The 288,358-nt window shown below is 32.6% G+C and overlaps 11 protein-coding genes, 1 long non-coding RNA gene and 1 other non-coding gene across 69 annotated transcripts; 7 read left to right on the plus strand and 6 right to left on the minus strand.

Moving 5' to 3' along the window:
- The first annotated feature begins 4,807 nt into the window (after positions 1-4,807).
- On the plus strand, positions 4,808-62,857 carry LOC126846541 (cell adhesion molecule Dscam2). 50 transcript variants are annotated; one of them, XM_050586097.1, is made up of 35 exons: positions 4,808-5,115; positions 17,349-17,530; positions 17,785-17,923; positions 20,658-20,819; positions 27,493-27,642; positions 29,288-29,411; positions 34,475-34,656; positions 34,721-34,978; positions 35,043-35,187; positions 35,475-35,737; positions 35,811-35,972; positions 46,574-46,861; positions 50,251-50,370; positions 50,440-50,622; positions 50,701-50,848; positions 50,942-51,090; positions 51,158-51,289; positions 51,360-51,527; positions 51,601-51,823; positions 52,034-52,275; positions 52,342-52,497; positions 52,564-52,703; positions 52,848-53,007; positions 53,084-53,353; positions 53,444-53,675; positions 53,743-53,919; positions 54,028-54,194; positions 54,313-54,492; positions 54,875-55,036; positions 55,215-55,361; positions 56,834-57,021; positions 57,247-57,418; positions 57,602-57,751; positions 59,337-59,400; positions 60,678-62,857. In XM_050586097.1, exons 1-35 carry the CDS (start codon positions 5,052-5,054, stop codon positions 60,748-60,750), a joined length of 5,922 nt encoding a protein of 1,973 aa, XP_050442054.1. In that variant the 5' UTR covers positions 4,808-5,051; the 3' UTR covers positions 60,751-62,857. The 50 variants fall into 50 exon arrangements, with proteins under 50 accessions (XP_050442054.1, XP_050442052.1, XP_050442003.1 ...); XM_050586095.1 differs by lacking the exons at positions 29,288-29,411; positions 46,574-46,861 and adding exons at positions 29,729-29,852; positions 41,692-41,979; XM_050586046.1 differs by lacking the exons at positions 20,658-20,819; positions 29,288-29,411; positions 46,574-46,861; positions 54,313-54,492 and adding exons at positions 21,019-21,210; positions 33,012-33,141; positions 47,635-47,931; positions 54,532-54,720.
- A 4,478-nt stretch (positions 62,858-67,335) lies between these two features.
- On the plus strand, positions 67,336-181,479 carry LOC126847159 (muscle-specific protein 300 kDa-like). Its single transcript, XM_050587255.1, has 125 exons — positions 67,336-67,439; positions 71,206-71,431; positions 72,504-72,723; positions 84,592-84,653; positions 84,720-84,815; positions 84,989-85,072; positions 85,231-85,323; positions 85,403-85,438; positions 85,542-85,699; positions 85,776-85,971; positions 86,053-86,250; positions 86,331-86,477; positions 86,697-86,861; positions 86,946-87,107; positions 87,276-87,695; positions 87,768-87,908; positions 87,977-88,141; positions 88,201-88,330; positions 88,417-88,610; positions 88,700-88,885; positions 88,976-89,110; positions 89,171-89,308; positions 89,401-89,562; positions 89,731-90,045; positions 90,137-90,361; positions 90,441-90,968; positions 91,031-91,313; positions 92,000-92,250; positions 92,392-92,694; positions 92,760-92,959; positions 93,178-93,409; positions 93,469-93,758; positions 93,828-97,044; positions 97,147-97,290; positions 97,373-97,512; positions 97,578-97,776; positions 97,964-98,125; positions 98,194-98,358; positions 98,530-98,689; positions 99,087-99,375; positions 99,459-99,779; positions 99,839-100,034; positions 100,101-100,359; positions 100,429-100,606; positions 100,675-100,870; positions 101,044-101,118; positions 101,408-101,545; positions 101,627-102,439; positions 102,527-102,687; positions 103,276-103,438; positions 103,626-103,775; positions 103,856-104,023; positions 104,167-104,337; positions 104,405-104,560; positions 104,759-104,911; positions 105,092-105,413; positions 105,483-105,658; positions 105,739-105,870; positions 105,992-106,183; positions 106,270-106,554; positions 106,649-107,026; positions 107,089-107,271; positions 107,339-107,545; positions 107,694-107,882; positions 107,990-108,217; positions 108,294-108,500; positions 108,584-108,676; positions 108,761-109,407; positions 109,474-109,658; positions 110,019-110,664; positions 110,725-111,037; positions 111,498-111,671; positions 111,896-111,997; positions 112,129-112,410; positions 112,536-112,817; positions 112,910-113,282; positions 113,399-113,577; positions 113,648-113,771; positions 113,848-114,044; positions 114,129-114,458; positions 114,568-114,834; positions 114,919-115,242; positions 116,144-116,455; positions 116,523-116,864; positions 116,949-117,248; positions 117,317-117,468; positions 120,115-120,289; positions 121,366-121,479; positions 125,126-125,320; positions 126,416-126,595; positions 126,682-126,828; positions 126,900-127,058; positions 127,128-127,340; positions 128,749-128,898; positions 129,553-129,663; positions 130,285-131,475; positions 132,035-132,304; positions 132,376-132,546; positions 133,183-133,266; positions 133,390-133,542; positions 134,098-164,016; positions 164,340-164,666; positions 165,886-166,194; positions 166,841-167,122; positions 167,276-167,572; positions 167,647-167,922; positions 167,987-168,247; positions 168,627-168,965; positions 172,618-173,130; positions 173,565-173,732; positions 173,852-174,349; positions 174,413-174,978; positions 175,100-175,406; positions 175,473-175,607; positions 175,733-175,881; positions 175,952-176,147; positions 176,227-176,544; positions 176,606-176,812; positions 176,883-177,256; positions 177,327-177,492; positions 177,558-177,758; positions 178,429-178,563; positions 178,850-179,116; positions 179,468-179,526; positions 180,424-181,479. The coding sequence occupies exons 2-125, from the start codon at positions 71,228-71,230 to the stop codon at positions 180,635-180,637; spliced, it is 61,812 nt and encodes a 20,603-aa protein (XP_050443212.1). The 5' UTR covers positions 67,336-67,439; positions 71,206-71,227; the 3' UTR covers positions 180,638-181,479.
- A 5,149-nt stretch (positions 181,480-186,628) lies between these two features.
- On the plus strand, positions 186,629-192,067 carry LOC126846797 (lysosomal acid phosphatase-like). Its single transcript, XM_050586595.1, has 8 exons — positions 186,629-186,779; positions 188,630-188,779; positions 188,914-189,006; positions 189,748-189,996; positions 190,260-190,424; positions 190,566-190,695; positions 191,227-191,435; positions 191,746-192,067. Exons 2-8 carry the CDS (start codon positions 188,666-188,668, stop codon positions 191,887-191,889), a joined length of 1,104 nt encoding a protein of 367 aa, XP_050442552.1. The 5' UTR covers positions 186,629-186,779; positions 188,630-188,665; the 3' UTR covers positions 191,890-192,067.
- A 1,518-nt stretch (positions 192,068-193,585) lies between these two features.
- LOC126846795 (lysosomal acid phosphatase-like) lies at positions 193,586-198,158 on the plus strand. The gene is made up of 7 exons (XM_050586593.1): positions 193,586-193,834; positions 193,961-194,053; positions 194,844-195,092; positions 196,125-196,295; positions 196,437-196,566; positions 197,361-197,566; positions 197,878-198,158. Exons 1-7 carry the CDS (start codon positions 193,721-193,723, stop codon positions 198,019-198,021), a joined length of 1,107 nt encoding a protein of 368 aa, XP_050442550.1. The 5' UTR covers positions 193,586-193,720; the 3' UTR covers positions 198,022-198,158.
- A 2,222-nt stretch (positions 198,159-200,380) lies between these two features.
- Positions 200,381-204,617, minus strand: LOC126846631 (uncharacterized). Its single transcript, XM_050586322.1, has 5 exons — positions 204,027-204,617; positions 201,852-202,010; positions 201,470-201,659; positions 200,965-201,125; positions 200,381-200,837 (listed from the first exon to the last, which is right to left on the minus strand). The coding sequence occupies exons 2-5, from the start codon at positions 201,963-201,965 to the stop codon at positions 200,670-200,672; spliced, it is 633 nt and encodes a 210-aa protein (XP_050442279.1). The 5' UTR covers positions 201,966-202,010; positions 204,027-204,617; the 3' UTR covers positions 200,381-200,669.
- A 177-nt stretch (positions 204,618-204,794) lies between these two features.
- LOC126846802 (adenosine 3'-phospho 5'-phosphosulfate transporter 1) lies at positions 204,795-208,796 on the minus strand. Its single transcript, XM_050586600.1, has 9 exons — positions 208,650-208,796; positions 208,383-208,564; positions 208,119-208,324; positions 207,823-208,047; positions 207,607-207,757; positions 207,300-207,511; positions 207,087-207,212; positions 206,788-206,955; positions 204,795-206,679 (listed from the first exon to the last, which is right to left on the minus strand). Exons 1-8 carry the CDS (start codon positions 208,679-208,681, stop codon positions 206,794-206,796), a joined length of 1,296 nt encoding a protein of 431 aa, XP_050442557.1. The 5' UTR covers positions 208,682-208,796; the 3' UTR covers positions 204,795-206,679; positions 206,788-206,793.
- Positions 208,797-210,383: 1,587 nt separating this feature from the next.
- Positions 210,384-212,812, minus strand: LOC126846415 (YEATS domain-containing protein 4). Of its 4 annotated transcripts, none has more exons than XM_050585784.1 (5): positions 212,695-212,812; positions 212,505-212,568; positions 212,162-212,440; positions 210,656-210,836; positions 210,384-210,580 (listed from the first exon to the last, which is right to left on the minus strand). In XM_050585784.1, the coding sequence occupies exons 2-5, from the start codon at positions 212,535-212,537 to the stop codon at positions 210,408-210,410; spliced, it is 666 nt and encodes a 221-aa protein (XP_050441741.1). In that variant the 5' UTR covers positions 212,538-212,568; positions 212,695-212,812; the 3' UTR covers positions 210,384-210,407. The 4 variants fall into 4 exon arrangements, with proteins under 4 accessions (XP_050441741.1, XP_050441743.1, XP_050441742.1 ...); XM_050585786.1 differs by having other exon boundaries at positions 212,505-212,563; positions 212,695-212,792; XM_050585785.1 differs by having other exon boundaries at positions 212,647-212,770.
- A 3,026-nt stretch (positions 212,813-215,838) lies between these two features.
- Positions 215,839-223,432, plus strand: LOC126846607 (integrator complex subunit 3). Of its 2 annotated transcripts, none has more exons than XM_050586252.1 (16): positions 215,839-216,884; positions 216,956-217,123; positions 217,341-217,606; positions 217,677-217,945; positions 218,015-218,160; positions 219,286-219,517; positions 219,738-219,817; positions 220,357-220,549; positions 220,631-220,792; positions 220,916-221,189; positions 221,406-221,609; positions 221,684-221,925; positions 222,011-222,218; positions 222,312-222,496; positions 222,579-222,955; positions 223,025-223,432. In XM_050586252.1, the coding sequence occupies exons 1-16, from the start codon at positions 216,810-216,812 to the stop codon at positions 223,097-223,099; spliced, it is 3,156 nt and encodes a 1,051-aa protein (XP_050442209.1). In that variant the 5' UTR covers positions 215,839-216,809; the 3' UTR covers positions 223,100-223,432. The 2 variants fall into 2 exon arrangements, with proteins under 2 accessions (XP_050442209.1, XP_050442210.1); XM_050586253.1 differs by having other exon boundaries at positions 216,767-216,884; positions 220,631-220,804; positions 223,025-223,427.
- Positions 223,433-225,185: 1,753 nt separating this feature from the next.
- Positions 225,186-225,257, minus strand: Trnag-ucc (transfer RNA glycine (anticodon UCC)). The gene has a single exon. It is a non-coding gene; the product is annotated as a tRNA-Gly (tRNA).
- A 135-nt stretch (positions 225,258-225,392) lies between these two features.
- LOC126846520 (GATOR complex protein NPRL3) lies at positions 225,393-228,066 on the plus strand. The gene is made up of 6 exons (XM_050586007.1): positions 225,393-226,046; positions 226,133-226,357; positions 226,576-226,750; positions 226,830-226,994; positions 227,068-227,241; positions 227,385-228,066. Exons 1-6 carry the CDS (start codon positions 225,520-225,522, stop codon positions 227,769-227,771), a joined length of 1,653 nt encoding a protein of 550 aa, XP_050441964.1. The 5' UTR covers positions 225,393-225,519; the 3' UTR covers positions 227,772-228,066.
- Positions 228,067-234,251: 6,185 nt separating this feature from the next.
- On the minus strand, positions 234,252-241,882 carry LOC126846924 (pancreatic lipase-related protein 2-like). 4 transcript variants are annotated; one of them, XM_050586822.1, is made up of 8 exons: positions 241,703-241,882; positions 236,720-236,835; positions 236,209-236,328; positions 236,002-236,142; positions 235,456-235,678; positions 235,089-235,306; positions 234,692-234,812; positions 234,252-234,555 (listed from the first exon to the last, which is right to left on the minus strand). In XM_050586822.1, exons 1-8 carry the CDS (start codon positions 241,770-241,772, stop codon positions 234,434-234,436), a joined length of 1,131 nt encoding a protein of 376 aa, XP_050442779.1. In that variant the 5' UTR covers positions 241,773-241,882; the 3' UTR covers positions 234,252-234,433. The 4 variants fall into 4 exon arrangements, with proteins under 4 accessions (XP_050442779.1, XP_050442776.1, XP_050442778.1 ...); XM_050586819.1 differs by lacking the exon at positions 241,703-241,882 and adding an exon at positions 237,080-237,284; XM_050586821.1 differs by lacking the exons at positions 234,692-234,812; positions 235,089-235,306; positions 235,456-235,678; ... (1 more) ...; positions 236,209-236,328; positions 236,720-236,835 and adding exons at positions 238,980-239,100; positions 239,771-239,988; positions 240,117-240,339; ... (1 more) ...; positions 240,864-240,983; positions 241,337-241,452 and having other exon boundaries at positions 234,254-234,555; positions 241,703-241,845.
- A 22,177-nt stretch (positions 241,883-264,059) lies between these two features.
- Positions 264,060-273,752, minus strand: LOC126846310 (uncharacterized). The gene is made up of 3 exons (XM_050585621.1): positions 273,265-273,752; positions 270,942-271,409; positions 264,060-264,587 (listed from the first exon to the last, which is right to left on the minus strand). Exons 1-3 carry the CDS (start codon positions 273,676-273,678, stop codon positions 264,060-264,062), a joined length of 1,410 nt encoding a protein of 469 aa, XP_050441578.1. The 5' UTR covers positions 273,679-273,752.
- A 7,938-nt stretch (positions 273,753-281,690) lies between these two features.
- Positions 281,691-282,609, plus strand: LOC126846999 (uncharacterized). The gene is made up of 3 exons (XR_007686954.1): positions 281,691-281,816; positions 281,880-281,928; positions 281,988-282,609. It is a non-coding gene; the product is annotated as an uncharacterized LOC126846999 (long non-coding RNA).
- The last annotated feature ends 5,749 nt before the right edge of the window (positions 282,610-288,358 follow it).

Genomic DNA, 288,358 nt, shown 5'->3' on the forward strand with positions numbered 1-288,358 from the left:
TAATCAACGCGTGATAACTCCCAAACGTTTTCCACGATTAAATAAATAAGACATTTTACAAGCTTAGATATTTTATAAAAAATAATCCTAACCAGAACGTATTTTTTTTAAAAATAATTATTATACATTTTACATAGATTACACGACAACTAAAATTTGTTACAATAAATTATAATGCTCTACACATTTCTCCCCTATTAGGAAAAGAAAATTGTTTATAATTTTGGGAGGAGACCACACAAACTAAAAAAAAAAACATTTTTACTGTAACTGTTATATACTATAAACTCTCATTTTAGACACAATTTGTAATTTTTTATTACATTTTTAATATTACCCTTAAAAATGTTATAAGATATATAAAATATTAATTAGTTATGGAAGTGACGTCAATTACAGTTTTAAACATCAGTGTTTGCCTCATTGTAGTTTATGAGTATTTGATAGCTTAGGTGTTATAATTTATAAAGATATCATTTTTACCATCGATTTACACATGATTAAAATGATCATTACAAAATAAAAAGTTAGTGAGTGAACATATTATTTCATTCATGTATATTGTGTTGTCTATACTATGTTTATTAAGGCGTTTATTTATACTTGTTCTATTGAAATAAACAAAATTGACAATGCGAAAACCTGAATAAAAGAATGTTCAAAATAATTGTTAGCATGAGAGTTTTTTCCGCAAAACTTTTTAGTGTGATTTTAGAGCCGTGGCTGAAGTCCCCAAGCTAAAGTACAAACGCTACAAACTATGTGACACAAACTGTATAAAAAAAGTCAAGTCGACCATAATATAAAAACAACTCTTTAAATAGGTTTTTATGATATTTAACACAACAATATCTCTATTCTACACCAGTTTAACATCATTACTATTATTTTTTTTTTTTACTGCTGAGCTTTTTATGTTGAGGTTATAAAATTAAATCGTTAAACTGCTACTAATTAACAATCGTATGCATATTTTTTAATATCTAGGAATGTGTACTCATAAAATACCTCAAACATACATATTCATAAGTCATAATATATTGTTCTCAACAATAAACTTTTCATACAATACAACGAAAAAATGATCAAATAGAAATTAGACCATTACACAAAATGTATATATGACTATCTATATATATTCTTTTTTTAGTATAAGACTATTTGTGTCTGAAGTAAAAATTTTAATTAAATTCAAAACAACTTGATTGTAAAAAAAAACTACAGAAATAAAAATCTTGGTAAAAACATCTAAAGTACTTATAATATGTTAGAATAACGAAATAGAATGTTGCAATCGTCGGCTGCTCTAATTTGTAACTTATTGTTAATTTTTTTTTAAGCAAACAAGAGGGAAATTTTTAAAAAGAAAAAGGAATAATGAATACACTCGAGGATTGCTACATTCAATTTTGATATTCTTTTATAGGTTTTTAGACAATTATAATTTTGTAGATTTATTCCACAGATAGCCATTTTCATGTAATAACTTCAAACCTTTCAAGTTACAAGTACCATTGCCAGCAGTGCATACTTCTTCTCCTCTACTGGACATACCACAAACAGAATATTTAAATCGCTCAGCATACTTACTCTTCCGTGGACACGAATTTCCATAATTTCAACTTTAAATTGTGGCTGTAAAGTGTAAACCTTTTTTTAAAAGACATACGAGATATAAAATATATTTTTACCCACCATACTGTTTTTTTACTTATTACACTAGTAATTCTTTGAAATAAAAAGTGCCTTTTCAATTATTTAAACATGTTTAAGTAATTAAATTTTCAGTTATTAAAATTGTAACAAAATTGTTTGCAGGACCTTTTACCAAACAAATTCTATTTATTTTTATTTTGTTTACATATGTACATTTTATGCTTTTTAATAGCTCATTTATATTACATACAGAATTACTGGACAAATGCACACAATGATTGAATACTAAATACAAAAACATTTGAGAAAATGACTATTTATTATAAGGTTTATGTCTGGGAGTTAAACAGGCCTTCGTTTTATTTCAAAACGGTCTAGGTACACAACATTTTTGTCGACCAATATTAATTATTTAATTTTCACATTAGAAACAAAATATGTTTTTTAAAAATCAATTCGTTCATATATTTTTTTTTTTTTTGTTATAGTTACTTTTATTTTGTTCACATTTTGAAATTATGTTAACAATTTTTTGTTTTTCATATTATTATATTTTTTTTTTGCTCATTTTTTACACAATACAGATTTTATGTTTATACATTTTTGGTAATTAATTCCCGAAATTTATTATTTATCCACTTTTAGTTGTACGGTTATTTTTTTTAAATTTTTAGGTAATTTTATCCGTTTTGCCTGTCCGGGACGGGATGTTTCCACTGTGGACCCTTTCACTATGCTGTTTTCTTTATTTCCTACCACTCAAGTGATACACAGAAAAAAAACGGTATAACTAATGGACTCAACTTTACTTAGGTATTCAAAATGTACAGAGATTAAACTACCACATTAAAGTTTTAAACCAATTAACTGTTGCATTTTGAGCTTTAAAAAATAAAATTACAATAAATATATAATTTTGTTGTTATTGTAACATTTATATTTTTCTTATCCTTAGGATATTCATGTAAATACGGTGTCTGTCTGCGATAGTCAACAATATATTATACAATTTCAAGGTATAATATAATTAAAACTACAATTGACCTAGTTTAAGACCAGTCACTTTTTGAATACATGGCGTTAGTTAGTTAGGCGGTAATAAAGTATAAAAACCCCAATAGCACATATTAAGACTTTAACAGGTTTTAAACGACGCGCTACGTCCACACTATAAGTATTATTTATTTGAGTTTAACTTCCGTAAAACTAACAGTAGGGGCAAGAATACCCTCGTCAATCTCTTTGAACATGTTTTCGAAGTAAACTTATCGATGCCACACAAAAAGAGCTTAGAGAGGTTTTTAGCAATTATCAATTAGTGATTAATATAAAATTTCAACCACAAAAGTTGACATGGTATGATGCGGAGCTGCTTGAATATCCCAAAATAAACTTTTCCTTAAAAAAATTAATTGTTCTGTATTAAATTGTATCTGATTTATCTAATTTGCACAAGTCATAATTAATATAAACTGTCGTACAAAAGATAATAAAAAAAATTATTCAAAATTATCTCCCTAGACTAACGATTAGGTACCGATTTAAAAGCCGTTTATTGAATTTTTCATTATAGACAAAAAATAAGAAACGAGATATTAGTAGACACTTATAAATTATGACCCAAAAAACTAGAAGTAAAAACATTGAAACAATTATAAAGTAATTTGTGTTTTAGATAATGCGACTTGACCCTTTGGATATACCTAACCTATGTTGTCCAAATTGTAATAGTGCATTTCTTATCTTTCTTTGTAACTCCTTAACAATCATTTTTTCTTTATTTAAATGACTATAATGGTATTTATTTTATTAATATTTAACCCTGTTGTTGTACAGTTGAGTTATTCGAGTGTTAATTTCAACGTGAAAATAAGTAGGTACACTCATAAGTAGGTAATATTCATTTCACTTATAAAATATAAAAATTATATTTTGTCGAAAGAAACTTTCTGTTTTAATGTCTATGGGTAGGTATTTAGGTTGTAAAAACCTAAATTAAATTTTCAAGCATAGGCGGAGATCCTATTTAATATTGAGGTAATAGAGAGGGCTTATATTTTAGGTGTAACAAACAGATCTATTTAATGCATTACATGATTTAAATCTTTAATTGAAAATTGTATTTACCATAACACAACATACCAATTCTTCCCCCAAGTCTTCAAGTTTCCAATATTGTTTTAGAAGTATATGATAAATATTAAATACCATCCTAATACTGAATCACACAATTCAATTTTCTTAAAGATATTATAAATATTTTCAGTCTGATAAAGACTGAAAAATGTATAATTGTTTATAATATCAAGTGTCGTGTTATTATTGTTGTTTCGTGTTAACTATTATTATTACTAGAAAAGAGTCAAATATTAAAATGATATTTATTTGACCTTATATTATAAAGTAAATACATTCATTATTTTGAATAATTAAAAGTATATTCGACTGTATATATTTTCAGAAAGTCTTTGTTAATGTTTAACCTTCACTGACTCTCTGGTCATTGGTCTATAGTTTTAAGTACCTATCTGTCTGCTTATTATAATAACATTATTATACTAGTCATTATTTGCAAAAAAATAATATAATAATTATCAAATTTTAACAAAATTCAATACAGGAGGAAGTCTACAGTAGATAAACGTTAGTAAACTTTATAAGTAAACTTTATAAGTAATTTTATTTTTTTATTAAATAAGTACCTATAGGTGTAACTGAAAATCGACACTTATTAGTTGCTATAATATTGAACTGTGTACTTACTACTCTATATAGTGATAAATTATAATGGTTCGAGTGTGCGATGTGCACTTAATCGATACACGAATCAACCGAGACGAAAAATCTAAGACCCATAAATAGAATTTAGATACAAGGACTTTTCCTTGTACAGACCGCATGGACCAGCCCATACGGATGGAATTGTTTGAGCAATAACAAACCGTTCAGGCCGGCCCGCCGCCCAATAAAAACCGTGCCGTTTTACCATGTATACACCGTGCTCGGGGCACTACTGCAGTGGGTGTTATGAAGTAATAGTCGCCGGGGCCCATCCGCATAATATTGTGTACAGAGTGTGTAAATGTTTGTGTGCGTGCGCGCCCAGTACCGACCGCTATAACTACCGGCAGTACCGGCAGTCTGCGTTGTGCGCTCGGTGTGTATGTGTGCTGTTGTCGTGCGTTTCCGTTGCGTATAGTGTTGACATCCTGTGTGAGATTGTGCGTTTCCCAAACTTTTGGTGCGCTTTTTCTCTGTGTTTAAGTTTTTTTTCTATTGTGTTGTGCATAAGACTTACGTGCGTGTGTTGGTGGTGCGCGAGTGTGTGCGACGGAAAAAAAATCGGCACAGGTTTTGCCGTCACCAGGTGTGGTGCGCAGCCACCGTCTACAGAGATGGGGTCCCGCGGATATTATATTTTAACCCTTTTGGCCCTCATTCTCACGTCTACTACTAAGGGTGAGTTTTCCTGTGTTTCGAGCCACTCGATTTAGGATAAGTGGTAATGATTGGCGCGTTACAAGTTGGATCTAGGCGTAGGTAAATGTTCCTCCAGTATCCTCCAAATGGACCAGTACCTACTTGATGTTTATAGCTGTTATTAAGCGACTTGTGCTAAGGACGGAAATATTTCAACTATCTTTTGGGTTAATGGTCTGTGATTAAACGATACAACTTTTAATATACAGTATATTCATGGCAATTGCATCTTTTGACCAATCTTGAGCCCAAGTTCAAATCCGTTTAGATGAATTTAATGTTATTTTCGATTACATAGCAGTGTTTTGCGAGTGACCGGCACCGATGACCGACTAAAATTAATAAAAAATTAACAATTACTCGTTTTTGGGTCCCTTTGCCGGCAGGAAGTTTGCTTTTGTGTGCATACATCATGTGGTAGCGAATGGGGGTGAGCGAATGAGTCACGGACGTCATCGACCGAATGGGGCGTTCTGTTCTGATGCACATCACGGAAGATGCATGTGAATTCCTGCATACCCTCTTGTCAGGATTGTTAGAAATAAACACCGATATTCCCTTTGAAAGTGATGTTTACGAAATTGTTTCTCGAAGACGAGCCATGTGCGTGACATATGGAAAGCGTTTAATTAATTTATATATACATATATAGAGGTATAACACAAACCCGTAGAAAAATTATTTTATGTAAACAACAAGTAATTTTGGGAAATTATCAAATAATTCACGTTTGTGATAAATGGTCAGCAAAGTATATAGCATCGAAAATTAACGTTGCTGCTTTTTTATCAAACCCACGCAAGTCTATAGATCAAACAGGCCAATTGTTTTTTTTAATAAAAACATCAATTACCCTTAATTATAGTGCGTTTGAATTAATAAAACTAGAGAGCAATAGAGCTATTAATCTCATTAAATGCACTTTTACTCAAAGTTCTAACAACAAATTACTTATCTTGAAAATACATTTCTAGTTATCGAATGTAGATAATATATGTTTACGATACTTCGGGAAATGACCAAATTTTGACCAACACTATGGGTTTATCGATTTTTATTATTAACTATTATTTATAATAATTACAATCATGTTTTAAACAAATTATATTAATTTGAGTACATAAAAAATGGGAATAGTCTGTTTTATTATAATCGCCAATAACTAATAAAATAATTTGTAATTATAATATTAATATTATGATGATGTCATTAAAGAGTATTAATAAAATTGTCTAGATTCATTTACAAATTCATGATTCATAAGTAAAATTAGTTGCTGATATGAACATTTTGGTATAATACTGTACGGTAGTAGATACAGAAAATGTATATAACTAATACAATTATACAAAGTATATAATTAATGTATACTTTGAAACTAAACTTCATTGTCAACCCAAATAAGTTTGAGTTAGCGAAAGTATATATATTATCGCCTTATTAAGGCCGTAATAAATAATAATATAATAATCCTCTATTTTTTTTACACAGTAAACAGTTTTAGGGATATTATTTGATTTCCCTTTTTAAGTCAAAGCACGATATCGTTATTGTTTGGCGTAAAAGCAATAGGAATGACCGCAAATAGCTTTCTTACAATGTGTAGTTTATGTTATATTATTCTTGTTAGAGATAAATCCCAAAATTTGGATTTTCACAAAAAAAAAAAAATCTAAATAGTTTTTTTGTAAGTACTGAAATGTACATGACAATGTAAATATGACGTGCGATTGATTTGTATACAAATTAGAAACTTTTTTTTTACAATTTCACAAATATTTTTATATTTTACAACTTGACGAATTCGCAAAAATATCATTAAGTGTACATTATTCAATAGGGTTTTACAGATATTAAAACACAATTCTTTTAACCCTTGTTTAAGGTGGTATATCAACTATTGTCTTTTGTCACAAAACGAAACGACGTTTAATAATACCATTGAAATAAATACGCCAAATGAATCGGCACACATAATTAAAAAACCGTGCGCTATACACATTCATCGATTTAATCTTTTCGACATTACCTTATAGACCTAAAGGCTCAGTCGCAGCAACCCCGTCTGGTCCACGCGACAGTGGGTTCACCGGTCCTCACGTTCCCATGGCAACTGTTCCTGAAATCCTGTTGCCGCCCAAAACAATGCTTTCTACAGCGACAGACGTCACCAGCTACTACCTTCACTAATTGCGTCGGGTCTTGTTCGCCTTACGTGTTTCACAATCTTAAAGACTCGACATTTTTGAGTTTTTGTTTTGAATCCCTTTATATTATCTAAGTCCATCTCTATTGATGAGTGGGTAGTTTTCATTTTTTTTTTTAAATATTCATATATTTTATTATAGATTCGAAAAGATTTTGATTTTAATTATTAATTAATATACAGAGTCATTTTGTTTTATCGTGGGACACTCAATACCTCACTGGGATTAATTAATAATTGATTTTTTTCTCATTGTGTTTTCCCACAAATTTTTACGATTCTATCCCCCTCCCAAATTAGTTTTTTTTTACAGGAACTTTTAAACGTGATTAATTTAAATGTGGTAACGTATATATTTTATTAACTTTTTAAATTAAGAATACTTTACTAACGTAACTTGATAACCATTTTTTAACCACTATTTTTAAAGTTCTAAGAGTTTAAAAGTTAGGACGGGGGGAGGGGAGAGTGCGAGCCGATAAAAATAATACTGCACTCCATCTTTCCTCCTGTCCTAAACTTGAAACTTCAATAATTTCAATAATAGTTATCCAAAACTGATTGTCGACCAGTCAACATGTTTAGTACATTATTCTCAAATTAAAAAGTTGATGAAATGTATACGTTACCATTTAAGTTTCAAAAGTTGATATAAAAATAATTAGTTGGGAGGTGGGTAGGAAAATAAACATTTACGAAATATTTATTACAAATAATTCACTTGCTTACTACAATATTGTTCGTGCAGCGAAAATAATTTCAAATGAAAATGAAATAGGTAAATTTTCAAATAAGCAATAACTACCCGTTTGAAATGGAAGACTAAAGGATTCAAATGTTTTTTTCTTTTTTTAACAGTAAGGAAATTAAAGGACCCTACATGACGTAGCGTATAAAGGAGCACAGAATAGCCGATGAAAGCAGAAGGGTCACTTTCAGTATAAACAAAGAAGTGACGGCTATTTTGTAAAGTCTATTTAGTATTATATTTTATACCTATGTATAGATAGTTAAAAATAGTAATGTATAGATATAGCATTATAGTGGACGTGCCTTAAGAAGATGGCTGTCGCGTTTTTGTGTGATAAGTAGACGATTTTGGTGCGAAAGGGTATGAGTAAAATTATAAGATTTTTCAGGAGACAAAAAAAACTATATAATTTATGTTAAGAAGTAAACATCTTACCAAAAATTATTCTTATAATTATTTATATTTAGACTTTTTCACTTACAGTTATAAAATTACCTATACCTTTTCTCAACAAAACCGACCAAGTATCTTCCCCGTGTTAATTTTTATCAGTGTCTGGGACCTGTAAACCCAATGTATAGGTTTAGGTATTTTAGACAGTCTTAGTTTTATTTGTTTTTCAAAATATTATACCTTATAATGGCAGGTGTATATTTTCTTATAGCCAGCCGGGGTTTCATTGGGGATTATTGTACGCACAGTGTATTTCCTTTGGAAGCGGATGTCAACGTAGGCTTGTTGTTGCGTATCCGGGAAGTGTTTTAATTACTATTACTATTACATGTTATGTACTACTACTATTCGTGCGATAATCAAATTAATTATCATTACACGGACACCCTTAGAGTCGTTTAGCGTCTGCTGCATCGATTACGTTACGACAATTTTAACTCTTATGACAAGATAATTATTATTATTATTAAATGTAAAATCTCATTCTAATATTATGGCAAGAAGGTTGTTGTGTAGACCATCTGCAGAGAGACAACCCTTTGTCGGCGAGACGTTTTGTCTCCTATACCGGTTTCTTATACAGTATTGCAAATTGAAATTAACTTTGTACTATGTTAAAATGACAACAGCTGATTTTATGCTACACAACCGATTAGAATTTTTTTTCAATGACCTAACCAATCGCCCACACACTACACACAGTACTATAACTGAATGGCAACTGTTACAAAACGTGATTTAGTCTTCGGACACGTCATACAAATGAAAGTACTAATATGCATTTTTTAGCCTTATAAGCATTATATTATTAGTATTCTTATTATTATACAGCAACTAATGCGGAATTTCAATTTTTTTTAATTGTTAATTTTTTTCCTCGCGAGTCGTTATTATTAGTAAATAGTTTTTCGTCATCATAACAAATTAAAGACAAAAAATAAACAACAATAGTATAATATGATGAATCTCCTCCTCCTCCATAATATATCTATGTATTTTATGTGATTTGCATAATATACAACTATATTATGTGTGCAATTTGTTTACCATTCATCGATGTGTAATTTCATAATAATAATTATTAAGTCGTATATACATTTATAGAAATTTAGAATTCACATGAATTTGTTATTAAACAACCCATTGATAAAGAATGAAAAACCCGAAACTAATAAAAAAATGTTTTATGGTACACAACGTTAACATACTTTAACAACTTTATTATGACTAAGTGAATTTCAATATATAGTTTTTTTATTTTAATAGGTACACGGTTACTCTGCTCGATAAATGATCATAGAATGTTAAGTTCAAGGATAAGTTCGCTCTGACATGACGTCCATTTTGTAGAAGGTTCAAACATTTTAATATTCCTAATTTCTATACTTAAAATTATTGTTCATACATAAATAGTGCAATATACATCACTGTTTTTAATCTTTAACCACTGAGCTAGGTATTTTATCCTATTTTTTTTTATAACTGTCTTTCTGCCTTCTCTCTTTGTCCGCTGTAAAAATCTTTATATCTTACATGAAGTTAGTAGCATTATAACATTAAGGAAAATATTATATTATACTCGTAATTTATATTTTCTTTCGTCATATGTATGTTTTTAAAAAAAAATTATTATTTTATCAATGCCAAACGCTGCGAATTGCGGTATAAGGTATGTAGATTTATTTATTTGGAGTTTCGTAGCAAACAGTGAGACTTATCTCTGTTTATTATCAGTGCAACTAGTAAATACTAATACTATGTTATGACGCATGAACAAAGTGTAGTTCATATTTATAAATTTAATTAAAAAATTAAAGTCTTCTGAATAATATTATTACCACAGCCACGACCACCGTAGCTTGTCAAATGCATTAACGAAACTAGGTTAGAAAACACGCTACAAACCCATTATAACTGCGTTTAAAGTTGATATGACCCTGCTAAACCATTGTCGGCTAATAACTGATGGTTTTTAGATTTTTATCAAGGCTTTTTATTAAATATAATTTTTTAAAGTGGCTTAAATTTACTTTGTAACTTTGTTTGTTATAATAGTTGATTTGTATTTGTTTAAATTATAATAATATTTTATTTTGTTTTTATTTTATATTAACTTTATTTTATTAACTAGTATTAGCTATGAATACATGGAACTAAAAAATTGTATTAAAATATGGCGTGTAAAATGAAGAATGATTGAATGCGTATAGGATGTGCTATGTGACGATATAAAGTACTCTATTTTTGATGAAAGGAAAATCATATGTTCATCGAACTGTAGTGAAGTCCTCGATGATAAAATGTCACTCTGTATAGAAGGAGAAAAAAATTGAAGATATTGAGATAAAAGTGGTATGTCCAAATTAACTTGATAGGAGAAAAATTTGAATTAAGTAAATATTGTAGTCGCGCCAAATAGCAAAACAAATAATGAGATAAAACATGTAGTTAGAAGAATTTTTAAAATTTCCCATATTTTTTAAAGCGGTTTCTACTTAAATTTATAGCCGTAATTTTTCAATGTCAATATTATTAATTTGCCAGTTTAACGACCTATGTTTGTATTGTAACTTTTTCCCACTATACCTACTGTGTGTTCCAAAGTTGCACGAGTCGTGTGAGGTATACAAATCGATTACAACTCGGCTATTATACAGATTATTGCATACAAAAAAAAAAAAATATTATGTAGCTATATGTAAAAAGAGGTTTATGATTTTCTACGTTAAATCCCAGAATAATGGGCTAGCCTATCTTTTTGCTCAAATGTTTTGTTTTGACTGCGTATACAGAGCAGTTCGGTGGCTCGCCGTTGGCGTTCAAGATGCGTGTGCAACTCACGCAAGCGCGTTTTGGAGGGAAACTTTGTATTCAATAAGCTGGGAATTCCCATTTTGCCCGCGAAACACAGCATCCGCCCATAACAACATATCGATCACGTTCGAACTTTGCACAACGTCACAATAACAGCAGTGAAATCGACTGCATTACTTTCGCTTGGCCCGACGGAAATGTATGAAAGTGTTAACTTACCGTGCTTAAGGTAGTACTTTGATATCCGTGCCCATAACACCCACCTATTCTTTGAAATATTAGAGACAAAAAAAAAAGTACTTTGTACTATCCGAAACCCTACGCGCGGGTTTGTTTGGGAATTTTTTGTGTTGAATTTCGTTATGCTCGACCGCGTTCCGTGTAATCATCCGGTTTATTGTTTCCCAAACGACTTTACCCATTAGAAAAAAATAATAAAAAATACCCGTGCATGTATATTTAAATGGTAATTATTACTCAGGGAAGGCGGTGGAGCTGTTCGCCACGACGTGTATAGTTTGTCTTTGAAATTTTGACGGTAGAACAATAGTCGTCTGGAGGCACTGAGTCATCCGTGAATGATTTCTCACCGTAGCAATGTGTACTGCTCGGTTATCAAAGTCTTAAGATTTAGCCACGAAATTTGTTGGTCGCCAAGAATATTTGAAATTCCTGTGATATATGTCTTGTGACACCTGCAATAATATACAGAAGTGACGCTGAACAATAATGTACACAGAGGCCCATAAGCGTTTTATCAATGTTTGTTTGTACCCACGTCTTAAGTATATGACGTACGAAAAGCATGGTAAAGATTTGATTTAGGTATTTTTACACTTGTATCGACTAAACAAATTAATGTACAATGGGCTTACAGTATTTTGTTAAATTACAACCACAAGTGTATTTTGTCGATACACAACTTTTTTTGAAGTTTGCTAAAAACACATCACTACTACTAAACTAATATGTCGGATCTTATAATTTTTACCTTAAAACCATAATTACACTGTTGTGTAGATAATTGGTAAAAAATTATAATATATTATGTTCATGTTATTCGCGTAGGCATTGTTAATGCATTTAGTTAAAACGCCGTTAATTACATTAAAATACTAATCGATAGAGAACAATGAACCTGTACGGTGGTTTACGCACCACGCTGCGTTTGTATTTATTAAAATATAAAATTATATTATTGTATGATAATATTATGACACGCATATTCAATATTAAGTGTATATATTATGTGCACGATAAACAATTTTAAAATTATTATTATACAATGATGCCTTGCAAGAGCGTTTAATGTCCGGCAAATGGATTATTCGTTTTACAGCCAAACGCATATTATTATTATTATTATTATGATATTTTTGCGGTGGCGACGATAGATCGAAAAAAATAGCATACATACCGGACCAGTGTTTAGTGTATTTCTTATATGTATGTAAGTCCATGGGGCCATTATAACAACAGTAGAACCTTAGCCCGGGACAGATGTTAACGTTCATGCTGGTGCCATGCAGCAGCTGCTGCCGGCAGCATGACCCACACATACACACGTCCGTCCCGGGGTGATGAGTTGGTTGGTTGGGCCAGGTGTTCCTTTCTAGCGCTGGCGCATGTGGCGGATTATAAACGCAGGCTAAATCTCGGTTCAATCTCGATCTACGGGAAATTATTGTTATGGTAGGTACCTGCTTTGTTCACCTGATAGTGTCTATGGACAATGCCACCGCGGCAGATCGTAAAAACGACGAAAAACACCACTTAGAACCGATAAATAAAAAAATATATATTTTCTGTACACTGTATGTGTTGTGTGAGTCTACGTACATGACTTGACAGTATAATGAGGTAACTCGGTTTTATGTCACCGCATCGTGGGAACACTTGAGACCAAAGCTTCTTCCAGTGCGTTGCCTATTAATGCGTTGTATTGTAAAATTATTATTGGTAATTTTTGTCGTTATACGGGATACCTACAAGCAGAGTTGGACATTATTTAGATATCTCTAACCATTTGTATTATAATTATAATTTTAATTTTAGTTCCAATCAATTCATTATTAATGATTTGTTTACATAAATTACACCTGTATAACATTGGTTAGGTTATTGAATAATAATAGTAGCTATAAACGCGTTTTAGCTATAATAGTTATAATTATTATCAGTAATTGGCAAAATCATGATTAATCATGATAATCGTTTATCAGTAATTGTCTGCGTTATGCTATTAAGATTTAGACACACAAATAATTGTTTTCTAATGTGTTATATTGTATTACACATAAAATTAAATAAATCAAATAAAAATAAATCATTTTTTTTATAGATGTAAATTAATTTTATCGAATAGATGTGTTTTAAAATGCATGTCATCAACTTTTATTGTTATATTAGTTGACAAATTTATTTAATTAGTATTGACAGACAACACAAATGAAAAAACTTCTACAAAAGACATAAATTATTTTAATTATAATGTATAAATCTACATGACGCGTGCAGTTAGACAGAGTGTTGAGTTTAAAATAATACACTCATTAAACAAGAATAATAATCCAGTAGTAGATAGTATTTCCATCATTTTTTCTATACTCTCAATTTAGTTGAGGTGTAGTACGGAGAATAGGTTCTCAATAAATTTAATAATAATAATACAGTTCCATTGTATACGAATTTTTCGTTAAATTATCTTAAATTATAAATGCAATTGCAAACTTGTTCGTTTATGAATACTTTCATAATGTACATACATTTATTAAGGTCTTTAAAAAAAAAAATGGAATAATCATGGTTTCACGATTTGTGATTGTACATATTATAATAAAGCTATCGCGAGAGATTATATTTCAGTAAAAAAATAGAGATAACCTTATGCAGTAGTTTTTTTTCATAGGTAATTGTATATTAAAATTAATAGCCCTACATAAATGTGCGTTTATTTAACAATTTGAACACAACAATTCTTGTTACTAAACGTAGTGATAATATTGTTTTAAATTCTTACCAATTAAGGAATTGGAAATGTGTGTATTAATTCCTCGCTTATTTCAGTGATAAAAATTACACAAGAGAATTATAAAGAGTTTTTTAAAACTTAATTAGATTGCTGTAAGTGTGTATTTTATAAACCAAACACACACAATTTAATTAACACATAGACGAGACAAGAGTTAGAACACTAATAATAACACACTCTGTCTATGTTTAATGGGGCGGTCACGAACATTGTTCATAACATGGCCAAGGAAAGCATGAAAGCATGTGGTACCTTCATAGTGGGAAGTACTCCGAGGCTTATTTTGTAAATATATACATATTGCACACTCATCTAGTCACTTTTTTTCTGGATTTTGGGGATAGCATGGGGCTTTCTTCATTAAAACATTTCATGCGTTAACTATAATTGTATAACCATAGATGGGCAAAACAGCATTTAAATAAGTCTAAATTACGATTGCTTGAGAAATTGAAACTAGTTTCCTACTTTACTCCTGTTACTCCTTTACTGTTAAATCTTAATACTTAATTAACTACAATTAAAAATACTATAACCTTAAGCTATTAGAATTAGTGTAACCTAATTATATAACAACATAAAAATGGTTTTTTACTTCGTATAAAATAATAACTTTATATTTGTTAGTGTTAGAATACTATATCAAAGCAAAACAATAGTGAAACTTCTGAATCCAAAAGCTGTCAATACTAAGTATAAAATTTAAGTCACTAAAAAAAACAATGTTTTGTATTAAATATTTTAGGCGAAAATTAAAGGCAAAAAAGACAATGTTTCGAAAAGCCAAATCTACAAAACATCATAATTTAAAGGGACTTTACCAATGAAAATAATTATGTAAAAGGATAGCTACGGTATATAAAATATGAATTATAAATTATTTAATTAAAATTCATAAATTAATATTATAAACTAAGAACGTAGTTCTCCGTGTCAAAAACTTTTTGGAAATTTAAAATTTGTGTTTAAAATATTCACCTGATAATCATTATTGAAAACTTGAAACAGATCATTTTCATATAGGTATCAGTTAATTTGTAAAAATAGAATGTTTTGTGTCTTGGCAGTCTCTGCATAGGCGACACAAAGCTGAAGAAACTTTTTGTGAGAACATCGTGTTGAAAACCACTATAATGGACTTTGATGATAAACAATAAGTCAGTTTTCAACAAAAATTGTCTTATACATGTTAAATTTCAAAGGCTATTTGATGTGGCTACTGCTATGACTACATTGGACATATTTCTGTAACACTCAACAGACTCTGGAATGTCGAATACTGTGGAATGTTTATTAATAGAATATATTAAGTGTGGTTGGTTGACCATAAGGAATAAGTCTCCGAAAGATCTGATATATGTTTCTGATAAATATATTACTCTATTCGTGGTGTGTGGCTTGAACATCATAAATGCTGTTTATTTTACAACATGGCAAACATGTGTGTATCATTTTTAATTTGTTTTTATATTTCGAGTTTCCTCTTCTCGTCAACCAATTTAATTGTATACTATTTATCTAAGTATAATAAAAGGTAACAATATACGAAAGTAAAATGGCGTAAATGGTTTTTACTTTTTTAGTCAGTATAGACAGGTTGGTTGCGGCTGGAAAGGTATACAAAAATCGAATCAAGTTTAGTTTTCATGGTAACGAGTATTGTGTACAGTAATTTCTACGTATAATATCGGGTGCAAATAAAGTTTAGGCCACAAAGGATTCCGTTTTTAACGCCCTAGAACAGTTTTAGCATTTTAACATTTTTAGAATAACCATCTTATAAATTATGTATACATATTATTTATTTGTCAAAGTGATTTTAAAAACTGTCCATACAGAGGAAAAACCCGATGACACATAATAAATTATTATAAAACTCATATAATAAATCAATACATCTACAATTATTAATATAACCTCATATCGAACAATACAATAAGCATTGTATATAACTAATGTAAAAAGACGATCTTAAATTATTTAGTTCTGAATAGTTCATAAGTCTCAATTAAGTTATAGGTCAAAGGTCTACTTCCTTTTTTACTTTAATAACTTCACAATACCAATTGCATTATAGAACGTCATGTGTAAACGATATTAAATAATTTTATTGTGTATTTTATTATACAGTTGGTTAGTTCTTATTAAGCACTTAAAGTGAGTATCAACAATATCTTCTGAACAATGTATGTGTATCGTTAATGGGCTTCAGGCGCGCCTTCTGTGAAATCATTTCAAAACATTAAAGTTAAAACAAACCGTTTAATGACATCAATATTATTATATTATTATTAAAGTATTATTGTTTTCTACAATATTAATCATGATGCATAATATAGTCAAATATTAAATTATAGCGATGACAATTGGTCAAATACAAATAATAATATTTAATTCTGAAAACTATTTAAGTATGTAAATTCTTTATTAGCATTTAAATAGTTTTATAACTTAAAATGTATATATGTATACATTATTGTAGACTAAAATTGTATTTAGTTGATATACTTACCTATTAAACTATAATGTGTGTTGATGAACATGATATTTAAAGTACACCGAAATCAATTAATCTTTTAACCTCTCCTTGCATTTAAAAAGCAATACAATAAAATACTATCGCATGGAGTCAATGATCTTATTTACCTCAAACTAACTTACACAACATTGTTGTAATTTGGCGTATTTTACCTGTAATTGTTGTTTATGGTACTTGGACACTTAGTATAATAACATAATTTAAGTAACTGTACATTATTGCGCACTCTGTAATTATGCGTGTGAAATTATTCAAATGATTTACAAGTATTGTATTGATATGGTTTTCTTATGAATCGTGATAAGAATATATTTTCAAAGTCCAAATGTATCGTCCGGTTTTTACGTTATGAGTGTAAATCACTTAAAAATGCCAAAATGGTGAATTCTCATCAATATTTAAACTCTATATTTTATAGTTTTAGGTGAAGATGATACAACCATGGGTCCTATGTTCATCAAAGAACCGGAAAATCGAGTGGATTTCTCTAACACTACAGGAGCTACGGTTGAATGTACTGCTAGGGGAAGTCCGAGACCAGAAATTATTTGGATACGAGCTGACGGTACAGCTGTTGGGGACGTACCCGGCTTAAGACAGGTAATGTACATAAAAAAAACGTTATTATTACTTTAAGGTTACGTAAGTCTATAATAAAGTGTGTTAATTTTATAAACATAGAAAGCGCTTCCTAACATGTTCTCTACTATTAATTATTTATTTGTATTGTACGAATTGGCAACTATACAATAACTGTACTGACAACTGTACTGCACTGGAGATTCAGTAGCAATATTATTGGTGGTAAATAAACAAATACATAGTTATAAACATTATTCTCACGGTTTGTGTAGGTAAAAGGGGACGGAAATCTAGTGTTTCCTCCTTTCCGAGCGGAAGATTACAGACAAGACGTTCACGCCCAAGTATACATTTGCATGGCCAAAAATCGCGTGGGAGTAATTCATTCTAGAGATGTAAACGTTAGAGCAGGTATATATTCGATTCAATAAGGTTTAATATATTATGTATTCATATTTTTTATACTAGAACCCCATTCGACTTATTTTTATTACTAAATTAATAAGGTCAGCTACTATTATAATTTTACGTAAATCTATACAACAGTTATTTATAAAACGAATGGAGCTCTAAACTTTTGTTGCACCTCATAAAGCTAATTGATAATAATGTAATATATTTTTTTCTAGAATTTCTTCTTCTATAAATTGTATGAGTAGTATTGAAATGTAACAAAATAGTTTAAAAAGTAAATTAAATAGTATATATAATTAATGATTAGTTACTTATTGGTGAAGTTCGAATAATTATATTATAGCTATTGATTAGATAATAATTTATATGATCTAAACTTAATATAATTTATATTATTGAATAAAAAAAAATTGCTTTAAGAGGTGTAACACAAAGGTGTAATTACCAGCTGGCACTTGGTAGGTTTGTTTTTTTGAATAATTGTTTACACAGCTCATAGTAAACTAGCTTATAGTATATATTGAACCCATGTAATAAAAAAATTACTTTTTTTCTATGATACATTAACCATCCAATTCATGTACAACTTTAAATTTTAGTGAATGATATCATAGAGGTTGGAGTACAGAACAAATAAATCAGAACACTAAGATTCAAAAAATAGCAAATACCTTAATTTTTCAAAATGCCCACAAGAGATTCTTTCTCGCTTTCCGCATCACTTATATTAATAATGTTTTTTTTATTTTATAGCAACGGGAGCAATATACATTTTAGACTGAAAAAAATAAATTGAACCATATTTCTTTTTTGGTTTCCAGGAATTTGGGAACGTTCCAAAAAACACAACCTAGTAATTTTTTATTTTATATTCTTATAAAATAAAAATAAACCTATTATATTAGTTTTTATTATGATAAATTAAGTTAAAATAAAATAAATTTTATCAGCCAAAAACATTTCCCTAATAGTTGAATCGTTAAGTATGAGATTATAAATTAAACTATTACAGTACAAGGTCTTAATTCCTGACAATGTGTGAGTCATAACATACTATATTTCTGTTTATATTTAGTTTTGTAATCAAATTTCAGCCGAGTGCCAGCTCAAAAAAATGTCGAAAATATTGATAATATGTTTAGAAATAGCGTACGAGATTTTTAAATACTGTTGATATCAAATATTTGTTTGCATTATTTATAAGTATTTAAAAATACATTTCATACTATCGTTTACTTAAAAAAAAAACTATAAACTAATTTACAAAATTAAAGTTTAATATCGACGCAGTTCAAAACTGCAACAACTCGTAGAAAATATAAAAAAGTTTCTTATTAGTATTCAGTAGACTTTTGAAATTTAAATGGTTTTGTATAATATATATTTTTTTTAAAACAAGAATAATGCATTTAAACTTTTGATTGGTAAATAGCCAATTTTGAATAATTTTTTTAAAGCTATTAAAGTTTAAAACATTGGATGCAAAAAAGGGTGGACTGTAGTAATTTTTATATGCGGGCATTACTCGCCACACTTCATCTTCAGCTCTACATTTTAAAATTTAATAAACTTTCGAGTAATTATTTAAAACTAGATATCGGCCAGCCAACATTTCCAGTAAATAATTGTAAGTTAAAAAAAAAACAATTAAATATACATGTTACCATTTAAGTCTCAAAAGTTGGTGGAATGCTAAAAAATACAAAAAAGGTAATTATTTAATATTTTTTATAATATTTTAAAATAACAAAAATTACAAAATTATGTGTTATAGTTTATGAGATGTTGCATTTTAGAGCTAGAACGTCGATAGAATCTCGTACGTTACTTAATCAAAGTTTTTATTTACAGTGCTTGGTGTTATCGTTAATGACTTTAATTAACAATAGCGCGGCGTTAGGCAGGTATTTAATTTTTGGCGATTACATTAATTTTTTACCATTTTGCACACTATATTATACTTAGTGGTCGCTCAGAACTACGAAATCGATGTTATTAAAGAGTTTGCCATCAGAGGAAACTCGGCAGTCATGAAATGTCAACTACCTTCGTATGTTTCCGATTTCGTTCAAGTTGTATCTTGGACTGCTGGAGATTCGGAATACGTGTTAGGGTCTGACTTCGGTAGGGCCATAAGTTATAATATATACTTCTACATTTGTGGATCGTACAAGTCTTTCGGAGTAGATGATTTTTTCCCGTGCGATAGTATTGCAATTGTTATTATTCTAGAAACACTGTAATCGCACGACCGGCCGGGATAAGTGTGGTTTTGTTGGCGGATTTCATGTCACAACATTTCGTTTTGATAATGTGTTGATTTTTACGTTTGCACTGTCATTTCTCTTCCAGTCGTCACACAAGCTTACGACTCTGACGTGAATAAAGCCTATGTGATTCGAGGTAACTCGGTGGTAATGAAATGCGAGACCCCGTCTTATGTCGCGGATTTCCTCCACGTGGTTTCTTGGCACACCGATACCGGAGAAACGTTTTACCCAGGCATCGATAACGGTACAATATTGTGATTATCCGGCCGTGTGAATCGATGAAATGATTGCGCAATACGCCTTAAGAGAATTATATAAATTCGAAATGGCTAGTGTGTCTCCTTAACGATATTTTCTTATATTTTACGCCCAACGTTGTGTCCTACAAATAACCGCAGCTGCTATGTCCACATTTTATCGTGTAAATTAACCAATATAATATTATTATAACAATACCGTAGCCGTTGGCCAGTATTACGAAGTGGACGTTAACAAGGAACCGGTGATAAGAGGAAATTCGGTCGTGATGAAGTGTGGTATTCCTTCGTTTGTTGCGGATTTCGTGTCCGTGTTGTCTTGGCACACCGATAAGGGTGAAAACTATTATCCAGGAACGGATTATGGTACATAATTTATATTCCATACAATATCTATGTGATGTGTGCGTCGATAAGTGTACATCTGTCTCATATCCTTTTGCAATGTTGTCCGCAGAATGCAATAATTATTATTAACATTTTGTCATTAATGTAACTACCTACCCCTTGTTGAGTTTTCAATCATATCATCTTCCTACTTTAAACTTATAATAATGATATACAGTGATCGAGGAATCGTACAGGAGTGAAGTGAACAACGAATACGTTATACGCGGTAACTCGGTTGTGCTTAAGTGCAGCATCCCGCCGTTCATCGCGGACTTTGTTACCGTCGTCTCTTGGCAGGACAACCAAGGAAACGTCTATCAACCTTCTGCTGTCGATGAAAAAACGGGCATTATTCCTTTTAATCACGGTACCATGCGTTTCTTAGAGGTTTTTGTTGTGCCAATGACCAAATACCATGTCCACGTGTGTCAGCTACCGTCCTTATTACGTTATCCCTATGTTATTCATAAAAAACCAAAAACATATCCGGTTGTGACTTTGATGGTTAATGTTTTCGCTTTGGGTTTATTAGTTATCGGCGAACCGTACAGGAGCGACGTGAGCCCTGAGTACGCAATACGAGGGAACTCGGTGATATTTAAATGCAGCATTCCGCCTTTTGTGGCAGACTTCGTCAGTGTCGTTTCGTGGGAAGACGATGCTGGTAGTGTTTATCGCGGTGACGATAGATACAAGGTCGACGCTTACGGTACACATGGAGAATATTTATTTCAATATTTATATACTGTAGACATATTTATACAAACCGTCGTGTGCGTGTATGGAATTTTGGACTATCTTTTTACTTGCATCCTTTTGTTTGGCAACGGTAAAAATCATTCAAAGATGTATTATTTGAGATTGTCGTGTTTTTATTCTGCAACTTACAGATGTCACAGGCCAAATATTATAGTGATAGGCATGTCTGTAATATGTTTTTTACTTTGTTCTTTAGTACGAGCAAAAACAAATATTAGTACTTTTGTCAAAAACATTGGAAAATTTTGAATTTCAACCTGTTAACCCAGATTATATAATATACTCGTGTTTGAATTATACCATGGCCAAACTAATTTTCATATTGTTATGGTGTTCATGTACAGTTATACAAGAACAATACAGGAGTGACGTAGGCTTAGAGTACGTCATCAGGGGCAATTCTGTTGTGTTAAAATGCGACATCCCGCCTTTTATTGCGGATTTTGTGTCTGTAGTATCGTGGCAGGACGACGCCGGAAACGTTTACCCTTCCTTGCCTGCCCAGCCCATCGACGGTATTTGCAAATTAGTTCATCACGTGTGTGCATGTGTGTATGAGAGAAGAATGAATGCCTTTCAATTTACAGTACTACATCGTTTTTTACTCTCTCTCAACAGGCTGGGGAATATTTTGTTAGAGTTGTAAAATATCTAAATTCCTATACTGCATCGAGACGTTATTAGTAATAGTAGGTCTACACGCGAACTTTTAATCTCTTAATATTTTCTACCATCTCGGTCGATGCTCGTAAACGCAAAACTCGTCATTCACTATTGTTTGCGGATATTATAATTATTTATTATTTATTTTTACTTTTATGATCAGTTGTCACGCAAAATTACCAAGTAGAGGTAAATAACGAACATGTGATCAGAGGCAACACCGCGGTCTTTAAGTGTAGCATACCTTCGTTCGTAGCCGATTTTGTGTCGGTATTATCGTGGAACGATAATACAGGAAGTGAATATGATTTACATCACGGTAATAATAAAGGTATTTGGGGGGGGGGAGGGGGTAAGTCATAAAATCAACGTTTACTCGTTTATTGTTGCTATCCGATTACATTTTCCAACGTACCCTTAAAGGTGACTTGACAGTATTTGTAATGTTGTGTTATATTTGATCAACTAAAATAGACATTCTACTTTAATTATGTATAATATATTCGTGTTACGTACTAATTAACTGACTTGTCAAAAAGTATTTGAACCCGTTTAATTGTCAAAATAGTCGCACTTAGAACCATAACGTGGGTCGTTATATTTTATTTATTACACAGTGTTATCTTTATTTTTGGGCTAGGCCATTGAAGTACTGAAAACAAATTGTAACATATTATACTTTATACCTACTGTTTTGTTTAAAATTGTATAGGTGCTAATTTTTAATTCAATAAATATTTAGATTTATTATATTGCAATAAATACAAATATTTTGTTTTATTGTTGTAATGTTTATATTTAAATGAAAAATCATGTATTTAATTTTTAAAAAGTTGTCAACCAAGAATACGCTTCGGAAGTTATTACGGAGTATGTGATTCGAGGCAACGCTGCTATATTAAAGTGCACTATTCCTTCGTTTGTGGGTGATTTTGTTGTCGTTCATTCTTGGATATCTTCAGACGGCCAGGAATATTACTATACAGGCGGCGGTTACGGTAGGCCCTGGTTAGCTCTTATCGTGTGCAAAGTCTAAATCCGACTATTCCTTTGAAACCGCATATTATCTGGTTTTTTACATAATTTATTATAGGTGCCTACATCGTTTGTTGTGTTGTGAAATATTTAATTTTAATTTTACTATAATATTATCTTTTGTCAGTTGTAAATCAACATTACGAAACCGAGTTGATGCCTTCGGAATATGTAATTCGGGGCAACTCGGCCGTTTTGAAATGTAACGTGCCGTCCTTTGTAGCGGATTTTATAACGGTCGATGCTTGGGTTTCCAGCAACGGCCAAACCTATACTAGGGATACAGATCAAAGTAAAGACATCCGTCAGCTTCAAGAGAATACTATATTTTGTATACTTGCGATTTCCTTTAAATCCAATACGCAGTTTACAGTAATTATCAAGCTATACTTCCTTGTACTCGAACGAATAAAAAAGCTAATATTATAATGTAAATTATAGTATATAATTGTATGTATTCATTATACACATATTATGGCTTTTTACATGTCCGCATTGCAAAATATATGTTTATAGTCGTGATTCAAAATTATGCTACCGGTGCTGAGGACGAATACGTAATACTGGGTAATACTGCTGTGCTTAAATGCAAAGTCCCTAGTTTTGTGGCGGATTTCGTTTTCGTGGAATCTTGGATTTCTTCCGACGGCCGGGAATATTATTATCACGCTGACAACTATGGTAGGCTTTGGTTGTTTAACTGATTGATGTGCAGCTCTATGCTCTCCGATGATTCCTTGAAGTATCCGCAATTTTCTTTGGATTTTGTCATTTATTTGTTTGTTGTATTATGTTCGGTTTCGGTCAGATTTTCTCACAGAAAACTATTTTAGAAAGATCCGTTTGGATAATATATATATATAAGCTATATTTTATTGATATATATTCGAGTTTCGTAGAATACTAATTTTAGCTAAAGACATCCAAAAATTATAAAATCATAAAAATTGTGTTGAATATTTTACTGGTATTTAGTAGATTTTGTATTTGTATGAAATGTTTAGGTTTTTGCATTTTACATAATATTATAATATGGCAAATTCTATGCGTTAATAGTTGTCCATCAGTCGTACGAGGTTGAAGCTGATAACGAATATGTCATCAAGGGTAATAGTGTTGTTATGAAGTGTGAAGTTCCGAGTTTTGTCAATGATTTTGTTTCGGTCATCCACTGGGAGGACTCTTTAGGAAATACTTATTATCCTAACAAAGATTACGGTATAGCTACACATTAAAAATTGCAAGTGTAGAATTTTTTTGTTTTTAGTTTACAATTTTGACCATCCTATGAATCCTTTTTTCGTGATTATCGGTATTTTTTTTACCGTTAACTGCAGGTTAAAAGCACTTTGGAAAATTAAACGATGACAAGTGTGATTCTTAGACTTAAGCAGTAAAAAATATTATCTAATTGGAGTTTTTTTTGCCATGTAGTCGTAAATCAGTTGTACCAAACTAGAGTTATCGACGAATACGTGCTCCGTGGAAACGCAGCGGTCTTAAAATGTCTTGTCCCAAGTTTTGTGGCGGACTTCGTTCAAATTATAGGATGGGTAGACGAAAACGAAAACGATATCGGATCTACGATTAATAGCTCGGGTATCCTTGATTGTTTTTTTTTCAATAATATGAAAATCGGTTGTATACTTGGACATACCTACACGTGTAGTTGCAAAACTAAATCCTATTATCCAAACTGTCGTTTTCGTTTTGTTTGTATGTAATTTTACTAAAAAGTCGAATACGGGCATTTCTGATCTTTCTGTTAATGTTATTAAATTAATTGACTTGAAAATGTGTATCTAATTCAGTTGTAGAGCAGTCCTACCAGTTGCGTGTGAACGACGAATTCGTGCTAAAGGGAAATACGGCGGTTATGAAATGTATTGTTCCTAGTTTTATGGGCGACTTTCTTGAAATCAAAGAATGGATTTCTGATTCCGGAGATTCCTTCGTGGTCGACCAATTCAATTACGGTTTGTTTCGAGTGAACATTATTAACTGTACACAAAATGATTGTATCGACTGAGATGATGGAGTGATATATTTTCCTTTTCCAATTTGCGATAGCGTTAATGCAGGCGCTTACTTAAAATTTTTTATCGTTCCAGTTATTGGCATTGAGCACTTTTCGATGATTTTTTGGGTTTCAGCCGTTAATCAATACTATGAAAGTCAAGTGTACGACGTGTTTGTAATTAGAGGTAATACGGCGATTTTCAAATGCGCCCTCCCTTCATTCGTGTCTGATTATGTAATTGTGGAATCGTGGGAAGCCACAAATGGGGATAAATATTATACAACCAATGTCGGAGATATCGGTATAGTGTTTTCTTATGATTAAGTGTGCGCATGAGAGAATAATTATATTATGTCGAATGAATACATGATTTTTCCTATCACAGTCGGTAATCCAGTTTGTTTTATTTGCATGCCTACACTGTTCGGCCAATGTTTTATATCATCTACAATATTCAGAGAGTCTTGAACATCATCGCCATCACATCTGCTCCATTTTTTTAAAAATTGTTTTTGATTTTGGCGACAATTAGAAAAAATAATTATTGCTATTATATTTGGGCGTGTCCTACGATATTGTTGTGGTCAATAATTATATTTGGAGGTAATTACACTTTGTATTCAAATTTGACATTTTCAATATTTTATTCTGAAAAAAACAGACTATGTAATCCATTAATGATTTGCTTCTTTAAAAATGTTGATGTTGTTGTTTGTTTTTAGCTGTAAATCAGTACTACGAGGCGATTTTGTACGATATGTTTGTAATCAAAGGCAACACTGCTATTTTTAAATGTATTGTTCCTTCGTTCGTCGGAGATTACGTGTCTGTTGTGTCTTGGGAAGACTCCACCGGAAACAAATACTATATTTCATTAGACAACCAATTCGGCGGTATACAATCTCATATACATAAATCAATATAGAGGTGTATTTTGTGTTCGAGTCTAAATACAAAATATCCTTTTTCATTCCTTCTGACTAAACAATAGTATTTGATATTTCTCATAAAGAACCATTTCGGTTTCGAATGGATTCTATCGTTGTCGTTCTATGAGTCTTGCATTTTTTTTTGTGATCTCCAAATATAAAAATGAGTTATTTCGGTTAAACAGTGGTCCAAATTGTATTGTTTTGTTTATTCAACCAACGTCGTTTCTCTATTTCTAGCCGTTCATCAACTTTACATCGTTAACGTGATGGATGAGTCTGTACTCCGAGGAAATACTGCCATTTTGAAATGTCATGTTCCTAGTTTTGTCGCCGATTATGTATTTGTGTCCGGTTGGTCTTCAGACGATGGCGATGAATATTCAATTGACGCGAACCAAGTATACGGTATCACCAAATTTCAGACTATATTGTTGCCTTTTTCACTGTTGAAACGATTTTCTGATCAACCAAATAGTTCTTTATGAGATTGTCAAACAAGGGTACGTTGCGGTTTTCCTAAATTCTGTCCACACAGTTTTTATCACATTCCACCGAATTCCTTTGGCTCCCGTATAAATGTCTAGAATGAATGGTATAATTAGACAATAATTATTAATGATGGACAATCTGATACTTTACACAATAACGATTCTAATGTTTTAAACCCTTCTTATATACGCATTGTTTTATGTTGTGTAAAATATCAAATATAATTCACCAAATTTATAAAAACTAATCTTTGTACACAAATCAAAGTATACATTGTTATAAAGTATCACATTGTTCATCATTGAATCGCTTTATGCTTTAAAACAATAGCATCTCAATGTGAATTAGTTTTTTTTATAACATTCTATTTACTATATATATAACCTTGAATTTTTTACTTTTAAAATAAACAACAATGCATGCATTAAGTAGTTTATTAAGTTTATTAAGTTTATAATTTATTATTTTAACTTCCTTGTTTATGTATCACATTGGGATTTAGAGATTTCACAAGCTAAGATTTAAAATTATTTATTTTACACTTGTTGAACACTTTTTTGATATTTAAGTTAAAAGTTAATTTTAGTGTAATTAAAAAAAAAGAAAAAAATGTTCGGTCTTTTAAAACAATTGACAAGCTTTTTGTGAAACCTCTATTACATTTTAGTAAATTTTCGCTTGAGCATTCCATATAATATATTTTTGTGTAGAAGATCTAATATATTTTATTTTTTTTTTGTAATTTTTAAAGATGGTAAATATTTGGTATTACCATCTGGTGAACTCCACATACGTGATGTAACGCCCGAAGATGGAAATAAATCTTATCAGTGTCGTACTAAGCATAGATTGACTGGAGAAACAAGACTTAGTGCAACTAAAGGAAGGCTTGTTATTACAGGTTAGTGAATAATAGTATACTTATACATAAAATAAGTATGTTGGCAATAACGATTAATTAAAAATAAACTATTTTTTTAATTTTGTACAAAAGTATAAAACATATTAAATAATTATAATACTTATACTTAAATGTTAATTTAGTTATAAATTTATTTTATTAAAAATTTATATTAATTTTCTACATTGCCAGTATACTTAGTTGATCATACAGATAACGGCTGAATTATATTTTATTCTTTAATTTTAATTGCATTATAATTATTAATTTTAAATAAATATAAACTCTAACAACGAAGACTATTCATATAGTAAAAACTACTACTTAATTTTCTTATTGAGCTTGTCGTCTTAATAGTTTATAAAATATAATTTTGCCCTATTAGTGTGTACATCAGTGATGCATTTATATTTTTATAAAAATTATTTAAAAAGTTGCATAGCAGTTATTTGACATGCGAAACGTTATTTTTATATTTTATAAATGCATCATTGAATTGAATTTATATACATATTTAATAATTTTAAATAACCGAACACAAATTTTAAAAATTTAGTTAGTGTTAGTGCTTTATATTATAATCATGATAACTATATTTCATTATATTTCTATTCGAAGTTGACTAATACTTTTCCAGAAGTATTCAGTACTAGCACCCACCTTTAGATATACTGTATTTTTATGTGTGAGAAAAATTAATTTAAGATACTACATTTTTAAAATTTGAGTTCGGATATGAAGCCTGAATGTTGGGATAGGGTACCCCTGCGACACATTAAAGCACAAGTCAGTCGTGCCAACTTTCTTAAAAAAAATAATGCATATTTTACATTTTATTCATAATGTTACCTAGACAAATTTTGTTTAATCATATCTTAGACCCCGTGGGTAGTTCCTCTCCGAAATTCGCTTCTTTGGAGACCGGTAAAAGTTACCAGTTCAGATCTGGACAAAGTATGGTTTTAACTTGTTCCGCTCAAAGCCATCCAGTACCCACTTACAGGTAAGGGCTAAAAGTTGAAACTCAGTACACATATTGTTTTTATCGAACGAATTTTTTAAATATTACATATCACAGAACTCGAATATTTTTTTTTAATTTTGGCTGCATAGTATTTAGGATAAATAGAATAGGATAGGGTTAATAGTATATGTCTTCATCAATAGCGTGACATAGTTGTGTTATTTTAGATCCAATTACTAGTATAACGCCAAAATTCTCGTCAACAACAAACATTCAAGGATTTACGACCCATTTATCTAGATCATTTGATATACTCTGTCCAGCACAAGGGTACCCTGTACCAGTATCAAGGTGGGTAGGTGTATTTAAATTTAATAAAGCATACATTTTTTGAAAACACTAGAACCAGTAAGTGCAACGGTGCCTAAATTTCCAATGATGGCAGAATCATTTAAATCAAGAGTGTCAGCAAATTTAGATATGTTATGTCCAGCTCAAGGCTATCCTATTCCAACACATAGGTATTTTCATTATTTACACATTTCCTAAATATTAAGGTCAATTTTTTTTAGTACCAACCTTGAGCTTTGATATAAAATTGACAGAGTGTAGATTCCCAAACAAAAAAGTATCTATAACAAACAAAATGTATAAAATAATAAACTGTTGTATTGGATGTAGAGCCCATTGGTCTTAAAGCTCCAAGTTTTTCAACGGAAGCTAAATCTACTTCTTATGTGAAAAAAACGGGACAGAGCATCAACCTGTTGTGTTTAGCTCAGGGATACAGTGTGCCAACATTCAGGTGATCTTTTTGTATAATTGCATTTTTTTTGTATTTTCCGGGATTTAGAACCCATTGGATTGAAATCTCCCACATTCCCATCTTCATCAAAGTCTAGTTGGTTTGTTAAAAACCTATATGAGAACTTATCTTTACTCTGTTCAGCACAAGGGTACCCTGTTCCTGAATACAGGTAACATATTTCTTAAAGGTTTAGCGGAATACAAGTATAGTTAAATAATTAGTCATAATTTGGTAGACAAATTTGTTCACTTAAGACGTTTAATTATAATAAACCCGTATGCTTTGAATTCTATGGTAAAATGATTTTCTTACAGAACCGTTTAGCTTAAAAGCTCCGACATTTCCATCTGATGATGAAGTGTCTAGATTCAGAAAGCGAAGTACTCATAGTTTTAGTTTACTTTGTGAGGGTCAAGGATATCCCGTCCCTTCATTCAGGTACGATGAGCTACTCATAGTAACACATATTTCATTTTTTTTTTTGTAGAACCGGTAGGACTAAAATCTCCAGTCTTTTCGACTGAATCAGAAAGTTCTAGATATAAAAAACGGTCGGGTACGAGTTTGTCTTTGTTGTGTATGGCGCAAGGGTTTCCTGTCCCAGGTTTCAGGTGAGAATATTCCACAATGCTCATAGTTTTATTTTTATTTCTTTAAAAAAAGGGGGTGTCCGTGTTCTAATGTTCGGGCTAATTGAAAGTGTAAAATAATCATGTTAAAACTTAAAAATTTATTTAAAAATATAGATCCTGTTGGAATAAAGTCTCCTACTTTTTCATCTGATTTTAAAGGAACTATTTTTAATCGTCGGTCAAATACTGATATTGTATTATTGTGTCAATCACAAGGATACCCCGTACCAGAGCACAGGTGAGACTATGGTTCTCTTTTTTTCTAAAATTCCATTTTCGTTTTTGTAAAAAACTAGACACCAATTAATTGAAAATAATAAGAAAAGTAAAGTCGCAAGGGTAGAAAATTCTCAGACATTTATGCTTTTTGAACGTGTCTTTAAACATTGTTTTTATTTACTTTTTCGTAACTTTTAGAACCTGTTGGATCTAAGGCACCGACTTTATCATCAGATTTTTCTAGTACAGGATTAAAAAAACGGGCAAACACTCCAATTGTCTTGTTATGCCAGTCACAGGGATATCCCGTACCTGAATTTAGGTGAGGAGTCTTAAACATCATCTTATAAATAAAACATATTCGATTTTCTTAAAAAGCGGTAATGTAATATGAACCTACAAGAATATTACACGGTTGTCCTGATTCCAACATTCAGTTATTAGTTTTGTTAGACAATTATGACTTGATATTCATTGGGGTTTTAATGGAATCGTATCAAATAATTTGTATTCAGACCCGGTCGGACTGAAGGCACCTTCACTGTCGTCAGACTTCGAAGGAACTCGCGTGAGGAAAAGTTCTAAAAACGATATTGTTTTATTGTGTCAGTCTCAGGGATACCCTATTCCAGAATTCAGGTGAGATTCTTTTTTAAACTTGCCAATGTTACTTTTAGAACCCGTGGGTTTAAAATCGCCTACATTTGCTGCGAAATCAGAAACATACAGGTTTCGAATGAAATCGTCCGCTGACTTGAACCTGCAATGTGAAGCGCAAGGATACCCTATCCCGACTTTCAGGTTAGGAGTCTAGCTGAATACCTAATATTTTTTTCTATAGATCCATTCGGTGCCAAAGCACCCTCGTTGTCGTCCGAGAACAAACACACCTGGATAGAAAAACGAAGTAGACAAGATATTAGTCTTCTATGTTTAGCGCAAGGTTACCCAGTGCCTCTGTCGAGGTGAGCCGCACAATAAATAAATGGGGCTTAATAACTTTATTTGAGATTGAGATTTAGCATTGTGGAATAGACTACGAGTATAATAATAATAATGTCTCAAGTGACACTTATTAAGTTAAATATTTCGAATTTAGATACGGTAGGCGTTAAAGCACCCACTGCGCCGGACGACAAAAGTCGAACCATCGTGCGACATTCTGAACAATATGTAACACTATTTTGTATAACCCAAGCATATCCTGTACCAACTTTCAGGTTCGTACTTCATAAGAAAAGAATTCGGTATAAAATAGTATTTTTTTTTAATGATGGTTCGTTATTGGTTTTTTTATACACTTGACATAATTGCTGACTGACCAACTAGATACCGTATACGAGTCACTTATATCGCAATCCGACTCCAAAAAATATATGCTTAAAATAAAGAAATGAAGCATCTAGTAATTGTTTACTATTGAATTTATACGCTAAGTGACTTATAAAAAGTTCCCAACATACAGGTTATTAAAAAAAAAAAACAATTAAAACAAATAAAAAAAAACCCAAAAAAATGTAATTTGTTCACAGAACCTGTTGGCGTCAAAAAGCCCACGTTTGCTAGTGACGATAAAATTCATTCATTCGAAAGAAAACACAATTCTGAAATAGCTCTTTTATGCGAAGTCCAAGCAAATCCAGTAGCTACAATAGGGTATGAATGGGTTTTCTATAATTTAAACTGAGATTTCCATTTATTTTTAAAATTATTTTCTCAAAATTACCTTTGTTAATTTAGTAATATATATATATATATATATATATTCTGGGAAGGAAATGGTTTTAGGCTTGCTGTACTAACTGTACTAGTATAAATAAATAAAATCCTAAAGAATAGATTATTCAATATTAACCTAAGTACACCTGTCAAACAAAGGATATCTCAGACACAAAAAAACTGGTCGACACTTAAATGGCTAAATATAGAGGGTGCATGTATGATATTTAGAAAAGATGATCCGTACTATCCCAACATTTCAGCTCATATATATTAATAATTGACAAAATGTCTATAATTTATCATTTTGCTTTTACGTTAGCTGTGGTTTTACGTTTTGTTTAACTTTTATCGCAGAACCCATAGGGATGAAATCTCCTAGTTTTTCTACGGATACCAAAATTTCAGCTTATGTAAGATCTCAGAATGCTAATATTAGTCTGCAATGTCAAGCTCAAGGATACCCTATTCCTAATTTTCGGTAAATATGTGTAATGGTTTTTTTTTCAAATTTGATAAATAAATAACTTTTACGCAAACAGAACAAAAAAATATTATTCCACAACTGAAAACGATATCACACATGTTTCACAATCTATTAAATGTAATAAAAATGTTTAAAGTTTTGAGATTCAACTAATTATGATTTTCTTGATTATTATTACGTCTTGGTTAAATCTCTTGTAAAGTACATTACATTATTATAAACCATATAATATGGTTTTGTTGAACAGATCCAATAGGAACAGTTGTACCTAAAGTACCAGTGAAATCAAAGTTTGATCACGTTGACGGGGCTTATGGACAAAATGTCGAATTAGTTTGCGAAACTCAAGGTCATCCAGTACCTGTTTTCAGGTAGTTTGAATAAACCTTAAGAAGCATAATAATAAATACTAACAATTTCCTCTAAACAACTATCTAAACACTTAAAACAACGATTTGGGCTTCATTAGTTAAATTGACTTAAAAAAAAAATAAAGAATATATCATTTTGAACATCACTAATTATAATTAATGTTGTTAGATCCACAAACAAGTATTCTACCAAAAATTAAAAAAGAAGAACTGGCTGTTTTGGTCGGAAAACCATTTGCCATTGAATCTCATGTATCCATGATTTGTTCTGCACAGGGGTTTCCCATTCCTTATTTCCGGTACGTTTGATAAACATGATTTTCGAACAATTATTTAAAAGTGGACTTGCTTGTAAACGTATATCCAGATTGACCCAGGTCCAAAATTGCGGTTTAGTCATAACAAAACATTTTAATAAAAACATTAGTACTCTATAACTGTAATCGGATATAAAATGCATATCACTTTTAAACGAGTAGGAAAGTTAAAAAAATAACTGTTGCTAGGAAAAACGATTTATGTGCTTAATGTCATTAGTAAAGGGTTCTCTATTTCTTATTCAGTTCTGTATGTAAAACAGTTATTGAAATAACAAAAACAATTAATTACAGAACCGCACTCGAATATTGCCGGTAAAGTGTCTAAAGAACGGTTCGAAGGAAATAACTTTCTTTTAAATGAACCAGCGGTACTTTTGTGCCCAGGTCAAGGTTTCCCCATACCGAAATATCAGTAAGTTTAACTCAAATATTGATGACTACACAAGATTAGTCTGTATACTTATCTAAGGCATAATAGTCAGTTTTGGATTTTTAGTATTACACATAATCGGTAATAGGCATTATTGGTCAAATGACGATTAAGGATTTTCATTATTATGAGCTATTTTGGAAGCTATTTTGAATGATAAAATTTAAAATATCGTTATATATTATTAGTTGATAAATTGCCATATTTTATTCAACATTGTTTATTTCTTTATTTTTTTTTATATTTTTAAGTATAATTTTATCTTAAAAGGTATTATGCAAAACACTCGTTTATCCTTTTCCAAAATACTAAAATACAATCGCATCTCCAACTATAAATTACCAATCTATTGATCAAATACAAATTTACTTTAATTGAGATGTTAGGTAAGAAAAAACCCTTATAGACTTTCATAAATACATATAACAAATAATTTGTTTTTGCTATTGTATTGTCGTAACACAAATTCGACTCGATTATATTTACATATTTTTTCAAAGTGTTTTTTTAAGCCTAATGATGTAAATTATAATTTTGTAAAACATACCTCGTTTTTCTTTGTTCATATCCCTTGTGTATTTGATCTCATTATTAACTCACTTGCACATGAATTAATGCAAATCAACTGTCTGTGACGAGTTTTTTCCATGGCCTTTTGTTATTTTATATATTATTTAAAAGAAGCGTGACTCGGAAACATTTATTTTACATATTTACCTTCAATATATTTTCATGTACAATACAATTGTAAAGCATAACTATTATAGCAACCAAAATAGTAGTGCAATTGAAATATGAACTTTTGTTCTAGTAAAGAGTCACACTTCTGAAGTATTTAAATAACCATATGCGCAATTTTACAATAATGCAATGTATGAACAGGTGGTACAAGTTTCTGGAAGGTTCTAGTAAGAAACAAGCTGTAACTTTGAACGATAGAATCAAACAGGTTTCTGGCACATTGATAATACGCGAGGCAAAGGTCGAAGATTCTGGTAAATATTTATGTGTTGTCAACAACTCTGTGGGCGGAGAAAGTGTAGAAACAGTTTTGACTGTAACTGGTAAGTTAATGACGTTTTAATAAACATAAATCAAGTTTTTTATCAATGCATTTTTGTTTCTTAGCTCCATTAAACGCCATCGTCGAACCGACCATTCAAACTGTGGACTTTGGAAGACCCGCCGCCTTGACTTGTAACTACGAAGGAAACCCAGTAAAGACTATATCATGGCTTAAGGATGGTAAAAAATTGAGTTCCCACGACGGAAGAGTGTTGCGTATTGACTCCGTTCGCAAAGAAGACAAAGGAATGTATCAATGTTTTGTAAGGAACGAGCAAGAGAGTGCCCAAGGCAGTGCTGAACTCAAGTTAGGAGGACGATGTAAGTGTAGCTAACCATTGTTGATACGGGTTTGTTTAATTGTTTTTTCTTCCGTTTTGTTTAGTCGAACCGCCACACATTAAGGAATACTTTAGCGATAACACCATGCAACCTGGAGTGTCTTTGCACTTGAAATGTATCGCATCTGGTAATCCAACACCTGAAATAAATTGGGAACTTGATTCAAAACGTCTTAGCAGCACTGAAAGGTATATTGAATGATTAAGAATTTCCTAAGCTTTAAACAAGAATTATAAATATATTTAAAAGTTTTGAAAAACCGTTTTGGTTCGAATATATAAATTGGTTTCAAAAATCATGAACTCAGATAAAATAGGTATAAGTAAAAATATTTGCTCACTGTCTAACGATTTTTTATTAAAAATTATTTTCTGATTTTCACATTTATTTCACTAGGCATTTCCAGTTGTATAGCCACCCTTAACTTATAATGCTAACTATTTACAGCTTTTTCCGTTAACTATGTGATTTTCAGACTTCGGATTGGACAACATATTACCATGGCAGGCGAAGTGGTCTCTTATCTTAATATATCTTCAGTTCACACCAATGATGGAGGTCATTATAAATGTGTAGCTGTTTCTAAAGTCGGTGCGGCTGAACACACTGCCCATATCAACGTGTACGGTCTTCCGTTTATTCGACCAATGGAAAAAAAAAATATCGTGTCTGGAGAAAATCTATTCGTTACGTGCCCTGTTGCTGGATATCCACTTGAATCGATCACATGGGAAAGAGGTGTGATATGATCAATCAGTCAAAATTAATACTATTTTCTTTTATGTACAACAATGTATCTTTTGCTCTATAGAAAATCGTCAACTTCCTATCAACCGCAAACAAAAGGTGTTCCCGAACGGTACGTTAATCATTGAAAACGTAGAACGGTCTTCGGATCAAGCTACTTATACTTGTGTGGCGAAGAACTCTCAAGGTCATACCGCTAAAGGAAACTTAGAAGTTCAAGTGATGGGTAAGTTACACGTTTTTAATACAATAAATAGTCATGAATATTGTAACACCGTTCAGTATAATATTATCATTTCGTTAAATATCAGTACATTTTTCTGTGCTAACACAATTCTAAAAAAATTCATTTTAATATTATACTGAACGACAACAAACTTAATAAACATTTTACGGGGCAAATTATTAGGAGATCAGCAAAACACATTTATTTGCTAAATTATTATGTACACTTATTGTTTCGTACGATAAGGAGTTTATGCCGGGGTGCACGAACTTCATTATGATCTTTTGGTTATCCGTAATTGGGTCATCAAAATTTATCAAGTTTCCTGTGCAATCCGGTATAATTATGTACAATAATGATAATTATTTTTAATTTTGTACATTTAAATATATTAATAGATTACAAAGAGAACGAGAATAATAATATCTATTTACCAAAAGGATCTTGGATCGTATTTGGTTTTGTTATTTTATGTAATCTATTAGTATATTATTATACTGTTATAATAGGGTGTATCAACTACCAACAAATTGACTTTAAATTTGTAGAAAACATGTTGGGGTACACCCTGTGTATTTAATATCATACTTGTGTTAAGTTACGAATTAGATTTAGGTTTGCCTAAGAAAAGTAAGTTGTAACATGAATGAGACGTTTATAAAATATTCATAATCATAAAGTGTTTAAAAAACTCCGAAATAAAAATGTTCCGAAAATCCGATATTGTAACAAACAAAACATATTGTATTCGATACGTTTTAGTTCCTCCTGTTATATTACCATTTTCGTTTGACGGCGAAACTAACGCTGGCGATAACGCTCAGCTGACTTGTCACGTAAACAAAGGAGACATGCCCCTCGAGTTGTCTTGGACTTTCCGAGACTCTGACAACCGCACGGCTCCTCTGCCAGAAGTGACCACCGTAAATCGGATAGGAAAGAAAATCGCCGTGCTTGAAATACCCATAGTGACACAGTTCCACCGCGGAACTTACATTTGCACTGCCAGCAATCGCGCAAATAAAGTTTCCCAGTCTGCTGTTTTGTACGTCAACGGTAAACACACATAACACTGAAGACGAATATTTCAAACACACACATTATGGCATGTTCGCTTAGGTTAACTTACGCAGACAAAATTTAGAACTATATATTATTATATTTTATTCACAACGTGTTTGTTTCCTCTTGTGCAATCATAATTTTATCTATTATATCCTCTTCGATGATAACAAAAAAAATAGCAGTATAAATTCGATTTTTATCAGTACCTCCGTCGATGAAACCATTTTCGTTCGAGGGCGAATCGAACGTCGGCGAAACAGCACAATTAACTTGCCACGTTATTAAGGGTGACACTCCGTTAGAAATTTCATGGGTGTTCCAAAACTTCGACGGTGGCATTCAACCACTACCGCAACCGATAACGGAAAATCGAATTGGCAAAAAGATAACCATGTTAGAGATACCGGTCGTGACACAATATCACCGAGGAAGCTACTCGTGTGTAGCCAAAAATAGAGCTGGGATTGTCAATCAAACGGCCATTTTGATGGTTAACGGTACATTAAAACCTAATAATATGATATGTGTTGAGAAATATCAACGTTAACGAGCATTATATCATAGAACTAGCACAATAAGCTACGCACAAAGCTACCTATCAACGCATCCACTGATTCCATTTAATCAACCAACACACTCCGTTTTTTTTTATGAACTGAACTATTTTATTATAATGTTTACCGCATGTTGCTCTTGCATTTTTAGTACCCCCCTCGATTATGCCGTTTTCGGTGGACGGTGAATTCAGCGTTGGCGATAACGCTCAGTTGACATGCCACGTAGCAAGAGGAGATATGCCCATTAATATTTCTTGGACATTTCGAAATGCCGACGGTCAAATGTCGAAGTCGTTACCTGAGCCTGTGTTGTTAAACAGAATAGGAAAAAAAATTGTTATGCTAGAAATACCTACTGTCACCGAATACCATAGAGGCTCGTATACGTGCGTGGCAACCAACCGAGCTGGTGTTGTCGAGTACACTGCGTCGTTAATGGTTAATGGTAATGGATACGTTGTTTATACACGCTCAATATTTGCGTAGCTTTTAGAAAATATACTCTGCACAACAGAAAGGCAAAGCTCTAATAGTCTTCAATCCATGTTCACTAATATCCTTACAGAAACCAATCGGTTGGATTTTTGTACATTTCCTTGGTTTAACAGTAGAACACAATAGAATCGTCTAAATTAATAAATAGGTACGTTTAACGTTTATTTCAAACATAAAAATAGCACAGATTAAATAAACCAGGTAGTGCACTTCATAGTAAAACAATAGATTTTCAACTAACGATTTTTGATTGGTTTAAACTTATAATATATTGTAAATAGCGTATACAATATTAACAATAACGACGTAAACTGATAAGAATCACTGATAACAAGTAGTTGATTAACCAAGGTTGATGGCGATGACATTACATATGCTTGATAACATTTCTTTGACCAAACTGTAGAACAAAAGGATTTTTTTTTTGTCATTTTTTGGTCACACTGATCTGAGTTTATTAAAGTTTGCTTACATTTTTCAATTTTTTTAGAGTGCACTATCTGGTTTTATTTAATCTGTGGTAGTATTTGGAGAGTTTATTTTGTTGTTATGAGGTGTTCTTTACACGATTGCATAATTTAATTTTTGTAATTTTTGTACAAATTACATTACCGATAACTACATATGTTTTAAACGTCAAATTGCCATGAGTTATCTCGCAGTATTAAGACAATATGTTTAATTAGACCACTGTGTGACTGTCTAATTGCCTACAAATTAATTTGATTTTTTAGTCAGATGTATTCCAAAATATTCATTGAGAAATCCTGTTAGTTGATCCTATTTTATTTTTTTACAATCATCATGAAATATTTCAATTAGCTTAATTTTAGTTCTAGGTTTAAACTCTTGATAAAAACTATTTTATTTATAATCAATTTCTATATGGCCGTGCGGATTGAAATTGTCGGGCGACTTTATTAGACTTCTTTAATTCATTTTCAAAAAAAACTTGATAAGCACATAAATTATATTAACAAATAAGGCAGATGTTTTATAGTTACTTACAATACAATAAGTAAGACGAACTAGTATAATGAGACATTTTCAAGTTATCTAAATTATTGAAAAGTACTTCATTTCCCTCTTTGAGTTCGAATGACCACGCTGTGTTAACTGAATACCCCAAGCCTTCGTTTATATTAAAATATGTATGTTATTGTGGTTTCTTCTCTATGTGCCACTCCCTATATAAGTACTTGGTTTTCTGTGTAGTGTCATACGGAACGTGTTATGAACCTCTTTAACTTGGACGTTTACTTTGATACTCATTTGACTAGGCCCAATCCCGCCTAACCTTTATGGCTTAACCTTTATTATATACATTTAAAATTAATCATAATAACTATTAGATCCAACATTTATTTTTTAGCAATACTACCTGCGCCGACTTGTTAAGATTTCAGTCCTTGTCACTGCTAACAAGCTACTTGTTTACAGAATTTATGTCTAAAGTGATTTTTTTTTAAAATTATTGAGCTCGTTTATTTTTCATGAAATATCTTTGGTTTAATTATGCCACATAATTAACCCATAATTAATGGACAATGTTAATTGAATATCAAAAATGAATGATTGTCAATAGTTTTAATAATTTATGTTGTTAACAATATTATTTACAGTACCTCCACGTATCAGACCTTTTGAGTTTGAGTCTTCAATTTTTGCTGGTGAACCAGTTCAGCTAACATGTTTTATCACTAAAGGCGATAGACCATTACGTATATCCTGGTATTTCCATGGCAAAGAGTTGACTTCTCAAACTGGGATAACCACTAGTGCGATGGGAGAAAGAGCTAGTAGTTTATCTATAGCTTCTACTGGTCTTTCTAACAGTGGAAATTACACATGTGTTGCCCAAAATTCTGCGGGATTAGATTCTCATTCTGCGTACTTAGAAGTTAATGGTACATGCGCATTAAGACAACATTTGTAACAATTATTATTAAATTTAAACGGAAGAAGCTTAAATAATAAAGCTTTTATATCGTTAAACCACTTTTCAATACTTTTGAAAGTATAAATTTATATTTTTTCCTTGTAGCTAGTGCTTTAAACATATATATAAATATCCTTTTTATTTATTTACTCCTGATTAATGTTTATTTATTGAACGCATGAGTGCAATTATCTATATCTTTTATTACCAAAGAACTTTTTTTTAAATTTACCCATTAATTTTGAATCGTTATTAATATTTTATTCGTTGATATCAGTTTAATCCACATACATTTTATTAAGATTGAACTGAAAAAGTCAGTTATCAAAATAACCTTAAGAGTAAACAATTTATCAATGTATTTTACTAATATGTCCTTCTCCTGTACATTTAAGTCAGTTTGAAAATTTTAGTTCGTATTCTGAATGTACTACCCATTGTCAGTGGTCTACAAGATTATACAAATTATGTGTTGAACATCTTCATAAGAAAAAATAATATACCTAATTCTGAAAATTCACTTGACTTTGTGTGTATATTTAAAGAATTCAATTTTTTATATTTCTGAATAATGGTAGTCATTGAGCGCTTTTAGGCTTTAACCAATGATCAATTGGAATGGAAATAAAGGTATCACACATTTTTAGCTAAACTGAATTTATTTATTTACTAAAAAGTATAACTATATGTGTATTATGATATACTATCTAAATTATATTTACAAACTATAGATATAAGAGAAACTATTTCTGCGTTGAAACTAAATTTCATAAGATTTTTAAAAGCGATAGCATAACCGAGCGGGAAAAGATTATAGGGTTGTCACGCACGGTCGATGGCTCGACAGATTTTATTTTATTGTTATTTATTAGAAAAATAAGTAGTGACCCCATCCTTAAGCTTTAGGTTGACACTTAGTTTATCCAAACTCATATATTTCAACACTCCATCTAGTTGTAATATATTATGTATTACTTACTAACGGTAAACTCTCAAGATTTTTCTCAAAAATACAAATATCAAAGGAGTTAAAGATAATCTGATCATTTCCAGTTCCACCTCGAATCAGACCATTTGAATTTGAGACACCAGTTTATGCTGGAGAGCCAGTTCAGTTAACGTGCCTCGTAACCAAAGGCGACACGCCTTTAAGAATATCCTGGTATTTCCATAGCACAGAGTTAGCTTCATCTCAAACCGGCGTATATACTAGCTCGTTGGGTGATAGATCAAGTATTTTGTCTATACCATCAGCTGGACTTTCAAATGGTGGAAATTACACATGCATGGCATACAATGCTGCTGGCAAAGACTTTTATTCGGCATATTTAGAAGTCAATGGTATAGATATTTCATAAAAAAAAATACTATCATGCATCACTAAAATTGTATGAGTATGGCTTTCTTCTTCCGTCTTTATTTTTTCCACACTGTTATCCTTTTTTTCTTTATTGAAATAAGAGTAATCGAATTAAATACAATTAAAGTAATATTTTTACGTTAACCGAAGCTGCTAGAACAACAAAACGTTTAGTAAATGATTGTTGGTTATTGTTTTACATATTTTGTTGTCTTTATAAATATTTAAAACAACAAACAATTTAGGGCCTGAAATCAAGCGTGTATTCTAAATAGTTTGAATTATTTTTCAAAATTATTGCAGTTCGTCCAAAAATATTACCTTTTTCATTTGGCGAAACGCCAAGCAACGCTGGAGACCCTGTGCAAGTAGGTTGCACTGTTATTAAAGGCGATAAACCTCTGCGTATAAGTTGGAATTTTTACGGTGAAGAATTATCATCCAACATGGGTGTTACAACAATGCCAGTTGGTGATTCAATGAATGTCTTGTCTATACCTTCCGTTGAGCCAACCAACCGTGGAAACTACACTTGTCTTGCAAAAAACTCGGCTGGATATGACTCGTACACAGCACAATTGCTAGTCAACGGTAGTCATCAATTAGTCCACTTTGTGTGCTTGTAGATACAAAAATATCCTTTTCCAAAACATCTTTCCAAAAAACCTATACAATGCACGATTCGTTTAGGGCTTAAATTCAGTCTTGACAATTTCAGTTTTTATTTATTGCGATATTAGGTTATTATAATTTATATTTTGGTTATTACTCATTCATTATTATCTACAACTCTCGTGACGAAATAGAAATAATAATAGCAAAAAACATTTTGCAGTCCGTCCGCAAATCGTACCCTTTTCTTTTGGCAATAATCCCGTTAATTCCGGCGATAAAGTACAAATTGGATGTACGGTATCAAAAGGCGACCAACCTATGCGTATAAGTTGGAATTTTTATGGCGAAGAGTTGTCATCTAATATGGGAATAAGCACAATGCCTGTCGGGGATTCTATGAATGTCTTGTTTATACCATCAGTCACGCCATCGAATAGAGGCAACTACACGTGTGTAGCTAAGAATTTAGCTGGACACGAAACATATACAGCTCAACTTTTGGTTAACGGTATCCATTTCTCTGTTTAATATTTGTAATACTTTGTTTTTTTATTTAACTATTTATTTAGTTTGTTACTATATATATATATATATATACGTAGATGTCCTATTTCCCGGCTATCGTTATCCGAATTCCTGATTGATGTTACATTTTGAAATGTATAGGGTTTTTTAACTGTTAGTATAAAATTCTATGCACCGTCATTGTGAAGTCATTTAGCGCCAGTTTTTTCTTTGTCAGGAAATTTGATTTAGCGTTGTATATACGATAGAGTTGTCTTATCTAGTTAAGTATTTGTTGCGATTGCTTTTTACACTATTACAGTTCGTCCAAAGATACTGCCGTTTAATTTTGGAGATACTCCAAGCAGTGCTGGTAACACTGTGCAAGTCGCGTGCACAGTGTCTGAAGGTGATAAACCTTTGCGCATAAGTTGGAATTTTTACGGAGAAGAACTGTCATCAAACATGGGCGTAAGCACTATGGCTGTTGGCGATTCGATGAATGCTTTGTTCATACCATCCGTAGCACCCTCAAATCGTGGAAACTATACATGTGTAGCGAAAAACGTCGCTGGCTATGATTCGTATACAGCTCAACTGTTTGTCAATGGTATACTTGAATTGTGTACTTATGTTATCAAAATACATGATTTTATTGGAACGCAACAATCCTTATCCACATCCATCCAGAGCAAGTCCAAAAACCATCGTTGTTAGTAAAGTCACTTTGTGACTTGGGTTATATTGTAAAGAACCAATAAAATAAAACAAACATAAAATTATGTTTTAGAATCGGACATTTATTTCAGTCAAAATGAAGAATGAATTTTTTTTACTTTAAAACTAATGGAAAATAATTTTAAAAAAAAATCATATTTTTGTAGTGCGCCCAAAAATATTGCCTTTTTCTTTTGGTAATATTCCGAGCAACGCTGGTAACACTGTACAAGTTCCATGCACGGTTACTGAGGGTGATAAACCTTTGAAAATAACTTGGAATTTCCACGGTGAAGAATTGTCATCAAATATGGGTGTTAGTACTATGCCTTTTGGAGATTCGATGAATGTTTTATTGATATCATCTGTAGCGCCTTCAAATCGAGGCCATTATACTTGCGTGGCAAAAAATTCTGCCGGTTATGACTCATATACGGCTCAACTTTTAGTCAACGGTACTCAACACACTTTTAAATAGTAGATTTTTTAGATGCAACTATCCTTGTCCTAAACGCATCCCTAAGGTTTAAAAAACAAATATGATATATTAAAAAAAAAAAAATGTATACTAAAAGATAGTTTTTTTTTAAGTCACTGTGATTTATTATTAATTTAAGGCAGAATGAATTAAAAGAAATAATAGAGTTTTTTTTACAGAAAAGATATGATCTAAAGCAATAATACTCAACATTTAGTTTTTTAATGAGAAATACATAGCTTAAATATTGAACTAAGTAAAGTAACGTAAAACGACATGCTTCTCTAGGGGATAAAAATGTTTATTTTTGTATGAACTTTTGTATTAGTTTTATTTTAATATTATATAGACACAATAACTTATCATGCATTTAATATTAGTATGGACCAAAATAAAATAACACAGTGTAAAGCATTATTTCAGTGTTACCAAAGATTGTACCATTTTCGTTCGGAGATGGTCCAGTCAACTCAGGCGAATCCATTCAAGTTGTGTGCTCGATTTCCAAGGGAGATCGCCCAATGATGATATCATGGAATTTTTATGGCGAAGTGTTGTCATCGAACATGGGTGTTACTACGCAAATGTTAGGAGACTCTACTAATTTCTTGTCGATTCCTTCAGTCGGTCCCTCGAATCAAGGGAATTACACATGTATAGCCAAAAACAATGCTGGTTCTGACACGTTTACTTCTCAACTTATAGTAAATGGTATATCATGTCAGAACAACAGCATGATAAAATACAGCATTGGTATCATGTACATGCTCACCACTACTAACAGCAGCACAGCTTTTTATAATACAATTATATTATTGATGTATCCATATGTCTTTATACTTACCTACTATCATACAGTTCAGCGTACATTTTGGATGAGTAAACGTTTAAGAAAAAACAGGGGTTTCTATTTATTTTTAACAAAACAATAATCATATGTTACCAATATTTTGTTTAGTCTTACCTAAGATTTTACCATTTTCCTTTGGCGACGGTCCTGTAAATGCCGGCGAATCGGTTCAGCTGTCATGTTCAGTGGCTAAAGGCGATAAGCCTATGTCAATCACATGGAATTTCCACGGTGAACAACTTTCATCCCATATGGGTGTTACTACTCAAATGTTTGGCGATACAACAAATTTCTTGTCGATTCCGTCAGTCGGTCCCTCAAATCAAGGAAACTATACATGCATGGCTAAAAATTTAGCTGGTTTCGATTCGTATACGTCTCAACTGTTGGTCAATGGTACCTTACATTCACATTTAAGAAGCATGCCCTTCTTTGACTTAGCACAAACAAAAACAATACAAAATTGGTGGTAGTTTTTTCCTAATATTTATACATCCATTAATACAAAATATACATTTTCCTACAGTCAATTAATTCAAAATTGAAATGGCTTGAAGTAAAAGCCTCGAAAGTGTACTTAAACATAATAGTTTAACCTATTATTATGTTTTACAGTTAATTCACATGGTTGGTTTTAGTCATATTTATTTAATTAAATACTTTAGTAATTAATATACATAATGTTAATTAAAATTTGGCATACCTATTGAAATATATTATAATGCATTTGTTTTATTAAGAAAACGGCTGATAAGAAAATTATTTTTTTACTCTTAAGTTGTTGAATTTGACATTTCGCTGGATTATGTTTATTTTGTTTTCCTAAACAACTATTCTGAAACTGTTGTACAATAATTATTATAGTTCTACCACATATTGTTCCGTTTTCTGTCGACGAAAAGGTGAGGTCCGGCGATAGTATACAACTGAATTGTCATGTTTCAAAAGGCGATAAACCTATAGAACTTTACTGGTTGTTCAATAACGATGACTTATCTTCGGAATTGGGTCTGACGACAACAAAACTCGGTTCAAGCTCAAATGTGCTCACAATTAACAGTGTATCGGCCACGAACACTGGGAAGTACACTTGTATAGCGTCAAATCCGGCTGGGGCAAATGGCTATTCGACTTATATATATGTGAATGGTACATTGACTTTGTTTTGGCTTGTGATTATCATTGTTCTGTGGTCATTAACACGTGTTACCGTCGTGCAAACCTCGTTTTATCTAACTCGACCCGATTTCACATTGTTATTTGCAGTTTTATGTTTTCGTTCATAACAAAGTTTTGATAAAGCTGCAGCAAAATGTTAACACTAATTTTTGATTTTCAAGCGTTAATAAACGTACCTACCCGAATTAATTTTGTTTTTTGTAAAATGTATTTGCTTTTTAATTTAAAGCAAAGTTAATGCCCTGTAAGACGAATGTTTTCTTAAGGTTGGCATAAAACATTTTGGTTATGATAGTATTTATATTTAAGTGGTTACATACTTGCCGCTAATACGGAAAATTTTTTACCGAAAACAGATCTTTATCAATTTGCTGAAGTACGATAAAGTAATATTTTCGTTTTGCCTATAATTATTTTCACCATATTAGTTTAAGATTGTATAATTTACGCTTTTAGAAACACTTAATGCAAGTTGTTTTAAAGTGTAGGTTCTACAATTTTGGCTGTTATCGCCTACAAACATCCGACTAACTAAAAATAACTTATTTATCAACTTATAAAGATTTTTTTATATTGATTGCATAATAGTGAGCTAAAATAAAAACATAAACACACTTATTGAGTAAAAAGAAAAATGTACTTTGTTATTAGAGCGAGTAGGAATAAAAGACAAAAAAACGGAAACATCAATATTAAGCGAAAATAGTCATTGAACACAGTTTCTTAAATGTATATTTAATACCAACTAATTCATATAATTTACTATTAATTTGTATGTATTTCTATGCATAATTGTGCAACATAAGTGTATAATTTTGTATGTAATACATTTATTATTCAAGTCCCGCCCAAAATGGCACCTTTTTCGTTCGGCGACGATATTCCCGAGGCTGGCGAAACAATATCGATACAGTGTACTATATCTTCTGGTGATATTCCGATTGAGTTTGCATGGACCTACAACGGTAGATCGACAAGCGACTTGGCAAACGTCTATGTATCCAAAATGGGACAAAGAGTTAGCGCGTTGACTGTGGAGTCGCTGACGGAAAGAAATGTTGGAAACTATTCGTGTTTGGCTAGAAATAAAGCTGGAAAGTCAGCCCATACCGCTTCTTTGTACATAAACGGTAACTATTCAAGTGTACAAATAGGAACTTCCTATACAAGCGCAAGCCGATGTGGAATCGTGTAGCTTCGGTTAATTTGCATTAGGCTTTCTTATTTACTTACTTGGTTTCCATCGTTTCCCATCATTTATGTACACACATACACGCACACACATACATCACTCATGTGACCCGCGTTATAGTTAATAGTATCAATGATAACTGTATGGTATCCCTTTATTTTTTTTTATACATGCGTTATTTATTATTTTATCCGTTCATATATTTTGTACGTGCAGTTATTCCGAAAATAAAACCGTTTTCATTTGGGGACACACCAGTATTCGCTGGACAGTCATCTCAGGCGACTTGTTCAGTTTTGGAAGGTGATTCGCCATTAGACATATTTTGGACATTCGACGGGCCTCCAGATGTTTTTGGCCTGGGAGTAACTGTGATAAAGATTGGCACAAAAACTAGTCTCTTAACGATTGATTACACAAATTCTATTCACCGGGGAAATTATACGTGTACTGTAAGAAATCATGTTGGAAATACGTCACACACTGCTAGCTTAAATGTCAATGGTACAAAGACAAAAAAAAACAAAGATTGTTTTTTTATTTATATTTTTATTTAAAGCATGGACGAATGACCATAAACCATACGTGCGAAATTTGTATGAATGCAAAAAGCCCACTATTATATTTTGTGTTCCTTTGCATATAATTTATCATCCTTAATCAATGCTATCAAACCTGCGTTATCTGTGTAACTGTTGTGGTTTTTTTTAGTACCTCCTCGTATCGTACCGTTCAGTTTTGACGAGCCCATCTATTCTGGCCAATCAGCCCAAATAACCTGTTTAGTATCGGAAGGTGATACTCCTTTAAATATTTCTTGGTGGTTCCACGAATCCGATAAGTCCCTACTATCGCCATTGCCCAATGGCATATCGGTTAACAAAATGGGCAATAAGCTGTCCATGCTTTTCATTGAAACCACGTCGTCTTATTTCGCCGGAAATTATGTTTGCGTGGTTAAGAACAGGGCAGGGAGTTCTAAGTACACCGCAACGTTGAATGTCCACGGTAAACTTATTGATGACCCGTGTAAACGGGCTTTTAACATCTGCTTGTTTTCACCAAATGTGTAAAACGTATAGCATAATATTTAGCTTTTGTTTGTTAATTTTCCATTTCCATAATTATTATTCTATCCACCGGCGGTAACCGTTTTCGAAGTAAGACATTTTTCTTGAGTATCTACCCGTGTTCTGGTTTCAGTCGTCCCGCGAATCGAACCGTTCAGTTTTAGTGATCCCATTTATGACGGACAGTCTGCACAAATAACGTGTTTAGTTTCCGAAGGCGATTTACCACTAAACTTGTTTTGGACGTATCACGAGGCCGAAACCATGCCGCTTAGAGGCGGAGTTTCCATAAATAAAATGGGCAGTAAAGTGTCTATGCTTTACATTGAATCGGCTTCTTCTAATCACGCCGGCAACTATACTTGTGTTGCCAGCAACCGAGCCGGGCGAGCTAACTACACAGCCACGTTACACGTCCATGGTAAAAAAACTATTTTACCCCTGGCCATCGTTTTTTTTTCGCTTGTAGTCATTCCGAATTTTTATTTTCATACAAATTACATTGCTTGTCCTATACAAAGTACGTTACCGACAACTATTATAGGCTTTAGATGTTTAAAAAAAAAAAAAATAAAGAGTCACATATCATAATACACACAACATAATATTATTGTACATTTAAAACACACATACGCCTCCAACCGAGAATTGGTCGACGGGTTTTGGTCATCGGGTGTACCTACCCGTGTACCAGGCGACTCTAACGGATAAATTATGTTTTTATTTTAACTCATTTTGAATAGACCAGCCAATATCTGTGTTACAGTCAAACCGAAAGTTGAGCCGTTTTCTGTAACCGATAACACGCTAAACGAAGGGGGATCGACGAAATTTTTCTGTTCCGCAACGTCGGGAGATTTACCATTGCGTTTCACGTGGACCAAAGACGGTCGGTTGATGAACACTAACAAGAAAAATTTCAAAATTCAACAATTGGACGAAATGTCTTCGTTGTTTTCTTTGGCTAGGGTCTCGCTGGAAGATGCCGGAAATTATAGTTGTTTAGTTCAAAACGAAGCCGGATCGGCTTCTCTGTTAACTTCCATAAAAGTCATGGGTAAAATTATTATAATCAATTTGTTTCGTTTAGGTTTTTCTTTTTTGTTAACAATTAGTTTTAAAACGTCATTCGCTTGTTTATTATTAAAAAAAAAAAAAGTATAATTCTAGTAAATTTTTAATCTCGTCGATTCGAATTTCTTTCGGAATTCTTTTAATATATTTTGTCTAAAATCGGCAATTTTTGATCGATAAACATCAAATTTACTTTGTACTTACAAATCGACTAATCATTTTTTTTTCTGAACTGATTCCCGTATCTGTCCTGTCCAACCATTCCTTTCTGTTGCTTTTTTTTTAATTTGCTTTGTTGTTCATGCACGTCAACTTTATACGCACCATTTTAGTTTTTTTTATCTATACTTACATAATTATTTAATGCATGAAATTAAACATTTTTTAATTTACTTTTTAACAACATTTTATTTCAATTCTTCACTTTCATTTTTATTTCGTTGTATTTTTGCTTAGTTTTTAACTATTTCTTATTTAATTGCATTTTTACCGCATGCTTTTTATATGCACTGCAGACTTTCAAATCAAGTTTGTATGGTGATTTTAAAATAATATTTTTGAAATGGTAAACATTAAGCATTTTTTTTTCAACCTACTACACAGCAAGTATCAAGTAGTAGTGTTAAAACACATAAAATAATCTTATTGAGTTTTAAAATCACTAATAAACATTTTTGCGCTTATCTACCGATACGTCTGTAGAGAAAAGATGATATTATGGAGTTAAAACATTTTAAAATTTTCTTTCAAAACACATACAATTTACATTGTTCGTAAAACAATAAATGCTCGATATTGGTAGTATAGGTTTCTTTCTTTTTTTTTTATATTTCATACGGACCTAAGTCCAATTACATTATATATTCAAATATACAATGAAAAAATTTATTTCTATACAATAATTAATTAGTCTTAACATATTTAAAACTTCTATTCATCTCTTCTCTTCAAATTTTATAAAACATAACATAATTTCAGCAAGAGTTCAATAATTTGTAGTTTGTAATATTTAATAATCATTTAAACATTTTAGCATGTAAAATTTTATACAAAGTGATTTTATTATTCGTCTTTTTACATATTTAATTTAAAACTTTTTATTTGAACTGTTGCTGATATTATAATTTAGAGTTTGTTTTTAATTCTATGATAGTTTAATATTTTTAATTTTGTTTTGAAACAGTTCCTCCTAGATGGATACTTGAACCTACTGATAAAGCTTTTGCACAAGGAGGTGATGCTAAAATTGAATGTAAAGCTGATGGTTTCCCTAAACCACAAGTGACATGGAAAAAAGCTATAGGTTCGTTATAAAAGTTATATGCTTAAAGCATATTTTAAGTGCATATTTAACAAAATAGATTTACATTAGGAAATTCTCCCGGAGACTACAAAGATATCAAAGATTTGAAGCCAGGAAATGATGACATTAAAGTCGAAGAGGGTACACTTACAATTCACAATATTCAAAAAAATCACGAAGGTTACTACTTATGCGAAGCTGTCAACGGTATTGGTTCTGGACTGTCGGCTGTAATAACAATTAGCGTACAAGGTTAGTGAATTCGAAAAAAAAACAAATAAATTAAGTTAAATTTTTCATGTGTTATTTATACCTATCGTTGTATTTCAGCTCCACCCCATTTCGAAATTAAGGCGAGGAATCAGACATCTGAAAAAGGACAGCCGGCTGTTTTGGAATGTATGGCTAAAGGTGAAAAACCCATTGGAATAGTGTGGAATATGAACAACAAGAGGCTAGACACAAAGGAAGAAGAGAGGTACCGTACACCCATAAAATTGATAAATTAAACAGAAAATATAAGTTTCATTTTATCTGATACTAAATACTATTCAAATATAAATGTTTTTAGATACACCATTCGAGAAGAAATATTGACCGATGGAGTTAAATCTGATTTGAGCATTAAAATAACCGATAGGATCGACACCGCCATGTTCACTTGTGTGGCGACAAATTCATTTGGAAGTGACGATTCTAGCGTACAACTTATCGTTCAAGGTTAGTAGTGGTTAGCTAAATTAATTAATAATTTGTTTGGTAATATTCAATTGCATTGACGTTTCAGAGGTGCCGGAGATACCGTTTGGTTTGAAGGTGTTGGACAAGTCTGGTCGAACTGTACAGCTGTCGTGGTTGGCGCCATATGATGGAAATTCACCAATCACTCGTTACATCATTGAATATAAATTACTCAAAGGTAAACATAATATAAGGTAATTTTTTTTATTTTGCTTGTTTATTTAATTTTTTTTTTTTAATTCTAACAGGATCATGGGAATCTAATGTCGAGAAAATGGAAGCCACCGGAGACAAAACGGAAATGAGCGTTGTAAATCTTCATCCAGCAACAACGTACCATTTTAGAATTGTCGCCGAAAATGGAGTAGGAGTATCAAAACCTTCTGACCCGGTAACCATAATCACATCGGAAGAAGGTAAATAAAACGAAAAAATGTTTTATAATTTTGTTTAAATTTAAATAAACCTCTGTAACTAATGTATCTTCAGCGCCGAGCGGAAAACCCACCAGCATTCGTGTAGAACCGGTTGATGAAAATACACTAAAGGTTATGTGGAAAGCTCCTGAACGCAGTGAATGGAATGGTGAAATACAAGGATATTACGTTGGATACAAGCAGTCTTCATTAACTGAAAACAAGTTCGTGTTCGAAACAGTAGAGTTCAACAAAGAAGAAGGAAAAGAACACTTTTTGGAAATATTGAACCTCAAGTAGGTCACTTATTTAAAGTATTTGACTACAGCAAGGTATATGCTGGTCAATGCTAATATATACTAATTTGCTGTAAAACATTTTTAAAAAATACTAGAAAAAACTTAAGCAACACTTGGTGTTTACATACTTAGCATGTAAGCTAAAGTGTATTATTTTATTCTTTACTATTCAATATTTTCCACTTATTGAGTAACATTTTTGTTTAGGACTTACACCCAATACACTATTGTTGTACAAGCGTTCAATAAATTGGGCGCTGGACCAATGTCAGAGGAAGTTAAACAATATACTTCTGAGGGCGTACCCGAACAAGCTCCACACGACACCACATGTACGACATTGACTTCGCAGACTATTAGGATCTCTTGGGTGTCTCCTCCTTTAAACACAGCGAATGGAATCATTAAGGGATACAAAGTTATATACGGCCCAAGCGACTCTTGGTTTAGTAAGCTAATTTTTATTTTATACACCTCTATTATTTTAGAGTTTACTATACATTTGTTATTTTTAGATGAAGCCACAAAAGATACAAAGATTACCGTCTCCAGCGAAACCATTTTACACGGCTTGAAGAAGTTCACCAATTACAGTATGGAAGTATTAGCTTTCACTGCAGGAGGAGATGGAGTTCGCGCACCTAGGATTTATTGCCAAACCGAACAAGATGGTATGTGTTCTATGAGAAAATTTTGTTGTAATACAAAATTAATAATTTTTTTTTATTTGATCATAGTTCCTGAGTCACCATCAGCCATAAAAGCTTTGGTAATGTCGACCGAATCGGTTTTAGTCAGCTGGAAACCACCGGCCGAGCCCAATGGAGAAATAAACCAATACACAGTTTACATTAAACGGAATGGGGAAAACAAAGATGTATGTTTGCTTAATTTTACTTGTATATTTAACCATTCATAATTTCCTGTCAAAAACATTTGTAATCTTCATTTTATATGGTTAAATTTTACAGTCAAAGCCAATTTACATGTTTAATATGAAAATATATATTTAATATTCTAGAAAGAAGCGCCAATGGTGCATAAAGTAGCGGCCAGTCAAATGAGTTTTGAGGCATCTGGATTAATTAAACAAGATCCGTATGAGTTTTGGGTGACTGCGTCGACCAATATTGGCGAAGGTCAGCCAACAAAATCGCTCATCATAGCCCCCAGTACTCGAGGTAATTGCCTTTCATAATTTTAACGTTTAGGTCGGTTTAGAATTTTTGTAGATTAATTGTTGTTTTTTTTTTCTAGTTCCCGCCATGATTGCATCGTTCGATGATACGTTCACTGCTACATACCGCGAAGACGTGAAACTACCTTGTTTGACTGTTGGTGTACCAGCCCCGGAAATCACATGGAAAGTCAAAGGAGCATCTCTTGAGAGCAACGATCGTATCCGCCAATTGCCCGAAGGTTCGCTGTTGATAAGATCAGTAACGAGACAAGACGCGGGAGAGTACTCGTGCTTTGTGGAAAACTCATTTGGAAAAGATAAAATCACTCATAAAATCGTCGTATTGGGTATGTGGATTGCCTCTCTTTTTTTTAAATATTTTTTTCTTTAAATTTTTTTATGATAATTCGTTTTTTTCTTACAATGTTATATTTTAGCTCCTCCGCATAAGCCACAAGTCACGGTCGGTGCAACTACTTCGAATACGATCACGTTAAATCTGAAACCTTATGAAACCGACAAGGAACCTGTTCATGGATATACAATCAAGTACAAACCTGAATTCGGAGATTGGCAAACGGCCCAAGTGGCTGCAAAAGCGGACAAATTCACGTTGGAAAATCTGTGGTGTGGGTCGCGTTATCAAATAGCCGTGACCGCTTATAACTTGTACGATTGTATATTATCAAAACCCACATTGTTAGAAAAGTATAATTTTTGATTAATTTTTCATTAGAATCGGCACGGGTGACGAGTCGGACATACTCATTACAAAAACTACCGGATCAAAACCGAAAATACCCGAAGCAAGCAAGTTTATTGAAGTATCCGCGACCAGTGTCACTCTTCATTTAAACGCATGGTTGGACGGCGGTTGCCCTATGCTGTACTTTGTGGTGGAACATAAGAAAAAGTAAATTTTTTTTTTTAAACAATTTTACATATTTTATTAATTTCTAACACAGCCGGCGTATAACTATTTGGAAAAAGTAAAATATACCGTGGCGCGGTTTTGTTTTAGGATGCAGCCCGAGTGGACTCAGGTGTCCAACAATGTAAGACCTGGCGGTAACTTTGTAGTGCTCGATTTGGATCCAGCCACTTGGTATCATTTGAGAGTGACGGCTCATAACAACGCTGGATTTTCAGTAGCCGAATACGAATTCGCTTCTCTCACATTGAGCGGAGGTAAGGAGGAGGTCTTAGTGATTTTTTTGCGATTTCTAATCTGCTAGGCGGAGCTCATGTAGTACTTGGAACAAGTTTCTTCACAGAGTAATAATTTTAAATGCATTCCGTGTTCCAGGTACTATAGCTCCTGCCAGGGAGGTGCATAATAACAGTTTTGGTTCGGCCACCGAAACTGCTATACGTATCATACTGGCCAATCTTAACTTGGTCGTACCAGTAACGTCGGCCTTGTTAGTCATTATCGTGGCCATAATTTTCTTGTGCTATTTGAAAAAACGAGGAGTGGAAATAAAAGGTTAGTTTGTATTTGTATTTTTTTCTGTGTGTTCTAAAGGTACTATCGCTCCCCCCGCTCAAGACATCACTTCTATCTATACTTACTTCCCGTGGATACCGAAATGGATCGATTTGAACGTGGTCGTACCCACAACTGCGACCATTGTCGTTATTATCGTTGGTATTATCGTGGTTTGTTTCGCTTGGTCTCGTAGAGTGCACGAAAATGGACAAACCCGATTACGAGGTACAAATAGCTGTTAATAGCAGTCGTCTTAGGGTACAGCTGACAGCTCGTCGAAACTATATTTTAACTATGTTAAACACTGTATTTTGTTTGAACCTTTTTAACTATTAATTAATAATATTTTATACCGACAATATTATATTGATGCAATTAGACGATATGACGGTGTACAACCAGTCGATGATAATGGGAGGCAATACTCTGGATAAAAGACACACAGACTTCAACGACGAACTCGGTTACATTGCACCGCCCAATCGAAAACTTCCCCCGGTTCCCGGCTCAAACTACAACACTTGCGACCGGATCAAGAGAGGTATATTCATTTTGTTCGGTCGTCTATTACTCTATATAATATTTAACCCCATATCATACTCGGTTTATATTATTTTTGCTTTGTTTTTTCATATATATTTTTTTTTTATAACAGAATCGATTTTTTTATTTTGCATTTAATAGTTTTATTTTTGTTTTCGTCGTATTAATCAAATCAGGTTTTCCCGGCCCTTACAACGGTCACGGCACATGGAACCCTAGAGCCCGACATATGTACGAAGAACTTAACGGTAGTAACCCTAGGTGTAGGGGGCACCTGCCCCCTTGCCCGGGTTCCGACGAGACAATGTATACCAGGTGTCGAGGTAAAAAAAAAAGTTGATAAAAAGGATGATGAAATTTTGCACGGCAGCTTATTATTAACAACAGCAGAGTGAGAGTTCCATTAACAAACGTACAAACTGTAAGCCTTACAAGCCTTATAAATCACCAATATGTTGAGGTATCCAATACCATTGAGTATATTATAAATATTGTACTCAATGCTAATATGTTTGCGCCCATAATTTTAAATCGGAAAATTATATACATTTATATATACACTATACGCACCGTGCTCCTAAAAGAAATCTTACGTGTGATACGGATTTGTCGAATTTCATTATTCAACAAATGTCATGTAATTAGTCTAAAAATCGTTACCAATTAAAGTACATTTTGTAATGATTTAAGATTTTAAAGAGTATCGTGTAAACAAATAAAATTCAAAATATAAATATGGTTGTAGCAATGTTGTTATAATTATTTAATAATTAATATTGTAAACAAACGGGGCTAATTGAAATCTAACTTTTTTTTTAAAGAACTAAAAGTATTGTGTAATAATATAATACGTTAACATCATGTCTTAGGATTTGGAGATCTCAGTTAAAATTATAAATGTTGTTTTTTTTTTATAACAACCAAATTTATAAAAAAAAAATCTTTTAACCCATTTGCTTAGAAATACCTCACTTGACCTTAAAAATGTATACGTTATAGAAATATATATATATATATGTACTTATTTAATCAACCTAAAACCGTTTATTGGTGCTCATTTAATGTTCAATATTCAACGTTTATGTGTTGTTATGACTATTTGTTAAGGGTTTAGCTGATAAGAATTATAGTTCCTCACAAATTTTAAGCTAGGAAATCAACTTAATTATTGTTCATCTTTATTTATAATTATTTAACTCATAAAAAAAAATTAAGGTCTTATTTTTATTTTTTAAATGCGTTCTCGTTTATATTTTTCACACTTTGGCGTACTTTTTCTATTTTTTTTTCTTGATAATTCTGCTTTTTAAATGCTTTAATTCATATTATGAGTTGGACGTATTTACGAAATGGGTAGTTAGATAGCAATTATTATATGTTATTCTTACACAAAAAATTGTTTAAAGTTTATCCCGATGCCCTATGGGCGTGAACCGGTATTAGCAATATATTGGACGATTATTTTTTTAAGTATGTTAAGAAGTTGATAAAGTTGTAATTATTGTATATTATGAGTGGTACAAACTTGTGAAATCAATTTATTACATTCATTATATATTTAAATACATATGAGACATAAGTAATATTATGTATTCAATCGAGTTTTTTAGAGTAGTTTTTAACGTGTAAACGTTAAATCAGTTACATTATATTGAGCTTACAACTTTTCAATTTAAATGGTGGATAAGTAAATAAATGAGTTCTTCTTTCGCTGTCGCGATTAGCTTTGGTTTTTGCTGGCAATTATTCGACTTTAAAACAATATGATATTGATTTAAGTGCAATGTTTTCACAGGAATCGACGGAGAGGACATATGTCCGTACGCTACATTCCATTTGCTTGGATTCCGCGAAGAGATGGATCCGTCTAAAATGCCTTTCCAAACTTTCCCGCATCCCAATGGTCATTGTGGAACAATGGGACCCGGCGGAACTATGGCTAGCAATGGAATGATGCATCAGTGCCCAGGAACGCAGACAATGGTAATCAATGTTAAAATACAATGATAATTTTCTAGCACACTAGTGAATTTTATATAAATGTAAAGTGTGCAGTATGACATGCTAAATGAACTAAACGAATAACCTTGTTGAGTCGGCTCGTTGAGTTAACGTTAGCTTCATAATTATTTAACTAATAAAAAACAATATATAATTGAATAATGTTGTATTTATTTTTTGTCAATAACTACAAATACATTTTTTTAGCCCCGAAATGGACGTTATTCACGTGTAGGAGGAGGAGGAGCTAATTCCATGTTTTCCCCAGAGTACGACGATCCAGCTAATATTGGCGATGAATATGGCAGTCAATATGGACAGTATGGAGCTCCTTATGAACAATACGAAAGTCGCAATTCAATGGGTCGTCATAGCATTGGTATATTTACTGGAATAATTCTGTCCTTTCATTTTTTTTTTTCCAATAAAACAATAACTACAATCTTTTGAAACCAATAAACGCCATTGGATTTGTAATCTTTTTTAGAACATGTTGTCTTGACTTTATGGTTTTAAGCGATTTGTACTGTTTCTTATTTACTATTTCGGTTTTACAAAATAGGAAGTCCAGAACCGCCTCCACCACCTCCGCGTAATCACGATCCAAACGTAAGCAGCACAAGCAATGAAGCCAATGACTCTAAAGATAGCAATCAGATATCAGAAGCTGAGTGTGATCAACACCAAGAACCAACAGTGCAAGAATACGGCGGTAAGTCGTATGTTATATTGTGCATTAAAATTAAAATAGCACCATTTTTGTTTCAACAAAAGCTTCTATATTTAGCAACAGTATCTTGTGTGATCACTGAGTTTGCGAGAAACTTGTTGAGAATGATTCACGTCTTGTAGTATAATTTTTCTAGCATTAAGATACTTATATTTTTTATGTATTATATTTTGCCAAACTCTCTACACTCCTTCATTTCTACTATTTATAAACGTTTTTAAAATTTAAACTATTAGGCAAACGTTTGCGGCCACATCCCAATGCAAGAGCTATCTTAGTATAGAAGGTAAACATATTTATTTGTAAAATGGTCTATCAACTTACATATTTTTTCCTGGTCTAAGCTTAACACGTTGTTAACATACATAAATCCATATATTCACGGTGAAATCTTATAGATTTTATTGGTGTAAAATAATAATCTTGACATACAATAAAAAAAAAACTGGAGAAATCAATTTTACGCATTCAATACAAAATATGTTTGTATATATTTTTTACAAATAGTATTATTCTTGAAAAAAGAACGGACTTCCCTTTAAATATTCATGGAATGTATTTTTATTTCAGAAAAAAAGTTATTTATAAAGTCATTATGAGCCTATATAGTTTTACCGTGAAAATCATTAACTAATGACTAGAAAACAAATTGAGAAATTCCAATTCAAAACAGACTTTTAAAGTATTAAATTATTAAATCTTACTTAAGTAATGCATTTTAACTTCGATGTTTGGTTTAGGATTAAACATTGAATCTAATACAGTTAATTACATAAACGTTTTAACGGTTATATTATATAACGTGTAAAAAGTTTTCTATAATAGGTAAGCATGTTGCTCAAAATCTGACAATCCTAATAATTATTATTTGTAATATGAAATATATTAAACCGTCTTTGAATACTTTTTTTATTCACTTATTTCAATATAAAGAATTACAAATGGCGTGATCAACGTTTAAGTAATTATCTGTATTGCTAAAATGCTCGTCCCAGTCATTTTCCCATGTTCTAGACAATAGCTGTTGTATTGATCATGCTCTAACCTGTAGTGGCTTTTGGTTTAGTACTTTGTGCATGAATTAACGGTCGTATAGATGTCTTAATGTTGTATTGCATGGAATACTATATTATGTTCAACGTCATTAATTATATTAAACGTGTTTAAAAGAAAGGTAAGTACTGTTGGAGAAAAAATAACGTAATATTTATGTAACACTTTTTTTAATTATTGTAAGTTACATTGAAAATCATTTCACTGTTTTGTACACTAAGAACACCAAACTGTGTAATTCGTTAATATTGTTTCATACGCATAATAATATCGAAAACCATTAATTTCATTGACTTTAATTAATTTCATTAATTTCATAATTTTTTGTAAATAACTACAAAAAATACTATATTGTTATTCACAAAACCGACTGCTGCAGCAAGCAACCTTCGCTTATAATACCTAAAAAAAAATGTCGCTCGCTTCGAAACCAACTTAATCGCTTTCGCAGCCATTTTATGTGCATAATCATAAGACGTGTATATGAACATATCTCGTTGGTTTTGATTTTCAGTTCAATCTAAAGGGAACCCTAAGGATACTATGACCACAGAAGAACTACGGAAACTCATAGAAAGGTTAGTATATAGGTATATCACCTACTTCTGACGTAGGTGCTCAATATTTTTTAGAACGGGTCGGTTTAAATAGCACTTAAAAAAATACAATACAAATATTATCTTAATACCGGGTTGCCGCAAAACTTTGATAAATTTAACGGTTCATTCACCGATCAAGGAACCACTAAATGATGTTTGAGAACCAATAAATTCATTAAACCTTCAATGCTATTTTTATGTCGGGTTTATTAAACAACTTACTATATCAAAATTAAAAAAAGGGAACATAGGTCTCGCTATTTGCAATTTTTACTTACCTAAACAAAATTTGCAAATAAACAAGTCAACTTTTAAGTATATTATTTTAGGAATAAATTGCTAGGAAAAAAAAAAGAAAACATAATATTTGATCTCGTGACAAAACTTGACAAGATTTTGGTCGTAGGATTAGGTTTTAGCTTAACTTCTGGTAAATTTAAATAAATCATAATACTTGTTTCTTTCCTTATTTTTTTAAAATTAATTGTTCTTTGTTTATAATATTATTGATGTGTGTTTAATGCATTTTTCGTTGTAAAGGAAACCGTAAGTATCAACTGTTATTGATTAAAAAAAACTAGTTGAATATATTGTAACAATTATTATGACATGTGTTTTGAAAGTATTATGATGTAGTTCAGGTAGTAATATTTTTAGTTTGGTGTGAATTTTACGTAGTATGTAGTTAAGTAAATGTTAAATTGTATTAATATAACTATATTGTGGAATAAAATGGGGGGTTGATGATAAAAACTATAGATAAGTTATTATGGAAAAACACATTGTTGTGTCATGTTTCTATTTAAATGTTCAAGATTTTATCGATTTAAATGTAACTATTGCCATAGACAATTTTTTAAAAAAACAATTTTTAAAACCGATATTGTTAAATTTACTAGGAAAAAGAAAATGTATATACTAATCTATGATTGTTTTTTTTTATTTTAACATTTTTTAAAAAAAAATTACATATGTTTTTAACTAATTTCATCATCACAGTCAACATTACTAATATTTGATAAAAGATGTCAATTTAAATGCAGAGGGGCAGTTTTCCTAAAATAACACAATCTTATTGTTTTAAAATATTTTTTTAAATAAAATACTCTCAGGTATTTGAGGAAAAAATTGAGCGTTTTGTAAAAAATAAGAAAACATTTTATGTAACTCATTAACGCTGTCTTAAAATCAGCACTCGCCTATTAGTTACATGACTTTACATGATTATTAAAAAACTGTTTGATCATTTTTTTTAGAAACGAAGCCCCAGCAGGACAACAACGCTTCCAAAGCGGAGGGCTCACAACCTACGATACTGTGGCAGTGTAACCTCTAGTCAGCCAATCAGCCAACATATATAAATAGAACGTTAGAATATAAACCTTATCTATACTATAATATTATTGTGAACCTCTTCCATAACTAAACATACTCATATACCTAATGCACTAAACGATACATTAAAAAAAAACATATTACTACGCACTTATTTAAGTAACTAAAATATAATTAGGTAATAAAATAACGATAAGAATAGAAATAGTATTTTATATATTATAATAATAATGATTTATTACTATTCTTATTCTAATATCGTAATAATGTGGCCCTAATGTGTTTTTCTAATAATTTAGGTATTATAAAACCCTCAAGTGTTGTGTCATTATTTCTTACACTTCAATTAACCTATTAAAATTTAAAATGTTACTATGATCTGTGAATGTTAGGATTATATTATATTATGTTAATTTTAGCTCAACTCTATAAATTACCATTCGGTTCTAGCAAACACTGTTTAAAAATCTCACATAGATGGTTTTAAAAAAAAATAAAAGTATGTTCCTTTAATGTCAGTACAAAAAAGTCAGTTATGTTTGTTTGTTTGTTTAAATTTCAACATAAAATATTTAATACGTTTATTATTTGATTTGCTCATTAACTGCAGCTTTTAATAGTTAAAGAAAATAAAAAAACGTATTGTGTTATGTTAGAGTAACGATAAAGTGGTTCGTCTAATGTCGTATTCACTCAATATCATATAATATGATCTTTAATAATAATTCCACTTTTATACGTCTTATTGTGATTTAAAATTAACTATACAAACAAATATCGTTTATTCGGAAATTACTTTGATTAAGTCATTATATATTATTATTATACTCTTGTTCGGTATTTAAAAAGACATTTTTTTATTACATATTAAAAATATTAATATACTTTATAATCTGTCATAGTAATGATACATTATTATTAAACATTTTGATTAGAAATTTCGAAAAGATATACAAATCTTAACTATTATTATTCAAAACTAAGTCGTAGAATATATTAAATACAGCTATAATCTTTATGGAGTGTGCTTTTTTAACTGATAACTGTGCCTACTCGGTAAAATAACTAACTATGTTTTGTTCTTTATTCAAATGGCGCTAGTATCCAATGTAATAATACTGTAAATTGGAAGTGAAACGGTTGATATTTTCAAAAACAAACTATCTTGTCCAATGGTTAAGTCTCGCAAATGCTTGAAAAACTAAAATTTCTGTCTACACAAAATATAGTTTACCTATCTATTTGGGTCGTTTTGCTTACAAATTGTACTCAATTTAGAAATGATCAAACATTGATAACAGGATTTCTGGATTTTTTTTCATACTTAAAATACATTCTTAGAATTGTTTGCATTTAATTAATCGGTTTAATTTTTTTCATACTTAAGTTTTTGTTTATTTTGAGCACATGCAAGATGTACAAATGGGGCAGTCGACGTTTTTTTTTTGAGAGAATATCCTAATCTGAGAACGTTTCAATAATTATTGTAAACATGTAGTTTAATATCGTCTTTTGTATATCTATTATCTATATATTATTATTATAAGTTATAATTATTATTATTATATTATTATTATTCGTATAAACAGTTTGATATTATGTTTTATCTTCAGATTTGTGTCATTATTGTTTTTTTTTTGCGTTTTTACTTTATGTTGTATGTATATATATATATTTTTTTTTTTATAAAATACTATATTTGTTTTTTTAACTTAATTAGTAAACAATACACAACCATAGTGACTTGCATGTGGCTAGACTGATATTATATATTATTAGTTACAGTTATAACATTAATGAATTTTCGACAAATTGATTGATTTCACATTTCTCTGATTTTATTTTGAATTTGTTCGTACTTTTTCAACTAAAATTATTGCTCAAACACTCAACATAATTTTTTTTTTTACAAATTTAACATTATTTATACTTTTTTATTTATATCGCGGATATGGTAAACATATTATTAAAAAACAATTTATAGTGCCAACTTATACTTACATTTTAAAATTAAATTAGATTTGTTTAACTTGCAAATACGCGTTTTACATGCTCTATGCAAAGAATATAAAAAAACATTTATCTTCAATTATCTTTTATTGGAATATACTATTAGATATTTATATTACATATTGCGATATGAAATAATACGTATAAAACAGTTTTAAAATATGTATTTGAAACACTAGTTACATAATATTGTGTGTTTTTTATAATGATATTATTATTATTAAATTTGGCTAGTTTAACTAATAAGTTGTAGACATGGATGCATCATTGAAAATAATAATATTATTATTATTATTATTATAAATTATATAAGTACGCGCATATTAATAAGTAATTATGTATTTGTCAAATGACTTAAATCGTAAATTGTAGAAACATTTACTGTTCGATATTCTTCTTTTTTATATAGTTTTTAATGTTAATATAAATTAACATAGGTACAAGTATAATGATTTGTAGTAGATACCAATTTTTTAATCTTAACGATAATAATGTATTAAAAATTTCCATTAGTCAATGAGTTAGTAATTCGTTTTTTTTCTCTGTATAATCTAAATATTCAGTCATTCGATGATACAATTATTATTTATTATCTTAATATTATTACTCGTGCTTATGTAATGCTGCTTTACTATACGTTTATCGAAATAAAATTATAATTATTATTCCTTAATCTACGGTGTTGTGTTGTGACAATAATTATTAGTTCAGAGGAACTCAAAGTCACTGGAATTCTTAGGCCCATTTAACAAATTGACAATTCATTGTCGGTAAATAATATTATAATTCCCATAAGATAATACACAAATAATATATTTTTAATTTATAAAAGTAGGTAGGTGAGGTTTACAAATTATTTTTGTAGCATATCTGGCGACGAACGACCATGAGAAAATATAATTTTTGTTTTTAGTATAAAAAAAAAACAATGCGATGTCGGTTATTGACGATTTTGGCAAAAGTATATTATTATTTGTTTATAATATCTGTCGTATATATATATATGTATCAAACGACAGTCGGCCATGAGACCTATTGCGGTCTATCTTATAAACAAACATTTTATCCCTTTATAAGTATAATATTATGTCTTTTTTATTTTTTTTTTTTTAGGTTAAGATTCCCCGCTACCTACCGACTCTTCTGTCTTGGACATTAGTCTTTATATGCAAAGAGTTGGCGGATTTATTTAGTATTGCTCGTGTCCGTGTAAAATAACGTATTGATTATACGCGTGTAAATGTTTTTTTTTTCTTAAACCACATCTGTTAATATGTGACTGATATAAAACGTATCAAACTTGAATGTTTATCTTGGGGTAGCGCATTTGATGATGACTATTCCGCCGTATAAACATGATCAACAAAACGTGCATAATGGTCAGAAAGTGAAGGTGAAACACCGAGGAGCTGCTCGAGTCTGTCCGAGTTAATTTTGAACAAAAGGTATGAGATACACACATGTTATTTGGAATAGGTAAATCATAAAGCAGGATTTAACAAAAATAAAAATTGAAATAAAATTAGATAATAACTCATTTATTTTATAATTAACGCCACGAAGGCACAAGTACAATATACAGTGTGATTAAATAACATACAATATAGATGATTAAAATGACAATTAAATAACAGTTTAACTATATATTTTAACGTTAACAGATTAAATGTAAATCACGAAAAAGACAATATAAGATAAACATATCTACTAATATCAATTATAAATCTAGATTAAATTAAGATATTTTAGTGATGGTAGACTATTAATATTAAAACAAATCTAAGTGAGATAACTTTATTACATTAGTGAGGTATTGATTCAATTTGTGTATTGAAACCATATTTAAAGTAGTTTGAAGTTTGAATATCACGTAAGGGAACATCAGCTCATAAAATAAATACATTTTTGTTTTAAAGATTTCAATAATAATTTTAAATACATATGTTTTTAATCCATAAATATGTGTAAACAAATTTTAAAAATATTTCAGCGTTTGAATTTTTAATTTTCATCAATCCGATTGACTTTGTATAGCTATTACATTTCCTCATATTTCAGGTTGTCCAAAAAAACAGTAGCCGTTGTTATCTCAACATAATTCATTGCGTCGGGTTACCACTGTTATATTTTAAGAGAAAAAAAGTGTTACGTTTAAATGATCACTCTGTATAGGCTAACATTAACTAAATTAAACCTGTTTATCAAATTCAAATTAGATCAAGAAAGTAACAAATATTTTTTTCGGATAATTATGGAGCTATCTAAATAAACGCAATATCTTTTGCGTTACTCCTGTGTAAAGTATATTGAATACAAAATGTTAAAAAAGTTTATAGGGAAGTAATTGTATTTAATTCTATGAAATCACACAAAGAGCAATCAAAAGACTTAAATTGTACCTAAAAAAATAAAAGGCAGGGAATTTTATAGGTTTGGATTGACTTTATTTAAATAACAAAAAATAATATTAAATGAAGGTACTATCAATATTTATATAATCGTTCAAATCGAATAAATAAAATTAATTGGATTAAGAACGTATTATATTTTAATTGTTAAATAATACTCCATTTTTATTTGCAAATATTTTAAGATCTAAAACAGTCTGCTGAAAGCTCTTTTCAAAACTGTAAATATATTTTTTTATGAAAAACAAATATAACACCAATGCCTTTTAAACGGGTTTTAATAAATTTTATGACTATTAATTGTTTAGGCACATTAAAAACAATTTAATAAATTCCTTTATACAAATTTATTTTTAAATAATGTTTAAAAAGTTCACCTCTTTCTCTTTAAAAGTGAAAAACACACCCAAAAAAGGTACATACTTTTCCATCTAAAATTGCGGTATGCAACTGCTTTTTTTGCAAATATCCTAATTACTTCCTTGCAATCCTTACTTGTGTGGGATATTTTTGTATATAGTACTAACTACTAACGATGCCAATTTACAAAAAAACAAAAAATATCACAAATCCTTTCCTCTAAAGAAGAGTTTTAAACTTTTTCTTTTTTTCACCTGTTTACCTAATCATAGTTTTGTGTTTGTGAAAACACTATTTTTTACAAAGTTTTAGTTTAAGTATTTTTTTATTATTTAGTAAAAACAAAAAAATGGAGAAAATTACACTATGCCTTAATTAAAATTCTTGTTTGCTATTTGTGGATGAATCTACAACAATTTAGAAAATATTCTGAATCGATTTAATAGTACAAAATACTATGTACTACAAACTGATCACCGACAGCAGTGCATCACAATTGCATAACCAGAATGCCGTTTTATAAAATACAAACCAAATACAAATTTAATATAAAAATTATTTGTTTTTAATTTTAATTTTAACGAATTATTATTTAATATTTAAATAAAAATGATTTAAAGTAAACAAATGTACGAGGTAATGAAATTTGATTAAAAATGAAGCACCAAAAGTGACCCTACAACTTTAAAACATAGTACTGCGACTATCTTGTTTTCTTAAGTTCTTAAGTTAAACTTGATTTTAATAGACTGATGTGTTGGATTCAAATCTGAAAACAGTTTATATCTAGCCCGTCCGTTATATCACATGGAAAACTAATTGGTTTATTTCATATAACACATATACCTACACACATCACATAAATAAAATATGTTTGTATTTGCTTATGATTTAATTTTGTCATATTATATTTTCTCTAGGTATTTATATATCTACAAATTTACTTTACTCAAAATGTTGAAAATATTCTAAGAAAAAAAACTGAAAATAGAATGTAAATGTGTGCTCAATATTGTCAACGTCTAAATGTATCTAAATAGTAAAAAAAAAAATTAAGACTTGCAAGAAACAAACAGATTTAAAATTTAAGTTTATCCTATTAAATTCTATTAAAATAAGTTGTCCTTATACAAACAACAGCTGAAAAATAGTATTTCATAGGATTATGATAATATTATATTATAGTGAACAGAGATAATCGTATAAAAAATAATTGAAGATCGCGTTAAACGACACCGACTAAATCAATGTGAACCGAGTGTATGAGGACAAATCTCGACAGTTCCCTTATCACGTGAAATAGTGTTTCAAGACATCCGGTTTGAAGAAGGGGAGTGTTTGTGTTGTTACCCCTTCACATTTAACGAGGAGAGGGGTTGAGGAGAGTTCATCACAATAACACAAACGGAGCGCAGAATATATTGAATAAAATTAATTTTAATAATATTATTCCAAGTACTCGTCGCAAAAAAAAAACAACGGTTAATGTGTGTACAGAACATATAACTATAAATATTTTTTTTTTTTTAACGTTTAATCTTGTTTTGGAAAGTTGAATTTATTACAATACATGACTGTATATATTGTAGCTGGTTTGTGTGTAAACTAGCGTGCGTTTGTGTAAGCAAAAGAAGATCGGGTACTGGTAAAAACGTCTCGTGCCAAATGCTATATTTAAAAAAATCCACGTCTACGTTGGCTGTGGTCGTCCGCCTTAAACCTTTTTAATCAGTCCCCTCGTGGCTTTCAGTTAGAACCCCTGTCCTTTAACTGTCTTTGTCGATCAGTGATCTTCGTGCGTCGTGTCTTTCACTTATATTATAATCGTACTTACTTTTGAAATTCACGTGTTCGCTTCATCGCGCCGTTGTTTATTGGATAACCCGTTATACCTACGTTTACCTTGTAAGTATAGCCAAGTATTAATTCATATATATATATATATATATATATATATATATATATATATATATATGTGTGTGTATTTTTTATTACTTCCTTTCCGGCATGGTGCAATGCCGACGGTACAGGAAAATGTCGGTGGCGCAATGATAACCGGTTTGGAAGCAATAAATGCATCTGAAAGTAATGTAAATTCCCTAGTGTTTGAATACGGTTTTGGCAATAGTACTTAAGAGGCTATGGCATACTGTAAAGCTATAACAAGTTATCTAACCTCTAATTGCCGTTCAACAGTGTTCTTTGACGACAATGGAGGAGACAATCATATAAGATTGTAATAATTATAAGAAAACCACCCTCTAATTATCCTAATTACTGTTTACCGAGTTGGGTTTTTTGAACAATTACTTTATAGTATTTTTTTTCAAACACACTATCAATTTCCTAAGTGATTAATTTATCGAATTACAAATTTTTTTTACCAGAAAAATGTTGCAATATTATGCAAAACTAATGTTAAATTTATTTACCAATATATATATACAAAATGTTCAATCGTATTATACAAAAATTCTCATTGAAACTAAACCATTATGTGTTTTGTACAGATTAAGGAATTATTAAATTTAAATGATTAATAAAACCAACAACATAATGCATTATCACGCCATTATTATATAATTTAAATAATTTTTTATATTATATTATTGCGTTTCGAATAGCTTCGTTATTATAAATGTAGTAGTTGTGCAATCGATTTGCATAAAAAGTTTTTTTAGCTTTTGCCACCTATCTAAAATATGTAAGCGAAAAGTACAAATTAACAATTTTAATGACTTAATTAAAAAATTGCATAAAACACTTCTACGAATAACAAAAATGTTGTTAATATTTAAAAACCGGCCACGATGGATAAGAGAACAGTTTGTGTTTTTTTTATCAGAACCATAATAACCTATTTGTATGACCGGATGTTTGCTATCTTTCATTAAAACTTGCACATTAGCCTTTATTTTTTTTTCTCTGGTAAATTTTTCTTTTAGAATCTTTTGGGTGTTACATGATCATGCCACGTTGCGAAAAAAAAATGAGGTGCATATATTATGTTATTGCTGCTATTATTTGGCTTTTCAACTAGTTCAACGCTTGCGTTTTTCCTGATTTTGTAATTTCTTAAACTCAAAATTGAACACAAGACACACGCTGGCTACGACTTTACACGTTAATTCTTAGGAAAAGCAAAATTCAAGATTATTCAAAGCAGTTTGAAATAGATGATACTTAACAAGCAATCATTATAATTCTATAGGCAAAATTGAAATGTGTATACTATAGGTATTATATTATACTAAAATTAATCATATTAATATAATTTATATTGACATAGGAAGAGAGTAAATGTATAATATGCTCTCTCAACATCAATGTTTTTATTTTAAAAAATACCACTAGGCAATAAATCATTAACATTTTTATTGTTATTGAACTGTTCTTTAATATGGAAACCGATAAGTTTCCTTAAACTGTGATCTCACATCTTATCTAATGCTAACCTAACGAATTTGAGTTGCATATTTTTTTTTCTTCATAGAAACGTTGGTTCTAAAAATGGGTAATATATTTTGTCATTTGCTTATATAAACTACGCTCGAAAAATTTAATTACTTGGACGAATCAAAAATCATACCCTTGTCACTCTATTTTTATGATCATTACTAACGTTTCATGCCGAGGTCAAGACCCGCCATTAGTACTATATTTTAAGCAAATTTTTTTTTCTACTCAGCTTGGCACCGAGCATACACTAATCATTATTTTTAATAATATTAATTGACCTAATTTTAACATATTATTATGTTTACGGTATAGTTAATTTTAAAATATATTTACGTCTACGTTTTTATCTCTCCAAATTCATGTGAAAAATAATTATATATAAATTAATAATATATATATATTAATAATATATTGTTCTGAACTATTAAAACAGTATTATACTAGGTAGGTACTCGATTGCGGCTACCTTATAAGTTATAACATTACCAACAACAGATGTTTCAATATTTCAACATACTATTGAAAAATTAAAAAACATTTTAAATACTGTACACACAGCATTTATTTTACACACAGCATAAGTGCAATATAATAACTTTTTAAAAATAGTGATTTTATTACATAACATGTATATATTGTAAGTAATTTCTTAAATAATGCTCGAAGAAAATATAAGTTGGCACAAGCTGGTTTAAATGTTCAATAACAGACAAATAAATATATTTTATTTTTAAATGGAGAGAGTAAGCAAGTCGACTTTTGACCGATTTCTTGAGTAGCATTATTATAGATTCTAAATCTCATGCAGTTGGTACTTAAAGGGATTAAAAGTCCAAATAGTCATCCCCTTTGCCTCATAAAACGGGATAACCGCAAACAAATGTGTCGGTGTTTTAATTTTTAATTTAAACATGCTATAACTGAAGTCGAATTGTTTGTAAACATTATTATTAGACTTGCCACAAATCGTCTAAAATTCTAATTTTGATAACCTTTCATTCACTACGAGGGCTGAAAGTTGTTTCTTTATTTTATTCTTTAAGTGCAGTTTAAAGATTTAAGAGGATGTTCATTTAGTCTGAAAATAAGACCAAAGCTAGGTGTAATTTATATCTATATTCTATTAAATGCTAAGACAAAATCTTATGTCAACCTTTTTTTTCTTTTGTACGAAAAAACTCAAATACTATTAAGTGTGGATTTGGAATTAAAAAAAAATATTAGTTTAGACAGAGTTGGGTGTTTTTTTCTCATTACTATATTATTATAACCTATGCGGTGTTGTAAAAAAATACGTTTTTATTAGTGCTGTGAAATTTACATCAATGTTTTTTTATTTAAACCTATTTTTTTTATTAAGCTACTATTGCGTGGTCGTACTAAGATACTTGATAGTTAACAATATAAAACAGAGGTCGTTTTTTTAAAAGAATCCGTAAGTTTATAGGTACAGTATAACTTGTTTGGTCGGCATAAGATTAACAGCCAATAACATGCTAACAACATACATACAGTATTGTATTGTGCCTCAACGAATTTTATAGGTACATAAAAAATATACCTAAAAAAAAAAATAATAAACCATAGCAATAAAAGTGTACATAACTTGGTCTTAATGGTACTGTAATCTATCGAAAATACTGTGCTTCATTGTAACTAGATAACATTACTACTATAATATTGACTTAAAATAATAAAAATAAATGTCAACAACAACCTTCATAATTAATGTGTTTTTATTTTTCTATTTTAATTTGATAACGTAGACTACTTGTAGTATTTGAAATACTTTTATAATTGTATTCAGATGAATACTTAATCAATCTGTTGGGTCTGAGCAAAATGGGGATAAGAAAATTACGATTTTAGTGATAATTATCTTTGATGGCAATTTTTGTGACTTCATTGTTAATTTTCCATTAGTACATCTACCATTTGTTAGTTTATGTGTACCACACACCACATAAACATAATCTTTTCCCGACAGTCCTAGTCCGAGGAATCTCTAGAAGAAATGGCCAACGGATGACCTACTGGAAATATGTTTTATCAATAATATGTATAATAAAGCTATATATACATAGTTTTCTTCATGTGTAGCTAACGGATCACTTCCGCTACGTGCTATGCAAGCTACACTATATTTATTGTGCAAAAACATTGTATATAGATGGTAAGTACACTCGTTAACATACAACCGATTGGATTCCAGATCAACTCTTTGACCTCGCACAATGTCAAGACCACCAGCTCATCCCAAAGGCTGGGCTCCAGTCCCTTCGGTGACGTCACCGCCCGTATCTTTTCGGCCGGCTACCCCAACCCGTCAATCGCCGGTCCATCGACTACCGCCGCCATACATTCCGTGTCCGAAACCTATGAGACCCACGTCGTCTCCCCTGACATCCGGACCGCAGCCGTACAGATATCCGTCGCCGGTAAGTACTTTTTCAAAAAAACAGAATAATCTTCGACTACCGTGTATTGCCACGTGGAGGGTTCGAAGCAGTTTTTTGATAACTTAAGCACGATCAGAATTATTCATTCGTGAAGATTCATTTTTTTCCCCGTCTTTTATTTGTTTATAAAAAAAATTTCAAGTACAGCCATCGAAAAAATAAAAACGCTATCCTTTAAATCAAGTTCTTCTCTATACCTTGTGAACATTTTGTAAATCTACCCTTAATACTGGCCTCGGCCCTCGCATACTTGTCCTGCGCAAAACAGTTTTATAAAACGTGATCTCAATTTTCTACACATTTTTATATTCCTACCCCCTTCCAAATTTCTTTTTTTTGATAGCAACTTTTGAAACTTAAACGGTCCGGCGTACATTTCATTAACTTTTTAAATTGAGAATAATGTACTAAACATTTTGGCTAGTTGATAACCAGTTTTGAACAACAATTTTTAAAACTATAAAAGTTTAAAGCTTAGGGTGGGAAGGGAAATGCGCACAGATAAGAATAATGTTGCACTTCACCTTTCCTCCTTGCTTGAAACTTTAATAACTTCAAAATGTGTTATCAACCAGTCAAAATGTTTAGTAAATTTTAAACATTTTAATAGTTAGTGAAGTATCTGCGTTCCCGTTTTGGTTCAAAAGTTACTATCAAAAAAAAAATAAGTTGGGAGGGGGGTCGATCACATATTATAAAAAAACAATATAAACAAATAATTGTCTTATTAAACCCAATGAAATATTGAGTGGTTCACGATAAAATGATAATCGCCCTGTATTAATAAGTACACTATAATAAGTCTATAACTTATACTTATACGTAACTTACACTATATAAGTACATTAATACACTATAGTTCAAACTCTATACTATAAGATTTTTCAAGAAAATTCCTATACTTTATTCCTTATATCCGCCCCTGGGTAGCGTCCTCTTAAACATATTTTGCGCGAAAAACCCTCACAACAAAAAAACATGGACTTGGTTGTGTTGTGTGCACCGAGCCTTACATTTTTTAAATTATATAAATATATGTGTGTGGGTATAGTGTCCGTCTCCGCAAATATTCGAACGGTCTTGCGAGCCGCAGCCGTCGGCGTACCGGCCCCGGGAGTTCGTGGTACTCGAGGCGCCTTCGCCTCAACAATGGTCGGACGAAGACAATGTCGTCGACGGTCGGTCAACAGCGGAAATTGTCGCTTCACAATCGCAGGATTACGTGGACGAGAAATTGGCCGAGTATCAAGCCACGATTTACATGCTACAAGGTAATTTATAACATGCGTCACGTGCATTAATCCACGTCGAGTGCCATTCGTTTAGCGCGCGCAACATATTATATCTTTTGAACCGTACAAATCATCTCTAAATTTAAGTCGCACGCATACATTATAATGTAATATTTAGGATATTGTACTATCGCACTGTTCTGTTAAAAATTGTGTGCTTTCTCGGATTAAGAGCACACGTTAAAACAATGTCTATCCAATAGCCCATTACTGCGGCTGTAGTCGTTGTACTGTGTCTGGTACTATACGTTTCACTACACCGAATGGGTTAAAAATCGGATTTGAAATTATTGTGTAATTACAATAAATACAATAATAACAAATTAATAGCGAGGCCTTATGTTCCAACCAACGTGTGCGTCTATCGCCCACATAAAGATTTAAAAAAATGTTCTATAAGTCCACGCCAAAGTTTCGCTGCCAGTAAAATGTTTGCCAACTCGTTTAGCTCCGGCAAATATCGCAGAATCAAAATAAATTACCGACCGTTTTGTACTTATCCCACAATAACGTTTTGACGTTTGTTTGTCAATGGGTTTACCAAAAATATGAATTTACCGTCGGTCAAAAAAACCATCTTATAAAAATAATCCATTTAGAGTGTAGACGGTCAAAATGTTTGACTCTAGTGGTTCACATAAAGTCTAAAAAAAATACAAAGTGGTCTAATTGAACGAATACAGTAGGCACGGACGCTTAACTTTATACTTACTTTACTTACTTAATATAAACGATGAATATAAAAATATCCACATAAATCGTTATTAAGTCTGTTTAATCGAATAAAAACATCTCTCCATTCATAAAATATAATATTAAGTTGACTTTGTAAACAAAATAAACCAAAAAAAAAAAATATTTTGTAGAGCGTAACGATTTCATATTTTTGAATACCTACACCAAATTTCTGATTACAGCAGTGTTTTGAACATGTTGTATTTTAGGGGACTTATTTTTTATATGTTTTTGAATATAATTATTAAAGTGTAACAATATTTTTAAATTGATGTACTCTGTACAGTGTTATTGTCCACGAGAAAAACAAATCGAAAATTGTCAACTACCACAATGTGCTTGTGAGAATTCAAGGCGCTAATGTCTATTATTGCAAAAAAAACACGACACTTCACTCTTTGTCTGTTAATTATGATGAATATGTTAAGTATAAAAATATATATGTATACCAACTGTCTACTTCTGTCTCCCTTCAAACATAGTATTCATACAAGTTTTGCTACACGGTACGTTGGCCACAAGGCCACACATCACAAATGGTCCCACGGTTCAATAATAATTATATTCTACTGTGTAGGATATATTTTTTACTGTCACCCATAATAATAATAATATAAATCCGTCATCGTGGTGATGTAACAACAATTTATATTACTTTAACCGAACCGCTTTTATTTGATTTCGTTCTATTTAAGTTGCGAGGACTCATGTTTTTATTTTTCTATTGAGAATAGTCAAACGGTCATAGACTACAATGTACTCAATATAATCATTTTTATCTTTCTAGTTTCTACAATAGGCATAAACGATTATAACTGAAAATCGTGACTAAGTTGAACACAACTTGGAATAAATGAAATTGTACGTTTTGTGTTTGTTGTTTATTGACAAGTGACTGTAGTTGTTTTTAAACTTCTATAATATTGTATATATTATTGTGTTTTAAAATTCTTCCAAACTAAATGCAGTTATTTTATTTGACAAGCATTACACAATAGTCGAAAATTAACGTTGAGAGTATGTTTCTAACTACTATTTAACGCGTTCTGGTTCGTGTCAAGAGTTTAAGCGTTTACCCTATGTAATGATGAGTAAATAAATTTACACACATTAAGTGCACTACACTAGTTTTGATGTGCATATAAAACGAGCAACGAGATAAATATATTTTAATTTGCAGTCTGCAAGTGTAAAATTAGATTATGACTAGCTGCAATAGCACAAGCGACCGCGGAAATATTATTGCTTTGAGTTTTAATTTTGCCGTCGCGAACATGACTATTTTTATTTCACATTCTACACATTTCAGTATAGTTTTTTAGCACACATTTTAATTTTAAGTTCTTCCAGTGGTGTGTTGATTTTCGTATCGATCCGATTTATAAATAATAAAATAATTTTATTATTATTTGTTCCCAAAGAGATTGACAACATTTCATTTGATTTTTTATACCACAAATCGCTTATGTTTTCGAATATTAACTATGTTAAAAGAATTATGAGTAGTTAAAATTTAATTTTGAGTAATTAAAAAAAGTATGACTCTTTATACTTGAATTTAAAAAAAAAACACATTTGCAAGACTTAAGGAATTTTGGTCGAGCCATATTCAAGGCGGATGTGGTATAATAGATTAAACTAATTACATGAATCATGTGGACAGATAAATTTTCTATTTATGACCTTAAGGCAATCAATACTACTGTTCATTAACACTACTAAGAACTTGATAACGGTGTTATTATCATTTAATTTGCACGAATTAATGTTTAAGGTAACCTACTGAATAATACATTATCTTATTATGAACCAGACCTAATGATTTGTTAATGATTTATAATGAGCTACGGAATAATAAAGGCAACTTGGATTTTATCAACAAGTTCGTTGATATAATTATTGTAATTTCTTTATATTTATGATTAAGCCGCTAGATTTCTTTGACCATAACACTCTAAGAGGTATTAAATATAAAAACAACTTTGATTATTACACATAATTAATAATCATGTAATCAATATTCATTAATCTATTTAGGTAATTAAAGTACTTTTGTTAATAATTTAATTTAAATAATTTAATTTTCAAAGATCAACAATCTAAAATAGCACATAAACAAAATATGTTTTCATTCAATCATGTCATTAATTTTTACAGCGTAACTTTACCAATATATTTATCGTACTTGGCTTATTTGGCGACAATTATATTACGACCACGCAGTATCATAATTTAAACGTGACACGACATTAACTATAATAATAAATCACAAGCGCACATTTGTTATAAATGAAATTTTTGTAAGCGCATTGTTTTTTTCACCAAAATAGGCGGTATAGATTTACCCACTTTATTCTAATCACACAGATCATAATTGCACACGGGAGAATTCACTGACGATGATGGTGATGATTGTAGTTTACGTCCATTTACTTTTCGTACCTGTTAACATTAGTACTTACCTGTTTAATGTAACCTAACTAGGAGAGGAGCGGGGTACTAGGGAAATTCAAGTCCTCGGAGATCTTAGGAATAAAAAAGCTCAAATTCTGAGGGAGCTCTAAGAGTTTTTAGAAGGTCTAAACTTCCTCGGCCTCTTTATGAGTCGCGCTAAAGTAAGCAAACAATATAATTCCAAACTTCATTAGCGCAGTAGTTGCACTAAAATGCGCTGTTGCCGTTTTTTAATTTACATTTATGAAAACTTTTAAGTACAATTTTCGCATAAAGTCCAAAATTAAAAAATACAAAATACGTTGCCCATACAAAACTCCTTGTCACGTTAATAACGTTTAACGTAGTTGTCAGGTGTAATTTAGTAGGTACACGGCCGCGGCTGTCCGATGTGGTGTTATGTAATATCATATTATTACAATTATAATTATACGTCACATGTTATTACATCTATCACAGCCGCGTACGATTATCGTTATGGTACTGCGAGCGACAAAACTTGATCAATACAATCCGGGCGAACTGGCACGCCGGTAGACAGTTTAGTTAATGCCATAGCCCGCAGCGCCGTCGACAACATTGTGTGTTGTGTTTTGTACATCGAGGTCACTTCTACGCCGTGAGCACGTGGTCCCCCCGCTACCCCGCCCGCGCCCTCCGCCGTTTCCTGACCTATTGTCCTGCGCGACTCCGCGGCGAAAGTGAAACTTATCGACCCCTCCACCGCCGCCGTCCTCGTCCTTACCTCGGTTTTTTTTTTTTTTTGGCGATACAGTGCGTGCACGCCCGACAACAATAATACCCGTGCGAATAACACGCGATCCACCGAAACACCGAACCAACACGTTGTTCTGGGTTAGTGTGGATCGGCGATTCTGAAATGCGTAACGTACGACACGGGCCTCCAGGGGAAAACGCTTGACGCGCGCTTGACGACACCGGCGGGTTTGTTGGTGCGTTCACGGTAATTTCGGATGGTGACACGAAACCCAAAACAACGTTCGTTTATGTACACGAGACGAGCCACGTGAGTACAACAACCGCTACGACGTCGAATGTGTGTCAGTCTGATAACGCACAAGACGCGCCCAGCCCATTCGCTTATCACACTGGCCACGAAATCTGGAGCGCAGATCGTAATAAGTGTACCGACTACCGACTAGGACCGTGTAGTAGTACGTACCGGATTCACACGTAGTAATATGACCGTGACCTGCTTTCGGAGACCGATGTTTTTTTCCCCGTTACAACTGATAAGAAAATAGCCGCGCAGTGATAAACAGTTGACGTAAATAATATGTACTTCTTGTATTGTTATGTTTTCGTCTTCATACCCATTTCTTAATCTCGAAAATTTAACATCATAGTCTTTCGACGTTTGTTGCGAACGTACGACCTTTATAAGCAAAATATTGTAAAAGTTTTTGAAACGTTATACAATATAACATCTAGTATTATTCACTTTAACAACGTGTTATACTTAAGCTTCAGGTTATTATTTTTAACGTATACATTTTTTTCTATTAATAAAAACCTTTTTGTTTGGTAAAAAAATGCTTTCGTTGTGACAAAATTGTGGGACTTTGGCAGGTCTAATTTTAATTCTACAAAAATATAATATGAATTTGATGGTCTCTGCTTTTTGGTCTAAAACGTCGAAAAACAGACTGCTTTTAATCCTGTAAATATAATTACATTCGTTTCGTCGTATTAGTTAGAAATTAAGAAAAAAAAATCCAATTCGAGCGCTGGCAATTTTTCGATAGAAAGAATACATTTTATATTATGAGTTTAAAAGCTATTCAGTATTTTTTAATTAATTATTACAAATTAGCGAATAGAGTTGTCGAAAATTCAAAAACATATAAAACTTAAACACAGATGAAGTTCTCATCTGTTTACTGTAAAAATTCGTTGATTTTACAACAACAATTCCAGGACGTTTTGTTTTTGATTCGAGCTAATCAGATGGACACTTTTTATTAACTATTATATGGTATGGCTAGTCACAGCTGTAATCGGCGTTGGGACTGCCATGGCAACGTCTCGACCGACACAATGTACAAACTAATCGGCATGGCAGTCGCGGTCTAATAATTACCACATTATCCGCGGTTGTATTTTTCAATTTTGTTTTTTTGAAACGTCGCCATGTCAGATAAATGACTTTAGCGAATTACAACACATTTTTGCGATGATTGATTCTTCCACAGGCGTGCTTTGCAAAGCTGACCTATGTCAGTTGCGCCGTTGACGTTTGATTTCCAAAAACCATATTCGTCTTAAGATATTACATATTATATTATGTTTGAACTAGCCACTGCCGGAGAAATATATAGTGTTTATATACAACAGTAAAATTAAATTAAAAAAATAAAAACGCCATAAATCAAAGGCGTCCGCGTTATAGTTATCCGCTTAATCGAACGGTCCCGATAAGTAACCGACAAAACGAAACTAATGGTTTGTTGTTTCGACACACTTATGTAATGATTTTGAAAAATATTAATAACATTATAGGTATCGCGGTTCTGAATAGTTAAAACGATAATTTTAGTACTCATTATTATTAGCTTATCGAAATTGTAGCAATATAAGTATGATGAACTGGCGATATTAACATATTATTTTAAAACGACAACAACGCGAAACGTTGAAAACAATAACGATTAACAACAAGACGTAATAGGTTATCATCTCAGGCTACACTGTAAAAAAATAAAAAATGAATAGCCCGAAACCGGCATTATTCTTTGAACCGGTCTCACCAAGTTACTACTTACTATACGGTCTTCAGTCTGCTGCTAGCTACATTTCGTGGTCCTTGTGTTGTTCAGGCATTGTTCTGCTGTTCCTCGTTGTGTAACATTAATCAGATATTTTGTTTGTTTTTTTTTCTACTATTTCAAAAATTAGCCAAGTGAATCTGTGTGTAATGTGCCAGGAACGTTAGTTGCGTGGCGCTTACAATATGGATAGACCCAAACGGTCATTATTATTTTGGAAAACGTCGAAGGGCGATAAACCACCCGACGACGACGAAGTTCCCAAAAAAAAGTCAATTAGGGATAAAATTGACTTTTTTCAAAAAGCTTCCGTTTCCGGGGATGGTCGCGATGCTGGTAAAATGTTCAATCATATTACTTATCTTAAATGACTGTGATCAGATTTGAATTATTTAGAAGTGCAGCTATAATACCAAATTAAATTTCTTACCTATAGGCTATTTTATAACTCGTTTGGAGTACTCATATTAAAAACAAATAGAAATAAACATAAAGAAATCTGCCATCAGGTAGACATATAAGAAAACAATTAACGTGTCTACCTTGTTCCTTAACGAGGAGAAACAATTAAATTGCGTGGACTGCCAAATATTCAGTTAAGATTAGGAGAGTGGGCGGGTGTCATTAAACATACTCATCATTTATATGTTTCTCTTTGAAGAGGAAGAAATAGTTTTTTTTTTCAAATAAAATATCTTAATAATTTTTTTTAAATATTTCCTTAAATAATGAATATTAAACATATTTTCTTAATTTTTTAGCAGTATAATATTAATTGATTATTGTGCCTACAAATAAATTATTTAATTGTTCAAGTGTATTATATTATAGTCCCATTATTTTTTAATCTTATATTTTTTTATCAAAGTTGCCAACGTAAAATTGTTAAACGCTGAACTTGTGTGCTTTGTATAAAAAAGTAGATAATACAATAAATAACAAAATATTTGCGGTTAAGCAATTTTGTAATTATCGTCATAATCTTATGAAACAATCAATGTGTTATTTTATACACCATTGAAGAGTATTAATAAAGTAATTGTTTTACTAAATTTAAAAATTATATACCTAATATTATGCTCAGCTTAAAAACTTTCATTGAACTAAAATTAATTTTAAGTAAGTTAATGTTTTGTTCTGTTTAAAGATAGGCAAACAAAACAGATTGCTATTATTTATCAGTTATCAAAAATATAATTAATATGAACAATAATTTGTTCTATACTTTGACCTAGATAATTTATAGGTTGGATGCAATATAAACAAATTTATTTTATTTGTTAAATATTTTTTTAGATCTTGTTGAGATAACTTTTCAAATTTATTATGATATTTTAGTCTAATTGCATTGTTTTTCTAACTTTAAATAAAAAAAATCACTTGACAAATGTTGATTGCGTTATACTTAAATGCATTTAAATATTCAGTGACCAAAATTAATTTCAATATAGGGACAATGTAGGGATTTAATTATGGAATTTTATCTTATAATTTGACATTCATAATAATCGTTAAGCATTCATAGAAAAAAAACTATCTTTTGCAATTAACTAGTTTGCATACCATTTTAAAATAATTAAAAGCAACTGATGTTAGAGGTTTCAATATCATAATATGTAATTCGAGTGATGTATTTCTGTGATAATGGTATGATTCACAGCAAAAAAACGTGAACGAATGTTAAACGTAAAAAAATGTTCGGGTTTTTGCTCTATTTTTTTTTTTTAAGTTAGTGGTTTATTACAAATCGGTTCAAACTTCTGATCATAGTCATTCGGGAACACGATAATGATTGTGTCAAATTTACATAATAATGATTATTTGGATATTATTTGAACGAGCAGCTGTTGCTAAGGAACTGCGTGAGGGTTCTGACGATGAGACGTTTGAGCGTGTCGTGGAAGAACGTCACGTTTACTCAAACGACGGTAGAAAAAAAGGTAGAATGATCGTCGTAGACAGAATAACCGTGCACAAGAGTGTTAGGGCAATGGAGAGCCCCGAACGGAGTGTTATAGCTAAACAAGCACTGTCCGAACTAGAAGGTTCTAAAAGCAGGTCTTCGTCCTATGATAGTTTATCGTCTCCAAAATCCTGGAGAAAAACATTCAGTGGCACCAAATCGCAGTTCGATACTCATATTGAAGAAATTAAAAGTAAGCCATTTATGAATGCGTTCAGCATGATATATTTTATTATGGTAGTCTAGTATACAATATAATATGTACATTAGTTGATATTATTGACGACTCTAGAAGTCAAAGGGTGTATTATATGAAGTTTTTTATTAAAATAGTTTATAGGGCAACCGATTATCTCAATCAACAAGTCTGTTGTACATAAATGTCTCATTTATAAATACCATATTTATAAAATTGTGCACTTAATGAGTTGTTTACAAATTGCACTCAAGTAATCTATTGGCTCTTATAGGGCCTTTGTTTGTAGTACTGTCATATTAGTATCATACCAGTGATATTAGTAAATATACCTATACCATGTAATTTTCTGAGTACCCCAACTTAGAGAAATGGTACATCTTTACCTGCAAGTTAATATCTGGTGCAACAACGGATAAGGCTAAGACTAAAATCGAAATCGCCAACTGACAAATTATTATTTAAAAAAAATAAAATAATAAAACAAAAAGGAACGCGTTAGGTACAATCATTATATTTTACTATCTATTCATAAAAAAATTGACCCGAAAATCCCAAAATTATGGCAATGGATTTTCTCGTTTTTTTATGTGCTTTTGAAAGTTAGCAAAGTAGTTTTGATGTTTATTGTCCATGTCTGCGAGGCAACAGCTGTAATAAAATGTAAATAACTTGGAATGGTTCCAGTGTGTTATGCAGTCGTTATTCACATATTACTATATACTATTCACTCGGCGAATTAAAAGAAGTAGATATTTTTATGTGTATATATTGTCCAAAATTTGTAAAAGATTTGTAGTTGGTTTGTCTGCGAAAATTGCACGAAAACGGGCTACGCATAAACGATCACTCGCTAGAAAACTCACATTATCCAATATAATGATGTCTATTCTGGGGCTAAAATTAAAATAGCATCAAATCCGTTTAATCGCTTTCGGTGGCTTCGGGAAAGGTATTCACAGTGTGCAGTTTGATGGTTTTATTTATAGCAACTGCTCTCATATAAAATAGGCTATATAAATGATTTAAGTGGCATATTCGGCCAAGAAAAATACAATTGATCCGAAAACGTAAATTCTCGTGTAATTACCACGGTTAACATTTAAAAAGATGAAATCAAACAACTAAATATGTTTTAAATATTATTATTTATCATCAATGGACAACAGCTGAACGCGTTTACCCAATGCAGTGTCTTATATTGTAATATTTAATTCATTCAATGCAATAGCTGGTACAAAATATAATAGTATACTGTATATATTGTTTTAAACTCCAAAGTAAATACAAAACCTTGTGCCTTCTTTTATCTTCTCAACATGAGTGTTAAGACTTTTATTTATTAATTTAACACCAACCACATAATACTCTTCTTTGATTTTAATTTTGTAAATAAAATATTTGAATCGTATATTCAAGAGATGGTTACAAAAACATTTATTATTTTGCTATAGGAACATTTAATGTTTCTAAAAAGAAGTGTGGGAAGAAGGCGAATATCTCCGTGACTGGTATAATAAAACATCAAATAAATTATTTCGGACATCTTACTTGACAGTAACAACATTGCTAATACGGTATCCAACATCCGAAACGGATAAGAACCCGAAGAATAATGTTTCTCTCTGATTTTTAGGTACTTATTTTGTGCCTTTTTTAAGCACTCGCAGCTGGCCGACTCATTCCCTATAAAAATATTAAAAAACTCGGTAAAACAGAAATTCAAAAAGTTTCAACGAACTTGAAAAATTGTATAATACGACCCAGAATAAAATTTGAAAAAAGTTAACTTAACTTAACGAATAAATTAAAGTAATTGTATAAATCTTTATAATTATTGACACATGTAATTATAACTTAAATCTAATTATAATAAACTGCAAAAACCTTCATCAGATTTTTGAAAGAATATTTTATGGGCTTTAGAGCGTTGACCTGTTCGTTTTGAGTTTTTATACAAACTGGTTTGTCTCACTCTACAAAATGTTTTACTACCAAAAAATAATTTTCTTAAAAACAGCGACTCATTCTCTTAATCTCTTTGAATAAGCGATCCGTTATGCTGTTATTCTTTTAAAACATTGTAGTCCGTGACCGTGTATATTGATGTGCGAAATATTTAAATATATTTAACTATCGTGTTTAATTGTTATGTAGGTATACCTCTCGGGTTATTATTCATGTTATGCCAACACCTGTAATTATTAGCAAAACAACAGTCTAAACCGGTTGAATCGTTAAAACGATATCCACCTATACAAAAATCGTTTTATCTAATAGGATGGCGTATTGGAACTTGATTTATATTTTTCTTCCCCTTATCCCACACAAGTGAGATCAGTTATCGTACTACCTCCTTCCACTTGCTCGTCTGTCTGTATTTTTTTTTTTATAAAATGATCAAGTAGTCAAAACTCGAAAAGATCAAAACCGTACAATGATTCTTGTTTCATAACTAAGTATAAAATAACTTAGCATTTCATGGTCTGTCTCACATTATTGCGCAAACTCATTTATCCTTGCAACATCGTTATTGTACTTTATGTATCCTAATTATTTTTAATCCTAATAATATTTTTTAAGAACTCGAGCAAACACTTTTCAAGAAAATACTCTGCAAAAAACATGTTTTTTAAAAATATCACAAACTGGCATTGATAGAAAAAGAAAGATAAAATTGGTAATTGTAAGAAATAGTTTTTTCATTAGTTGTTTGTGGTATTTAAAAATCTTTATAAAACACTTAGATAAAAAGTAATAATGCGTTTTTTTTATTCAACGCGTGTCTAAAGCCCATTTATTTGATTTGATGTCTGAAAAGTTTTTTAAATGTCCAATGAACTTAGTAAACATGCATATCTTTAACTATAAAATTGGTAAAGTTAATAAAAAGAATTTTGGTTTAAAATTTTATTCAGAAAATACTTTTCTTCTACCTTATTTTGTACATTAAATAGTAAAAACCATTAGGATTCGTCAATTGTATTTATTTATTTGACCATAAACGCCAATCGACTGTTATAAAGTTCAATAGTTAATATACTAATACATTGAAAAGTAAGAGAAGAAACAAATAATAAATTAAGGTAACAAAAAATAATAATAATAACGAATGGCAATTTTATAGACTTTACAAGTCATTTCAATTTGAAAAAACAATTTTCTTGTTATTTGTAAAGTAAGAATATCGAAATGGTTTGTAAAAAAAGGCAAGAAAACCGTTAATTTATTGTTGTGGTTTATTTATATTATATTTTTTTGGTATGTACACATTTTATAAATTATCATTTTTAATAATTTAATATTGCAATAATATTTTCCAAAAAACCTTTTTGCACGCATAAACAATACATAGTAGAATGTTTGTATTCGATTATGGATAATATTTTATTATAGGTTATATAACACATTATGTAGGCTTTAGAAGTAGGTAAGCATGTTTAAAACTGTCGTGCGAGAGTTTAAGCCGTTTAATAATATCGATTAAACATTTGTGCTATATTGCATTATTATATTACTAGTTTTAGTTAGTTCAGTACTGTGACAACTTGTAATATTAATGGGTGATCTACTGTCTTATATATATATCTTTAAAGTTTTTGAGCGATAATACAAACTACAGTTGTACACGAAATCGCATAGTTTTATTTTTTACTAAATATGTTTGACATGTATTTGGCTTCAATAACGTTCGTGTACATTTTGTGTCATAGACGAGCAGGAGAGAGTACAGAAGAAGACTTTCGTTAACTGGATAAACTCCTATTTAAGTCAAGTACGTTAAAAATATATTTTATATAATTTGTGTGTTCACTAAATCATTTGCTATTATGGTTTATAGAGAATACCACCGTTGAAAATCGATGATTTAATCGATGACCTCAGAGATGGCACTAAATTGCTTGCATTGTTGGAGGTTTTGTCTGGAGAAAGACTGGTAATAATGATTTATGCTTGATAAAAAAAACCCCATTGTCGTATAAACTAATTAATACAAAATAATAACCCATACACGTTTTCATAAGGCCTTACTTGTATAGCTGGTTAATAATGAACACGTGTGGCTTTCAAATAAATGAATAATACATATTTATTAATTATTTTAATTAGCCGATTGAACGTGGACGCAATATGAGGAGACCGCATTTTTTGAGCAACATAAACACAGCAATACAGTTTTTACAAAGCAAAAGAGTGAGAGCAAATTACAATTAAATAAAATATTTTTTAAATTAATAAATTTAGCTAGACTTAAAATAAAATGTTCTCAAAGAACATAAAAGTATAGAAAAATATCCAAAATAATTATTGGGAGTTTTTGTCTTACTTCAAACAATTGATTAATTTTCCAGATCAAATTAGTGAACATTAATTCGTCGGATATTGTTGACGGAAGGCCTCCAATTGTTTTAGGACTTATTTGGACCATAATTCTTTATTTCCAGGTAACATAACAAACATTATATCATATATTTTGTCATTTGAATGCATAATAATTATTAACCTAACATTATCTATTCTAAGCTTAACCGTAAAACTGGATTTACTGTTACTAACACTGTGAGTACAGATATTAAGCCAGCGGCGTGGCTTAATATAGCTAATAAAGGTTTTAACTTTTATCAATAAATGTTTATCAATCATATGTTTGTTTGATTTTAAGATCGAAGAAAACACAAAAGGCTTGGCGACTTTAAATTATTCCTTTAGTGGGAGCGCAAGTAGTTTGGATAGCATTAAATCACCAACAATGGAAGTACATAAAAAAGCCGACGGAGCTAAGAAATCTTTATTAAAATGGGTCGCGACAGTAATACCTAGGTAAGCATATTATAACGTGTGCGGCGTGCTGTTAAAACAATACTTGTACCCAATTCCAATAACACTTGTATTTTAGGGAAAGCAATATCAACATAAGAGATTTTGGGCCCAGCTGGAGAGACGGTATCGCTTTTCTCACGATCATAGACACTATACAAACTGATCTAGTCGACATAACTACATTAAGACAACAAACGAACCGAACACGTTTGGAAACTGCATTTAACGTAGCTGAACAAGATCTGGGAATCGCTCGTTTACTCGACCCAGAAGTATGTGTACCCGTGTGCTGTGAATATTTTGACATTAATTATTGAAGATCCTTATTAATATTGCACTCGACTTCTGTACAGGACGTTGACGTGGACAGGCCTGATGAAAGGTCGGTGATGACTTACGTTGCCCAATTTGTACATAAATACCCCGAAGTCCGTAGCGATGGAGGAGAATCAATCGACAAAATCCAAAAGGACTATAATATCCTGCTAACGTGGTTGAACGAAAAAACTGAATACCTTTCGTGGTCGCAAAATTTGTCCCAAGACTATGCGGTAATAAAAATATGTTTTTCTATCATATTTTATTTTTTCTTGTATTTTATTATATACCTACATCCTCCTAATAAATGCAGGAATTTGAAAAAACGCAAGAGGAAATCCACTCGATGAGTAGCTATTATAAAAAACTGAAAAAAATATGCAACTCTGGAGCAGCAATATGCATATCGTCGCAATCCTGGAAAGAAGTGGAACGACTTTGGTCGCTGTTAGAAAGTTTGGTAAGTGAAAAAAATATTGGTGTACTTAGACGTTATATTAAGGTGTAATGTTTAATGCCAGTAAACGTATGGGCTAGCCACTGATTGTTAATGTAATAATGTTGGAATTAATTTAATAACAATAATTGTAATTGGTACAAGTTCTAGACAGTGTGTTAGAAATTTATACTTTGTAAGTCATATTCATATTTTCAAAAAAAAAAATATATGTTTTTACAGATGAATAAGTGGCAATGGCAACTGGATCGTTCTTTGCCCGAACCATTTAAAGCTATCGGGGAATGGATCACTAAGGCCGAGCAACTTATAAACAACGATTCTATTCCTTCTGTAATGAACGAACAAACCGCTGTGATAATTAGTAAAAAGCTCGAAGATCATAAGGTGAACCGGTTGAAGAAAATTTAGCTTGTGATTTAATCGATGTAGTGTCGTGTGTTAGTATAATATTGCGATATTGTGTTTTAGTTGTTTTTCGGTGATTTGCCGGAAGTTCAAGACAAATTCAATGAACTTCTATCAAAATGTAAAACTCAAAATAGAGAAGTTCAAAATTTATCCAGACGTCTTCGCAACACTGAGGTGGAATCGCATAAACGGCGTTGTCGTCTTAAGTTTTTGGAGCACAAGGTACGCATTTATTAAAAAAAAGAAAGTAATACAAATTTTAAACGAAACTATATAATCTGTAGCAAGAACGTCTGCATTTGGTTACTGCGTTTGAAACGATATTAAAAGCATGTCGGCCATTAGGGCCTTGGGATTAAGAAAATGTTATTGGGGTTTTAATTTTTTTAGTGTTGTTTGATCGCATTTTTAAACTTGACCGAAAACAAACTAAAAGCATGGACTGTGAAGTACGGTCGTCAACAAGAAGTGCAGCGTTTATTGGAGAAATACAATAACTTCGTGATAGGCAACAACATCTTCCAAGAGTTTAACAAGGCTTTCGTAGACATGCGAAATGTGTTCCAAGAATACAAACACGAATGCCGCATAGAATACAAGGAAACACTGGCCATAGATAAGTTTCTGCGGCAAACGGCCGAACAGTGGAAAAGTATAGCGATGGAACTCAGGTGTGCTCAGAGTATGCTCGAAGAAGTCGTTTCTTATTGGAGACGATGGGAGACTTCACGCGCTGACATGCAAACTTGGTTGCGGGTCGCCTCTACCAAAATAAACCTTTCACCCGAACAGCAAATCGAGTTTTTCCAGGTACCATCTTCGTGGAATCATCTTTGTCTCCAATGTACAACAGAATAATAAAATACGATTTCGTTTCTATAGGACATTGGTGTTTGGAAAGAAAAGTACGAGTTGCTCAACGACACCGTCAGTTTTTTGGTGGCCACGTCCGAGGACTCGATCGCTGCAGAACTAAAGCAAGAATTCCTAACAATCACAAAGATGTGGGACGATATATTTTTAGTAAGTGTGCGCCTCTCATAATAATAAAAAAAAAACATTATTATTATTACAACTTTTTTTGTATACAGAAAACTAAAGACTACATGCACTCTGGGGATATGATCAGAAATAGGAAAGAGTATTTCGACGGGTTGGACATATTGCGAAAATGGATCGTACGTGCAGAGCACGTTATGTCATCCGTGCATTTAAGTTCATCCGGAAACATCAAAGACTACCTTAAAGATATTCAAGTAAGACATTGTATAGTGTTTGCCAACGGGTTTGATTTTGAAAACTAAATTGCGTTTAGACGTTACAAGTCGAGTTGGATCAAATGGACGAACTGTTCAAAGCAATCAGTAAAAAGTTCCAAGTACTCATCAAAGACTTGACAAGAGAAGAAGTTAACGAAATGATGGCTTGCGTCAAAAAAGAAAAAGGTAAACTTTTGTATTATGTTACCTAATTATTAAATTAACGCGTTTGGTATTAATATTAACCAACTGTTGGATTATTGTGTTTAAAGAGTCTCTTGTAAACATAAGGGCGTCTATACCAAATCAACTGAACGCTCTTCATCACATGTTAGTTCAGTACGATGCTCTAGAATCTGGACAAAAAGAAATTAATGAGTGGCTTGACCACTGTGAACAGTTTATGTCCACATTAAAGTTGAACGATAATCAAGATAAATTACAAAGGGATCTTGAGAGTGTAAAGGTAATAGAATATTTTCGGTTCTATTTGTTTTCTTAAATTATATTACTATAGAAGAGTAATATTTTGCATAATTTTTACTTATATATAAGAATATCATCATACGGATGTCATATTATCAGTCGATGTTATCGAGTAAAAATAAAATATTTCAAAGCATTATAAAGTCTATCCAACCAGATCAGACTCAAGGAAATAACGCTGAGTTTGTACAAACAATGGCCGATTTAAATGCCAGATTTTCAAGGGTAACTCAAGACTGTCATCAATGGGAAACGGTAAGGTTACAAATTATATGAATTAGTAGGCTGTAGAAATTAGTTAAACAATTAATTAACTATTTAACCCCTGTATATGGTTTATATTAGAAACTCCAGCAAACTCAGCGCTGTTGGCATAACTTCACAGAAGTAGAAAAAGTTATTTTGGACTGGGTTGAAATAAGTGAGCGCATACTTTCAGAAGAAAAAACTAGTTCTAGACAAATTCTGGAATCCCAAAAAGTAAGCCAAGCAGTTTTGGTTATCCTGCAGTGTACATATTGTATTTATATCTTTTTTTAGTCGTATCTCGAGTATGCAAACCACAGCAAATGGATTAACGAATTGGACATGGTAGAAGGTGAACTTTTGCGATGTATGCCAATACTTGAACAAGATCAAATAAGAGAGAGATCGAAAAAACTGAAAATGAAATTAAAAGTGAGATATATTTACTATAAAGTTTAAACTTATTATTTTCGCTGACTTACTTATTTGTAATATTTCTAACTAAAATTTGTTTGTTTCGATAGGATAATCAAAACAAAATTCCGAATTACATTTCAAGAGTTGAATACAAGCTGGATGAAATAATGTTCAATCAATGTATGACCGAAGCTGAAAAAGAATTAAACTTAGAAAATCAAGCCCTTATTAAAAACGAAGACGTAAATATGCTACTGCAACGCAACAAAGTAAATTAAGCTAGTTTTTAATTTAAAGTTTATTTGATATCAACTAAACATTTAAATACGTCATGGTTGATATTTGAAATAATACACAAAAAACATAATTAAAAAATGTTTTTGATACTTTTGAACGACACACTGAACAACTGATAAGTTAATAAAAAACATTTTTAGGAGTTCTTCGACAATGGCATTATAATGAAAGAAATCAAAACGAGTTTAAATAATATGTCCAGCACTGTGAATAACATGCCTGACGCATCATTCGAGTCGAATTTCAATCATGCTGTTCAACGTTTTGAAAACTTACAAATGAAAATATCCGAAATGAGACAGCAGTACACGCAAATTCCTAATCAGTTTGAAAACTATAAAATTAAATATAATGATTTGCAAAAATGGATGGATTCGGTCGATGTGAGTGTAGATAAGTTATTGAAGTATTCGTTAAACGACGACGACTTCGAACGCGAAAAAAATATATTTCAAGTAAGTTCAAAAAGTCCTAACTATTTTATGAACTTTTGGATAAAACGGTTTTTTATTTTTACTACTTAAAACAATATTTTGTTTCCTTTAGGATATTTGTCGCGAAGTGGATAACAAACGTGACGATATAAAGTGGATGGTCCAAGTACTAGACAGTTTATTGCCGTTTATACCTATTGACCAACAACAAATCGAACAGCAACAATTAGAAATATTAATTAACAGATTTAAACATATAATACCAAATATTGATATAACCATAACTAAAACTGAACATTATAAAAAATGTGTCACGTATAGAAAAGAAGTTAGAGAAGTAAGTGCACATGCGAAGTGGTGTTTTGTTTTGTTTGATAATACTTATTTTCTTCTATTATACCACACTTTTTTTTTAGATCGGTGAAATATTAGACCGGGTAAAAGATAGTCAATCGACAAAAAATTCAGCTTCTTTTGAAGACTTGAACGAACTCGTCAAAAATCAAGACGAAATTGTCACAGATCTTGAAAAAACCCGGAGCAGTGTAATGTCTGCCCTACAAAAAGGAAAACAGTTAACGAAAACCACAACTTCTACCCCGCAGTTTATTTCACAGCTCGTTTCAAAACTTGAGACCGATTGGAGTTATTTGTACAATGAATCCATAAATAGATTAAATAAACTGAAAAATGCCCAGAAACTCACGGTAGAGTATAATAAAACCAAAAACCAAATTACAGAAATTCTGGAAATGGCCGAAAACCAATTAAAAATTGCACCGGAAGGCAATAAGCCCAATTCGAGAGAGATATCGTTGCAGCTGAGAAGCATGCAAGAACTTAGTCTTGCTCTGCGGGAAACGGCTGAAAGCAAGTTAACCAAACTAAGAGATATACTGCAGAATTTGCATGCCCCTGAAGCTCAACTCAGTCTTGACAGCGAAGTAAGACTTTTAACTTTTAATTTGATTAACGCGATAAAAAACACTAATGTTTTCCCTTGCAGGTCAACTTAATCGAGAGTCAATTGGTGAACACTATTCAAACCGTTGACAGAGAGTCTCAAAAATTGGAAAAACTAGCAATTAAGTTGTCTGAATTAGATTCGGGTTTAAGTAAAATACACGTTTGGTCTGTGGAATCTGCTCCGGCTGATATACAAAGAATACAACAAGATCAATCAAATCCTGAAACTAGGGCCCGTGGAATTGGTCAAGTACAAGATGAATTGCAAAAAAAACGGAACAGTTTGGAGCGTCTAACAGCAGATTTACAAAGTTTTGAGAAGGGTATAAATATTATAGTAGCAACAATAATTTCATCTTTAGTTGTATTAGGTACTTCTTTGGCCTTTGTTTGTCTTACTTATTGGTTTTGCAGATATGTAGTTTTTTTTTTTCGATGTTAAAAATCATAAGTTATTGTTTCTTCCAGTTGGGTTAAATATTTTGAAAATGTCAAGTCAAGTCATGAAACTAAATTAATTTTTTTAATCTCTAAATAAATAATTTCTCTATAATTCTCTATAATTTCTCTATAATTTCTAATATTTTCCTAAAACATGTAACAAATTTCAAACAGCTGTAAATATAATATATTACAAAAATACATGCAAAAACACTGTTAGAAATGTAAAACAACAATTTCAAAAATTAGCCATTGGAAGTTGTTTTGTTGGAGAGAATTAACATAAAACAGAGTTATTAGCTTTTAGTTCTGATATCGATTCACGTGTATCCTCATAGATTATTTTTTTTTTAAACTTCCAAATTATCCACCTATCTATCTTTTTCCCAACTGTTTTACATTAAACTCCTTCCAGTATTTATTTTCTATTTGGTAAAATATAAATATTATACATTTTTATTGGAAATTCAATACAACACTTTTCGAGCGACTTAATCGCTTTTTGTATGGATTTTTTAAATTATCTTTGCTTCTCAAACCTAACCGATTTTTAATATTAACGTTTTAGAAAATGAAACAAATGAAACTCAAAAGTTACGACAAGATTTAGACGAAGTAAGGCTATCTATCTTGAATTTGGAAAGTAACACTAACCAACAAAATCAAGAGATAGAAAATCATCTCAATGAGTGGCAAATTCAAAAATGTAAACTAGATGACATTAGAACATGGATAGAAAACACAGAGAAGACAATCAACATAGATTACGTCAAGCCAATTGGCTTGGAAATGGCAAAGGATTGGCTAAAAATAGCAGATGTAAGTAATTGATTTGTTGAGCTGTAATACTATTTTTGGTGAGAGCTAATAAAACAATATTTTAAAATATTTTTGTAGGTATACATTAAGCATAAATACATTTTTCGGTTTGTTGATGTTATATTGTGTTTGATATTTTAGGCAATCAATTTGGACTGTCAAGAAAAAATAGAAAAACTGAAAGCCATAGCTGTGGAAAACAACACTACAGTAGTTCTAAATGAAGTTGACGCTATTCAATCTCGGTGCATATCAGTACAGTCGTCTGCGGTGCAACAGAGTACTCGTTTACAAAGGCTTGTAACAAACTGGAACGATTTGAACGACAGGGTTGAAAAAATCGAGAATAAAATGAAGCAACCATTACTTAGGGAATTAAATAATGAATCGATCACACCGTCAATTAGCGAAGACGGGCTTCAGAAGATGTTGCTAGAAAACAAAGTAAAACATTTCTACATAATTTATATTAAATTTTAGCAACTAAAAATGTTTTTTTTTTTTTAAAGGCCTTATTCCAAGAGCTTACCGAGTGCCAAAGTGAACTCTCTAATCTTTCTCAATGTTTAAATGGCTTCTATCAAAATTTCTCACACGAGACTACAAATGACATAAAAAATAAGCTGTCCAATATGAAACAAACAAATAACGAATTTTTGAAAGACGTTCATGAAAAAATACAAAATATTTCTAATGTTATGTCAGCGAAGTATGTATAATCTTAATCTAATTTTTTATCACGTGTATACAAATTTCATATATTATATATATTTTCCATGATAAATATTATATTTATTTTACTCATTTAATTACTTAAAAATTAAAATAATCAAATTATATTTTAAAAATAATTTAAAACAATAAAAAATTAATTTTAATGTAATATTTATGGTATACAAAACCATTTAAATAATTATGTATGTTTAGAAAAGAGAATGCTGTTCAAATAAATGGATTTTGCGAATGGCTTAATGAAATGGATTCCAAAGTAAATTCGTGTAACGTGGTTCCATTTAACGCAATTGAAGACACGTTGAAAAAACTTCGTTTGCTCGCCGAAGAGCATATAGAAAAACAACCTATGGTCGATGAGATGAAAAAAAAATTAGTTCATTCTAAAGACAACCAAGAAATTCAGCAAGCAGTTACTAAGTTCAAAGTAAGTATAGTAGTTAAGCTCGTTGCACAGATATTTACAGTAATGCGTACATTTTACAGAATATTCAAGATCTATTGCAACAAAAAAAAATAGTATTAGAAAAAGTCAACGAGTTTTTCATTTGGAACGATGCTCTACTTGGGAAATTGGGACACGCCGAGTTCAAGTTCGGTTGTAACCAAATTGATAACATAGCCGACGAAACTACCAAATCCATAGAAGAAATAGAAAAGTGGAAAATTGACACAGAATCGATTGAAAGTTTGCTTGTACAAAGTAATACTACGATATGCGGGTCGTCGTTTAAAGATAAATTCGATCAATCGGAAGAGAAAATTAACAAAATACAGTAAGTAAAAATGACATTTCATGTTGTCAGTAATTAAAATTTTAAATAATTTTTTTTCTAATTTTCTAGGGAAAAATTAAAAATCAAAGAAGAAAACGAACAGAAAATCAAAGAGTGCCAAACGAGCGTGAACAACTTGAACAGACATCTCATTCAGGAAATCGAACAAGTGGAAAAAAATTTAAACTACCTCACAACGTCGTTAAAACACTACAACGAAGTGCCGAATACGATTCCGAAGCTTCGGGAATTGGTCAATTACACTTTGTTGGACGAGAACTTAAAACAACTAGAAGCCGAAAGTCAGCAGCTCGTTCAACTGGACAAAACCATGTCGGCTCAAGTGCAAAACAATATTGTGGAAACGAATTTAAAGTTGGCCGATTTGAAATCCCTGTCTGAACACTATATGACACATATGGAACGGATCAAGGACAATTGGTTAACGTACAATAGTATCAAAGAGAATATGCTGTCGACTAAAAAAGGCTGCACGGCAATACTGAAATCTGTGAAACAGTCAAACAACGTATCCGAAGCACACAGTGTAGATGAAAAATACCAAGATGTTATTCAGCAAATATCTGCGGTGGAAAATGATTTACCATCGATGAAAGAAGCCGTTTCGAACATAATCGCCGAAGCGGAACATTTGCCAGCGCTTAACGTGGACAACATATCGCACGAGTACGAGAACGATTTGGAGAGTTGGAAAAAATATTTCAACGACGTGAAAAAACAAGCCGAAAAAATGCACTCACAATTCGTGATATGGAAACAAATCAATCAAAACAAAGAAAACATTTTGCAATGGTTATCCGATATGAACGTCGAGCTCTTGGACAGTACTTCCAGTTTTGACGGTATTGACAAAGTAAAAACTAAACTTGCCAAATATTTAGAAGAAAAACCGCATTATTTGGAAATAAATCACAACATCAACGAGAAAGTCAGGAAACTAGCGAAATTCAATGAAAACAAGCCCAGCTTTACTTTGGACACGTTGTGTGAACTGATTAATGAACAATTCAGCGGTGTCGACAGTGTTGCAAACAACCTAGCAGGCCTCATCGACGTATACTCCAAGCAAGAAGAACAAGTGCGGAGTGAAATAAAAAAACGTTCGTTGGATATAAATAACATCAGAGAAAATGTAACAAAATGCGACAACCTAAGCAACGGCTTGGAAGCGTCGTTGAACAACTTGAAGTTCTGTTTAAAGTGCAAAGATGATTTAATCAAAATGAATTTGAGCATAGACGCAATCAATCATTCTGTAACCGAAATTAGCGATTCGTTCCCTGTATTTTCCGAGTCAAATACGGTTAAAGAATTGAAAAGTCTAAAAAACCGATATGAAAGTGTCGTGCAGCAAGTGGACAAAGTGGAAACCACATTGATGTCCTATTTGAAAAAACATCTAGAAGAAGATTTGAATAATATCGAACATAGTACAAGGAGTCTCCACGAGAAATTGACTTGGTGTAAACCGGAAGACGAAGTACAAAAAGATCAGCTAGAAATGAAACTTAAGTCCGTGGAAGAAATCAAAAATAATATAACTCCTTGCAAAAAACAAAGAGCCAAAATAACCGTAGTTTTGGACGAATTAAATCAATATTCCTCTACGGACTTCAATTTAGAAAATTTAACCGTTTTCAGTGAAGTATTGAGCTCGACTCTTGAGAAAACCGAGAAAGAAATTTACGAACGAGAAGAAGAACTCAAAGAATCTATTAGCGTTTGGGACGAATGTGATAATTGTTTGCAGACAATTGTTCCGTCGTTGAATATCTTAGAAAATGATATCAAGGACTTTGTGGAAGTACCTATAGATGTTCACTCAATAGATTTGACCCGAGGCAAAATATCTGACTTGCAGCCCAAAGCCAAAAAAATCCGGCAATTGTTTTCCGACTTTTCGACTAGTGTGGACAAATTAAAAAGTGATCACACTAAGTCCTTAATGGATAATCAGGGCCAGAAAATCAAGAAAAGATTAGAGTCATGTGAAAGTAGCATTGATTCAGGTTTGGAAAAAATAAAAAAATTGAACAATATGAACGATAAATTCAACAAGTCACATGGTGTTATTGAGAAGTCTATGGACAAGTTGATGAGTCAAATTTATGACATTGAAGTCGCTCAAACCGGTGATAAAAAATCAATTCAAAACGTACAATCGGATTTATCCACTTTAAAAAAATTCAACAAACTATTGGAAGATAATCAACAGAAAATAAATGATACAACGGCAAAAGGCGAGGATATGTATTCTGATATCACAACAGATAATCGAGAAGAGATTAGAACTAAACTAAAACAATTGAGAACAACATTAGAATTATTAAACGAAAAATGTGGTAACTTAACAAAAACCATCGAAAACGTATTAGTTCAAAAATCGTCGTTTGATGAGAGTTATAATCAAATTGAAAAATGGCTAACTGAAACGGGCGACAGATTAAATGTCTGTGAAACTATTAAAAAAAATACTATTAGTGACAAAAGAATGAACGTGAACGCTTTAAAACAACTGAAACAAGATTTAGACGCATACAAAGAAGTAATTAATAAGCTAGAACAAAAAGAATCTGAATTGAACGAAAAAGATACAAATTTAAAAATGACAAATATTAATGAAAAATATTCCAACCTTCTGTTAGAAACTAATAAACAGTTGTTGGTGAATGAGGACATCTTAAAAAATCATGAATTATATGTTGATAGCATTGAACAATTTAAAAATTACCAAAGAGTATTATTCGATGATCAAAAGTTATCTGGTGGCGATATTTGTGATCTTGTCCCAGAAGACATACAACATATAATCGACCAGAGACCTGAAGGTGATTTAATATTTGAAAAATGTAAAAAATTAAGTGCCACCGTGTTGAAAGAAACGGACGAAAGCGGCAAGGAACTAGTACAAAATGAAATTGAAAAGTTAAAAGGTGACTGGGAAAGTTTGATGTCAGATTTTCAAAATAATTTGAGCATTGTAAATAAAAAAAATAGCCAGTCCAAGGAAATGCTGTTGAAAATAGAAAACCTGGACAAATATTTCAAATCGGTCGAAACCCAAGTTAATGACAGATGCTTGAAAAATGGACTTGAAAGCAAACGAAAATACTTGAAAAAATTAAAATCATTTGATAAGGACATTACACAAAAACACAATGATATTAACGAAGTAGAATCGGTTATTTCCGAGTTGACACCCGACCTTCATACTTCACTAATTAATTTAATGAAAACTTATCAGACAATTAAAACAAAAACCAAGGCAAGTAAAAAAACAAAAAAACAAATTTTAAAATCGGCAGAGGGAGAAATAAACCCCATTTTTATATGTCTATATACTTAAGGACGTTTTTTTAAATTTTAGGAGGCAATTTTACGGTATGACAACTTTGTTAGAGAACATCAGCAATTCGATACAGATTACAAAAAATTCAACGAATCACTTCGACATCTTTCAGAAGATCTTCAACAGCACTGTGAAGTTGTTGGCGATTTAGGATTGCTGCAGGTATTTTCAAAATATTGTATATTTTAATGTTATTGTAATTATTATTATACAATTTTACCAATTTTTATTCTCTTTCTTACAGGAAAGACAAAAGAAATTGCTTTCATTATCGGACACGAAATGTCAACTTAGTGTGCAATACGATTCACTAGCAAACCAAGCAGAAAAACTCTACTCTCAGACATCTCCCGACGGGAGAGAAGTTATAAGACAGAAAATGAAGTAAACATTTTATAGACTGCTTATTTGTTTGTGGATACAGATAATAACAACTGTGATTTCTACAGGGATTTGCGAAGCACGTGGGATACAGTTTCAGACGGTTTACAGACGAGCCTTACCAAATTCGACACTTGTTTAATGCAGTTTGCCGAATTCTCATTGTCTCAGGAACAACTCACAAAGTGGCTAAACAACATAGAGCAATCCATGCAAAACCATACCGAGACCAAAGGAACGCTACAAGAAAAGAAAGCTCAACTGCAGGTATATGATTTATTTAGAAATGTTAATTAATTTGCTATCTACAAAAAAATTATAACTGTAATGTGTATATATTTTTAAAACGACTATAAATAATTTGAACAACTGATGACGAAATATTCTCAGAATTTGTATTAATCAACACATAAAGCGACAGTCTTAATTAAATTAACATTGTATTCCCGTTCAGAATCATGTTGTCATAAATCAAGAAATCATGTCGCACAAGCCATTAGTGCAGTCAGTGTGTACTAAAGCTCAAGAACTCGTTGACCAAACTAAGGACGATACCTTAAACGTATACTTGGATTCAATAAAAAATCTTTACGAAAAAATCGTTGTTAAATCCATGGTAAAAAATAAATGTAGTGAATAAAATATGAAAAAGGGATTTATAAAAAAAAAAAAAATGTTTTCTAGGAATTAATGGACGAGTTACAACTTTCTGTGCGAAACCATGAAGATTTTAATAAAGCATGTCAAAAACTAGAGAAAGATCTAAAGGATGAACGAGACAAAATACTAGAATTTAATAACGTCACGGGAGAGAAGGATACTATTTCTAGTAGAATCGCATACTTAAAAGTAACTACAAAAAAGTTTAATAACTTTTAAAATATTTTTTACGATTCCTTTTGCAATAAAACAATTAAATCTATATGAATAATAATGTATAATGAATTATATTGATGTTTGATTGCTGGTACAACTGTATTTTATGACCCATGTTCTTATTGAAACATATTAAATTTTTAGACTAAAAAATCAGAGATTGAATCAAATAAAGGCGTGCGTGAACAACTTAATATATTATTTTCACAAGTGATTCAAACAACAACGAAAAATGGAGTTGACGCCATGGAAAAAGAATTATCAAAAATGGAAAAAGATAAGAGTCAGCTTGTAACTCTAATAGGTAATATATATTAAATATTTGTATATATTCACCTTGGAAATTGGCAATTAGCATCAGTTTTTCATTCCCTTATAAAACATACTTGACATTAATTAATAGTGGTTAATCTGTGACAAACTAAAATTAAAATATTAATTTTTTATAATTATTATAATTTTTGTTGATAGTTTAAAAAATCCAATTCAAACATGTTCACCCAATTTCAGTATGAAAACACAATATTTTTTACTGACTAAAAAGTCACCACGATTTATTTTTATCTCTTTTCAATCTATAGTTATACATTTAAACTATTGTAAGAATTTGATTTAAATTTATTTAATATTTATAAAATAAATAAAATACATTGCGTGAATGCGAGTAAGGCGATTCATTTTTTAAAATTTTTCTTGACAAGATGAAATTGTGGAAAAATTGGAAAATGTATCAGCACAGTGGATGGATTATGAAACAAAATTAGAAGAATTTGCAAACTGGTGTAAATCCACAGAAACCGTCTTTAAGGATCAACAACTGCAACCAACAGCCGAAAAAAAATTCAACCAATTACAGTTGTACCTTGAAAAACGAGAAGAAGTCTTAAACTACGAATCGAAAATCGAAAATTTTGTTGACCATTCTAATAATCTGTTGCATGTCAGCGGTGAAGAACGACTAAAACCGTTTATACATCAAATTGGCACCAAGTATGTGTATATTTATGTATAGTTATTTACCAGCATTTTTTTTTTTGTTTACCTATATAATAATCGCGTTAATAACTGTACAGGTACCAATTCGTTCAGATGCTGAGCAAAGAAACGGTCAACAAATGGCAAACTATCAGTGATGAGCACAAGAACTTCGACGATAAACTAAAAGAGTTTAAACTATGGTTAGAACCGATAGATGGCATGCCTGACGATATTATGAAAAATACCGATATGGACTTAAACAGCAAACTGTCGATGTTGCTGAAAATATGCGAAAACCCGGAACAAGTATCAACAAAAGTCTCATTGTTATGCTCGTTAGGCGAAAACTTATACCCTGACACGTCTGCTCCAGGACGTGAAAATATCCGACAGCAGCTCAACGATGTTCGCAGCAGGTTGTGAAAATTAAAATGGTTTGGTACGAACAGTTGCTTGACTTACTTGAGTTTTACAGGTGGGACACTTTGGATAATAAAATCAAAAGCGCGCAAAAAAATCTCGAAACACAATCGCAACAATGGAATAGCTATCAGGAATCGATTTTACATATTATTAACTGGCTGGATAATATCGAGAAAAATGTTCTATTCAACCAATCGAACATTGGAACGTCTCTGCAAGAAATAAGATCGAAACTTCTGAAACAAAAGGTATTATGTAAAATTAAAATAAAACAATTTCGGTGATTGTAACTTTTTGTTATTCGGATTTGCAAGGCGATAATGCAAGAAATCATTTCGCAAGGTCGCGTGATCGAGACAATTGTGGAAAAAGGAAAGACCATACAAAAACCTCAAAACGAAAACGATTTAGAAAAATCGCTTAAAGACAGGTACGATCTGTTACGACAAAAGATCAACGACACAATAGCACAACTAGAAAATTACCTGGAATCCTACCAACAGTATCAAGATTTGTCAAAAACATATCAAGATACTCAAAAACTACTTTGGGCTCAATTATCCACGCATACTGGTTAGATATTGACCAAACATTACCAAAAATTGGTAATTTTTATAACCTGAGTAAATTGTCTGTCCATAGATTATTCGGGCAACAAACAGATTTTAGAGAGCCGTCTGAAGAAAATCGATGCTATACAAAAATCGTTCGACAACAATAAGTCAATTTTATTGGCAATGCTTAATTTCGTTGAAAGTTCTAAGCAAAATATTCCTCAAAAGGCTGTGGAAACAATGACAAGAGATCATGTCAATTTCCAGTAATATATACGTCATTTTTTTATCTACTTAAACACTATCGTTTTTATGATTTTTTTTTTTTAATTAGATTCGAACAAGAAAAATTTCAATCTTCCCTAAACGATTTACTAGAAGGCCTTCAAAGTAGAATCGACCAGTGGGTAGAGTTTGAAAACCTAATACAACAGTTGGTTTCGTGGCATAACGATACAGAAAAGAAACTGCAAAATTGTTCGGATAAGGCTACGTTGGAAGAAAAATCTCAACAGTATAATAAATTCCAAGTAGGTTGCAACGTTACGTTGAACAGTGTACATTGCAAATTACATGCAAAGTATTGTTGTACAGTATAACAAATTATCATATATTACATCTTTAAACAATTTTACAAAAATTTTACTATGTTGTAAAAAAATAGACAAAAAAAGTAGAACCAATTTTTTTTTTTAATATCTAGGATTTACAAAAAGAAATCGAAGGTAAATCAAATTTAGTGAAAGATCTTATCTCGTACGCCGATCATCTTCAGCAAGTAAGAAATTACATTATATATACTTATTTACCTTGTTTACAATATGTTAGTCTACTAAAACAGTATATTCAGACTTCATTAGTTTTTCTCTAGGAGCAAATGGACTGGCAATTGTGTTTTTCATCCTATAATTCAACAAAGCATTATAGTTATTTTCTTATATTATCTTTTTTCATAACTTTATTTAGTTTTTACGTTTAAAAGTAGTCTTTTTATCGATTTGTAATATTTTACTTATAAAAAGTTATTTTTTTATCCTCGAAATCGATATTTAAAATCCTTTTTTCAGTCGTTGAGAGAAGCCATAACACATAAAGATTCAGATGTTCAGCAACCGGCAGAAATACAGTCTTCGGGAGAAGCACGGTTATCAACTAGAGTGAAACAAATTTCCTCACGTTACCAATCGATGCAAACAACAATTAAGGTAATGAACCCACTATTTATATTCAAACGACTCAATATACACATATTATAGTCATGATATATTTTATATTAACGATTGTAGGACATTTTAAATAAGTGCCACGAGTCGATCGTCGTTCATCAAGAGTACACCGACAAGTACAATGAATGTTCCATTCAACTTACCAACGTCAAAGAGCAATACGCGGTAGCGTGTCAACCCGGGTCTTCGTCGCAAAAGGTCCATGAATATTTAATACAGAAATACGGGATATTAAACAGTTTGCTGGACACTAAACCGAACGTTACACACTTGCTGAACAGTTGTACAGATTTGAGCGATAAACTATACCTTAGCACGTCTCCCGGTGGCAGGGATATTATCAAAAATCAGTTGGACGCACTTCAGGCAACGGTCGAAACGTTATACGATGATATTTCAACTCAAAACCGAGACGTTAAAGATCAGCTGACGCGTTGGGGCGGGTTTGAAGAAATACACAACGAGTTGAAACAGTGGTTCAACGAGATGAAACAAATACTGAATAAAGATTTAGTGCTGAGGCCGACGTTGGACGAGAAGAAAATGCAGTTGCAATTTTACCGAGACATGCTTCAGGCGGCCAACAAACGAAAGGAAGATGTGACCAAACTAAAGGAATACGCTAACCAATTGAAAATGGCCGAAAACAACGACGCAATGTTTATGTCCTTTGACAAACAACATGCGGAAATACTGAACGAAATTCAGCATTTCGTCGATAAGTACGAGGCAATCGTAAAAGACCACGAGCAGTATACAAAAGCTGTAATGGAAATGCAAGAGTGGCTCGACGCGACCCACAATACTTTATTGCTATGGAGCGACACAAACTTGGAAAAAGTGTCATTGTTAAGCAATGTTGACCGCATAAAAGTAAGTTACCCAATCCGTAACATTTAAAATTTATATAAAAAATACATTATAATTAAAAAAAATTTCATCTTATTTGTTTTTCTTCAGAATTTGTTAGCCAGTCTTACCGGAGAAGAAAATAGAATTTATAACATACAAAAATTAGCAGAAAAAGTTATTCCCGAAACAGAACACCTCGGTCAGCTCAATATAAGGTCACAAATTGATTCATCGCAGCAAGATTGGGAAGGCCTTATAACAACAGTCAAGTAAGTATTTTTTAAAAATTAAAAAATATATAAAAAAAATTGTTTACTAACAGAAATCATACTTAACGATTTTCAATTTAATTGGTGATAAAAAAATTGACCAAAGTTGAGGAAAGCCAGTATTTTATTTATGTTGGCTTACATATTGGACTTATTAATTATAATATTAGAACAGTTAAGTTTTACCGGTAAGTTACAAACATAACCATAATACTAGTATACTTACAATTAGTACTAGGTTTATGGTCATAAATTATTACAAAAGTACAAAAAATAATTTGTATACATTTTTTAAATATATAAAAATACCTTTTTTGATTGATATATACATTTTTTTAAAAACAAATAATCGAAATATGAACAAATAGTTATTTTAGTAGCGAAAAAAATATCGGATGAAAACAAATAGGTTTAATTATTGTTCCGGCACAAATAGGAGACCAAAATATTTTATGAACTACCACTCGTTCAGTTTGGTTAATATTCCGAAACTATCGTTTAATAATATTTCCGGATAATGAAACAATTTAGTTTTTAATGTTAATTACTAGTAACAATAATATAACTATTATTGTTATTATTTTTTAGATCATCAATAGAAGCTTTAGAAAAAAAAATTAACAGTTGGAATGAATTTGATATACTCAAAGACACGTGTTCGACATGGTTACGCGACACTGACAATAAAATTCATGCAATTGATTTAAAAAGTTCGTTACAAGAGAAAAAAACTCAATTTGAAGAACTTAAGGTACTTTTTTAGTGTGATATAGTTACCATCTTTTTTTCATTCTCGTTTTTCAACATATTATAGTATTAGTTGCTACTACGAATCGATACTAAGACAAACTTTTTTAACAGTAAAAAAAAATTTTTAGAAAGAAAGATTAATTTAGATATGTTGTACTCAATGATTAATATAATTGTGTAATTATCAGGAGCTTCAAGGAGTGATTCGAGCTAAAGAATTTGAAGTAGATGCTATCACTGAAAAATCTCAAAATCTATATGCTATGACAATGACAAATAAAAACTTCCAAATCACTGAAATCGTGCAAAAATACCATCAACTTTCTTCGAAAATGAAAGTAAGTTTTTATTAATATATGAATGCCAAGATCCGTGTTTACTTTGAAAATATAATATTATCCACACGTTACTTTTGTAGGAATTAATCGGAAAATGGCAACAATATGTAAACGACCATTTGGAGTTTGAAACTAGTTTAAGTGAAGCTGTAATTTGGTTGGGAACTATTCACGATAAGCTCACAAGCTGTTCTGATTTTAATTCAACAAACAAAGCCGATTTAGAAGAAAAACTTCTAGTCATTCAAGTATATAGTTTTTATAATGAATATTATCTAAACTAATAGTTTATGCATACAAAATATTGATTTATAAAAATTTAGAGCCAAAGGGTCACAATTAGTTTGACTTTTTAGATTTGCATTTAAGTTAATAAATAACAATTTTCCAGGAAATATTATTATACAAAGATGATGGGTTTAGCAAAATACAAAACTGTGTCAAAAAAGCGCAAATAGTGCTAGCCAACACTGCACCAGAAGGTCATAAACCAATTAACGAATCGCTTATTTCTCTACAAGAACATTGGAGCAATTTGGCTTCTAAAATGGTTAAAACTAAGGTAAAGGCTGTTAGACGACTTAGAGTATTTTTACACTGTTAACATGCTATGTTATAAAAAAAAATAGGCAGATATTGATGAGTCCATTCAAAAATGGTCAGGATTTTTGGAGCACGTGAAACAAGTAGGAAATAATGTAGGCAAATTTGAGGAAACGTTATCTGAACTGGACATTTTTGAAGCAACGCTGTCTGAAAAACGAAGCCAGTTGGAAAAAATAAAAGTAACTATTTACTTTCCACGAATAATAAATCTAATGATTACAGAAGCTAGTTTTTATGTAATGCATTTATTCGTTACACATTCATTCCTGTGCTAAAAATTTTTTTTCAAATTTTAGCTGATATATGTTGTAGTTATAAACCTAAAAGCTAAGCAGTATATTTTAACATATTATTTTTAACATATCACATTATTTTAGTACTTAGATGAAAAAATTCGTTGTGAAAAAGTCGAAATGGATTTATTGAAATCTAAAGCGTATGAAATGATCAAGAGTGGACATCAGAGCAACGCAGTAGCTGAAACACAAGAAGTGTTCACGAAGTTCGACAATGTTTCAGATAAAATTAAGGTATCCCGACTTATTTTTTTAATTACCTAATATTATAATACTAAATACTCTGATCAGTTGAATTCGCCTTGTTGAAAAAAAACACATTATTGTAAAACAATACCTTCTCAGCTCCGCATCTAATATGAAAAAACAAAAAGTAAAATAAATATTTTTTTAAAATTTAAAACTATTTTCCAGGCATTACTTTCTCAACGAGAACAGCAATACAAAGACCACAAAACCTATAAAGAAGCGTACGAGGAATTATCAAACTTTTTGAATAGGTCAAAAGAAAAAATACCCTCATTGAAAGAACGGCCTTTGAGCGATAAAATGGCAATTGAACAAGCTATAGCTCCGTTGGAATCTCTTTTGAATAAAAGAGCACAAGGCGATCTGTTATTGGACAACTTAAACACCATCGGGGATGTTGTTAAGACCAGTACATCTGATGATGGCATGAAAATTATCGAACGTGAAATATCTTCATTATCAGAAGAACTTACAAAGTTATTCGATGGTATTATAAGAAACGCTTTTTCTTAAAAGCTTTTTTATTGAAATAATATTATAATACATTTTTTTTAAGGCATATTGGTTCAAAAAGAAAATTTGCAATCTATACATTCTCACTGGAGAGAGTATAAGGATGAATATGAAAAGTTGTCAGATTGGCTACAACAAAATGATATATCAATGAAATCGATCAAAAATACCTTACTTGCGACTATGGCGGAGAAAGCAAATCAAGTGAAACAAATTCAGGTACACAAGGAGGAACCAAGTCAATTTTATTATTATAAACTTACTTGTAGCTTAACAATAATAATTTTATTTGTATGCAGGAAGTGTTAGACGATTTAGTTAATGGCAAACCGAATATTGAGAGATTCAACGAAAGCGCAAAGCCGTTATTATCGTCTCACTTGGATACTTACATTAACAACCAACTCAAACATTTGAACTCACGATATGATGTAAGTTTTTATTTTTCAGTATATTTATTTAATCGTCTTAATTAATGATTTCAATTCAAAATATCTGACTTTAAGTATATCTTTCGTTATTTACTAATTTAACATTTACATTTAAAAAAAGGTCCAAGTTAACTTGGCCAAAGATGTTCAGAAGAAAGTGGAAACAAACCTTGAACAACACGTTCAGTACGAAGAGTATTTAGAAAAAGCGAAAAATTGGATAAACGATGCCAAAGAAGCTCTTCGTTGCGGAAATGAATCGTCTTCGAACCCTACTAGAGAAGATTTACAAGCTTGTCTTCAAAAAATATTGGTAAATATACATAACTATTTTATATATATATATAAAAAAAAAAGTTCAAAAGAGTAAGTTTAATTATTAAAAATAATTGTTTTCAGGAGTTATTAAAAAGGCAGGAGGAAGGTCAATTGATTATTCATTCGACAGTGAATTCTGGCGAAAAAGTTCTTAGGAACACTAGATCCGACGGAAAAGATGTAATAAACAATCAGCTGAAAGAAATTCAGTGCGACTGGGATAAACTTGTAAAAAAAATATCGACAGCCAAAGTTCACGTTGAAACAAGCTTGTTGCAATGGGCTGATTATAATTCATCGTATTCGCATTTAGAACAGTGGATAACAGACCGGGAAGCTAAACTTGAGGAAATATGCGAACCTAAGGTAACAATAGTATTATTATTATTGCGGTTTAACTATCGACAAATAAAACTTGGTCAAGTTTTAAACTAATTGTAACAATTAACAATGAAAACAGGCGAAGAAGGCTAAAAAAAGTCAAGCCGGCATTGGTTCTTTGGGCATTGGCGAACGAAAAGCGACATTAAGACGAACAAACAGCATAATGCAAGACATAGTGTCTTTTGAACCAATGATTCAGAAAGTGACTTTGAAAGCGGAAGACTTACAACAAGCTGCGCCTGCCAATGAAATCGCCAACAAATACCAAACGTTAAGTATAAAAGCGAAAGATCTGTATGAACAGCAAAAGAAAACGGTTCAGCTTCATCAAGAGTTCATCAACACCGGTAATGAGTTTGCCACTTGGTTGCGGTTGGCCAAAGAACGAGCAGGCAAGATATCTGAGCCGACAGGAGATAAAGAAATGTTAAACGCTAAAGCGGTTCAATTAAAAGTACGCATTTTATACTACCTATCCTGTTCTTTGCTTACATTTTTAATTTCGTTTTATTTTAGGTGTTGATAAGTGAACTTCCCGAAGGACAGGGTAAATTAGAAAAAGCTCTTGAGCGAGCAGAGGAAGCATGTTCGAATGCATACGAAGAAGAAAAGGAGATAATCGAACAGGAAGTGGCAATGTTACAGGAAGAATTCGACTTGTACGCCGATATGCTACAAAACACAAAAACGTTACTTGAAGTTGGTTGAACATTTTTTTTTTACAGCTATTTTTTTTTCTTTTAACAATTTTTTATAAATTTTTTAGGACGGTATTTACAAACTGAACGAATTCGACGAATATTCTAAAAATGCAACCGCTTGGTTGAACAAAACCGAAACACTTGTACAATCGTACAATAAATTGCAACCCAACCTCGAAAAGAAAAAAGAATCATTAGAGGAATTCCAAAATCATTTGCAAACACTGTTTGATTGGCAGAGTGAATTGGACAATTTGAATGGAAAAGCACAGGTAATAAACCGTCTATCGAATATTTAATTATGTTTAACACGAAAATGATGAACTGCGAAATTAATTGAAACAAAATAAGTGGTTTTTATATAATTTTGTTGTGTATTATTTCCTTACCGATCATCATATGTATTACGCGTATTTATAGATCCTTTTAGAGACGTGCTCTGATACTCGCCTTTCAAATTCAATTACCCAAATGACAACCAAATATAATACGTTGATATCTTTGGCTAAAGAAGTCATGCGACGTCTAGAACAACACTATCAAGAACATCAGCAACACAACTCGTTGTACCAAGAAAGTCTCGATTGGATCGAGAGAACAAGAGACAAGGTATTTTGAAATTTTCTTGATAAAATATTAAATACTTACAAATATAAAATAACATTTTTTTTATAATACTATAACATTATATTATAAACGATGTAATATGTTAATAGTTGATAGAGTTCGAAGACATGCCGAACACACTAAATGAAGCTAAAAACAAATTGCAAAGTCTAAAAGTCATTAGGCAATCTCTCGAACATGGGCAAAACCGTTTAAGGTACACTATGGAGTTAAAAGAGAAAGTGATGTTGAGCACAGAAACTCAAGGTGTGATTAAAATCGAAGAAGACACCGAAAATTTGAGACAAGAATTCGAAAAGCTTTCGAATAAAGTTCAAGTATGTAATATTATTTCGTGTAATTTATACTTGTCCACCTGTATATATTATAATATTTTATTTTATTCGTTTACAGGAATGTAACAATAACTTGACCATAAAGGTTTCGCAATTAGAGGAGTTAGATAAATTTATAAAAATACTTAACGAGTGCTTAGGTGATATTTCTTCGAAAATCAACGGCAACGAATTGGAACAGCCGTTAAACGATTTAAGCGAAAAGAAAACTGCGTTTGAAAAATATAAGTCTCTATTGCGTGACCTGCAAACGCACACTGATTTAGTATGTTTTATATATTTTGTATCGGTATCTTCGATTTGGTTGTAATAATTAAAATTAAATATTATAATATTACTTAACAATAGGTGAATCGAATATCGATGAGCACGGACAACGTACAATCCTTACCGCCGGAATCATTGTCCTGTGTGACAAAATATAAAGAGCTTGTTGATTTGGTATGAAACTAGACTCAACTGATAACTGACGTTAACACTTCAACAGATATAATTACATTGTTTTTTTTTTTTTTTAAATTGTAGGTCACCAAACAAATATCAGATATAGAATCTCAAGTGGCCGATCACGAAGAGTACCAAATTTCGTTGATGAACGCGAACGATTGGATGCGTAAAACTCGAGTGGCTGTCCAGAGTTGTGCGGACAAACATGGCGATTGTAATGCTAACAATGAAAAAATAGCCAAACTGAAAGAAATCGAAAGTTCAATCGGTGAAGGAGAAAGGATGGTCAAAGACGTTCTGGCGTTAATAAAGACACTGCAAAACAACACGGGTCCTGAAGGATGCGACAAACTGAATCAAGCCAGAGTTCAGCTAAACAGCGATTGGGACGAACTGAAACATTTCATCAAGGAAGTACAAACGTCTTTGAACAAATGCCATAAAGCGTGGGACGATTTCAACGTAGTGTTCCAAGCCTTACAAAAGTGGGAATTAGAATTGGCCGGCAAAGTTAACGCCGCTTGTTCGTCTAGTGAGGCATACACTCCCGAAGATTTAGATTTGTTTAAATCATGGCTACAAGAAATAGTCAATCAAAATGTTTCCGTGGAAGAGCTAACCGATCGTTGTGAACTTTTAATGGAGTTCAGCGCGTGTAATTGGGTTAGGGATGATACGCTCAAAATACAGTCTTCGTATACTGAACTTTTGACAACAACACAAGGGTTTGTATTTGAATCAATAATATTATATCATCAAGTACAAATCTTAATTTATAAAAATGTTTACAGACTTGTGTCGAAAGCCGAAAAAAGTTTAACCGATCACACTGAGTTCATCACAGCAAAAGAAAAAGTTGAGGAATGGTTGAACCGTGCCCACGGTACTGTCCAAGATTGTATCGGTGAAGGAGATCTATCATGGGTTAAAGATAAATTACAGACAGTTAATCTGGTTGCTTCCAGAATCACTGAAGGTATTATATGAGTCTTAGATTAAGTATTAAAAACATTTACTGCCAACCCTGTAATGGAGCTCATTTTAATTTACTGAATTAAAATTAGATTACAGATTGTTCAACTAAAAGGGGCCCCTTTTACTTAAAAATGACTTATCGATTGCTTATTTAACATTTTAGTTATAATTTAAGAAATCAGAGATGTTAAAAAAAATACTTTAATTTAAGTACTAATTTTAATGATATGTCATTTTCATTTAGACCATATTCAAAAAGATACTTTAATACTCTGATCTGCTTGAATTTTTTTACAACTGTCTTCAGATGAATGTAATTAATCAGATAAAATTTCAAACTGTTTATTCATTTTTATTTAAGGTCAATATTTGATGAATGGCATGCAAGACGTGTTCACCAAAGCTTTAAATAACACATTAGACATTGAAAGAAACAATCTAGTAACTGCCATGGAAGAGCTAAGGAACAGTTGGAATAGTTTAAACATCGACTTAAACTCAGTTATAGCACACTTAAAATCTCTACAGACAAGATGGGAAGAAAACGATGAAGCTAAAGCTGTACTTGAAGATTGGTTGAATTCTATAGATGTAAAAATAAATGAAAATTATGATTCCAAGGCTGATTTGGGAGAAATGAAAACACTAATAGAAAGAATTAATCATATAATAAACGAGATCGATGAAAAAGAAACGGACTTCCATCACGTTATAAATGAAACAGAGGAGTTGTCAAAGTGTTGTAAAAATATTCAGTTGAATACAGATATTAAACATTTAAAAACTAGGAAAAACGATCTCAAGGAAAAAGCATTAAAGCGCAAAAAGAGTTTAGAAAGTGAAATCATGCAACATTCTAACTACTTACAAGCACTCCAAGAAACTGAAAAATGGCTACTACAGATTTCTTTCCAGTTAATGGCACACAACTCTTTGTACATAGCCAATAGGGAACAAACACAGGAACAAATAGATCACCATCAAGTCCTATTAAACGAAATCATTCAGTAAGTAACCAATTTGTTTTGTAATTGTTGATTGTTTTTGTATTGCACGTTGCTTTTTAGCTATCAAGATGTGTTGGGCGATTTGAAATCAAAAGGATCGACACAAATTCAGCGGTACGTCAAGTCAACTCCGTCAATCCAGTCAACGGTCGAGCTGCAACTGACTAACATTCAAGACAGTTACAACTCATTGTACAACACAGCCCAGCAAATAAAAACTCGATTAGAAGACTCGTTAATGAAATTTAAACAATATGAAGACATGCTAGAAAGTATTTCGACAAACTTAAATGAATATGAACCCTATATGAACAAATCCATCCAAGAAGATTGGACGCTAGAAGAAGCTCAGGAACAGCAAACTGTGTACACGGTAATAATATTTCAGCTTAAAACTTCATTTTTTTTTTAATACAATTTTTTTATAAATGTAATATTTAGCTGTATTATTTAACTCATTGTAATATTTATTTATTGCTAATGAGTTTTCAAAAAATAAAGTAATCAAATGAGTGTGTAATATTTAGAGAACAAAATATTGAATAAAGTAGGAAAAGGGAGAATATTGGGATTTACAAATCACACATAAATCTAAATCTAGATATTTTTTTATTTACGGAATTAATTCCATTCACAATAAATAAAAACAATAATAATAATGTACTCTCGTTAAAAACTTTCAAAAAATTGTTAAACTGCATTACTTGTAAAATGAATGGTATGTATACCATTTATATATATTTTAAAAGTATAAAAATGTCATGGTTTATAAATTAATTTAAAACCAAAAACGCCAACAGTATTTTATGTCAATATAATTTTATTTGGCTTAGAATCTATTGAAAAAACTTCAAGACGAAAAAAACCGATTAGCATTGGCCGTACAAGCTTGTGAAGCAGCAGTAGCTAGTATATCCAGGCCTAGTAGTCCCATAGAGTCTGCTAATTCTCAGATTCCTGAAAAAGAGCTAGCTATTCGTTTAAGACTCGAGGACTATCTTGATCAGGTAAATATATTTCAACAAAGCCAATTTATTGTTGTGTTATTAATTTGTTTTGTATAACTCTATAGCTGCTGTATATTATTTTCTTTATCTGCTTATGTCAATAATATTGTGTTATGCTCTTCGAGTTGAAATTATACCTAGTTAAAAATTAAAAACTATTAATAATATGTGTTTGATGCGTGAAATACTATAAAATATGCTTTTTGTTGCGTTGTGCTAAATAGAAAAACCAAAAGCCATCAGAAATGTCTAAAACAACGTTTTCAATTGTTGAGCATTTAGAAGAAACTGGCATTCCTAATCATTTAATCACATACACTAACTATGTACGTACTAATTTTTACAAATCAAATAGTGGTCTAGTAGTTGATTGTGTTGATGAATACATTTACTTGTAATACTATACTAGTGTGACCAATGTTAAAATAACTCATAACAACTTGATCACTACTTAAAGGTACAAAACTTTGCTGACGAATTATCAGAGATGATATCCGTTTTACAAAGTAAACACAATCAACGCACTAAGATAAATGAGTGGATTGAAGAACAAGCGACGGTCTTAAAAACAATGAGAGAGAAACCTACAAAAATTAACACGGAGGTCACAGCTCAAGAAATATCAAATCTCAATGGGCTGTTACAAGATGTTGACGACAAAAGTATTGAAATAACAGATTTAACAGCCGACAACTCATCCAGGGAACTCATTAAAAATTTATCCGAATTAACAGATAATGTAAGTATAATTAAAAATTATGTTTTTGAGTATTACTTGCTAAGTATTTAATATTTTTAGCATAAACAACACATATATAACTGTATGCTACTGTTGTATTTAAATTTAATTAAAATTTTTAATAGATTACCAAAGTACTCGCAAAAAAACAATTTGACCAAGACGTGTTGAAAATGTTCAAAAAAAGCGAAGCTGATTTGCAAAATTGGTTCGACAATTTATCTAAACAACTCGACTTGTTAGAAAAAGGTAGTGGAAAAACATGCGAACAGAAATTAAACCTATTTAATTCGATGAAAGATGATTACGTTACAAATGGTGAAAAACTATTAGACTCTTTTAAGATGAATGGCAATAATTTGAAAAAAGTAGTGAGCACATTGGATTCTCAGCTACTTGATGACCAGGTGTGTAGTTTTTTTGTTTGCTTGGGTGTTATAATATACAGGTACCAAGCATATTATAGAAAAATTCTGACAATTTGTGTTTGTATTTATAGATTAAGTCATCAGAAAGGCGGTACAGAGATTTTGGTACAAGAATGGAAAGGAAATATGAAATTTTAGAAAATTCCAACGCCAATTTAATGTACGTCGAATCGAAAATGGAAGAAGTCGAAAAATGGATCGAGAAGCGATCTAAGTATTTGAATGAATATCATTTTGATAGCTACGATTTAGATGCTATAGATATTTGTTTGGCAAATTTGAAAACCATTAACAAAGAAGGAGATACGCATAGAATATTCTTGATAGATTCGTTGACGGTCAAGCTCAATGCTATTGAATTGGAAACTGAACCAAGTGAATACAACGATATTGAAAACAAACTGTACAAACCTACTGTGGCAAAGTTGGACGCGTTTTTGAACAGTAAGAACAAAACATATACTTTTAGCGCAAAATAAAAATTTTTGTCAAAATATGTTTTGCGCATTTATCGCTCAAAATATTGTGGTTTAATACAATATATGGCTGTGAATTTTCAGGACTAAACGAAGAAACGAGCAAAGTGAAAAATGTGCACGAAGCAAGTCAGAAGTACGATACATTATTAAACCAGTGTCTATCGTGGCTAGATCGTTGCGAAAAAGATCTTACACCCGATAAACATGCGTTGGAACCCTTAGAGCTGGCGATCGCTGAAAAAAATTATGAAAATATTATGGTTTGTTTGTTAATAACCTATATCATTTTTACAATTTTTTAAACTAATATATTTTTTTATTTATTTATAGACTACCAAAAATAGTATTGTCACTTTTAAAAGTGGCGAACTTACCGATTTGGAAAAAAGTAGTCAACTACTGTTGACCACGAGTAAAGACGATGCCATCTCAGTAATAAATACAGATATTTCTGGTAAATATATTTTATGCATTTTTTTTTTTTAATGTGATAAGTGTATGTAATATTAACGACTTGCCGGATATTACAGGCGTACATGAAAAAACCAAGTTAGTCGACGAAATGATCGTCTTAGCCGAAGAAACGGCTAAAGCAATTGTAGATAGCAGAAAACAGTTTGAAAATATCTTAAATCAATGTCAGCAATGGTTTGGTGAGGTAGAGGTAATAATGTCAGCAGACGTCCGGCTAACAAGTTTGAAAACAATAGAAGATCAGTTACAAAAGGTAATATATTTAGAACCAAAGTACAAGATTAATATTATGTTTAGATAATTGTATGATAAACACATTTTTTCTATATATTTTCAGTATAACGAACTTGACAATCGTAGTTCTGAAATCGACAACATACTAGAAACGCTTAAATTGAACAGTCAGGAAATAATGTTATCCGAATCGGATACTCTAAAGCTTGGTGATCAAATTGTGTCGTTGGAAAATTCTCAGAAACGAGTAAAGACAACGATTAATGATAGGGTTGAAATGCTTCAGCAACATTTAGACAAAATGAAAAATATCGCTAAAACCATTGAAGAAAGTAAGCAAGTGATTTCCAAAGTTGAATCAAATTTGCAAGAACTAAGTCAACCCGTTGGAAGTACAGTGGAAGATGTAAAAAACATGATCAATTCATACGAGGTACGTAAATAATTCTAATTTTTGATTATATTTCCGTTAATTAAACTAAATAATTTAATTTAAAAAAAATATATATATATATATTTATATGCTATATGATATTGTTTAGGCGTTGTTGGGAGAGCTTAAAGAGTGGAACGAGAAATTAGGAGACAACGATACTGAGTCTCTTAGCGAAGTGATTAAACATCAAGAAAACTTAATTAATACCATTGAGAAACAGCTGTCGAAACTAAGACAGTTGCTTTATCTTCACGAACAATTCATGGCATTCATTTCGGAAATTACTACTTTCCTGACAAAATACTCAAGTGTGGTGGATGAAATTGGAAAGTCTGAAAATACCATACAAAATAAAATCAAACGTTTCGATGAGGTAAGGAAATTTGACTAAATAGATGTAAATCGATTCACCCGCTGAATGTTTTTTTTTTATTATTGTCATGTTTAAACCATTTAGGTCACAATTAAAATTCAAGAGTGTGAGGCAACTCTACTGTTGGCAACCGACAAAGGAGAAAGGATAGCCGAAGAAGGTTCAGCGTCTGACAGAAACAATATTACTCAACAATTGCAATCGCTAAAACAACAGTTATTAACATTGAGAAAAGCTGTTGAAAAAGAAAGGCAGAAATTGGAAGCTACTGCAGCAGAGCATATCAAATTGGCTGCTGATTTAGAAAAAGTTTTGGATTGGATACACGAAAATGAAACTGTTATTAAGTCTAGACCATTACTTGACATTAATATGAGTAGTATTGAAACCGATTTAAAAGCTCACGAGGTAAGATACTGAACGTAAGATCTTAGTAAGTAGTTATGACTTGTGATTTTCTTTTTAATTACAAACTCTAGATATGCAGATAATCTTAAATTATAGTTTTAGATATAAAAAAAACACTAATAATATATTAGTTTGTCACATGATGAATCTACTTAAATCCAAATTTATAGATATTTTATAAGTATATCCACACAAATATTTATAGTCATTTTTTTCTTTACTATTACTTATTTAAAATAATTATTTTTAACTGCGGATTTTAAAATAAATTTCAACTGTTTTCGCATCCTAAAATAAAGTCTTTATCGTTGTTATTTTGCCAAGTATAAAAGTATCTGCGTGTAGAAAAGTGATCTCTTGACATATACATACTTTGTTTACACATAAATAAAAGAGTCTTCAGGGCCCAAAAAAAACTACTGTAGTTGTAATATTGTAAAAAGTAGTTGACGCAGAGAGCAGACCACACTTTCGCAGTGTTGTAATTAATTAATTCATTGAACTTTTTCATTTATCTACACTTTTAAATTTTATCTTTACTGTTTAGGTACTTTTAACTTAACTATTACGCTTAGCTCGTATAAAAAGTATTTAAAATATGTTACTGTTGGGGTAGAATTCCATCAAACCATACCATTTGAAATTTCAATAATATTATCTATCTTAATATTAAACATAGTTACAATACTTAAATTATTGCATATTTTCAAAAATAAAGTTTTTGGAAAAATAATTTAGCTGTATACTTTTAAGATTAAAATTTTAACACTAAAATGTCTCACAAAAAAATATTTCAAGGCAATTTTTTTAAATCTAGCACCTAATTTTCTAATATGTGTTTTTATAATTTATTGAGATTTTCAACGATTTAATAATATGTACATTATTATGGTTGTATTAGGATTTAAACACAAATGTTAATAAGCATTTGGATCAACTGAAAACAATATATTCTACGGCTCAAAATCAAAATATTACCGATAGTACAATGTTAGAAAATTTGAGCGAAGCTAGTTCCTTCATGAATATTATTCCAAAAGAAATGAAAGACAGAGAACTATATCTGACTACTAACAAAGATAACCGTTTTGAATTCGAACAACTGAAAGACAAATTCTCATTGTGGGTCAAAGAAGCAAAACAACTATTAGACTCGTCCGAAGGAAGTAAAAATGATTGCGAAAATATCGAATCAAATTTGGAAAACTTAAAGGTAATACTCGCGTCGTTTAAAATTAGCTTACACGGAGTTTATAAAAAATGTTGATTTTTATTTTTAGGCATTTTTCAACGACCATTACATTAACGATTTGGTTTCAAATAAGATCAAACCAGTAATCGATAAAATACGTCCTTCCTTAAACTCCAAACAAAGTGAATTCCTAAAGTCTGAACAACATCGTTTGAACAACGAAGTCGGTGACCTCTTGAAACAAGCGCGTACCGTTCAAACGGAAAAAGAAAACGTCTTGGAGCTGCTAAAGAAATACAAAAAAGCCGAAGTAAATGTATCATCAATTATTATAGACCACGGCACCAAGTTCAACGAAGAGCCAATCGGCAATTTAGCGGGTTTATATTTCAACGTTGAAAAACTAACTCTAGCTCAAAACGATTTGATTGTAAGTAAAAAAAAAACGGCGTTAACTATTCTACCTTGACTTGGTTTTTGCTTGCTTAACATGTGTGTATGTGTGTGTTTTCAGCGTCAACAAAGCGAATTAGACTCGTTGAAAAATATAACCGAACAAATTCTAGCGACCATATCCGATGGCGACGGAATTCAATCCAAGACAGAATCGTTGCTTAAACAGTGGACGGAACTCACCCAAAAGTTCTCGACCAGAATATTAACCGTTTCCGAAATAGGAAACAAATGGAAAGCGACCGAAAACGAATTCCGAAACACGGAAATTGAGTTGAATCAAGTTAAAGACTCGTTGGCCAACATTGATATAGTTGTTAGATCGAAAAATCAACTGGACGAATACTTGGTAACTTTACAGGTAAGCAGAGTAGAACTTTTATTTGAAAAACATAAAAACTTTGTTGCTGAGTTTGTTGTTTTTCACAGAATCTCGAAGAACGTCTAAAAGTCGCCGGCGTCAAGATTGAAAGTGTTAAACCTAACTGTAAGAATATTCTGGAATTTTTAAATTCCGAGTCTCATCCAGCGTCTACACAATTGGACGACCTAATTAAATCACACGAAACTAAACACAATGAGTAAGTTAAAACTATTAAAATGTACATTATTATAATAATGTTCACTTACAATAAGTATTCCTAATAGTTGAGTATAATAAATTAAGTATTTATAAAACGAGTTAACATTTTTTTTTTTGAGATGCCAATGAATCGGATTGTAAATAGTGTATTTGCATTTCTAAAAATAGATATGTTACATTTTTTAATACTTTCGTAAACTTATTAGGAGTATTTATTTTAGTCAATTAAATTTGTATTGATAACAACAACGCTACAGCGAATCTGTTATAGAACAACAGGATTAGTATTTTTTTACATTTTATTGTTTTATAATTCGCTGACTAATTTATTTTATTTATAATTTGATATCAGTATAATTACAAAATACCTAGGCCTCACTGATAGGATTAGTGTGGATGCCTAAAACATTGATTATAATAATAATGTTATTATTGCTTGTTGAACGAGATAACCAATTTTATTTAGATATATCTTTATAAACCCAACCCATATTATGTAACAGATTGCGTACTTCGTCAGATCATTTTATGGTTCTTTTTTATCTTTTCCGGTAAAAAATCACTAAAATCTCAAACTTTTATTATATTTTTCGATTACTCCCTTTCTTTGACCTACAGCTATTTATTAAAACACTGTGATGTATATGCGAAATTTAGTTTTACAATATTAAGTTTGTGATAAGAGTATGTAAGAGAAGAATTGACCAAACACCACACAACTCACATACAGTTTTACCATAATTCATAATTTTGTTTTTATTGTTCCTTGTTTACAAAAAAAATCAATATATTTGATTCTGTCAACGCACTTAAGCGTGTCCACTGTCCACCTATAAAATAGACATATAGTAGTTCTTGGGCCTCTACACTGGGTAACTCAGTGAGGCCCAATATTCTTTGCAATAAAAATGAAAATGTTCATAGTTTTTTTATTATCTAACGTCCTCCTTCCCCCTCCCCATTATAAGTAAAACTAGTAGAAACGGGAAGGGGAAAGGGTGGACAACATGTAATATTTTACTGTATTGCGAGGTTTGAACTTTGATATCATAATTAATGAATTCGACTTGTACTATTTTTAAGCCTAATACCACTTGGCCATACACGTTATTTTCAACTTAAAACGATAGTAGGTTTATAATGACTTTTAGATAGTTAATTAGCATTGTAATAATATAATTATATGACATCGAAGTCCATACTTAGTATGAACAGTAAAATGAAGCAATTTTATTTTTTCGCATTAGTATTTTTTAGTTATTAAAAAAAATATCTTCAATATTTTTGTCTTATCATTACCCTCGACAGCAAAGGCCATTGGGTTAAATAAGACTATATTAACATAAAATACTCATCAATATTTATATAGCCGTTGATGTAACTTTTACAAACGGTCATGAAGTATAGAACTTTTTTTAACCCAATTACAAGAAGGTGTACGTAAATTAAAAACTGTAAACAATAATTTTTTATGAAAACAACACTATTATGTTTGGTGTTTATTACCGGATTAAGTATGACTGATGACACAATTTTGTAAATTGCAAAAATGCAAATTCTAAATTCAAACGGATGTTACGTTATAATGCTTTATTCGTTCAAGGAATACCTCTCAAACGAACATTAAACTAGTCATAAATAATTAAAAAACCAATAACATCTTATATACACACTGGGGCTGTAATGACACATTCATTTCGAAAGAAAATCTAATGCTGGCAAAGGGCCAATGGGTGATGTATTGGTCACATTAAGATGTATTCTTCTATTTCCGTCATTGGACTTATAAAATACGTTACAACGTCCCGTTCTTTGTATAAAACACGTTATAGAACAACAATTGAGGAAAAAATAAGCATGCAAGTATAAAGATATCAACGAATGCATTTAGGTAGCGTTTACCAGCAATACGTTCTGTTTAAATGTTATTCTCGCGTGTATTGTAGAAATGTCATTTCAACATAGTTCAGATAAAATAATTGGTATTTTACAATTTTAAAATGATTAATACGCGTCTAAATTCTGTACGATAAGGCTTATAGTTTTTTAATTGTATATGTCTATAAAATAATAATAATTAATATCTTTCGTAAACATGTACATAACCTATAGCAATTGATTCTTGATAACTAGTGTTAACTATTCATCTCGGAACAATCAACAGACTTAAATATTTATTCTTCGTGCAAACATCACCATTGAAATCATTATTTATATATTTTATAAGCATATTATGTAACTTTTTTAAATGAAAACGTTTAAATAAATTTACTCGAACGAGTAAACACTTAGCTGGTATCGTTACTGAGGGCTGCACACGCGATTATTTTAACTGAACAAACGATTTAACTTTATTTCTGTTATTATTTTATATATATATATAAAATATATATATTTTTTTTTAATATGGATATACCTAACACTTGACAAAAATAAAACATTTGCAACGTTACAATTTAGTTCTTCAAATTTGGGGTTCATCCAAAAACTATATGTATAAATATAGCTCTGGAATATGTAACCAGAATTTCAGTTATAAAAACTGTTAGTATTTTTTTTTTTAGTACGCGTCTACCGGTAAAGAACGGCAAAAGTGCGCAATTACCATAGTGTACTCAAATGTGTTTATAACATTATTTTCCAGACTTACAACAGAATTGACTGAATCAATACGCAAGATTGAAGATAGCTTGACCGTTTTCAACAGTACTGTAGTTAAACTAGATGACTTCCAACTATCACTACAAGCTTTGAAACCTAAAGTTGAAAATTTCTACATATTTGACCAGGACGTCGAGCAAACTGAAAAACTATTTAAGGTAAATCGGTTTTTGATAACAATAAATAATCAATTATTTTCCGAAAAAAACTTCTATGAATTATTAATAATTTTTCACGTTTCAAACAATTATTATTTTTATCATTAACAAAATACTTTAGTATATATAAAAACCCTTGTAAAAAAGATCAGAGTTTGTTTTCAAAACCATTTTATGCTGGTATAGTCATTGGACCGAAGGTCGTCACCTAACGTTTAATTGATTACAATTCACAGCTTTAAACGAGGTATAACATGTGTAAATTGACTGTAACTTTCAATTAAGAACACTTTGATTGGGGTCCACATTCCACATATAGCTTCAACAAACAATAATAGATAATTTATCAACAGTTGACTTTTTCGTATTAATTTGAACTGTCACAAAAAGATATCATAAAAAAATTCATTGGAAATCATACTATTTGTTGTGAAGAAATAAGAATTGATAGTTGAGGAATTAGGTACTTAAAAATTGTATAAAAAACATCCTGTGGGAGTTTTTAAAAAAAAACCAAGAATAAACAGAAAAAATATATCGAACGCTTATAACTTTATACTTTAAATCTTTACAATGAAGATAATACTAATACTATTATCATTATCATTAGTATTAGTTTTATTACCTTTATGTTAATTCAAATCAGCCGATTAACATATGCAAAATAAAATAAATAAATGAAGAATATTATTTTCAAATTATTTATACGGTAAACAAATGTAAAAAAAACACTTTAAAATGCTCTCCTGTAAATATTAATTTTCCTCATATTATATAATATTTTAGTTAAATTTTGTTATTAAGTGTTTTTATGGTTTCAACTTATGATATCGAAGGAAACTTATAATGCAAATTACATGTCTTTATATTAATACTGTAAGTGCATATTATACATAATAATATATACTACAGGTAGTTGTATTTTTATACTCAGGTACGACTGTAAATATATATATTTTTTTAATATAAAAAGTTAGTGGCATGTATAGAAAATTTGCAATTCAATAAATAAATTATAATGATTAGTGTAAAGTGAATAATACAAAAAATTGTATACAAACGCTTGTATTATTTAGGAATTAAACAGAAAAGTGGAAAATGTAAACAGCGATTTGAAAAACTACATTGAACTCACTCACAACAACTATACATCTTCACAACAATTAGTACCCAGCGACTTACTGAGCAAGGTAATTTTGTACTTATAATATACAATATAATATTTTAAATATCATATAAACCAACATTTATTTGAAATACCCACGTTGTATGCGATACGTGGGTGTTATTGCCATCGTTTGAATAGTTACACGGATTATTATATTATCCAGTCATAAAGGTCATATTCATGACTATATTATGCTTTGTAAATTATCCATAACAGTTTAGTTAACCGAAATCGGCAAACAGCTAAAAAAGTACGGCTAGTTTTGTCTGTTTGAGTTTTTTTTTTTAAATTAAATCCATTTATTGCTTAACGAAAAAAAAAATGTAATGTAATCGTTTACAAACGTTCCTTAAAAAACACAAAACGATTACATCATGTGGCTTTGAAAAAATAGTAGATTATGCTCAATGCAATCAAGTATGGGATATTTAAAATGCTTATAATTTCGCATCGATTACGTTAATTAAATAAATTAAAATATATAAACGTATGCCAAGTGCCAACTACTATATAGTACATCAAACGCATGAAAATAAAATACTTAACAAACATCCTCAACGCCTTTTTTAAACATTTTCTTTATTTTGTAAAAACGCTTAATAGTTCTAACTTCTGTGCTCTATCTGTAAAGTACAGACCAGTATATAAATGTAAATGTATATAACTCTTTATATTTTGTTATTATTTTAAAAAACTGTCAAGCTAGTTTATTGGAAATTAGTTCATTGGCACATAAAAGACGCCCGAGATAAATGAGAACTGCTGTTTTGTTCAACAACATTGTTTTTTGTTCATGCTACATAATATTATAGCTGTTGTATTATTGCTCTGGTTACTAGGAAACAGTGTAAATATAATATATTCTATTTGCATAATGCGTACCATTTTTGGACGCCTCGCTGACCTGTTGTCAGTATACATGCCGTCATGCATTAGTCACCATACGGCTGGCACGCCACCCGCACAAAATAAATAACGATACCGGGTAAACTTAAGTTTTATGGGTTTTTGATCATTTTATGTTTTTTTTTTGAAACATATTTCGCTTTGATGTTTTACACAACATGGGCAACATCTTTTATGTTTTACAATTAAGTATAAGATCCGTGGCTGTATGTATTTAAATATATTATGTATAATATGTCCAACATCATTAATTTTACAATATATTATACATATATTTAATGTTATACATAGTATGATGATATGTATATACTATGCATAATAGATGGTAGATTGCCTTTATTGTGATAAATTATGTAACCTTGAAAAGTAATAAAAAAAATTAGAAATTACTGTAGCGTTCGTAAAACTATTTTGATTTTTGATTTTTTTTTTTTTTTTTGGCAAAATAGTTTTATGACCAAGGTCGGTTTATCACCGTAGTCTTTAAAGTAGGTAGGTATTTGGTTTTAATTTCAAACAAGAAATATATACACTACAATAATATCCGATTTCGGTTGAACAACAATATAGATATTATCATTTTATTGTTAATTATTATCATACGAACAGACTTGGCATACAATAACGCAAAAATAAACAATAGCGATAAAGATGTCAATTATTTTGAAAATGTTAAATGAACATTGTGAGATTACATTTATAAAAATAATAGTCCAGACAATACAAATATAAAAGTTTGTTGTTGAATCGGAATTGTTTAGCGACAAATAATTAATAACAATACTGGAATCAAAATATGTAAAATAGAAGGTATTTTGAAAAAGAAACAGTTTTTTTTTTATCACAGTTTAAAGTGTAATTATTAAACTGACGGTAGTCAATACATTTTCAATTATTATCAATCGGTACAAAGTACAATGGGAATTATCGTATTTATCCGGTTCCTAATCATAGTCCATCATCAGAACCTAAACGAATATCTTTTACAAATTTCTTACTAAATATTATTTATGTGTATCAGTACCGGGTTGTGATTCGAAGTCGCTTCTTCTCGAGTGTCGAGTGAATTTTTTTCTTTTTACAACAAATAAATTTAACTAACGATTTTCGTAATATTTGACGCGTTCAAGACACAATTCATTCCCAAGGTTCTTTTGTTAAGTAATAAACAAGGTAGAGTTTTGTATACATATATATATATTTGTGTATGTGTGTGCGTCGTGTCCATAAAGAAACAAATTGCCACGCCTTCTGGCTTCTAGCAAAAAATAATAATTACGTTGAGTCTGGCGTTTGGGTCCATTATTTTTCGGTTTCATTATACATTTTTTTTATGTAAGACAACCTGACAAAAAAATTTAACCAGCTCTGCTCTTCTAACGTGTCGGTACTTTTTTTATTGTAATTTTTTTATTTTTAGCAGTCAATATGACAATAATTTAATACTGGCATTTCATCTGAATTAACGGTTTGTATTCATTTTTCGTTAGCAATAAAAAAATGTTAGGACAGTCACAATATTTTCATCGAGAAATTTGTGTTTTTAATTAATTTAAGTTACTTTGTATACTAAAAATGTATGAGTGTGTTGAATCAGCCCTCCGCTCTGAAAATTAATTGTTCTACTATACGAGATAGGCGTTTAAATATATTTCATCCCATAATTTATGACTGTATCCGCTGAACATTTCTAACTGACCTTCACAAGTATATTACAATAATCCTTTTGACTAAATGTTGTTTACAGTCGGTTAGTATTTGTTTTTAATATCAGATTCACAATGTTGTACTTATAACTTCTGCATATTACTATACACGTTTTAGTTAATACTAGCCGTTTAATAATATTATTACATAATATTTTTTTATTTTATTGACTGTTATTAGTGTAATGGTAAATTGTTATTGTTTTTAATATAATAAGATTTAAATCAAATCAATACGTTTGTAGGTAAATGCGTTCTTGGAGTTATTTTAATTTTAATGTATGGCTATATACTTAGTTTTTTTTTTAAGTCGATATAAATGTGCCTTAAATGAAATTTTGAAATTATGTTCCGATTACTAATATAGATACTATACTAACTAAAATAAAGAAATATGAACTATATTAAAATGTTGACAAAATATATATTTTTTTTTTTCATGTTTTTTTTAACAAGTTGTTTTTACATAAAAAAATACTCACGAGCTACCAAAAATTTCATCTCAATTTCGTATCGATGTTATGGCCTGTACATCAAGTAAAATAACTTTAGAAATTGCTTGAATATTAAGTATTTAGTATGTGGGTGTGCAGTTTGATTGGTCGTTTAAAACAAATTACACTACTGCTGGAGGTCGTGCGTTCGGGAATGTCTTAGGCTAGACCGTATGATTCCGTCATCTGTTAGTGTATTACTGAAGACTTATAAATAAAACGTCCTTTACTGTGTTGTGATGACTAATATCCATCTGTATAAACCTGTTTATACAGCTTCCATGTGAAACGTAAACTACAACCGAGCCCAGTTGTGCGTTTAAACGTGTGTACTATGGTTTAATTTAGTTCTGAAATCGCGTGCTCCTCTTAATTTTGTTTTTAATTCGTTACAATAAAAATTAGCGCGTTCAAATTGGCTAGTAAAGAAAATTAAATAAAATGCTCTGCTATACGAATTAAGATAAAATGTATGTAATTCGGTGTTCGTTTTTTACTAAATATAATAAAATTGTAAACAGAAAAAAGTTCGTTTTAGTACTCGTTTGAAATACATTTTCAGTTCAATCCTTTGGAGCTTGTCTCTGAAGAGCTATCAAGCCTAATGGAGGCGAACAGCAAAGGAATGAAACGGGCAAAAACCGTGCGGACTGAGTATCTTAAAGACGTTGATGATGTACAGAGATGGCTTCAGCAAGCTGAAGTGAAAGTTCAGGACCGTGGCAGTGAACCAATAAAGATCAAAGAACATATTCAGGTACGATGTGTTAAAACTATTACAGGCTTTTTTTATATTGCATCATCATTTTTTAATCCAACCTTCGTAAGTTAAAACTCACAGTATATTCTTCATGTCACGACGCACAAAAAAAATATATAATATTTTCACCATACCGGCGGTACAGTACCATTTATTGCAGAAAAAGATTTTTTTTTTGTTATTGTGTATATTACTGTTGATTTTTTTAGTGTAATTTTGCGTTACCAATTTTCAGACCCGAAAACTACTCTGAAAAAAAAAATAAAGCAAAACTCGCCCCATTTATAGAAAAGGATTTACCATAATAATTAATTAGTTTTCGACTGTACAACAGCTGTAGTGATGCTATGTCTAATAATAACCTAAATAAATTTGAAATTGTTTCCATTGTTTTTTAAAATGTAATTCTGGAAGTTATTTATAGTTTTTTGTAGGCAATATTTAAGAAAAAATTAATTTAGTTAAATTTCGCCCCATCGATTTATATTTAGTTTTATTTATATAAGCTTCAAGTTATTATTTTGAACATATAATACCATTTTCTTTGAGGCAAAGCTATTTTGTTGGTAAAAAAATTCCTTTGCTGTAACAAAACTGTGAGACTTTTACTGGTCAATTTTTAATTCTCTAAAAAGATTAGAATTTATTGACTTTTTTACTGGGTTATGTTGGAAACTGAATTTAATTTCAAAAATTCACCTTTTGTCTAATAAAATAAATTTAATTTGAAAACTTTTCAATATTAAAACGCAATTCTTTTACACATAAAACAAAAAAAAAATCCTATTCCATCATAACCTAATAAAGTAGCCAAGAACTCGTATATCTTTACAGAACTTAAATCGGAATTTCCTAAGTAGTCAACATTTTGTTAGGTTTTTTTGGTCTATAACGTCCATAAACAGACAATATGTATTTTTAAAGAGTGATTTTTATTAAAGAGGTGTCAACTTTTAGCCATATACAGTAAAATGGCTGATCTTTATACTGTTGTAATAAGATAATAGATCTAGAAAATAAGTCTTTTTAATAATAAATACGAAATTACATAAAAATCAAATAATTACTAATGGTATATTGATTTTATTTCAGGTGATTGAACAAGAGATCAGCTCTATAAATGATAAACTAGAGAGAGCTATTGCACATGGCAAAGAAATTGTGGACAAGACTATCGATGCTGAGGAAAAAGAAATCATACCAAAAACCATCGAGTCTTTGACTAAGGAAATGAATCAGGTGAAAATTTGGTTGAATGAAAAACGTCACCAGGTAAATTTTAACCACATTAATAATTTTGTTTTAATTGTAACATAATTAAAAATCGTAAACGTAATATATTATATGTTTTTGTTCAGATTGGCGATACACTGGACGCTTGGCAAAAATTCATGTCTATTTATGATTTAGTGATGGCTTGGTGCCAATCAAAAACAAAATATTTAGATGAACCAATTACATTGAACAATCTGGAAGCCGCTAAACAAAAGGCCCAAGAATTTTCGGTACCTTATAATAAAACAACTAATAAAACCGTATTTATGGGGTTTGTCTAAATATATACAATTTTTTCTAGGCGGCTGTAAAATCGAGTAAACAACAAAGTAAACATTTAGCAGAAATGAGCAAAGAATTGGAAATCATAGCTTTGTCAACAAATGTTGGATCTCTGCCGGAAAAACTAGAAGAGGCAAACAATGCCAAAAATGAAGTCGAGGGAAAACTGTCAGAAAAGGTAATTTATTTAAAAATATAAGAAATAATAGGTGTCATTAATTATTAATCTGTACTGACTATGTTAAAGAACGCTCTTTTGCACGAGGCTTGTGAAGAATGGGAGCAATTCGAAAGAAAATTAAAAGAAGTCCGAATCTTTTTGGAAAAATCAAAAAATGTATTAGAATCTACTGTTAACAAGAAACGGACATTAAGAGAACAACACGATTTAAGGGAAAAGATGCTCGCTGACATTGCTATACAGCGACAAAAAATTACTTTATCCACTGAAAAATTACAGGTATAAGCTATAAGTATAACACATTGTATAAAAAAATTGATTTTATAAAATATTAATTTACCTATTTTTAACTGAAAACTTAAAAAAACTACATACTTGGTTAAAATGTATGATTAATCCATTCGTTAATCATAAATGCAACTAAATATTTTAGAACTCTTATCGCGTTATAGTATTTTATTTTTAGGCAAACCCTTTAATCGTTAAAACGTGTGTAGGTCAAACCCAATTGGTCACAGAAAACAATGTTGATACCGTTAAAAAGAAAAGAACTTCGACTAGATCCTCTTGTTTTTTTTTTTTTAGAAAACTTAAAATTTACCCTAAATACAAGCACTTAAAAAGGTAAAAAAATGTTAGGACTAAATTATAAATTGTTAATATAAAATAAAGTCCACGAGAGAACCTAGATAAAGTTCTCATTATGTTAAATACGTAAAACCAGTCTATGATTATTATTTAGTCAATAATAGAGATTATGCTTAGCTCTGTTTAGATGATTTTTTTTTAAATAGCTGCCAAAGATGCTGTGATAGTGTAAAAAATAATATAACTATCAAAAAAGAGTCCTAGTTACAAAACTAATAATTACACATTACAGTTTAAACAGTTTACACCTTTAAGTTAAAATTTTTGTAAAAAAAATTGCCTATACTTTACTCCTTAAAAATGTGCAGAGTGGCGTTCTCTTATTTATAATTTGTTCTATGATAAAACGTTCAATATTGATATATTTGAATTGATAATAAAAATGAACTATGTATATTGTTTAACTAAAGTATACTAGTACATACTATATAATGATAATTTATTCATTTTGATTGTGTACACAGTGTATTGTATGTATTAATTTGTTGTTTAAACATATTTCAGAGTTTAAATTTGATTAGGCTAAATTAAAAGTCAAATTCCTTCAGTTCGATAAGATATCTGTTTTTGTCAAAAGCATATATCAGTTTACCACACTTCTTCATTTTTGTTAAATACATACTTAAACGACAATATTTTTCTTAAAGATTTGAAATTTAAATTAAAAAGATTAAATCATCCAATTTTTACAGGTTTTATCATTTACTTGCACTTAAAATATAGTGCAAATCCTTACTAGATTTTTTTTTTTACTATTGAATACGATACATTTAGGACTATTTTACATTTGAACATTAATAAGTGGTTAAAACTAAAAAATATATCACACATTTTCAATAGGAGCAATTAAGAGAATTTCAAATTGTGATGTCCTAAAGTATTTTAGTCTAATAAACAATTCTTTTTTAATGTTCATGGCCAATTCGACAAGTTGCACATCATAAAAAATCTAAATTATAATCGAAAAACTTATTTTATTAATTTATTATTGCCTGTTGGCCTGTTAACTTTGATTTATCATTAAAAATATTTGGTTTAGATCCATTTCCGCGCAGGATTTGGTGGCAGCACCAATATTGCTTCTGAAGCTAAAGACATATTATTGCAACTAGACGATTTCTTTAAGATTGTGGAAGTTCAAGCGCATAACCTGGAAGAAAGCCTTTCGCAACTTGACAAATATCAACAGGTAATAATTATTACATATTTATGGTTACTTTTATAAATGCACTTTTAAAATCAATCTAATTTTTTAACTGGGCTAGACAAAGCCAAACCAACTTGTAGCGACTTTGTCCTCGTTACTCTGCCCTATTTATATTTCCCCTTTTCATTCGAAGAATGTATAATTAATCATAGTGTAAATATATTAAAGATATCGTCTATAAGTGTAGCCCTCACAAAAACTACTATCGGTAATCGAAGGATTTCTTTTAAAAGGTTAAGTTAGATCGATATTAATCAAGGTCTTAGGAGAAGGCGGTAATATTAATTATACACATTAATAATACATTTATCTGTGGACTATTATTATTAAACATACTACCAATAACCTAATTGTCTCGCAATTATCCTTTAAAAAAAAAGACAAACAATTGTTTGGTAACAGACACGTTTTTTTCAAAGCAATATTTGTAAAATTGTTTTGAAAAAATTATCATATAAAAAATAAAATGATTACGGGATCGCGTGGTCGAGAATTTTCCATACATACACTATTGAATTGAGTTGCTGAATATATGAATGGCTTATAGAAGTTTTGGGGGTTTATCCCTCCCCTTCCTGAGCCTACTATACTTGCACCAATACCATATACTTAAGCAATACCATATGCTTGATATAGGAAATACAACACCTTCGGCAAAAAGTTATAACAGCTGAACAACAATTAAGATTAGTGCAAAGTCCAACATATTTACCTCATGACAGACAAAAGGCTTTGCAAGAACAAAATGTAAGTCATCGCCAAATGTTATTTTTTTATTAACTATCGCATAGATGAACTTAGAGTAAACATTTTTTAATTTTATTTATCACTTAAAAATTAGTTAGGAATGTATTGAATTACGCAGAAAACTGTGTTTTACTCTCACTATAACTTATGTTATTTGTTATTATTATTATTTTTTCTTTTTAATATATAAATCATTATGAACGTAATTCAGAAATGGATTATGGTAACTTAACTTAAATGCCAGTAGTTAATGTACTTAATTGTTTTATGATTTTAAACACTATACCTGCATCGTGTTGTACAAGCAGCTTATAAAAAAATTGTAAATTTCTTTATGCATTCATTAAACAATTGTTCCATTAACTGGAACATTGCAGGCGTTCCAAGAGCAAATACGAGTACTGAAAAGCAAGATTAGCTCAAGAACCGAACGAATCAAATTGATCATTCAACGAGGCTCCCCCATTTCCGAACCTCTTTTGAACTAACTAGACGTTTAAATATTTGTTTTCGTCTTCGCATTCATTCCACTATTCGAATTAACTTATAAATATAATTTTTAAAAATGATTTCCTACAAAAATAAAAATTAGTATTTAAACGCATTTATTCGGTCACGCAGGACGTTCGAAACGCACTGGAAACCTATCGGCGACGTTTGGATCGCACTGTGAACGCTGTGCGTACGTATATCGAACAGTTTATCGGTGCCAATCCTTTAATAGCGTCCACTTCATGTACAGATCCTGTGAATAATCTTAAGACTCCATTTAAAAACCGCGAGACAAAAACTCCCCGGATAGCGTTAAATTTAACTGATGCCGCCGAACCGCCGTCGTCTAAAGCGCCTGTAAAAACGCGATCGCCGTCGCCGTTTTGGGTGAAAGGAGAAACGTCCACTTACTCCGAAGTCGTTAAAAATGGAAGTGTATCAAAAACCAACAGCAGACAAACAAGTCCGGAAAAACGTCTAAAAGACGAGCCCGAACAACTTGTGAGCGACCATACGAGTAGAAGATCTAGTAGCGAATTGCTTGAAAAAACCGAGTCATTAACGACTTTAGAACTTGAAGCGAGTTCCGACAACGGGTCTGGTGCCAAGAAAAAAGTCAAAAGACGATCGAGGTCCAGAAGGAATCATAAGGCCAAGGAAAGCGAAGAATTACCAGACATAAATACTGTCGCCGTACCCAAGCCGGACGCGGCCAAAAGCGAACAGCTTAACACGACGGCCGTAGTGAACGTCAACATCAATCCTGAGATTATCGTTTCGGATCCTAAGACCCAACGGAAGCACACACATCCGGCGGCCGACACTTATGACACAGCTGCGCCACTGGGTACGCCCGACCAAAGACTTTTGACGATCGGCCCGTCGACACTGTTGTTTCAGCCGGCGAATGCGCTCAACTCGTCGTCTAGACCGCAAAGGCTGTCTCTGTCGAGCCTTTCGGACGGCGAGCACTCGGACAGCTGCTTCGACCTTAACGAACGATTAAAAGGCATCTTCGGGTCGGTCAACGAAAAACACTATTACCACCGTCATCATCACGTGTCCGTAGACCGGCCGCGTTCCAAGTCCGACACCCGCGACCTTAACAAATTAAAACAGATATTTACCGCCGGTCCGGTATTATCATCAGCTACTTGTTGTACATCATCCGCGTGCCGTTTCGAACGTAGCGCCGACATTATTACTAATAGAGACTCCATTTCCTATAGACGTTCTTTTGATAATCTATTACTCCCTACCGCTGGATACGACGTCATACGAGCCGATGAACCGTCCGGCGCCAATAAGCACAGCGAATTTGTAAGAATTGATGTGTTCACGCGTGATTCATTAATACCGAGTGCATTTTTTTTGTTTTACCATTAACGACACTCTAAGATTGTTGTAATTTGCGATGACTTAACGCGTTGAGACTTACACGTATGATCAGTGGTCCGAGCGGATCGTAAAAGGATCCAGACTAAGAATAATATGTCACCGTTACCCCAACGATAAAAACATTGTGGTTTCGTTTACTTTATTATTTGTAATAATATGCATATCGCATGAAATTCCTCTCGACCACTGTTCATAGAAATAATTATTGTAAAAGTGGTTGACAATTTCTGTAATCTTACCGACACGCCCAACCGTGATTTGTAGCTATGGATTATTAATATTAACCTTTTTTTCATTTAAAGAGTGAGCTATTTATAGTCCAGTAACGGCATTCGAGTGGTACCTATTAGTTTTAATTTTACTAATACGCATATTGATAATGTTCAATAAAAATAAATTTAAAAACATACGAGATATGTTTTTGTTCATACGTCATAATATATAATATAATATATATATATATGTATTTTTATTTTTTTAGAATATAAAATCCGACTTGCAGATGTTGGGTCACGAGAGCATTCCTGTGGAACTAGCTTTGAAACCATTTGAATCTTTTGTAGAGGGGCAAATTGCTAAACAAGAATTGACATCGACCAAAGAAATGTTATCTCATTTGATCAACCAAGACACTAACACTAACACACCTCAAGAGGAGGTTGTTAGTACTTTGTCTTTAACCGTGAACGAACACGAACAAATCTTAGAAAAATTGAGTAACAAGTTCCGTGCTTCATCTGATGATAAAAATGTAAATTGCCGTAAAACAAAATACATAAATACTGTTAATATTTATCTACTGAAATTGTATTAATTTTTTAGGCCATTATACACGATTTGGACAACAAAGTTTTCGAATTAAATCGAACATTGAATAAATATACTATTTATGAATTCAATGAAGAGATCAAGACAATATTAACTCGCTTGGAATTGATACGTCAAAAATTCGAATATTTACGTCAAAACGTTACACAAGAATTAGAAACTCAGGTGAGTTTTAATTTTTGTTTATTGTGGCAACGGGCTTACATAAAACGTATTTGATTGAATATTGTCACTGAATTATTTCTTCGAGTAGCCTTCACACAAGCATTTTTATAATAAAAACATGACATTTTAATATCAACAGAACTCCAATTTCAATTTCAATTTTTGTAAGAATATTAAAACCCTCCACAAGTTACACGAGGGATTTCTCGAGGCACGTTTTATATATTCTACTAAAATTTAAAAAAAAAAAGTGGTTTAAATTCTTAAAATGTTGCTATATTTTAAACATAAATATTTATTCATGTAAAAGTTGTGGAGAAATCGAATATTTATCCAGTACCATAATCGAAGAATGCATTGTAGAGTTCTATTAAAATTCAAACACCGTGTTTGAATCAAAAAAAAATATTTATTTTTGGACACATTAATCATGTTTCTTAACATGGGCAAACAAGATGAGTAGGCTCAATGTGGTCCAGCCGCCAGCGTATATCACACAAGCACAGCTCGCCCGCATGCGATTGAGATATTGCCTAAATATAACTCCTTAAAAATGCTGGTTTGAGGGGCTCTTTGTCTGCACAGTATACTTAAAAAACTAAACTGATTCTGATTCTGTTTTACTTACAAATTTAGAAAAACCTAGAAGAAATTGACGGTCAAGTTCACTATTATGAAAATTGGCTCATCGAAGATCAGAATTATGAACCAAAAGACAAGGTATTATTAGTCAATTAAGTTTTACATTCTTATCTTCGCCTACAAATGAAAAAACGTCCTAACCTAAAATATTTTCGGTCATGTAAGACTAAATAATATTATTATTTTTAATTTTTTTTTTAGATCGAGATTGAAGAAATAATAAATGGTTTAGAAAATATATTGAGTCAATGTAATTTCCATCAACAAAATATTGAATACCAGACAAGAGTTTCGAAACTGAACAATTTAATTCGACAACTTAAACTAAAACATATGAATGATACTTCAAAGCAGGTATGTTTGCATGATTTATTAGTACTTTACTACTGCAAAAAAGTCTATAGAATAATAGTATAATGTAGATGTATTGCATAGTAGAAAATGCGTATTGCAACGTAGACTTTTGATTAGAACAAAATAAATATACCTGATTATAAACATGTGCATACAATTATTTCTTATCATTTATTAATAATATAAAGTATATTAAAATACAAATGAAAAATATTTTAAATTCTATTCAACCGATATAGTTTAAAAAGCTATTTACGAATTACAACATTTTTAAATTTAATTGTTTTATTTCTTCTACTTTAGCTCTTTGTTATCTAAGATTCGATTTCCCTCCCTTTATATTAAAGTGTATGCAATTTTAATGTATTAAACAATTATATTATATTTCAGAAATGTATATAAAATAACCGAGCAATTTTAAAATTTAATTAATATTAGAGTCTTAACGCGTTTAAATACAAAATAAGCTAAGACATATTAGGCTATTACAAAGAGTTACGTAGAAAATATTATTTTCTGATATACTACATAGTTGTATCAATGCTTTATTTTCAGGGTACAAAAACGTATGTCGAAAGCACGAATATTTCCTCTGATTTATTTAGCATGAATGCACCTAAAGATTTAATATCTGTTAGCGTTGACAAATGCATGAAACTTCCTACTATCTTTTCCGTTCATAAACCATTATTTACAAACGCAGAACCAAAAATGGATCTGAATAAAGATACAAAAAATAATGAAATAGAAAAAGAGGTAAGTGACACGAATGTTCTAAAACGAAGCGATACTTTAAAAAGTCCAAAACTGGTTAGGAAAGTAGTTCAAGAAATGCAAAGTGATATAGACCATTTTAAAGAATCTGATTCATCATTAAACACCTCAAGAAATATAAACGATAAGTCCGCCAAACCATTTTTCACCTTTAAATTGCCAAATGTTTTTGTCAAAAAATCTAAAACAGTGGACCAAGAAACTGAATATTCGCCGTCAAAACAAGATTTGGGTAATGAAAACGACAAAAGCAACGTAAAACTATTAAAGTTTAAAAGAATCAATAGTCAAAATGCAGAATTGAATGAGTACCCAACGAATACCACAGACGCTGAACCAACTAATGATAATGAGAATACTTTAGTCAATATTAATAAAAGAGTCGCAACAATATTGCTAAAAAATAAAGCGGATTTAAAAAATACAACAGAAGTAAATGATGAGAAAGAAGTTACACATATTCCTGAAAATCAGTATATTATCAACTCTGAAACTGATAATAAAACGAAAGCCAAACAATTGCATGTCACCGCTGAAACCGAAAATCCCGTTGGACAGGTATTCGAAGAATATTCTGGACACAAAGAATCGGCTAACAATTTATTCCCAGAAACCAGAAATAATGATTATATGGTAGAAATATTTGATGAACCAGACAATGTGACACAAATATTATCAACTTCTAGTCATCAAAATTATGAGACTAGAACAATAACCAAAACACGCAGAATTATAAAAAAAATAGTCTACGTGGATGGAAAAGAACAAATTATTGAAGAAATAATAGAAGAACCAGATATTAAGAACCATAATCAAGAATTTAGTCATTTTGTAGATGCAATAGAAAAACCTGAAAATGCTTTTACATCAAATCAGTCTAGCACAATACAAACTAACAGAGAAACTTCCCATATAACAATAACTAAATCAAAAAAGATCATTAGAAAAGTAATTGTAGTGGACGGTAAAGAAAGTGTAGTGGAAGAAGTCGTAGAAGAAGGGCCACTCAACACAAGTGAAACATTCACATCCGATTACAACCCATTTTTTATGGAAACTAATAGAAAATCAATACAAAATCAAAATAAATTGATTTCGTTAATATCTACACCGTTAAAACAAGAAATTCAAACAACTGATGTCATTCCTAACGAAACGAAAAAACAATCGTTACAAAAAAATATCAAAACAGTTGAAGCAGATAATAATTGTCAAGAGTATGTAATTATACCAAGCTCAGAAACTACTAATAAAAGCAATCAATCAAAAGAAATTATTGAAAACAAAGGAAGTTTAAAAAAGACATATGATGTCAACAGAGAGGAACCAGTTAATCAGTACATAACTAAGGAGCCAGAAATCGTTGAAGAGAACAATGGTGATGTATTAAAAACGTACTACCAAACTTATGAAGAAAAAAAACAAACAAATACACCAGAAAAGTATGTAAGTTCCAGAGAACAATCAGGAACAGATGAAGAAAATAAAAAAACTACATTCGTAACTGTTACAAGAACAAGAAAGATCATTAAAAAAGTAACTGTAGTAGATGGTAAGGAAATAGTAGAAGAACTTGTAGAAGAATGGCCTAACGATAAAGAAGAATGTGGATTAAAAATAAAAGGAACAACAAAAGTTGGTTATAACACAAAAGAGAATATCCATATTTCAGAAATACCAGACACATATACCAGCGACAACTCGGATCAAATTAAAAATGAAAATAAAAAAAAATATGAAAACATGGATGACGGAAACTATTTAGTTCTTCAACACGAAGAAAATTCACAAGTGGAATTACAAAAAGATGACAATAAACATCGAATAAAAAAAAAAGACAAACTTAATACCGTAAGCAGAAGTGAAATAAAACCAAAACACGTCGAAACGAAACCAGAGAAAACACAATCGTTTTTAAGTAAACTTATGCGTAAAGATAAAAATAAAATGCCACAAAAGAAAACAGACATTGAAAAAAGCATAGCTAAAGAAAACAAATCAAACGTTAAATCTTTCATAGAACATGAGCAGGAAGCGTTTAAAATAAACGAAACGAATATCACTGGTAAACTGGACGTCAAGACGCCCAAAGCGGTTGATTTGCCATCAGTTGACGTTAAATCACCACAAGTGTCGGCCAAAGTCGACATCACATCTCCGAAAATCGGTAAACCCGAGTTCGAATTACCTACGGTCGACATCAAGACACCGGGCTTATCCGAAAAAATTGACGTCAAAGTATCGAAAACAATTGACGTGGACGTGCCTAAGGTAGCCGTGCCCGCAGTGGACATAAAAACACCGAAATTCTTTGGTACAGCTGACGTGAAATTGCCAAAAGCGGTCGACGTTCACATTCCAAAAGTCGATATTCCGTCAGCCGATCTTAAATCACCAACAGTATCTGGTAAGGTTGACATCAAATCACCAAAAGCAGTTGATATCACCCTGCCCCACGTGGAATTGCCGAAGGTAGACTTTAAGTCATCGGAAATTTCCGAAAACCTGGACGTCCATGTATCAAAACCAACGGTGGACGTCGACGTGCCACAGGTAAAATTGCCTGCAGTGGACATAAAAACACCGGTAATTGGCGGAAAGGTCGATGTCAAATTGCCCGAATCCGTTGACTCGAAACCAGAAAAACACCAGTCGTTTTTGGGTAAACTAATGCGTAAAGGCAAAAAGGACACGCCGCAGAAATCATTGGACATTGACATAGACACCGACATTGTAGCTAAAACGGAAGTCACGTCTTTCTTGGACCAAGAGAGACAGGCGTTCGAAGTACCGGACCCGAATTTGAATTTGTCTGCATCATTACCGACCATCGACGCACGAGTAGACGTTTCGGCTACTGACGAATCTGCCGACTCGAAATCACCAAGTGCTAAGTCGAGAAAGTCGAAGAAACCTAAAACTGAACAGACCGTACCACAAATAAACAAACCGGCGGCTGATGGCAAGGTTGATATCAAATATACCACAGGTGTCGATATTAAATTACCTAAAGTCGACCTGCCAACGGTTGACGTTAAAACGCCGACAGTATCCGGAATCGTAGACTTACACGCACCGAAGACATTTGACGTCAACGTGCCTCACGTCGACGTTCCGGCAGCTGACATTAAAACACCGCAGATCACCGGTAAACTGGACGTCAAGAAGCCAAAAGCGATTGACGTTAAGATTCCAACGGTCGATTTGCCATCAGTTGACGTTAAATCACCACAAGTGTCGGCCAAAGTCGACATCACATCTCCGAAAATCGGTAAACCCGAGTTCGAATTACCTACGGTCGACATCAAGACACCGGGCTTATCCGAAAAAATTGACGTCAAAGTATCGAAAACAATTGACGTGGACGTGCCTAAGGTAGCCGTGCCCGCAGTGGACATAAAAACACCGAAATTCTTTGGTACAGCTGACGTGAAATTGCCAAAAGCGGTCGACGTTCACATTCCAAAAGTCGATATTCCGTCAGCCGATCTTAAATCACCAACAGTATCTGGTAAGGTTGACATCAAATCACCAAAAGCAGTTGATATCACCCTGCCCCACGTGGAATTGCCGAAGGTAGACTTTAAGTCATCGGAAATTTCCGAAAACCTGGACGTCCATGTATCAAAACCAACGGTGGACGTCGACGTGCCACAGGTAAAATTGCCTGCAGTGGACATAAAAACACCGGTAATTGGCGGAAAGGTCGATGTCAAATTGCCCGAATCCGTTGACTCGAAACCAGAAAAACACCAGTCGTTTTTGGGTAAACTAATGCGTAAAGGCAAAAAGGACACGCCGCAGAAATCATTGGACATTGACATAGACACCGACATTGTAGCTAAAACGGAAGTCACGTCTTTCTTGGACCAAGAGAGACAGGCGTTCGAAGTACCGGACCCGAATTTGAATTTGTCTGCATCATTACCGACCATCGACGCACGAGTAGACGTTTCGGCTACTGACGAATCTGCCGACTCGAAATCACCAAGTGCTAAGTCGAGAAAGTCGAAGAAACCTAAAACTGAACAGACCGTACCACAAATAAACAAACCGGCGGCTGATGGCAAGGTTGATATCAAATATACCACAGGTGTCGATATTAAATTACCTAAAGTCGACCTGCCAACGGTTGACGTTAAAACGCCGACAGTATCCGGAATCGTAGACTTACACGCACCGAAGACATTTGACGTCAACGTGCCTCACGTCGACGTTCCGGCAGCTGACATTAAAACACCGCAGATCACCGGTAAACTGGACGTCAAGAAGCCAAAAGCGATTGACGTTAAGATTCCAACGGTCGATTTGCCATCAGTTGACGTTAAATCACCACAAGTGTCGGCCAAAGTCGACATCACATCTCCGAAAATCGGTAAACCCGAGTTCGAATTACCTACGGTCGACATCAAGACACCGGGCTTATCCGAAAAAATTGACGTCAAAGTATCGAAAACAATTGACGTGGACGTGCCTAAGGTAGCCGTGCCCGCAGTGGACATAAAAACACCGAAATTCTTTGGTACAGCTGACGTGAAATTGCCAAAAGCGGTCGACGTTCACATTCCAAAAGTCGATATTCCGTCAGCCGATCTTAAATCACCAACAGTATCTGGTAAGGTTGACATCAAATCACCAAAAGCAGTTGATATCACCCTGCCCCACGTGGAATTGCCGAAGGTAGACTTTAAGTCATCGGAAATTTCCGAAAACCTGGACGTCCATGTATCAAAACCAACGGTGGACGTCGACGTGCCACAGGTAAAATTGCCTGCAGTGGACATAAAAACACCGGTAATTGGCGGAAAGGTCGATGTCAAATTGCCCGAATCCGTTGACTCGAAACCAGAAAAACACCAGTCGTTTTTGGGTAAACTAATGCGTAAAGGCAAAAAGGACACGCCGCAGAAATCATTGGACATTGACATAGACACCGACATTGTAGCTAAAACGGAAGTCACGTCTTTCTTGGACCAAGAGAGACAGGCGTTCGAAGTACCGGACCCGAATTTGAATTTGTCTGCATCATTACCGACCATCGACGCACGAGTAGACGTTTCGGCTACTGACGAATCTGCCGACTCGAAATCACCAAGTGCTAAGTCGAGAAAGTCGAAGAAACCTAAAACTGAACAGACCGTACCACAAATAAACAAACCGGCGGCTGATGGCAAGGTTGATATCAAATATACCACAGGTGTCGATATTAAATTACCTAAAGTCGACCTGCCAACGGTTGACGTTAAAACGCCGACAGTATCCGGAATCGTAGACTTACACGCACCGAAGACATTTGACGTCAACGTGCCTCACGTCGACGTTCCGGCAGCTGACATTAAAACACCGCAGATCACCGGTAAACTGGACGTCAAGAAGCCAAAAGCGATTGACGTTAAGATTCCAACGGTCGATTTGCCATCAGTTGACGTTAAATCACCACAAGTGTCGGCCAAAGTCGACATCACATCTCCGAAAATCGGTAAACCCGAGTTCGAATTACCTACGGTCGACATCAAGACACCGGGCTTATCCGAAAAAATTGACGTCAAAGTATCGAAAACAATTGACGTGGACGTGCCTAAGGTAGCCGTGCCCGCAGTGGACATAAAAACACCGAAATTCTTTGGTACAGCTGACGTGAAATTGCCAAAAGCGGTCGACGTTCACATTCCAAAAGTCGATATTCCGTCAGCCGATCTTAAATCACCAACAGTATCTGGTAAGGTTGACATCAAATCACCAAAAGCAGTTGATATCACCCTGCCCCACGTGGAATTGCCGAAGGTAGACTTTAAGTCATCGGAAATTTCCGAAAACCTGGACGTCCATGTATCAAAACCAACGGTGGACGTCGACGTGCCACAGGTAAAATTGCCTGCAGTGGACATAAAAACACCGGTAATTGGCGGAAAGGTCGATGTCAAATTGCCCGAATCCGTTGACTCGAAACCAGAAAAACACCAGTCGTTTTTGGGTAAACTAATGCGTAAAGGCAAAAAGGACACGCCGCAGAAATCATTGGACATTGACATAGACACCGACATTGTAGCTAAAACGGAAGTCACGTCTTTCTTGGACCAAGAGAGACAGGCGTTCGAAGTACCGGACCCGAATTTGAATTTGTCTGCATCATTACCGACCATCGACGCACGAGTAGACGTTTCGGCTACTGACGAATCTGCCGACTCGAAATCACCAAGTGCTAAGTCGAGAAAGTCGAAGAAACCTAAAACTGAACAGACCGTACCACAAATAAACAAACCGGCGGCTGATGGCAAGGTTGATATCAAATATACCACAGGTGTCGATATTAAATTACCTAAAGTCGACCTGCCAACGGTTGACGTTAAAACGCCGACAGTATCCGGAATCGTAGACTTACACGCACCGAAGACATTTGACGTCAACGTGCCTCACGTCGACGTTCCGGCAGCTGACATTAAAACACCGCAGATCACCGGTAAACTGGACGTCAAGAAGCCAAAAGCGATTGACGTTAAGATTCCAACGGTCGATTTGCCATCAGTTGACGTTAAATCACCACAAGTGTCGGCCAAAGTCGACATCACATCTCCGAAAATCGGTAAACCCGAGTTCGAATTACCTACGGTCGACATCAAGACACCGGGCTTATCCGAAAAAATTGACGTCAAAGTATCGAAAACAATTGACGTGGACGTGCCTAAGGTAGCCGTGCCCGCAGTGGACATAAAAACACCGAAATTCTTTGGTACAGCTGACGTGAAATTGCCAAAAGCGGTCGACGTTCACATTCCAAAAGTCGATATTCCGTCAGCCGATCTTAAATCACCAACAGTATCTGGTAAGGTTGACATCAAATCACCAAAAGCAGTTGATATCACCCTGCCCCACGTGGAATTGCCGAAGGTAGACTTTAAGTCATCGGAAATTTCCGAAAACCTGGACGTCCATGTATCAAAACCAACGGTGGACGTCGACGTGCCACAGGTAAAATTGCCTGCAGTGGACATAAAAACACCGGTAATTGGCGGAAAGGTCGATGTCAAATTGCCCGAATCCGTTGACTCGAAACCAGAAAAACACCAGTCGTTTTTGGGTAAACTAATGCGTAAAGGCAAAAAGGACACGCCGCAGAAATCATTGGACATTGACATAGACACCGACATTGTAGCTAAAACGGAAGTCACGTCTTTCTTGGACCAAGAGAGACAGGCGTTCGAAGTACCGGACCCGAATTTGAATTTGTCTGCATCATTACCGACCATCGACGCACGAGTAGACGTTTCGGCTACTGACGAATCTGCCGACTCGAAATCACCAAGTGCTAAGTCGAGAAAGTCGAAGAAACCTAAAACTGAACAGACCGTACCACAAATAAACAAACCGGCGGCTGATGGCAAGGTTGATATCAAATATACCACAGGTGTCGATATTAAATTACCTAAAGTCGACCTGCCAACGGTTGACGTTAAAACGCCGACAGTATCCGGAATCGTAGACTTACACGCACCGAAGACATTTGACGTCAACGTGCCTCACGTCGACGTTCCGGCAGCTGACATTAAAACACCGCAGATCACCGGTAAACTGGACGTCAAGAAGCCAAAAGCGATTGACGTTAAGATTCCAACGGTCGATTTGCCATCAGTTGACGTTAAATCACCACAAGTGTCGGCCAAAGTCGACATCACATCTCCGAAAATCGGTAAACCCGAGTTCGAATTACCTACGGTCGACATCAAGACACCGGGCTTATCCGAAAAAATTGACGTCAAAGTATCGAAAACAATTGACGTGGACGTGCCTAAGGTAGCCGTGCCCGCAGTGGACATAAAAACACCGAAATTCTTTGGTACAGCTGACGTGAAATTGCCAAAAGCGGTCGACGTTCACATTCCAAAAGTCGATATTCCGTCAGCCGATCTTAAATCACCAACAGTATCTGGTAAGGTTGACATCAAATCACCAAAAGCAGTTGATATCACCCTGCCCCACGTGGAATTGCCGAAGGTAGACTTTAAGTCATCGGAAATTTCCGAAAACCTGGACGTCCATGTATCAAAACCAACGGTGGACGTCGACGTGCCACAGGTAAAATTGCCTGCAGTGGACATAAAAACACCGGTAATTGGCGGAAAGGTCGATGTCAAATTGCCCGAATCCGTTGACTCGAAACCAGAAAAACACCAGTCGTTTTTGGGTAAACTAATGCGTAAAGGCAAAAAGGACACGCCGCAGAAATCATTGGACATTGACATAGACACCGACATTGTAGCTAAAACGGAAGTCACGTCTTTCTTGGACCAAGAGAGACAGGCGTTCGAAGTACCGGACCCGAATTTGAATTTGTCTGCATCATTACCGACCATCGACGCACGAGTAGACGTTTCGGCTACTGACGAATCTGCCGACTCGAAATCACCAAGTGCTAAGTCGAGAAAGTCGAAGAAACCTAAAACTGAACAGACCGTACCACAAATAAACAAACCGGCGGCTGATGGCAAGGTTGATATCAAATATACCACAGGTGTCGATATTAAATTACCTAAAGTCGACCTGCCAACGGTTGACGTTAAAACGCCGACAGTATCCGGAATCGTAGACTTACACGCACCGAAGACATTTGACGTCAACGTGCCTCACGTCGACGTTCCGGCAGCTGACATTAAAACACCGCAGATCACCGGTAAACTGGACGTCAAGAAGCCAAAAGCGATTGACGTTAAGATTCCAACGGTCGATTTGCCATCAGTTGACGTTAAATCACCACAAGTGTCGGCCAAAGTCGACATCACATCTCCGAAAATCGGTAAACCCGAGTTCGAATTACCTACGGTCGACATCAAGACACCGGGCTTATCCGAAAAAATTGACGTCAAAGTATCGAAAACAATTGACGTGGACGTGCCTAAGGTAGCCGTGCCCGCAGTGGACATAAAAACACCGAAATTCTTTGGTACAGCTGACGTGAAATTGCCAAAAGCGGTCGACGTTCACATTCCAAAAGTCGATATTCCGTCAGCCGATCTTAAATCACCAACAGTATCTGGTAAGGTTGACATCAAATCACCAAAAGCAGTTGATATCACCCTGCCCCACGTGGAATTGCCGAAGGTAGACTTTAAGTCATCGGAAATTTCCGAAAACCTGGACGTCCATGTATCAAAACCAACGGTGGACGTCGACGTGCCACAGGTAAAATTGCCTGCAGTGGACATAAAAACACCGGTAATTGGCGGAAAGGTCGATGTCAAATTGCCCGAATCCGTTGACTCGAAACCAGAAAAACACCAGTCGTTTTTGGGTAAACTAATGCGTAAAGGCAAAAAGGACACGCCGCAGAAATCATTGGACATTGACATAGACACCGACATTGTAGCTAAAACGGAAGTCACGTCTTTCTTGGACCAAGAGAGACAGGCGTTCGAAGTACCGGACCCGAATTTGAATTTGTCTGCATCATTACCGACCATCGACGCACGAGTAGACGTTTCGGCTACTGACGAATCTGCCGACTCGAAATCACCAAGTGCTAAGTCGAGAAAGTCGAAGAAACCTAAAACTGAACAGACCGTACCACAAATAAACAAACCGGCGGCTGATGGCAAGGTTGATATCAAATATACCACAGGTGTCGATATTAAATTACCTAAAGTCGACCTGCCAACGGTTGACGTTAAAACGCCGACAGTATCCGGAATCGTAGACTTACACGCACCGAAGACATTTGACGTCAACGTGCCTCACGTCGACGTTCCGGCAGCTGACATTAAAACACCGCAGATCACCGGTAAACTGGACGTCAAGAAGCCAAAAGCGATTGACGTTAAGATTCCAACGGTCGATTTGCCATCAGTTGACGTTAAATCACCACAAGTGTCGGCCAAAGTCGACATCACATCTCCGAAAATCGGTAAACCCGAGTTCGAATTACCTACGGTCGACATCAAGACACCGGGCTTATCCGAAAAAATTGACGTCAAAGTATCGAAAACAATTGACGTGGACGTGCCTAAGGTAGCCGTGCCCGCAGTGGACATAAAAACACCGAAATTCTTTGGTACAGCTGACGTGAAATTGCCAAAAGCGGTCGACGTTCACATTCCAAAAGTCGATATTCCGTCAGCCGATCTTAAATCACCAACAGTATCTGGTAAGGTTGACATCAAATCACCAAAAGCAGTTGATATCACCCTGCCCCACGTGGAATTGCCGAAGGTAGACTTTAAGTCATCGGAAATTTCCGAAAACCTGGACGTCCATGTATCAAAACCAACGGTGGACGTCGACGTGCCACAGGTAAAATTGCCTGCAGTGGACATAAAAACACCGGTAATTGGCGGAAAGGTCGATGTCAAATTGCCCGAATCCGTTGACTCGAAACCAGAAAAACACCAGTCGTTTTTGGGTAAACTAATGCGTAAAGGCAAAAAGGACACGCCGCAGAAATCATTGGACATTGACATAGACACCGACATTGTAGCTAAAACGGAAGTCACGTCTTTCTTGGACCAAGAGAGACAGGCGTTCGAAGTACCGGACCCGAATTTGAATTTGTCTGCATCATTACCGACCATCGACGCACGAGTAGACGTTTCGGCTACTGACGAATCTGCCGACTCGAAATCACCAAGTGCTAAGTCGAGAAAGTCGAAGAAACCTAAAACTGAACAGACCGTACCACAAATAAACAAACCGGCGGCTGATGGCAAGGTTGATATCAAATATACCACAGGTGTCGATATTAAATTACCTAAAGTCGACCTGCCAACGGTTGACGTTAAAACGCCGACAGTATCCGGAATCGTAGACTTACACGCACCGAAGACATTTGACGTCAACGTGCCTCACGTCGACGTTCCGGCAGCTGACATTAAAACACCGCAGATCACCGGTAAACTGGACGTCAAGAAGCCAAAAGCGATTGACGTTAAGATTCCAACGGTCGATTTGCCATCAGTTGACGTTAAATCACCACAAGTGTCGGCCAAAGTCGACATCACATCTCCGAAAATCGGTAAACCCGAGTTCGAATTACCTACGGTCGACATCAAGACACCGGGCTTATCCGAAAAAATTGACGTCAAAGTATCGAAAACAATTGACGTGGACGTGCCTAAGGTAGCCGTGCCCGCAGTGGACATAAAAACACCGAAATTCTTTGGTACAGCTGACGTGAAATTGCCAAAAGCGGTCGACGTTCACATTCCAAAAGTCGATATTCCGTCAGCCGATCTTAAATCACCAACAGTATCTGGTAAGGTTGACATCAAATCACCAAAAGCAGTTGATATCACCCTGCCCCACGTGGAATTGCCGAAGGTAGACTTTAAGTCATCGGAAATTTCCGAAAACCTGGACGTCCATGTATCAAAACCAACGGTGGACGTCGACGTGCCACAGGTAAAATTGCCTGCAGTGGACATAAAAACACCGGTAATTGGCGGAAAGGTCGATGTCAAATTGCCCGAATCCGTTGACTCGAAACCAGAAAAACACCAGTCGTTTTTGGGTAAACTAATGCGTAAAGGCAAAAAGGACACGCCGCAGAAATCATTGGACATTGACATAGACACCGACATTGTAGCTAAAACGGAAGTCACGTCTTTCTTGGACCAAGAGAGACAGGCGTTCGAAGTACCGGACCCGAATTTGAATTTGTCTGCATCATTACCGACCATCGACGCACGAGTAGACGTTTCGGCTACTGACGAATCTGCCGACTCGAAATCACCAAGTGCTAAGTCGAGAAAGTCGAAGAAACCTAAAACTGAACAGACCGTACCACAAATAAACAAACCGGCGGCTGATGGCAAGGTTGATATCAAATATACCACAGGTGTCGATATTAAATTACCTAAAGTCGACCTGCCAACGGTTGACGTTAAAACGCCGACAGTATCCGGAATCGTAGACTTACACGCACCGAAGACATTTGACGTCAACGTGCCTCACGTCGACGTTCCGGCAGCTGACATTAAAACACCGCAGATCACCGGTAAACTGGACGTCAAGAAGCCAAAAGCGATTGACGTTAAGATTCCAACGGTCGATTTGCCATCAGTTGACGTTAAATCACCACAAGTGTCGGCCAAAGTCGACATCACATCTCCGAAAATCGGTAAACCCGAGTTCGAATTACCTACGGTCGACATCAAGACACCGGGCTTATCCGAAAAAATTGACGTCAAAGTATCGAAAACAATTGACGTGGACGTGCCTAAGGTAGCCGTGCCCGCAGTGGACATAAAAACACCGAAATTCTTTGGTACAGCTGACGTGAAATTGCCAAAAGCGGTCGACGTTCACATTCCAAAAGTCGATATTCCGTCAGCCGATCTTAAATCACCAACAGTATCTGGTAAGGTTGACATCAAATCACCAAAAGCAGTTGATATCACCCTGCCCCACGTGGAATTGCCGAAGGTAGACTTTAAGTCATCGGAAATTTCCGAAAACCTGGACGTCCATGTATCAAAACCAACGGTGGACGTCGACGTGCCACAGGTAAAATTGCCTGCAGTGGACATAAAAACACCGGTAATTGGCGGAAAGGTCGATGTCAAATTGCCCGAATCCGTTGACTCGAAACCAGAAAAACACCAGTCGTTTTTGGGTAAACTAATGCGTAAAGGCAAAAAGGACACGCCGCAGAAATCATTGGACATTGACATAGACACCGACATTGTAGCTAAAACGGAAGTCACGTCTTTCTTGGACCAAGAGAGACAGGCGTTCGAAGTACCGGACCCGAATTTGAATTTGTCTGCATCATTACCGACCATCGACGCACGAGTAGACGTTTCGGCTACTGACGAATCTGCCGACTCGAAATCACCAAGTGCTAAGTCGAGAAAGTCGAAGAAACCTAAAACTGAACAGACCGTACCACAAATAAACAAACCGGCGGCTGATGGCAAGGTTGATATCAAATATACCACAGGTGTCGATATTAAATTACCTAAAGTCGACCTGCCAACGGTTGACGTTAAAACGCCGACAGTATCCGGAATCGTAGACTTACACGCACCGAAGACATTTGACGTCAACGTGCCTCACGTCGACGTTCCGGCAGCTGACATTAAAACACCGCAGATCACCGGTAAACTGGACGTCAAGAAGCCAAAAGCGATTGACGTTAAGATTCCAACGGTCGATTTGCCATCAGTTGACGTTAAATCACCACAAGTGTCGGCCAAAGTCGACATCACATCTCCGAAAATCGGTAAACCCGAGTTCGAATTACCTACGGTCGACATCAAGACACCGGGCTTATCCGAAAAAATTGACGTCAAAGTATCGAAAACAATTGACGTGGACGTGCCTAAGGTAGCCGTGCCCGCAGTGGACATAAAAACACCGAAATTCTTTGGTACAGCTGACGTGAAATTGCCAAAAGCGGTCGACGTTCACATTCCAAAAGTCGATATTCCGTCAGCCGATCTTAAATCACCAACAGTATCTGGTAAGGTTGACATCAAATCACCAAAAGCAGTTGATATCACCCTGCCCCACGTGGAATTGCCGAAGGTAGACTTTAAGTCATCGGAAATTTCCGAAAACCTGGACGTCCATGTATCAAAACCAACGGTGGACGTCGACGTGCCACAGGTAAAATTGCCTGCAGTGGACATAAAAACACCGGTAATTGGCGGAAAGGTCGATGTCAAATTGCCCGAATCCGTTGACTCGAAACCAGAAAAACACCAGTCGTTTTTGGGTAAACTAATGCGTAAAGGCAAAAAGGACACGCCGCAGAAATCATTGGACATTGACATAGACACCGACATTGTAGCTAAAACGGAAGTCACGTCTTTCTTGGACCAAGAGAGACAGGCGTTCGAAGTACCGGACCCGAATTTGAATTTGTCTGCATCATTACCGACCATCGACGCACGAGTAGACGTTTCGGCTACTGACGAATCTGCCGACTCGAAATCACCAAGTGCTAAGTCGAGAAAGTCGAAGAAACCTAAAACTGAACAGACCGTACCACAAATAAACAAACCGGCGGCTGATGGCAAGGTTGATATCAAATATACCACAGGTGTCGATATTAAATTACCTAAAGTCGACCTGCCAACGGTTGACGTTAAAACGCCGACAGTATCCGGAATCGTAGACTTACACGCACCGAAGACATTTGACGTCAACGTGCCTCACGTCGACGTTCCGGCAGCTGACATTAAAACACCGCAGATCACCGGTAAACTGGACGTCAAGAAGCCAAAAGCGATTGACGTTAAGATTCCAACGGTCGATTTGCCATCAGTTGACGTTAAATCACCACAAGTGTCGGCCAAAGTCGACATCACATCTCCGAAAATCGGTAAACCCGAGTTCGAATTACCTACGGTCGACATCAAGACACCGGGCTTATCCGAAAAAATTGACGTCAAAGTATCGAAAACAATTGACGTGGACGTGCCTAAGGTAGCCGTGCCCGCAGTGGACATAAAAACACCGAAATTCTTTGGTACAGCTGACGTGAAATTGCCAAAAGCGGTCGACGTTCACATTCCAAAAGTCGATATTCCGTCAGCCGATCTTAAATCACCAACAGTATCTGGTAAGGTTGACATCAAATCACCAAAAGCAGTTGATATCACCCTGCCCCACGTGGAATTGCCGAAGGTAGACTTTAAGTCATCGGAAATTTCCGAAAACCTGGACGTCCATGTATCAAAACCAACGGTGGACGTCGACGTGCCACAGGTAAAATTGCCTGCAGTGGACATAAAAACACCGGTAATTGGCGGAAAGGTCGATGTCAAATTGCCCGAATCCGTTGACTCGAAACCAGAAAAACACCAGTCGTTTTTGGGTAAACTAATGCGTAAAGGCAAAAAGGACACGCCGCAGAAATCATTGGACATTGACATAGACACCGACATTGTAGCTAAAACGGAAGTCACGTCTTTCTTGGACCAAGAGAGACAGGCGTTCGAAGTACCGGACCCGAATTTGAATTTGTCTGCATCATTACCGACCATCGACGCACGAGTAGACGTTTCGGCTACTGACGAATCTGCCGACTCGAAATCACCAAGTGCTAAGTCGAGAAAGTCGAAGAAACCTAAAACTGAACAGACCGTACCACAAATAAACAAACCGGCGGCTGATGGCAAGGTTGATATCAAATATACCACAGGTGTCGATATTAAATTACCTAAAGTCGACCTGCCAACGGTTGACGTTAAAACGCCGACAGTATCCGGAATCGTAGACTTACACGCACCGAAGACATTTGACGTCAACGTGCCTCACGTCGACGTTCCGGCAGCTGACATTAAAACACCGCAGATCACCGGTAAACTGGACGTCAAGAAGCCAAAAGCGATTGACGTTAAGATTCCAACGGTCGATTTGCCATCAGTTGACGTTAAATCACCACAAGTGTCGGCCAAAGTCGACATCACATCTCCGAAAATCGGTAAACCCGAGTTCGAATTACCTACGGTCGACATCAAGACACCGGGCTTATCCGAAAAAATTGACGTCAAAGTATCGAAAACAATTGACGTGGACGTGCCTAAGGTAGCCGTGCCCGCAGTGGACATAAAAACACCGAAATTCTTTGGTACAGCTGACGTGAAATTGCCAAAAGCGGTCGACGTTCACATTCCAAAAGTCGATATTCCGTCAGCCGATCTTAAATCACCAACAGTATCTGGTAAGGTTGACATCAAATCACCAAAAGCAGTTGATATCACCCTGCCCCACGTGGAATTGCCGAAGGTAGACTTTAAGTCATCGGAAATTTCCGAAAACCTGGACGTCCATGTATCAAAACCAACGGTGGACGTCGACGTGCCACAGGTAAAATTGCCTGCAGTGGACATAAAAACACCGGTAATTGGCGGAAAGGTCGATGTCAAATTGCCCGAATCCGTTGACTCGAAACCAGAAAAACACCAGTCGTTTTTGGGTAAACTAATGCGTAAAGGCAAAAAGGACACGCCGCAGAAATCATTGGACATTGACATAGACACCGACATTGTAGCTAAAACGGAAGTCACGTCTTTCTTGGACCAAGAGAGACAGGCGTTCGAAGTACCGGACCCGAATTTGAATTTGTCTGCATCATTACCGACCATCGACGCACGAGTAGACGTTTCGGCTACTGACGAATCTGCCGACTCGAAATCACCAAGTGCTAAGTCGAGAAAGTCGAAGAAACCTAAAACTGAACAGACCGTACCACAAATAAACAAACCGGCGGCTGATGGCAAGGTTGATATCAAATATACCACAGGTGTCGATATTAAATTACCTAAAGTCGACCTGCCAACGGTTGACGTTAAAACGCCGACAGTATCCGGAATCGTAGACTTACACGCACCGAAGACATTTGACGTCAACGTGCCTCACGTCGACGTTCCGGCAGCTGACATTAAAACACCGCAGATCACCGGTAAACTGGACGTCAAGAAGCCAAAAGCGATTGACGTTAAGATTCCAACGGTCGATTTGCCATCAGTTGACGTTAAATCACCACAAGTGTCGGCCAAAGTCGACATCACATCTCCGAAAATCGGTAAACCCGAGTTCGAATTACCTACGGTCGACATCAAGACACCGGGCTTATCCGAAAAAATTGACGTCAAAGTATCGAAAACAATTGACGTGGACGTGCCTAAGGTAGCCGTGCCCGCAGTGGACATAAAAACACCGAAATTCTTTGGTACAGCTGACGTGAAATTGCCAAAAGCGGTCGACGTTCACATTCCAAAAGTCGATATTCCGTCAGCCGATCTTAAATCACCAACAGTATCTGGTAAGGTTGACATCAAATCACCAAAAGCAGTTGATATCACCCTGCCCCACGTGGAATTGCCGAAGGTAGACTTTAAGTCATCGGAAATTTCCGAAAACCTGGACGTCCATGTATCAAAACCAACGGTGGACGTCGACGTGCCACAGGTAAAATTGCCTGCAGTGGACATAAAAACACCGGTAATTGGCGGAAAGGTCGATGTCAAATTGCCCGAATCCGTTGACTCGAAACCAGAAAAACACCAGTCGTTTTTGGGTAAACTAATGCGTAAAGGCAAAAAGGACACGCCGCAGAAATCATTGGACATTGACATAGACACCGACATTGTAGCTAAAACGGAAGTCACGTCTTTCTTGGACCAAGAGAGACAGGCGTTCGAAGTACCGGACCCGAATTTGAATTTGTCTGCATCATTACCGACCATCGACGCACGAGTAGACGTTTCGGCTACTGACGAATCTGCCGACTCGAAATCACCAAGTGCTAAGTCGAGAAAGTCGAAGAAACCTAAAACTGAACAGACCGTACCACAAATAAACAAACCGGCGGCTGATGGCAAGGTTGATATCAAATATACCACAGGTGTCGATATTAAATTACCTAAAGTCGACCTGCCAACGGTTGACGTTAAAACGCCGACAGTATCCGGAATCGTAGACTTACACGCACCGAAGACATTTGACGTCAACGTGCCTCACGTCGACGTTCCGGCAGCTGACATTAAAACACCGCAGATCACCGGTAAACTGGACGTCAAGAAGCCAAAAGCGATTGACGTTAAGATTCCAACGGTCGATTTGCCATCAGTTGACGTTAAATCACCACAAGTGTCGGCCAAAGTCGACATCACATCTCCGAAAATCGGTAAACCCGAGTTCGAATTACCTACGGTCGACATCAAGACACCGGGCTTATCCGAAAAAATTGACGTCAAAGTATCGAAAACAATTGACGTGGACGTGCCTAAGGTAGCCGTGCCCGCAGTGGACATAAAAACACCGAAATTCTTTGGTACAGCTGACGTGAAATTGCCAAAAGCGGTCGACGTTCACATTCCAAAAGTCGATATTCCGTCAGCCGATCTTAAATCACCAACAGTATCTGGTAAGGTTGACATCAAATCACCAAAAGCAGTTGATATCACCCTGCCCCACGTGGAATTGCCGAAGGTAGACTTTAAGTCATCGGAAATTTCCGAAAACCTGGACGTCCATGTATCAAAACCAACGGTGGACGTCGACGTGCCACAGGTAAAATTGCCTGCAGTGGACATAAAAACACCGGTAATTGGCGGAAAGGTCGATGTCAAATTGCCCGAATCCGTTGACTCGAAACCAGAAAAACACCAGTCGTTTTTGGGTAAACTAATGCGTAAAGGCAAAAAGGACACGCCGCAGAAATCATTGGACATTGACATAGACACCGACATTGTAGCTAAAACGGAAGTCACGTCTTTCTTGGACCAAGAGAGACAGGCGTTCGAAGTACCGGACCCGAATTTGAATTTGTCTGCATCATTACCGACCATCGACGCACGAGTAGACGTTTCGGCTACTGACGAATCTGCCGACTCGAAATCACCAAGTGCTAAGTCGAGAAAGTCGAAGAAACCTAAAACTGAACAGACCGTACCACAAATAAACAAACCGGCGGCTGATGGCAAGGTTGATATCAAATATACCACAGGTGTCGATATTAAATTACCTAAAGTCGACCTGCCAACGGTTGACGTTAAAACGCCGACAGTATCCGGAATCGTAGACTTACACGCACCGAAGACATTTGACGTCAACGTGCCTCACGTCGACGTTCCGGCAGCTGACATTAAAACACCGCAGATCACCGGTAAACTGGACGTCAAGAAGCCAAAAGCGATTGACGTTAAGATTCCAACGGTCGATTTGCCATCAGTTGACGTTAAATCACCACAAGTGTCGGCCAAAGTCGACATCACATCTCCGAAAATCGGTAAACCCGAGTTCGAATTACCTACGGTCGACATCAAGACACCGGGCTTATCCGAAAAAATTGACGTCAAAGTATCGAAAACAATTGACGTGGACGTGCCTAAGGTAGCCGTGCCCGCAGTGGACATAAAAACACCGAAATTCTTTGGTACAGCTGACGTGAAATTGCCAAAAGCGGTCGACGTTCACATTCCAAAAGTCGATATTCCGTCAGCCGATCTTAAATCACCAACAGTATCTGGTAAGGTTGACATCAAATCACCAAAAGCAGTTGATATCACCCTGCCCCACGTGGAATTGCCGAAGGTAGACTTTAAGTCATCGGAAATTTCCGAAAACCTGGACGTCCATGTATCAAAACCAACGGTGGACGTCGACGTGCCACAGGTAAAATTGCCTGCAGTGGACATAAAAACACCGGTAATTGGCGGAAAGGTCGATGTCAAATTGCCCGAATCCGTTGACTCGAAACCAGAAAAACACCAGTCGTTTTTGGGTAAACTAATGCGTAAAGGCAAAAAGGACACGCCGCAGAAATCATTGGACATTGACATAGACACCGACATTGTAGCTAAAACGGAAGTCACGTCTTTCTTGGACCAAGAGAGACAGGCGTTCGAAGTACCGGACCCGAATTTGAATTTGTCTGCATCATTACCGACCATCGACGCACGAGTAGACGTTTCGGCTACTGACGAATCTGCCGACTCGAAATCACCAAGTGCTAAGTCGAGAAAGTCGAAGAAACCTAAAACTGAACAGACCGTACCACAAATAAACAAACCGGCGGCTGATGGCAAGGTTGATATCAAATATACCACAGGTGTCGATATTAAATTACCTAAAGTCGACCTGCCAACGGTTGACGTTAAAACGCCGACAGTATCCGGAATCGTAGACTTACACGCACCGAAGACATTTGACGTCAACGTGCCTCACGTCGACGTTCCGGCAGCTGACATTAAAACACCGCAGATCACCGGTAAACTGGACGTCAAGAAGCCAAAAGCGATTGACGTTAAGATTCCAACGGTCGATTTGCCATCAGTTGACGTTAAATCACCACAAGTGTCGGCCAAAGTCGACATCACATCTCCGAAAATCGGTAAACCCGAGTTCGAATTACCTACGGTCGACATCAAGACACCGGGCTTATCCGAAAAAATTGACGTCAAAGTATCGAAAACAATTGACGTGGACGTGCCTAAGGTAGCCGTGCCCGCAGTGGACATAAAAACACCGAAATTCTTTGGTACAGCTGACGTGAAATTGCCAAAAGCGGTCGACGTTCACATTCCAAAAGTCGATATTCCGTCAGCCGATCTTAAATCACCAACAGTATCTGGTAAGGTTGACATCAAATCACCAAAAGCAGTTGATATCACCCTGCCCCACGTGGAATTGCCGAAGGTAGACTTTAAGTCATCGGAAATTTCCGAAAACCTGGACGTCCATGTATCAAAACCAACGGTGGACGTCGACGTGCCACAGGTAAAATTGCCTGCAGTGGACATAAAAACACCGGTAATTGGCGGAAAGGTCGATGTCAAATTGCCCGAATCCGTTGACTCGAAACCAGAAAAACACCAGTCGTTTTTGGGTAAACTAATGCGTAAAGGCAAAAAGGACACGCCGCAGAAATCATTGGACATTGACATAGACACCGACATTGTAGCTAAAACGGAAGTCACGTCTTTCTTGGACCAAGAGAGACAGGCGTTCGAAGTACCGGACCCGAATTTGAATTTGTCTGCATCATTACCGACCATCGACGCACGAGTAGACGTTTCGGCTACTGACGAATCTGCCGACTCGAAATCACCAAGTGCTAAGTCGAGAAAGTCGAAGAAACCTAAAACTGAACAGACCGTACCACAAATAAACAAACCGGCGGCTGATGGCAAGGTTGATATCAAATATACCACAGGTGTCGATATTAAATTACCTAAAGTCGACCTGCCAACGGTTGACGTTAAAACGCCGACAGTATCCGGAATCGTAGACTTACACGCACCGAAGACATTTGACGTCAACGTGCCTCACGTCGACGTTCCGGCAGCTGACATTAAAACACCGCAGATCACCGGTAAACTGGACGTCAAGAAGCCAAAAGCGATTGACGTTAAGATTCCAACGGTCGATTTGCCATCAGTTGACGTTAAATCACCACAAGTGTCGGCCAAAGTCGACATCACATCTCCGAAAATCGGTAAACCCGAGTTCGAATTACCTACGGTCGACATCAAGACACCGGGCTTATCCGAAAAAATTGACGTCAAAGTATCGAAAACAATTGACGTGGACGTGCCTAAGGTAGCCGTGCCCGCAGTGGACATAAAAACACCGAAATTCTTTGGTACAGCTGACGTGAAATTGCCAAAAGCGGTCGACGTTCACATTCCAAAAGTCGATATTCCGTCAGCCGATCTTAAATCACCAACAGTATCTGGTAAGGTTGACATCAAATCACCAAAAGCAGTTGATATCACCCTGCCCCACGTGGAATTGCCGAAGGTAGACTTTAAGTCATCGGAAATTTCCGAAAACCTGGACGTCCATGTATCAAAACCAACGGTGGACGTCGACGTGCCACAGGTAAAATTGCCTGCAGTGGACATAAAAACACCGGTAATTGGCGGAAAGGTCGATGTCAAATTGCCCGAATCCGTTGACTCGAAACCAGAAAAACACCAGTCGTTTTTGGGTAAACTAATGCGTAAAGGCAAAAAGGACACGCCGCAGAAATCATTGGACATTGACATAGACACCGACATTGTAGCTAAAACGGAAGTCACGTCTTTCTTGGACCAAGAGAGACAGGCGTTCGAAGTACCGGACCCGAATTTGAATTTGTCTGCATCATTACCGACCATCGACGCACGAGTAGACGTTTCGGCTACTGACGAATCTGCCGACTCGAAATCACCAAGTGCTAAGTCGAGAAAGTCGAAGAAACCTAAAACTGAACAGACCGTACCACAAATAAACAAACCGGCGGCTGATGGCAAGGTTGATATCAAATATACCACAGGTGTCGATATTAAATTACCTAAAGTCGACCTGCCAACGGTTGACGTTAAAACGCCGACAGTATCCGGAATCGTAGACTTACACGCACCGAAGACATTTGACGTCAACGTGCCTCACGTCGACGTTCCGGCAGCTGACATTAAAACACCGCAGATCACCGGTAAACTGGACGTCAAGAAGCCAAAAGCGATTGACGTTAAGATTCCAACGGTCGATTTGCCATCAGTTGACGTTAAATCACCACAAGTGTCGGCCAAAGTCGACATCACATCTCCGAAAATCGGTAAACCCGAGTTCGAATTACCTACGGTCGACATCAAGACACCGGGCTTATCCGAAAAAATTGACGTCAAAGTATCGAAAACAATTGACGTGGACGTGCCTAAGGTAGCCGTGCCCGCAGTGGACATAAAAACACCGAAATTCTTTGGTACAGCTGACGTGAAATTGCCAAAAGCGGTCGACGTTCACATTCCAAAAGTCGATATTCCGTCAGCCGATCTTAAATCACCAACAGTATCTGGTAAGGTTGACATCAAATCACCAAAAGCAGTTGATATCACCCTGCCCCACGTGGAATTGCCGAAGGTAGACTTTAAGTCATCGGAAATTTCCGAAAACCTGGACGTCCATGTATCAAAACCAACGGTGGACGTCGACGTGCCACAGGTAAAATTGCCTGCAGTGGACATAAAAACACCGGTAATTGGCGGAAAGGTCGATGTCAAATTGCCCGAATCCGTTGACTCGAAACCAGAAAAACACCAGTCGTTTTTGGGTAAACTAATGCGTAAAGGCAAAAAGGACACGCCGCAGAAATCATTGGACATTGACATAGACACCGACATTGTAGCTAAAACGGAAGTCACGTCTTTCTTGGACCAAGAGAGACAGGCGTTCGAAGTACCGGACCCGAATTTGAATTTGTCTGCATCATTACCGACCATCGACGCACGAGTAGACGTTTCGGCTACTGACGAATCTGCCGACTCGAAATCACCAAGTGCTAAGTCGAGAAAGTCGAAGAAACCTAAAACTGAACAGACCGTACCACAAATAAACAAACCGGCGGCTGATGGCAAGGTTGATATCAAATATACCACAGGTGTCGATATTAAATTACCTAAAGTCGACCTGCCAACGGTTGACGTTAAAACGCCGACAGTATCCGGAATCGTAGACTTACACGCACCGAAGACATTTGACGTCAACGTGCCTCACGTCGACGTTCCGGCAGCTGACATTAAAACACCGCAGATCACCGGTAAACTGGACGTCAAGAAGCCAAAAGCGATTGACGTTAAGATTCCAACGGTCGATTTGCCATCAGTTGACGTTAAATCACCACAAGTGTCGGCCAAAGTCGACATCACATCTCCGAAAATCGGTAAACCCGAGTTCGAATTACCTACGGTCGACATCAAGACACCGGGCTTATCCGAAAAAATTGACGTCAAAGTATCGAAAACAATTGACGTGGACGTGCCTAAGGTAGCCGTGCCCGCAGTGGACATAAAAACACCGAAATTCTTTGGTACAGCTGACGTGAAATTGCCAAAAGCGGTCGACGTTCACATTCCAAAAGTCGATATTCCGTCAGCCGATCTTAAATCACCAACAGTATCTGGTAAGGTTGACATCAAATCACCAAAAGCAGTTGATATCACCCTGCCCCACGTGGAATTGCCGAAGGTAGACTTTAAGTCATCGGAAATTTCCGAAAACCTGGACGTCCATGTATCAAAACCAACGGTGGACGTCGACGTGCCACAGGTAAAATTGCCTGCAGTGGACATAAAAACACCGGTAATTGGCGGAAAGGTCGATGTCAAATTGCCCGAATCCGTTGACTCGAAACCAGAAAAACACCAGTCGTTTTTGGGTAAACTAATGCGTAAAGGCAAAAAGGACACGCCGCAGAAATCATTGGACATTGACATAGACACCGACATTGTAGCTAAAACGGAAGTCACGTCTTTCTTGGACCAAGAGAGACAGGCGTTCGAAGTACCGGACCCGAATTTGAATTTGTCTGCATCATTACCGACCATCGACGCACGAGTAGACGTTTCGGCTACTGACGAATCTGCCGACTCGAAATCACCAAGTGCTAAGTCGAGAAAGTCGAAGAAACCTAAAACTGAACAGACCGTACCACAAATAAACAAACCGGCGGCTGATGGCAAGGTTGATATCAAATATACCACAGGTGTCGATATTAAATTACCTAAAGTCGACCTGCCAACGGTTGACGTTAAAACGCCGACAGTATCCGGAATCGTAGACTTACACGCACCGAAGACATTTGACGTCAACGTGCCTCACGTCGACGTTCCGGCAGCTGACATTAAAACACCGCAGATCACCGGTAAACTGGACGTCAAGAAGCCAAAAGCGATTGACGTTAAGATTCCAACGGTCGATTTGCCATCAGTTGACGTTAAATCACCACAAGTGTCGGCCAAAGTCGACATCACATCTCCGAAAATCGGTAAACCCGAGTTCGAATTACCTACGGTCGACATCAAGACACCGGGCTTATCCGAAAAAATTGACGTCAAAGTATCGAAAACAATTGACGTGGACGTGCCTAAGGTAGCCGTGCCCGCAGTGGACATAAAAACACCGAAATTCTTTGGTACAGCTGACGTGAAATTGCCAAAAGCGGTCGACGTTCACATTCCAAAAGTCGATATTCCGTCAGCCGATCTTAAATCACCAACAGTATCTGGTAAGGTTGACATCAAATCACCAAAAGCAGTTGATATCACCCTGCCCCACGTGGAATTGCCGAAGGTAGACTTTAAGTCATCGGAAATTTCCGAAAACCTGGACGTCCATGTATCAAAACCAACGGTGGACGTCGACGTGCCACAGGTAAAATTGCCTGCAGTGGACATAAAAACACCGGTAATTGGCGGAAAGGTCGATGTCAAATTGCCCGAATCCGTTGACTCGAAACCAGAAAAACACCAGTCGTTTTTGGGTAAACTAATGCGTAAAGGCAAAAAGGACACGCCGCAGAAATCATTGGACATTGACATAGACACCGACATTGTAGCTAAAACGGAAGTCACGTCTTTCTTGGACCAAGAGAGACAGGCGTTCGAAGTACCGGACCCGAATTTGAATTTGTCTGCATCATTACCGACCATCGACGCACGAGTAGACGTTTCGGCTACTGACGAATCTGCCGACTCGAAATCACCAAGTGCTAAGTCGAGAAAGTCGAAGAAACCTAAAACTGAACAGACCGTACCACAAATAAACAAACCGGCGGCTGATGGCAAGGTTGATATCAAATATACCACAGGTGTCGATATTAAATTACCTAAAGTCGACCTGCCAACGGTTGACGTTAAAACGCCGACAGTATCCGGAATCGTAGACTTACACGCACCGAAGACATTTGACGTCAACGTGCCTCACGTCGACGTTCCGGCAGCTGACATTAAAACACCGCAGATCACCGGTAAACTGGACGTCAAGAAGCCAAAAGCGATTGACGTTAAGATTCCAACGGTCGATTTGCCATCAGTTGACGTTAAATCACCACAAGTGTCGGCCAAAGTCGACATCACATCTCCGAAAATCGGTAAACCCGAGTTCGAATTACCTACGGTCGACATCAAGACACCGGGCTTATCCGAAAAAATTGACGTCAAAGTATCGAAAACAATTGACGTGGACGTGCCTAAGGTAGCCGTGCCCGCAGTGGACATAAAAACACCGAAATTCTTTGGTACAGCTGACGTGAAATTGCCAAAAGCGGTCGACGTTCACATTCCAAAAGTCGATATTCCGTCAGCCGATCTTAAATCACCAACAGTATCTGGTAAGGTTGACATCAAATCACCAAAAGCAGTTGATATCACCCTGCCCCACGTGGAATTGCCGAAGGTAGACTTTAAGTCATCGGAAATTTCCGAAAACCTGGACGTCCATGTATCAAAACCAACGGTGGACGTCGACGTGCCACAGGTAAAATTGCCTGCAGTGGACATAAAAACACCGGTAATTGGCGGAAAGGTCGATGTCAAATTGCCCGAATCCGTTGACTCGAAACCAGAAAAACACCAGTCGTTTTTGGGTAAACTAATGCGTAAAGGCAAAAAGGACACGCCGCAGAAATCATTGGACATTGACATAGACACCGACATTGTAGCTAAAACGGAAGTCACGTCTTTCTTGGACCAAGAGAGACAGGCGTTCGAAGTACCGGACCCGAATTTGAATTTGTCTGCATCATTACCGACCATCGACGCACGAGTAGACGTTTCGGCTACTGACGAATCTGCCGACTCGAAATCACCAAGTGCTAAGTCGAGAAAGTCGAAGAAACCTAAAACTGAACAGACCGTACCACAAATAAACAAACCGGCGGCTGATGGCAAGGTTGATATCAAATATACCACAGGTGTCGATATTAAATTACCTAAAGTCGACCTGCCAACGGTTGACGTTAAAACGCCGACAGTATCCGGAATCGTAGACTTACACGCACCGAAGACATTTGACGTCAACGTGCCTCACGTCGACGTTCCGGCAGCTGACATTAAAACACCGCAGATCACCGGTAAACTGGACGTCAAGAAGCCAAAAGCGATTGACGTTAAGATTCCAACGGTCGATTTGCCATCAGTTGACGTTAAATCACCACAAGTGTCGGCCAAAGTCGACATCACATCTCCGAAAATCGGTAAACCCGAGTTCGAATTACCTACGGTCGACATCAAGACACCGGGCTTATCCGAAAAAATTGACGTCAAAGTATCGAAAACAATTGACGTGGACGTGCCTAAGGTAGCCGTGCCCGCAGTGGACATAAAAACACCGAAATTCTTTGGTACAGCTGACGTGAAATTGCCAAAAGCGGTCGACGTTCACATTCCAAAAGTCGATATTCCGTCAGCCGATCTTAAATCACCAACAGTATCTGGTAAGGTTGACATCAAATCACCAAAAGCAGTTGATATCACCCTGCCCCACGTGGAATTGCCGAAGGTAGACTTTAAGTCATCGGAAATTTCCGAAAACCTGGACGTCCATGTATCAAAACCAACGGTGGACGTCGACGTGCCACAGGTAAAATTGCCTGCAGTGGACATAAAAACACCGGTAATTGGCGGAAAGGTCGATGTCAAATTGCCCGAATCCGTTGACTCGAAACCAGAAAAACACCAGTCGTTTTTGGGTAAACTAATGCGTAAAGGCAAAAAGGACACGCCGCAGAAATCATTGGACATTGACATAGACACCGACATTGTAGCTAAAACGGAAGTCACGTCTTTCTTGGACCAAGAGAGACAGGCGTTCGAAGTACCGGACCCGAATTTGAATTTGTCTGCATCATTACCGACCATCGACGCACGAGTAGACGTTTCGGCTACTGACGAATCTGCCGACTCGAAATCACCAAGTGCTAAGTCGAGAAAGTCGAAGAAACCTAAAACTGAACAGACCGTACCACAAATAAACAAACCGGCGGCTGATGGCAAGGTTGATATCAAATATACCACAGGTGTCGATATTAAATTACCTAAAGTCGACCTGCCAACGGTTGACGTTAAAACGCCGACAGTATCCGGAATCGTAGACTTACACGCACCGAAGACATTTGACGTCAACGTGCCTCACGTCGACGTTCCGGCAGCTGACATTAAAACACCGCAGATCACCGGTAAACTGGACGTCAAGAAGCCAAAAGCGATTGACGTTAAGATTCCAACGGTCGATTTGCCATCAGTTGACGTTAAATCACCACAAGTGTCGGCCAAAGTCGACATCACATCTCCGAAAATCGGTAAACCCGAGTTCGAATTACCTACGGTCGACATCAAGACACCGGGCTTATCCGAAAAAATTGACGTCAAAGTATCGAAAACAATTGACGTGGACGTGCCTAAGGTAGCCGTGCCCGCAGTGGACATAAAAACACCGAAATTCTTTGGTACAGCTGACGTGAAATTGCCAAAAGCGGTCGACGTTCACATTCCAAAAGTCGATATTCCGTCAGCCGATCTTAAATCACCAACAGTATCTGGTAAGGTGGACATCAAATCACCAAAAGCAGTTGATATCACCCTGCCCCACGTGGAATTGCCGAAGGTAGACTTTAAGTCATCGGAAATTTCCGAAAACCTGGACGTCCATGTATCAAAACCAACGGTGGACGTCGACGTGCCACAGGTAAAATTGCCTGCAGTGGACATAAAAACACCGGTAATTGGCGGAAAGGTCGATGTCAAATTGCCCGAATCCGTTGACTCGAAACCAGAAAAACACCAGTCGTTTTTGGGTAAACTTATGCGTAAAGGCAAAAAGGACACGCCGCAGAAATCATTGGACATTGACATAGACACCGACATTGTAGCTAAAACGGAAGTCACGTCTTTCTTGGACCAAGAGAGACAGGCGTTCGAAGTACCGGACCCGAATTTGAATTTGTCTGCATCATTACCGACCATCGACGCACGAGTAGACGTTTCGGCTACTGACGAATCTGCCGACTCGAAATCACCAAGTGCTAAGTCGAGAAAGTCGAAGAAACCTAAAACTGAACAGACCGTACCACAAATAAACAAACCGGCGGCTGATGGCAAGGTTGATATCAAATATACCACAGGTGTCGATATTAAATTACCTAAAGTCGACCTGCCAACGGTTGACGTTAAAACGCCGACAGTATCCGGAATCGTAGACTTACACGCACCGAAGACATTTGACGTCAACGTGCCTCACGTCGACGTTCCGGCAGCTGACATTAAAACACCGCAGATCACCGGTAAACTGGACGTCAAGAAGCCAAAAGCGATTGACGTTAAGATTCCAACGGTCGATTTGCCATCAGTTGACGTTAAATCACCACAAGTGTCGGCCAAAGTCGACATCACATCTCCGAAAATCGGTAAACCCGAGTTCGAATTACCTACGGTCGACATCAAGACACCGGGCTTATCCGAAAAAATTGACGTCAAAGTATCGAAAACAATTGACGTGGACGTGCCTAAGGTAGCCGTGCCCGCAGTGGACATAAAAACACCGAAATTCTTTGGTACAGCTGACGTGAAATTGCCAAAAGCGGTCGACGTTCACATTCCAAAAGTCGATATTCCGTCAGCCGATCTTAAATCACCAACAGTATCTGGTAAGGTTGACATCAAATCACCAAAAGCAGTTGATATCACCCTGCCCCACGTGGAATTGCCGAAGGTAGACTTTAAGTCATCGGAAATTTCCGAAAACCTGGACGTCCATGTATCAAAACCAACGGTGGACGTCGACGTGCCACAGGTAAAATTGCCTGCAGTGGACATAAAAACACCGGTAATTGGCGGAAAGGTCGATGTCAAATTGCCCGAATCCGTTGACTCGAAACCAGAAAAACACCAGTCGTTTTTGGGTAAACTAATGCGTAAAGGCAAAAAGGACACGCCGCAGAAATCATTGGACATTGACATAGACACCGACATTGTAGCTAAAACGGAAGTCACGTCTTTCTTGGACCAAGAGAGACAGGCGTTCGAAGTACCGGACCCGAATTTGAATTTGTCTGCATCATTACCGACCATCGACGCACGAGTAGACGTTTCGGCTACTGACGAATCTGCCGACTCGAAATCACCAAGTGCTAAGTCGAGAAAGTCGAAGAAACCTAAAACTGATCAAACTGCACTACAAAGTGACAAACCTACAGAAAACAAATTAGACCGTATTGAAGATAAAACATATAACTACAATGTAGATAATCATGGTTCATCTTTATCGGTTCCTTTGTCAAAGTCCTCTAATTTAGTTTCCCTTTGTGATTCTTTGAATCGTGTAAAAGATGCCAAGTCAGCATTGGTAATGGCGGCTGATAAAGAGAAGTTGAGATCTTTTACAATTGTTTACGAAGAATATATTATTTTGTTGACTAGTATATCATCCTACATATCTGAAAAGGTAATTTTTTTTTTTAATATTTTTAAATATAGTTAGTTTGCTTAGATTTGACATTTTATTTGCTTTTAATGTTGTACAACATTTTTTTCCTTTTTTGTATTAATTGTGATTTATTAGTTTTTTTTTTAATACACTTTGTTTGCATTTCAAATTTAAAATTGTTTGTATGTATGAGTATTAGGCTTGATTTTTTTTTGTTTATTTATCATTTTAATAAGGTATACAAATGATTCATAATGTTAGGTATAGTCATAATGAATAATTAATAATTTATTTTAAAATCATGTTTTCTAATTTATGTTTTGTTTGTTAATTATTTTTAGGAACATTCAGTAAACAGCGTTTTAAGCACTGATGAAATGTCAAGTATTAAAAGAGTTATCAATGATGCAGAATCACAAGTAGACCATATATCTAAATTGATATCTCGAAATACGCGTTCGCCTGAAGAAAATGATGAATTTGATGTTAAACTTAATGAGCTACAGTCTAAAACGGTAGAAATTAAAGAACTATTCAATACATCAGTTCAAACTACTGAAACTAAAAACTCAGAAAAACTAATTGCATCAACTGATAAATGTACAAAAAATATCGATCGAATCAAATCTGAGTTTGAACATATAAAAAAAGGAAAATCTTCAAATCAGGTAATTTATATAACATGTATTTATAATATTGAGTTACAATTATTTTGGGGAGATCACCCCAATAAATATGCTATCATTTTCCAATCTTTTATATTTTTTACTGCCTCCTTCCAATCCCAATTCCTTTGCTTCGATTCTGAGAAGTATGATAAATCCATCTTTATACAATCTTTCGACGAAATCGTAGCCTGTCGTGTAGTTTTTTTTCTTTTAGTTTTTTTGGAGTAACTTTTTGCCAAATTAGTTTCATTACTGTCCATTTATACTGTATTAAACATTTTTAAAATCTACATAAACTACAGAGACCTCCAAATCAAATTTCCAGGTTTTTTTAAACCTTTTTTTTTTATGAAGATTTGGCCAATATTCACATTTATAGTCTCCATTAAATTCTTCCGCTCTAGTCTTAACTCTGTCTAGGATACAATATTATCGAATTTTAAAAGTTTATCTAGAAATGCTATGCACCTATAACTACTACACACTTTTTTTTTCTAACAAAAATACCAATACCTAAATCTTCCGGTAAGTTTTCCTACTCCTATACTTCTGTTATTTATTCATAAATATTTAAGTTAATTACATATTTTAGTATCTTCCCCTTAATTTTGTTTTCTCCGGGAGACTTATTATCAATGAGTCGTATTCTTTTTTTAATTTATGTTTAGAAGAGATCATGACAATGATTATCTGTACGGATATAAAGCTCATGCTTATATTGGTTTCTCGCGATTAGAGAGCTTTTAGTTTACCTGCCACTTTTCAATTATTTCCTCTTTCATTGTTATCTGTATTAAATTATAATGTTCAAAAAAATTGCCTTGTCTTTTATTTTTACCTCTAAAACTATTTATTTTATGATATAAATGTTAGATTTTGTGTGTCAAATTATTGTGTACTGCTTCTTTTATAATATTCAGTATATGGTATTCCATTATTTCAAATCTTTCTTAATTTTTGGTTTTGTACTTCATTTCTATATCTAATTTTGATTAATTTGTTAGATTGGTACATTGATTTTTTTTTCGTGTTTGATACAATTTAGCTATTAATCTTTTTTTTCTTCTACAAAAAGCTTTCTGGTAAATTGGGTTACAATAACTTTTTTATTCTACGGCATTTCTCTGTCGTTTTCTCTGATGAGTTTTTAGTGGTACTTTTAATATTAAAACAGCAACTATAATTTTATTTAACCAATAATTGAATTGTATTTTTAAAGGATAAACTAGTTAAAGGAGAAACACTGTTAGAATCTGTTCAAGTTGTCATTGAAGAATTATACGACAATGTTAGCATACATAAACTAGATGATAATTATAAACATAGTCTGCCTGATGATGTTTATAAAACTTTGAAAGCAGCAAAAAAATTACAAAAAGAAATTGAAAACGCCAATTCCAACCTAGTAAAAGATTTGGAAAAAGACGCATTCTTTAACGTTAATTCCAAAGAATTATACTTAATATATAAATCATCTATCCAGGCTAACAAATTGCCATCAAAAGACAACAAAGTCGAAAACATACAGGTACTTCAATTTATTTATTTAAATATTATTATTTTTTTTTTTTTTAGAAAAACCTAATAACATTTTGTTATTTTCATTATAAATAATTGAAATATGACTGTTTAAATTAATATTTATTTTTAAGTCAGTAATCAATAACGCTTGTATTTTTATAATTAAATTAATACACACAAATAAGTAGAAGATAATATGTTATCTCAGTGTAAATAAGAAGAAAGTTCTCTCTCTCTAACTTAATGACTATATAATTGTGTTAAAGCAAAAAAATTAATTTAACTGTACCATCATACCTCGTATTGATAGTTTATATTTAAAACTAAGTGTACTTTGTTTTATCAATAATAAAGCGTATAGAAGGTAGAAATAAGAAAGAGGATAATATCTACTACTATCAGATACACAATAGAGAAAATATAAAAAGATTTTTCATTCGAATAAATAATATTATTTTAAATTATCTAACTCTAGACACAAAGAGTTTTAGTAAACTACATCCGAATGTTTTTTTTACTGGTAGGTTAAAAACCATAAATGAAGCCGTAATTAATATTGAATATATTAAAATTATAATTGAAAATGATTTAATGCTGCAATATTTACATAGTTAAGTTTTATTGAAATTGATTTAACTTTGTTTTTGTTTTAGGAGAGCCTCAATAAGTGTAACGATGACTTTGCACTGTTAACTAACTTAAAATTAACTCATGATCCTCAAAAAACGGACAAAAACGTGATCAAAAAACTGGATACAGACTTAAACAACATTCAATCGAGTATAAAAACATTGTTGAGCTTACAATGCGATTGTGCCCATATAGAAAACATACTTGCTGAAGAGCAAAAATGGTTTGATCAGTTTAACCAATCTGTACCAGATTTACAAGGCACCACTTCGACAAACTACAATCAACGTCTTACTCATTTACAAGTAAAACACAATAAAATAGTATAAATTATAATATTTTAACAAGCATTTATATTTTTAAAAAAACGACCTCAAGTTTTTAATTTTCAGTAGGATATTAGTGTTAAGTGTAATTTATATCTAGCTAAACAATGTATGTATACTTTTTTATTGCAGACATTAATTACGGAAATCAATGTACACTACGACAAACTGTTGCATTTGAAAAACACTATCGGTGAACTCCAAGAGCATACTAACGTGAACCCGTTGAAACAAACACTCGATAAACAAATCAATGATGTATTCAACTTAAGAAATAGCTTAAGAGCCGACTACTCAAGAATGTTGACTTTTAAAATACAATTTGACCGATACAGGGATCTAAAAATAAATACAGAATCGGCTCTTACGTCTTTGGTGTCGGATTCAGAGCACATCAAACCAAACCAAGACGATGGTTTTAGCAAACATGTAACACTTTTTTTTTTACTTTTTCAGCTATTCATTTTGAACAGTTATTATTGTAATATGACGTTTGGTTACAGGCAATCCTTTCCGAACTGGAAAATATTGGCAAAATGCTTACAGAAGCCAACGGCCGTTTAAACGAATCCATCGGTGTCCTGCCAATAACCGATGTCGACACTGAAACGGATGCTTTGAAAGCGCTTGAAGTTATTCACGGCCAGGAGAATGCCAAAAGTGATAAAACGTCATTAATTATCATCAACGACGAAGACATTTCGAAAAGATTACATCATCTGGAATCGACGCTTGAAAAACCAATGAATACAATTTCGGACCACAACAAAACACTCCGTGTAAGTACAGATGAGATGTTTTATTTTTGGACACGAAATCGCTATAATTGATTTTTGTTCTTAGAACGTTTTGTACGAAATCACCATTATCGAGAGCACCACTAAGGAAACGGGATTGATCAAGCGATCGAATACTTTGCGATACCAATGTGACAAAAAATTGTCCAAAGTCGTTGACTTGCAAATCCAACTGGATTCGTTGCGAGAGGATATGCTACAAGTCAACAACGACTTGAGCAATACCGAAATGTTAACAACAGAAATTGGCAATCAAGTATGCGCAGATAAACAAACTCTGGACGCGTACATCAAGAAAACCAATCAAGTATGCCAATTATTTTGTTTTAATCGTTTTTATACAGAGTGATCATTTTACCGTGAACTACTCAATATCTCATAAGGCTTAATGATAAATTTAATTTGTTTTTTCATAGTGTTTTTGTACAATGTGATCTCAATTTTTCACAATTTTTTGTTTTTTGTTTTTACCTCTCTCCAAAACTAATTATTCAACTCTCGAAACTCTTAAACGGTAGCTTATATATTTTATTAAATTTTTAAATCAAGAATATTTCACTAAAAATGTTGACTAGTTGATAACCAGTTTTGAATACTAAGTATAAATCCCTTTACAAAAAAAAAAAAAAAACACGTTTACCGGGGATAGCAAATGTGTAATAACATTGATTGTTTTATTTGTTTAGACTATTTCGGATGATTTAGAGAAGGCTCAGAAGAGGTTGTCGCTGATTGCGCAAAATTTCAAACAAATCAAAGACGATGTGAAACATTATAAGAAGGAACGAAAATCGTTTGAATCCGACTTGAACGAAACCGAAAAACGATACAAATTGTTAAAGACAAAACAGACTGAAACTGTTGGCAAACTGGAAACCAAGTTGCAGTATTGGATATTGGTCGATGAGTTAATAAAAAACATTAAGCTAAAAACGTGCTACGTTAAAAGTTCAACACAAGTGGCACTCGAATCCGATGATATATTCGCCGACAAGAATCTGGAAACAATAATCAAGCACTTAAAAGTAATCTTTTATTTTTTCTATTTATCATTAAGCAATCCGAATTAGACAAAATGTATTTTGTTAATTTTTGGTCATCGAAATACCGTTCCTATATTGATCTATTTTAATTTAATTTAAAAAAAACTACAACAATATCATAAGTAACCTAACTTTTTTTTGTAAATCTTAATCTAATCGTTAATTTTGTAAATTTACCTCGTTCATGGTACACCTGATATTCTCAAACAGCTCAAATCCGTTGTTTCAATACTCACATAATTATGTAGGTACAATAAAATAACACAAACATTCTTGTTTAGAACTTTAAAATAATGCATTAATAACATGTGCATGGTCAAAAGCACGTGCCATGATATTTTAACGATGCTAGCCGATTATCTTGCCAATATTCGGACTATAACCGCTGTTGTTATACCTATAACAATATGCTATTGTTTTAATAGAAAAGAGCTAAACTTCTATCATATACTTCCAGATAAAAAGAACCATTTTGTAAGCAATAAAACATTTTATGAGACAACTGATTCAGTGGTTGAAAAGTTATCGTAAAAAAAATAAAAACATTTTAGTAAATAATAAAAATGATTATCGTCATAAAACCAATACCGTGGTTCGGCATGTAGACTGTTGGTTTTTTTAATTTTTAAAGAAATATTTAAAATAATATTTTTTTTATTAAGCTTATTATTCAAAAAGTGTAAAAAAAACTAGTGAAAAAAATTGTATTTTCATTAAATACAACTTTAAAACTCTATAGTGAATGAACTACACCACATAAAGTTCTGAAACATTTCACTGCACTTTAGCATGCCAAGGTAATTCCGTTAAGATGCTAAAAAACAAAATCCGTTCACCAGTTTCAGAAATTAATGTGCGTGGCTAAAGAAAAATTTAGATAAAATTAAAAATGTTTTTAATTCTTATTTTGTATCTTCTCGACAAGCTCTTACTAACGAGCTTAGAAACAATTTTCTTCATCAGATGTAACACACAGACTTACTTCAAATCACTTTACCGCGTGTGTATGAAATCCGATCTACCTGTATGTTATCTTTTATCAAAGCTTAGCCAATTATCACATCTATTTTCCCGCTATTAGTATGCAGCGTTTTGTTTTTTTTTACTATTCGCTTACAAACTTATTATAGCTTTTATCGACATCGATTCAAGTACCACGCTTGCTTGATTTTTTAATTTGAAATTTCAAAACCTGAACCAAAATATTCACCGAGGAGCGCCTCGGTGAATAGCGTCCCGACGGTGGTCCCGACAGTGTATGAGTGTCGCATAAAAGGCAGCGACCGTACGGTAGGGTAAAAATAAAACTGATCTATTTTCAGTGCATCGTCATCATCCCTCGGTTGCTTCTGGAAACCGCATAGCTCACATTCCCGACATAGGTCCCGGTTGTCACACATAGGCGTCCGACCGAATGATATTTTGTCATTAATCGCTCTGTATAACGGTCGTGAAACGTAAAACAATAAAAACAATAAAATAAAAAAAAATGGTAAACAATTACTCGTTCGTCGGTATGGCATAAAAAATCGTACATACAGCTGTGTGCAAACGCTGCCAACGGGTTCAGTCTGTTATGTTCGTTTCGAATCGATTACCGTGCGTCGCGTGTTTTATTTAAACCAGTACCTACTGTTGATCAACGCCTACAACAGCGGTGGTCGGTATATGATATTATTATTGTACTTACACGTCACATAAGGCACAATGTAAATAACTGGGAACAAAAAAACTATAGGTAATGAAAGAAAAAAAAAATAGAGTTTTACTGTCTTTAAAGTATAGCTGTTCATTCTCTAGCTACACATACACTATAGTAATCGAGTAAATAATTATTGTCACTTAATGACCGTCAATTATTATAAACATTGAGCTTGACCTATATATTTTGCCGGTCGCGGCATTTGTGTTTGTAAAATTAATAATCAATTTTTTTTTTAATTGATATACTTATTGCTTACTTGCTTGTCCGGCCGGAAAACGGTCGAACCGTCGTTTAGTCTCACGTACAGTTTATAATTTACACAGTTCTTGTTGATTTATCTGACAATAATAATATACCCTTTTTATTTATCAGTCACGATTAAAAGCGAATTTTTTAGGTTTTTGGTTATGTTAATATTTTCTATTAAAAAAAACAAATCATCCGAAATCAGCTTAAACCGAAAATATTCCCATGTAGCTTGACTTTTTTTCTCATATTCATTTTTTTCAATAAAAAAAAAGTTTAAGAATTCTGAAAAAAATATATAAAATATGTCTTTTTTTACTCATAAGTACTTTTATTAATTAACCAGAAATATTGACTAAATTCAAAAATCTGCTTAAATAAACAATATATATATATATATATAATTTTCTCTTTCTAATTTCAAATAAACACTATTATTCTAATTTGATTTATACTATTATTATTTACTCAAACAACTATTACAAATCCATCAAATGTAATACGTCAGTATTTGTTTACATTTATATTGCAATCTGCTTACAATTTAAACAATTAACTATTTTATGATATCATACTACATCGAATTTGGCAAGGTCGGTAAAAGCAAATAACCAACGATTGGAAACCACATTTAATTGATTTGTTAAGTTTATTTTGTCGGAGAATAAAAGTAAAACAAATATTGTTAAGTACAAACGTTCATATTAGATATTTTTATGAGTTGGCCTTCCATAATGGAAAACTTGAGTAGTTCTTTTTTGTTTTAATATTAGCTTTCGCTGTTATAGTTGACAAATATTGAAATCGACGACCTCGTAAAAAGATAATTTGTTTACGTTAGTTTTATTTATCTCACTGCTTATCATAATACTCACCTTAATTGCTGTTCAGTTATTTGAAGAGATTACACGTCTTCAGCTATTTAATATGTGTTTTTACGGTACGCGATAATTTTTTTTATTATTCCTTACATTACTGTAATTTCCATACGTTTATACGGATTGTACAGTGTGCGAGAATAATATTTTTTTGCAAAAATTACGTTTAATATTTTATTTTAAAACGTGGAAAACAGAAAATAACTGTGTTTGTGATATACACAACTATTTATTTGCATTAGAATGTTAGGTATACGTGTATAAAAATCTGTTATTGTGAAAAAAATACTACATTGTTGTGTGGTTCATACATTTTAATTTGCTAACTCTGCTTTTTTATCATACAATCGAATGGAATGCAAAGTCTGTATGTCTATACATTACATATCATAATTTTGATGTATTATAATTTTTTTTTATTATTCTAAAATGGCCTAACAATTGATTCTCACTCGTTATTTTATATACACTCGAGTACGTTTCCTAATTAATACTGTACCAAAATTATATTCTTTGTTTATTATATTAAAGGCTAAAACATCATTAATATTAAAAAATTAGCAATAGGTAGTATTACTGACACATAAAATAATATGCCAGGTACCTCTTGGCTCCTATTATATAAAACAATTGGATATTATTATTATAACTTGGAGGTCGTAATCGTGACCAGTATGGCTTATTTTTATACGACTTATTTTTTTTTATAATATAATCATAAAAATATATGTATAAACGACGCGATTTGTATGCACGCGGTAATTAAACAGTGTGAATATAATATTAATTGGCCAATCTGTTGCAGGACGTTCGCGGTGCATTCGACAAAGAGAACAAAACTATCGTTGCTGCTGTGGAAAATTTGTACAAAAAAGATGATAAACACGCAGTAGACGATCTGATCGATGATGATTTCCAGCAATGGACCGCCGCTGGCGCCGAATTGAAAGATCTCAACGATCGTCTTGGGAAAACGTTGAAAATCTTACACAACTACAGACAACTAAAGGAAACCACTGGCGATTGGATAAATGGCAAGCTCGCGTCGATCGACACCTCCGACGATGTATCGGACAAAGCGAAGGCTATTGAAAAACAAAAGGAACACTTGGCTGAGTTGAGAAACATGATCACGGACATAGGCGACACCATGGGGTTGAACGCGGACGATTTACCGCTGGACGAAGTGGAAGAGCTGAGTGTGAAACTGGATAAAATCCAAAAGGTCCTCGCCTCCCTTGGAGATGTCTCGGACAAGAAGAACAAAATGTCTCACGACCTCGAGAACGCCAAACGGCTTTTGCACGACATGGAAAAAGTAAGTATTGTGGCTTGACCGTTTATTTTTTGTGTTATCTGCACTTTATATTCAAACTATTTGGGGATTTTCAACAAAAAAACACACGCACTTTTTGTACCGCTTATTGATTTGTCCTCGATACTGAAATACTCTGTAAAAAGTTTTAATGGTTTTTGAAAAGCAAAACGCAAAATAAGTCGTGCGGCTTTCGATAAAAAAAAACATTATTACAAAACTTTTTAGAGTTTTCATTGCCGATTACAGCAATCGACCGAACGATATCTCTCAAATTTAATTATCAACTCATAATAAACAATACAATTACATTATTATGCTCTTATTTAGAGTAATAAACAATAAGAATTAAATTTAAAAAATTCGCCTTTGTTCGTGTAGATGATAAACATGTGGGTGATGTAATTGTTGTGTAATTCCGTATTATTATGTTACAGAGTTCTCCAAAGTCCATCAAGGTCAACGAAGAAAGTCTTAAGGACTTAAGAACAAAATTACTGAGTTTGAATAGTTCCAAAAAAGACATGGACGAATCATTGGACGCGGATAACTTTTACGTGCCGTTGAACGAAAAACGAACATACTCAATATTAGAAGTTTTCCAAGTAAGCAAAAAAAAAAATTGTTTATTTTCTCGTTTATCTTATTTCTCATCCAAGGACGGGATAGTAGTTTTCTGATTTTTATTTAAAATTAATTTATAAAAACGATTGTTTTTTTTCAGCTTTGGCAACAAATATTCAAAGAAACGTTCGAACAGTACCGCAGACTGTCGTGTTCGCTTCTCGAAAACGAAGACAACAATAGAGTATTTGAGTTGTGGCACGATTATCTTATGTACGTTCAAGAATTTTTAAGGTCTCCTGTACCCGGTGACTACCATTCGCTCACAAGCTACGAACGCCTCTGCCAGGTCCACCAAGAAGTGCTGAATAGCCAAATGGAGAATTTGACTACTTGCATCAAAAACAAGCCTCATGTAATTAACGAACCGGACCTAGTAGAAAAAATGTCGTCACTAACGGAAACGCATAACGATATTTTGACCCGGCTCGAGGCGACTCACCAAGAAATATGGACCAGAATTGGACATTGGAGGGAATACAGAAGGACTATAAAGACGGTGTATGAGTGGCTATGGAAAACTGAAAACATTCATTCCAATTTAAATTTGAAATTTATTAACGTCAGAAGACTTCCGCAGTTAAAACTACAGATACAAGTAAGTACTTAATTGCACATGCAAACTGTATACAATGTAATTGTTATGTTAATTGTTTTTCAGAATCTTTTGAGCAGTTTAACACTGGAAAGTTCTCAGGTAGAAGACTTGGAACGAAAACAAAATGTAATATTTACTTTTTGTAACAAAGAAACCGAATCGGGCCACAGAAAAGAGTTGATTGCAATTAGCCAGCGGATAAACGAAATCCAAGCGTCGTTAGAAATTTGGAATGGCTACCTAATAAACATTGAAAAACTGACTAATTCGTTCAACCAAGAAACCACCGATATCGATGAAGTTCTCGAAGATGTCCAAAATCAATTAGAACAACTTGTTCATGAATTGGACAGTGTAAATAAGAACAGTATACCGTCTGATAGACTGACAAACGAATCTAAAAAAATCCAAGACATAAGCCAACGTTTAGCGCTCTTAGATTCCAAATTCTTAACAGCTGATGATGCTCGAAATGAACTAAAAGACTCTTTAGATCCAATAGAAATCCGTACATTTGGGCAGAAACTTAGATTTTTAAAATACCACCAAAAAGACTTACAACACCAACTGTTTTTGCTTACATGTCGATTAGATAACTTGACGTTGAAGCCTCGGGAATTTACAGAAAGGTGAATATGAACGCATATTAATTATTTTAAGCTATGCTTATAAAATGTACTAATGCAGCTATGTTTATGTATGCTTACATGGTATAAAAAATAATGAAAAAATGTTTTATGCAATTTCTAGATCAACCGAATTCATACATTGGGCTATCGACATGGATTCTCAGTTGACAAGCTTAACTAAATCTATGAGAGATCCCAAATTCGCCACGGAAATATTAAAACCAGAATTTGAGTCGCAGATTGACTCTAAACAGAACGAATTTGATTGGTTAAACAATACAGGACGCCAATTAATTGATAATGAGTCCAAATTGAACCCAGAGCTGGCTCATACTACCAAAGAAAAATTAAAAGAAATCGACGAAAAATGGGTCCAATTAAAACATTCAATACACAAGCATACTCTTGAATTACCTTCTAAAATTTTAGTAAGTGTATAAATTCAAAGTTTCATATATTCGATGTTATTCATTATAAAAAAAATATTTTTACAGCATATCAATAAGTTGTCCGACGAAACTAATTTACTAAAGTCTTGGATAACTGACACGGAGTCAAAAGTTACTCGACCAATAACTTTTGCTGATAGTTCTGAAGAAACTTTAAGGAAAGAATTGCAAAGACTGGAAGTGAGTATTTTAATTACCTGAAATATCAGTTAATGTGTTATGCCATAAAGAATATAGTACACTAACATTGCAGTTATAATTAATAAGTTTAATTTATTTGTTTTTTTTTTTTCACTTTTTTATAGAATCTAAAAAGTATGTTCAAAGAAAAGCAAGCCGAATACGATAGTTTACTGGTCAGGTGTAATGAACAATTGAAAGGTGAAACTAATTCAGATAAATCATTGGCCAATGCTTCTCAATTGGAGAGTTCTTTGAAAACGCTGTCTATGAGGTTTGTTTATCATATTAAGTATACAAATAACAATAAAAACTTACATCACGTTTTATTGCATTATGTTTAGCTGGGAAAATTTGCAATGTACGATTGAAAGACAAAATAGTGAAATCCTGACTTATTGGGAACAATTGAAAAATACTAGTCAACTAATCAGTGCAGAACACGAATGCATTGATCGCTTGAAAGCTACTCTCGGCGAGTATAATCATGTTAGTGTAATGGAACTCAACAATTTAGCCAACACGATCAATACATTTGAGGTAAATAAAAATTGTCCGGATTATACAATTGTATTATACTATAATGTACAACACTATTAATATGTTTTAATCATCACAGCGAGAAAAACAAAACGAAAAGGATACGTGGTCGAAATTAGAGCAGGCCATACCTAACCCACAATCAACATACACGGTTAAGTTTATCGAAGAAGAAATAGAAATTATTGCAAAAACAAGAATTTCGGTAGAAAAAGAAATCAGCTCGACACTTGTTGTACTCAATAAGTCTCTCAAACTTTGGAAAGATTTCACCAACTCACATAGAAAAGCTGTAATTACCTTAACGCAGATCGACACCAAATTAACTCAACTAGAGGTACTCGGCAACACGGATAATGTCGGCTTGAAAAATACCAATGAATTTGGAAATCTACAGGTTTGTGTTGTTTCCCTGTTGTTAATAATAATATATATTTAACCCCTCACCATTTGTACAGGCGTTAGAAGAAAAATTGAAGAATATCGAAGAACACCTCGAAAGAACTGATGCGTTAGGAGAGCAACTTGCAAAAGAATGTACTCCCAATGACGTCAAATGCATTCAAGAAATGACTGAAGAGTATCGAATGCTTCGGAAGGATATCAACAGCCGTATGAGTAAACTAAAAGCGTCACGAGCCAACGAAAGTCCATTAAAGAAAAAGGTAAACATGGCGGTAACATGCTTTATCGATAAATTCTCCATCATTAACGTATCATTTTATTTGTATTTAGCAGACAGTCAACGAAGAAGTTCAAGTAGAAACATTAATATTCGGCAAAGACTTCCAAGGACAAGTGGACACGCTTCCTATGGAATTGCTGAGGAATGATTCTTTCCAGAACGAATTGAGTACTGCAATGACGAACGCCACGCGTAACGTTAATAATTTGGAAACGGCCATTAAAAATTCTGACAAGAATTTATTAAAAAGCGTCGCCCCTTGTCAAATGTCAATAGATCTAATTAAACATCTAAGCGTCATACTGAAAACGCAGTGTGGCGTTATGAAAACCGACCCTAGTATAGTGCAGTGCGAACAAATATTGGCCAAGTATGAAGATTTGATGGCCAAAGTCCGTTCTCAACAACTGACTACTGAAACAAAGTAAATTCAAATTTTTTTTTTTATAAAATAATTCAACGTATATTCATTTCAATAATATTTTAAACAACAGTGTGACCAACTGCCCGCTGTGTTCCGAACAAAGCTGGTCCCAGTTTGACAACGACATGTGGCGTTTGGAGCATTGGATACAGTCCACAGAAGCAAAGTTAAGCATACTACCAATAATGCCACCCAAAAATATTGAACAACTAGAAGATGTTATCCAAGAACACAGAGTACGTATGACCGAAATTTGGACGTTTTTTTAAGACTAAGGGTTGTTTTGTTTTTTTTTTTTTAGGAAGTCCTCTTATACTTAGACAGTCACCGTAGCATCGTTAAATCACTGAACGTGATTGGTCAACACTTGGCCGAGCACAGCAGTGATAAAGAAAGGGCCGAACAAATCAAAAACCATTTGTCTGCTACTAACTCGAGATGGGACCGCGTGTCTTTGGCTTGTACGGAATGGCAGACAAAGTTACAAACGGCTCTTATGGAGGTAAAAATTAAAGCTATAATGAAATCATCAATATTTATAAACAATCGTCATCAGCAGTTCTGATTTTACCGAATTATATTATTACTCATTCGGAGATAATAATTAGTATAACCATATAGCTGTATAATATAATTCAATTATGATAATTTTATCATACCAATAGACATTGAGTGTCAAGTAGAGGAAATTCTAACGATAATAATTAGATTAACATTTACTACAGTTATTTATGACGTGTAATATCCCATTTTTCAATATCTGACTATGACGCTAATTTATTTAAAATACCAATACGTCGATAACTAATAACTATTACAACAATTATAAACATATAAAGCTTAAAGTTAAAAAAATATATATACTATATAGTTTATTATTCGAATACAGAAAAACATAGATTTTTTTAAATTAATTAAAACCCACTAATTGTACAATAGTAATTAGTATTTACATAACCATTTCACACCAGAGGTATCAAAGATATCAGAAGTCTCTTAAACAGGAAATAAAGATTAACGATTAACGGTTGGGGTTCAAATGTTCGATTAAATAAAATTATTACCAATTGTCTTTTTACCTATAACTGAATTAATCTTATTACTAATTCTTGGTAATGAGGACTGACTAACTACCGTTAGCATAATATATTTCATAATTTTTGTTTTTACAGAATGAAGAATTTTACGAAATGATCGACGAACTAGTCACTTGGCTTGACAAAACGGAGCATACGATCAAGACAAACGAACCAATTGATCTGTCTGAAACCACAGAGGTCATAACAGAGAAGTTCCACAAATTCAAAGTAAGTCAACACGTGACAGTGTAACATTTATTTACCACCAAGTATATTGATATTAAGGCTATTGTTTGATAATAATTTAATACAATTACCCTTAACTAGAACATTTTACAAAATTGTATTATTTTTGTTTAACCAATAACCTTTACATATTTTCGTCAAAAGACTAAAAACTAAATAAAATAACGACATAATATCGTACAAACAGTAGTTTCGACCGAATATTTTATACACATTTACATTCGTTAGCACAACAGAGCTCTGGTAACAGCCATTCTTCTATTTTTAGAACATACACAAGGAGTTAGAAAGGTGCGAGCCGAGAATCGTATCCTTGCTTGAAGCTTCTGATTGGCTGCGACAAATCAACGAAAAGTCCGAACTAAAGGTCCCCACGGACGACGACCAGAACATCATAAATTCTCACTCGAGGCTGTCACATCTTAGAGCCAGGGTGAACGCTCTTATTAACATGACCGGCGACTACACCATAAACTTGGGCACGGTGCTGGGTTACGACATGACGCCAGAAAACACGTGTAGGAGGCTCCATCAGGTAAAACTTATAGCCGAGTAAACCTTTTAAAGATACACGATACTAATTTAGTTTCATTGGATTAACAATTAGTAAAAACAATTATTCATGTTGTAGGTACAAAAACTCATTTTTTAATTCTATTTTTTTATTATCTCATTATACACATGTTGGCGGATGAAAATAATATATATTCATTCCGCTTACAGCTTCTCTGCAACAATGGAATGTTATTATTATCATGTTGTACATATAAAGATATTATATATTATTATGTATGGTAATCGCTAGTGTTTTATTTTGTTTTAAAACGGTGCACGTTTTCGTATAAGCTGGCACAATTTTTATATAATTTGTTGTTCCCATTTTAAGGTTGACGATACAAGCACTGTTCTGAATCGATCCAACGAAGACGAATCAAACACCACAAAGTAAATATATATGCACAATTATTTAGTATTATTTTTTATCAAATACACATTTTTATTTTATTTTCGGCTTTTAAGTATTTATTTAATATTCGTTAAATTTAAATTACAAATTACACATTATATTTGAATAAATTGAATGAAACCTAATTCGTTTTATAAATAAATAAACAAATTTAAAATATAATATATAACATTACCGCTCCTTATTCTTCTTGTTCTATCCTTTTTCTTCTTCATACATTTTCTCCACAGGTTTAACATAACACCTACTACATACCTACACCATCTACATTCTACTTCTATCTCAAAAACTCTTTAATCTCTTTTATTTATTTTACTATTTCATTTCCCTACTCTCTTTCGACATAGCCAAACCACTCAGTCAACTCATAGTTCCTACTCAGCTCAATTTCCAAATTACAAATATTTTCAATATATATTATATAATTAAAACCTAAATAAATAACAATAAAAAAAGTATCTAAAAAATCGATTTTAATCAGACATTTAGAAAGTCACAATATTTTGTCATTTTGAAACAGTTATTTAGTTTAAATTTGGAGATTAATTAATTAAATGTGTGCCTATATTCGTGTAGCCGCTTACCTAATTGTACTTGTACTTTTTGTTAGCTCGATTGGAATATATTTTGCCCAAACAAATAAGTATACCATAGTATTATACCTTATCGATTATTACCATCGACCTCATAAAAGCTACAGAACTATAGCGTTTAATGGTATGCCTTATATTTTAAAACGCAAAGAACAATTGTTCACATTTGTGGTAGAAATAAGAAATAGCATAGGCGAAAACATTTAACTTATTTTCCCTCGGAATTTAACAAGTATTATTACTTAAGTGTGCATTGGCTGTAAATTAACGTTATACTTTCAGTGCTGGTGAAGAGACGGTGTTGAGAAGAGGTTACCAATTTTTCGGACGAGTTATGCGTGCTTCTTTGCCTTTCCAAGCACTCATGTTGCTTGTTTTGGGCGCTGCTTCTTTGGTGCCTGTCGTCGACGAGGAGTTCAGCTGCATGGAATCCAACAACATCGCATGGAGTCTATACCCACTTCTCCGGTATCCAGGAGGACCGCCTCCCGTTTGAACGGGTACACTTGTTACGACACCAAAATGAAATCCAATTTTCGCGTTGACTTTACGAAACAAACCTAATATTTATTATCCCAGATATCGATATCAAAATAATAAAAATTATATCATACATATTTTTTTATCGGAATTATTATTATTTATTTTTATTTTATTTAATCGAAAGAATAAAAACGCTTTAAGCATATTTTATTAAATAAATCATTTTTTTTTTAAATTTTATTATTAAACTAAATAAATGTGTCTATGCCATAATATTATTATGATGAATGAGCCCGGCGCTAGACGACAACGTATAAGAGTAATAACATATAAATTAAAAATAACAAGATAAACTGTCGCTAAACAGGGTACAAACAAAAGAAATATACCAGCTAAAAGTCTGGCACTGTTTTACTCTAATGAAAAATAATGCGCCACATACCTCTTATCAACGCCGTGTTATGTTTTATTTAATCAAAAATGGAACGTTAATGTATAGACACGTTTTAAACAAATAAAAAAGGTCAATTAAAAAACATATTTTTTTAACGTATTACGTAAGTGCTTGTAAATTTGAAATAATTTGTACAATAAAATTGGTTAAAGCGTTTTATATTCTTAAAATATTGTATCTACTTAATTAATCGTGTAATATACGACGACCGATAAGTGCCTACCATACTATACTGTACTAGGTATATATTATTGTTATTAACCTTACTAAATATAGTGATTACGTTTTGTTTATAAGTTGTTTAATACATTTATTTTACTTATTAATTTGCCTGACTAATTTATATATTATGTTACAATGCTACAATTTATTGTTAAATAAAACTTTAAGTATTTTAAAATGTTGTCTCCGTCTATTTTTAATCTACATACTACATGTACTCATCGGTATTAGTTTTTGATCGCCTAAGATTTCTAATTTTATAAGTAAACTATACTGGAACTGTTTAACGCTCTGAAACACCATGTCGCTTAAATAAATAAAGATTCCAACGTTAGTTTTTAAACTATTTTCACTTATATATTTAGTTTAACTGTATTTATAGTATAAATATTGAGCACGATGTTTAGGAAAAATATGACCATTTGACGGTGGACGAAAAGAAAGTAGACATTTTTACTGTAGACATTTAGCGTGTGGTGCGTTTTTGGAACGTTTCCAATAAAATTGTTCTCAACTTTTCTAGTTCTTTTTCTTCTCTGTTTTTTTTATTCCCTCTTTCTAGTTTTTCTGCTTGTCTGGCTTCAATTCTTGAATCGATAAATTCTTTTATAGTCTCTGGGACCTGTTCAACTATGGCTTTTATGCATTGCGCAAAAGTCAATATAGTATGCATATCTACAAAACCAAAGTTATTTTTAAATTAATAGTAAATAGGTACTCTGTTATAAGTTTGTGATCATAACAATCATAACAATACCACATTCTGATAAGAAAAAAAATGTCTTTAACAACGTGCAATTTAAATTTATATTATATTCGGGTAGCTCGGGTTTTTGTATTTAATTGTTTGTTAATGTTTTTCCATCTATACTTAAAAAAAAAATGTATGTCTTCAAAATGTTATTTTGTTAATATTTTGGCCAGATTAAGAGGACGCGACCCACCTGTATTTTATCCTTGAAAAATGGTTTAGCGAAGGACAAGAAAGTGAGGGCGGTATTAACAGTATCGGTTTACAAATGTCACTATGAATAGAGAAGAACTTTATCCACGGGGTAGCGTTATTAGTTTTTTGATAACTCAAGCAAAAAATGGCAATCAATATAGTAACCTTATTAATAATATTATACACCATAGTATAAACTTTAAATTAAGATTTCTCAGAAAAACTGCCAATACTGTACTCCTTAGCAATGGCCTGGGTAGCGTCCTCTTGAACACAAAATTGTTTAAAACAAGGGTTTAATTTCAAATTTTGGTTTTTTCCAGATGACCTAAAAAACTATTTTTCTACATTTTTTTTTAACGAAAACTTTATAATTTTGCTTAATTTATTACAATTAATAAATTGATTTAATTTATAAAATATTAATTTTTAATTTTGCCTAAGGAATTTTTAAAAGTTGTAAAATTGGGTATTTGTTTTAATCAAAACTTTTAAAATTGAAAATTTATATATAAACACTTGTTCTGTGTATGAAATGACATTTTTATTCAATATCATGCACAATATTATATTAATAGGCCATTTTACTAGTAAATAAAAACTATATTTTCTTATTACAGTACGTTCCGGTATGCATGCTGAGACAATATTCTACCACGATACCAAATAAAAATTTTAAAAGGAAAACCCATTTTGCAAAAAAAAGCCGAATTGCGCCCTTGTTTTAATAAGTGTCTCAAATTTAAATAATAAGTGAAAAATCACAAATAAAGTTTACATTGGTTACGGCGATCCGATCTTTTTGAATAATCAAACATATCAATTTTCAGACGAAATTTACCCAAAAAAATTGATGCATCAAAATTAGAAATACGTTCACAGCTTTTACTGTAATCATAAAATGAGTACGAGCCGAGGCCATCGTGCGCAATGTAATTCCATGCTTTTGCTATTGCCTAAAAAGTTTTTTTAATAATATTAAATGTACTATATTTTAGAACCTAACAAAACAACACATTACTGCCTACATTCTATTATTTTTAAACAGGTTCTTAAAATACATATTAGTATTTAGTATGCTCGACAATGAAACCTACACCATGAATGTCAATAGAATTTGCATAACAAAAAGAAATTAATCGAATTATTTAAAATGTAACGATTTAATCAGTAACTGAATCGAGAAGCATAATAATTGTTTAACAGTACAATAGTGTGATAAAGTATTAATAATAATTACTTCTCGGTCTATCTCGGTCAGTGAAATGAGTAAAACACTGTACAAAACCAAGTTCATTTTACAGATAAAGACTACTAAAAGTTAAACAACACTTTTCACTTAGATCCAGAAATCCGGGTTTATAGCGACAACGAACAACGTAAAACCTTTTTTGTGTTGAAAATATTTTTGCAAATTTTTTTTTTTGTCAAAACAATGTAAATAAAATAACTAGTAAACAAGTACTGTTTGCTTTTTACGACAAAATTGAATACATTTCTTCGAAGCCATTTGTAATGAACTTTTTATTCACCCAACTTTTAAAAACGCAATTTTTTAATGTGTCCTTTTTTTCAGTAAAACGATTTCAATAAGTTTAATAAATATGATTTAGTCAAGTTTTAAGTAAGTAAAGAATAATTCGAGCATAAAAATAAAAAGCGACTTATCGTTTTGGAACTTAGTTCTAAAAAGCGGCCAAAAAAAAACTTGAATTTGTGTTTAACTCGTAAAAAAGGCCAAAAAATAATAATAATAATCGTTAACGTTTTTAAATGTATTATAAATGTAAATTATTTAAATGATATTATAATTATTTTTACTACAAAAAATAATTATTAGCAAGTTTTTAGTGTTGCGTATAATTTTTTTAATTTAATCCTCAAATTTTCCTTTTAAAACTAAAAAACTAAGTTTATGCCATTTTCGTACCAAGTGACTTTAATACTTATCTAATTAAAACAGTTTTACTTAAAAATTGGCCTAACAAAATTTGCTATTTTTCTCCAAAAAAATTAGGTGCTTTAGAATTTCATTTTGCTGGCCGATTTTTTTTTTATAGTCTCTCGATGAGTTTTATAAAGTCTGAAACTAACATAACTTATGAAAAAACAAACACAACACCAAGTATCAACCAATAGAAACAGAATTATGAAAACTATACGAAAGAAACAACAGATGTTGTGTATGTTTATACAATTTTTGATCAATTAAATAGCGCGAAAACAACATTTTTTTTCAATTTAAAAATAACATTAAAAACGGAAAACTATAAAAACAATACTTCGCTCGTAAAAAAGTGTTAAGTATTACATTAAGTGTATTAATAATATTCACCATCTCCGATATTAAAATGCACTTATATTGTTTATTTTAATTATTTTTTAAGAGTGAATGTATTGTTTTCAGACGAAATAATACTTATAGGTCCGTCCGCGTTTTGGATGTGTGTAGTTATTTTATTCTACCTGTCAACGTAAAAAATAAAAAAATATTCTTTGATCAAAAAAGATATCAACGAAAACAAACCAATTAAATAACACTTAGTAATGACAATGCCTACATACAATAACGTTACCAGACAAATAAGTAATTTCCAACCTTTGTGTCATTAAAAATTCACCGTTTCGTTTTCTTTCTCTTTTTTAATATGTTTTGTATTGGCATCGCGTACAGCAAACAAATCTCTACAAACAGCAAAGGCCGGGGTTGGCTTTCATGTATAACCTGTCACCTGATAAAGAAAAGTCATAACATACCTAAAATCGCTGTGGAGGGATATATGGCATACTACCAGGGGCCATATCTTAAATGGCCGTTTAAGGTGAAACACATTCGTTAAATATTCTAAATAAACTAAAAATATATAAGTGTAGAAGAGTTTTTAACTCTTATGCGTGGGCTTCCATTTGTGTCTAATGTATATTTCTTTGAATTGTACCTTATTTTCGGTATTATCATTATTATCGTATCACGTTAGCTATGAATTTAAAGAGTTGAGTAAAAGTTTAATTTAAAAAGTGTTTATTTATACACTGTATGCATCTACTTGGGGTTCAATATGTAAAAATTAAAATACTAAATAAAATGCGAATGAGTTTTTCAGAACAAGGAAGTATGAAAAAATACTGTGAATTCCTACCACACATTTACACACACACACTTACTCACTAACTCTAATACATGTAGTAATTGGGTTTATACCATACGGATAATTTCATTAAATTGAATAAATCACAAAACGAAGAAGAAGTACCTTATACGCAATAATGTTCTATAGTTTTTTTTTTTTTAAATAGCAACTATCGTTTATCGTATATTATTATAATAACAGGTATTATGGCCGTTCTCGACAATTTGCCTTGACATTTAAGTAGAGTTTAGCCTATAATTTTAATATCGTTAAGCGACCCATTGATTTTTAGATTTTACTGAGGAGAATGGTAATTAGTCGCTAGATATTTAATTTTACTTATGATTTTGCGCGTGTACATTTTTTGATAATAATGAACCAAACAACAAGTTCACCACAGTGTACTCTGGGTCAGAAAGGTGAACTTTATTATTTGTGATCATACTTTTTATCACGCATATCATGACCTTCGCGAAGCAATGCGAGTCATAAGTTTTATGTAAAAGTTAAAAGTTAGTTTTTGAAATTGATCGGAATGAATCAACTAACTATCTAATTATTATTATTTTTTATTTTATAATTTTGTTATATTGTTGCCATAATATTTTATAATTTCAAAATCATGGCCCCTCCCCCGAAAAAATCCTGAACAAGGTTAAGTAAGGTACTGCTAAAACAGTATTAGACTTATGACGTATATAGTTTGATTTTTAAACTTAATACTTCTAACTTACATTAATAATGTAATACTAATATTGCGGTTAGAATCAATTAAGTAAACAGTTCATTATTTTTTTTTCTTCAACGGTCATCATACATTTTTTTTAAAAATGTATTAAAATTTAAGCAGAGATATTTTTCCACTTTTGGTACCCACTACGAAGATTTACAAAATAAACTCAATCACATCAGTAAACTTTAAATATTAACAAAGTTGTGTTATTTGTTTCTTCGACCTGATACTTTAATACTGATTGTAAGAATTTCATCAAAAATATTTATTTAATAATCTTAACACCGCTAAGGTCCAAGTTCACTACGCTATTACGCTCTGAAATAAAAATGAATTAATTTTAATATATCAATAAAATATGCTGATTTCAGTTGTTTACTACATCCATTTTCACCTTTATTGAAAGTGATTCGTCATGTTTTTGTCTGTTATTTACGTTGTTCGGACTAATTAAGCTAATTATTAAAAGTTAAAAAATAACTACGTACCATTTAGTATATAAAGCTTGATAAATACTTGATAGTACCCAAAATTGCCTGGCATCAGTCGCTCTATGTCCGTCAAAGTGTTAGCCGTAACTGACTTCAACGTTTTACCTTTCGTTTAAAATAATACCGACATATTCTCAAGCCTACATCATATATAGTAGTATTCTACTATACTACTAAGGTAATTTGAAATATTTATAAAATATGCATATTTTCTATCGTATAAATAATTACTATACAGTATATTTGAAGATAATTCAATACTGTTGTGATTCTCCAAATGAAACGACATGGCACATTGTGTAAACGTCTAACCACAAGGCCACCTAATGAAACTCAAACTCATCCCACCCCTTAGGTTCTATGATCCCTCTGCGGTACTTACCGGTAAACTAACGACACACAACATTATTTTAGTCTGTAAAACCTGTCTTGCAGTTAATTCTATACATTAGGCCTACGGACTCGATTAGTTTGAGATAATAACTACTGGCAAACTGTTATTCGTATGAAAATTGTCAATAAACGCGTAAGTTTACCCGACAAATATTCTCATTTTTAAAACGAAAACATAAAACAATATTAATTACTCCCGACCGACAGAAATGAGCATTATTTAGACAATTTTTTATCTAAAAAATATTTTTTTTAGTAATTTATTCTAATACCCGTCGAATAATATTTTTAGATTTGGTCGAATAAATTATTCGAATAAACCACCTTAGATTTTGTCTAATAAAAAAAACATGTAAATAATATTTTGAATGACTGAAAATAATGTTTTCATTGGAAAACTGTTATTCAAATTAAAAAAAACTTTGATCCAATGATTTATTACGAGGGTTTTTTAATATTTTATTTCTCTTGGGCTATTTATTTTATTATTAACATAATGAAAAAAATGTATTGTTATTTTATAAATCATCTTAGATTATCTCGAATAAAAAAATAAAAAAATAATTTAAATCAATATCTTAAATTTGGTCAAATAAATACATTATTCAAATAAATTAATTTATATAATTATTTATAAATTAAGTATTATTCGTTATTCGAATAAAAAATGTCCAACTCTGCCAACCGACCAATCCTACTTTTGAAGACAATCCAACAAAAGACATAGATACTGCAGTCAAATAATAAATTTAAACCAAAAATCACGTTGAGTTCTATCACTGGATGACTGTAATCCTTCTCAAATCATATTTTATTTTTTCTGTATATATAATAATATAACTATTTGCTTATTATAGCTGTAAATATTATTATTATTGTAAGTATTATTATTATTGTAAATATTCTTTAAATAAAAAATTTAATTTAATTTAAACCGTTATAAACCAATATTTTTTTATTATACGCATGTGAGATAGTGTCGTAATCTTATTGCCATCTCCTTGAACTTCATAATAAGAAAATATTTATTTTATTTCATGTATTAAGACATTTTTAGCAAAAATTTAGATACTTAACGCTATTTGAAATGTTTCTAGTCAACAAAACTTTGCGATTTTCATTTAATATTATTTTCAATAGCAAAAGAAATTGTGTGATTTCCTATTATTAATAACCTAGTTTGGCAGCTAAGCGAAATAATAAACAAAGCTCTAATAGATTAGGTACACCATATATTTCATATTAATTAGGTTCAAGTTATTATATATATATATATTTTCTCTAAATCTCATTATTTATAAAATGCCTTTTTGTACAATAACAAATAACAAACCGTCCTTTAATATTTGTAATACAAGTATAATATTTTGATAAACTTTTATTATCTAAAAAAGGCGAGTGTAATTATATGAATGCAATATAATGCAATATGCAATATATGAATAATTGCATATTGTTTTATCCATAGCTGATGCATTAATATCACCTACGTAAGATTATATCATTGTACATGTGTAAATTACACAAATTATATTATAGTCTGTTTTAACTAATGTATACCCATCCCTAAATGCAACAAAACATCACAATAATTATGCCGCCGATAGCATAACCGCTTATATATTTTCATTTCAGTAAACAGTATTAATACTGTCTACTAGTGCATACACAATGTCACTGAACTACAATAATATGTTTTTGATTACCATCTACTTTATGGTCATAGCAACAGCTATCTACGGACAAATACCTAAGGCAGACTCCAGCTTAAAATTCGCTACAGTCGTGAGTAATTCAATAAATACATTTAATTAATAATTAATTAGCAATTCCAACAAAATCTTGACAACTAAACACAATGCTAATGAAATAACAAAAAAATACATTAGCTTACCTTATGAGAGCTCACTGTTTTACAGCTTTTCCGACATGGCGAAAGAGCGCCGATGATCACATACAATACAGATCCTCATAAGGATGCTTTTCCAGAAGGACTTAACGAATTGACAAAGGTAAATATTTGTGAAAACTTATGTCGGTTTTAAGTGGTTTTAGTTTGTGTTGTAACTGTAAGTACTTATGAGTATGAATCATTTAAAAAGTCTTTTAAATACTTTCTGTTCGTTTGTATTTATTAAATTATAATATTATAAATTATAAATTATTTTTTTTTTTTAATTTTTGCCCTTCCAGTACATATAATGCATGTTATTAAAAAAAAGGAACTCTAGCTGATTAAAATTATAATACTAGTTTTTTAAAGCTCGAGTCTTGGCAATTTGTGTTTGTCATACCATAAAATATTTACGGTTTTTGATACTAGATTTTAAAATCGTTTAATAAATATTTATACGCTGTATAATAATACATACTCACTATTTAATAGTTACGATAGGTAATTTATATGTATAAATGAAGTGTGTGATAATATCAGATTAAAAATGTTGTTACGTTTTTTTGAAAACCTAATTATATTTTAAAAATCCAATTACTTTTTGTCAAACAAAACAAATTACCAAAATGCCAAAATTGTCAAGCAAAATTTAAAAATCCGCTAATACTTTAATGTGTTAGTAGTTTTGGCATAAAACGTTTAAAATACAAACCAATTCCAATTATTCCACTTTTTAATTCTATCAAAAGACTGCTGTAACTATTTTTGTTTGTGGGTACAAACAATTGAAATTACGTACTATTTATACTTGTACCCTCATTCTTTCATTCTTTTTTCTATACTTTGCTTACTATTACAGTTGGGAAAACAACATATGTACTACAAAGGGCAAATTTTTCGTCATATTTACGGTGACTACTTCAGTAAATTGTATTTGGATAATGAAATTTATACAAAAACTACGAATGTCGCACGGACGCACATGACCGCTGCTATGGTATTAACAGGACTTTATCCGCCGACTAACTATCAAAAATGGTCGAATCAAGAAACATTATGGCAGCCAATTCCCGTTTATGGCGGATCTCCAGATCACAGTGATTCACAAGTAAGTAGCATTATCAATCGTGAGTAGGATATTCTAATTTTACAACATGCTAATTTACTGCTTAATAGTATGATATTACAATATACCACCAATCAGAAGAGTAACTTTTTTCGCCTTATCTAAAAAAAACAATCACACCATCTGTTATCTCTCATTTGTATGCCTTACATGCACTATAATACCATATTTGACATCTTAAAAATTAATATCTTATCAGTATATGACTTTTGGAAAAAATAAAAAAACTCCCTTGCATTTTTCAGGTTGAAAATTGTCCGTCATTCATGCCAACGTTCATAAAAGGAGCTTCTTTAACCGAGAATGCCACTTTAGCACTAGAGCCATTATTAGTGTACCTATCTGAAAAATGTGGACAACCTATTGACAGCATTAATGTAACCATGTTATTCGACTTGTTTACATGCCAAGTAAATGAAATTCAAAATTCTAATACCTATAATTCTACAATATCATCGAATTAGTCAAGGACTATATTATATAAATTGATATGAAGTGTTTATCTAAAACAATTATATTGTATTTATTTATGTATTTTAATTTTTTTCAAGTTAGCAGCTGGCTTGGAACTTCCAGAATGGACTAAACCCAACATTTATGAAAAATTGAAAGCCATTTTATATAGTGATGATTTTCGAAGAAATTTTAACGGAAACACAAAATTACAAAACTTAATGATTGGTACGAATATTTTATTATATATTATATTTTTGTATTTTAAAAATACATATTGAATATTTGTGCATTTTTTTAATCGATTTTTTTATAAATTCTAATATATAATTTGTTTTACTACAACTGTGTGTAAAATTAAATAAAAATTAAATTGTCGATCAATTTCCAATTTAAGTAAGATATAAGTAGGTAAGAAAATTATGTACCCATACACCAAGCGTGTACAAGTGCAATTATAGGTATATTCTTTTGCCATTCAATATTTATTTTAATTCTACAAAAATGTTGAGTTTTTCAAATTCCTTCGTTTATTTTTTTTTATATTAGTTAATCTTTTTAGACTCTAATCTAAGAATTCTATTATTTTTTGGACATTGTTTAATTTCATATATTAAATTTAAATAATGTTATCAAAATTATATACTGTAAAAAATATTTATGCTGTCAGTATCATTCAACGAAAAAAAAAAGAAACAAATTCAATTAATTAATGCAATTTTTTTTTAACTGTTTTATATTATGATAATGTTTTTTCAGGGCCCTTATTAAACGAAATCACATTGAAAATCCAACAAAAATCTAGCGGTGAAGAAAAGAGAAAAATGTATATGTATTCAGGACATGATTTTAGTATAATGTTATTAACGGCAGCTGTTTCGGGACATTTAATAGAAACGCCGAAATTTGGTGCTTCCCTGCATTTTCATGTTTACCGATTTAATAATACCGATGAAGATGTCATAAAGGTAAATTTTATTTGCATTGATTTTTTTATGTAATGAATAATTATAATACAACTATATTAATGTCGTTTCGCATCGTGATCGAGTGGAGTAGGTACAGGTTTCTGGAGCAAGCATTATTATTTATCATCATAGAGTTTTGTTTTAAGTTAATTAAAATTTTAAAAAGTATGTGTATTGAATAAATGCATGCGTGTATTATAATTATCTGTCAGGTATACTTACAATTTATATACAAATCTATTGGATCATCGTGATAAATAAATTCTGTATGTAAAATAACTATTATCACATTTTACTGTGTTCCATATAGGTATATTATCTAAAAAATTGGGATGACGATAAAGGAGAAGAATTATCAGTATCAAATTGTAATAGTCCATGCAAAGTTGCTGATTTTATAAACATCGCCAACAACAAATTTACAAAAACCTGGGAAGAAGAATGCCATACTTAACAACTTTGGCATACTCAATAATTTATACGCCATTTATGAAAAATAATTATACATAACTTATATTATTGCAGTTTTAATGTACCTACGTAATAAACGTGTATCTCAATGTATTTCAACAACATTATATACATATAATTGTAGTTTTTAAAAAATAAATAACCACTTTAGACAATTGAAACATCCTATCTTTCTTGAACAACTTTCATAAGGCTAGTCGTATGAATATCAAACACGTCTTTTGTCTTTTGTAGTCATAGGTATGTACTACACGGTACTCGGTACTAAAACGGATTGTTGAAGATCATATCACATTATAAAATTTGTCGTCGACTCTGTTCTTAAGTTACAAATAAATAAATGTTTCCTACAGATAAATTCTATAGTCGTAATGGTATAGTTACTATTATTTAACAAAAAATAACTTAAATAGGAGTGGTTTAGCTCATCAACAATTCTATTTTGATGAACTGTAATTTACCGTATAATAATTATAGATTTTTCGGCATGGTAATAAAGCGCTCGTTTTCTCATACAAGACTGATCCGTGCACTAATGCCTTTTCAGAAGAAAAATCTTAACTGACAAAGGTAAACTTTAAAATATAAAGGTTGTACTATGTCTTGACAATGGCGTGTATTGCATCAGGTAAAACTAAGTTAAATTAAGAAAGCGGTAGATAACTTAAAATAAAAGTTCCAAATATCTCTAAATAATCTGAGAAGTTTATGTAATATTTTTACTAATGTTCATCATCATCAGTTTTTAAAGGCAAGACCTTGTCGTTGTAACCAAAGAGTTCATTATTTAGTTAACATGGTAGTTAGGAAATCCGTGGATCTTTAGTGCAGTGGTTTTCCTGTTGCCTTCTGCATCCTCCAACCGTTGCCTATCTGATGTGGTTCATCCGCCTTTTTAAGGTAGTTTCCTACCTTTAGGACAAGTGATTGCCCCACTCTACGCAGCTCATCCGCCCTTAAGGCCCTCAAGGTCGTTGGCTTTGTAGAGGTGTCTCCTTATCCCGGGAGACTTTCGGTGTTCCTATTAATCGCCTTTTGCGATAGGGGGAACATCCCGTAGCCTTATTCTAATCCGGGAGCCACACATGCATACTAATGTTATAATATAAAATAACTCACTACAACGTAAACTTCAGATATGAACTTAAACTACCTAAATTCAAATCACTTATTTCAGCCGCATCTTCAACGACTGAAAAACTAGACCGAAAAATATAGAATGCAATAGTAAAAAATAATAACCAATATATTTAAATTAAACACATGTGATAATGTATTATCTCCCGAAACAGTTGACTCTACCTAATATAATATAAAACAACTTAAACCAAAACTACTTCTACCAAAATGAATAGATTATATACACCACATATTTCGGGGTTTTAAGCATTAATATAATTTAGGTTCAAGTTTTTATAAATATTTTTTTTTTCTCTACATATCATTATTAATTATAAAATGCCTTTTTGTACAATAACAAATAACCAACCATCCTTAATATTTGCATATAAAGAATAATATTTTGATAAACTCTTATTATCTAACAAAGGCCAATGTATAAATATATATAAATAACTACATATTTTTTTATCTATATCTAATAACACGACGCATTAATATCAATTACGTAAGATTGTACACGTGTAAATTGTACAAATTTTATCATAGTCTGTTTTAACAAATTTATTATCTAATGCTTGGAAATCACAGACCGTGCAACATACTAACGAATAACCCATCTCTAAATGCATATCATAACCGCTTATATGTTTTCATTCCAGTAAACATAAATACTGTCTACAAGTGCATACACTATGTTACTGAACTACAATAATATGTTGTTGATTATCATCTACTTGACGGTCATAGCGACAGCCATCTACGGACAAATACCTAAGGCAGACTCCAACTTAAAATTCGCTACAGTCGTGAGTTATTGAATAAATAAATAATTAGAAATTTCAACAAAATCTTGACAACCAAACACAATGTTGATGAGCGAACTACACACAAAAAAACATTAGCTTACTTAATGAGAGGTCATTGTTTTACAGCTTTTTCGACATGGTGACAGAGCGTCGTCATTCACATACAAGACAAATCCATATCCAGATGCCTTTCCAGAAGGACCCTACGAATTGACAAAGGCAAATATTTGTGCAAATTTTAAGTCTGTGTTAAGTGTATTTAGGCAGTTTCGTAAGGAGTTGAAGTAATAATATGCAAGTATTCGTGCGCGTCTTTAAAATAATTTCGGTTAATTTGTAGTTAAATTCATTGTAAATATTTTTGGCCTCTTTCTCTATTCCAAAACATAAATTCTGGACTCTAGTTAGCAAAAATTAAAACTTTTTTTTAGGTCTCGAGTCTCGACATTTTTTTTTGTGCACACCATAAACAATAAACGGTTTTTAGTACTAGATTTTAAAATCTTATAATAAATAGTTTTATGCTACATAATAATATAGTATATAATAATATTTTTCTTAAATCTTAAAATTATTGGAAACCAGAATTTAATAAAAGGCATTTAGGATATATTTCACGAAATTTATATCATCAACTTTTTTTTTTCTACCAGTTAAAAAAAGCTTTAGAATACACTATTCAAATGGTCTGATTTCAATTCGTATTTTGATCAGTTTTCTTGAAAACCGAATTACATTTAAAAAACCCAATGACTTTATTAAACAAATAAAATTACCAACATTCTCCAGCAAAATCAAAAAATCTACTATTACTTGATATTGTGTTAGTAATTTTGGCATCAATCGTTAAAATTATCATACACTTCCAATCATTCCGCTTTTTAATTTTATCGAAAAACTGCTATAACTATTTTTGTTTGTGCGTGCAAAAAGTTGAAATTGGGTTGTACAGTACTATTTGTACTTGTACACTCATTCTTTTTTTTCCATACTTTGCTTACTGTTACAGTTGGGAAAACAACATATGTATGTCAAAGGGCAGATTTTTCGTCATCTTTACGATGGTTACTTGAGTAAGTTGTACTTGGATAATGAAATTTATACAAAAACTACGAATGTCGCACGGACGCACATGACCGCTGCTATGGTATTAACAGGACTTTATCCGCCGACCAACTATCAAAAATGGTCAAATCAAGAAACGATATGGCAGCCAATTCCCGTTTATGGCGGATCTCCAGATCACGGTGACGCACAAGTAAGTAGCATTGTCAATTGTGAGGAGGATAAAAGATAGGTTAATTACTGGTTAATCGTATGATATTACAATACACCACAAATCAAAAGAGTAATTTCACAATAAAATACTTCTTCAAAAAGTGCTTTTAACATGGGCACTAATCGTGTTCGACCTATTATAATGATCTCGACAACACAAGAACTTTACAACTACATGACAGTTAAATGTAGGTTTTTTTTTACATTCTCGATTGGTTCAAATTATTATGTATTATGTGTACACGATAGCGTTACATAAACTGTGTCTTTTAAACGGTATGCTATTTTTAACGCTTACTGTCATAGCGGTTGTTGTTATAAATATTACCAAACAATTATTGTACTAATAATAATTTATAATTACATGTTCTTTTTTAAAATTGTACAAAGTAAACTGATTAATTTTATTAATTATATAGTTGAGTGTAAATAGTGTAAAAAAAAAGTAATTAAAGTTTTCTTATGATCATACATGTGTCATGATACTAAATAATAATGATGTGTTTTTGTTATGTAAATAATATCAGTAAGTGCTTTAGTGTAATCACAAATATTCTCAAAGCTGAAAAATTAAGTTTCTACTTAAATAAGTATAAACTATAAGTATGTGTTGTTGTCCTTGACAAAAACTGCAAATAAAAACCTTTAATAACAAATAACTAATGTTAATAAAACCTGTTTTTCATCTTCAGCTTATTTTTTACAAATTTTTTCAGCCAGACATATCATCTTTGTCTATAAATCTCTATCCATCAACATTTCTTTATTTCCTTGGTACACATTCGTTCAGGCTTTTATTTATATTATCCATTCGATCTGTTTCTACTTTCATCCCGCATAGTCCTTTTTTTCACCTTTTTTAAAAATATATTCACACCATCTGTTCGCTCTAATTGTTATGCCTTACAGGCACAATAATACCATATTTTATATCTTAAAATTAATACCTAATCAGTATGTAAAACTTGAAAAACATAAAATAAAATATTGAACACTCACTTGCATTTTCCAGGTTAAAAATTGTCCGTCATTTCTACCAACGTTCATAAAAGGAGCTTCAGCTTCCTTAACCGGAAATGCCTCTTTAGCACTAGAGCCATTATTATCGTACCTATCTGAACAATGTGGACAACCTATTGACATCAGAAATCTATTCAGCTTATTTGACTTGTTTACATGCCAAGTAAATACAATACAAAATTCTAATACCTATAATACTACATTATCATCGAATTAGTTAAGGAATATATTATATAAACCACTATGCAAATTTTATTTATAACAAATATGTTGTATTTATTTATATATTTTTAATTTTTTCAAGTTGGCAGCTGGCTTGGAACTACCAGAATGGACTAAGCCTAATATTTATGAACAATTGAAAGCCATTATGATTAGTGAAGACCAACGAAAAAATTTCAACGGAAACACAAAATTACAAAATTTAATGATCGGTACAAGCATTTTATAATTTATAAATACATAATGAATATTCGTGTATCTACCTGATCACAAATGGATATAATTGAAATGATAAGGAATAAAAGACTACAAGTAGCTTTTATGAAGTAGACTTTTCCTTAAATTCTACTATACAATATTTTGTCAAACTACAACACTGTATTAGGTCAAAATATTATTCCCCATTAATTTGTAATTAATGTAAGATAAAAGTACGTAAGCAAATCATGTACACATACACCAAGAGTGTACAAGTTCACTATATATTATTTTGCCATTCTATATTTATATTTTATTTTGGTTCTACAAAAATGTTTTGTTTTTCAAATTACTTTGTTTCTTTTTTTTTCTTTTAGAAACTAATTGAATTATTTTGTTTTATTGGACATTGATTGATTTTATATATTAAATTTAAATAATGTAACTATAATTGTGTACTGTAAAAAATATGTATGATGTCAGTATCATATGAGGCGCTCAGATGCCAAACCGATTAACTCTACTTTTTCAAATTGCGACTAATAGCATGGTTGGATTACAAAAGTGTATAATTTTCAGTGGCCAAGATAAATAACTCCATAGTTGAATATTTCACCACTAGAGTGCGCTAAGTAAATTGGCAATAGTACTTGCATACATTGTTTCAAATAACTTTAACTGCCTGTCGTGGAAAAGTTAATTTTATGGAGTTCATCAGTTTGTCTTCTAAACGCTTCATGTAACAATAAAAAAAGAAACAAATACAATTAATTAATACGGTTTTATTTTATGATAATGTTTTTTTCAGGGCCCTTATTAAAGGAAATCACATTGAAAATTCAACAAAAATCTAGTGGTGATGAAAAGAGAAAAATTTATATGTATTCAGGACATGATTTTAGTATATTATTCACGACAGCCGTTTTGGGTCATCTAATAGAAACGCCGAAATTTGGTGCTTCCCTGCATTTTCATGTTTACCGATTTAATAATACCGATGAAGATGTCATAAAGGTAAATTTTATTTGCATTGATTTTTTTATGTAATGAATAATTATAATACAACTATATTAATGTCGTTTCGCATCGTGATCGAGTGGAGTAGGTACAGGTTTCTGGAGCAAGCATTATTATTTATCATCATAGAGTTTTGTTTTAAGTTAATTAAAATTTGTAAAAAGTATGTGTATTGAATAAATGCATGCGTGTATTATAATTATCTGTCAGGTATACTTACAATTTATATACAAATCTATTGGATCATCGTGATAGATATATTCTGTATGTAAAATAACTATTATCACATTATACTGTGTTAAATATAGGTATATTATCTGAAAAGTTGGGATGACGATAAAGGAGAAGAATTATCAATATCAAACTGTAATAGTCCATGCAAAGTTGCTGATTTTATAAACATCGCCAACAACAAATTTACAAAAACCTGGGAAGAAGAATGCCATACTTAACAACTTTGGCATACTCAATAATTTATACGCCATTTATGAAAAATAATTATACATAACTTTAATTGTACATACGTAATAAACGAAGTGTAATTTTCTGTAAAACTGATGTATAATAAATTGCCTATCTATGCCTATTATACCTACAAATGTTGATTTTTTAATCCTTTTGGCCATGAGACAATTAAAAAGTTAGGTTGACTAAAGCGGATTTAAGTGTGTGTGTGTTATTTAATACCTTCAGATTTAACTTCAAAATTAGTAATAACTTTATTTTGATTGGATACAAATTATTTCATTGACTACTATTTTTATAAACACTGTGCTTGGTCAAAATTATGTAATGTATTATGAATAGTTATGTTGTAGGTCGGGACAGGTTAAAGTGTGATCCAACCATTAATCATATTCTTTTGCGTTTCCCGTAGTCAAACATATAAGTTTTTCTTTTTTTCTAAAATCATACATTAGAGGCGGACTGGACAGTACTTGGCCTAGTGAAAAGCTAAGCAATTGATCCTTTTGTTATTCATTATCCTGCCGACGTAGGCACGAAACCAAACATTTTATCGGGGAACAAGAATTGTTTTTCGGGACACTCTTTTTTCATGGATTTGTTCAACCGCGTAGTCTGTACAGCCATTAATCTTAAGAATGCCCGAAAAAAGTCAATAAAACCAAAACCCATACAACGCGAATAGCTCTTCTGACGTAAAATTCGATTTACTTGCCAAATAAATAACTATCCCGAACTCTTTAATAAATACCTAGGTAGTATAACGTCCTCTTAAATTGGATCCCTGGTTTTAACCCATAACCCTAATACTAGGTGTACTTGCTTTTTCTGCACGAGCTAAGATGTTACTTTATAATCCTATAACATTATCTTAGTTCGTGGTTTTCCAAAGTCTGATTTTGATTATGGATACCAACCCGAATTGCGATTATTGATTTATTAAAGTATTTTTTTAGTTTCGAGCCTTTATTGGGCTAAACATTTTAAAAGATATATATATATCCCATAAAAAACAACAAAAAAAAAAAATAAATAATTAAAAAAAGTAAAATATTTAAGTGCAATAAAAAACGTGGTGCTTATATAGCGAAAATGAGTATAAATTAATTTTTTTTTATTAGAAAAAAAACAATCTGTACAAAATAAATGTAAAATAAGTTTTTTGTTATGTAATTTAAAATTGTATAGCATTAGTAGCGCTAAAGGAAGTCACCTAATATGGTAACACCTCAATTAGTCTTATTTATAGCTGTATTTTAGTTATGATTTTATTGTTGTCGTTATTTGTTATGTTAAAAGTTCTCGAGGTTCCAGTTGCGTTTAAGTCGACGTAGTGGGTTGTTATTAACAAGATTTCGAAATTAGAATAATTAGTAACCGATTTTAAAATTACCGTAAAACAGCGAGGTCAGCCAGCAATCGTTAAGCTGACTTAAGTAAGTTGTAGTGACGATTAGGTCGACCTAGAGACACTAATTTTTAAGTGATCAATTTATTGTAAAATATTCTAGTTTCTTTTTTTTTGAAAATATTTACAATCTGTATTAGTATATACAATAAGTAAAATTTAGGGCTAATTTATTTACAACGCTAGACGACTTGATCGAAGGGGGCGTCTATTGACACTACTTCAGATGGTAATATTCTAGTTTAAACAACTTTGACAAATATTCTCAATTGATTACACTCCGTAATTGGTTTTTGTTGTCACATTCAAACTTATATCCTTTTTTACTCGTCGCAATCACTACCTATTCGCTAATTACTAAATATATTAATTCAGGTGAAAGTTTCTATTACTTATTACTTTTTTACTAAGATTCTTAAGTTTCAATAAATTTACCTTATATCTCCCTATGTATTTTTTATTTTTTTCTGTATTCATTTTAACGTTTTTGACGATGGTTTGTATTAATTAATTATTTTGTTATATTAAATTATGCTTTATGTGTACGTTTATGTCCACATTTGAATAAATAAATATACTAATAAGTTTACACTTAAAATCCAATGACACATCAAGTCGTTTGATTCAACTAATAGTACCTAATCATAATGTAGTTTTATGAAATGTAACCTAAATATAAATAATTTTAATGAAATCCCAAAGAAAAATAAATGTATTAAACTAAAACTATCGTTAGGTAATATATAGTTTTAGAAATACCTAAATGTACAATTATTTAACAGAAGCCAGTCCAATTGGGTCGGAACACAATAGTGACTGGTGACAGAGCATAGGACAATATTATCTATTTTTAAATATTTATTTAAATTAATAACAAAAAACTTCTCAGAAATTTCTAATCTTATATAGTTTTATAATTTAAAATTTTATCTGGTGGTTTATTTTTATTTAACAAGCATAATAAATACATTTGTACCAAGCAAAAGATCTTCAATTAAACAAAAAGACCTAAGAATTTTAAATGTTTGTAGTTATCGTTGATTTTGAAGTAAATATAAATTATAAACAATAGTAAAAGGTATTATGATAACATTTTTTATAGATTAGGTTGGTATAACATTTTATATAGATTACATTAAACATTATAATTTTAATAAGGGTTAGCTTTACATTGTCGAACTATAAATCTTTCAGATTTATTCGTATTTAATCAACTTAAATGCCTCCCTATGGTGTAGGTTCAATCCATTTGATAGAAACGTAAGGTCGTCGATCGTCATCGTCGTCAATGGGATTCTGATCATCACTATTTTCAACGAGACTGCTATGGTTACAGTCCTCGTGGTTAACCAAAGTGAGTTTTCGAATACCTGCCGTAGCTATATTTACGGTCAACTGTAAATTAAAGAACAAACAATACATTACATGTTTTACAACTAAAAAAAACAGATTCAAATTTTTTTTTTTTTATTCTAAAATGATAAATATTAATAAAACAAAACAATTTTTATTTTGTATTTACTTCATTTAGGAGTTTAGAGTCCATGGACACTGATCTGGATAAAATGGACACATTATGTATGTAGCCATTGCCATCTGGCCTTTTTATACAAATGAATACACTCGCATAGTGTTCATAGTCAGTGTCTATCACAACAAAATACGGTTTCTTCACTTCAGGATCTGCAAAGTATATTATACAAATTACCAATTAGGTATCTATATATATATATATATATATATATATATATTGATTGTCTATCGGTAAGTAAGTAAGTAAACCACTAGTTTTAGTAGTAGATGAACGAATTCACAAAAATATTTATAGAAATCTGTCTAATCATGATAAATACCCGGTTTATACATTTAAAACAAACATATTATAGGGTTATGTTATGTGTTTTTTTATTCTCACGGTGGTAAAAATATATTAGTAGTAATTTTATTATGTATATTTTTTGTGCATAAGCGCATTGGACAATTTTTGGAGATGAATCTTTAAAATTAAATGTTCAAATTTCACGTACTTGAATAATCCTGTGTACTATCAGTAAAAGTCATTTCTGATGGTGAATTTGCATTGGCTTCCAATGCTCCATAATATTTTTGGTAATTGGTAATAGGTTTAAATGCTTTGACTTTCCGTGGGTAAAAATCATACGCTAGGCATCGAGTAAATGGTAAATTCGTTCTAATGGCGTACCATAATCCTTGAAACTATAGATAAAGTGACGGATTAGTACGAGTACACAAGAATATATTAAAACGATATTTTTAATATAGCTATATTTAAAATTACAGTTAAACTCATATCCGGTAACTATTATAGTTATGGTTTAGGAATATCCAAATTGTTTTATTTTGTTATAATATATCCAGTCAATTATCAAATGCATTACTTAAACTTACCTTTTCCATTTCGAAACCAACCTTAGGCTCAAATTCAGGACATTTATGTCCCGAAACGATATTCAAAGAAGTAACTAGCAAAACGGATAAAAGACACAAGCCATTGAACTTCATTGTACGACCGTGTATATAGACGCGTAAATTGAATACTGTCGAAAACTAAAAAAAAAAAAAATTGCAATTATATTACTTAAGTCATTATCATTTCGGTAAGTATAACGTCGGCCTTTTGGGGTCCAACAGTGCCATCAGGAGATGGTTTCTAGACTGCTACCTTTCGATTTGGCTACACGTCTTCTACGGATTATTTACTACATAAATATGTAGTAATGTGGAGTTTTGAGGTGCAGTGTCCATAGATTGGCATCAAAGCGTTTTTTTTAGTGTGATTTTATCACTATAATTAATCGAAAATTAGGTACACAGGAATTCTCCTATGCGAAAGTCATATTTTATCATAATGCGGAGAAAAATAGCATTAAAGGTTGTATAAATAGAAAAACTTAATTTTGTTCCACTTTAAAATTAATCCGCAAATTTTGCGGCAATGTTGCTGTTCGAAGACCACGACAGTATCGCTAATGTTTTGGGTGTGATAGAGAAAATGAGTAGATGTTATGTCGGATGTATTTAAATATATAATTTATCATTATGGCCATTACATTTTCTTATTCTTCAGTATGAATAAAAACTATTATTTTTTTTAAACCCACAATGATTTGGCTAATAAAATAACTTTTGTTCTAGTGAATTTTTTTAAGATTTTTTTTTAATAATTTATACTATAAGCACTACGTTTTTTATTGCACTTAACTATTTTACTTTTTTTAATTAATTTTGTTTTGTTACATTTAAAAAAATTCAAGATAGCCATTTTGTTAAGAATAATTTGCTGAAATGTTGACTGGTCGATAACCAGATTTGGATAATTACTTTTTAAGTTAATAAAGGTTAAAGGGTAGGATGGGAGGTGGAGTGCGGTAGAGTAAACGCGTAGAGCTATTTTTATCTGCGCGCATTTCAATGAAAATCATGGTGCTTATAGCGCAAATGAGTATAAATTATTTTTAAAAAAAAATCTTAAAAATATTCACCAGAACAAAAGTTAACTCTTAAAAAAAAAAACTAATTTATTTTTACAACTTTGTACACCTTTTAAAATGAATTGAGCTTTTCTACAACACATTTTTTTATCTTAAGCAGCGTACAAAAAATAAATGCTATCGATAAATGTCCAGTACAAGTGTTGGTTAGATTTTTCATGATTTAAAAATTTAAAAATAGAAATGTAATCTGTATTCTGAGTTTTTTTAATTTATTACAACTCAAAGAAAACTAACAGAGATCAGCGTATAGCACCAGATAGTTGATGATTCAAATAATGTGATATTAAACGCATTTTCGGTATTTATTTTTATAAAATGAATTGTAAAAGAAATTTTAGTATTTGTTTAATTTTGAAGGGGAAGCAACTCAACAAAGTCTTCTGATTTCTCAATTTCAAGCAAAATCATTCATTCAATAATCAAAAAAGGAAAACATTTTTATATAGAATGTCATATAAATTTTAAAAAAAATCCTTAGAAATGAAGTTATGGCCATTATAAAAATGTAAAAAATATAAATGTATTTCAACCAGAGTTATGCAAATTCTCATTCGAATATTATTTCCACGTTTTATTCGAATAATTTTTACTTGAATTACATTTTATTCGAATGATGCACACAACTCCGATTCCAACTCTACACATTAAGCAAAATAATGATTTAATATAAAATCTAATATAGCATGTTATCCAAAATATCAGCTTAACCCTTTAAGTCCCGACTTTTTTATTTGTGGAAAAAAAATATGATACCGTCTTTATCAAATTGTTTTTGTTTAAAGAGAGATTTATTAAAAACATTGATAACATATAATCAATATTATATTTTACTCTGGTTCTAACAATTTTACGAATTCAAAGATACCGCTAGATCGCGTTTAAGCATTTTCATTCCGTAGATTACTACGGAATGAAAATGAATTAAAATGTATGTACATTACAATGTACAAGGGGACTGAAAGGGTTAAATATATTCGAGATACAAAATAGAAATTTGTATCTTAAATACGTTTTTAAAATTAAAGTATTTGAAAATATCACCATTTCTGATGGATAAAAGTATACTCACAACTTTTGAAGTTTGATAGTGCAGCTTACTAAACGATGTACTGTTTTTGACGCAGTGTTTAAACTTATATGCTTCTTAGTGATTGGTTTTACACATCGATCGTCATGAAGTATAATGTAGAAATATTTGGCAGGCTAGCCTATGTGAATTTATGCGAATTTACATAGCTGGTTGAGTATGACAACTTATCGATCAAAATATTATTTATATAAATTTCTGCTTGATAGGTGTTTACTGTTTTTTTTCGTGGTACGACTATAATTTAAATAAAAGTTTATACATTTTTTATAACTATGCTCTTTAACTAAATGGGATTTTTTAGCCTCGACGCGATAGTAAGAAGCTATTGGTTTTATATTGATGTTTTGTGTGTTGGCATAATAACTTGTTTCCTGTCGCTTATGGTCATTAGCCCGTAAAGGGTTAATAATTTTTTAACGTCATTTATTTAGTTCAACGGCATTTTTTTTATACGTTTCATTAGAGGTTGATATTGCAAAGTTCGAAAACAAAATAGATCTAAATTCTATAGTAAGACACAGTTTTAGGGTCTATGTAAATATAAAAATATGAAATGTATCATAAAAATAATAATGCTTTTTAATTAAAGAAAAAAAAATGATTATAATTTTAAACACTCAATATATAATAACAATGCAAAAATTAAACATATAACACAATTTTATAGTTACACCAATTAATTCAAATTTAAATATTTTTGAATTAAAATTAGTCATAATATTACGGCTATAGTCAAAAACTAAACCACTAAAAACTCGCACGTGGCTAGAATATAAGCCAATATTTATAAGTACTTACATAAATGCGAATAATTGTATTTTTAAAAGTATCTAGTTATACATTTTTTGGTATAAAAAGCGTAAAAATAATATTCCTTTCTTTTACAACGTTTACCTTAGGATATACTCCTCGTAATCACTATACCTATTCACTAATTACTAATAATTTGAATATATATTGCTGGTTTAGCGGCACATGTAAAAAATAAGTTGGAGCATTGAAACGTTTAGGGTTTTATTTTCACCCACTAGAGTAGTTTGAGACCTTGAGAGCATACAATTTCGAAAAAATTCAAAATAAGGGACACTTTGATGTATATACATTATTATTTTGTTCTGTTTTAATCAGAATGTATTAAATTAATTTGTGATTATGTAAAATAATTGAGTTAAAATATAAAAGCAAAGAATATTGCAATTATTTATAAAAAAAACAATTCGGAAATGAGTTTGATCCGGATAATGACCAAAAGAATATTTCTTTAACTGGTATAATTATAAATAAGTAAATATTGTTTTTATGATTAGACAAAAATATGTTTAGGTATAAGTTTAGACATAGAACTTGTTTGGAAATCGCCAAACATTTGTTTAGAGTTATTACATTTTCATATTTCTAAAGAACGTTTTCGAGGAGATGTGTATAAGACAAAAATATTAAGTTTATATTTTTGTTTTTATAAGTTTTAATATTTATAGAAATACATTTTTTTATTTATGTGAAAGTGTTTTTGTTTGTAACGATTTGTTACTGGCTATATACTTAAAGACTTTCCAATGATAAGCCGACTCTGATAGCTTTGGGTACTTATTTGACAATCGAAAACTAGGTACGCTAGAGAATGACTTCCACAAAATTCATTTTTCTTTCAACTCTTGCAATAATTCGGGCAAAATCATTCATTAAATAATTATAAGAGGAAAATATTTTAATAAAGAATATTATACCCTAACCTATACGGTTAATTTTACATATAGATCGTAATTAAAAACTATAGAGCCAAACAGAATTTTTAGAAATACAATATGTGCATACTTTGTACTTCATTGTTTTGGTATCGAATGCAATGTAATCAAATTTAGATTTTTCAATCGTCCTGTATACATCGCGTATCATGAAATCAGGGGTACTCAAAATATACATTAAACTACATAATCGTTTCTTTAACATTTTATTACATTTATTATTTTTGTTTGCCTCTGTTAAACCAACTATAACATTGAGTATTAAGAATAGTATCCACATTAATTGCATTATGATAATAACAAACAATATAATAATGTATTATTGTCGAGCAGTGTAGTATATAATTGTACAAGCATTTTCAATTATAACGCAGGCAACATTGCATGTGTATTGATTGCCAGGACATGCCCATGTGCACGAAAATAGCCATAGCAAACGCAGCAGCTCTCCCAAACAGTTCATGTGTTTTACAGAATGGAGGCGCCCTTAATGTTCGAAGTGTTAATGTACCTCAACTCCTACTACTTTGGAATGTTTTCCACGTTTGAATTTTCATTGATATGTGCCAAATCAATAGACGATGCTTACAAAAAAACACTATCAGTTGATGAACTCAGCACTAACTTAATTGTGTTTGTGTTCCTCTGTCTGATCGAGGTGTCCCGTACGTTTTTGTCGCGCCGAGCTAATGCAGCCAACAAAGCCATCTACGTTGTCCTGTCGCTCATACTCACCATACCTTCAGCGATTGGCGTCTTATACTTTCTGTTGTGGCAACAGAGGACTTTCCGACTAGAAAATATTCTTGGATGTATACAACTTTTGCTCCAGGCAACTCAAATATTTTTTGGAATTGTATCGTTATTAACGTTTAAAAGCAGCGATTCTACCAATTAAAAGTATTACAATATCATTTTTTTTACCAAAATTAAAGTTATAGGATACGTATATAATTAGATAAAATGAACAAATGAATTTAAATCAAATAAGTTACCTTTACTTATACTTTGAATGGTGTGTGACTGGGAACTTTCTTAGATTTCATTCGAACGCTACAATACAACCGGGTAAATATGGATATGAAGACAAATACGATTCCAAGTGAAGCCATAAATCCAACAGGGTGATGATACCTCAAACATGATATTATTATTGATAATCCCTATAAAATATTATCTTTTTGTTAATAATAACAACTTAGAAGTATAAAGTAATTTTGTATTAAGATATGTCCTTGTCATAGTTTTGTTTAATCAATAATTTATAATCAAAATTAAAATGAATTGTATTTACCTGTCTTATAGTCATTATTATAGTAAAAACAATTGGTCCAAACTTTGAAATGGTTTTAAATATAAATAACTGGCCACATGCAGAGCTCACTGACAATACTATGCAATCTGTTAGAAACGATGGATACTATATTTAGAGAAAAAAAAATTAACAATAATGACGATATTATATATATATATTTTAAATTAAATTTGAAATGTGTAACTATCATACTTGCGATATAAATACATAAGTTTTTCTGAATGAATCGGATTGATATAGTGATACTGATGTGAGCAACGATGACAAAAATGAAGTGGCAAAGACCATTTGTAAAGGAGTTACTTGATATTGTGTGAATATACGGCCTTGCCATGTTGCTGTAAAACTATCAGACGCTAAATATCCCATCAGTAAAATAATGCCGGATATACAAGTTGTAACATCTAATATTATGAAAAATAATTGACAAAAAAATGTGTGTTAACGATAATATAATATTTAAAATTTAAATAAATAATGTGTAATTCTAATTAATTACCCGAATGCTTGTTTACAGTAAAAAACTGAAACACAGCCATACCAATCCATATACCCACTGCGGTAACATATTCGTAGTATTGATATTTTTTACCGGATATCAATTTCCCCATCAGCATTACAGGAATAATTTTACACGTTTTAGCCAATACCTTAAAAATTGTAATAGTTTGAACTAGTTACGATAACAATTATTTAACTGTGTATATAGTATTACCTGTGTTGGAAAACTAACATACTTGAGAGCCTCATATTGGCACCATGAACTTATAATGTTTGATAACGTACAATAACTGTACTTGTATAGTGGAGGAGGGTATTTTGATCCAATGCCTTCATTCATAAATAATACTGCAGCGGACAATACAGTAGAAAGACCTCTGTTTAAAAAAACTAACATTTGTGTGTCGCTAAATTTTGATTCTACGCCTGAACCGTACGACTAAAAAATGTAATTCTCAATTTACATGGTATATCATAAGAAATGATACTAAATAAAAAACCTAAGCTTACTTCAGACATCATTTTTTCTTGAACAACGCCCCAAACTAAGTATGAGGTTTGTAACCCTCCAAAACAATACATGAAAGTAAATAAATCTTTTTTATAACTGGCAGAAGAATGAACATCTTGTACAGTATCTTGCTTTATACGTTCTACATCAATACTATGGTTTTCAACAAAAAGGAACTTTAAAAGTTTACTTGTAATACTGTTATCTGAAAACACAATTAAAATATTAGAAAATAGTTATTTTTACAAATTATTCCTACAAACCTCCCAATTCATAATATTTAGCAAATTTATACAGCCAATAACCTGGTACCAATACTAAGCAGTATCCAAGACCGTTTTTTAAAAATGTACCAAAAGATGATGTATTTTGGGTAACATTAGGAAAATTGACCACTATACTTTGAAGAATAATTATACCAATAATTGAAACTAATATCGAAAACCTGAATATAAATCAAAACAAAAACATTTATGGGATAAACTTTATATAGATTAATCATTACATATAACTATAATCGTTGGTCTTACCATAATTTTAAACAAGGAAGAAACATTGTCATCGTCAAACACACGAAACAAACCCAAAAATTAATTTTATTGTTGTGACGATTCAGTAATTTCTGTAAAATTGTCTTAAGAAATTTTTTTTTTTCTAAAAAAAAAACGTTTCAGTTCTTTATATTTAAGTTGTTATTAAATTGATTGATGAAAAAATCCTAGTTTTTAACATAGAGATAACAAATATTATTATTAATTAAATATATTCTGATAATTAATAACTGAAATCCTAATTGGTCATAATATCTATGGTCAATTATAAAAAAAATTATTTTCGATATAGGTAATATCACAGACTAGATAAAAATGTATTGTTTAAATTAAATCGTAGTTTTTACATCTAAATTATTCTAACATGAAACATCATCAACTATCGCAATCAATTGTGTATCACACTTCACGTGACAACTTCGGTCCTGATAAGACATACTTCAGTTCACTTTGATAACGATAAGATGCGTTAACCGATCCGAAGGCGGGTTTCACGGCCTTAGGAGATGTCTTCTAGGGCCGTGGGTGGATTTATAAAAATTATAATTAATGTATAAATCCACCTTGACCGAATGACTGAAAATAGGTTTAGAAATCAATACTGAGAAAACAAAGATAATGGAACTCATAGAGAGTGGAGAGGGCCCCAATGAAAACATATAAAAAAGATGGCAATTTTAGATATTAGGGAGCAACTTTCAACTCTGAGAATGACTGGTCAAAGTATTCGAATAAATAAAGCTCAAAAAGAGGGTTTACGCATTGACGAAATTCTTAAGATCCAAAATGAGATCTAGAAAAACGACAAAAGTAAGATTATATATTTATAAGAGCCTATTATTAGACTTATGGCGAGAGAAACTTTAGAACAAAGTATGGAGGAAAATATGTGGACCTATCATCAATGAAATAACGGAGAACTGGCGAAGGAGATATAACAAGTAGTTGTACGATATTATGTAACTAGCATCAGTAACAAGCTATGTTAAGGGCCAAAAGATACAATGGTTAGGCTACACAATGAGAAGAGGAGGGAATGAAATAGTTAGAATAGCATTAGAATGGAAACCAGAAGGACGAAGACCCAGGTAAAGAAGGATTGACGTAGTAGAAGAAGATCTAAAACCCTAGGAGTTGAAGACTGGAAAGACTAAAGAGGCTGTTCAAGATAGACAGGTGGCGGAGTGTAGTAATAGCGGCAAAAACCCTTAGAGAACAAAAGAAAACAAAATGAAAAAGAAGACCTTGACCGATACAAAGTATCGGTGCCACTATATAAGATAAAACTAAATTGTATAACAAAAAATTAATAACTAAGTATAAAAAAAAATGTTTAGTATAGTAATGTACTTAGTAGATTTAAGGGGTTAGGGGTAATCAAACGGTTACAAAAATAAGCATTTAAAATTTTTTTTTTACTTGTATAATTTATTTTATTACTATTTATACCTAACCTAACCAAAATAATAACCCATAAATTGTTTATTATTATTTTTGAATAATTAATAATGGGTTATTTTTAGACAAAAATAATATCAATAGTATTAAAAACATAGTTGTAAAATACGAATGTTAGATATCAAATATGTTATATTTGTTAAATTAATTTTTTTGTAAAAAAAAAATAAGTGTTACAAATAATTGTTTTGAAATACTTATACATATTAATGTTTAAAATTAAGTCCAAATTTATTTTTTTTTATATAAATTAAGTCAGTCATTTCTAAGTTTTTTAATTTAACGAAGTGTTGAAGAGCTACATTGTGATTGTAATGCACAAATTTCATCTTTATATACATTTATGGTGTCTCTTAAAAGTTTCAGTCGCTCTTTGTGGATAACCGTATGATTTTGAACTTTTTTTCTTGCCTCAATTAACTTATTCAATGTTTCTTTTTTCGTTTTTTCATCTATATAAAAGTCATTAAAATGTTTTCATTAAAATCAAATAGATAAAAGGACTTAAAATTATGATAAATACTTACAATGCAAATTATGCGCTGCAATTGGTGGATTTTTGTTTAGAGTATCGTTTAAAATATACTTCATAAAAGTTGATGGATCTTGGAAAATAATTTCTTCGTAAAACTCTGATAAAACTGGATTTTCACTTAATTCAGAATCAGGACCGTTACTGTATAATTTGAGCACATGATAAAGAGTAACCTAATAAAATTAAAAACAGTTTTTTTAAAACACATTGTCATTATCTTATAAATCACAGCCTTTTTTTTTTTTTTTTTTTACTAAGTTTAATATATATTTAACTTATAAAAATAATGAAATATTTAATTTATAGTTAATAAATATTCACATAACGCTGGATGCCCACAAGGTCATTGAAGACAAAGGTGACACTGTGACAGCTCTCTCAATAGCACAGAACTACTGAAAAGCTGCTCTGATTTTGTATTCAAAGAGTCTTTTTCAATCACATGCCTTTAATTTAAAGCCACATATCTTTGTCGTATTGCTCTGTTATACCGACCTAGTGAATACTCAGCTATTAAACACAAATGCTTAATAACATAAATTTTAATATCAGTAAGTTATGATATAATTATACAACAAATTACAATAATAAAAAAGATAGTTTTTGATAAGAAGTCTATATGGTATATTTTATACACTGATTTAGTTTTTTTTTTCAATCGATTGTACCTTGGCTTTAGTGGTTCGTCCCGAAGGGGGTCCCCTACGACCACAGACCAACTAGTAGCGCTAGGCGCTAATTGCGGGTCGGGGAAGGTGTGTCACAAGAGAAGTGGATTGGCTGAAGACTACTTATTGTTCAGCTCGACGTCGCACTAGTCGCCTTTTACGACAGGCGCGAGAACCTTGGAAGTATTCTTTCTCCCCTATCCACAGGGATATTTTTTTCCAATAAGGTACTTTTTATAACATCTCTAAATTTGATGCCATGTACGAAAACTTTCACTTTTAAATTTTAAGTATCAGAAGTAACACAATCCTCAGTCAACAGGGCAAGATTGGGTTAAGAGAACCGTTGTAGTGTCATTTAATGGATCGATTAAAAATGTAGTGTGTCCAAATTCTGTTATACGGGACACATGATGTTTTTATACCTGCTGGTTCGATATACATAAGTTTTTTTTTTTTTAATTTGTAGTTTAATCTTAAACTCCTTATTACTTTTCAGCAAACCAACATTATTGTTTTAATTATCACAGCATGACTTTTGTATATATTTACTAGGTAATAAATTTGTTGGTGAATCACACTAAACATTGGAAATTACCTAAACTGTGTTAAAGTTAAAATCAATTTGGGAATTTTTGTTTTACCTATGTTTATATTTATAATTGTTTTTATATCAGTTTATACTTATCTGATAAGATAAATGTTTAATAAATGTTGAAAATTTAGTCAGTATCTAGTCCTTTTTGTTAAATATGTTTTAATATGTGTTTCAGTATAAAATGCAATTAAATTAAATAATCTAAATTAATAATTTAATAAAATATAATTACTGGTCTTTCACTGGTATCTTGAAAGAATATCTTAATGACTAATTCGAATTCACCCCAACCAGTTTCTGATACTTCAAATGGAGGTTTCTGTACCACTCGAGTAGGACTCTCATAACTGTCATGTAGTTTGAAATGTACTTTTTTTACCCAAGTACCAATATCTTCATCAACAAATGGTCTTACGTAGACAGACCATTTATGAGTATGACCGTCTTCCCTTTTCTGGCCAAAATATTTAGCTGTGTTACCATATATAATTGGCTTTACAATAGATGTTCCCTAAGGAAATAATTAAAAACAATTAAAATGTACAATTATTTGTATTAGTAAGTATTGAACTAACCTTAACTCTAGTCAAGTCATTTGATGATGTCATCGCAGATTATTGAATAAATGTAAGTCCTACACTAAACAAACACAAAAGACAAACATCACTTATTTGAAATAAACATAAAATACAATTAAAATGTCTATAATCTGTTTACAATTTAAGTCAAACCAAAATCGGAAATTAAAAATGTAAATAGTTTTACCACTAAGGTTTGCAAATCGCAACGGTCAAATTCGTTTTTAGTTTTGTACAATAAAATATAATACTTTTCATTAAACTTTATAGTTTATACTTTATTGTTTATGTTTATTGTTTGGTAGTTGGTAAACGATTGATAATTAAGTATTTTTGATAACAGAAATTATTGATAACAATTATCATGATTGGCATCAGATTGGCCAACAGAAACCAAACTACAACCAACTTAAAAGAATACAAAATGTATTACACACACACACATACAAAGGACGTACATACTACAGTTATACATAAATATATTATTATGACGTAGTATTAACACATTTATGTCGAATGTCGTCATATTGTTTCAGAAATTACTGGGGACACTATTGAAAAGAATACTATTTTATTCAGTTTAATAAAATATTCATGATTAACAAAAATGAATGTCTCTTTCAGTCAGGTTAAAAGTTTTGGGACATCTGAAGGAAAAAAAGAATACATTAATAATTATATTAACGGTTTTGCGGAGACGATTTTTGACTTTCGTTAATTACTGTAACCATATTTACTGCACTTGACTATTTGATATTATTATATACTTTATTCAAAAAGTTTTTCGTATAAATAAAAAAATACCTACCTATGTATAAATTAATAAATCATGGTATTTGTCACTTAGTATTACTCTAAAATACTAATTGTATTATAGATGCACTATAGCATGGTGCACAATAAATGCATAGTGACTATGCATTTATTGTGATACGCCTTCTGTATCTGCATATCAGTGTTAATATATAATTAATTAAGAGTTCATCTTAAGAGGGCGGTAGTATAAGTATATATATTAATAACAAATCACTTTTAATATACTGAATATCTGTATCAATTAAAATAATTTATTATACTTAAATTAAAAATAAAAAAAAAAAACAAAAATCAATTTCTTATTATGTTTCATTACAGAATCGAATTTTTTCATCATCAACAGATAATATATTTACTGTATGATGGATATTTAGCAACAATAATTAAGGACATAGGATAAAACTGATAGATTAATAATTATTTATAAAAAAGGAGAACTTAATTATATCATAATTTTTGGAGTAACCAAGGTGAAGGAGCTGAAAGCAACTATGAATTATAAATTAATTTAAAACTGATTAACCAAGCTTAACAAAAAGCATTGCATAGTGCATGCACAAGGCCAATTTTATGAAATTTCAGACTTGGGAATCAAATAGATTTTAAACACAAAACAATTGCTCCATAGCAGTCAATAGATAACCATTAAATTGACTAATATTTGCCCTATTTTCGAGAATACTTTTTAAAAGTATTTGTACTTGTTCAAATATAAATATTTTCGAACTGTTTTGCGATAATCTGTACAGATTGCTACAGCTGTATACATATTTTTCGTATATTCAATACATAATCTAGGTAAAAACATTTTGGTAAGGTGTACATACCTACCAGTACGGCCATGTGACAGTTAAAAATGCATTTTATTCTTTTGATAAAACTATGTTCTTACAAATGGAATACAAAACTTTATTTCATATTATTAGTTCCGAATGAAAAACCAATTTAAAATGTAAAACAATAAAATATTATGATGATAAAACTCTCATGAGGGGTGGGGGAGGGGATCAATTTCCATCCCTATTATAATAATATCATAGTATTAGAAAATAATATGTAGCATATAGCTGCTTTAGTAAATTATGAAATACTAGTTTTTAACATAATATGTATAATAAATATTAACATTCGAAATTTGAATACAACTCGACGGATACGTGTTTTCATACATAAAATATATACTTGGTAGGTATATGTAACATGTTCATACTTGATATTTACTTGTAATTAGTGAGTGTTTGATAGTATTAGTATGAAGACCAGATATAAAAATCCAAAAACAAGTACTTTTAAACATTTAGCACTTCCTCTATTACAATTTACATATTAAAAACCACATGCAGCTCATGGGTCATCGCGATCAATACAGGATATTTTTTATGACCTGATTACTCTATTATTTTAAATAACCACTACCTAAATTACTATTTTATACTACATTTAAATAATCACTAGGAAAAAATGAATTTGAAGTGTTATTTTCATTACAAGGTCATTACAACTAGGTGAGCGTCTTAAAAAAATACTTATTATTACTACGTTATTCCGATGAATAATGTACTTTACGTTATTGTTAAGGGCTCTATAAAAAAGTAGTGTTCTTAACAATAACGTCAAGTACATCAAATTGTTTTTTTTTATACAGCCATTCGGAATAGTTAGTTTCTTTATAGGAAAATAGAGTACTATCCTACAAAATAAAAGTACCTACTAATATTTAATTAAGTCGTAAGGTTTTAGCGAATTAATTTATATGTTATCCTTGGTAAGGCTGGTAAAATTATTTTAAAATTAAAATTATAGCGTCGGTTTGTTAGTAAAGTAGTGCAGATTTTTTATTGGTATTTATTTTTATTAGTTTTTAGATTATCATAATTCATAATCGAGAACCGCTTATTTCTAAAAAAATCAGGCTTTCGATTTCCAAGTACAGCTTTGCCAAAAATTCACATAGAAAATTCTATTCTATTTGGTGTACTCTTCGAGGTGTGAACATTTTTCCCGCGTCTTTGTTTACCATTAAAATTAGGTACGTACTAAAAAAAATTGTATAAGTTAAAAATAATATCCTGAATAATGAAAAATAAATTGACATGGGTCATGGTCGAAATTGACTACAAATAAACCACTTTTCTATCAACAATTGCCTAAATTTTACGCCTTAAATATTGCTATAATAATTATTACTGCTCGCGCGTAGAATTATCGTCAGCTCGACTAGGTATTAGGCATTAGGACGACTTGTATAAACCATAATTAATTGTATCGCTGTAAGTTAATTATTTAATTAGTGGACCGTTGGAACAATCAAAGAGCCGAAGCGCGCCACACGTTCGGGACGGAGGGCCGGCGACTGAACCTCCTGATCTACACGAAAACTGTATAATAGACGGCCGACGGGACCTGCTGCAACAACCGCCACCGCCGCGCGCCAGCAGCCATCACAATGTCCGAGACGCCACGCCACTGCACGGACGGCGGGGGCCCACAGCTCAGCTCAGCGACCGCCGACCACCGTTCGTTTCAGTGTTTCACGTTCACTCCTAATCGAGTGTTTTGTTGTTGACGGTCGGGCGTTGCTGCAGTTGTTGACGTTCGTTCTAGCTGCCTCTCCCCCCCTCTTTTTCTCTGTAATTTTTTTACCGCGGTGCGTTTGTTCCGTACAGGCTAAAACATTCCCACGAAGTACGATTCGCGTTAAAATAATTTGTATTATTACGGTTTTTCACGAAAACAACTTACAGCTATTGACTATAATTATTAATATTTTTTTTTAACGCACGCGTCGAACGCGGAACGGTCAGCGTTTCAAAATTCGCGTAACGTTATCACAATATATATATATTTTTTATTATCATCAAAACACGTTGAAAGGGTGACTGCAGATTATAATATACACACACACGGTACGCGAGACCATGGAGTAGGAAGAGGAGGCGCGAGGAAGCGCATGTTATCGTCCGTACGCGACTACTGTTACCACTTACCACTGTTACGGGCCACCAGCGTGTATTTTCAATTTTCATCCAGTGACTGCTGCTAGATGCAGCAACGACACAAAATACAATAATCGGTTTATTACTTTTCATTATCACGTTTACCTCCTTTGGTCGTCTGCGTTTGTAATAAAATATTTTGGTCTTTTTCACCTGGATTTTTACACTATTATTATTATTAATTTTACCATCACATCGTTAGTTCTACTGCAGTTGTCGTTGTCAGCTTAGCGACCATACAGATTTCACCGATTTCTCTTTCCTCCGGGTGGGTGGTTCGTCTACGACGGTAGTTTGCTAAGAAAAAAAATAAATCTAAAAAACAACACACTCACATCTGACTTTTTGGCATATTTAAAACGGCGACGGAGGGTCAGTCCAAATGGGTCGGGTGACCACTAACAACATGCTGGTGCATGTGTGTGTGGATGAAACGTGAAAGTGTTTTCATGATAACTATTGGACGACGCTGCGGCAGTCTGACATCACCATGGCCCAGCAGCAGCAAGCCCAAAACAAATTATTCACTTATTCGGTGATCGAGCGTAAGGATGAGATCGAAGAGGTACGACCGAATGAGCTGCGGTTCGACAAGTGTGCGCTTTTCTAACGATATGTTCTTTTTGTTTTTCCTAGAAATACGAGCGGTGCTATCTCATGTTGCAAAGCATCACCAACGGACTCAATGACCGTGAATACCACGATGCGCTCACCAGTCACATTAGCAAAGACAAAAGTCAAGAAGAAGTCATCAGCGTGGGACTGTTGACGGCGATACTGTTGGATCCCAAAAATGCCGATAAGGTATGCCATTGTGAAACTTCTAAAACGTCAACTTTGTTTTCAACAATACTTGTTACGTTTCAAGTTCAATTTGTGTTACCTCTGTGTTTGTAACGCGTATTGGCTGTAATGTTGTTTTTAATTACTTGAGACTTGTTAAAAACTAAATATTACTTTTTTGTAAAATTGTTGTTAATAATCTCAAATAGTTGATTAACCTTTGTATATATTTTTACAGATATATAGAGATCTCACGTTATTATCACGTGACGGTCTACAAAGTGTTATAGCCAATTTACAACAATTTACTTTAGAAAAATGGAGTCGACTTTTAGATATTCCAAAAAAACAGCTGTTGTGGTTGGTTCGTGAAATGGTACGCAACAACATAGCCGGAGTTGACAATCTATGTTGGAATTTGATGAGAAATGCTGCTGGTGGTGACGTATCTCCATCCAATGTAGCATTAATAGAATATTTCTTAGACCTTTACCAAGAACACCGGTAAACTAAAAATGACAATTTTTCTCGGTTTAAAATTACTAATTCTACTTTTATTTTTTGAAATTTTCAGAAAATGGTTAGAAAGATTTCCCTGGCTGATAGCGTCGGTTGTTTATTCTTTTTTACGTTTTATTGAAGACCACAGTAACTTGATCGCTCTACGCAATAAAGAAGTTGCATTTACAATATCTTTATTAAGAGATCGGTTTACAGACTGCTTGGTTATTGGCCGTGATTTGATAAGGCTACTACAGAATGTGTCAAAAATACCAGAATTTGAAGCCCTGTGGAAGGATTTGTTATACAATCCCTATTCTTTAAGCACAAGTTTAACAAATGGTATGTACACAATTTTCTTGTTTGTAAAATATTGATTTTTAAACTTACACAAATATTTTTATGTTTTAGGAGTTATTCAAATACTGGAAACCAGAACATCAAGAAGATTCTTACAATCAAGGCTTACTCCTGATATGGAACGAAAACTAGTATTTTTCACCTCATCAGTTCGATTTGGTCATCATAAACGCTATCAAGAATGGTTTCAAAATAAAGTAATTTTTTTATAACTCATCGGGTCAATTATTGAATTTTTATCGCAATTGACAGGATTTTATGGCAGTATGAAACCAACATGGATAAAATGTTGTAGAATGTGATAAAAATTCAAGAATTAACCCTTTAAGACTTTTTATTTTTCGAAATAATACATTTTTTTAGAGTTATTGAACTTATCACTAATGCACTTATCAGTGCATTTGTTTTACGCTTTTCTACGGAAAAATTTGTGTTAATGCCCGTAGAGAATAAGTGTAAAAAAAAACCTAATATCTATGTTATGTTTCTTCCTAATTTTGAGAATGCAAAAAAAATACTGTTTTATTTGTTCAAAAAAATTTGTCATCAATTATGCAGTATCAGCATAGTATCGTGCAATGTGTATCATTTAGATTTTATGATCACTTTTGCATTTGAAAATTTTATATTTCATTAGATAACATTATTAGGATTTCCTATCTAAAATTAATGTATTTCCTTAAATTAGTACCCATTTCAGAAATCTCTATAAGACAACTTAAGTTACTTAAGTAACTTAAGTTTTACTTTATCATTTAATATAATTTTTAAATGTAGTAATGGACATTTAAATAATTTTGGTTTTCTATTGGTGATTTAAATTTGTTAAAGTATTGTGTTCTATTTTTTCTCTCTAAATTTGTAAGTATTTATTACTGTTGGAATATAATTGTACTCTTGGTCCTCGATTGCATTTGAAATTCAAAATAAATAACCCAAGTTACAAGTTTTAATGTAATTATGAATGTTTGCTGCAATGCTACGTACATAACTTTTCACTTAATAATTTTAATTCAGTTTTGTGCACAAATTTCGTTTAATTTAATCAAAAATAGAATATTAAATGTTCGAGATAATTTATTTTAAAGAAATGCTAAAATATCAATTAGTAGCGCTGAATTTAGTAACCTTAATTTTGAAAAACATGTATGTAATTAATAGTAAATGAAACAACAACAAGATATAATGAAACAAGTGTTTAAATGTTTTATTACCTATTTTTAGTTAGTGAAACATTAGATAAAAAGGACCATAAAATATATTCATGTCATAATTGATTCCAGATAATATGTATTAAACAATTTTATACCTACCATTTTTAGTACTTAAACACGCCAGAAGCGCAATCTCTAAGAAGTGATTTGATTCGATTTATTGTTGGTCTGATACATCCAACAAATGAATTATTGTGTTCTGATATTATACCACGATGGGCCGTGATCGGTTGGCTAATTACATCGTGCACATCAAATATAGCTTTGGCCAACGCTAAAATGGCCTTATTTTACGATTGGGTTTGCTACGACCCAAAACACGATAACATAATGAATATAGGTAAGTGAATATTGTTTTGTTTTACTATTGGTATAGAACACATTAATTTTGCTTAAGTAACTAATTTGATTTTTTTTCAATTAAGTTGTTATTACATTCAGTTTGTTAATCTCTAATGTATTGATAATATTATACATGAGATTGAAAAATTTTTTAATTTAAACTTAAAAAACTAACCTAACCTCGTAAATAATACAAATTTTTTATTTTTTATTTACAGAACCAGCAATTTTAGTGATGCTCAACTCGTTACGAATTCATCCCACAGTAACAGCAAGCTTATTGGATTTCTTATGCCGAGTAATTATGTTTTTTTTTTTTATGGAAAATTATCGTATTTATATATTCAGTTAAAATTGTGAATTTTTTTATATATTTATTTTTCAACGATTTTATTGATAAAACCATTCGTTTTTTTAAATTATATGGCTTTTAGTAAAAAAAAAATCCCTATATTAAATGTATATGCTAGTTGGCTATAAAGTTCATACACCTCTATGGCAGCCTATTTTACGGCATCTGTACTGTGTAATATTTCCCCATAAATATCTTTAATAAAAAATACTGGTAATTTTTCATATGTGAACTATGATATATCGCTCTGTGTGATGTATTTAAAAAAAAAAAATTGTACCCACTCAACATACTTAAACAATGTAAACTTTACATTTTTAATAGTGAACAAACATATTATTTTAATTTATGAAACCCTTTATTGTTACCTTAGCAACAGATACTGAAAAAAATCTATGAAATTTAAACATTTTGAATTGAATAATTTATTAATTTTTTGTTTAATATCTAATAAAACTTTTTCATTATTTTTGTTATCCTTTCAGATTATTACTAATTTTTATCCCGCTCAATCGGAACGTATACGCAATGGCATATTTGTATCGTTACGACAGATTCTAGACAAACGCGTGTTACCTTCATTAGTTCCATTGTTCACAAATACTCGTTTAGACGGTGAATTACGAGCTATGCTACAAAGCAACTTTCGTGAATTTTGCGATCCACCTGCAGTCGAAGGTATTTTTTAGATATCGTAATATTTTAAGTTTTAATTTATTAGTAACTAGAAAAACTTTCATCCTATCGTTGTTATTTAAGGTGTAACTTTGAAAGATGACGATATGAAAGATAATATCGGTATGTCAGTCAAAGAAGAAAATATGTCCGGGTCTGAAAATGAAGATGTTACTTTTAGTGATGAAGAGTCGGATATGAGTCCTAAAAAATTGATTGTGATTGAAAACAACAGTATACCGCATGGTAAACCACATGGTACAGTATAAAAAAATTACCTGAAATGCCAAAACTTTATTTTAAAAATATTAAACATGTTATGTGTTTTTTTTTTTTTTGGAAAATAACATAATTATATACTTATTTTAGTGAAAGTGAAGCTAAAAGATAAAAATTCTTTGCCACCTGATATCGACAAAGAAGCTTTACAAGTATTAGGAAAAGAATTGAGGCTTGAAACTGAAAATCTTTATTATGAAAAGAACAACGAGAGAAAATGTGAAGCAATGGAAAAAATAGTACAGTTAATTGTTCAAGACGACGAGATATATCCTGATATGTTAGCCGCTTTAGGCTCATGTTTGTGTTGTCTTTTGAAAAATCAAATTGATGAAAAGATCTTTCCAGTGGTGTACAATGAGGAGTGAGTAAACATAATTTTATTACTAGCGTAACATCACTTTAAACCTTTGTTGATCTAAGCTGAAGTGTTGTTTTTCTTTAGCAATAGAAAACGTGCCGTTAACGTTCCATATAGAATATCAATATATTGTAATATATTTGTATTATGAGTTAAAAATGTTATGTTTTGTATTCATTTTGTCTTTAAAATTTATTGATTTTTTTTTCCAATGAATAGCGCTTTAGAAGACAGTATTGGGAAGCCATTATTTGTCATGTTTCGCAGCCTTACCCAATTTGCAGAAGACGATTCTCGTCGTTTGCAATTACTATCGGTGTTGGCTGAAATGAGAACACACCAAACACGCATTGGTTACTTGTTACTATATTACCTACAAGTGATCACATTGTTGAATAATAATTCTGATAGAAAGACCAATAAGTAAGTTTTCTAAATAGTAATGTGCGTTAATATATAATTATAATGTAACATTGTGTTGACATTTTATTTTTTAGAGGTATTAAGTCAAATGTATACAAAGAATATTGTGAAACTCAGGATATTGAATTAAACGAATGTCTTTTAAGCGATCTTCAGTTGTGTCAAGACGACGACTCGTCTATGTTTTGCTGGCTTGTCCCTGCTGTTTATAATCAATTTTCTAAAATCACTGTTGGAAACGAAGATTTCTTACATTTAGTCGTTTCTACTGTCAACGGTTCACAAATACAAGAAATAATTTGTTTAATTTTACAAGGTACTTGTCATATTACTACTGTTGTTATTTTACAACTATACAGTGTTGGTAGACTTTGGTAGTAAATTTTAAAAACAATTTACAGGTAAATTAACAATGTTCCGAGCTGAATCGGTTCCAGCATTGGCTACTTGCTCGTTGAACTGGGAAACTTTGGAACAGTATTTTTTCTGGCAGTTAATATCTGCACACGATATTGATATCAAGGTGATACTGTCAAATATCACAAAACTAGACTTCAACAATCATTCAGAAGCTTTAACTAGTATTTTGTTGATGCTGAAAAGAGAAAAGTATATTTCTTTGGTTGTTTGATACAATTATAATATAATTTAGTAAATTTTTATTGGTGTTTAATATCTTTATTTCATATTATTTTCATACAGGCCCACATTAGATTTATTGAAACCTATACTGTGTAGAGAAATTAAGCCCTTAAACGACCAATTTGTCATATCTGTGATATCTAGTTGGTATTTAGAACACGGAGAAAACATAGCCAATCTAGTCTCCGAATTGTTGATTAGCCGATGTCCAATAGTCTCCCCGACGAAAAGAAAACGAGGTCAAGGTACATAAATTATTGATTGTTTTTTTTTATTGTCCACGATGGTATTCAGAGTTTAAATTGTATAATATTATGTTGTTTTAAGGACAAGGTTTGGGTTCGAGAGGAGGTGTATCGCCACCGACCGCCGAACGTATTTTGGGTCATATGGAACGAGTTCGCAGTCAGGGCACTTGTCCGGTACTGTTTCGTTCTGAAGGTATGCAAAAAGCTTTGCAAATAGCACAAGCGGCCTGTACGGATACGCAGCGTATGCTGTTTAGCAACCTATTCCAATTGCTCGAAGAGGATGAACCGCACGTGCCTACGTTGGCAAACAAGAATTCAACTGGTGGTGGTGGTGGAGGTGTTGGAAAAGGTAGGGGCAGAAAGGCCGCTCCTACGTTTGGCAATAGCAATAAAAGAAATGCTAAGTCTGTGATAAAAGACCCACTGTCGGAAAGCTCTGAAGATTCTAGTGAAGTGAGTATTATAATAATTTACATACGTGTGTAATGTGATTAATTAATTGACATTTTTTTCCCCCTAAAGGAAGAAGAAGTTATTAAGCCACGGCAAACTAAAAAACGTAGAAAAATTAATGCTGTCGCGTCGGACAGCGATTGATGTTTAGCACCCAATGGAAGACTAATTTTAATGTTAAAACCCCTAAGGTTTACACTATTTTGTATAGATTTTATTGTTGTCACATATTTTTTCTCCCATTTGCCTTTTTTTATGTAAAACTGTTGTTAAAAAAAAAGAAAACTGGTAGGAGCCTTTTTTTTTTTTTAATGTTAATAGATTAACATGTTGATTTAGTGTAGTACATTATTTTTATTGTTTGTAATGTGACTCTGTCTTTGTATATACTAATATTTTCAGTATGAATATATTTAAGTAACTTAATTTTTATAGTGATTGTGTTATTACTTAATACTTATTATGTTTTTTATTGTTCACTATTTTTTCTGACCATACTGACAAAATATGTATTAAATAGGTATATAAATTATTGCCAATATACATTTTATAAAAAAAAAATTGTAATTTAGCCAAACAATTTTTTGATTATAAACAAAACTTCTAAATATTATCCTCAGCTCAAAAATTAACAACAATATTTTAAACAAAAACAATTTTTCTGTGTATTTTTATCTGGATAATAATTTGATTGTGTTAAAACTTAAAAGTATACAAACTAATAAATAGTATTAATTAACGTAATCATAATTTACGATATTATGGTTTCCAATTTAAGAAGGGCTAATGTACATTGTTAAACAATATTTTCTATCGAAAGTCATTAAATAATTTAATAAAACAGTAATTATATAATTATTCAAACAAAAAAAGCTATGTAGGTAAATACTTTGTAACCCTGCTCATAAATAAGTTCCTTACTAAAGATATTATTTTCTTTATTAACTTTTCTCAAGTATAACATAAGTTTTATATTATGTACATTGTACATATCAAAAACCAAATTAGTCACAATTTTTTAATAAATTTAAAATCAAAAACACTTAATATAAACCATCTACTACCTATGTACTGATGACTGATCTTTTTAGCCAAATCTTCTACAATTTGTATTATAGAAAGGCCGTAAGATTTATCAGGTGCAGAGTTAACTGGTTGAGTTTATCGGTAACGTTAAGGCCAACTGTAGATATTCAAATACACAATTATGGAAATCAGAGCTTTCAAAATCCTCTTAAGGAGAAATTATCTTTTCCAGCTGTTGTTAGAGCTACATTTGTGTAGCTGACCATAGCAGTTACGTGCCCGGAAAACCAATTTAAATGCAATACCTATAGTGATAAACAAATTTTACAATATTATATTTAAGACAATTATTGTTGGGCACTTAGTAAGAAACAGCCCCCGGCTAAACCCTCTACTTTTAGTCTCCTCAACCCCCCCCCCCCCGTTTTCTGCCTATGATTGTCACTGGTAAGGCTAACTAAATAAATACCTACAAGTCACAATAATGATAGGTAACTATAAATATGGCCACTATATTGATGTCATTGATATGATTGAGACTAATTATGATTAGTACTAAGTACTTATAGAATTGAGTAACTTGCATAGTAATAAGTTATAAATAAAAAACTAAGCTAAAACTATAGTTTATAAATATTATTATTAATATTTAATTGGTACTGGGAAGGGTTTTCTAATATGTTTTTTTTATAAATAAAAGCGTAGGTACATACTACTTTTTAACTAATATATTTTATAAATAGCCATAATTTCGTTAGTGAATATGAGATACTTTCAAAATCTGCCAGCGACCTGTCGCTACAAAAAATATTATATATTTCTTCCGGTTTGGTAATTCGAGTTTTTACTCTTAAAAACTACTCAAAATTCTACGAAAACAGATCTGCGTGACCATGTATTTTTGATATAAATACATAGGTGTACACTGTACTCTCGAAGGGGAAATCGTAAAATTAAATTATTCGAAAAAAAGAATACCAATTGGTTCCATGACAATTATTGACAAATAGGTATAGCTGTTCTTCGAAAAAAAGAAGTAAAAATTACCTACCCAATTTTCATAATATAATGGCGTTCCTTAACGACTCAGAAAACTATTATTATTTTGTAATTCGGTCGAAGTAATATATTAAACTTCAATTAAGTGAAATAATTTTTAAAAAAAACTTGAAAGAATATTTAAAAAAAAACAAAAAAAATTTGCTGCGATGGCCGGGAATCGAACCCGGATCAACTGCTTGGAAGGCAACTATGCTGACCATTACACCACCATCGCACGATGAATAATCAGTAGAAAACAACTGCATTTAACCACACAATATGACAAAACGTTATTTTGATTTTAATTTCAAACTGTCAAGTACAATGATAACAATATTATTGATAAAAATTAAACTTAATTATTTTATTTTAGACCGTAATTAGTAGCGTTTATTTTTCAATTTTGGTTTTTTTTTAAATATTTAACAAAAAAAATACTACCTATACCTACCCAATATTTTTAATATAATGTGATTTAATTTATTATTTATTACACAATGAAGATTGAAACGAATCCAATGTGCGTGTATCTGGTAAAGAACGACAGTAAAGGCGATAAATTGTTGTTTCGTTATCCGTTTGGAAACGGCAACGGAGCCGTTAAAGCTAATGTGAATGAACAATGCAAGCGGTCGTTGCACAGAAACGCATCACTTGACGGAGCTTACCAATCGCAAGATCAGACAGATTTTCCTGATGACGTTATATCTAGTTTGTTTGCCGTCAAAATGGATTTGTGTGATCGAAAGTTCGAATTAAAAGTAAATAACGTTCGGTTTATCGGGCATCCGATACAAATACAAACCGGCGGTAGTAACCGTAAAAAGAAACCAGAAAGTCCGTCCATTATACTGATTAATGTTGTATTTTCGTTGGACGCATTTGCTCGTCGCCAAATAGCTCATTGTTATTACGATCTAAGCAAAATGTTTGGTATTGCCCTTGGACATGAAGAAAAACGATGCTCGTATTTGTCCAAGCAGATCAAAAGTATGTTGGCCATACACGATTCCATGGCGTCTGGGTAATAAACTTAAACATTTATTCACCTATGCATTAAAATTTCCAGACCAATTATGTTATAAAGGGTAAATTTTTTGTATTTTCCAGGTCAGATGCTGAGGTAGATACGACCAATGAGAACAAACATTTTGAAAAAATTCTTGAAGACTGTACACTAGCTCAGGATTTAAAAAAGGTGTATGACGATATGTGTGCTAACGGTATAATAAAGTTAAAAGTGAATAATTGGATTGAAGTGAGCTTTTGTTTACCACACAAAGTCCATCACTTTTATAAAGAAGGACAATATTTTGAACCAGATTCAATAAATAAGTAAGAAAAGCCTATGTTATTTTAGCTATGGTCAGGGGCCAAATGAACTAGAGCATCGTCATTCCACCTGAATAGCCCTTGTCTGACAATAAGAACTGGCTGCTTTAAGAAATCATAAAAAATTATAATAATATGTGAAGCCATCACAACCAGTTCGTTTAGCCCCGATTATATCTACATTTGAAATTAATTTTAATTTAGACATTTTGTGATTAAAGGTGTTTAAAAGGACTCAGGCCCTATCACGGTCTACTGTTAATGACAGACCGAAAAAAGTTGTTGGAAAGTTTACCAACAGATTCTAGCCCATCAATTGTAAGACTCATTAATATGTATAATCCTGTAAAAAGTCTGCAAACTTTATCTGCCGATGCAGATCTCACTATTGCTCAGGTGAGAAATAAATGAATTATTTAACTACAAAGTTAAAGTTCAAACGTACACCTATTGAAGCTTTTTCTTTTTCACTCAGGTATTTAATATTGCTGGCCATTTAATATACTGGGGCGATGCTATTGTTATATTCCCACTGTGTGAGACCAATATGTACGCAATCGCACCGAATGTTCCAACGGAACGGGGAAGTCAATTCTCTAATGAATTTGAGGAGAAATTTCCTGGCTATAATTTGTTGGAGGTATTTATTATCAAACATTGGAAAAAAAAATAGATGTTTAAAAAATTATTGTTATATTTTTTTGTATTTTCAGGTCATGAGTGAATTTTCACTTCCAACATCGTTGCAGTATAAAATGTGTCCCGTTGAGGACAAAAGTAGTGGTGCCATAATGGTTCAAATACTCATTTGGTTATTGCAGCGCAAAATACTTTTACAATTACATACATATATATATTTTATGCCGACTAGTAAAGGATTAACAAATGTGAGTATAAGTATTATTTTTATGTCGACTTAGCTTAAAAATTGGCTAAAATGCTAAGTAAATGGCCAACATTTAGTTGAATATTTATTCCAAATAGACAGTTGTTATTTGTATTTTGTTATGACTGAACAATGTGTTTGTAGGTAAATAATTACTCTGAAAAAATGTTTGATAACTGTCAGCCATCTGAAACACCAATGACCATTTATCAGACAGGATCAGAAAGTTGGTTGCAAGTGTCGTCATTTAATTCATCAGCTTGCAGCGCCGAAGAATTGTTTAACAGTTTGACTGACGAAGAACAGTCTGCGTTAATGCGAATACCCGCGTCGGCAAATCCCAGTGATTTTCAGTTGCTCATGAGATTACTCAAACAAGGTTATCTTGTCGGTGAACATCACCTAGAAGAAATTATGTATTTGGAAAACATAAGACGGTCGCAATTGTTACAGTTGTTTGATAAGTTTAAAGATGTATTAGTACTTGTTGAAATGGAGGACCCTGCTATAAGTCATTTCTATTCACATTAGAGAATTGAAAAATCTACACTAAACACGTTTGTTTGTAATAAGTTGTCCCTGTTTATTTTCATATTTGAATTTAATAAAATGTGTCTTCCAATAGTTATGAAAATAATGTAAAAAATATATTAAAAAAATCTATAGAAATTTAATTTTTACAATGGCAAAACTTAAGTGTAAACTAACCAATAAGTTGTAGCATTGAGGTCTAAGTTCTATTTAAAAAAAAAAAAAATTATGTTTATTGCCTATTTAATAAAATAACTCAACAACTTAAATAAACAACAAACAATTCTTAAACTTAAATTGAATCACAGTACAGCGGTATTTAAATTTAATTTTTCTACAACATAATTGTTTTAGCTGAAAAAGGTTTAAATAAAATACTTATTAAATTTAATGATCAAGTATTATAATTTATGTTAAAAATATTACTTTAAAGGGTAATATTAAATGGCGATAATTACATTCTATGTATTGGGGCAATGACTGGTCGGTAATTAGATTTGGATAGCTTTAGACTGTAATGTTATTTATGTCTACACGCGCTGAACTTCTTAAATTTAAACGCTAACAAGTTAAATAGTGTTTATTAAAGACTAGCTGTTATCGATCAGGCTTTTTCCGCATTGCATCATTCTGCTCTTAACAGATGAACGAAATATGTAAGTCACTGTTCAAGGCGATCTTGAATATTTAAAAGAGTAAAATAGTTAAGTGCTATAAAAAACGTGGTGCCTATAGCGCAAATGAGTATAAATTAATTTTAAAAAAAGAAATCCTAAAAATATTCACTAGAACAAAAGTTATTTAATTTGTCGTATCTTTGTGGGATACCCTGTATAGTGTGATTATTGTCATCGGGTAAATTTTATAATTTCACATCGATATTAATTAAAAATACAAGATCAGTATAATATTGAATCTTGTGTATCAATTTAACACTGACGATACCTACATGGACATCAGGGATGTGCCCCCCCCCTTGCCCCTTAATCCGGGCTCGGGTATGGCGCAGCATATTTTGTGATTTTTTTATTCGGACCGTCTTATTTTATAAGGAACAAAATAATCAAGAGACAGGAGTATCGCCACGTTTTTTTTTATTCATATAGGTATGTTCTAATAAAATTCTGCGGCCGTGCAGTGTGGACTAATGGATAGGTATAATAATAATAATAATATGAAATAACAATAGTAATAAATATCGACGACAAGACAGTGCACTGCTTTTCGAGTAAGTATACTTACTATATACTTTTATATTGGTCCTGCCTACTTATATTATTCCATTATCGGTACGACACGTTATAACTGCTTTTCAGGTCCGAGTGAGAAGATAAAATACAAGAAATCGCCACCGCACCACATGGTGTCGCCGACGGTTTTTTTTAGTTTTTTATATTGTCAGTTTCCAAACCGGACAACATTATCGGAACGTCTTGTAATCGTAATTCGTTGTGGATAAGACGATTTCGGTTGTTGTATTTGTAATATAATAATATGATATTGTACTGAACTCTCCGACCCTTTAGTTTGCTGCATCTTGACAAAAATTGTTAATCTATATTAAAATTAATATAAAAACTGTAAATGCTGCAATTCTAATCCTGGGGCTTGGGTCATAAAGGGCCGATTTCACTTTTTGCCGAAAATGAGCTAATCCACTAAGTAAGATTGACCCTTTTAGACCCAAGCCACACTATTTATAAACATACATTTTCATGAAAGCTATGTTAGAGGTATGATTATGGATTTGTTTGCTCCAAAACCGTTCTTGGACCAACCAGTCAACAGGTTCTGATCATGAGATTAAAATCCAAATCGAAATAATGCTGATTTTATAATAATTTAGAATGTTGATGGTCTCGAGGCCAACGGGACTGACAGCCGATAGGGTTCAGATTTTGCAAACAATTTCCTACACTTAACTCCCTAATAAATAGGTGGTACCACGTCCTCTTAAAATCATTTTTTATGTGTTGAGTGAAGAATACTGTACTTTAATATAGAAAAAGCCTAAATACCTACCGGGAAAAGCGTCGAATTAGTTCAAAATTAGTATGGAACATTTTCAAGAAAAAGTACCATCGATAAACGTTGACAACCCCCAAAAAAAAATCAAAAACCTTTTGGAGAAAATTTGTTTTTTAATTATCTTTTCCAAACCAAGTTTTAGGACTTATGGTCTAAAAAATTTTAAATAATTAAGAAGTATTTTTTTTATCAAGAAAAACCAAAAAAAAGGGAAAATTGCACTTTGATTTCTTTAAAGTTATTTTAAGCGCTTTTTTTTTAAAAAAAGGTATGTATGTTAAAAATGTTAAGAATTACTTTTGAGTTCATTATAAAAAGTGTTCTATCTATTAAGCTTTTTTGAAAATGTTTGTACGTTATGTCATGCAAATATTTTTGTATTTTGCTTATTAGTAATACACTAAGCAACTATCCTAAAAATAATTTTATACTCCATTTTCTGATAAACCTGAGAAACCCAGCAAAACTTTTTACGGATGAAAAATGTACTGTTATTTTTGAAATCTTGAATACTTGCTGTGCTACATGCGTGTATCAGTCATTATGTATATGTTGAATTGACAGGTATATTATTTAGTTACACACTGTCATCAAAATCATAAAAACCAGGTCCCGGATACAGTTATAGTTTAATGTACGCTCATAGTCTTAGAATTATTTAATTATCCTTTTAACTCGAGTAAGATTTGTATACAAACGGATATTAGACTATTCTTGTGTTTTATTGTAGAATCATGAGTTTCAATTTTCACATGGAGATCCGTGTGAACGGGTTGCCCTAGGTTGTTAATATTACATTTGAGTAGCGTTTTCAATTTTTTCGCACAGCAACTTGGTCGGTGTACTTAAAAGCTAAGCGTTCTGGGATTTTCAATAAACATTCACTCGGACAAAACTAATTTTCCCTGAACACGCGATGCGTTAAGGTAATACACAGGTGTACACACTGTACTCTCACGAATAACATTAACGGTTTAAGTATTGGCCGAGAAGCTGGAGCGCGCAATATGGATAATTTTTCTTAGTATTTTGCTCAACAGCTTATGTCCGTTCGTTTTAAGTACTACTTCTAATTTTTTATATTTTTTTTTATTGTGACTACCTATTAAAAAGCCAATCGACAAAGCCAGTAGGTACAAGGATCGGCGGACGGACGAACCACAATAGTAATAATAATATTAATAATTATAGCGATAATAAGTAATAATAAATATACACATATGTATATTCTTAATGTGGGTATGACACGTGACGCGTCTATAAAAACTAATGTGCACTTTTATATGGGAATATTATTATTATTATTATACAAAAACATGCTCATGTAAATCCTACCGTTTCTTCAGAGATTTTTTTTATACATAACCTAACCTACCTATATGCAATATCAAAGAGGAAAAAATTCAAGCCCAGGATTCTATGGCTTACAGTATCCGTATATGTCGCCGCCAATACTTGAAACTCTCAATGGGCATTATTACATAGCTACGGGCCTACGGCGGACTGATCACTATCTTTGTACCGTTAACATCTTCACCGAATGATATTGTACCTAGTACTTGTTATTGTCACTGCGAGGAGTGTAATAATTTAGATATTGCATTTCAAGTAGAGATTGAATAGATATTGCATTTCAAATAGAAATTGAATATTCTAAACGTCAACAGTACCTGTACTCAAAGTTTACAGCTCAAATGGGTTTTGCAGAGCTGAAATTGTAATTTTCACGGCAGTGTGCCATTATACGAAGTAGACAGATGTTTATAACTTATTACATTAACAAAATATTGCCAGCCTCTAAGTCATCCTTATAATTTTCTATAAACTCATATAGATCGCTTGTATTAACGTTGAGGTGTTTTCGACTGTGTCATAATTTGTTATAATACTTATACAACTGGTGTACCGTTCAAAAAATATTTTTAACGATCATAACTTTTTCTATAAAAAAAAAATATAGGTGGTATTTTTTTTATAATTTTGTATTTTTTTCCATTTCTTTGGGAAACTCTACAGCTACTGCGTTTATACTCTAACAATATAATATGTATATAATTAATCATTTGTATTTTGTTTTAGGCACCATACATGGTAAAAAGTTTGAGTCAATCACCAGACAATACTGCGAAAAAACTGACGAAAAAGTTTTAGACTTTATAAAAACGCCAACGGTTTTTATTTATACTTGCCAAATTGTAATTAAAACATTAATGTATGATATATATAAATCTGTAAAATAGCAAATACTATCATATCTATGTTACTTATTATGTTTTATATTATGCAAAATGTAGTTTTATCTCCGTAAATAAAGAAATATTATTATCATTATTTTGTAGTCTAGTAACCGGATCTGTTTTTTTTTTTCAATAACAATTATATTTTTTTTAACACATAATATAAATTACGTTGTCGGCTGATCGAAGATAGGCGCTTGTGGTCGATACTTTTCGGCGGACCTGTAATTGGAATACAAGCCGAATGCTTCGAATACGGCCATAGAAACAGCACCGCCAAAAGCGTGAACTGCCATTGCTCGAACCCCTTTTCGCGCGGCCAATATGCCGGCGGCCAGAGCACTGCTGGTAATGTAATTCCAGGTGTCTTCCTTTTTCCTAATGCCGACCAATGAACATTCGATGGCTGCATACAGTCCACCCCAAACTGCAAAATTTCCGCCGATGCCCGGAGCTTGGGTGGGGACTGATTGAAAAGCGCTCTGGAAATGAAATCCAAATGTATTAAAAAAAAACAAATTCTGATTTGGTTACTTGTGATTTTTACACTCACATTGAAACGTCTCTTGAGACCGGTCGGTCCGTTTCGGAAACCTTTTACTGCTTGGAAAATTCCTCCGCCAACATAGCCGACGTCGACTTCCGTTCTTATCACTAGTAGCAATCTAGATCTAGTTTATTAATATATATATATATATATATCTGTGATTATATAGGACTTCTAAGGTTGCTCATCCAAGAAACCGAACCGAGAACCCGGTCTTGGGGCGCAAATAATCGCTCAAAAAATTAAAAAATACATTATTATATTTACCTCGGATCGTACAATAATACTAATAATTGTGATCGGAAATGAGAAATGTGCGGTTTTCGAGGTGTCAACTGCTGCTGCTGTTGGCGTTCAAGTCTCTAGCCGGGATACAGGTGGTAGAGGGGAAGGCGAGGCGCAGACGATTCGGTTTAGAGATATCACACACAAGCACCTCTGCCGGCGCGCACCGCAGGGTTTCTGCCTCCGTTGATTGGCCAACGTTCATTTTTCATTTATTGGCATCCCGGCTGCCGTTTTTAAACATTAATTTTCACACACACACAAACACATAGGTACAGGTTATAATAATAATAATAATATAAACGCTGGCACACAAGATTCATGACCACTTGCACTCAACGTGTAGGATATAATATTTTTATTAGTCGCTTTTATCTCTGTTCCTCCGCGGGTAGCAGTCGAGTAGGTACAGCCATATTCACACATATTATTATAATATGTGAGCTTCACCTTTAAAAATACATTTACACACGCCGTCTGCATAATATGCCTACATAGTACGAGAGGGTACCACCCTTTCGATATGTTTCGAATTATTATTAACTGCTGGGGGCTCGGCGGCATTCGCAGTTTTTTTTTAACATTATTATTATTATTACACTACTACATATAGGTAATATATTATATTATAAAATAAACGCGTACGCATAAGGTTACATTGTAGAAACGGCGACCGGTTATGTGTGTGTATAAACTTACCTATCCGGTCGTCTATGGGACGTTACTAAACCGAGAGATGACAACAATAACGAATTACCAATACCAATATTGTCGACCGTCTTCTGGATTTTCGTGGCTCGAACCTAATGTCTAAAGAAAGAAAAAATACATCCAAAGCTAAAAGGGTACCTACCTAAGTATTCATCCGACCAGAGCGCACAGTCATCAGTGTTTACTCGAATAATTGGTCATCGTCTAGGCCAGTCATCCTCTGAGCACCACGGAACCTACCTACATACTTCGGAGTCCGGACCATCGACAGCCAGTCCTAATTATTTTATATTTATTTACATATAGGTACATTATAATTTATTATATAATTTTTCTCTCTTCAATATAGTCGTGAAACAGCGGGCTACCGCACAAAATCATATTTTCATCGTCATAAATTGGTAAAGGCGAACAGGAACGGAAAAAAAAACAATCAAGTACATATCATTATTTTACACTCTTAAACACACATCGTGCGTTACGTGCATTGGGAATAATTGAAATGTCTCGCCGACATTTTTGCAGTTTGCACCTACCATACATATGCTTATTCTTTATTGCTTATTAGCTGTTATTGCTATTAGTCACGGATGGGAGATCGGACAGTTACTGATGGACTAAAAGGAATGGAAATGGTTTGTATGTAACAAAAATATCAGTGACAAACTGTTCATCAATTACTTTATTACACAATACTACATAATATATTTATAATATTTTCACTAATTATATTATTAAACAAATGTTTTATATATCCTATCTAGAACCGTATTCTTCAGTTTCTGTCGCTTCATTTTTACAAAATATTGTTAGTATTGTCCCACGTCGTATTCCCTGAAGGACTTCTTCGTTGCTCATTGATTCACAGGTAGGCTGATCACAAGGGTGGTTTCCGTTGAATTGCTAAGTGAATCGTTGTCGTTTAGGACAAAACCTAAAGGTTTATCTAAATTCATTGTGACTTTATACTGCTGTCCTACAATTAAAAAGACAAAACAAATTTCTGTAAATGCTATTTTGCGTATTCCCGTAACATTATATAGCACACACTATTAAGATTATTATTATCTAATTTTCAAATTGCTAATAGCTTTAAATATTATGGCACTTACTGCAATACGGCGGGGCATCTCCCGTGATTAAGAAGTATTTTGTACCGGGAGGAGAAGAAGATTGTTTCGCCTTCAAACCCATTATGTTAAGATCTGTTAGGTCACTCGAAAAACAATTACCCTACAAATAAAAACATACAATATTAGAAAACCAAAACTATACATTTTTAATTATAGTTTTATTCATAAATATTTTAATCCCCAATATATATATATATATATATATTTAGACACATAAATTATAAAGTAAACGGTGTACATATTTCTGAAAAATGTAAATGTTGAAATTAAATACTTAATTTTAAAATACACATTACATAAATTTATAGAGTACAAAAATAATAGTGTAACAATTACAATAATATATTTATTAATTTAAAAGGTTATTTTGATTTACTTGTAGGTATTCATCATATGAATCGCACTTGTTTGCAACGAACAAATTCTTTGAGTTAATAGATTCTGTGAATAGATCTTGGACTCTCAAGTGGTCACACACGAGCTCACCCATTATGCCAATAACATCATTCTTATTTGAAGGAACACAGCCTGGTTGCTTTTTACCGCCGTTCGGATAAAAGTCAACGTGGCCACATGGTACTATTATACCATTTCCTATAAACGATAACGAAAAAATAACTACTCAAAAAAATATGTATAGTATATAGACTAAATTTATATATAACATACATACATGACATTTATTCTAATAATGTAATAAAAAGGCGGTCTCCACAACATTGTCGCCACATATATGTACTTACCAAAAATGCTGGTTGCACCTGTGTGTATGACGTCTACAAATTGTGCATCCGTATGATTAAGCCTATCTGTGGGATTCGCTTTTTCGAACTTCGGTCCGGCCGGGTCAAGCCCAGTGATGCGACCTACTTGCCCTTGGAGCTTTTTGCCAGCAAAACCGGCTGCATGTGCTCCTAAACTGTGTCCTATCAAATGGACATTTTTCAATTCTAGTCCCACGAGCTCCTGACATACAGTAATGATAATTAAAAAATAAATAATTTAAAACTTATGTTAATTTGTATAAATTAAGACTGTATTAGCTGATTAGTTTGCAAATAAACAAACAAACAAATAGTATTTTTAAAGTATACATAAATAAGCCAGTACACAGTTCTTCAAGCCATATGCCAAACGACATTTCTTCATAATATGATACTGTTCATTCTGTTTTAAATAACTATCGTTGGTGTACCAACGAATTTAATTAATTACTTCATCACGATACGCCAAATGATACTTCCTAATATATTATATAGCTTAAAAGTATACATAGACTTTTAATATACCCCTAAAGTGTTGATTAAATTGGCGACTTCATGTCCCACGTCTTTTGTTTTTCTTGTTGCGGTATCATAGTCGGTCCAACTGGACCATTGTACTAATATGACATTTGAGTTGGAATTCTTTAACAGTTCATTTTTCATCGTCTGAACAAAAAAAAAAAGATATAGAATTTAATCCAAAGACGAAATATCAAACGTAATTTCTATTACTATCATCCATTGGGCATCTGCATTGGAAATGTAACCGTGGATGATCAACTTTGTAGGTTTTTTTGGTTGAAAATTTGAGTTTGTTATTGTTTCACTGGAGTTCACTTCTAGTATCTGACCCTGAAAATAAAAGAGTAGAAAATTGTAGGCAATCGACAAAATCAGGTTCTTTATTAGGTAGAACTTTTATTTCTATCATGATTATCAACTGTGAATAAACATGATATAGATACCAATAATTAGTTGTGTGGGTAACATAACATCAACGTATAAACATAAGCAATCAAATAGTGTATTAGTAGTATTCATGTTAAACATTTAACAATTAAGGACGATAGGAAGGAAGAAGTGTGGTGTTTTGGACGTTATAGTTCCCATCCTAAATCAGAAGAGGTGAATCAGAAGTCACCGACGGAAATATTCAGATAGATCATTGCTTAGTTGGAACGAAGGTTGGTAACTAAAGTCTAAAACATAAAAATTGTGGCAAAAAACATTTGTTTTATTTTACCTCTTCTAAATTCTTTCTAGTAAAAAGAATGAAACTTTCTATTGGATTTTGATATTCCTCAAGTGGGTTAGGTTTGAAGTCCAGGCATCCCAAACCGTCAAAACATACGGTGTTCACTGTAAAAATGGCGATTTTATTATTTAAACGACAAGTGGTGAATGGTATTATGTACCGCTCGACTACATTGTAAGTTTAAATCATAGTATACAATTTAGAGTCGATATTCATGCTCTTCGGTCCAGATGAAAATCAATTTTCAGACACAAATAAAAACACATTTTAATAACAACGGATTCTATTATGCCTAACGTAATGTCGCCAAAGACCTAATTGTAATAACATGAATATTATAACACTAACCTGTTTCATTCTCCTGGCTATCAACGGCAACTGCTATTAAGCATAGAAATAAAATGCAATAAATGGACATTATTTTGTGAAAACCAAACATAGTGTGTTGGGTACAGTTTTTAAGACCTTATACAAAGTATTATTATTATACAAGTATTAAATACAAGTTTTTATATAGGTATTCCTGATTCATTAAGATCAGCAAATTTTTGTTCACGTTTTAACCTCTAAGATTTTGCTCTAATCGGGAGGTAAAGACGGTATAGAACATTCTCAGTTCTCGAAAATTCGGCCAAAGGTCAAATGACTTGATAAACACATTAATAGTAGCATATATTTTGTTTAACTAACCACAAAAGATTTAATTAATTGAAGTTCAGATTATGATAATGGTCATTGCTATGCAAAGTTTGTGTTTGCTCATCACTTCAAAGTAAGTATTATCATACACATTTTCTATCTTCATTTATAACGAAAAAAAAAATTATGTATTATTGCAAAAACTGTTTTAGTAAAATGTTAAACATAAAAATATAGTCATGGTAGTATTCGAAAGAACTTAAGAGTAAATACAACTTAAATCAATTTGTTTGAAAAAAGCTTTGTACACACATCTGTGTGCTTAGTGACGTTTACTTAACTTATAAGTCATAACAATAAATCTAAAGATATGACCGAAAGATTCCCTCTGAAAATAATTGATTACAATTTTAAAACAAGTTTGACAACAGATTTTTGAGAAAATTGTAAATATTATAGCCGCACACTGGATGTATCTTTAATCTAATTTTTAGACCTTTAACCTTCACCTAAAAAAGCAAAATAAAGAAAAAGTTTCCTACCCTTCTGGAGTAAAGGGTTTATGATATTTATTTGGTTTGTTAGTTTTCGTTTGTAGTAGGTACTATGTCTAAAGAATATTCCATATCAATTTGGAACTAATTCGACTACTTTTAAAAAGTTATATTTCAATATAACATAATAATAGTAGTATGTATACACACTAATAGTTATTATATAGTTTATAGTGTATGTGTATATTCATATTATAAACGTTTGACCTTAAGACTAGATTATGTGGCATTCTTTTTTGTTTTACTATAATTCAATAAATTCAGCAAGCGCATGTTATTTTTTGTTAAAATCCAAAATTTCAAATCCACTCTTTAATCATGCATTTATAATGATTGTAATTGAATATGGATTAAGCAACCTAATATTGTAATTAAGGTGAAATTTTAATAGTTGTAAAACTTTGCTCTTATCCTACAAATTCTATGGGTTACCAATTAAACACGAAACATTTAAATTACAAAATAAAATAAAATACGTAACTATTATATCTCTTCCATACTCGTATAGAATACCATTTTAATTGTATTTAAAATAAGTAGGTATAAAAATTAAAACATGGAATGGGAATGGTTTGTATGTAACAAAAATATCAGTGACAAACTGTTCATTAATTACTTTATTACACAATACTATTAATACTACAATACTATTTATAATATTTTCACTACTTATATTATTAAAGAAATGTTTTACATATCCGATCTAGAACCGTATTCTTCAGTTTCTGTCGCTTCATTTTTACAAAATATTGTTATTATTGTCCCACGTCGTATTCCCTAAAGGACTTCTTCGTTGCTCATTGATTCACAGGTAGGCTGATCACAAGGGTGGTTTCCGTTGAATTGTTTAGTGAATCGTTGTCGTTCAGGACAAAACCTAAAGGTTTATCTAAATTCATTGTGACTTTATACTGCTGTCCTACAATTAAAAAGACAAAACAAATTACTGTAAATGCTATTTTGCGTATTCCCGTAACATTATATAGCACACACTATTAAGATTATTATTATCTAATTTTCAAATTGCTAATAGCTTTAAATATTATGGCACTTACTGCAATACGGCGGGGCATCTCCCGTGATTAAGAAGTATTTTGTACCGGGAGGAGAAGAAGATTGTTTCGCCTTCAAACCCATTATGTTAAGATCTGTTACGTCATTTGAAAAACAATTACCCTACAAATAAAAACATACAATATTAGAAAACCAAACTATTCATTTTTTTTGGTTTTACCCTCCTCCCAGCTTAGTTTTTTTGATAGCAACTTTTGAAATATAAATGGTAACGCATACGTTTCATTAACTTTTTAAATTGAGAATAATGTACTAATACTATTGACTGGTCGATAATAATTTTTGGATAACTAGTTATGAAGTTTCAAGTTTAGGGCATGAGAAAAGGTGGAGTGTTGTATTATTTGTATCTACACGCTTTTCCCAACCGTACTTCCCCTCCCATCCTAACTTGTAAAGTCTTATAACTTTAAAACTAGATATCCAAAACTGGTTATCGACTAGTCAATATTTGTAGTACATTATTCTCAATTGAAAAGGTTAATGAAATGTATGCATTACCATTTAAGTTTCATAAGTTGCTATCAAAAAACAGTAAGTTGGGAAGGAGGTAAAAACTAATATGGAAACATTATGAAAAAAAAAAAATTAATTATTAGTGAGGTATTGAGTGGTTCAAGATAAGTTGACAAAACTGTTAACATATTTCTAAAAATGTAAATGTTGGAAAAAAATGGTTAATTTCAAAATAAATAAGACTATAAAGTACAATACTAATAGTGTAACAATTACAAATATATATAAATTAATTTGAAAAGGTTATTTTTCATACTTGCAGGTATTCATCATATGAATCGCATTTGTTTGCAACGAACAAACAATTCGAGTTAATAGATTCAGTGAATAGTTCTTGGACTCTCGAGTGGTCACACCCGAGTTCACCCATTTTGCCAATAATATCATTCTTATTTGAAGGAACACAGCCAGGTTGCTTTTTACCGCCGTTCGGATAAAAGTCAACGTGGCCACAAGGCACTGTTATACCATACCCTATCAATAATAATAAAACATTAATTACCCCAAAAAATATTAATACTTTACTGTGTATATACAGTGTACAGTATATTGACTATATTTACATGGAATTTATTATAATGTAACAAAAAGGCAGTACTTACCAAAAATTTTGGTTGCACCTGTGTGTATGACGTCTACAAATTGTGCATCTGTATGATGAAGCCTTTTTGTAGAAGGCACTTTTACGTACCCCGGTCCGGCCGGATCAAGCCCAGTGATGCGACCTACTTGCCCTTGGAGTTTTTTGCCAGCAAAACCGGCTGTATGTGCTCCTAGACTGTGACCTATCAGATGGACATTTTTCAGGTCTAGTCCCACGAGCTCCTGAAATACAGTAATGATAATAATAAACAAATAATTTAAAACTTGTGTTAATTTGTATAAATTAAGACTGTATTAGTTGATTAGTTTGTGAAGTTATCGATAACGTAATAAGTAACAAATATTATTTTATAAGTATACATAAATTAGCAAGTACACAGTTCTTCAAGCCATATACCAATCGATATTTCATCATAATATTATACGGTTCAATCCGTTTAAAATAACTATTGTTGGTGTATAAGTAATTATTGCAATTACTTCTCCCTAATATATTATACTTATATAACTTAAAAATATACATATATTTTTAATATTACCCCTAATGTGTTGATTAAACTGGCGACTTCCTGTCCCACAACTTGAATTCTTCTTTTTGCGGTAATATAGTCGGTCCAACTGGGCCAACGTACTAATATGACATTTGAGTTGGAATTTTTTAACAGTTCATTTTTCATCGTCTGAACAAAAAAAAAAAGATATAGAATTTAATCCAAAGACGAAATATCAAATGTAATTTCTATTACTATCATCCATTCGGATTCTGCATCGGAAACGAAACCGTGGATGATCAACTTTGTAGGTTTTTTCGGTTGAAAATTTGATTTTGTTATGGTTTCATTGGAGTTCACTTCCAGTATCTGACCCTGAAAACAAAAGAGTAGAAAAGTGTAGGTAATCGACAAAATCAGGTTCTTCATTCGGTGGAATTTCCATCGTGCTTACTAAATATTGTCTACACATTTTTATGGTTTACATTTATAATTTTAAATGACATACTTCTGTCTTTATATTATTGTATTATACGAAAACTGATGTGGATAACATCATAAATTAAGGACGATAGGAAGGATGGAGAGTGGTGTTTTGGACTTTACGTTCCATCCTAAATCAGGAGAAGTTATACTGACGTAAATATTCGTAGATTTTCGCTTGGTCGGACCAAAGGTTGGTACCTAAGACATATATATTATGGGTAAAATTATTTGTAAAGATATACCTCTTCTAAATTTTTCCTAGTATAAAGGGTGAAACTTGTTATTGAGACGACAGGTTCCTCATTTGAGTTCGGTTTGAAGTCCAGGCATCCCAAACCGTCAAAACATACGGTGTTCACTGTAAAAAAGGCGATTTTATTATTTAAACAACAAATGGTAAATGGAATTTAAGTACAGCTCGACTACATTGTTTAAATCATAGCATACAATTTAGAGGCGATATTTATGCTACTCGAGCAAATCAGTCTAGGTGAAAAACAGTTTTCAGGCACAAATAAAAACACATTTTAATAATAATGGATTCTGTTATTCCCAACGCAATGTCGCCAAATACCTAATTGTATTAACATGAATATTACACTACTTACCTGTTGCATTCTCCTGGCTATCCACGGCAACTGCTATTAAGCATAGCAATAAAAAGGAATAAATGGACATTTTTTTGTGAAAACCTAAAATCGTGTGTTGGGTACAGCTTGGATGACTTAATACAAAATATTATTATTATTAAATATAAGCTATTATATAGGTGTTCCTGATTTATTCAAATAAGCAATTTTTTGTTCGCGTTTTCACCTCTATGATTTTCCTCCGATATGGGACTTCGGTAAAGGGTCAAAACAGTGACTTGATAAGCACAATAATAGTAGTAAGCTTTTTATTTAATCAACCGTGAAGGATTTAATTAATATAAGTACAGATTATTATGATGGTCATTGCTATGCAAAGTTTGTGTTTGCTCATCACTTCAAAGTAAGTATTATCATACACATTTTCTATATTCGTTTATAACGAAAAAGCAATAAATAGTTTATATTATATTTTTCTTAGAATTGTAACTCCGCATTATTATTGTTAACAGAAGAAAAACATATTGTCTTTGTAAGCATTATATTATGGCGCGATCTAAATTACGTATAAGTAACACAAAGTTATATTGAAATTAAGTATTATAACTTGATTGTCTAATTTATGTTTCCCAATTGTTAGCTGCATATTTTTTAATTATTTCTGAAATTATTTTTTTTCTTAATAGGTATCAAAGTGTAATATAATTTGATATAATATAATTATTATTTATTACTTATTAGTCATAAATTTGATAATACTAACATTAAAAAGAGTACATCTATGTTCTTTACTATTTACGTAATTAATTTACATTTACTAATAAAAATATAATATTAATTTAGTTTTAAGTATTTAAATTTCAATAATATTGCCAAGTACAATTATTTATATAACATTTTATCTATAGGTTGTCCAAAATCCATAGCCCATGTACACTTATTATATAATTTTCTTAAGCCCTACCCATTTTTCAGCAACGTTGTCAGATACATTTGTCGAATACAATGTTTTTTTGTGTGGACTGAGATAGACCGTCAATTTATGGGAAACCAGCTGCTATATGTTGCCGGTGATTGGTGAAAATTTTTGAACTGGTGTGGATAGTCTTACAAAATTGTATTCTCAACGTTAACATTTACCCAGAATTCTATACCCGCAATTTGTATAGATTAAAATTTGTTTAATCTTTAAGAATACTTGATGAAACTTAGTTTTATCAATTGCGCATTGAAACTTTTAGTAATATCATTGGTATTATGTAGTTATAAGAAGCCTGGTGAGGACCACGGAGTTAAGTCGGCCCTAATCTTTATTTTTTCCATAGGGGAATTGAAAGTGGACGGATTTTAAGGGGCTTTATATAGGCAATATGTAAGCATATCTGTTTTAATAAATTTCGACCATTTGTGTAAGCTTCGAGGTATTATTTTTAACTTGTACAATTTTTTTCATTGAGTAAGGCATAATTTCTAAGTTTTATTTTAATTGAAGCTATTTTATCACTGTTGGCTTCGGAATCATCGAGTCCAAATGCTATTTGCTTAAGGCACCATGAGAAAATTCAAATTATTCTAAGACCATACATCACTATAAAATCTTAGTTCATACAAACCACTTCTAAAGATATTTCGTAAAATGTTGTCAAACCCATGTTGATTAAGTGATACAAGTAAATGTATAGTGATATAGTGATATTTTAATAATTACTTAAAACGATTAAAAGAAAATCTTCATTGTAGATTATCCATATGGAAATAGATACAGATATGGTTTATTGTTATTTTTGTTGTTCGGCCTATTGTCATTACTCATTACTATTGTATTATTAGATAACGGCGCACAGCATGGTACAAATATATCAGCGTTAATAATTAATTGTGTTGACAAATGGTGGTTTAATTCCAAACACATTTGTCATAATATTATGTAGGTATTCGAACCATATGCAGATGCCTAACAATATTATAATAATAAAAAAATGTTACAAAACAATAAACGAGTCGTGAGGTATTTTGAAGGTAAAAGTGTTAGTTTTAGGATATTTTTCGAAATCAAAGATTTATAATTTGTCAAATGTGGTTACAAATTTGGATTAGTTAATTTTATTGTTTTGTTCGTTCGTTCGTTGCCTGTTAAACTATGTACAAAATAAAAAAAAACGATTGGTGCCGTTGGGAGAGAACAAGAGCGATAGAACACGGTGAGTTTAATATTATTTTTTTTCATAACGACACATAATAATATAATGTCGACACAACGATCTCAAGTAGAGTGGTATGTGCTACACAGGACTCGTGTCGGCCGCTTGACAAATTACTCTTCAACTCACAGGGATAAGATCAGTATTTCCCGTGGAGCACAAGCACAGCGCTAGAATAGGAAAACGTACACTTGATTCGAACACAAACGGCTAACAAGGGCAGAACTCGGCCACAATATTATTATTATTATTATATTATTATTGTAATCGTTATCGCGGTCTGTATATTATATTATAATATGTACATACTAGCCGTATCGGTCCGGCTATAATGAAATATTGTCGGCGGACTACCGGTCCGGAATCTTGGTAATGGTTTTTCTCGCTGTGTCTCCGAACTTTAAGGTGCGGGGGAGTGTGTGTGGAATTTTTAATAATACATTACGGATGTCGATAAACCAGAATACAATAATAATAATAATAATAACAACTATAGCCCGTACCTAGTCGTCGTTGAGCCGATTTAACACGACGGGTGGCCGCTTGCCCATTGTTGCTTCGTACGTCGATTACCATTTCATTATTTTTAATATTTACCGATTGTCGAGTTCTCGAAAAAACAGCCCTTCCTCCTACCCTTTCACACGGTTGCAGCCTCCCAGCTGGTCCGGCTAAACCCTCTATATTTTCACCGGTAAAACAAACAAATCGATTATTTTCCAATAAACCCTTTTTTTTTTTGGGCATCGACTGAGATTTTAATTACAATTGAAGTTTTCAATTATTCACATAACCGAGTTTAGAGATGGACAATTATTGCACCAACCTTAAGATTAATGAATTTATCTAATTTCTTTGGGATTTCTAAAATGAATAATAAACGACGAAACGTCTGAACGGAGGAATTCAACAGTGTCGTTATCTTCATTGTATTTTGTCGGCAATAACTTAAATTTAATATCCTGTGAAACCTGTTTCGATAACGATAAGCTCTTTAAACGGAATAATTAAGTTAATAAAAAAAACATGTACCTTAGTTTCCTACATCCATATCCTATGTCTGTATACAAAACACGATTGTTTATATTTGGATTAAGACGTATCGGTGTTATTTATTTAAATAGCCTTAATTGCCATAATTATACCATTACATACACTACAAGATGCTTATGTAAACCACAACTGGTAAACTCGAAAACAGGCGACGAGCAGAAGATAGACACATCTATGGTTACATCGTTTTTATTTATTTTAGTCAAACTTTTGTGAATTAACGGTGTTGGAAACGAAACAGAGTGGTTGACTGAAATCTGAATAAAACTATTACCAAATGATGATACATTGGTGTGATTAGATTTGATGATTTTACTGTTTTATCTATTTTTAATGTTTTAATTATTATTTTTGTATTATTGACCACGATTTTACCACGAAATTATTCTTGTAGGGTTGCATAGGCGGGGCAAGGACAAAAAAGTTATTTATATAAAATGTTTTTAAACCATTTACCTATACCTGATAGTACGGCTAATATAAAACGTTTACTTATAATATTTGTATAGGTAATTCCTCAAGTATCTGTTCAAAACAATATTGCTAAAGTAAAAAATAAAAAAAAGCCTTAAGCCCGACATGGTTTTTTATTGTTTAATATCACAATTGATCGAATGTGAAACATACTTAGGTCAAATTACATTTCAACGGACCTTGACCCTATACCTAGTAATAGTCAGTGTTATTGGTTTTATCAAATCTCTAAGCGCGTAGGCGCCTAAACAATCCATATTGAAGCGTTATGCTGAAAGAAAAAAATGCTCCGGCATCGGTGTTAATGATGGAACCTGAGACCGTGCAATTGTCAATAACGAAGGAGCTATTCTACGTTGGATTGAAATTGTATTTTTATGCTAAGCAGTTAGACGAAATTATTCGGTCTCGTTTTGGCGTGGGATTTATTCACGCCATAGAAGATTATCCGTTCAAAAATGTATATTGAGCTATACATGCATAATAATACATAATATGACGGGACCTACCTGAAGTATTCGGATTTTCCATTCAACTCGGGATTTAGTACACGCAGCATATTATATTTGGATATGGACAAATATATATTTTGTAAAAACTGTTTGATGACGAATCATTTGAAGTATTGCAAGTCGAACGTGTCATTTGTTGTAGTGTGTTGTACATGTAATGGTTGCAGTTAAAATATATCATCAACCAGGGGAGAACAAAATCAGAGCGCCAAACTATCGTGGTAAAGTCTCAGTATAGTAAAAAGACATGCTAGACTAGAAAATAAACCTTTAGAAGACGATTTTGAGCTAAGAAAAACATCCCCTTATACTTAACAATTTAAGAGCACCAAAGTTGTGACTATCCGTAATTTTAGGCATGTTACAGTACAAGTTGTTTTGATTTCATAGTTTTTTTATTAATAGTTAGTTTGCTCGTTTTAAGAATAACATTATGTTGTACTCATGTTCATACTTGTTTCCACGTTACCTAAATAATGTGAATTATTTCATTTATCTGCACTAATCGCTTATTTGGGCGTTATTTTAATAAACAATAATAACTGAATGCTTACCCCGAAAGCTAGGTAGGTATTCTTATAGTTGTAAGATTGACTTTACTTAGTCAATGTACTTCGTCAAAACCTAAGTAATAATAATATTAATACTATGTTTCTGTTTTGTCGTGAGCGTTACTAATACATTGTTACTAATTATTATACGTCTTGTGTTGAAGTACTTTTTACGGACAATTATTGTCTATATTCATTGTATTATTTATGTGCAAAAAAAAAAATACTTGCAAACATATATTGTACCCTTGCACGACGCGCGTAGAGAGCGGTTGTTGGTCATGAGTCACGAGTTAATTACTACTGCGAATAGGTTTTTCATCTAATAAACGATTTCGAGTTGTGCTCACGAAAGAGTCGTCATCGAATGGCTCTTTGAATGTTCTGTTAAACGTTCAAAGAGCCCGACTCCGTAGGGATAATATACATTTTGATTGTACCGCGATTGCGCCGTGTAGTCAACAAAATATGTCCCAGCCAAGTGCGGTGTATAAGCGGGTAAAAATAAAAATAAAAAATTCTCAGACGCAGTATTAAATTCGCAAACACATAGTATGTACATCGGTGTAAACGTGCAGCACACCGAACACGGTTCTTTGGAGAAGTATATTACATATATAGCTGCTGAATTTACTCACGGACGTGTTACCTTGTCTTTAGTCTAAGAGAAGTCTAGTATAAGAGAAGGGCTTGTTGTGTGTTTAGTCGCTATACATACATGTCGGGCTAACTAAAAACAATCAAGCCATTCAAAGACCTATCATATTCATATAATTTCAAGAGACCGCATTAGAGAGACAACTGTTTGCAATTCATTCTGAACACAACCGACGAGAAGACGCTGCCACGTTTTTGTTTACATCGCAACTGACTGTTCCTACTTCCTTCTGTGATTTAATCTGATCTAACATTTGATCAATTAATGTCGGGTCAAATCAAGAGTTAAACATGTTTGCGTAGGCAAATAATATTGTACGCAAGCACATAATATGAATTTTTGTCGTAGAAAGTGAAAATTTCCCAGACTCCGTTATCGTCTCAAACTCAACACTGCTTCTTAGCTGTGGGTACGGTCGGCGATTATTATTGATTGAGTAATACAACACTGTGCGAGGAGGTACTTAAAAAATTATTATAATAATAATATCGTGATCAGACGTCGGAGGTCCGCCGGATTAAGACATCAACTTAGGCGGCGACGGATACGGTCGTGACGTATGCCACATTTAAAGGATGGCCGGTGAAAAAATATGTATTTTTTTTTAAAAAGGAATCTGGTAATCTCCGTGTGCGCATCAAATTAGATATAATATTATATTATATTAAATTAAATGGTAGGTTATAGTAAACAATTAGTACGTTGGCGCCTAAGGGGCAAACGCGGCGGCGGCGGATACGCCCAAAATTTATATGGGAACTTGGGGTCGATTAGGGGTCAGGTTAGGTTGATAAAAAAAGAAAAAAAAACCAAAATTAGGCAACCCGACCAAGTACGCTCGGGGCTGCTCTCGGGATTCGTCCGGTAATATTCACGAATAATATAATACATAATATTATTATTATCATCATATTATACCATATTGTATTGTGTACCTCTTTCTCAATGAAACGCGCGGACGACCGAATAATTAATATAATATAAGACACGTCGAACTTGCGGGTATCATCGTTTCTTGCCGGAGTCTTAGATAATATTTTAATGTCCGTACGGGCTCGATAAAGATCATCCCATGTAAAATGACCACATATGAAGTCTCTCTCTCCACCGCCAAGTCCCGCGAGACGAAACGGATCGGTAATAGGTTTTATTATTATTATTTTAACAATAGTCCCGCCCTAACGGCGTTGTTTTGTGTTCCTATCCGATGACGGCGCCGCCGCCGTGGTTTATTAATTTTTTTTACTCGGCATTCGGATGTGTCATACATATTATGGATACCCAATGCCGATAAAAAACAATATCCGATTAGTGTGTGCATTTAATAAAAGTGATTCATCCCAAGTGCCGTTTCCCCATCGGCATTATTGCTATCCATATAGATAACAAAAGCCATTATATAAACCCACGAATGGGTGTAAACACTTTAACAATTTGTTCACGTTGACCAACAAAAAGAAATAGAGATAGAAAGTTGATTCTAAGCTCATTAGAAAGAGAATGCTAAAAAGATACCTATTATAAATTAAAACAGTTAAAATTAAATTATTTAAGTTTTTTTTAAACGGATTTAGGGTCTTATTAAAATTACATAAGCATGTAAAAGAGCAGTGAACAGTTTCAGAACTTTAGGTGATATTATTTTATTCACTATTCGTTAAATTCTAATACTTTTCGAACTAATTTTTTAATGATAAAAGACATATTTCTAAATAAGTCTACATGACGACCCCGGCTTGGCCGGTGTTTTATAATATTTGTATTGAGATCAAGAGATCATACTAAGTTATTTTTAATTTAAAAAGTTCAATAAATATACATACGTTCCCGTTCGAGTTTGAACATTTGATAGAGCTCTGGAAAAAAATAAAAAGTGCAAAAAGTGAATATTTCCTAATATCGTAAAATATGATTGTAAATTATCTCCTAAAAGAAAAACAACAAAGTTGTAATTATTTTTTTGAGAAAATGAGTGTCTTATCCTTAATTACAATCACCCTGTTAATTTTATGCTACAGTGTTTTTAGGTACACTTTTTCAACAAACAAAACACCTACTCATTGAGATTTTTGTGTACATCGCTCTTTCACCACCGGCGCCTCTAAGTCGGATGACACGCGCATTCGGTTAATTAAGCGGTAATTATAATAATATATTATTATTATTTATTATTATTATTATTACGGTCGATAGGGCCGGAATGCCATTCCCACGATAAAATTAAGTCGACCAGTACAGGCGAATTGGCAATCTCACGAAAGGTGTGGAGCCTCCTCATTATAAAGACAAAATACACCATGAACCCGAGAAAATATATGCGACGGAATGTTTCAATTATAATTATCATATTGGTATACATTATATTGTGTGATTTGTGGTGTAGACTCTCACATATTATGTCCACGAGGCTATAGTTGTATAGTATATCTATATAGGTATTGTTCGACGATTTAATAATATTATTTTATACCAAAGACGATACTGTTTTCGTTTTTTTTATTTATTAGGTGTTTGTTTTACAGCCGAACGGGCAAATCGCGTACACACCATAGTGTAAGTAATGGCTCAACTGCGCCCCTAGGCCGGACGTGTGACTGCTGCGCAGTGCGTTGGTAACATAAAATATGTAAGTACACTTGTAATTATCCGGTTTTGTTTATTATTTTTATTGATACCCTCTTCAATAATAATTATGATTTCCAAAACAAACAATAAACGCGCGTGCTCGGGGGAACCATCTAAGTAGGTACAAATAAAAAAAAACATACACTACGGTTCCGTGTATAGTGTTTTTCGACCAATTATTCTCAATCGTAAATCTTGTACGCCAAGACTCATCGATTTGTCCGACCGTTTGCATATTATTATAATATATGATATGCCTGCACTCGCTTTTTCCGGTTCGACGGGCCAACGTTGCCCACGCTTCGATATGTCGTTATTAAAAAAAAAAATACATATTGGAAAGCCGAATTAACCACCCCGCAAGTACAGAAACAATAATTATATTGTTCACGGTAAACACAATGCTAAATGTGCTGTGTTGAACGGGTTTTAGGGGGAACGGAAAGAGCTATTTATTAAGGAGCAAAGGATAGGCAATATTTGGCAAACATCGATTTAGTAGCCTTTTTTAATACGCCCACTAATTTTAAGGTGAACACTTTTTAAGTTTTTCTAGTTATAATACTTTTAAAGTTATTTTTCTGCAAGTTATGCGGCAAAAGTTTCATAAAAAATGAATTTCGAAGAAATCATTTTCTCCAATGTTTGTTGGACGGATTTCAATTTTTCTTTCTTCTTTTTTATGTGAAGCTTACTACTTTTTCTATGCGGGCTAAAATACAGATTTTTGATTTAGCAATTAAAAAATTAGATTTATTAGAAAGAACTATAAAAAAATAAGCAATAAAATATGTACAATTTTGTATTCGACGGTCACTGCTATGGTACATTTTTTTGGAGGAAACAAGTGATTTATTGAAGTACAAATGAAATTTAAATTTGACGCTTTGACCAATAAAAATACTCGTACTATATATACGGTCCAAATATTAATATGTTCGTCTAAATAGTTGCCTTATTTTCATATACAAAAAAAACGATTTAATCATTTAAACAAACCTATTATTTTGATGGTAGAAAAAAGTCAAATTTTGGTTGAAACAAAAGAATGTAAATTTTGGCCGTAACGCGTTCGTGACCTCTACAATATATATTGATTATTTCATGATTTTATACACAAATATTGTTTTGCGCCAGCAATGCTTGCATAAACGCGCAGTCTATAAATTTGCATTATACTCTTACACGAACTTAAATTAATTAGTTATGGACCCAAGTAGGTAACGCGTTGAATATTCAAATCGATTTTCTTTCATTCGCGGTATGCATACCTAATGGGGGTACACGCACACTATTATACTTACTGTCCGTTTTTATTTACAATCAACACATTTCACGGTTAATATCGGAACAAATACCATCCATGGGAATTAGCATAATTAAAATGAAAGATATGTCGTTGTTGTCGACGTTGACAATCATCCAGCATTTTTTTCGATAAATATTATTGCTAGTCCATACGAACTGTGCGATTATTTTGCAAGTATTTATCGTTTTAACGTATGATTTTAGCTATAGAAATCGTTTATTTATTAATAATGTAATATGGTGTTAGTGGTAGGATGTAATTGATGTGCGTTTTCGAGGGAAATGGGAACGGTATTGGATTGATTGTGTCGTTTTACTTAAACGCGTTGTTAAACGTCTGTAAAAAGTTGTATAATTAATATCATACAATCTTAGATGGGCAATTAGTTGAACACGAGGTACTTAGGAGGGTGTCTGTGACGGTCGTTTAAGTATCCACCGACATAGACTAGTGTTTTTTTTTAAGCTATATTATATAGTACAGAGTGGTTCACTAACGATGAGCCAGTCGATAATATCTTAAAAGATTTTAGACGTTTTTAAATTATTATTCTTTTTTCATACTTTCACACCTATAGCAATTAGTCCAAATTTGATATATTTTTCAATTAGGTATATTAGCGCGTTCTTATTGTGTTAAACCCCTATGAACAATTGCTGAAAATGTTGACCGGTCGATAGCCAATTTCGAATAATTACTTTTAAAGTTATTCAAGTTTAAAATTTAGAACGGAAGGTGTAGTGCGGTAGAGATAGATAAAAATAACACCACACTACATCATTCTTGTCTCCTGACGGCTTAAATTTTAATCTTTAATAACCTTAAATGTAAGTACAACCAAAAATGGTTATCGACCAGTCAAAATCGGTAGCTAATCATTGTGAATTTAAAAAGCTAATAAAATATATACGTTCTCATTTAAAAAGCTTAAGTTCATAACATTTGAAAATATATAAAAAAGTTATATTTTTGAAAAATAAACTAAAATTGGTCGAACTAACATAAAAATATAAAATATGATGATGATTTTTAAAAGTCTAATATCTTATTGACTGATTCGTAGTTAATGGATAGTCACCCTGTACCTATGTATAATTATATTATTATATTTTTATTGTATTTGTACAGTTTTGTCATGAACGTTTACGTCAGTTTATTACATACAATAACATTAAATTGGTGATTTTTTTCTCAATCCGTTTTTGGTGCGTTTAAATTATTATATTATGTACTTAACATGTACATGTACATCCTCGGTACGAGCTCGTGTATTTTATTTTTTTTATCGTTTGTCGGTGACGACGTGCAACGTAAAAAAAGAATCGAGAAAAATAAATTGTTTTTGTTTTTTACCCAAACACGAAACGTCTTCGCTTGAACCAGATAACGCTATTAGGGCGCTCTATACACGCGCCCCGGCTAATTAGTCAAGACGGTGTTTGGTCGTGTTTTCCATTGGCGACATTCACACGACCGACGACCGGTTTTCGGTCACCTCAGTTAATCAAACGTCTTAGGTAGGTATAGGTACCCGGTAAAGCACACAACTGCTGCGGCGGAAGGAACATATAGCACAAAGCTGGGGCGAGAGGGGCACCTTCGACATGCTGTTATTATTATTATACTTACTTATTTGTACACACATACACAAGGACAAATAAGATTTGTAATTTTTTTACTCTCGCACTCACGCCGACCGATATGGATCACTCGAGTCGCCATTTAGAAGGAGCAGGCGTGACAACATTTATTGCATAAAATAAAGCGGTTTTTTTTCTCTCTACCATTTTCTCTACTTTTTTTCATGTCGTGTGACACAAGAGAATCAATCACAGACTACGTTCCCGGTTTTTTTTTGTCAACCGACTTGTTGACGCATCTAAAATAATATGTATTATATTTTGTTAAGAGAAAACGCACGACTTTGATTTTTTAAACCCCAACGAATCGCTATTTACATACAATCCCCTCCCAACAAAGTCAGCCAATCTAAGTAGTGGTATCTACATTGCGGCCAAGTATTAGGCAATACAAATAAAAGAGCAGTGTTGCTCATAAAAGTAGGAGTGAAGTGAGGTTATGAACTAAAGAAATAGCAGACTTGTCTGCTTTTTAAAAAGTCAGACTTTTTTGGGAGGAGTTAGGTTTAAAAGTGTCCCAGTAATAAATGAATGAACAGTCGTTTTAATCAAATATTACTATTTGAAAAAAAGTAGTTAAAAAAAACAAATTGGTTTTAAACTTATGAACAAAATAAGGGACTACCACTTCTGAAATTATCTAGGAGTGGCAACTGTTTGTCTGAGCCCCTCCCCCCCCCCACGATTGCTTGCATTATACAGGTTAACTATAATTTGTCATTATTATTCTGCATGACTTGTAGTCTTGAAATATATTCAAAATCAATAAAAATTCTAATTACTGCCTCTGAATGTTGTTTCAACAACCTCAAAGAAATCTTTACTCGGCGTGACTTAAATACACAGTGTGTAAAATATGTGAATATCTATTAAATTATTATCATTTTAATGTACCTTCATCATTCATAGACAAATAAAACTCCTAAAAATATTTTTGAACACAGCCAAAAGCGAATAATTTAAATTTTTTCGAATACAATTGCTATAAATCACAAGTTCTTAGAAGAAACTGTGTGAAGTTATGACTTTTTTTATTTACATTAATTAATAATTTATTTCATGTTGTTGAAGGATTACAGGCTTAAAAGTCTAGTTGAAAACCAGGCGGAAGTAATTTAATCGAAGAGAGACAAATGCAAACACTAAATATTACATTTTATAGTTTAAAATAGCGACTTGATGTGTACATATTCTCGTGGGAATATTATAATGACATCATTTATCTCCACTTTACCCGGTAGCAAGTCCCCAAAGATATAGACCCTGGTAAAACTACACCATAATTCATAACCATTATCACCACCACTATAGCGTTAGATTTTACTATACGGTTCTATGCGGTCACAAGAGCGGTTTATTGCCAATATGTGTGCTACGCATTGTACCTACCCTACCTATGTTTCCAATTACATAGAAGTTATTGGAAAATGTGTTTAATTTTATCGCCATAGAAAAAACCACCGAAGATAATAATATTATATATTTTATTATAATTTGTGCAATGCAAAACGCACGGCTCCGGAATCATCGTCTGTCGACCTTGTTTTATTGTTGATAAATTCCATATTTTAATAGCGCGGGCGAGGCAATCGTATTGTTTCGTGTCCGGTTATCACCACAGGTGACCGTCTGCATACCCCTCAGTGCCCCTCCCTTAAATTATATATATATTTATAAAAAACAAAACCGAACCGTACAGTGGGTGGATAAGTTCACACTGCTGTCGAATATGCGCAAATAGTTCATAGTTTTGAGGAAAATCATTTTAATTATCGATAAATTTACTTGATTTCATATTATGTTATTATTAAAAATATAACATTTAAATAGACTTTTATTATGTGTTTTAATTAAAAATCACATATGTTTTTTGTCGAGTTTCCAAAGTTACATGGACAACATTCCTGCGGATAATGAAACAACATGTAAAATTGAAATTATTTGCTGTAAAATGAAATCGTTTTGACACAGATATTACAAATTGACGTGCATACAGAATATGACAAAATTGTACGCGTATACTTAGGTCATACCGTAACGAATAGTAAGTATACCTAATAATAATACATAATAATATATAGTATGTCATTAATTACTAGTTGTTAACTTAAACCGTACTCTTAGATTGATAAGAATAATTGAAATCCTTCGCACTTTGCTGATATTATAAAATGAAATCAACCGGAAACGCAACTAATGGTAAACGTGTCGAATGGGAATCCAAGTGCTTCGGCGGCCGTAAGTTCTATAGACCATTAAGAACGAAAAATGGATTGTCCATGAAGAGTAGCGATTCACAAAAGCCGGTCGCTCGGAAAAAAGATCTTTGGAAAAAGCTTCGAGCCTTTGACAAATCGTCCATAAGAACCGACAACGGCCTAGAAACCGGCGAAGGACAAACGGTTCGGGGCTTGCCGAGTAGTGGCCGTGGAAAAGAAACCGGCCGTAGGACGGCGGCGAGTAAGAATAAAAACCTAAATCACAAAGCCGCAAATAACAGGATGGAAAAAACGTCGTCGCCCGTGTTGTACAAACGTCGATTTTCCAAGTACACGAACAAACTTCGCGCAAAGCTCAGCAGGAAGTTTAAATCGTCGTACAAGCTCTCGGGCAAGTACGACGAGCCGTCGACCAAGTACAAATCGTACGTGACGGACAAAGACAAGAACAAGGCGGTGCCGTTCAAGTATTCCATGTGCAGCGTTCATGGCCGTCGGAAGTCGTCGAAAAAACACAAAAACAACTCGGTGGTCAATAAAAACGAGGAGAAATGTCCGGATTTGCCGGCGCCCGGAACTTACAATCACCGGTTCGTGTACGACGAAGCGTCGCGGTTGCGCCAACAAGGAAACGACGTGGGCGTCATGTACAAAGTCAAGACCAAACGCGAATCGACGTATCTCATAAACGGCGAGTTCAACCGGAAGCAACGACAATCGTCGGAGGAGGAAAACGGAAGACAGCTCCGGAAAACGCGCGGTGCCGGAGGAGGAAAAACCCGAGGCGGGAAAACCAAGAAATGGCGCGGCAAAGTAAAGCCGCCGGAAGACAGACTGTTGGCCGAGGAAGACAGACTGCTGGCCGAGGAACTGGAAAGGCGGCGGCAGATGGACGAGGAACTGGCGAAGAGGACGGAAAAAATGAACGAAATCGAAAGACAGAAGGAGGTAAAAGAGAGGAGGCAGAAAATGGAAACGATGGAAAGAAAAGCGCGGCAACGGGAGGCGGCCAAACAGCTCAGGACGGACGCGCTGAACAAACTGCAAGAAGCCAGGGACTTGAAACAGGCAAAAAGGCGCGAACGCGAGCTGTCGTCGTCGGAAGAAAAGAACAAGCAGGGCAATAAGGAAACGGAAACGTCAACACGGCGACAAGACGAAAACGGGCTAAGGGAAATTCAGAGACTGCAGCAATTGAGACAACGGCAACTCGAAGCGCTGAAACAAAACGTAATCGACGACATTAGCAAATGCGACAACGTAACCGGAAATAACGGAGAAGCTACACGGTTAAGATATTGCGGTTGTGCCGAGGTAGGTTTTCCATGCCGGGTTAATAATTATTATTGCACTGCTGTTGTACTACTTAACTCGATAAGCACCAACCAAAGCAGTCCGGAAACGTTTGCTTAGACTAACATTGACAATGACATAATTTAGGTGCCGCTCGTACAGGATCAAACCGTACTTGAACGTTGGGTGCTGCGAAACGACGGCAACCTCAGTGCTATTTCGTGGCTGCGACTTGTTACCAGGCGTACCAACTGTTTGGAAAGACAAGTAAACAAGGAACTCAGGGATAGGTGGCTGCGCATGGCCATCGATGTGGTTGTCGATTGTATGGTGCAGAAAAAACGGACAGCTTGTTGTAGTAGGCATGACATGCCCGATAAAAACCTCATGGGAAAATGCGCTTTTAGGGTATGAGAATATTTTAGTGTTCAGTAGTCACAATCAAAAGTTGTTTGTTATTTATTTATCCAATACCTATGGAATAAGAAGATTTCCCCGATTTCGGGACAATTTGCATTAATTTGCAACTAGAAAAGCTCTCTTATTCATCTTCTCTCGTGAATGAATAATATACAACATTATAAGTAGTGGAAAGGGCTTTATGGTTATTTATGGTTATTGTTTTTAGGAATCACCAGTATGTAAACCTAGACAACCGTATAATTGTCAGCATCGTACGTCTTTAAAGATGAGCAGATGTCAATGTAAATGTATTGAAATTCCGGGCTCTGTGTATTATAAACCGATGAAATCGAAAGAAGGTAATTACTATCAAGTGATGAACATGGAATTCACTGCAACCCGGCTTTCAAAAGACTCGACAATACGGATCGACAAGAAAAGCTTTTGCCTAATAAGAAGCAAACGTAAATACCGTTTGGGTATTCCAAATTTGTACAAGTATTTAATTAAACGCATTACTCACATCTTTGGATGAAAATTGAAATTTTCTAACAAAATTATTGTTTGTAAATATATTAACCGCGGTAGATGCATTTAATTTGATGTACACCTGTTTTATGTAAACTTGATGGCAAACTTGACAGTGTAAATATAATATAACTGTAAAGTTTTCTGATTTAAATTTTACACGCCGGTTACTGTACGTGGTCTGCAGTTGTTTCGCTATTAACGCACAATATTAAATTGTTAGCGAAAATAAGAAAATTCCATTTGCGTCGATGCAAGAAGTGTGTGACAATTCCTAATTGGTCATTGTGTGTTCAGCCGTGTGGTTGTGCTTTTCAAATCACGTCTTATAATTAGTAGTGTAAGACAGCCGGTTCGATCTGATAAAGGTTTTGCAAGTGTGTGCACAACAAGCCGACAGTGCACCTAATAATGACCGGTCGTTTGTAGAAAATGTGCCGGATCGAAGAACTCTGCACAATTGGACGTTATATCAGATTGTTCAGGTACCACTACAGACGTTTTAACACATTTGTATGAAATCTATACCTAACCGGCGACGGGACAATGATACCAGAAACGTTTCTTTGGACTTATCTCCCTTGTCTTCATCGCTGACGTTACTATTACGCGCAATTTCATACGATTTATTTGACTCCATTACAATAATTATAATATAATACACTATTGTTTGGAAAGAAATCGTTATTTAATATTTAGTATATTATTATGATATGTTATCAATGAAATCTCTTTGAGTTGTGTATTATTAAATGCGAGTACATAATATAATATATTTTGTTCTTCAAAACAAATAAACAATAATTTAAAATGTTTGCAATTTATAAAAAAAAAAACAACTTAAATAATCTCGATTCCATAAAAACTTATAACATTTATTGGACCATACACTAAGCGAAATAAACCGTGTAAATGTCACGGTGAAAAATGTTTCAAGACAGGAGAGAGAGAAAATAAAAATTTAGGTAGTCTAAGTTGATCAGTGAATCGTCGGGGTATCACTTGCACACAACTGCACCTAGATCGAAGCAGACGTTTTCACGCGATGAAGAAATAAACCGAGGTTCAGTTTTATAAGACATAATATAAAAGAAAAATTATTTTACATTTTCCTTGTGCTCAATCGCTCATGTTTTCTTAGGCAGTACTATCAAATTTGTATTTTAGTTTATTATGATTTTGTTAATACTTAATACCCTATGTACTAAATTGTTGATCTGTAAACCAAGTCACGGAGTTAGCAGTGTATGTATGTCATCATTTACAAATACCGTTCAGATGCTTATAAGTATGTTGTGAGTACTGCATTGGCGAAGATCGGGGGGGGGGGGGCTTGGGAACTCAGAGTTAGGTTGTCATACATTTATTTTTTAGCGATGTATTTTTTGAAATAAAAATAAACGTAGCACTATATTTAGGTTTTAAGGTTTCTTAAAATCTGACCACTGCCAGTGAAGTATTGCATCAGTTGTGTTTCTCGTGTTAGGATTTTTGTTGTATTTTTTTTTTCTTTCAAACACTCCAAGACGAATCGAACCTTTATCAACACTTATGACGAAACTAGCCTTGTCTTCGAGGGTGTTAAAGAAAAAGTAAATATTGTTTTATTGCGTCGGCGAATATAATGGGTTGCGACCATAATTCACAGGGTCGGTTGTCGACACATTTGCCCGAACAGAGTAATTAATTTCAAAAACGGCCACTAGACTGGTGGCGGACGTCTTAGACCTAACCGGGGTAGTGCTAAAAGATGTAATCATACACGTTAATACGCAATCCGCTGTCAATGTGATAAATGTGTACGGACTTAACACCACCGCACGGCCGTCTGATAATAATAATAATAATAACGTAGTAGGCTTTTTTATTTTATTCGCACAGAGAGATTATGTGTAGGCATATAGATATATAATATAATATACTCGAGAGGAAGACATAAAACGCCTATAGAATATTACTGTGACTTTTTTTTTCATTTCCAATATTTTTATTTAATATTATTTTATTTTTATTACGCTTCAATGAATACGAGTCCCGGGGTGAAATATGTCTCGTGTTGTGTTCGCACTTACGCCGTGTATACATATTATATACATAAATATATGTGTGTGTGTAAAGGTATATAGTTTAACAAATGTTTACGGGTTCAGTGACGGGAACAGATAAGGCACGCTTAAAAATCCTACGCCGCGTCGCGTCCATACATCATCCGTGTACCGTGATATTATATTTTACATGGGTAAAAAAAAAACAAAAATAGACAAGCCTCCAACGCAACGGAGTAACACTAAAAATTTAAAAAAAAAGTGGAATCAGGGCACAGGTTACAGGCTTACAGAAATTATCATAACTGAAAGTGATAAAATCACTTTTAAATAAACCTTTCGATGTGAATCTGTTTTACTGGATTTTGAAGGGGAAGGGGTGACCTTTTTTTTAAATTTTGGCCCATTAAAGTACCTTAACAGGTACGATTTCTGGTCTATAGAGTAGGTCAATTCAAGTCGGCTATTGTTTCCCACTAGTGTTTTGGACGGTTCACTTTGGGTTACTCAACATATTGAGGGTTTTCGTTCGTTTACTTTTGGAAAAATATAGCGTCGTCCACGTTATGAGTGGAAAACATAATCTGTACCGACTTGAGAATGTCGAGAGCTAATTCGTGCTTCGTATTAAAAATGTTAAATAATCGTCCAGAAAGATATTCAGACAACAAAAGGTGGACGTGTAGCTGTTATACATTTTCATTCAGGTCCCAAACTTCCAGTTATAACAATAATAATATATTATGATGTGTTTAATCAATTCAATAGGTAGCTCCGGCGGAAACGTCATGGAATTAATGTCACGATACAATATAACAATATAAATATGATATTATTATACTTAACGGATAATAAGAAATAATAATATAGTGACACGTCAAGTCGCGTTTTCACGAGATCGAAAAATAATATATTATAATTTTTTATTATTAAGTATGCCTATTTTTTCCATGTTTGTCGAGGATCTAGTTGTTAAAACGTAAACGTTAAAAATAAGATGAATGAAGTGTTGGAAAAAAATCAACTGAGAAGAAGAAGAAGGAAAATATGTCTTGTCACAGTCGGTGCGATGACGCGTGAAATGTGTTTATTTTTCACCTGGACCGCGGGCGCGCGCGTACATCACGATGATCTCTCTCTCTCTCTCTCTCTGTTATTACTATATACTTACAACAATAATAATAATCCATAGGTATTATACTTGCCTGTACCGGTGCTAGTGAATAGAAAATATATATTTAAATGGTAATAGAAATAGAAATAAAGTAGGTATGTCTCGGAATCGTCGACGGGGCTATTGAAATTTCGGAGCACGACGATTTGTTTTGACTCATTGGGCTTCGTCTCTTTGTGGAACAAGAAAAATAGTAATAATAACAACATCATACTAATAGCTGACTGAAAAAAAAGGGTTCAGGCCAGGAATGTGTCCTTCTGTTTGTTTAAATAACGCGTGCTCTGGCTCTGGCTGCATGCGACGACTTCTTTTAAAATGTTAATTTTCTGTACACACACACATTTGGTCTCTCACTTGCATCTCCCACCCACACCGAGTACTAATACATTGCACACGAGTCGTTCAGTTTTTTGTTCAGTTCGTTCCTTTTGATTGTATTTTGTTATGCAACAGTTCATATTCGTTTACCGGAAGATCTTATTTGTCCATATATATGTAGCACAAATGCACAATAAGGACACAAATTTCTTTGGTCCAGAAACAAAAATAGGAAATTAAATAAAAAAACTTACCAATTCCCTAATTAGCTGTTCCCCACAGTTGGTTTTTAGAGGTTTGGTAGAGGTAGATGCATGGATTGAGCAAACAAAATTGACAGATATAAATACCTGAAATAGAGTTATATCTATAACTGAGGTGAGAATATAATTGGCTTGTCGCGATTCTTTTATTTGGGATATGAAATTGTAGACGTCATGTATTAATTTCCTATAAACAATGTGCATTTAAAAAGGCTTTACTGTTTTACAGCAAGAACTCTTGTTTTTATCCAGTGGGAAACCTAACCATCCGAGTGTGATTACAGATTTGTAATCGATAATAATCAAGTAAATCAGTCCAGGAGTTGATTAGATAGGCATATAAAAAAAAACACTTAACACTATAAAATAAAATATAGTAAACGCCATCTGAAATGTTTAAAATAAATGGATTTCGGAAGTGTTGTTTACCAATAACAAAATGTAGTCATTATGTATACAGGAAAATCAGCAAATTAATTTGTTTACTACAAAAATTGATAAATTTATTGCCAAGTTAATATAAAAATCATACTCCTAACGCCTTATTGTCTATGTTTTTTTCCAATGGCGTCGAATAAAAATCACGTTATTAACTTTCACAATTATTATTCGATTAAATTTAATATATTTTTACTAATAATATTGTTAAATAAATTGGACAATGACTCACGGTAGACCACCCAATGTTGTTTTATAGTTGTATTCTAATTGTGAATGCATACAACAAATTGTGTTAAGCAATTTACGATTGAATTACAGAATCATGTCTTCGGTACAAAGCTAACAACTGGAGCATTTTTCAAACGATACATTTTTTTTTCGTTAGGAATTCTTAAAAACCGTTTCTCGACACCTGATGTTAAAAGCTTCTCGGAGTATTTAAAGAATGTAAAGTGCTAACTGTTTTAGTACCTACATATTATTATAGTGGCATTGGCGCACGTATGAATTTACATCGAAATTTTAACGATTCATTTTCTACAAAGAAAGTACATAGTTAATTTGCGCACCTATATATAATTGGTCTCGAATACCGCGTAGTATGTAATAGCTGCCGTAAGTCCGACTGCTCTTATTATACTTCACGCATAGCATAAGATCTGCAGTTTTTTTTATAAACACAGCGGTAGTATACAAACCTCCGTAAATCGCAACTATGCTGATTTTATCTAACATAAATTTTAGGATTTAACAGCTGGAAGGTAGTCTGAAGTCTTTAACAATGACGTTGAGTGCCTTTGCCAAATTCGCAACTATAGAATAAATGTATTAACCGAAATCCTCTTGTATATTTGATTTTGGGTCAACGCAACCCCAAGACTGCAAACACCAAAACCAATTTTCAGCATAGCTACATCGTTGTCCTTTTCCAAACAGAGAAGATCTACGAAGGCGGCAAAAATTCCCAACCAACGATCCTTGTAACGATTCACCTCTATGATATTCTTTAGGTGATACTCGAATGTGATTTTATCCAAGTAAGTCAGTTGAGTGTGCTCGGGGCATAAGTAAACTATAATATGTACTATTTCGCTTTTACCTTAAACTATCAAAACACAAAGGTAATAGAACGTCCCAGTAGACAAAAAACGTATAGTACAGGATAGCACTGTTTCATTATTAAAAGTTACTCTCATTATTACAGCAATAGTTTTCTATGAAACGAATTTTTACCAAAAAAACGGATATTAAAAAAAAAACTATTCTTGTTTACTTCGAAAAAAAAATAACTGTTTGATATTCAAGTCCGTGAATTATTATACTGTTTTTAACGGTGCGGTCGAATACATAGACAAATATCAATTGAAACAAAATGAAAAACACCTAAGCAATTAATTTGTTTTGGTACAATAATAATTTCGATTGGGATTTCGTACGACAATAACAACTAGGATCTTGTATTTGTGTACGTGTTAGCCATTGCTTTATTTGGCGTATATTTACTACTGAAGATTACCAATCATCATGCCGTGCGCCAATAACTGGCAGATAAAACGTTTGGCGGCGATCGCCTTGTTCTGTGGAGCTCTAGTGACGTTTGTGATGGCTGGCGTGGATCAGTAAGTAATAAGTACATATATCAATTAGGCTTTTAAAAAAAAACAAATTTTGGTTAGGAATTTTTTCTTTAAAGAACGAACTATTTTAGTGTACTTTTTTATTTTGTTTCAAATCTAGGAAACTGTAAGCAAATGTGTTTTGTTCATATTAGTGATTTATATCAATTTGTGGTCATATTGCTACAAAATGTGTCTTAAAGCTAATACTTTCACGTGTAATAATACACGGACTTTAATATCAAACAGTTATTTTGTTTTCGAGGTAAACAAGAAAAGTTTGTTTTCAATAACAATAGGCCATTTGAGTACAGGGTTATACAAATGCACAAAATGCCTTTTTATTTTAATAAAATATCTGTTTTTGGTAAAAATTTGTTTCATAGAAAACTATTGCTGTATTAATGAGAGTAATTTTTAATATTTAATTAGTGATATCCTATACTATGTAACTTAAATTTAGTTGTTATTCCCTCTATTATTTACCCTCTAAAGTATTATCTAGATACATTTTTTATTTATAGAGTTGCTACTCGAATGAGTTGGTCCAGTGAAAAAAAAGTGCAGTGTACACAGACACGAAAAACGCACACATCATAGTAAAACTAATAGCCTCTAAGCTATGCATCCTAGCTAAAAAAAAAACCTTTTAGCTCTATAAACTTAAGATATCATATCGTATAATAACAAATTAAGTAACCCTAAAATATTACTTAATATTGTAATTATCTATGCATTAGTTAATGTTGATCACACGATCGTTGGCTCAAAATAATTACAAAGATTACTAACTAATAACTGTAATTCCCTTAGTGCTTGCTTTTATTTAATTAACTATTTTATTTTGTTTGTGCATTACGAAGATACCACGACTAATAACTCGCATAAAATTAAGAATTACGGTAAAAGTTATACTTATATATTTATTGACAATAACATTTGTTGTTTTTAATCTGAAGATATAATTTTTGAATAATTCATGTTCATTATTTTTATTTGTAGTTCAACGGTTTTTAAATATGTTATTGTTTAATCTTTATAACACATTACTTAACTTCGATCATATAAAGGAAGAATCACCTTGATGACCCCGAAATCGACACTTTTGAAATGCTGTTTAAGGCGATCGATGAATTGTTTTGCATTAGCCATAGTTTTTCGTAATTCGATTCTGGTGGTTTCTAGTTGCTGTGGTATATCGAACTTTCCAACGACGACGTCGAGTGCCATTGCCAATTTCTTAACTATTGTACGTATGTTAGCCATGAAGTCATCTTGTGTTGTTGATTCAGGGTCAGGGTCAACAACCCTAAGAGATTTAAGACCCGTTTTCAGGAAAGTTACATCTTTGTCCTCTTGTAAACAGAGAAGATTTACGAAGTCGGTAAAAACTTCCTTCACCCAACGATCCTTGAAACGATTCGCCTCTATGATATTGTGTAGGCGACTCAAAACGACCACATACCGATAATACATCTCGGAGAACCGGATCATCATGAGTTTGAGAAAATTTAGGCACATTTTCTGATAGTTTATCAGGTAATATAAGGGAAATTTTTCGTCGTGTAATAAGCGAACCTTGTTGTAGGAGTTTCTAATAAAGTTGGAAAGATTTCCCCAGCCGATACTCACTTTGTATTCTTTCATGATATTATCCATAATCTGGTTATGACCAAAATCGTTCAGACACAAATCATTGAAAAACATCGAATTGTAACTATACCGCGTCAAGCCGCTTTTGCTGTTTGAGGTAATTATGCTATCGATTAAACTCATGTTTTTGGAGACACTTCTCTCTGTTGTCTTAAGTAATTCCTCCATGTTGTGTGCACGTATCGACGGGTCTGCTTCCAACATCACGCTTTTAGGACATTTAATATCCTCCAAGGTGTTCTTTAAATGTTCGCAAATTGATCTATTTTTTTTTGATAATGTACTTTTGGCATAACGATGACGATTGCTTACTATAGCCAACAATTTTACGTACAAATCAAAAATCCATAACGATGCAGAATTTGCCATGCCCAATGTGTACAAAGTGCTCATCTAAAACAAAACAAAACTTCTGGTTAAATTTTGAAAGGAAAATGCTGTATATATTATATTAGAGTGTCCCTTATTTTGGACTTTTTCAAAATGTTATGCTCCCAAGGTCTTAAACTAGTCTAGTGGGTGAAAAAAAAGGGCCTAAAAGTTTCACCGTCCTAACTTAATTTTTACCTGTGCCGCTGAACGCTGTCAAGTTTTCCATAAGAATAACATGGGATTATCGACATTCATTTTTCAATATTTTCTTAAGATAAAAAAATTATTTTGTCATAGCAATAATATATTGTTACATTTCATTCACAGGAATCAATCATTTGTTTCGCCTGCGTGAAAATCATAATCTTGCCTATATGTGCCGTAACAAATAAAATATATAAAAAAACTGGAAATTTAACTGGAAAACTCGATATTTTGACTCTGCATATGCACAAAATGGCTGACTAATTAATTTTTTTATTTTTCATTAAAAGTACTTGTTATACACAAGCGAATCACGTTGGTCCCATTTTTTTAAGATTTTTTTTTTTTAGAAAATATTGAAAAAAACTATTACAAAACTGTAATTCATACAGCTAACTTTCTAAGAACATCCAAATTGATTATTACATGTAAAATTAGTATGACGTACATCGTGTAACAAACAAATATATTATTAATTATGAAAAATAAGACAAAGTTCAAATGCTTTGATGAAAAACTATTGGTTTACATTTTGTTTTGTTTGAAACTTTTTAAAATATTTGCAATAACTTGAAAAGTTATTGACTTAAAGATCGGTCAAACAGAAAGCGGACTGTCCGCGCGGATAGGTCCGTCGAACTAGTCCGCCGATAGGCTGCGGATTGGATTAGTCAAACAGAATGCGGACAAGTTGGAGCGAACCAGTGTGAAAACTGCCACAACCAAGAGTGTACTGCTGGCTGTTTTTTTTAAAACTTTTTTATCTCACGTTTTCTGTTTTTATTTTCTTTTACAAAATGTCTAGCAGTTCTTCTGGCGAAGAAGGATTGCTTCTTCTGCTTGCCTTGAGTCAAGCAAGACGAAAAAAAAGAAATCGGGTACATGAACTAAATAAAAAAAGAAAAGAATTTGGGTAGTTTCACCGATTGTGCAGTGAATTGAGTTCTTTTGAAGACCGATTTTTTACATATTATTTCCGAATGTCTTGCGAACAGTTTGAGAACTTACATAATGTTTTAGAACATAAAATATCGATGTAATATGTTCGATAATTATAAAATAATAATAATACTCTAGAAGTGCTGATACGTGTAGAAAATCCAGTGTATTGTCTATAAAAAAATATATTTATAAATATATATATATATTTTTTTTTATTTCACAAAATTATTCCAGTCCGCTGCGAACTTGGTGAAAAAATACAACCATCCGTTTGTCTGCGTCTAGTATAGTACGCCGCGGTAGGCCGCTGTCTGTTTAACCAAAATGATGCATTTAAATAGAGTACAGAGTCCGCAGCGGACCGGCGACCTGTCCGCGTGGACAGTCCACTTTCTGTTTGACCGATCCTTAAAGCTCAACATTTTGAACTTTCCAGCGCTAAGCTCCAGTCTGATCGATGAGGACTTTTAGTATATTAAAGTACATATATCAATAATGCTTTTGAAAAAGACAAATTTTGGTTGGGATTTTTTTCGGCTTTTTTCCCTTTATTGACTGGCCAATTTTAGTGTATTTTTTTTTAATTTGTTTAAAATTTAAGAAAAATGTAAGAATCTGGAATTTTGTTCATATTGCTACAAAATGTGTCTTAACGCTAAAATGTTGGTAAGACAACAACGAAGTGCAAACATTATTGAATTATTTATGTTTACACCTACGATAAAAAAATGTGTTTTAGTTGCATTCACAGCTTTTCTCACTAAACAATATTATAATATAACATTTTTGAAAATAATATGCAAAATGTGTTTCGTGTTATTTTACAATGTTAGACAATATTCAAATTTTAATTGTTATTTCCAGAGTTCTATCAAATTTACCGTTCATTAATTCAACATTGATAAATCCGTTATATTTTAATTCCTATAATATCTTATCCACCGTCCAACTTGCGAAACCGTTAAAAATTATAATACTATATATAATATATAGTATTATAATTTATTATTTTAGTGTACTTATGTTTTAGGCTATAGGTATTCAATGTCGTCCCCAAAGCAAACAATCTTCTTTAATGCTCGAACCTACCAACTCTGTTTACTTTGTCACGCCCTTTTCTACACCCATACGGCCTATAAACGTCGGAATTGAAAAAGATGTGGTTAGTAGAATAAAGAGTGGTAAGGTAAGGTGGGATGAATCAACGTTGCATTTAGATTCGTTGAGAAAACGCAATTTTATAAAGTTGCACTAAGGCCAGCACATTAAGTGTTTGACATTGTATAAGGTAAACCAAAGTAAAACAAAATCGGCACTCGTTCGGCCGACTTAAAATATGTTTTAACGACAAATTGTCCAAAGTGTGGAAATTGCCTGACTATAGGTTATTACAATTTAACATTAATATGAATTCACCTGTTTCTGGGAGACATCCTCGTACGTTGCAATGATCGAAATGGTCTTAGACAAATCTGCATTGCTGTCCAAAAGTACTTGGGCAAGACTCAAATGGTTAATACTGCAAACCATGTACGTGCATTTCAGATAGTGTTTCTGAAACGGGTCGGACCAGAAGGTGGTAATGTCGGGTGTCCCGTAGCCGGTGTTGATCACGGTTGTGTCGTCCTTGTAGTTGATGTTGTCGGCCTTGTAGTTGGTGTTGTTGGCCTTGTAGTTGGTGTTGTTGGCCTTGTATATATAGCCGGTGTAGCCGTAGTCCGTTGTCGAATAATTTCTTGACCTACTCGACCCTATAGTTGAGACCATCCTTTTAGACATCGTCGAATTTCCCCCGCCGGCCACCACAAACGCCACTAGAACTCTACAGGACAAGACGATCGCCGCCAAACATTTTATCTGTCCGTTATTACCAAACGGCATGACGATGATGGTAATGTTTAGTATAGTTTAGTAAATAATATTACGTCGAATTAAGCAACGGCTAACACGTACACTAATACAAGATCTTAGTTGTTCTTGTCGTGTGAAATCCCAATCGAAATTATTATTGTACCGAAACAAAATCAATGGCTTAGGTGTTTTTCATTTTTTTTCAATCGATATTTGTCTTGTACTCGACAGCACCGTTAAAAACAGTATAATAATTCACGGACTTAAGTATAAAACAGTTATTTTTTTTCGAAGTAAACATAGTTTTTTTGTAATAACCATAGGCCATTTGAGTACAGGGTTATAAAATTGCACAAAAGGCCTTTTTAATTTTTTAAATATCCGTTTTTGCTAAAAATTCGTTTCATAGAAAACCATTGTTGTATTAATGAGAGTAACTTTTAATAATGAAACAGTGATATCCTGTACTATGTAACTTAAATTTAGTTATTATTCCCTTTATTTTTTGATATTTTAAGGTAAAAACGAAGTATTACATATTGTAGTTTACATAATGGCATAGGTGTTTCTTGTTCTGTTCCAGACGATATTTGTCTAAGTACTCGGCAGAAGTGTTAAAAACAGAGTTTAATACAAAATAGTTACAGGCGAACAAGAACAGTTTTTTTTGTTTATTAACCATAAAACATTTGAGTTCAGGGTTTCAAAATTGCACTGCCTATTTTTTGGAACGAAGTTCCTATTCGCGGGTTGGCGAGGGGACCTAGCCGAGAAAAAATGTTACGCGTTACGGAAAAGCGTTATGGAAACTATATGTGGTGCGGTCGGGCGTGATCGGTTCCCAGGAGTGAGTGGTATCGGGTTCAAATCCGGCTACCCTCACAACACTTTTTGCATTTTTTACAAATTTTTTTTCAACTTTCATGGTTATTTATGGTCATCTAACAACTTATAAAATATTTATATTTTATTACTACAGAATACATTTTTACCCTTAGAAGTACTTGACAACTGGCTGTTAACTTGCACTGGCTCTTTATCTCTCTTCCTTTTTCTCACTATCTACTGAGTTGCTTGAAACAGTGACTCTCTGACAAATAAATTTATGAATATAGTTATTTATTGCATCAGTAATCAAAATTAAAGATAGGGATGGGAAGAGAGAATGAGAGCCTGGCACGTTAATGGTTTTTTCTTATTCCTCACTTCAAATTCAATTTTCACGTGTTACTGCTTACAAATTTCTTATTCCTAATTAAAATTCTTTCACCCGTTTTACTAAAAGACGTTCGTAACTTAATAAAGAATATTATAATATATCTATATTTTTAATAAAGAAAAAAATTTTCTTTTCGAAACGTTTAATTTGTCTCTGAACAGTGATCATACACAATCTACGACAAATTATGGTACAACCATTGGGCATTGATGCTGTTTTTCCAGATATTTGAACAAATTTGAGTCAAAAATATACGTATCATATTTTAGTCATCGTAAATCAATAATTTCTATGATAGAATGTGAGATTTAGTAATATATAATAATATACATATGATAAATATATTTTATATCAATCACTTATTATAAATTAATCGAATACAACCATATGATATCTGAACTTCGTTCCTACCGAGGGTCCCGTGACCCACTCAGTTTTTTTTTTTTTTTTTATTGAAATATACTTTTTTTTATTTAAAAAATTCGTTTTATAGAAAAAGTTTGTACGTACTGGGTGAGAGTATGGTGTCACAAATAGTTTACTTATAGCTAGGTTGTTACATTGAATCACTCAATATCCTTGATACAATTTGTGGTTTATAAAACTGCTACTCGGAGGAGTTAATCTAGTAAAAAAAAGGTACAGTGTACACAACAATGAAAAAAAGCACAAATGATAGTAGAACCAATAGCCACTCAGCTACGCATCAAAGCTAAAAAAAAATTATTTTACCACTATACAGTTGAAATGTCATATTGTATAATGTCATTGTAAGTAGCTGAAAATTTTACCCGATATTGTAATTATCTATTTTGCTTGAACAATTTTATATGAAAAATTATAAATGCATTAGTTAATGTTTATCGTAGTTTTATTGGTCTAAAATAATTACAAAAATTACTAACTGTAGTCCCCTATGTGCTTGCTTTTATTTAATTAACTATTTTATTTTGCTTGTGCATTCGAAGACACCACGACTAATAACTCGCATAACATTAAGAATTACGGTAAAAATTATACTTATATATATTTATTGACAATAACATTTGTTTTTTTTTAATCTGGAGATATAATTTTTGAATAATTCATGTTCATGTTTTTTTTTTTATTGTAGTTCAACGGTTTTTAAATATGTTAATGTTTTATTCTTTATAACACATTAGTTATTTTCGATCATACAAAGGAAGAATCACCTTGATGACCCCAAAATCTACTCTTTTAAAATGCTGTTTAAGGCGATCGATGAATTGTTTTGCATTAGCCATAGTATTTCCTAATTCGATTCTGGTGGTTTCTAGTTGCTGTGGTATATCGAACTTTCCAACGACGACGTCGAGTGCCATTGCCAATTTCTTAATTATTGTACGTATTTTAGCCATAAAGTCATCTTGTGTTGTTGATTCAGGGTCAGGGTCAACAACCCTAAGAGATTTAAGACCCGTATTCAGGAAAGTTACATCTTTGTCCTCTTGTAAACAGAGAAGATTTACGAAGTCTGTAAAAACTTCCTTCAACCAACGATCCTTGTAACGATTCGCCTCTATGATATTGTGTAGGCGACTCAAAACGACCACATACTGATAGTACATCTCGGAAAACCGGATCATCATGAGTTTGAGAAAATTTAGGCACATTTTCTGATAGTTTATCAGGTAATATAAGGGAAATTTATCGTCGTGTAATAAGCGAACTTCCCTGTAGGAGTTTTCAGCAAAATTTGAAAAATTTCTCCAGACGATATTCAGTTTGTAATCTTTCATGATATTATCAATAATCTGGTTATAACCAAAATCGTTCAGACACAAATTACCGAAAAACATCGAAGTGTAACTATCGCGTGCCAAGCCGTTTTTGGTGTTTGAAGTAATTATGCTATCGATTAAACTCATGTTTTCGGAGACACGTCTCTCTGCTGTCTCAAGTAATTCCTCTATGTTGTGTGCGCGTATCGACGGGTCTGCTTCCAACATCTCGCTTTTAGGACATTTAATATCCTTCAAGGTGTTCTTTAAATGTTCGCAAATTGATCTATTTTTTTTTGATAATGTACTTTTGGCATAACGATGACGATTGCTTACTATAGCCAACAATTTTACGTACAAATCAAAAATCCATAACGATGCAGAATTTGCCATGCCCAATGTGTACAAAGTGCTCATCTAAAACAAAACAAAACTTCTGGTTAAATTTTGAAAGGAAAGTGCATTAAATATATATATATATGCTATAGAGAATTATTGTTGTGGTAAAGGCTTTAATTAAATATTTTATATCATAAAACCACAAGTGTTGCTTAAGTTTTTTCTTGGTACCGATATTTCATTTGACGGCCATTTGGTCATTTCCGTAAAAAAAAAACTGTCAAACGGTAATAACAAAATTAGAATTATAGAAATAGGTACTTAAGACAAAATTGATTGAATTTAGATTTGTTGTTAACACTGCAAGTGAAGACACTGGTACATTAATTGTTAATACTGCAATACATGTATCAAGCTATGATTCTATTGTTATTTTAGCTAGATAGAACATAATATAGGAAATAATATTTATTAAAAATACTACATTTTTTCAAACCAATAATGAAACTATATAGTATAAAAATAGTATAGTAATATAACTATAGTAAACAAATATAGATATTATTCAAATATACGTCAGATATTATTTTATATAATTAACTTTTTATAAACACTCGTTATTGTTTTACATAATATTTCTATGTGATAATTACACTAGTTTTATTAATTTTAAAATGTATAAAACTAACAGTGATATTGTATATTAATGTTAAAGTTATATATTAAAGTTCATTGTGAACGTGTAATAGTAATATAAAACTGTAATTCGTAAAGCTAACTTTTTAAGACTATCCAAATTGATTACATGTAAAAAAAGTATGTATATTGTGTTACAAACAAATATATTATTTATAATTAATTATGATAAATAAGACAAAGTACAAATTGATTTGATGAAAAACTATTAGTTTACATTTTTTTTGTTTGAAACTTTGTAAAATATTTACAATACTTTTCAAGTTATTGACTAAAGCTCAACATTTTGAACTTTCCGGCGCTAAGCTCCAGTCTGATCGATGAGGACTTTTAGTATATTTAAGTACATATATCAATAATGCTTTTGGAAAAGACAAATTTTGGCTGGGATTTTTTTCGGCTTTTTTCCCTATATTGACTGGTCAATTTTAGTGTATTTTTTTTATTTTGTTTAAGATTTAAGAAAAATTTAAGAATCTGGAATTTTGTTCATATTGCTACAAAATGTGTCTTAACGCTAAAATTTTGTTAAAACAAAAACGAACTGCAAACATTATTGAATTATTTATGTTTACACCTATGTTAAAAAAAATGTGTTGTAGTTGCATTAACAGCTTTATTTACAAAATAATATTATAATTTAACATTTTAAAAAAGAATATGCATAAAATATTATGTTGTGTATTTTACAATAGCAACATGTGTTTCGTAAAAAGGCTGGTAATAATTATTTAGTAACACTATATCAATATACCTACCTCCTTCCTAGGTCTCTCCTCCTACAACCAGCTATTTTTAATTGTCCATTAGGAAAAGGCATTTTTGTCTAATAACTGAAATGTTGTTTTTCGTGTTATTTTACAATGTTAGACAATATTCAAATTTATAATTGTTTTTTTCCAGAACTCTATAAAATTTACTTTTATAGCTATTCAATTTCGGCTCCAAAGCAAACATTCTTCTTTAATGCTCGAACCTACCAACTTAGTTTACTTTGTCACGCTCTTCTACACCCATACGGCCTATAAACGTCGGAATTGAAGAAGATGTGGTTAGTAGAACAAAGAGTAGTAAGGTAAGGTGGGATGAATTAACGTTGCATTTAGATTCGTTGAGAAAACGCAATTTTGCAACGTTGCACTAAGGCCAGTGCATTAAGTGTTTGACATTGTATAAGGTAAACCAAAGTAAAATTGCCTGACTAGTTGGTTACAATTTAACATTACTAGGAATTCACCTGTTTCTGGGAGACATCCTCGTACATTGCAATGATCGAAATGGTCTTAGGCAAATCTGCATTGCTGTCCAAAAGCACTTGGGCAAGACTCAAATGATTAATACTGCAAACCACGTACGTGCATTTCAGATAGTGTTTCTGAAACGGGTCGGACCAGAAGGTGGTAATGTCGGGTGTCCCGTAGCCGGTGTTGATCACGGTTGTGTCGTTATTGTAGTTGGTGTCGTTGGCCTTGTATGTATAGCCGGTGTTTGTTTCCGAACTACTTCTTGCCCTACTCGGCACTATAGTTGAGTCTATCGCTCTACATGCCGACGAACTACACCCTCCGGCCATCACAAACGTCACTAGAACTCTACAGGACAAGACGATCGCCGCTAAAAATGTTATCTGTCCGTTATTAACACAATGCATGACGATAATGGTAATCTTTAGTATAGTTCAGTAAATAATATTACGTCGAATAAAGCAACGGCTAACACATAAGAGAAGCTAAACACACAAGATCGTAGTTGCTATTGTCGTACGCAGAACCCAAACGATATTTTTGTAACGAAAACATAATAATTAATGGCATAGGTGTTTTCGTTTTGTTCCAGACGATATTTGTCTAAGTACTCGGCTTGAGCTTTAAAAACGGTGTTTGATATCAAAATAGTTACAGGTAAACAAGAACAGTTTTTTTTTGTTTATTACTAACGGCGCACAAAGTAAATAAAATAAATTGAAAATTGGTTAGTTCAAAATGTATCCTTCCAAACGACATTTTTCAATGTTTTTTAGTGTTGTCCTTTTTTTTTTATTTCAACGTTACTCCAAATCGTTGATAAATGAAAATGCATTAAAAAAAATCGTCAAGACAGAAAAATATTACTAGACTTCCATTGTCATTATATAATAATATTACCTATATCACGTTAAGCCTGACAACTCTCTGTACTAGAAAATATTGCAAAATTATTGTTGGTTAAGCCTAAACGTTTTTGTGTTTATTTTTTTAGCTTCGATTGTTACATTGTCTAGATATGTGAGTATGATAGATACATATGCTGACTATTTACAATGGATATACTAGCTAATGGGACATATTATGCTATAAAACTTTTTGGAGATCTCCGAAACAAATTCAAATATTAGGTACATTCCTTTCGGATACCAATGCCTTACTTTCTAAAATGATGTACAAGGGTGGCAACGTACTAGTGATAGAAGCTCGGCTACTAAGTGGCTGTCGCATCCTGCTAATTCGTAGAAATTTATTTAAAACTATCCGAATTGGTTTTTTAAGAGTGAAATGAAAGTACATTAAAATTCGTAGCAATATGAAATTTGACGTTTGAATATCTTTTAATTAAAACAACATTGTTTTGGGCAAACAAAATGTGTGCGTGTTTGCGCGGAATACTGTTGCAAACTACGCGGCACAAATCGAATTGATTTAGACATATTGGTTTTTGTTATCGACTATAGGCAGTCAATATTCGTTTTGTGGAGTCAAAAATTATGTCGTCTAAACTATTTATTATGAGAAAACATTTTACCGTTAAGATTTTAATTGCTCTAGTCGTTGTGTGCATCAAACACCAGACGAACAGTTTCATTAGTACCCCTGTTGACCTGTTGAAGCAAGTCAACCATGTTTGCAGTGATAAACATTGGCAAAAGATGCGGTTCGTTTCACTCAACTACGAATTGGGCTGTATAATGAAGGGTAACGTATCTAGTACATTCGGTTCAATCGACAAGTTGAAAATTTTCCCTTACCTAATGGAATGCGGTTACGGACAAGAATTGCATGACTTTCTCTGGTTAACAATTTACACGGACGATGAGTGCAAAAGTCTGTCACGAAAGATCGACCGTGAGGATTGTTGGAATGATCTCAAAGATTGTGTCGAATATGGTGCGTTTACAGTATTTGAACTGTTGCGCACACTTGAGCTGGTACAGTCTTCCTTTGAAACTTAAACTCCAAGACTATTTAACGGAATTTTATAGTCGATTCAAAGATTTCTCGAAACATATGACCCTTTAAGGAAATTCAAAGACGGAGAAATAAATAACACAGGACAAATCCTGATTCTCGCCAACGCCCTAGGGAACATTTTGAACGCCAACTGTGTGCCAGAACATAGTGTCTTCATAATAGACGATTTAAACTATGAATATATAACGCAAAAAATGGAAGGGCATCTCTACGATTTGTATACAACCAGATTGAATATTTACATAACACTCATAAGCGAACACTTGAGCCAACTTGGTATTTTTTACAACGTGGACACAGACAAAATGGAGTATATTACTCCTATTCAAAGTGACCAGTAAATTCAACAATACAGAAACACAGATAAGATAACTATTTTTTTTTTATCATTATAAAAATTGTAACCAGTTAAAATGCATAACGTTAAATGTGTCCCACTAACGTGTTATACTGTTATAAGTTATAACTTATGTTAATTAAATTTAATAATTATTTTTAGATAAGTTAGTTAAATTTATGCAATATTATAATAAAATATAACAGTGTGAAATATAAAAGGTGTTTTTAACGATTATGTAATTTTGAATAAAGTACCTAGTTATAAATTGAGATTAAGTGCATTTAAAACTCAACTATAAAATATAATTATTTTAAAAAAGAACTTTTTTAAGTATTGAAAAAAAATTGCATTGAAGGGATTTGACAGTAATGAAATTCATATAGGTTATTCAAACAATGCTTAGTCATACAGACTAAAAAAAAGATCATTCTATTACTCTTAAAATCAAGCAATTAAAAACAAAATTTGATAATTTTTTAAATTTTAACTCTAATTGCCTGTAAGTTCTTCGGTTCACTCCTAAGAACAGAAATTGAACCTGAAAGGTACTTTAAAATACCAAAAATTAAAAATTACCATAAAAATAACCAACAAATATTCATTAGATCTAGGATGTACAGAATCTATTTCTCCATTTCTTTATTTTAAGTTTAGTGATTGGATTTAAGGTTTGAAAATTACACTGATCTTAGGCATTAACAAATTGACACGCAAGAAGTACCATCTAATAACTTATCAACAATTAAATTAGTAGAAACAAAGATTAAAACGTTACATAATATTAACATTATAGTTTTAAACATACAACTAAACAAAGGATCGGTGATATTATTGAAGCACAGAGAAATAGAAATTCTTCAAATATTACTGTGTTTGAATTCCCTAGAAGTGTTCCTTACAGACAACTCTGCCTTTAGAAAACCTTAAAATAAATTTGTCAACAATGACCTCTGCTATGCTGGACATAGAATATTATGGATATTATGTCACCACAAAATTAAAACTCAAAAAGTTAACAAATAGTTAGCAAGACACCTTTCCTCAATGATACCACAACACGAGGGGGCGTTAAAGCAGAAGAAATCTCGAGGATTTTAAATAGGTACACAGTAAGACATATTGTATACAATAATTGTGCTACACGTGTATATTTTTTTTTCAGTGTGAGTACACACATACATTTCGTGGCAGTATGATATATGACTTTTAATTAAAACGACTATCTTAGGTAAACACTGTGTGCATGTTTGTTCGCTATTGTACGGACTGCTGTTACAAGCTACGCGGCACAAATCCAATTAATTTAGTCTTTTTTTTGTTTGTGTTATCGACTATAGGTAGTTCATATTCCTTTTGCAGAGTCAAAAATTATGTCGTCTACGCGATTTATTATGAGAAAACATTTTACCGTAAAGATTTTAATTGCTCTAGTCGTTGTGTGCATCAAACACCAGACGAATAGTTTCATTAGTACCCCTGTTGACCTGTTGAAGCAAGTCAACCATATTTGCAGTGATGAACATTGGCAGAAGATGCGGTTCGTTTCGATCAACTGCGAGCTGGGCCGTATAACGAAGGGTAATATATCTAGTAGATTCAGTTCAATGGAAAAGTTGAAAGTTTTCCCTTATCTGATGCAATGCGGTTACGGACCAGAATTGCATGACTTTCTCTGGTTAATGGTTTATACAGGTGATGAGTGCAAAAGTGTATCGCCAAATATCGACCGTGATATTTCGGATTGTGGTATTGGTCTCAAAATAATGGTCGATTACGGTGCGTTTATAGTACTTGAACTATTGCGCACACTTGAATTGATGCATCAATATTCCGACCAAACTATACTTCCAAGTCCATTTTACGGAATTTTGTCGTCGATTCGAAAATTTCTCCAAACATACGACCCTTTTAGGAAATTCAATGACGGAGAAATAAATAACACAAGACAAATCCTGATTCTCGCCAACGCCCTAGGGAACATTTTGAACGCCAACTGCGTGCCAGAACAGAGTGTCTTCATAATAGACGATTTAAACCATGAATATATCACGCAAAAAATGGAAGGGCATCTCTACGATTTCTATATAACCAGATTGAATATTTACATAACACGCATAAGCGAACACTTGATCAATCTTGGCTTTTATTACAACAGGGAGGCAGACAAAATGGTTTTTGATATTCCTAGTGACTAACACCGGTAATTTCAGAATTACAAAAACCCAGATAATATAACTATTTTATTGTTTTTTTGTCATTATTAATATTGTAACCAGTTAAAAATGTTAAATGTGTCTTGTTGACGTGTTATATTGTTAAATTTATGAAGCATAATTTTTTTTTTGCAATAGGTGAAATGTATTTTAATATTATTTTTCGACAAATGAATTCAGTGTATTTAATAAATGTAATAAAAATCAACAGTGTGTTAAATATAAATTGCGTTTTTATTAATTTTGTAATTTGCAACGAAGTAATAATAATTTAAAAACTATTTTATATTTATATTATTTAAGTGTCAATATTACAATTATTTATGTTCTTACTGATCCGACCAATTCTTTTATTATATTTTTATAACTACCGACTACCTCAAATAAAGTTATTTAAGAGTTTAGAATTAGTACTAGGCTAGGAATTAATGCCTTATCTTGCGCTTAAGTTTAATCAATTTAACTTTTTAATTTAGTTTTTTTTTAGTTTCTGTAATAAATGTAATGTAGATATCACTACTTTGATAGGTTGACTTTTTTGGGAGGGGGTCTACAACTTGGCCCTTTTTCACTGTTAGGTTTTTGTTGGAAATTTAATTTAGCGAGATATATGTTAAACTTAGACACCTGGTACCTTATTGTTGTGCGACAAGACACCCTATTATAGAAAAAGAATGACGCCTAGTAGAATAACAAAATAGTGAACATTTGTATATGCCATTTTGTTCACATTTTATTAAATAAGTGGTAAAAACTTATTTTATCATATTATTATAGAGTGCTAACTGCTCAACAATAAAGAGGTTTTTCTTTCTTTTGTGTGGTCATGCTGGTTTTAGTTCTTTTGTTTACTTTACATACCTACCTCAAATATTCGTGAAGAAACAATAACTGTAAAAACGGGCAAAGCGAAATAGGTACTTCAATCAAGCGGCGTGTGCGCATTAAAATAGGGGCAAAATATCATGATAACAATATATTATAATACAAACAAGTCGAATGTCGTTCACGAGATTCACCTCTCCACCGGTCGGCCATGCGTCAGGATAGGTTTATGATAATATGCTTCGTATGGGTAATATTATAGTATATAATATAGTGTATCGGTTTGCATTGGTATTATTTTTGTAACCGTACTGTAGGTATACCTACACACACGACACGATATTAGTATAATAATAATACTAAATGTATGTGTCTAAAACCGTCATCGTTGTCGTATTGCTCGCAATAGTCGGAAGTCCGTACAATCACGAATACATCTTGAGAAATCATAAATACCTACCCTTTGTGTGTGATGTCACCGAAGTCACGAAGGGCAGCAGCAGCAGCAGCGGCAGCAGCTGTATAGGTACCCGAACGATGTTAAGACACGCGCATAAACAATGGTCGTGTCACCGCTTGTGTGTGCCACTAAGTTAAAAAAAAAAAAATTATTATTACGAGTAGTCGGTTCATACTAGGTTAAGTTAGGTTTTGCCGTTTTCGAAGACGCCCTATTTTTTTTCTTTTAAATACTTAAATACGACCGCCGTTAAATCCGTCATAATGTTAAACCTAAGCTGGTCCACGAGAATCGCGCAAATACCATTATTACGGATGACTTGTGTTTATGTATAGGTATTAAAAAATATTATTATTACTACTATACTATCTCATAACGGTCGACTTGCAACCATTCCGCTAAAACATATTCGCTATAAACCGATTTACTTTTCTTTTAAATCGCTATTTGCGTAAGACCTATATAGAATCACTAGGTCTTCGGATTTCTTTATTACTGAACTTAGCCCCGGGTTAGTGGTTAACTTGAAGACTTTTACCGTCCATCTATTTTGCGTTTGGAATTTTATTTTAAACGGTTTATACATAGCTTAAAATATGTACAAGGTTATCACTTATCGCATCTCTACCCCCTCCCCTCTTGTGATTTTTCAATATTATGAAATTACTAAATATTTACCTTTTTTATTATTTTTCATAGGTCTATCAACTTTTGAAACTTAAATCAAAACGTTTACCTTTAATTCGCTTTTTAATAGTAGAATAATTTTCTGAACATTGTGACTAACCAGTTAGTTGGTCAACCAGTTTGCAGAATAATTATTAGTTAAATTGAAGTTAAAAATATATGACTGGAGGAAGAGCGAATGGTATTATTGTTTTGATACAACCGCATTACTCTACCGCACTCCCCCACCCGTCCTTAATTTTTAACTTTAATAACTTTAAAACTTTACCGGTTATCCACCGTTTTTTATACACATAAATCCCACGAAAATGGCTGACGTCGACTTCCATTTTTATCACTACTGAGCAATCTAGTTCATTATATATACATATATATATATATATCTGTAAAGAGATGAGTGTACCGTTTTGATGAGGCGTGATAAGATACTTCAATAGCCGTTCGAAATTTTTATCAGATATAATATTTTATAAGCGGGGTACTTAGAAAACTCGAACGGACGACGTGTGTTTATTATAATTATACACGAAACATGATCTACATAAGCCGGCCGCTCTATTTAATAATAATTATTATTATCATTTGAACAAAAATAATAATATTCTTGGGGAGCTGTTCTCGTTTTGTCGGCGCCCTCGGGTTACGGTAGCACGTCTGAGGCTATAATAATCCGGTAAATGGAAAAATGCGATTCGTTGTTTATACCATCACCTACTCTTAAGTCCTAATATTTGCCGGAGGCGTTTATTAAAAAAAACTATTGTAGGTATTTATAAACGTTGGGCGCGTCCAATTGATTCACTATTTCCCCCCCCCCCCGAGACGGGATTATCTTGCGAGCGACTTAAGTTGTTTCCATTTTTATGAGTCATCATTTCAGGATTTTAGCGAAACGCATCTTGGTCGAAACCGAACGTAGGACAATTTATTATTATCATTTGTATACATGCATAATATTATATTATTCGGTTTTATTCGTTTATACATTTTATACCACAAACCAAAATCGCATTTCAGTTAAAAATGTCGTTACTATTTTTTTTATTTTTTTTTTTTTTTGACAGGTATATTAATTTTAAGTAGGTCCACTTTTATAGTTTTACATAAACAAAAATAAAATAAAGAGTAAGTAAGAAGTTTTACTGGTTTTTGCTAGTAAAAATGTCTACATTGTACTTTTTGGTTTTTATTATGTGTACAAGTATTTAGCATATTTTTTTATCCACGGAGAATCTGTTGTACGCCTATGAATACCGGTTGTTTGATAATGTTTCAGAGATTGTTTTAGATCAGTCTTGTTCAGCGCTTACTTTTAATTGATCGTGTGAACGTGTACTCGCTGTTTATTCAAGAATAACAAATACAAAAGTGGATTCATTTTACAATTAAATGGTCATTTACAGTACCTCGCATAACCCTATAGGTTCAAGTATAGTATGAGTATGTATATGTTTGACCGTCTCGTCGCTGTTTAAGTACATTGTACGCATATTGTTTGTTGTAACACGGCGGCTTTGCAACGGTAAAAAAAATATGTAGATTAAAAAAATAATAACGATAATAATTTTCTTTTCCACGCAGCGAAAACACACATACCTTAGACCTAAGCCAAACACAATAACCCTCTGCCCCCCCCCCCACCCCAATTGGGTCGTAAATACCGACTTACCGCATCGAATTCTATATGATATAATAACACAATAACAATAATATTATTATGGTGGTACCGTGTGTAGGTTTTGCATTAGGCTAATGTTTCAGTCCCCAAGTATAATAATATGTAATATGCCGGACGAGGACGTGGGCTTCTAGCGGCGGACGTGTCGTCACTTCCTATGTGCATAAACTGTTTTCTGTGTGTATAGTAAGTGCATGGTACCCGTGCAAGCACAACGCCCATATTTCCTTTGTGGACTCTGATCGGTGCCTAGCTACAGCTTGTTGCTCTGAACTCTGTCCGTAATAATAATAATAATGCACATAATTTACATAAAAAACATTTTCTCCATACCTATGTACAGTCGTCGTCGTCGTCGCATGGTAATTTCTTTCGTTGGCTATTATTATTACTATGGATATATAATATTTGAGCCTCGCTTATAGATTGCATATTGTCATCTCGGACCGGTTCAACAATACACGCGCTATATAAGTATATTATATTATATTATTATATATACACTTGTAATTATTTTGTTGGTTTATTCGCAGGAAATGACCGTTGTAAAAATTTGCATAAATTCAATCTATATGCACTGTACACAATCGGCTTTATCGGTTTTCAAGATTGAGATCTCCTTCAAAAAATGGTCGTTTGGTTTAAAATCGATCGACTGTTGTGTTATGAATCGGATTAGTGAAATAGAGATTATATATTATGCTTGCTTTATACAATAATAATTATTATAGTAGCCATAGAGGACAAAAAATTGGTTGATTTTTTGCAATTATAGTAGGTATATCTGATTATATTAAAATTATTGCCGCGTATACTTTTTGTTTGGATATTTTAACGGGCCTCTACACCAGTATTTATTACGTTGCATCGTATAGGCGATTTTTCAATAAAACTTAACATTAACCAAAATTGTTGTAAACGTTTATGAATTAACACAGGGTAGAAGGATGTATTTTTAAATTACATATTTTGTTTTTTGTTCCAACTTATTTAATGCATATTTTGGACAAAAACGTATGTCTCCACTTTGAACCACCTTAAAAATAGTCTGATTTAATTTTCCATCGTAGTGGCATCATTTTTTAATTATTTCCATGTGAAAAATTACAATTTTTAAACGTGTCGAATGATTTTTACTATAACATTAAAAACAAAAAAATTCAAAATGTACTTCGATCGAAACACCAAGCAAGTGTTGAAGAATGTACTGTTGAAATATTATAATAAGTTGTTTATGATAAAAAATACGTTGGTGTAGAGGCCCCTTCAATAATAATAATAATTAGTGCCTGGGAGTTCATGAATTGGCATGTTTTTACTGAATAGCAAATAGTCTAAAATAAACAAGCTTAATTACATTTTAAAGAATCAAAATTTAAAATTTCTATTTCTTTTTTCATATTTACAATATTAAAAAAAAAATTGTTTACCAAAAAGTATCAATAAAATTATGAAAATATAAAATAATTTTCATAAGCTGTTTTTATCATGTACAACAATAGTTTGTATATTGGCGAACTTATCTTATGCTCATACCATTGTGACGGCGGTATTGTGATGCTAAGGTTAACGGTGTACGGTGATCTTCTTATAGATGTGCACGAGGCATAAATCACGGTTGTAGTCTTGTGCAAACCCGGTGACAACTGGGCCGTGGTCGCCATATTATTAGCTTTCGTCTCCTTCGCCGTTGCTGCTGCTAATGCAACCGTCATTGTCCATCATCAATCTTCGGTTCACGTGTCTTACTTGCAGGAAATATCGACAAAACCACGGTTGGTATATGGAATTGTGTATTTGTTGTGTTACAGATTTTAGCGTATAAGATAATTAAAGGGATTATTAATTCAACTAGGTATTATTACTTATCTGCTCATATCCCGTCAAATATTTTTTAAACTTACTGTTTTAATGATTGACCGATAATTATCTACATTTTTCCAATAGAGTTCCGTTAAGATTTCTCACCGTTTGACTTGACAGTTAGAATGGGAATTCCTATATTAAATAAAGGGTGGATTCTTTTTCGGTTCACGCGGTCGGTTGGAAGCAAACGGAAAATAGATGTTTATCTTGGCGGTACAAACCGAGCGGGTATAATCAATGGGAAGATATTTTTCGAAAAAAAAAAAAAAAAATATATATATATATATTATATTATATTCAATTATAATTATTATAATTGAAACGCGATAATAATTGCTAGGTGTAACTGTATGGAATGTCGCTCATTAAAATTACTTTGCCACCGAGTAGGGTCAAACAGTGATAGTGGTTTGCCTGTGTCATTACTAAACTTTCTAAGTATATTTTTAAAAACGAATAGTATGTTGCTTTTAATTTTAAATGCAAAAATTGTAATTACTTTTACAATAATTGTGCAATATTAACATAATCAAAAACAATAATGATGCCTAACTTAACATTGTAGACATATTATTATGTTGACTCAATTTAGTTTGGTTTAATGACAGTAAACAAACAATTACTTTTTTTTTAACTTTTAAAACAACAACAAGTATAGTTTTATACAAACTTTAACTGCAAATCACCAAAGTGTGGCGACTAAGTCGTGGAGTTATATTTTCTGTTTCTTTTTATTATATACCTGACATAATGTTGATCTAACCAATATTATTTTGGGTTGAAATGTGGACTTCTTTCTTGTTATTATAATATTATTGTCATGGTGTTTGTCGATTTAAATATTGAATCTTTATTTATAATAATATAATCACATTAGGAACTCATGAAAATGTAATAATAGGCGTGCCTTACGATAAGTAATAAATAATAATAGTACTGTGCAGATAACTCTCAAAGACAGATAATGCGTAGGACAAATATACATATTTTCTAAAAGATAAACATAACAAGATAATGTACAACTATAGATCAAAACATTAATTACTATTTTTTGTTTTTTTTTTGAAGAAATAATAATTCAATTTTATATTATTAGAACTGGACAAAGTAATAATTATACCTACGTTTTATTCAATAAAAAAAAAACAAAATAAATTATTTTTCTTTCTTATCAATCGACTCTAAAAGAAGGATTACGAATTATCTTGTTATTATTCTCCCAAGGTAAATCACAGTTAATAACAACATTTCATTGGGTATTCATATTTTTTTTTAAATCTTTACAACTCTTACGTTGAGTCCAAAAATAATATTGTTTTGTTGAATTGACGTGCAATCAATTAATATTATTATGTCTTATATTTGATTATAAATTGCTAATAATTTAGTTAAATTAGATTAATGTAAAAACGACAAAATGACACAATGAAGATTAACAGGTATTGTGTTTGAATATGTATGCACAGCTCAAAGTCTCATCATTTTTGTATTTTTTTAAAAAATCTTTTTCATATGAAAGGTGATCATCGTGATCTATGACTGCAGTGGCTGCGTGGACATTAATATTGATTCTGATACAATCCTTAATATTCCTTGCAAGACTCTACAGTTGTCTCGTCCATGCACCGTGGAATGTTTATAGTATAGGAAACAACTTTTCATCCTATCTTTTGAAAGCTACTATCTAAATTATTTATTTCACATGTTTAAATTGATTTATACACTTGACTGGTTATTATCTCCAATACCGGTCGATAACTCATTCAGCCGTGAGTATTTGTACTTACCTACAATTTTAACTGTACAATTTTTGCAGTTGCTTAAAACTAAAAAATTAGCCTGATTTTTTTATACATTTTTCAAACAACTCTAAAGGAAAATATAACTTATGCATTGTTTCAATATGGCAAGTGAAAACAAACAGTTTAGAACATTAATGAATTAACTTTATGTATGTACTTTCACGATTTGTACTCTGCAATAAATAATTTGTACTCTTAACATTATATAGATATTTTGTTGTTTTTTTTTTACATAATTAATAATGTTATTTTTTATGCGTAAATAAGTTTCAATAATATACTTCTTAAGTATGCATCAGACAACTTTCACCGGATATCGTTAATTTTGACGATTATGACAACGTCATAATAGATACGCACAAATACCCGTTCTCGGTCTTTAATGTTAGAAAAAACAGTTCCAATTTATTTGTATCCAAGCTAAAAACTAGTCCCAATTAATACAAAATAGGAACACAAGTTAAGGTTGAATTAGTTTTTCGGTATTATTCTTCGGCATCTTTCATCGTTTTTATACTTGGCAGGTTAGAATAATTCTAAAATACTATGTATGAATATAGTTGTATGTATGAATTATTTGTTTTCAGAGTAAATGTTATGGCGCAACATAATTCTTAAGAGATTAAAAAATTAGTCACTTTTTTTTTTTGTACAAATCGCATTTGCCGTTTATGAATCACTCGAAAGTTTCATGACGTATCTCTTCGTCATCGGATGCGCAAACTTACTTTAAGCTCTTTCACATAATGTGAACAAATTACCCCCTGGGTTGAATTGATCATTATTATCATGAATCATACATAGGTATAACTAAAATTGCTCCAACAATCAAGTTTGTCGGTTGTATTTAACGTTAAGTTGACATAAATATTTCTTATGGGAGTCTGTCGAACATTTTCTCAACAGTGATAAGGGATAGCTGATAAGAGCCAGCTGATAATGGCTTCTGATAAGAAAACAGTGACAAATGGAGAGGAGGGGAGGGTGAAAAAACTTTTAAAAAAATAATTATTTCTAAGACAAAGACCGATCGATTTGTACAACCGGATCGTCGCACGGTTAGGCCAAGAAGTGTTGTACACGGCTGTCGTTGCCTGCTCAGTCCGGACAGATTAATCATTTATCACAAGTTCTATGGCTGCTGCTAACACAGAGATCGTCCAGACCGATACAACAGTGTGTGCGAAACTTTTCTGTCGTTTATGGTTTACACGCAGCGATAAATTACCTACCGCCACCGCCTTAGCCACACTGTTACAGGTACACACTGTTGTGCACAATCAGTTCGACACTGTAAAATTATACACCATGCCGTTTCCTATTTTGCGATTATAATAGAATATTATGTATTTCGACTTTGATATTCAGCCGCACGTTTCCACTGAACAATTATAAAACGAGCACCAACAAAACTGGTGAACACAACCACCTTTGGACACTATGAAAATCAATCCACACTCAATTCCCAGTTCAGTTTATGCGAGCAGTAGAATAAAAGTGTAGTTATAGTGATGAAAATGTGTAAATCACAATATTGAGTCGACAAGTTGACTGGCTTTGAGTCGTTGAAGCCAACTGGAGATCATAATAAACACTAATGCCAATTTTCATAAAACAATCTATAATAAGTTATGTTTAGCAGGACAACTTTTTGTGATAGGAAAATCATCTTAAATTGAATTTCTAATATTGTTTATATATTATATGCTTCGAGTCCAACATAGGCTTGACACGGTGTTTCGCACACTCATTTAAATTGCATTTATACAACAGCTATCATTGTGTAACGAGCGTTAGGTAAAAACTGTGTAGGCATACCAACTTTTCACTGCGTTTAACGATTAGTGCACTTGTGTACATAACGAGTTTTAAACGCACTAGAAATCAAATCGTTAAAGTGTTTTTAACCTTTCTGACTATGCAGCACTATTGCGCACACTATTTAATAAATTCAAAAAATATTTCCAAGACATTTCCAGGGGTTGTAGGAGCGAGTGGTTGAAAATAATTCGCTTTCGCCGAGACGTTGCAAAATATATTAAGATATTTTAATTATTATGTATGGTTATATAAAAAAAAACCGCACCGAAGAAACGATTACGGGGATCGACCGGATATTAGTCAACGGCGACAGATAGGCCGAATCCGTTGGATGAGGTCACGTGAATGTGAGAATGAATGAATGAATGAAAAAAATATATACTACTTACTATTATATTATCAGTCACCAGAGACGGTGTGGTCGACGGGTACCTATATGTAATATTTCCAGGTGTGAGACCTACCTGTATAGCGACGACGGCCGTCATCGAAAATGTACATATTATTATAATAGCCGTATATGCATATATATATGTTCTTATAACAGATAGTATGGTTACAGGTGAGATGCAGAGGACTATTACACACACACCGTGTCCCGGGCCGTCAATGAATGAAACCGGCGGCGCCAAGGCTAGCACGTGGGCGACAACAGCTCAAGCCCACGCTATTTTTTCGCATTTCGCCGGAAGTCCGCGTCCGCCTATGAGTCCCACCAAGACGGTGTGCGGGTCTGACGGAGAAGGATAGTATAGTATAGTAGATAGATAAAATGTTAATATTATTATTATTATTTTTCTAGGTTTTGGCCGGTCGCTAGTACCTAATTAAATCGTTACGCAATCGCCGCCACCCATTTTTCATTCATAAAAAAAACTAAAACCGCAACGGCGCCTACGGAGTACCTATATAATATTATATATATACATATACCCGTGCCCACAATGACCTACTCATAGTAATATGTTAACCGCGGCCGCCGCTGGTACAAGCGCGAAACAGGTTTTTGAAAGTTTTTTTTTTTAAATTTATTTAATTTTATCATAATATATTTTTTATCGTAGCCATCGCGCTTTACAAGGTTTTCTTTTCTAGGGTAACCGGAAAGATTGCCTTTGTCACGTTTGTGAAACGACAATGGGATTTCGGTAAGCATTTCGTATAGGTCAGTTAATTGTTAACAATGTAACTAGACTTACATATTTAAGGGGGTACTAAAATGATGCCTGGCTAAACAAAATAATTCTTATCTTCTAACCATTAGATATAAAATAAAATATATTATTTGAAAACAAAAATATTCTAAAATAAAAAAATTGAACAGAGTAGTATTGCATTATTAAAACTTTAAGCGTACAGTTGAAGTTTGAATTTCTAAAGTCCACCTAGCAAATTTCTAATTGGTAGTTAGATTA

This window comes from Adelges cooleyi, unplaced genomic scaffold (assembly GCF_023614345.1).
Source record: "Adelges cooleyi isolate 19-005CV unplaced genomic scaffold, UGA_ACOO_1.1 ACOO_flye_CR_arks_rails_tigmint_CR_PRNA_9, whole genome shotgun sequence".
NCBI lineage: Eukaryota > Metazoa > Arthropoda > Insecta > Hemiptera > Adelgidae > Adelges > Adelges cooleyi.

Coding starts and splice junctions, on each gene's coding strand:
- LOC126846415 (XM_050585784.1), bottom strand. CDS start 212,537: ATGACATCATCAAATGACTTGACTAGAGTTAAG. Junction 210,837..212,161: donor AAGATACCAGTGAAAGACCA/GTAATTATATTT, acceptor TAATTTTATTAG/GTTACTCTTTATCATGTGCT. Junction 210,581..210,655: donor TGCAGCGCATAATTTGCATT/GTAAGTATTTAT, acceptor ACTTTTATATAG/ATGAAAAAACGAAAAAAGAA.
- LOC126846802 (XM_050586600.1), bottom strand. CDS start 208,681: ATGACAATGTTTCTTCCTTGTTTAAAATTATG. Junction 207,758..207,822: donor ATGTTAGTTTTCCAACACAG/GTAATACTATAT, acceptor ACAATTTTTAAG/GTATTGGCTAAAACGTGTAA. Junction 207,213..207,299: donor CTTATGTATTTATATCGCAA/GTATGATAGTTA, acceptor CTCTAAATATAG/TATCCATCGTTTCTAACAGA.
- LOC126846607 (XM_050586253.1), top strand. CDS start 216,810: ATGGCCCAGCAGCAGCAAGCCCAAAACAAATTATTCACTTATTCGGTG. Junction 216,885..216,955: donor GTAAGGATGAGATCGAAGAG/GTACGACCGAAT, acceptor TGTTTTTCCTAG/AAATACGAGCGGTGCTATCT. Junction 221,610..221,683: donor TCTGATAGAAAGACCAATAA/GTAAGTTTTCTA, acceptor TTTATTTTTTAG/AGGTATTAAGTCAAATGTAT.
- LOC126846797 (XM_050586595.1), top strand. CDS start 188,666: ATGTCACTGAACTACAATAATATGTTTTTGATTACCATCTACTTTATG. Junction 189,997..190,259: donor CAGATCACAGTGATTCACAA/GTAAGTAGCATT, acceptor TGCATTTTTCAG/GTTGAAAATTGTCCGTCATT. Junction 190,425..190,565: donor TCGACTTGTTTACATGCCAA/GTAAATGAAATT, acceptor ATTTTTTTCAAG/TTAGCAGCTGGCTTGGAACT.
- LOC126847159 (XM_050587255.1), top strand. CDS start 71,228: ATGTCAAGACCACCAGCTCATCCCAAAGGCTGGGCTCCAGTCCCTTCG. Junction 92,251..92,391: donor ATTGGCTAAAAATAGCAGAT/GTAAGTAATTGA, acceptor TTGATATTTTAG/GCAATCAATTTGGACTGTCA. Junction 109,408..109,473: donor CTTTTGACAACAACACAAGG/GTTTGTATTTGA, acceptor AAATGTTTACAG/ACTTGTGTCGAAAGCCGAAA.
- LOC126846631 (XM_050586322.1), bottom strand. CDS start 201,965: ATGAAGTTCAATGGCTTGTGTCTTTTATCCGTTTTGCTAGTTACTTCT. Junction 201,660..201,851: donor TTGGTTTCGAAATGGAAAAG/GTAAGTTTAAGT, acceptor CTTTATCTATAG/TTTCAAGGATTATGGTACGC. Junction 201,126..201,469: donor TAGTACACAGGATTATTCAA/GTACGTGAAATT, acceptor TATACTTTGCAG/ATCCTGAAGTGAAGAAACCG.
- LOC126846520 (XM_050586007.1), top strand. CDS start 225,520: ATGAAGATTGAAACGAATCCAATGTGCGTGTATCTGGTAAAGAACGAC. Junction 226,995..227,067: donor CTGGCTATAATTTGTTGGAG/GTATTTATTATC, acceptor TTGTATTTTCAG/GTCATGAGTGAATTTTCACT. Junction 227,242..227,384: donor CTAGTAAAGGATTAACAAAT/GTGAGTATAAGT, acceptor ATGTGTTTGTAG/GTAAATAATTACTCTGAAAA.
- LOC126846541 (XM_050586046.1), top strand. CDS start 5,052: ATGGGGTCCCGCGGATATTATATTTTAACCCTTTTGGCCCTCATTCTC. Junction 51,091..51,157: donor CGTACAACTTATCGTTCAAG/GTTAGTAGTGGT, acceptor TTGACGTTTCAG/AGGTGCCGGAGATACCGTTT. Junction 59,401..60,677: donor CTACGGAAACTCATAGAAAG/GTTAGTATATAG, acceptor CATTTTTTTTAG/AAACGAAGCCCCAGCAGGAC.
- LOC126846795 (XM_050586593.1), top strand. CDS start 193,721: ATGTTACTGAACTACAATAATATGTTGTTGATTATCATCTACTTGACG. Junction 193,835..193,960: donor ACTTAAAATTCGCTACAGTC/GTGAGTTATTGA, acceptor ATTGTTTTACAG/CTTTTTCGACATGGTGACAG. Junction 195,093..196,124: donor CAGATCACGGTGACGCACAA/GTAAGTAGCATT, acceptor TGCATTTTCCAG/GTTAAAAATTGTCCGTCATT.
- LOC126846924 (XM_050586819.1), bottom strand. CDS start 237,170: ATGTTTGGTTTTCACAAAATAATGTCCATTTATTGCATTTTATTTCTA. Junction 235,679..236,001: donor ATTTAATCAACACTTTAGGG/GTATATTAAAAG, acceptor ACTGTATGTCAG/GAGCTCGTGGGACTAGAATT. Junction 234,556..234,691: donor AGATGCCCCGCCGTATTGCA/GTAAGTGCCATA, acceptor TTTTAATTGTAG/GACAGCAGTATAAAGTCACA.
- LOC126846310 (XM_050585621.1), bottom strand. CDS start 273,678: ATGCATTGTGTTAATAACGGACAGATAACATTTTTAGCGGCGATCGTC. Junction 271,410..273,264: donor AGGATGTCTCCCAGAAACAG/GTGAATTCCTAG, acceptor GTTTTGTTTTAG/ATGAGCACTTTGTACACATT. Junction 264,588..270,941: donor CTGAAAACTCCTACAGGGAA/GTTCGCTTATTA, acceptor TCCTACAACAAG/GTTCGCTTATTACACGACGA.